The 251,874-nt window shown below is 37.4% G+C and overlaps 1 protein-coding gene across 1 annotated transcript; it reads right to left on the bottom strand.

Annotated features, from left to right (window-relative positions):
* Positions 1–114,194: 114,194 nt before the first annotated feature.
* TUSC3 (tumor suppressor candidate 3) lies at positions 114,195–241,506 on the bottom strand. Its single transcript, XM_075752096.1, is given in 14 exon segments — positions 114,195–114,761; positions 121,619–121,709; positions 124,064–124,138; positions 136,795–136,858; positions 169,332–169,421; positions 178,989–179,063; positions 179,066–179,131; positions 179,709–179,849; positions 182,221–182,292; positions 182,294–182,323; positions 182,326–182,341; positions 195,142–195,226; positions 195,229–195,311; positions 241,330–241,506. Coding segments are annotated over 13 exon segments (873 nt in total). The 5' UTR covers positions 195,281–195,311; positions 241,330–241,506; the 3' UTR covers positions 114,195–114,745.
* Positions 241,507–251,874: the final 10,368 nt, after the last annotated feature.

The following is a 251,874-nucleotide window of genomic DNA, read 5'->3' on the forward strand; positions in this document are numbered from 1 at the left end:
TTGGTTCTATCGAACACAGGGGAAGCTTCTAGCAGCTTCTCACAGAAGCCATCCCTGTAGCCCCCTCCCCAATCCCCCCAAAACCTGGCCACATAAACTCAATGCACAAGCATTACAGAAACATAATATGACTTGCAAGTTTTGCAATAGTGGACTAATTCATATAGTTGCATGACTGTAGAGAGGACAATGCTGACACAATTGAAGAATAAGATGCATTGAATTTATCTGGTTTTGTGTTTAAACTTAAAAGAGCAAATGTATTTTAGAAATTCTTATTAATTAATATATAATGGATTTTTCATTGGCTTAAAAGAAGGAACTTCTAAATCAAACACAAAATGCTTAACTGATCCAAATTATACAACAGTGAAATTCTTGTAATCCTACCTCAGATGAATATGGTAAAATTGGAATAAGGTCAGGAAAGGATGGTTAGAAAGACAAGGAATATTCTGTATAACTTAAATAGCTTCTATTTAAGAAGATTTTAAATAATGTCTCATTCAGGAAAGAGATAATAAATTGATAAGTAATCTATGCTTCCTAAAAGGTATGACAAAGATCACTAAGGAATGATGATTACTTTTCTAATAGCACAATGGGCTTCAAAGGAAATAACGAGCAGAAGGCTTAAATTAAACAAAAGGATATACTTTCCCACACAACCACAACACATAATTAAACTGAGAATCTGATTGTCAAAGGAATTGCACAAAGCAAAACTACAAAAAAGTTCAGAAATGGATTTGTCAAATTAATGAAAAATAGATCCTTTGGTAACTATAAACTCAAAAGTCTTAGATGCAAGCTCTGGAACAGAAAGTTCCTAAAGTGGGGATTGGAAGGGAAGTGGAAATATCAGGGACAATATTATTCCTTACAGGAATAATTGTTTGTCACTTATGGTTAACAACCATTATTGGGTGTCGTTAGAAAAAAGATGCCTGTCTAGAGAAGCCCTATGCTAACCCTATACTGTCATTCTTCAGCCACCCCTTCCACTGTCTATTGTGCCTATCTTTTATATCTTCTACCACTTTAAAGTTTGTCAGCAAAGGCTTTTTTCTCAGTTTCAGAATTGACCTTGGAATTCATCCTGCAATGACCACAGCACCTATAGTAATAAACGTTTGGAAAGTACGATTTAGAAAAGCATGTCCTACATCATAAAATCATAACTTTTATGAAGTAAATGGAAGATCAAGGTCCTAAGAATGTTTTGGACCTCTTAGGATAGAGCAATACATATAATAATGAATGATGCGGTTCTTTTCAGTAGGAACAGCTTCAGGCTTTACATCAAAACATCTGTTAGATTGCCAAAATCAGTTTTGAATCTGTTAATGTAAACCCAATTTTTTCCCTCAGAATTTCCTTCAGACTTCGTGTTTTACAAGTGTGTTGGGTTTGCACGGCAAAGTTTTGGTAGTGGGCAGGGGGGGTGGGGGGGAGGATTACAGGGGTGGCTCCTGGGAGGACCTTCTAGAAGCTTCCCCAATGTTCAATAAAGCCAATACCAGTCCGGTCCAAGACAGCCCAGCACTGGCCAAGGTCGAGCCCATCAGAGACAGTGGCAGCGCCTGTCAGATAATATATTTAAGAAGGGGAAAAAAACTGCACCAAGAGCAGTAGCAGCCTGAGAGAGGAGTGAGAACACGTGAGAGGAACAGCTCTGCAGACACCAAGGTCAGTGCAGAAGGAGGAGGAGGAGGTGGTCTAGGTGCCAGAGCAGAGATTCCCCTGCAGCCCATGGAGAAGACCATGGTGAGGCAGGCTGTCCCCCTGCAGCCCATGGAGGTTAGTGGTGGAGCAGATATCCATCTGCAGCCTGTGGAGAAGCTTGCACTGGAGCAGGTTTGCTGGCAGGACTTGTGATCCCGTGGGGGACCCATGCTGGAGCAGTCTGTTCCTGAAGGACTGCACCCTGTGGTAGGGACCCACGCTGGAGCATTTTGTGAAGAAGTGTAGTCCGTGGGAGGTTTGTGGAGAACTGTCTCCCATAAGAGGGACCCCAGGCTGGAGCAGAGGAAGAGTATGAGGAGCCCTCCCCTTGAGGAGGAAGGAGTGGCAGAGACATCGTGTGATGAACTGACCACAAGACCCATTCCCCATCCCCCTGTGCTGCTTGGGGAGGGAGGAGGTAGAGAAATACGGAGTGAAGCTGAGCCTGGGAAGAAGGGGGGGTGGAGGAAAGGTGTTTTTTAAGATTTGGTTCTATTTCTCATTACTCAACTCTGATGTAACTGGTAATAAATTAAATTAATTTTCCCAAGTTGAATCTGTTTTGTCCACGACAGTAATTGGTGAGTGATCTCTCCCTGTCCTTATCTTGACCCAGGAGCCTTTTGTTATATTTTTCTCTCCCCTGTGCAGCTGAGGAGGTGAGTGATGGAGCAGCTTGGTGGGCACTTGGTGGGCACTTGGCATCCAGCCAGGGTCAACCCACCAGTCTTTTTGGCACCCAATGTGGGCCACAAACGCACAACCCTGAGATTAAGAGCATTGTGCTCTACCAACTGAGCTAGCCGAGCTCAACCCATCACGACAGGAATTGTGTTGTAGTTTTTATTATACTCAGCATCATTCACAAATGCTCATGTTATTCTAAAACACTCTGAATCACAAATCTTCAGTACTGATTATTGTTGACATTAATGCTACACTTAACATCAAAATATTATAAAATTACTTCAAGATTTTTGACAGTCTTAACTGCTTTCTGAAGGTCACTGTTGATTTTATTATGTAACAGATTTTTGTTAGGTGAAGTTATGCCAGCAGTGTTGCTTTTCTTTGCTTTTAAGAGATGGAAATAAAACAACAAAGGAAAACTGAAGCCTCAGTTCAGCTCTGGTTTGGTTGGTGATTACCAACAATTTGCTTATCATGGTCACAAGATATATTGAGATGTTCCCTAAGGAATTCAAAGGATTTCAAAGGATGTCAAGGATTTCAAATATTTTTATGACATTTAAAATTGTCTTGTGTAAGAGATAAAGCATAAAGTTTTCTTCGTTTAAAATGAAATTAATTTGATAGGTGCATTCCTATTTCTCTCCATTCTAACATACATTATATTTGATAATCCAATGTTTCTGTTTGGAGAAAATAGAAATTACTGTAAGGAAGTTTCAGTGGTCACTTTTGTTGTTGAGACAGCATGTGATAATGCTCACTGGAGTGTTAAATTTTCTAATAGAGCTTGCCAGAATACAAACTTGCTTGGATGTTGTCACAAGCCTAAGGGCAAGTAGAGGTTTTGGGGATATCACTGTTGATTTTCAATTTTTTCTTACGTTTATTATAAATGGAAGTATTTCAGAAAAACTCTAATGTACTCTGAGCTTCTATTCTATGACAATTGTGGCAAACCTCAGAAATACATATTTCTTCTAGGGTTACAGCACAAAAATATGTCAGCTACCAATTAGGAATTAAGATGGTGCATCTGCAATTATATTATCAACCTTTGAGTCTTAAGATGTCTTCAAGATTAGAAAAACTTATATTTTTAATAAAATCTGCTTCATAAAGAATGTTAAACTACACCATTTTCTGTTGTTTTGTGAATTAACCATTGATGCAAAACAAAGATATAAATAAAAGTTACTACTAAGGGCAAGCAGCATTTACATGGGCAAAATCTGCCCAACCATTTTTGTGATGACACACAAATCCCTCACTGGAAGGGAAGACTTAAGATTCTTTTAATGTTGCTTTAGATCACCTGAAAAATACCTTTGGTCAACAATAATTACAGCCAGTAAGTCAGCTTCATGGGGGCTCAACTCAGTGCCTCTGTGCAAATGCACGTAGCATGGGGAATAAGCAAGATGAGTTGGAGATGTGCAATCACCTGTGGGGCTATGACCTTATTGGCATCATAGAGATGTGATGGAATGGCTCCTATGACTGGAGTGTTGGAATGGAAGGATACAGGCTCTTTAGGAAGGACAGGGAGGGGAGACGAGGAGGAGGTGTCACACTTTATGTCAATAACCAGCTGGAGTACATGGAGCTCTGCCTGGTGATGCCTGGGAAGCCAACCAAGAGCTTATGGGTCAAGGTTAAAGGGAGAGCAGAGACAGATGACACTATAGTGAGGGTCTGCTACAGGCCATCTGACCAGGAAAACCGAGAGGATGAGGCCCTCTATAGACAGATAAGAGCAGCCTCACGTTCACAAGCCCTGGTCCTCATGGGGGACTTCTATCACCCTGATATCTGTTGGAGGGATAACACAACAGGGCATAAGCAATTCAGGAGGTTCCTGGAATGTGTTGATGATAACTTCCTCCTCCAAGTGGCAGAGGAACCCCACAAGGAGAGGTGCCATGCTCGACCTCGTTCTCACTAATAAGGGGGGCTGGTGAGGAATGTGAAGCTCAAGGGCAGCCCTGGCTGCAGTGACCATGAAATGGTGGACTTCAAGTGAGGAGGGTGCACAAGCAAACTCAATACCCTGGACTTCAGGAGAGCAGACTTTGGCCTCTTCAGGGGGCTGCTTGGTAGAGTACCATGGGACAAAGCCCTGGAAGGAAGAGGGGCCCAAGACAGCTGGTTAGTATTCAAGGATCACCTCCTCCAAGCTCAGGAGCGATGCATCCCAACAAAGAGGAAGTCAAGCAAAAACACCAAAAGGCCCATGTGGATGAACTAGGAGCTCCTGGGCAAAGTCAAACAAAAAAAGGAAGCCTACAGAGGGTGGAAGCAAGGGCAGGTAGCCTGGGAAGAATACAGAGAAACTGTCCGAGCAGCCAGGGATCATGTTAAGAAAGCTAAAGCCCTGATAGAATTAAATCTGGCCAGGGATGTCAAGGGCAACAAGAAAAGCTTCTATAGGTACATCAGTGATAAAAGGAAGACTAGGGAATATGTGGGCCCTCTTTGGAAGGAAACAGGAGACCTGGTTACCCAGGATATGGAGAAGGCTGAGGTACTCAATGACTTTTTTGCCTCAGTCTTCACTGGCAAGTGCTCTAGCCACACCACCCATGTCACAGAAGGCAAAGGCAGGGTCTGGGAGAATGAAGAACTGCCCACTGTAGGAGAAGATCAGATTCGAGAATATCTAAGGAACCTAAAGGTGCACAAGTCCATGGGACCTGATGAGATGCATCCACAGGTCCTGAAGGAACAGGCGGATGAAGTTGCTAAGCCACTCTCCATCATATTTGAGAAGTCCTGGCAGTCCGGCGAAGTTCCCGCCGACTGGAAGAGGGGGAGCATAACCCCCATTTTTAAAAAAGGGAAAAAAGGAAGACATGGGGAATTACAGGCTGCTCAATCTCACCTCTGTGCCTGGCAAGATCAAGGAGCAGATCCTCCTGGAAACTATGCTCAGGCACATGGAAGATAAGGAGGTGATTGGTGACAGCCAACACAGCTTCACTAAGGGTAAGTAGTGCCTGACAAATCTGGTGGCCTTCTACAATGGGACTACAGCATCAGTGGATAAGAGAAGAGCAACTGATGTCATCTACCTGGGCTCGTGCAAAGCATTTGACACTGTCCCACATGGCATCCTTGTCTCTAAATTAGAGAGACATGGATTTGATGGATGGACCACTCAGTGGATAAGGAATTGGCTGGATGGTCGCACTCAAAGAGTTGCGGTCAATGTCTCAATGTACGAGTGGAGAATGATGAATGGCGTTCCTCAGTGGTCAGTATTGGGACCGGCACTGTTTAACATCTTTGTCAGTGACACGGACAGTGGGACTGAGTACACCCTCAGCAAGTTTGCCAACACCACCAAGCTGTGTGGTGCGGTCAGCACGCTGGAGGTAAGGGATGCCATCCAGAGTGACCTTGATGGGCTGGAGAGGTGGGCCCATGTGAACTGCATGAAGCTCAGCAAGGCCAAGTGCAATGTGCTGCACATGGGTCAGGGCAATCCCAAGCACAAATACAGGATGGGAGGAGAATGGATTGAGACCAGCCCTGAGGAGAAGGACTTGGGGGCGTTGGTGCATGAGAAGCTCAACATGACCCAGCAATATGCACTTGCAGCCCAGAAAGCCAACCATATACTGGCCTGCATCAAAAGCAGCGTGACCAGGTCAAGGGAGGTGATCCTGCCCCTCTACTCCGCCCTCATGAGACCCCACCTGGAGTACTGCGTCCAGCTCTGGGGGCCCCAACATAAGAAAGACATCAAGGTGTTGGAGTGAGTCCAGAGGAGGGCCATGAAGCTGACCAGAGGGCTGGAGCACCTCTTCTATGAAGACAGGCTGAGAGAATTGGGATTGTTCAGCCTTGAGAAGAGAAGGCTCCAGGGAGACTTTATTGCAGCCTTCCTGTATCTGAAGGGGACCTACAGGAGACCTGGAGAGGGACTGTTTACAAGGGCATGTAGTGATAGGAAAAAGGGTAATGGGTTTAAGCTGAAGGAGGGTCGATTTAGATTAGATATGAGGAAGAAATTCTTCACTACGAGGGTGATTAAGACACTGAACCAGGTTGCCCAGAGAAGTTGTGGATGCCCCCTCCCTGGAAGTGTTCAAGGCCAGGTTGGATGAGGCTTTGGGCAACATGGTCTAGTGGTGGGTGTCCCTGCCCATGGCAGGGGGGTTGGAACTAGATGATCTTTGATGTCCCTTCCAACCCGAACCATTCTATGGTTCTACAATTCTGTGGTTTAGAGGCATATCCACAAGTTGTCTGCAGGACATCTGGCAGGATTATTATTTTTTTAAAACTTGTTCTGAATCAAAGGCTGAATAGATGTTAAGAAACTATTCATGTCAGTTCTAGAGGCTGGTCACTCTAAGGTGGGTCTGTGGAAGACATACATACCGTCAAGTCTTTCCTTGCCCTGTTCCTGTTTTACCTCTGCTGGAGATTAGGAATTCTTATCTACTGGGCTTTAGAAAGAAATTAAATTTGAGTAGTCATTTGTTTGCCTATTCTCACTGTTACAGTGAATCTAACATCCTTTATGTTTTATCTACTTAACAAATGTCTTCCCACTGCGTCTAAATGTAGCACATGATTCTTGACAACCTTTTAAGAAGAAATACCTGAGATTAACCTATTTGTTCTTCCCAGAGAAATATTCTGCTTTCTTCTGTTCTTTTAAATAATTAACTTATTATTCACGCAAAGTTTAACTAATGCCTTACTTCCCTGACTTTCTAATTAAAGAGAGGCCCAACACTACACAGAAGCCTTTCAGTTCTACTTCATGAATAAATGAACATTCCCTGCTGTTTCAGATAATCCCAAGCTTTACAACACTGTGGTATAATGATTTCAGTGAACATACTGTCACTACTGATGGCATAGATGATTATAAAGTTTTCTCTTCAAGATACATAAAAAGCAGTTTTGGTTCATGATATGTCAGCAGCTTGTATTTAAGGTCCCTTCTTGTATGTTTCCTTCATGCATGGCTGACTTTGAAGTATTTTTTCTGTATGTTATTAAAAAGCAAATGTTGCTGCCATTTATTCTTTTTTTCAGAGTACATAAATCAGATACTACGTGAGCGAGAGAGGCTGTGTTTGCAAGTTAAAAGCTTTCATGCGGCATAAAAGAATGACAATGTCACTCCTCCTAGCTGGAAAGACTAGTAAAGGACAACAGTTTTCAAAAACACTGCAGCTGTTTTCAAATAAAGAAACACATCAAGACAGATTTATAAGGTGGGGAAAGAACATTCATATCATTCAAGTGAGAAATATAACTTCAAATGGTATCTTTCCATCATATACAATAGTCTAACCAGAGCATAAAACTTGCAATGATCTTTTTAGTTAAAAGGATACAGCTAGATATGGGTATATTTAAGAGTGAATACATTTTAGATAAGTGAGGGAAGTTGTAAACTGTGTAGCAGGAGTAATGTGAAGCTGCTGTTAGCAGTATCTATTGGCTCTAACTCCCAGGAATACCTCTGTGACAAAAGGTAAGCTGCCTGGCAATACCCCATCCCATTCAACACTGGAGTCTATCTAAGTGAAGCTAAATGCTCACAAAATGAAGAACACCCTAATTCTTAGCCTGAAGCATCACCATGTTGCCTTGCCTAAGAGAGAAGAAATTAGACCAAATGCAAACTAAAATCCTGTTTTAGGACAGCAAAAGGCAAAATAAGCAGGAAGTACCAACTCCTGACTATAGCAGTACAGCTGTGGTGTAATATAGGCAGGATTATCCAAGAATACAAGTGACACAAAGGAGAATATTTATTAGACCAAATGCTACAGCTGGAAGATCCAAAATGCTTTAGGAGACAAGTTTTTCTGACTTGGTGTTGTGGTTTAACCCAATCTGGCAACTAAGCACCACACAGCTGCTCACTCATTTTCCCCCAGTGGGTTCTTGCTAAGCATGACATCATACGGTATGGAATATCCCTTTGATCAGTTGGGGTCAGCTGTCCCGGCCGTCCCCCCTCCCAACTCCTTTGCCCCCCCAGCCTCCTTGCTGGTGGGGTGGTGTGAGAGGCAGCAAAGCCCTTGGCTCTGTGTAAGCACTGCTCAGCAGGAACGAAAACATCCCTGGGTTATCAGCACCGATTTCAGCACAAATCCAAAACATAGCTCCATACTAGCTACTGTGAAGAAAATTAACTCTATCCCAGCCAAAACCACACACTTGGTTACCTAGGAATTCAAGCAATACACAGAATCTGAGGAGGAGATCTCAAGCTCTCAACTTCATTCCCAACTTGCTGCCTTTTTATTGAGATATATTATAATGCAGACATATCACTGAAAGCTAATATGACAATGTACTGCATACCTATCCCTTGGAGAAACGTGGGGTCGTTGCTCTCTATGATTCACCCTGACTCTATGTGAACCAAACATTTATATAGGTTAATGCTCTATGACTAGTTAGTTCCTTTTATTATTCTTCAAGTGAACTGTCCACCAAGCAGAGTATCTACACTTTTCCTTATCAATATTCGAGCTCAGTTTTGGGACAGGGATATTTGTGTAAACTGTCAATTAGATATGAAGTTTTCTTTTTAGAAATTAAACTTTAAAATATCTGGTTTGTTCCAGTTATCCTAGAGGAGGATGAGATGAAAGGCAGTAATCTCTCACAGAAAAAAAGAGAGAGATGTTTGGTTTTGTTGTTTCTTCCAGACACACAGGAATGCCCAAGATGCATGACTCAGCCTTCCTAGTTCATGACAAGAGTATTCCCTCACTGGCAACCAGACCATCCCATTCAAACAGTGATGTTGTTGGTCCAGTCACTATTAGTTTGGGTTTTGCTTGGTGACCTGTTTTCCAGTTCACCAGTTTACCTTAGTCTGAAGAGAAGATTTGTGTAGGAGCAGTACTTGCTGCCCTGAAGAAGAAAATGTTTATCCTGACTGTTAATTGGAAAGAAGAAAAAGATGACGAAAAAGGGTCTCAGCCCATGGAGACATTTTCCTAGAGATCTGTGTGTAAAGTCCATTGTCAACACAGAAATAATGAAGCAGGAAGAAGTAGGAATAGGAGTGGGAAATGTTGAACTATAGAATTATGAAGGAGTGAGACTCTGTACATAGTCACCTAACTATAAACGTGGTAATGGGAAATGTATGTTTTGCTTTGAGCTTCAAAGTTTCTGGGGGAATTTATGTGAAGAAGAACGGCCTCTGCTTAAAACAGCTGCTGCATGCAGCTGCTGAGGCAGAGCAAACAAACCTGATTTCCCTTACATCTGCTCCCAGGGCTGTGTGGTAGCTTCACAGAAATATATTTAAGCTTCCCCCCTCAGCTGTTGTCTTTGCCCTTACACCGTCACACTGCGTGGGGGAGACAGTCACAGACTTTGGATTACCTCCACGCAGGTTTCTGTTCTCTCCTTCAGTGTCTGTTGGCTGCCTTGCTTTCTCAGTAGCAAATGTTGCAATTATGGTGGGTGACTTGTTCCTGTAGGGTCAGACAAAGCTTCATCTCATTTTGACCTTTGATGAACTGAATCATGTCATATGTTTCACACGTGCCCTTTCCAGATATGTTACGGCAATCTATCTGACAGAGGCATGGAGGAAAGGACAAGACAAAATAATAACTGATGTTATCAGCAACAGCAGGAATGGAAGATCACAGTTTTTTTGAGTTTTTCCAGCTATGTGTGATTTTTCTGAGATAGTAGGGTAAATATGTATTGCTTGTATAGTACACAAAACCTTTTTCTTTCTGGAGTAAGTCAAGCCACCAAAGAAAAAAAAAATTAGCCACAATACACACTATCTCTTTTTTTCTATCATCTCCTTTTTCTGTCTGCTGCAACTAAGATTTTCAGTGGCTCTGTCTCTGGAAAATTCATCTGACTTGAATAAAGCAGTGTAAAAGCTTCTCAGCAGTTATTTAAGAACATATTGCTGAGTTCAGCCTTTATGGAAACAACAGTTCTGAAGTTTGTGGTTTTTAGAAGCAGTAAAAAAAGCATAAGCATAACCTAAGCATAACATTTTCACTTTATAATAAAAATGATCATAGATCAGCAAACAATCTGAATTCTTCTGAGCTGTTCTTGAGGAAAATTTGCCAATAATTTATCCAACAGTGAAACAAATGTCTTTACCAATGACTTGAACAAAAGGGCACCGAATTCAGTATAAATCTTGTTATTAATGTAAGTTGAGCTTGGTTGAGTCTTGGATAAAACTTTTTTTTTTCCTCAGAAATAAATGCAAAGATGTGAATATGTGAATTAACCTTAACAAAGAAGCCGCCAAGTGTCTACTCAAATAGGTGTTTGTATCAGCATGATTCCCAAGATACTCTGCAGGCTGCACACAAAGTGCACATATTTTTCCATGGCATCGTGCTTGAATATCTGTTCATTTAAAAACATTATTCATGTATTAGCTCTATACAAAGTGGTTACAACACTTCACGGTAGTTCTTGGGTCTGAGTACAGACGTAGCCACATCCCTGCCCTGCAGTGGGGTGACGGCTGCTGTGCATTGGGCTGTTCCAAGCTGTGCAACAGGCTTTCCCTCCTTGCTCCCTCTTCTCATTTTCCTGGTAATACACCCGGACACATGGTGGACACAGAAACAGGTCTGGAGTTACCTTTGTATTTTAGATGGGTTTTCACTTTTAAGAAACTTTCTTTCATTTTATAGAAGATAACATTCTTTGGTCCTGTAATCCAAGTGAAGAGACTGAATTTTCCTTTACAGAAGACAGTTCCTGAGCTACCCCACCTCCTGGCTAACCCCCCAGTTATATAATGAATGTGACATCGTATGGTATGGAATATCCCTCTGGCCGGTTTGGGCCAGCTGTACTGCCTGCAGAAAGGGATATTTAACCAATTTCAAGAAGCAGTAGACAGAAAAAAGCTGTTCAGTTGTGGAATGAACCCTCTGAGAAAGAGACCGAGCCACACGCCTCTCTTAGCCTGAGATACAATAGATTTTTATCAGAACAGAGGATGCTAAAGGCATTGCTAAAACCAGAAGTATAAACCCTGTCAATATGTGAGTGAACTGGCCACAGTTCTGTTTCTTTCAAAGTAGGAAATGTCATGTGGAGTGTGGGAGAGGAATAAGCCCATCTGAAAACTGGGAAATGGGAGAGAAGGAAAGAGCACAAATGCAAGAGAGAAATAAGCCAGAGGAAGCATTTCTGAGCTTTGAAATTTTAAAAGGTTACACTTAGATACTCCAAATAATTTGGAGTATTTTCTAAATAAATAAAGTACCATTATTTTCAGCTGGATTCTTCTAAAAAGACACGTGATTTATTGAAAACAAAATATTCCCCAGAATAGTTATTTGAGAGCTGTAACTTTTCATGATATTATGTGTGAGGGGAATAAAAAGTTTCTGGAATAGTATTTAACTTGTGAGACTTTTTATTTTGTATGTGTTTATAAGCATATTGGAGGTGTTGAGTAGCACATTAAGTAATATTGTGTTGTAAGATCTACCATGAAAAGCAGAGTTTTAAAAATCAAGACAAAGTGGATTACAAAATTCAAGGAAAGTCTGAGCTGATACAGGGGCTTTGATATATGTTCTGATATGAAAAAACCAACAATTGAGCAAGTATACACAATTTTCAGTGGCTCTAAAGGAGAAAAAAGGCTTTTGTCAGCTCTGCTTGAGCCATTGCTTACAGAACACAATCCTACATTTTGTTTTGGTTTGTTTTGTTTGTGGAACATCACCTAGAGTACATTAACATTTTCTCACTATTTAATCTTTTTCTCACTCAATTTGTGTATGATATTATTTTTCAACCACAATTTTAGCACAAGCAGAGGCAGCTGTGACAAGATAACCTTAGTCTGGTATCTATGGAGGCTTTGTTTATTAATGAAGGCATTCCTTGCATTTGTGTACTTTTACTGAAGTGAAGAGCTAGCATAACACATTTGCACAAGAGAACTCCAAACCTCTTTACAGAAATTTCAATGTAGATACCTCCAAAATGCCAAAAGAATTTTTAATCATCAGCAATGAATGCAAAGGATAATGTGAAATATGCAACTTTTAGTATCAAGGAAATTATATTTTTTCTCTGTCTTCCATGGTAACATGTTAATTGTAAAATTTTCTATGCTTTCTCCGCAAACATATCTATCACGAGTACTAGTAACAGTAATGATGATCTTTGATAATTTAAACTAAGAAATAAGGAAGCATAGCATGTAAAAATAGAACTTAAACTTTTAAACAGGCGATTTTATTCTGCACACAGCAATTACTCCTGTTGTCAGCAGGATGAAAATTTACTACCCCAGGAAGTCATAAAAACTCTGATGGATTCTTACACAACACAACGTGAGCTGCATCTGAATGAGGCGGTCCTTTCCAACAGCCCCCCCCCCCCCCCGCCCCGTACTACACTGTACCAGTGCTTACACCTGTGGCATACTGTGCGAGGCTTTTGCACAACGCAGAGCCAGACTAAGTTGCACACCAGCACTGTTTGAGATTATTTCAAGGTTGCAAGTATTTTCTACCTATTTTAATCAAGGGTCTTTTTCATTGTTTCAGAGAATACATTAAGAAGTGCTTTTGGCAGGACTGTTATTCTCCAATGCCCAAATAGCCAATGGAGCAGATCAATGTTTTGCTATGTCTCTTAGGAAGAATATGACAAAGCTATGAAAAGGGTGCTCACTTGCCACCCAGAACCGTGACTACTCTTTCTGTGAAGGTGAAGAATAGGAGAAAATACACCATCAGTCAGAAGGTGAACGGCAGCCTTGTGCAGCCCCAAAGCCAGGAATAATACAAATCATGCTGCTGAAAATCTTAATGCAATGGCTGAAATACTTGACAACAAGGAATACTACAGAAGAAAATTTTGCATATGCAGCTAAGATCTGCTAAGGGCTTGCAATCTTGCCATAGAATTCAATTCTGACAGTGGGGGGAGGATAAAAATTAACTAATCACGTGATATAACAACATAATGACAGCTGTGGGATGTTGACATAACATCCTAGTGTTGAGGATTTGGTGTAATCCATGGGTGCAACTCTTCAACAGCGCTACTTGCTGAGCTGTTTCTCAGGCTACCCAAGCCACTGTTTTTGGTCCTGCAAAAAAACTGAGGACATGTAAGCCTACTGATAGCCAGTTTGGACCAGATTTCAGATGTACCTTTGTTACCTATGGATATAATGTCAGCTGACAGAGATTTTAGGTTCTAGTACTTTTGACTCAGTCCGTAAATTTTGTACACATGTAGACCAGCACTTGAAGACAAAAAAAAAAAAAAAAAAAAAAAAAAAAAAAAAAAAAAAAAAATTCCCATTCCTAGTCCAGTATCCATTCTGTATCCCCTTTCTGTAAATTCATGCATATGGAAAAGTTAAATTGACATAAACAAAAACTTGAATTTAAAAATATTCACACAGAGGAACAGAAAGAGATTCTGTGAACACAAAGTACATCTATTTCCTTTCTTTCAGTGTCAGATGAATGCTAAATATTGAACATGTTTGGGATTGTTTTCTGTTCTGACAGACTGAACAACAGGGATTAGTGAGTGATATCTTCGAAACACCTGTATAGAGAAATTTTCTTACAGGTTCCAAGAGATCAAGTCAGAGTATTCTGGTATGATGTTTCATCAAAAGGAATTATAGATTAAACAAATAGTAATTCAGTCTTTTCTCTTTTTTTTTTTTTTTTTCCTGCCCTTTTACTATAGAAATGTGTGTTTATTCAGTGAAAGTTTGTCTTCTGCCCATTGATTGCTCACCATTTCTTGTAAAATTGTTTATTTTGTTCAGGTTTTAATCAATAAAAGTACAAGTCAACCACAAGTTCCCTAAGACAGCAAGAAAAAAAAGAAGGAAAGAAAATTCTTTTACAGAATACCCTTTTAAAATCAGTAGTGCCATACAAGATAATTCAGAATATGGTAGTATTTAGAGATAAAATCTTCTTGTTTAATCAAAGTTCCACAACTATATTTAAAGGTGGATCCTGAAGATACCCTACATTTTGCCAACCACAGAGTTTCCTAAGTCTCTCAGACTGGTTGTCTTTGAATTAATTTCAGGACAGAATCTACTAGAATCTAAACAATCAGATTGGCCAAGTTTGCCTTGTACAAAGATGATTGATGTGTGGGAGTTAGAGATGCAGGCTCTGCCTCATCAGAGACATTTATACTTGATGCACATGAAGAAAAAACAATAGAAACCCCCATCTTCTAGAGACCTGAGGACTCTTCTACTTCCTCTTGTACAGACAGTGTTTATTCACATAGGAATACATTTGTTGTCTTTCTCTGTCCTATATGCTTCAGTTTCTGGAACATTTTGAATTTTTTTCTGTTTTTACCTTCTTTTAAAAAAAAAAATAAAAATCAGTGTTGTATGGTATACTCACAGTGTACCACACAATCAACGTCTTTTTTCTGAGTGCATATAATTTTACATGATTCATCCGAAATGTTGATAATAGTGATCTGATCATATCTTCAGCCAGTCTACTTGAATGGTTTATTTCCTTCTGTTTTGTTATAGCGACCTACCTCCATGAAGTAAAATGTATTATATGATCTTGGTGTACAGTTGTTTTTCAATCCTATCTCAACTCTGCCTGGGAAAAACAAACAAACAAAACCCCCAAAACCCACAAACAAAAAAAACCAAAAAACTTTGCAGTTGTGCTTCTTCCAGCTTTTTAATAATTTGTAGTCAGTATTCATTTTGGTATGATTTGCATATTGCATAGCATATACTGTGCTCTAGGAAGTAACAGCAGTAGTAAAAAAAAATATCCCTTCACGTACCTTTCAACTACATGTAAACAATCTGGTACACAAAAATTTGATCTATACCATCTTTTTCCATTAGCAGGTTGTCACAATTTACATTATCTATCTCATTTTAAAATAATTCTCAGTTTATCATGAAACAAGGCAAGTTCTAGCATTGCTGATTCAAGATTTAATGTGACAGGTTTTACCTCATTGATGTCATTTTCTCTTTGAAACATATGAAGAAAAATCATCAAGAGGTAGCCATGAAATCACCAAAAAACTGCAGACTGGTGTCCTGGTGTATGGGGGACCATCAAACTTGAAATTATTTTGTTGCACTACCTTAGCACTGAAAATTAAATAGGGTCATGAATAACATCAATGCAAACTTGCAGCTTTTATTCAAACTAATAATTCTGTGATTATTTTTGTACTGTTCTTTCAGATCACCTCACACAAAGTTTTTCCAGTGCAGCCAAGGAAGTAGTTTGTAATCTGAAATTGTTTCCCACGTTATCAGATTGATTCTGAAATGTCTTTAATTTACTGCACTAAGATAGTATCATGACCATCACTTGTTATCACCTTGTATTCAGGTTTTATCTCAGCTTCCCAAAATATTAAATCAAGGTTTTGAAATTTAGTACCCACTGGAGGCAGTACAACCGGAATCATATATGATTTAAAAACAGCTGCTAAATTCTTAGTTAAATAAGATTACAGATGATGCATCAAACTTGTAGCCACTAAACAATAACTAAATTTCTTTGCTGAACAAAGAAACTTACAAAACAGTGAATGAATCTTAAAAAAAAGTTAAAGCTCACATTTGAGCACTAGATTATCTCAGTTTTTTTCAGGTTTGTATATCCAAAAATTATAGCAAAAAACTTGCATAGTATTGCCAGGAGTAAAGAAACTGGGTATGATCGTTGTATATTAACTTAAACAGAGGCCTCATTAGCTATGACAAATTACAGACACTACATTTAGCCCGTGCTGATTTCAAAAGAAAGTATTGGTTTGTATTTATACTCACATATCAAAGTTAGCATCAAGAAAATATTTTTTAAGTCAGAGAAGGGACATGAATATGAGAAATTACACAGTGAGATCAGCCTGTGATTGCTTACAATCTTGTGCAGCTGAGTGTAAAGAAAGTAATGAGAGCTGTGTGTAAAGGCAGTAAAGACGTGGTGATAACTGTCTTTCCAGTTGTTTGTCAGCAGCAATTCTTTAGACAGTTCATTGGAAAAACAGTTTGTATGTACTCAACTAGTCCAACTTGTTATCTTCTATTCCTGCAGCATTCATCTTTGTGTAGCACCACAGATTATCTCTAAAATAGTTGTATTTTTATTAGACTGCGGTTCCAAGTAGATTTACTTTGTTTTGTTTCATGTTCGTGATGCCAATGATTGCTTAACAAAAATCATCCACTCTAGAGTCTTCTTTGCTCCTACCTCAGGAGATTCTCAGGAGCACATGGTTGCAAATGACAATACTATTTCCTATTGTATTCGGGTTTTTTTCTGAAAGAGAGATGCAGAGAAAAGAAAGTTTGTATTTGCACAGCTCACAGAAAATAGCATCACAATTGAACAGAGAAATTAAACTTTTATGTTTTCATATCATCAGAGACTAATACCGAAATATATACATGCATGTAAGCTACATAAATGTACACACATGTACATAAATGTATATATAATAATCTTGTACAATGATTTTCTTTACACTGAGAAAATTTTCAGATTTAGTGAAATATTTATTTTATACACTCGTTAATTTTTTATCCTTCCATTATATTTGTTCTAATTTTCATAAAGATACAAGGAATGATCATAAGTTCTTTTGCAAAGCATAACAAATTATTTTCATTACAGAATGTCATATTTGCTTCCTATAATTTTTCTAGTTTTGTGACTATTATCTAGAACAATGAGGTTTTCTAAAAATCTGGTTGCAGGCAACTAGTAAAATAATACACTTATTGTTGTATTATCAAAAAAGCCCCCAATGAGTCAAAGAAATATCGTTCATGTGAAAGCTATTATTCCTAAACAAACACATAGATAACAACCCTGAAAAGCTGCAAAAAGATGTATTAACAGATTCTTCTACTTGCACAGCTTTACAGCTCTGCAAATCATATCACTATGGAGTACTGAATAATTGCACAACAGTACTGAATTCCATTACAGAGCCTTCATTACTGGATTATTGGCCCATTAAAGCCATCAACACATCGTTCTTGAATAATCACCATAATGATGAGCCACTGCCCTGAAACATAATGATGTGTATATGCCCTGCAGCAATAATAAAATCACAAATTAATGTATACTAATATAACAAAGTACTAAGTGGAGTTGACAACAATCAGTAAAAAGACTGGCATGCCTGTTTAGTATTCCCTAAAGCAATGAGAACAGTAGGTAAAGAACTTGCTTTAAATACACTGTATCTAAGTGAAGATATGAAGAAGGAAAAACTGTTCTACCATCTCTAATGTCCAGCCATGGAGGTACAACAAAGATGTGCTGGTATTTGTATAATGAATTGGCTTATTCCATATTTTTTGGATTTTCCTCATTTATGAATAGAAATATCTGGGAGTCTCACAGGGTTGTTTCACCCAAAATTCTGGAAACAGAAGTTCCGTATTTCCCAAGAGAACAGATACTGCAGAGCCACTAGTGCTGCACCTTTTCACATATGTCTTCCAAAATATGCTCAATTTTAAGCTGAAAAGACTCCCAACTGCAGGAATGAAAGAGTAGCTCATTTTCAGTGCTCATTCAGTTCTTGTAATTTTTTTTTTTTTTTTCCTGAAAGTGCCAACAGGGATGCCAATTAGTTGGAGTTAAGATAGATTTTGTTATGTGTCTTGAGATCATTATTGTATTTCATACAGGTCACTGACCCACTGTTGGCTAGTAATACGTTACTGATGGAGAAACTTCAAATTATTGTGATTCATCTACCAAGTTCTCATTCTTTTCTGAAGGGAATTATTAAATTTCTCTTATTTTCAGATAAAAATTGAAGTCACCCCTGAAGATGCGCTTTAGCTGAAATGCAAGTTACCGAACTCGGTTCAGGGGCAATTGGGTGAAATGTAATGACCTATGGGAAGTGATCCAAGTATATAATCAGATTGGCCCTTGAGCCCCTCAGGTCTGTCAGTCTATGAAGTTTAGCTGAAGTATTCATGCTTTTTGAATCTGCACCGTTGTACAGATAAGATAAGATGTTTCTTAAAGAAGAGCTCTTCTCACAGTTCTGAAGCGGAGAGGATACCCCAAAACAACTACTTATTGCTCCAGTTGTATTGATAAAAGTGCAATCACTGACTACAGTGCTTGCCACTATAACAAAGTGGAATCCATTCACCCATTATCCTCAAACATAGTGAATTTGCAGTTAGTTTTTTCATCTCAATCCATCTAAAACGAGGGAGAGGAGGCAGATGGGGGGGGGGGGGTATCACCTCTGGATTATTTTCCTAAAAGAAATAGCTTGAGCCTGAAAGAGCAGATAAGTTCATCTGATGATATTTCAGGCTTCCGTGCATGTGTATGCTTTCCACTTTCCTGACTGTAATATAGACATAGGGGAAGGAGAATTATTTTTCAATGTGGAGGGCACTGCTACATTGATTATATGGAGGCTGAACGGTCTTCAGGACTTTGAAATCCATAGACTTGGCTCCCTAAGTCTCTTGACTTAGTGGAGAGTTTCCTATTCCTCCTTAATAAATTCTCTGCAAAAGAATGAAGGCACTAAATAATGTGTATTGGGGGGGGGGGGGGGGCGGGGACGACACACGGACAGGGAGAGAAATTTGCAGGCGGCTAAATTCTACTTGCCCTCTTTTGTTTTTGAGGAAGAGAGGAAAAATGGAAAAAGGGTTTGCATATGGCAGGTAAGGGTAAGATGCTGTGGCTGTGACCACACTCACAAACTATAGTTCTGTGAGTAGTGAGTACAATGAATAAGGATTCAAAACTGTTAATTAAGGAAAGTGCTTATAGTTTCCATGGTTGGAGATGCAAACTGGCAGTCAAGCAAGTGCAGTTCCTTCTTTCTGTAAAACCTTTGCCAATTAACTTTTTTACAATATATTTTATTTTATCTGGTCAGAGGATGTGGCTGCTGACTATGGCATACGAGTTAGAGATGTAACAGATGGAGAGGATACACTAAAACTTTAAATTTTTGCATATATAAGGCAGTAATACTCCATCTGGGACTTACTCTGCCTTTGTGCTTCATCAAACACCTCGTCTGGCTGCAGGAGGCATCCCAGCTTTTCTGCTTCACAGAGAGACTGTCCCAAACTTCTAAATACCTAGACAAAACTTTTCAAACTACCTTTTGCTTGAATGCATTTAATCCCCATGGGGATAGCTTAATATTCTTACCTTCACATTTTCAAGCCATACTAAGGAAAATGTTGATGTTCTCCAACTCTAGCAGATTAAAGATGCATTCATATTAAGGAACTCAAATGTTTAATAAAAAAATAAAACCAAAAAAGATAGTTACTGATCAGAAAACTAGCTTTAAAAAAATGGGTACACATAATTCTAGGAAACTTAGTTATTGAAATAATTAATCCTTACAGGATTAACTGTCTGCAGGTCCCTTTTGGCTGAAAAACATAAGTGGTAAGTAGTGAAAAAAATACATTCCTCAAATGTTTTTAAACTTTGGTGGTTTTGCTGTTGTCAGGTCTGTATTATTCTCATTATTTCTTTTTTATTTTTTTGAATTAGTATGAATAATTTGTTAGTTTTAATTCTTGGACCACTTAATAGGCACAATTTATACGTTTTTACAAATTATACTTAAACTGTTTACAGTTACTGCTGTGGTATGTATGTCCAGTACCAGCAGATGGCTGTTATCCAGTGAAAAATACTGTATTAATTAAATCAGTTCTTAAGTACAGCAGCCTCGTAGAGCCAAACTTCTACAGAAAGAATATGGAACAATAAGTATTTCCTCTCCATTAATTTGATTCATTGCATTGTTTACTTGTTGCCAAAATTTACTATAAAATGTAAACGAAAAGTAGTACTTGTCCATGTATAGTAACTATACAACAAGATATACTGGACATATTTGTGCAAACAGCATGAAACTAAATCCAAGATACATTTAATTAAAAAAAGATTATTCAGACTCTGCAACATAGAAAATTAAATTATATCTAGTTGAATTTTGGGACAATATTAGGTCACTTAAATCCTAAGCTGCATTCCAAATCCACAGTTTTCTGCCTCATCAATCACAGCAAGGGAGGAATGCTGTGGACTAGACAGCAGCACGTGCAATGCTCATCTCAGCAAACGCCTGCATCTAACAAAGGCTATTGCTTTCAGCACATGCAGTACTGGGGGTGGGATGGGAAAGGAACAAATGCAGGTACCCTCTTTATGGAGGGTACTTGTGGGAGAGCACTGTCCCCAATCCTCTCAAGGAAGCTTTGGCTTAAGCTTTTTCATTGCACATCATCTGACTTCCATCCTGTGGAGTCTGCAATATCCAAGGGGAAAAGGAGGGAATCATGCACATGCTGACAGCGCTGCAACTTGTCCAGAAAGGATTTTAGCTTTGTGCATGTCAGAATTTGGCTGGCCCACAACTAACTCTCTCCCTTTGCACAAACAGGGGCATCCAATGGAATAATTGCATCTAAGGGATATGTCGGGGAAAATGGAGCGAGAGAACTCTCTTGCATTACATGGGTATGGTGCCTCCAGCTATTGACATCTTGGAAACTTTATCTGGCATTCTCCCAGGATGGTTCTGCTCCAAGTGAGTAATATGGTTCAAAGTGAGATACAGCGATAAGAAGTTCAACACACAAATGTATTTAATGAAAAATGATAGCTTATTTTTTCAATTATATTAACTATCAAGTGATTAACCAGTGGGGTTACACTCCAAACACCCCAAATCAGCCAGAACTTTAAGGCAGCTCTGCCTATGTCTTGTCTTTTCTATGAGCTTTCCAACAAGACACAAAGGGGTCAATCTGTTCCCCTTCTTCTAGAAAGTTTTTTTGACAAAGCATGCAGCAACCAGGACATGACAAACTGAAGCCTTCTTGCTTCCCAGATTCATCCAGAGAAAGAAACGTAACATACAAGATGTGAACAGATAAGAGCTGCTATTCACCCCCAAAAATGTAGGCCATAATAAAGTGAATCAGAAGAGAAAACAGAATGAGCGATCATCAGTTTTAAAGGAAAAAGTGTAACTTTGCTGTTGAATACTGTAATTACTTGTTACAGTAAAAGATAAAGGACTTCTGCACTTTCAAAGAAATGTTATTCAGTGTTTCCCAAAGCAGGTTCATTTCTGTATCTTGCTCAGAGGCAAACCTTTCTTACCTTAGGCATAGTGCTAGCATTGAAGAATTCGTATAACCATCCCAGTGCCTATTGCAACTTCAACATTCATTGTGCTCAAACTGTATTATAAATGTGTTTTTAGTTGCATATATATGCTCCTCTGTAATCTGATCCTCAGGCTCTGTTCAACCCTTGGAGTATGGGCTGGCCATGTGCTTTTGACCGAGGAGCTGATATATTCACTGTTTTCTTGATGTTCATTGTCAACACGTAGAGACGTGTTTGAGGGGACATCCAACATCTTTAAATGCTCGCAAAAGGCACTCTTCTTATAAGGGAAAGTTTCACTCGCAGAGTAGGTTTTTACCTACTGTTCAGTTACCTGCTGCATGTGGGCGGGATGGAGGAAGCCCTGTGAACATGGTACTGGGTGACCATTTGAACAGGCAGAAAGTGCAGGTGCGTGGAAGCTGCATCACAGCCATCATGACATGACTTCACATTAGTTTATCAAAAGAAATGGAAAAGAGATGGTATGTTACAAGATAGAAATAAATCAAGCAACTCCTGGATTACAGTGTTTATCTTAAAAGTAGAACTTCAAAACATCCTTTATAAGTTACCTTTGAGCTATATTTTCCACAGAAAACACTTGGAGACTTAAGTGCAATATTCTCTGAATTAGATTACGTTATGGGACAGTCTTAGTAATATTTGCTTCAATTGTTCTCCTAGCATGGGGAGACCACAACAGTTCTCCAGCCAATTTTTGTATATTGTATGCCCTTATTTACAGAATATCAACTATTATCTTCCCATCTAATCAAAAACTATTCTGATAATGCTGTGAATGCTGATACTGTAGGCATCAGTCTTTATCATACTGAAAGTCTGCTAAGCTTTTTACTTTGTGCATAACAGGTTTTAAGAATTCTACCAGAATCACTAGGGAATGATCTCTGACATTTTATATCTTTTTTTTCTTGCATTTATGCAAATGTACTAATATACTTCTAAGTCTTACTACTCTATATTTCACATCAGCTCATCCCATGCATTAAAACATTGTACTGCATGCATTAATTAAGAAGGTCTCTCCCTTCCCCCCACCCCGCGCCTCCTAACTAACTTAAAATTTATTTGATGCCTGGTTACTGGACTTCAAAACTACATACAAGTATTCTTCCTTTCTGAGTTTGGAGGTCATCTAATTCAAAGTGTCTCTAATCCTTCGCTACTGCAAACAATCCCAAGCCCTCTCTTCTGCACACGATGGCACATATGATGTATAATCTTTAGTAATGCTTCTCTACTTGTCACATTTCAGTTTAGTGTTTGAAAGGTCTAAAAGATTTCACCCATCTCTTCAAGGAAAGCTAATTTTGCTCTTACCTCCTCCTCTGAGGACTATCATCTACTGGCTGGCTTTTGTATACTACCGAGGAAATCCAGAACCTGTATTCATCCCAGTAATCAGAAGGCATAATTACAACCAGTTGCTTTATTTGCAGTACAGATTATATGGCTTTATTCTTTCAAAACAGAGCTCTTTTTTGCCCTGCCTCTTAACTCTTTTTTCAGCTTTTCAGTTTGTTACTGTTTTGACTACTATTGCTGATGACCTGCAATGTGTCACTTCTTTGTCAAAGGCAACATATCTGCTGCTTGTTATTAAGATCAGTGCTTCTCCAGGGTTTTTGTCCTCCCTGTAATACACCTCAAAGTTTCCATGTTCTTCCAGTTACTTTTCTGTTTATCTGCCATTTGACTTTGAGAGATTGGCTGTTTAGTTTATTCTTTGGAATTTGTCGCATTTTTCTTTTTAACTTCTTGTCATGACTCTAATTATCATTTATTAGGTGTATTTATATTTAGAAAGGAAACATTTAAACAGACAAATACGGTCAGTAACCACACTATTAGGGTGATGACACCTGTTTGCACTTGGATCCTTTCAAATTTTGTTTGAAGAAGGAAACTGTAATCACTCCTCATCTCTTGCATTAATTCCCTCATTCTTTATTTAGTATAGTTCACATATGTTTTCTTTTGAACATTTTCAAATATTTGAATATTTTCAAATATTTTGGGCTCATAAATCTTCATGCCCAGTCTAATTCTTCTTCATTGTCCATTTCATGCACAATTCTTCAGCCAGAATTTCTTTGAGCAACCTTGGAAATTTGCAGAATCCTAAATTTACCTATCTAAATTCAGAACTCATTGCCACTGGCTTAATATTGTTTAGCTTGCTCTCTGGAACACTGGTTCGTTCTCTCTTCACTACTAATTCTTTGTTCTACATTGGGCTGACAGGTTTGACAAACTAAGAAAAGCTTCGGATAGCAAGGGAATGGGTAGAGCGGTGATAGGTGAATTAAGAATGACAAGCTGCTATGAATGGATATGTGATTATTAGGATTATAGTTAATGAGCAGAGAAAAATGTAGGAAACATAATGAAATTAGAAGAGTTATGAAAAATAGCTTGTTAGTATTTAATGAGGGAAATGGTTATAACCCTCACCTGTCCAATATGACTCTTTCCACTAATGTACTTGATGTAGGTTACATCGAGTTAGAACATTCTGCGTGCTATAAATTTCAAGAAAATATCGACTAATGTTATTATAGCCAATGCCAGCCAACATTTGCCAAACTGTTAAAAAAATCCCAAGTAAAATAGTAAAACTCTTGAAACCAGTATCAACAGCAACTCAATTCTTTCTGTTCTTGGTAATGGTTACATAATGCATGTAAAACTAGGTGGAGTTGTTATTTTTGTTGTTGTATAAAGGGTGGGGTTTTGGCTAATTTCAGTGGTAACAATTTTGCAAACTAGAATGAAAAGGTGCTGTTTGTTTGTTTGTTTGTTTTAATAAATAGCCAACATACTTTCTTATATTTAAATTTCATCCATATCAATAAATATGTTTGTTTGGCATAGTCAGTGGAGGATCACATTTGAATTGTGAATGTTCTAACTTTCAGTAGTTTTAGAATCCTGTAAATCTCCCCACTTCATATACTACTGCACTCTTCCATTTACTACTTAAATTACTTACAAATTCAAAGATATGAGAAAAAGACTCCACAGTATCTTTTGTGCTGAAATCTTTAGCAAATTCAGTTGATTGCAAATCTCCCCTGGGATGCAATACCAATTCCTTCTTAAATGTCTTAAGACATTTCCTAAATAGAAGGGTAAGTATTTATACTTGCAGACTTACAAGAGTAGATAATATTTGTAATCAGTTTATTTGGAAAATTTAGGAGAAACTATAAAGAGATTATCAGGTTAAAATTGTTCAATCCTCATCATAACAACTAGAGTAGGTAAAATATCTAACATATATCTTGGAAAAAGCCTTCACCATTTTTTTTTATTACACCTGAGCTACTGGTAAACAGATATTTGGTTTTCAAGAGTTCTAGCTAGAAATTGCCTATATTCTTTGAATTCCAGACAAAGTAAGTACTTTACACTCCATCTTGTGAAAGCTACAGCAGAAATCTAGCTGAGATCTTACTCAAAGATCCAGCTCCCTTTTAAAGCGCTTATTTTCCTTCCCTTCCCCTGCCCCTGCACTAGAACCTGCCAAATAATTATGGTCAAACTTCTTCTTAGTCTCCTGATGAAAATAGCCATATTCTGATGATAGTCTTTTGCTTGTAAGTATAAGTGACTAGCTCAGAATCCTTCAGGCTGTGTTGTACAGCACTGTTAAACGCCTAAAAGCAGTGATTAAAAAAAAATAATTGTGTACTCTGTAAGAAGAGAGTTCTACTATCTACTTCTAATTCAGCAGGCCACAAGGAGTGACACAATCACACCCTAAGGGGAAAAAAAATCCCACAAAAAATCCAGACAACAGTGTTCTAACTTAATTTCTGATATATTCTGCATTAATATTGCACAACTGTAGAATCCAAGTGTTAGACTGTAGCATATAAAAAAGGTTCTTTTAAACTGTCTGAACCACCAAATATTGTTGTTTAATTAGCAGGATTTCAGTTAGATCATAGTCAATTCAATATTTAGATGTTCATATCTCTCTGGCATACTATGGTCGGCTACTAAGTAATTGCAATGTAAGTAAAATACACTGGTGAAATGATGCACTATATTATTAATGTTGGAAAAAAACATAAACGGTATCTTGAAACCCACCATTCGTTTCCTGAAAGCTGTTGTAAACTTTAACTGGTGGCTACACGCTAGAAAGGCAGAACATCTGTTTCATTTGTAAAAAAAATAGTCAGAGGCTTAACAGAAGGCTGTTAAAAAAGAAATGGTTACTATATCATCTCAGTTTCTGGAACCTGTTCTAATTCCACACTGAAAATTCAGAAAAAATTATTCACTATAATAAAAGCTGACATGGAATTTCCTGTTACCTGAGCAATGAATCACAGCTTTTAGTTGCAAAGAAAAAAAACCTTCAAGTTTTCAACAAAAGAGTCCCAACAACAAATGGGATATTTGTCAATGATGTGAAGCACAGTCAGATTACAGACCTCTACCATAGCATCCTGGTAAAGTGCTTCCACTAGAAGCTTAATCCTAAATAGCCATAAAAGCTGAACAAGAGATTTTTCCTTGTCAGCCAGAAAAAAACTCCTTCAATATTTCCTTACTGTCACTATTCCACTGTTATTCACTGCAGTCAATTCTTTTCTGTCCTTTGCACTCCATTTCGGGCCTGCTATCGTGCAAAGAGAGATGGGATATTGGAGGAAGAGATTTTTTTTTTTTAAAGTTGATCAAAGTCACTCAGAGCCAAGGAATATACACATTAGAGAGAAAGAAACTCAGAACAATGCAGAATCCAAATAGTAATAATCTAGGGGCAAATTACTATTGAACAAAGAGGCACATTTTACAAATCTGTGGAGTGCCGCATCAAAAAAAGCTCGTATAGCTAACGGTCAAACTAAGAAAAATATCTGAATATTGACTCCAATGTCATTATAAAAACAAACATTGAAAAAGAAATACTGAACAAGTCCTGGAAGATCCCTGTCTGATAGCTGGACATGACCAGATAAGAGGTAACCTGAGAATTAGCGGAGTCCATTAAGCCTGATTTCCAGATTTTCTTTTCCCTTTCATTTAAGCTACTGACATCATCTGAAGTTCGTGCTATACCCGACATTAAAGAATCCATACAGGATTTCAAATATCCCATAAGGAATAAGCTGTCAGGAGTTTCTCTGGTGATTCAAACATTGACAACAGATGTCTCCCGTGTGGTTTCTCTGATGTATAATAAGAATTGAGCTAATCACACTGCATTATCTCCTGCAGTGGATATACTAGTATACTAGGGCAGCGAGGAGGGTGCCACAGCAAGCTCACTACCCTGGACTTCAGGAGAGCAGACTTTGGCCTCTTCAGGGGTCTGCTTGGTAGAATACCATGGGACAAAGCCCTGGAAGGAAGAGGGGCCCAAGACAGCTGGCTAATATTCAAGGGTCACCTCCTCCAAGCTCAGGAGCGATGCATCCCAACAAAGAGGAAGTCAAGCAAAAACACCAAAAGGCCCACGTGGATGAACTAGAGCTTCGGGCAAAGTCAAACAAAAAAAAAAGGAAGCCTACAGAGGGTGGAAGCAAGGGCAGGTAGCCTGGGAAGAATACAGAGAAACTGTCCGAGCAGCCAGGGATCACATTAGGAAAGCCGAAGCCCTGATAGAAATTAGTCTGGCCAGGGATGTCAAGGACAACAAGAAAAGCTTTTATAGGTATGTTAGTGAGAAAAGGAGGACGAGGGAAAATGTGGGTCCCCTCCGGAATCAAATGGGTGACCTGGTTACCCAGGATATGGAGAAGGCTGAGGTGCTCAATGACTTCTTTGCCTCAGTCTTCACTGGCAAATGCTTGAGCCACACTGCCCAGGTCACAGAAGGCAGGGTCTGGGAGAATGCAGAACTGCCCACTGTAGGAGAAGATCAGGTTCAAGAATATCTAAGGAACCTGAAGGTGCACAAGTCCGTGGGACCTGATGAGATGCATCCACAGGTCTTGAGGGAACTGGCGGATGAAGTGGCCAGGCCACTCTCCATCATATTTGAGAAGTCCTGGCAGTCTGGCGAAGTTCCTGCCAATTGGTAGAAGGGAAAAAAGGAAGACCCAGGGAGCTACAGGCTGGTCACTCTCACCTCCGTGCCTGGCAAGATTATGGAGCAGATCCTCCTGGAAACTATGCTCAGGCATATGGAAAATAAGGAGGTGATTGGTGACAGCCAGCATGGCTTCACTAGGGGCAAATCGTGCCTGACAAACTTGGTGGCCTTCTATGATGGGGTTACAGCATTGGTGGATAAGGGAAGGCAACTGACGTCAAACTACCTGGACTTGTGCAAAGCATTTGACCACTGTTCCGCACAACATCCTTGTCTCTAAATTGGAGAGAGACATGGGTTTGATGAATGGGCCACTTGGTGGATAAGGAATTGGCTGGATGGTTGCACTCAAAGAGTTGCGGGTCAATGTCTCAATGTACGAGTGAGAACGGTGACAAGTGGTGCTCCTCAGGGGTCGGTACTGGGACCGGCACTGTCAACATCTTTGTCGGCGACGTGGACAGTGGGATTGATGGCACCCTCAGCAAGTTTGCCGACAACACCAAGCTGCGTGGTGTGGTCAACACGCTGGAGGGAAGGGATGCCATCCAGAGGGACCTTGACAGGCTGGAGAGGTGGGCCTGTGCGAACCGCATGAAGTTCAGCAAGGCCAAGTGCAAGGTCCTGCATGTGGGTCGGTGCAATCCCAAGCACAAATACAGGCTGGGCGAGGAATGGATTGAAAGCAGCCCCGAGGAGAAGGACTTGGGGATATTGATTGATGAGAAGCTCAACATAAGCCGGCAGTGTGCGCTCGCAGCCCAGAAGGCCAACCGTGTCCTGGGCTGCATCGAAAGAGGTGTGACCAGCAGGTCAAGGGAGGTGATCCTGCCCCTCTACTCCGCCCTCATGAGACCCCACCTGGAGTACTGCGTCCAGCTCTGGGGGCCCCAACATAAGAAAGACATCAAGGTGTTGGAGTGAGTCCAGAGGAGGGCCACCGAAGCTGATCAGAGGGCTGGAGCAGCTCTCCTATGAGGACAGGCTGAGAGAATTGGGATTGTTCAGCCTGGAGAAGAGAAGGCTCCAGGGAGACCTAGTTGCGGTTTACCAGTACCTGAAGGGGCCTACAGGAAAGCAGGAGAGGGAATGTTTATCAGGGCGTGTAGTGACAGGACAAGGTGGTAATGGGTTTAAGCTGAAGGAAGGTCGATTTAGCTTAGAGTTAGAAAGAAATTCTTTAGTGTCAGAGTGGTGAGGTACTGCACAGGTTGCCCAGAGAGGTTGTGGAGGTCCCCTCCCTGGAAGTGTTGAAGACCAGGTTGGATGGGGCTTTGGGCAACATGGTCTAGTGGAGGGTGTGCCTACCCATGGCAGGGGGGTTGGAACCAGATGATCTTTGAAGTCCCTTCCAACCCAAACCATTCTATGATTCTATGATTTAGGTTAAATTTAGTGAGATTTATATGATGACAGTCCTCCACATTCATGAAAAATCAAACTTCAGAAGTTATATTCTACCTTCTATGGCTTTTATGCTGAAATCAGTCTCAAAAAAATTAGAAAAACAGCAGGGACCTATGTAAGGGGGGCAGATTATGCCATACATATGCCAACTACAGACTGTTTAACTCAGTCCCTCAAGCTCTTGGTCCTGCTCTTTCTAAACATAAATTATTGTATAAAATGACCACTAAGCTAATCCAGTATGGCATTTAGTTTGCTTCTATGTTTCTGTGTAGTCTAACTGAATATGCAAGTTCTAATGTACAATTACTTTAGTTTTTTGTGACATTGCATTATAGTTCGAATCGGAATGTAGCTCAAAGTGAATTTAAAAACGAATAAGAAATGAAGGTAGTTACAAATGCAATCTGAAGTACATGAACTACCACTTTATTTAGCTAGCAAAAATCTAACGAATGCCTGAGCAAGCTTCCCAAAGGAACAAACAAGCAATTAAAAAGTCAAAATCACAAAAATGTCAGTGGTTATTTTGGCTCTCTTCCCCATCAGGAGCACTCATTAAATAAACATGAGTCTTCTTTTTATATTTCTGTGTTTTGCCTTTTCCTTGAGTGCTTATTGTTCCTTTGGGTTTTTGGTTTTGTTTGATATTGCTTTCTCCTACATTTTATATTAGAGCCTGGATATAAGGAATATAAATTGCAAACTAGTTTTACCAGATGTCAGAACTACAGTTGTGTGAAAAAGGTCCTGGGCCAGAGAAGCTTATAAAAATGAGCTTATTGTGAATAATTTTTTTATATTTTTTTATTTTTTTTTAACTAAGATAATATAACAATAATAGGATAGGAATATCAGCTTTAATTCTGGAAAGAACTTAGGTGCCTGGTTTTTTAATTTCACTAAGTATCAAGTTCTTTGTGTTGGTCTTTGTCAGTGTCCCCACTAATTCTAAGTAGTCCGCTAAGTTCTTAGTTCTAGAATTGATCCATTAAATAATAGGAACCACATCAGAAAGGCCATTGTTTTTCTGGAAATTATTGTGTCTTATACCACAGAAGCACATGACATAGTAGAAGGAAATATTGTATTGGTTCATTACTAGTGTAAAAAAGCTAATTCTTAACATGAAAATAGCATGAAGAAATGTAATTCTTCACGTTCACCAACAGAGAGAGTAATATTAAGTAGCAGGTCTACAAAAGCTGACTATTGTATTCAAAAGTTCCTTTAGAAAAGTGGTGATGTATATATGGTTTAAAATACAGTAAATAAAACCATATACTTTAATCTAAAGTCCAGAAGTGGGAAGGTAATTTATTACTATAGACTTTAGATAACCATTCATCACACGCTCTGAAAGACATGTATTATTGGTCACACATATTATGGTATTAAACCATATATTAGTTGTCTTTGATGCTGTATAGAAAGAATGTTAATGCAACTATGAACCACAGAGGAATGAGGTTATTCTTAGTTACATTAAAGAAAATGTTATTGTTTTGGTTTGGTTTTAGGAAAAGATCTGAAAAGAGTAAAGGTCTACCTGCATCATTGTATAAACTGATGATCGGTTTTGGAGAAATTCTTGCTATAACTATTCACTGCAATGTTCCTTCCATCTCTCTCTCCACCACTTGGTGCCAACTTTTGTCAAAAAGAGAATATTCAAATGTATGAATTGCTAGTTTTCATTTGGTGTAGCAATGATTATGTTCCCTACCATGGAATATTTGAAAATATACATTTTACTGGAAAATAACTGAATTTTTCAATGCCTAGTCAAACTGATTTTTCTCTGAAATCAGAAAAACTTTTTAGTCATTAATTATAACATCTAACATGCTTTTAAATAGCCCACAAAATCCTATTAATCTTAAAGCAGAACACCTGGTTTCATTCAAGGTTCAGCTGAATATTTGGCAGGCAACTTGTATCAGTGATCTTTTATAAAAACATCCTGTCACTCTCTCAGCAATGTTATATCAGTCTGACAGTGTTGCCTCCTCTCTTTCTCTTTTTAGTTGCATTAACTTCTGGCAGTAGCCAAACCTGTTCATAAATGAAAATGAGAAGAGAAGACCTTGATGAGGTTCATTATCTCTGAAAGTGGTAATTATGTTATGATCAGAGAACAAGATGTTGATGCAGCAATTTTTGATAGGTGGAGCCTCAAGCATAAAATTATATACCCAGCAACAAATATCCATGGTGATAGCTTGGAACAAAGCAGAGAGTGAATAGTAGCACTTCTGTAAAGAAAAATTGTGGTGAAAAAGGCCCCATGGAGGCATAGTGGGCAAAAAAAAGAATACATAAAATAGGTTGGAAAGATTGTTGGTTTCTGTTGGTAGCGTTACTGGAAATTAAAAGAAAGCTCAAGTGCTGTCAGGACAAGATAGCCATTAAAACAAATGGTAAAAACTAAAAATGAGATTAGCTGTGATGAGCTCAGAGTACTTTATGATCCCTGAAAATGATATTGATTTCAGTCTGAGGAACATTACTTTAGGTAATGATACTTTGGGTTGGGACATTGTACTGATATTATACCAAAACTGGTTAAATAAAATTAACTTATGTTAAAACCACCAAGACAGCAACACTCCTGAGTCAGAAAGTTGTGATTAACCTGCCTCATCTCCTGCGTAAGCCTGTAGAAAAGTTGCTGTTACTAGTAAGGAGAGCAGGCTGGAATTGTTATTTAAATCTCACTGAAGACATTTGGGCCTACTTTCTTCTTGAAGGTATTTTAATTGCCTTGCCCTAGCTTGTTGTCTAGGCTCCCTCAATAATTAATGGAGGAAAGTAAGCATTTCTGGAGGACAATTAACACCACCTGTATTAGGCTCCTTCTTTGGAGGAAATTAATCAGTCTGTGGAGGCATATTATAGTCTAACTACTATAAAGACAGCCTAGATGTCTGGTTTAGACAGCATATCATTTTTGAATATTTAAAATTAATTTATGTCATTTTCACCCTTGAACTTGAGCACAGGGTTTGGATGAAGTGATTTTATCCATATAATCAAAGCCAAATATATTTTAGGGATTTTGCTGAATCAAGGCTTTGAGAAGTGAAACGAGACATGTTTATTTCGCAGCATAACACCACAAGCTTCAGTGAGGACTTCATGTAGCTTATACAGCCCAGCTATTATATGGAATAGGAAGAAGCACTATACAAAAATCTAAAATGAATGATTCAGGGCAAAGCTATCACCATGGCCTCTCCTTTCATTCCTAGAACTATTTTATAGACTGTGGACTTATTCCTTGCCAGACAAAATATTCCCAGTGGACTTTTAAAGGACTTGATCGCTTGGACTCATTTCAGATGTAAATCTGTTGAAGTCAAGCAACTCGAGGGTTGAGTCTGGGTCTAGATTAGACTCAGAATGACCTTCTGAGGACAATTCTGACCCGTAGTTTTTAAAGGACTTTGGATAAAAAGGGCCAAAAGAATATGCATTAAAGAAATATATTAAGGAGTAACCCTTAGTTAGTTCATAGACTATATAAACAAGATAGAAAGCATTTTGTGAGAAATATAGTTTGATTTCAGTTTATTTTCTCTTCATTTGAAGTTTACTTCTGTCCTTATTACAGGTATAGTAATATATATATTATAATATTTTATATATATTAACTATATATAAATATATAGGTATATAATATATATAATATATATATTAATTGTTGAATGGGAACCTGTAAGCTGAGTAAATTAGAATTTCCTTTGAAAAATTTGACATAGAAAATATGAATATAAAGCACTATTTGCCTTCTGCTTTCTTGAGTCTATTCCATTGTTTACTATAGAAATAACAGAAAAAGATTAAAATACATTGTATGCACTTGTGGTTGTGCTGTCAAATGTCTGTGCTTTATAGTACTTATAGTTACTCTTAAAATACTTATTTTGAAATCTAACAACTGGGAGCCTAAAAGAAATGATGTAATTATTCTCTCCATAAAAATTGAAACCATTATAATTTTTTGAATCCTACTGCATCCACTCTCTCTCACTGCATTTTTAAAGAGGTTTTTTAAGATACATTTTTCAATGTGTCCTTGGTATTTTAGGAGCTGAATGTATATTTTTTGAAAATCCCAGAGATTTTAGAAAGTGACATCTGCATTTTGTGGGTATTTAGGAACAGACAGTGGCAAATGGAAGTTCAGGCAGTGGAAATCACTATGCTTTATGGATAGACTTTTTTAAAAATTTCGCTCAGCACAAGACTGAGTTACATTGTATGACTATCTTTTAAAAATCTGACTTCAAGTTTCACTGTGAAATCTGCAAACAGCTGCCATGAAGAGAAGGAATGAAAGAGGGAAAGAGAGGACTCATATGGTTAAACTTTTCACATGTTTATTTTGGCCCTGTTCCCTCTTTTTTTTTTTTTTTTTTCCCTTTCATTTACTGTTAGATGCACCGTTAGAGTAAAGGATGCCAGCTTTGCTGGTTATCTTTTTAAGTCCAAAGTCTGCTTTTTCAAGTGCAGTGTTAAGGTGCCATTCATTAAATTGGTAACTGGCACTGTTTTATAAGTGTGTCTGACTGTCTCTACTGTGTAAATTGTTCCCCCGCAGTAAAATTTTAAAACCAGATTACGGTCACTATAATGAAACCAGGGAGACTATAACGTCATGAATTTATTTTTCGCCAGCTCAGAACAGGGACTGTTTTCATCTGTGGATTGAAGTGTCTGTAAACAAAAGGTAGTAAGAATAAAAAAGTTGTATAACTTCTATTGTTAACAGCACTGTACTTCTATCTTTTTTGTGAGATGCAAAAAGCACGTGCATGTTAAACTGTGACATCTTGAATGTAGGTACAAACACTTGCTGTATACTTGCTTATGGCCTACCACATTGGACCATGAATTATGTCCAGGGATGCTATATTTCAATTAAAAAAAAATTGAAAAAGAGAAATGAAAGAACAGCTACGATAATAGTAATAAGTACTGAGCTTACTCATGTAATGGCTGCAAATACCTAGTGGATGTTGAGCTTACTCACACAATGGTTGCAAATATGATCAGAATCAAGCAATGAATAATGGTTTGAGCCCTACCCGTTTAACAACATAGTCACCTGGGGCAAACTGGGAGAAAAGCTGGCGTGACATTATATGATCAGACTATACTAGACAAAAAACTTCAGCTGAGTAGCTTAGTCTGTTCTTTCCACACAAATAAATTCCATGTTATGGTTGAAAGGAGAATACTCCATGTCTTCTACCAAAGCAAGAGCAGGAAGATTTGATGTGTCATTCCAAATTGTCACTGACTTTTCCTAGAGAGTAAGTATATTTCCAATGTGCATCTTCTGTAAAGGGCTAGTGCCCCCTACAAATATTGGCTTGGTTTCTTTTTGTTATTTTATTAATTTACATAATACTGCTTGGCTGGACCCCTCCTAATCCATATAAACAATTTTGAGTGAACATGGGATATAAATAGTCTTTATTTTTTAAGCCAAATACAATCATGTATATGATAAAAATGAAAGTTGTTTTTTTTTTTTTTTTTTTTCTTCTCTAAGGAAATCCCTGTAAATTGAACTTAGTTGCAGAGGAAGGAATAATGTTAAGTTCTAGTTTCCACCGATCCTGTAAAACTATAAATCAGGCAAAGAAACATGCCAAAAATTTCTTTAAAATTATATGCTCAAATAACAATTAAAGCTAGTGTTTCAGTTTCTGAAAAGGTAAACAGGCTGGCCAATGTAATTATACACTGTACTGCCTGGGTGTCAATCCTGGGCAAGTAATAGAAGAGCTGATATGGTACTTGACTAATAGAAAATTAGAGGCAGGTAGTGTAGTTAATGATAATTAAATGGATTTTTGGAAAATATATACTGTCAGGCTAATCTGATATTCCTTTTTTTTCCCCCGTAAGATTATAAGCCAATAGATAAAAAGTAATTATCAGTAAGGCTTGTCTTGTTTCTGTATGACATTTTGACTAAGAAAGTAGAATGATACAAAGTTAACATGACATGCATTGACTAGATTGAAGCTGACTAATCAGCAGTCAAAACATAATGGTAATTGTCACCAAGGGGATCGATTCCAGTTGGGTCTCACAAAGATTGATTCTTGGTCTCATTCTGTTTAGCATTTTAAGTAATGGAAAAAAAACCCATAAAATCAGTACTGACAAAGTTGGCAGATGACATAAAGATTGAGAGAGTGATAAAAAATGGATATGATAGGTCATGGAGTATCAACAAAGAATAGGTGCTTTAGTATAGCCAAATGAAACATTATATGTATGGAAAAAAGTATGTAGCTCAAAATTAAAGGACACTATCTATAGAAACCTACTGTCTGTGGTGTCTAAAAAGTTAAATTAGATTATTATAGAAGCCTTTTATAATTGTTGAATGTATAAAAACAGAAAGGGGTAGGCTAAAAAAATCCAGATAACGAGCTAGAATAGCTCGTTACTGTGCCACTCTGAAAGAAGGTGAATTGGGCTCACCTCTGCTCTCAAACCAGAATTATAATGGGGAGACTCACAGTAAGGAGTCCAATTCCACTAGGCTGTAGAGGAAAACATGCTTCAGGTAGCAGAAGAGGCTACGGAAACGTTGCGACTTTGCAGGCTCTGATTTAATTTCTTTTCTTCTCAGTTTGATTACAACTCCATGTCTTCCTTTCTCTGCCTTTTTCTGTCCTCTGTTTCACCTCCTTTCATTTTTCCTTCTGTTTATCTAACCTTAAAAACTGTGGGAGTTACTCGCTTTTTGCTACCACTACTGTTTCCATTCTTATCTTCATTCATTCTTATATTTTGCTCCTTATTCCCAGCCAAATGTCTCTGTTGGCCTGTTTCATGTCTTTGGACAGGGACCATCAACTATTCCATGACTGACCAACATCTAGCTCAATTCTTTGATGCTCTACAGTTGGCACTGCAGGACTACAAACCAATTTCTAGTTGTAAAGCACTGAAAGAAATTATACTACCTCACACTCCATTTTATTTCTGAATGTGTTCAATTGCTTTTGGTTTTTCTCAGAAGATCAAGTTTTTAGAATAATTTAACTCCTCCAAATACTGCTACGTTTATCTATTGTACTCTAATGAAGCTTCAAGTCTCTGAAATGAAAAAGACTACAATATGGGAAATATTACTAACTTCTTGCCTGAGATGGCTTTCTCCTGCTATCAGATGATGTGCTTTCCTTGACCTCCCACTGTATGCTTGTATATTCAAGAGAACAGTTGATTTAGTCCAAATTCAACCAGTTGGTAACTATGCTTTTGATGCTTCCAGCACCAGTTTTCAAATTCCACCCACATCTTAGCATCTTGAAAGCTTGTCAGTCACCAGCAATGGTGACTCATTACTGCTTTTGCTGGTACTTTACGGAGTGTTTCTCAGTGTAAACTTTGCCCACAGGTGATGACTACAACTAAGACAGTTTTTTCTCATATGGATTGTACTCCCCTCCTACTCCAATAAGCAAAAACTGTTCTGTTGGAACCATCATATCCAGTAACCTCATATGCTTTGGAATTAACATTCAAGTCCATGTGTGGCATCCAACCTTTCCTGCAAGAGAGTTGTGTCATTGATTAAGAGATTGGCCAACAGTCAAAAACACTCTCCATTTCTTAATTTATCCTTCACAATAAATTGCTTCTGGCCATGTCCCAGGAGGCAGACCTGGACAGATGCAGGAAGACTCTCAAGTACTAAATGCCCATCTTGAGGACTTATCCACACAGAAATTGAAGGTGCTAAATGTATTCCATGCAGAGTAATCTTCTCAGATGGCTTAATTGTCCTGCCAGTTCCCGTAGTTAAATCAGACTTATAAAGTGGAGAAACTTGCCTTTCTCATCTCTTCTATCCTCCAGACAAGCCATATTAGATGCTAGGTTCTTCTGTATTTTCTTTTACTGGCAGTACTCCTAACATATTAAGCAATTGGCAGGCATATAGATTCTTCCTGTAAATTACAGAATATTTTGCAAAGGAATGTATATGTTTCACTACCAAGCTAGCAGTAGAAGTATAGTGTTTATGCAGCATTTGTCTTGTGTGCTTACCTCATCACCTTTACTCAAATGATGGTGTCCTCCTGTCTCCCTCCCTACTAACATTTTTCTCTGCTAATCCAAACAAAGTCTCTTTACCTTTGAGACTGAAGGGTTAATCTTCCTCTTTGCTGCCTGGCCTGTATGTTTGCTCTAGGAGTTATCAAAAGGATTTGGAATGAAGTGTGAAAATGAAGTCAAAGCACAAGGGCATATTGCCTGATAAGGTATTTTGAAGAAGCAGTATAGAATTTATAGTTCTAGTTTGCCTATATTGAGATTGAGGGGTCAGAACAAGACAGTTAATTTGTCATAATTTTCTAACAGAAAATATATATTTAGGTGTCAGTGACTAGAAAATAACAAATCTTCTGGTTTTCAAAAAATAAATAGTATAGCAAAAAATTGAAATTTTCAGAAAAGCTATTATAGGTTAAAGAAAAAGAAACAGAGAGAAGAAAGGCAAAGTGAGACTTTTTATGGACAATTTATTTTCAAAACTATTTAATGTGCAAAGATTTGGCAAAGATAGTTACTCCTCTACAGGAGAAACTGGGCAAAATAGATGAAGAATAAATTATAAGTAATCAAGGACAAGAATCACTTCTATTATGTCAAATATCAGAGATTGGATCCTGTGTTGCCTTGCATCTTGCCTAGTCTTTTTTTAATAAGCACACAGTATATACGAGGCAGATATAAAGTGAAATTTTAATATGTGAGGCAATTCATGTGCCATGTAGTACCTTTGCACTCTTCCAAGTCTGAAGAAGGTACAAAGCAGCAAAAAATGAGCGCTCACTGGTAGAGAGAGATGGGAAGGTAGACATGGGTGCCTACTGAAAAAAACCCACTCCATTCAGTGTGCAGTGCACAAATACTCAGCAGAATCACTGCTCTGTGTAGCTTCATTTTTGTTTCTCTGGTCATAAAAGTAAAAAATATAGAAGACATTCTTTGAAAATTCTGTCTGAAATAGATGATGTGGTGTTGAGGCCAAACAAATTTTTGTCAACTGTGCAACCCAAGAGGAATGAGAAATATTACTAGTCCCAAGGAGGACCTGGATTGATAGGCAGTGTATGAAACAATGCAGGTGTCAAACAGATTACAAACAGATTACAGATTACAAAAATGATAAAGTAAATCACTTTGCTAGACAATTAATAGTATCTTTTTCTGCTGCTTCGAGGTTCCTCACTAAAATTAAAAGATATATTAATGAAAACTGGGGAAGAAAAACAGTATTTGAACTTAAGCAAAAAAGGTAGAAATTCCACAGTGATACAAACTACTTAAGTGTAATATGCTTTTACAATTCTGATACATAGTATTTCATGTCATATGCTGTTTTATATTCTCAGATAAGATGATAATTCTAAAAAACTCTGTGATGTTACTTGCCATCAGTCATATCACTATCTACGTTGGTCTAAACTTTTCTACAAGTTTTGTTATAATTTTCTCAGGTAAAGATATGTCCTTTTACATTATCCATTATGGTCCTCTGAAACAGATTTATCTTTTTTTATCTGATTGTTCCCTCTAATTTCAACATTAGTCACCCTATCTTATGATGTTGCTTCTATCAGTATCCACTGATCAAGGTTTGATAACTTTAGATCTCTTACCTGTGTTTCCTTCTGGTCTGGAGTACATTAAACAACTTGCCAGTTATGGAAACTTTGAGTGCAGCTTTGGTTTTAATAATTTTGATTTGTTGCAGGAAACACAAAAGGCTGGAATCTCAGCAGGATTAAATACATTTAGCTTCCACAGTTCTATGAAATTAAATGGCAGTGTGCCAGTGTATATATCCTGTGAGTTTCTACATATAATATGGAAACAAACTACTTTTTTTTTTAGGGAATATTTGAGGCTTTCTACATATTACCACTTTTATTTTTTTTTTTCTTTTTTTCCTGGGAAAAGTAAACTCTTCCACATAATGCTTAAGGGTTTGCAGTTGTGACAATGGGAAAAAATGCATACATTCCTCTTGGTAGGCAACAGAATGAAAATCAAGTCCATCCATAATTCAGAACTACAGTGTATCATAAAAAAATAAAATAAATTATGTCATTCATGAAACAGAAACTCTGATTGTTCAAGAAATGTAATAATAAAATTAAGAATGTAATTCATTATTGATACAAATACAAGCATTTCCAAGCAGGAGCTGAAGAAAGCCTCAAACTAATTTCTTCATTAGAGTTTATTAGAAAATTGAACATGAATTCATGCATAATTAAGGTTGAATTAGCAGCAAATGTAGAGACATAGCATCCATAACACCCTCAACAAGTGATGAGAGTACTTTGCTTAAGAACAGCGAAGTCTGGCCAGGTGAATCCCACCTTCACGATACTCATTTGCACTTCACAGCAGCATATAATGAGGTTAATGTGGTATTCAGTGTGCTTAATTAAAGGTAACTTCCCAATGGTCAACTTCTTAATTAAGAAAGTGGCCTAAATAGGCCAGTATTCCACTTTTTATCATTATGGCTGTAATCAGTAGTGCAGTACCAATTGTATTACACCTCATACAACTGAAGACTACTACCTCAGTTTGTGTTTAATAGAACTATTTTTTTATATATGTAGCAAAAATGGCAATATTTGCTTTTTCAAGGACATAGGGTTGTAACTGAATTCATGGGATAGAGGGAAGATCAGAAGTCAGCATCTGCTTCTCTTCCTTGGCTGGTGAGATCCGCTGCTGCTCGGCTGCTCAGGCAGCTGTGCTGAGCTTAGGTACTTCTTTTGGGGGTTTTGCTTTTTCATTCAGCTTTCTGCTAGGTTACTTTTGGTTTCTGTCTTCACCTTTATTAGCAGATTCAACTACTGTAATCCCATATTACTATTTATCACGCTGTGTAACTGCCAGGAGGACATTACATATGACGAGGTGATGGCAGAAATTTGTCTTAGAATTGGTTACAGGGTAAGAACTTGCTCCTGCTCTCCTCCTCAGTGAACTGCATGACCTTCCCAAAGTGATGTCAACCAAACTTTAATGCCATGCTCTAGCATCCAGCACCATCCCACATCTCTTTTCTTTTATCTAGACTATACTTGTTCCTTGCATTAAAACTGCGTGTTACATTTAAAAGAAATTACTGAGTCACAAAGCAAATGTTCCAGGCACAGGCATTTTGATAGATGATTAATTAATTAATTCAGTTGCTAACTAACTGCAATAGAGCAATGAGTTTAGGATGTAAGGGACTGCATTTACAAAGCTGCAGACACACAAATGACTTGCTCAATTGGTCACCGAGTTTAAAACATGAAACACTGTCATGTATGGAACACAAAATGTGAGAACAGTTTACATACTTTGCAGTATGTAAAAGCATGCATTCCTTTCTATGCAAAGAAAAAAATCAATCCAGATGTGCCCGTTTCCTTACAGAAAGCAGGGAGGTGTGAGAGTGATATACAAAGACCCTTTTTTGGTGTCGGTTTAAATTAGATACTGCTGTCTAGTATAAAGGCAAATTAGTGTTCATAAGCCTGAACATAACTTCTACAAATAAACATTTCTATATCTAAAGACAGTCTCTGGAATGGAGGATGTGATCTGACTGAAATGAAAACAGTAACATTTCTTTGGTGTTGGCCTTTGATACCACATTTCAAGTTACAGGTGAAAATATTTCACAGGTACAATTAATCTTAAAATAGATGCAAGAATGAATTTCCAGAGAGGAAGCTGCTGTTAGCTGCGGTTCCTAAAGCATGGAACTGTTTCTGGTTTTTCACTGGTAAATTACAAAAGTAACTCACCCAAGAGCCTGACTAGAAAATAAGATGTTACTTTAACTCCGTATAGGAAGATATTTTTACACCTTTTTTCCAGCAAGCTCAAACACTACTTTTCCCGATGCGTTCAATGAACACTAAGAACAAGAGGCCATTCTTTCAAAATCAATAGCAGTTCTGTCATTCCCATCAATGGCTCCGATACTGCAGAAGTGTCACTTGGTAGCCTGATTTCAGAGATGGTAAGAGAATAAGGCTGTTTTCATTGAGCAACACGTATCTCTAGTGTATGTCTCAGCCAGAGGTACCTCAGAAATGCTCCCTTTTGTAATTCGGAACATCCCGTGCTCTCTTTTGACTTGAAATAAATGAAAATTTTCTAGGCCATGTATTAATTAATGTAACTGAATGTAAACATTTAAGTAGCTTGAAACTAGAAATACATTATTATTATATCAATAAATCCTTATTATCTGTCATTGCTTCTCATGGAAACCTAAAGGGAAATAATTAGTTTAAACCATGGCTTATTACCACTGCTTTATCTATTAATGGTCTTAAAGGTATCTGTAAAACATATGAAAATTTCTGTCTACTCACCCACTGATCTTTTACATGTCGTTGCATATACATCCCAAATGCAAAGCATGGTCTAGTAATTATAGTAAATAAAAGAAAAAAAATACATTATTGAACTCTCAGGTTTTAAAATTACCTCATCATTGCCGATGTGCTGAATTTAAGTTTTCCGTTGCATATTCATATAATCACAACACTGGCAACTCTCCAGCTTTTTCCTCCTCAGAGCTTTAACTGCTTCTTATGGGTGCTTTTTTCATATCTGATATATTAATTTTTATTAAGACAGTACTAAATCTCTACAATTACAATTATAGTACTATACCAAATTTCTATTTTTAAAATAAAGACAAAATATCTGCTTTCAGGGGAAAAAAAACCCCAACCAAACCCAATTATAACAAGCTTCAGTACTTCTTTGCATCAATACTTAAAATATTTTTCTTTTCATGCTGCAATATAGTAATTGTGCTTCTAAGACTTTTTTCATGACTATTATGCCAAGGTACCATTAAAACAGAACTTTAAGAATAACTTGATCTAATCATCTACACCCATTTTTCCAGCATAATAAATGAAAGGAACAAGCACATAATATTTTAAATAGACATTTAAGCTTAGTTAATATACATATTTAAGCAAAGACAAATATGTTAGGGTAGAGGTGGTTTTTTTGTCTTTTTTTTTAGCTCTGCTACTACCAACCCTACCACAACCTTACTACAGTCTCCTTTTTAAAAAGGAGACTATTTTAATGCATCAATTTATTTTCACTGAAGAATGTCATGTCCACAGAGGTGAACCCTGTAGCATAGGTTGCTGATTGTTCTGTTGTGTCTATTCTTGGAAATGCTAGAAAAAGCTTACTTTTTCCCCCCTGTTTTTTTTAATAATGATCTAAAAAATAACCTTCGATGTTAATAGCTTCCTGCAGAAAGCAAGCACTGCATACAAAGATACTGTAAACGGTATCAGTACCACAGCTGTTTGCTTGTTGTACTGCTGGGAGTCTTTTTTGTCCTTTTTTGTTTTTCTTTATTCCTTGCCTTCACTGCTAATGATTTAGCATGTAATGGTATAAAAAAGTGAAAGAAGCAGCAGAACAAAAATGAACACCATGATAGAGTTTGTGCATCTGCTGTGTGAACCATCTATGCTAACACTGTCCCAACTCTCCTCCGATTGCATCCCCTTCTTCTACCTTTTTAAGGCACAGATCTTAGGCAAAACACAGTCGAGAACCAGAATGGGTTTAGAAAACTGTGGAATGCTTTGCTCAGAATATGAAAACAATCAGATCACATAAAGGCTTAATTAGCCCTTGCCATCACATCCAACCACAGAAGAAAATTAGTACTAATAGGAAAAAAAAAACCCACAACAAACCACCAGCGAGAGAGTGTTAAAGAGATCTTATACTGCTACTTCAGATTACAGGGATAAGAAATTTGGCCATTATCTGCTGGAGAAAACTTTGTCAAATCTCATGTGTGGTTTATGATGGTGTGTTTTATGGGTTTAGGGGAATAGTTAGAAGGGAGATTTTTGTAAAGACACTATGGAAATTGTGTTTAAATATTAACTACTGAATTTAAATGTTGGATATGTCACTTCAGGGAAGGAACAGAGGCAGAGCTTGGTGAGATAAAGGTACATAAACCCCTTAAATTTCTTATTTTAAACACAACAGATTTAAGTTTCAGTCTGCACAGTACTTTCTGAAAAGACAAATGAACTTTGACTTGTGCTTCAACAGAGAGCTGAGGCTTAGGGTGCAATCTGGTGTGCTTGCAATACAACCAGCTTTGACGTCCTGGCTAGCATTGTCCACTAGCGCTTTCTGGTACAATTTGGGCTACTCAGCCACAAGCGAACTAAATTGGTAGGCCAATTTGGAGGAAGCTACATTACTGCCCATGCTGTACCTTACTTGGGATTAAAAAATGGCCCCAGCCTTCCTCTCTTGCAGTTTGGTATTTTTCATGAGCACTAGACTAATTTACAAGATTGGTAGATATATAAGCAAGCTTGTCTGAAAATATGTATTATTTTTTTTCCCTTGGAATAAATCTATATTCTGTTGACACTGCAACCTGAGGTAATATTGTATATATCAGCATTTTTAATGTATGCTAGTCTGCTCATAAAACCATTGCTGCCTGAGCTTGCATACTGTCACATTTTAATGCCCTAGCGACTGAAACAAAAGAAAATGTGATATAAGCCTTTTCCAAAATTATATTTGGGAAACAACCAATGCCATTTACAATGCAATAGAAATGTAACTATTTAATGTATCAGTACATTCTGCTCTGCTCCAGTCCTCTGAATATCATATACCAAGCATATATCACTTCTTTATTTATGCTAAGCACATAGAACTAAATCAGATTCCTGACTTTTCTTCTCCACTTCTATGGCTTGAAATGAGATCCTGATGTTATTAAACTCTTCCATTTTGTTGTCTATCCTATAAAGATATAACCTTTTCATATGATGCCATGGATTCAAGAGCCATTCAAAATTCTGGTCATTCCTATCAGTCCAATACCATGAAAGATTTGTTTTCAGAATCATCAGCCTTCTAGGTGTCACCTTTAACGCTGATTCAAACACAGCTATAATACCTGAAATATAGAGGAGTGAAAAAGAAGAATCTGACCTTGTTTTGTCCAGCTCCTGTCTCATCTTGCTATTAGTGGCTCAGCTCTTTGTGGACACTTTCCATGTATTCCCTTATTTGCTTATAGTGCTAAGGTGTTTAAAATGCTTCCTACTCATGTCTTCAACTCTATTCAAAATCAAGCAGCACTTTTTGTTCATAGCGTTGAAATACTTATACAATCTCTCTCTTTGAGAAATATTTGGGAAAAATTCTCCCCAAATTTTGAACCACTTCACTAAATGGAGAAGAAGCAATGCAAAACAGATCTTGATCTGAATATAACCAAGCAGGCACTAAGGACCAGATTTTTTTTCACTAGAGCAATTTATTTTATCCCAAGAGGGGAATATGATTGATTAAACACAATTAGTTCCATCTTAGCAATGTGCTTAGATACCTGCTTAAATTTTAAGCACAAGTTATATGTTATATCTTTTAGGAATGGTTGAGATTCAGAGTTCTCTATACTTATAAATTGTTTTTTAAAACCTTACAAAACGGACATAACACAACACCTACTGAGATCAGTAGAAATGTAGAAAAACGGGACTGGGTAGTAAGGGCATGGAAATCATTCAAACAACCTGCCGGGCATTCGGAATAGCCCCCTTGCTGTTCCCATAATACTCCTGCATGAAGCGACCCATTTTAAAAGCAATTAGGTTATGCTCCTGTTACTCTGACTAGGAATTTTCCAATTTATAATCTAAATGGGTTCAGACCACTTTATACCTACTTTTTCTTGTGTTAACACTTGTCCTTTAGCTTGACCTTTTTCGCCCCCCTCCCTATTGTTTTCTCTTTATTTATAGACAGTTATCCTCCCTAGCCTGCATTTGCTTGATTAAAACAAGCTACGCTATTTGAGCCTTCCCGATTAAAAGATGTGCTCCATTTATTACTCAACGCAGAAGCAAATACTTCTCAATATTGACTTTCTGTGATCCCCACCAGAAAAATTCACAAACCATAGAGCAGATTTCAGAAATACCCAAGTTGTTCCTTATATTCGCAGTCTCTGACAGTTAGCAGAGCACTGAAATTTTCAGAATAGGTGGTACCTCAGAAATAAAATGGTACTGTGATAACAATGCACAACTGTTGGCTTTATTTAATAACCAGGGAGAACTTTCATGGATCTTTATTGCTCCAATCAGAAATTACATTCTTGTTTCCAAAATGAATTGTCATCCTCCCCCTCCTCCCCCTTTAAAATGTATTTCATTCTAGCTTTGAACTGCTTCTGGTTTCTAGCCAACAGAATGGATTTTACGATTCATGACTGAAAAAAGAATGACATTGAATTTAACCTTCTAAATGTAATCCTTTTAAGTCTTGGTAGTTTATAATACAGCCATCTTGGTTTTAATGGCAGCTGTTTCCTCAGATTTACAGCTCAATTTTCACAAATACATGAAATACTTATTGTAGGTCTCAAATGACACGTGTTCAGGAACATTACAATAATGAATAAAGGCATTTTTGTAGTGTCACTAAACATATAATCAAGCTCTCAAGAGCCTACAGTTTTGTGCCGAAGTGCTACATTATGGTTTTTTCCTTCTGGCATTAACTTTATTAGATGGTCTGCACAACCTGATTATTTGTCCTTTGTGGAACATTCACTTTTACCAACTGTCAAATAAAAGCTGCTAAAAGACATATCTTGCAAAGAGTGTTTATAGAGACAGCCACATCTGCAGTATTAACTACATGTTGAGAACGGCTATCTATCTGTTACAGATTTAGGGGAAGGGTTCTTTCAGAAGACCTTAGCAGGTTAATTCTCATTAAGAATTAATGAGAGTTTTCATGCTTGGTTTCCACAGTGTAAACTATTTTCTAGAGATTATTATGACCCTAAATGTTGTGGATCTTGTGAAAGATTCTTAAATATTCTTAAATAATATCCACTATTCAAGGTAAAATCTTGAAACAAAGATATAGCAAGTTTACGTGAGAGGGATAGGAAGAAGCAGCGTATAGGACTAATTCCCATCAGCTGCTGTGATCTTGGATGAGAAATTCCATGTCCACAGCAAAGGGGAGAGAAGTGAATATAGGAAAAGCTGGACAAGGTATAAGGAAAAGAGTGTGGCATTTGCCACGATCCAAAATGTCTTCCTTCAGCTCTGCTTTTATCAGTTACTGCTCTAACTCTCTACCTGCTTTTGACTATTCTCTCTAGAGCTGTTACTCGAATCAGGTTTTACATGATGCAGTTTGGACCCCATACAATGGCCACATGAAGAATGTCTCTTTTCTATCAAACCCTCCAAATTTCCAATTTTTTTATTCTTTTTATTGTTAAAATCCAGTTGTGTTCCTTTCCTTCTGTTTGAATTGCATGTACTGAATATCATATGGCTAGTCTTTTGTCATTTAATTATTCTATTTAACTGTTACTGTGGTTTGTGTTTCTGTGATTTTATAAGTTTTAGCTGTGTTAATTCTCTAGTCATGACTGTGATTTTTATTAGTCGTGTTAAACTGTTAAGTCATATAAGACTTTATAATAAATATTTAAAATTATGTGATACAACTAAGTGAAAAAAAGATGTAACATAATTGTACATGCAAACAACTATGGACACATATTTATGAGGTAATATGTCCTTGGCAAAATTGTTTCTCCTTAGTGTACAATATTTTTTGTTGTACTGAGAAGCATTGTTCTTCTGACAAATAAGCAAATAGGCTTATACTTGTGTGTCAAATTTAGGTTTGCTTTTAAGGCTCTGGAAATGGCCAATAAATTCCAGTAGTTTCTGAAATAAGTCTACTTTTCTTATTTTGAGTAATACTTTCCTCAAAAATCTACATAGAATATGTTGTAACATCTAAAAAAAAATAGCATTCTGTATGTAGAGACCTCAGTGAATAATAATCAGTTAAGACTGAAAACGCTGCAATGAACTACATCTTCAGAAGAAGGTGTTCTGGTCACATCACTGCATTTCATTTCACCTGATGCATTCACTCAATGTAACACTGAGAACTATGATACTGTGTATGAAACAGAATCAATTTTTTTTTCTGAAAATAGATTATTTATATCAATGACAGATAATGTCTTATATTGCTGTACTAAAGATGTAATACATTTTATTTATGCCAAAGCCAATTATACGGTAACTGTCCAATGTGTTATATGAAAATAACAACTGTAAAAAACCGAACATATGGACAAGACAGCAAAAAATATTGAATACAATTTTAATTCAGTTGAGAGTAAACAAAATCTGAAAAAAAAATAAAGGTAATGGAGAATATTTCTGGTGTAATAAGCTCCCTCCTTCTTAACATTAGATCCTCTGATACTAGAATTTCATTACAGTAGCCAACACTGGACATGAGTTGTTAGTGTGATATACCACTGTATTTCTTTGCAAGAATATTGAAAACCTAACTGCAGGATTTTTATTTTATTGAGGTACAGCTTTATTAATGCAGCCATTGTGTTGGCAGGTATTACCATTAGTGATCTCCACAAATATTCCTCCTGAAAACAGGTAGGGTTTTCAATGCTGCTGATTGATTTGATGTTCAAACAGAAGTTCTTGTGAAGTTTAAAGTTGTTATTCCTTCATGAATAAGAAACTGGAATGAAGGGGAAAAAAAGATCACCCAAACAGACCACAGTTTTTCCTCCATGTCAGCTGTAACGCACTCATGGAGCTGCGTTACATATATACTAACATCACATTGCCTTACCTTTGAGATAAGCCAAACCCCCTACTTCTAGTGGGAAATTTTTTAAGAAACATTGCAGTTTCAGTCTGAGTTCTTGTCCAGATTTTAGTACCAAATCAGAAGCAACAATTTTCACACTTCTGAACCAGACACAGAAGTTTCATCAAGTGCCTTTCTGTGTTCCTTGTCTTGAAAGACTTTATTTAGAACTGAAATACCTCTGGGACACCCCATAATTCACTGTGAATACCATGAGCGACCCTTTATCTAGGGAAACCAGGGCAAAACTATAATGACTTTCTGGAAGAATAGTTCCATCAAATTAATAGCTGGCTGAGACTCAAACTTCTATGGCTTGAGTACAAGCATTTTTGAACCTTAAAAATAAATGTCTTTTCTTTAAAAAGGATTACTAAGATACATGTTTATATCCTATCCAAAACAGTGTAAAAGGCTGAACCAATAAAAAAATAAAACTAGTCATCCTTTATTTGTAATCAAGTTATAATAATATTTCTTATAGCTACTATATTTAGTCTTAGACATCTAGATGACAGCTGTATTTGAAATCTGTAGATGTGCTCGATTAGACAATTAAATCAACTGAGTTCTTGAGTTTTGTAACATGGTTTAGAATAGCGAGGCCTTTTTTACCCTCACATTACAGCAGAAACCATCACATACCTGGAGCACATACAACATGCTAGAAATGCTGAATTTGTGTAAACAACTTGTAGAAAAGGGAGCGTGAAAACAGAATCAGATGTTTGTTTTATTTTAGCTACTGAACTTTTTCACAAATCCTTATACATTTTCTCCCATCAGGGAACATTACGCTACAAATGACGTCTTAGTGTTTTCATGTTCCAAAATAATCATTCAGTTTTAAAGCCTCATATATAGCTGATTTCCATAGCACAGCTCTTTCCTATTTTTAAACTTTGCAACCTTAATGGCTACTGTTGTATAAACAACAGTGTGAACCATGACTACCTGTTCGTAACATTGAAACAGAACATATGTCAGTCTCTGTGGAAGCAGGAAAAACTACAGTATCTGCTCTCTGTCAATTAACCTTAATGAAAATAATTTGCATAAAATTTCTGATCTCTTTATTACACAAAAAGAATAAAGCTAGAGTTCTGTGGCACCTCTTCTAATTTTCAGGCTGAGAAGACTATCAAAACTAACTAGGAATTCTAAAAGTTCTATATTTAGGTGTCAGAAACATTTCCAGAGAACTATAGCTTCAGCAACTGGTAAAACTAAGTATAATTAGCCACAGTTAGACCTTTTCTAAATTTTTAAAACCAGAAGCAGTTGAAACCTTTTTATTAAGGAGACAAGCTGGACCTTAATGAAATTATACACTACTAATAGTTTTAAAAGAAAGGCTAAATGTAATGGAAGAAGAGATATAATCCATGGTCAGTTTTTAATGTAATAAAAGCAATTGGTTTCTCTGACTTGAAAGAAATAGCATGTTCTGTGCTCAGTAATGCTAATCCTGGCAGTTGCTCCTGGCCATGTATCTCATATAATTTTGAAAGGTACAAAGACATGAAAAACTTCTTACATGAAACAGAACTCATGGATATTAAGATGACAGAGGGTGAAGTGAAGAGTGTGGGCTTTGAAGAAAGCAAGGCAATTTTCAAAGCAACTAACTTTTTATTCTTTTTCTAGAGTTACTCTGTCAAACATACCTAGCTCAGCTGTCATTTCTTCCTTACTAAAGCCATATGTTTCACAACTTAAATCGGCAGATCCATCTGTGTTATTGGTGGTGAATAGCAGTGGTTAACTGCATACTCTGCATACAGATAATTCTGTTATATGCAGACTAAATTTTGATTTAAAAAAAAAAAAAGACAAAAAACCAAAAAACCCACAATGAAAAAACAACCCAAACTGCCAGCTATAAGTCATAGACATTTCAGGTTTCTGATCCAGGAACTGAGAGGAACATCTCTTTTTTCTTATCTGCATAATTTGTTCGAAGCCATTATGAAAAAAGTCTTTTTTTTTTTCCCATGTAATTTCTTTAATATTTTCAAATTCAGAACAAGGCTGTTACAATATTTACAGTGGCTTTAGAAGAGCACACAGCAAGGATACAAGATATTACTCCATTCCATCATGCACAATAAGCTTTTATCTATTGGACTAATTTAGTTTTAAATACCACTAGGTAATAAAGTTTCAGTAACATCCACTGCCTCGTATCACCGAGTCACATTCAATAAGATAAAATACTTTATTTGATAAAGTGCGTTAAGTGGGTTTGCAGAAGCTGAGCCTTTCTGCCTCAGGAAGTAGAGGGACAGAATACTGATGCTAGTATAGTTTCAGTGAGGTATCATTTTCCAGGACAAAAAATGCTTGCTATTATTTTCAGACAGCTCTGGCAGTGCCATTAAAGAGTCTCAGAGCAGCACGCTCTTTTTTAAAATTCACCCTTGCATACCTAGCAGCCCCACCAGTATCAACATGTTTCTGCTTCTGGCATCATCCATTACATTGCACTAGGCAGGGATCCTCATTCCAGCATACCAATTAGCACATTGTGTTGGGTTTGCATGGCAAGGTTTTGGTAGTGGGTGGGGCTACAGGGGTGGCTTCTGTGAGGAGCTGCTAGAAGCTTCCCCTGTGTCTGACAGAGCCAATGCCAGCCGGCTCCAAGATGGACCCGCCGCTGGCCAAGGCCAAGCCAATCAGCGCCTCTGGGATAACATATTTAAGAAAGAGAAAAACAGTCAGAGAGAGCTTTTGCAGCTGGAGAGAGGAGTGAGAAGGTGTAAGAAACTCTGCAGACACCAAGGTCAGTGCAGAAGGAGGGGCAGGAGGTGCTCCAGGCGCCGGAGCAGAGATCCCCCTGCAGCCCGTGGTGAAGACCATGGTGAAGCAGGCTGTCCCCCTGCAGCCCATGGAGGGAGGATGAGGGGGTGTAGCGATTCCACCTGCAGCCCGTGGAGGACCCCACGCTGGAGCAGGTGGAGGCACGTGAAGGAGGCTGTGGCCCATGGGAAGCCCAGGCTGGAGCAAGTCCCTGGCCGGACCGGTAGACCCGTGGAGAGGGGAGCCCACGCCAGGGCAGGTTTACTGACAGGACTTGTGACCCTGTGGGGGACCCACGCTGGAGCAGTTTGCTCCTGAAGGTCTGCACCCCATGGAAGAGACCACACTGGAGCAGTTGGTGAAGGACTGTTTCCCGTGAGAGGGACTCCATGTTGGAGGAGGGGAACAATGAGAGGAGTCCTCCCCCTGAGGATGAAGAAGCGGCAGAAACACCGCGTGATGAACTGACCGTAACCCCCATTCCTCGTCCCCCTGTGCCGCTGAGGGGGGCGGAGGTTGAAGCTGGGAGTGAAGTTGAGCCTGGGAAAATGGGAGGGGTGGGGGGAGGTGTTTTAAGACTTGATGTTATTTTTCTCATTCCTCTGCTCTGTTTTGTTTAGTAATAAATTAGATGAATCTCCTCTCTAAGTTCAGTCTGTTTTGCTCGTGACAATAATTAGTGATCTCTCCCTGTCCTTATCTCGACCCAAGCTTTTTGTTATACTTCTCCTCCCCATCATGCTGGGGGCAGGGTGAGCGAGCGGCCGTGTGGTACCCTGCTGCCGGCTGGGCCTAAACCATGACACACAAAGATAATTTATTTTGGACAAATTATAAACCACTGGTCTCTCATAACATCTTTCTGAAATGGCAGCTTTTGAAGAGCCAAAGGAGATGATGTTTGAAAGCTGTCTGCTCAGGATTCCTTTAGACAACGAGTGATTTCACCTTCAGAGAGCAAGGTGAAACCAGACCTTGCCTAGCTGACACGGAGGAGGAGGCAAGAAAGAGGCAAAATCTCTCTCCAGATCTGTGATAAGGGTGATTCAGCTCTCCATGGCTGCTGTTTAAACTTCTGAGCTAAAATATTGTCAGTGGCCTGTGGGATGAGTGGCAGGAGTTGAAAGCTTTGAATCAATGCCTTTCTGGATTAACCTGTCTGCTTCTTTTCTTTCCCTCATCTTTCGAAGCCCAACTTAAGGCCACTACAGAAAACAGTTTTGTTTTGATACAGATATAGAACTGCTCTATTGTGAGAGAAGAACTTTTTTTTTTGGAGTTCTGATGCAGCCCAAGAGCACAAGCCATACTCAGAGCTACCTTTCTGTAGCCATATTGTAGACCTAACTTTACTTCAGGCCTTCACCCTGAACTAGGAAAAATATTTATCTATCTTCTCCATACCAATAAAACTCTGTGGAAGAGTTGCTTTTAGTCTCATAAAATCAATTCCAGGAAAAAAAAAAAATCCTTGATTAGTGCAGCAGATTAAGCATATACCTCAAAAAGTATGTCAGTGAACAAACGCAAGCATTTCAGCTTTTTAGCAGCTTGTCAGCCATGCTCAATTTTGAATGGAGACATTTCCAGGGCAGCTGACAGAGGGATGAATCGTAGTATTGGAAGAATTGAGTGCTTTATGATGAAGTCAAATAGTAATGCTGATGTACACCAAAATAAAAAAATAAATAACAAGCTTCTGCATAGAGTGCAGTTTTTCATCAGCTTCTGTATCAGTTATGTGGAGAGTTGACTTTTTCATAGTAATACTGCAGATGTGCTTCTATCACCTTTCAAGTAGAACCTAGGCGCAGCTTTTGGCAATAGAACACGATTTCTGTTTGAAAAGGAAGCTGCACTAAGAAGGATATTTTTTTATTATTTTTTTTTTTTTACATTATTAGCTTTTTATGATTAATAAAAGCAATGATACTTTCATATAGGATATGTGCACACTGTGTCCACCACCACCAGATTTATTAAAACCAGCTAAGCCACATGAAAGACCTGGTGAGGAAGAGGTGCAAGAAACCCTGTCTGGAGTCTCCACCTCTGGGCTTGACAGCTGCATATGGGCTCAGGCCCTGCGCTGTTGTCTGGTCCCAGCCCTGCAGGACCTCACCCCGCCTCTCCCAGCTCCACGTCCTGGCCTAGCGTGCAGTGATGGCCATGCCTGACCCCGGGCCCTGTCAGCAGCCCTGCTTTGCTCGCCCTGGTCAGACACTGGGGGCCAGGTCCCGCTGGGGGATGTTGCCTGCGTCCCAGCCTCACCCACCGCTGCCGGCTCACCGCCCTTGTTGGGGAGCCCACTCCCCTTCATCCTTGGCAGTCATCTCCCACCTTTTATTAATGGTTTTAGCCAGGGTTGGTGATAGAGCTCAGAGAATATGAGTGTTCCCAATGTGCATAACGCTCACAAAATTCCTCACAGAAAGATTTGTCTGCCATCTCTTTGGCCAGCATAGGTTTCAAACCTACAACTATCATAGACACCAGTAAGCTGATAGGTACTCGGTTGAATGCTAGTATGGAAGGACCTCTGCAGAATTAAAATATGGGGTAGGAAGGAATAAAACAATAAATATGAAATATATTGTGGAAATCCTGGAAAAATGAAAGCACATCACTGCAAACAAAAGTAATAGTTGCACAATGGACTCAAGTAAGACAGTCTAGAAAATACTATCAGCAATAGCTATGAAACATCCACTTTGCGGTGACCAGTTCTGTTGGGTTAGAAGAAACTGATGGAAAGCTAAAACCATGTGTTGGAAGAGGTAACACACAAAAAATAAGCCAGTGCCTTGAAGGCACAATTCTTCCGTCTCTGACTGCTTTTCAACTTTATAGCGTGTGGTATTCTGATTATATAAACTGATTCTCATCTTACTAGTGTGGAGAATTACATCTGCCTGTGCACCAAAGCAAAACAGTAGATGTCACTACAAATAGCTTAATGTACAGAAAAGGAAAATATTGGTTCATTTTAGTTTTTTATAGATAGGCTGTGTTCCACATTTGTATATATACAGAATGTATGTAAACTGTTCAAATATTCACTTGCTCTGCTCCTCAAGCACATTGCAAACAGTCCACCACTGTGTTAGAAGATTCAAACACCTTTTTTCCTGAAACCATGATCACAGAGATCCTGAAGTCAGGAGTAGAGTTAGATGATCATTTCTAGCTCTTTGTACATATGCAGGTCTATTTTTCTTTTCTTTTCTCCCACAAAGAATTGGAGTAAGATTTCTAGACTAAGAGTAGAGATCATTAACAGTAGAGGATGGTGATTTAAAATACATTACAGATCTTTTTTTCAATAACACTGTGAGTTGTGTCAAATGAAGTGTATTTGTTCTTCTATCTGCATGTGCATTCATTTTGTTGTAGTAATTTTGACTGAGGTGTTATAAAGAAGCTGATGACTTTCTAAACTTATAGCTGAAGAATTGAACCAAAACTAATTTTTCCTTCCTCAATACATAATTTGATAAAGAGCTTGATCTTCAATTTTATTTTTTTTCTTAGATGTTGTCCTGGTTTCAGCTGAGAGGATTGATTTTCTTCATAGTAGCTAGTGTGGGGATATGTTTTGGATTTGTGCTGGAGACAGCATTGATAATATAGAGATGTTTTTGTTCTATGGACCTATTGTTGAGCAGTGTTTACATGGGGCCAAGGCCTTTTCTGCTTCTTGCACTGCCCTGCCAGCGGGATGGCTGGGGGTGCACAAGGAGCTGGGAGGAGACACAGACAGGACAGGTGACCCAAACTGACCAAAGGGATATTCCATACCATATGATGTCATGCTCAGTTTATAAGGAGCCGGAGGGAAGGGGGGGGGGGGGGGGGTGGTGTTCGGAGCAATGGCGTTTGTCTTCCCAAGTAACCCTTACATGTGACAGCGCCCTGCTTTCCTGAGGATGGCTGAACACCTGCCTGCCCATGGGAAGTGCTGAATGAATTCCTTGCTTTGCTTTGCTTGTGTGCGTGGCTTTTGCTTTAGCTATTAAACTGTCTTTATCTCAACCCATGAGTTTTCTCACTTTAACTCTTCCAATTCTCTCCCCCATCCCGCTGGGGGGGAGTGAGTGAGCGGCTGCGTGGTGCTCAGCTGCCGGCTGGGGTAAAACCACGACAGATGTGCTTAATTTTTCTCCTTTGTCAAGGGTTTTGAGCTATCTCTTTCCCATGATAAATGAGAATCCCTTCAAAAAGCAGTTAAAGTCAGACTGCATACTGACTGCATGTGTAGGAAAGTTTGAAAAGAATTCCTTCTTTCAAGTCCCCATTTCAACTACTATAGCTCTATTGCTTGCATCGCCAAGGTTGCTAGCTATACAAACTGTTCCTATAGTATGAGCTGAGAAAACACTGAATCTGAGAACCACCTTCTGAGAGATCAAAAACAATTGTGCTTGTGAGAGCTTTTTCTTCTGAAGTATCTGATTCATTGAGTTGCTTATACAGTATTCCCAGTCATATCAAATTATAGTAGAAAAAACCCTCTTAGAATAGTTTCCTTGACATTGATATAGGCTGTTTTAAAATAGTTTTCTGTTGTTTCCATTAGCTTCTTTGTTTATTAGAAAGCTTTAAAACTTAACTAGGTAAATCTAGCATATTCTAATACGGCCAACAACGCCTACTGGCACATGCAGAAACTCTCCAACTCTTATGTAGACTAAATTAAAAGTTACTTTTGGCATGTCTGGTTTTATCTGTCAATCTTACTACATTCCTACTTCCTCTGCTTTGATATTTATGTCAGGGTTCAATTTTTCTTTTCCAACAAAGACCAAATTTTAATCACCTCAAGAAAAATTAATGGACACATTTTCAGAAGTGTTAATTAATTTGTCCTGATGAATTCCTGACAGGTGATACTTTGGAGTCTTAATTTTCCAAGGAGCTGGGTGATAACTGAAGCAGCAAACCCACACAATATCTATAAACCAGCCCAAGATCTCAGCCTGGCCATTCACACAAATGAAGGCATTTAGTATTGGTAAGTAATTTCATACAGTGTAGTTTTAATTCTACTGAAAGGCTGAACCTGGAACTCCAAATTTCCTTTTCCAGCTCAGTCTCCCTGCTCTGAGGCCGTACTGAACCCCGGGGAACGCCTTCTGTATTCAGGAGGAAAGGAAGCTGAGTCAAGATTTCAGCGTTTCAGTTCAACATTCAGAGTATATTTCTATCCGTTAAGCCAGGCAGCAGGATAACTTTCGAACAATTATGAAAGATAGTAGGCCTACTGCAGTAATACACCTGCTCCAGATCTGTCATGAATGATCTATCTCCACCACCAGAAATATCACTCCAGAGGATCTTATGTCTTTAGAGTCATGTTCCTAAACCAAACTTTTCAGCATTTCATTGACTCCTTTTCTCATTTTATTTCCTTTCCTTTCACCTTCTCATTTCCTTTCAGCTTGAATTAAGAAACCTATCTGTAGCTCATCAAGGAACAAAAATAGGCAAGCGGGAGATAACACTTTTTACAGGAACTTTTGAACTTGCTAGAAATTAGTCCTAGAAAGGCCAGCTCATTTCTGCTTATCAGATAGTGCGAGGAAAGGTTTTAAAATGTGCTTACTGTGGACAACACCAAAATGTTTGGCCAATGTGGAACAAGAAAAACTGATGTGAAAAGGTTAACATGAAGTGCTTGATAATCTGTCTGAAATTAATTAAATCTATTTTATTAACTGATATCTATGGTACAGTAGGCAAAAACCACAAGCTGTCACTTTAGAGGTTTCTCACCAACCTCTCTCTAAAGTGTTTCCAGGTGTCCTCAACACATAGTTCATCTGAGGGCATTTCTTCCTACGCATTGCGCAGCGTGTGCAGCCAACCCCAGCCAATGATATTGCCTTCCAGTATGTGACAAGCATGCTCAGCAGGACGGATAAGCTATCTGAACACTAATAGAGGGTAACATATTTGGATTCTCATTGATGACTGCATGAACTGGTTTCCAAAAGAAGCCCTTCTGAAGCAAGTAATGTGTTTAATCCATTTGTTAGTGCTGTGCAGTTAACATACAGTACCTCATATTTGAATCCTAAGTGTTTAAAATATATGAGGGTTTTGGTTTTGTTTGTTTTGGGTTTTTTTTAATAGTACATTAGCGAACTTATGGGGAATAGTATTCTAAATATACATGGTTTTTACCGTTTGCTGTGTCAAACAAAATTTCAATGTCATATAACTGGAAACTCTCATGAGTCCCCAGTCTGAGTGTCAGCTTTTTTGAAAACTTGTCACTTCTGACTTACTGTGTTAGTCTAGTTTAGCTGTTGTCAAATCAGCATTTCAATATTTAAGCAATGTAGCTTTATGAATTATCATGCTAAGTTTCTCATCTGTGCCTCATTCTATAATTTGAAAAACTCTTCTCCTGCCAAGTTTTTTCCTAAGCACTAGAAATGTAGTGTAATAATAAACATCAGAAATAATTATACTGATACAGCTTATCCTTTTAGGGGGGGTTATTTGCTTTTTAAGTATATAGTTATATTTGCTGGAAGAACTGATGTGGAAATTGTGTCTAACTGGATAAATCAATGAATTGTTTGGGTAATAAAGCAAAACATATTGCATAAGAGGCTGATAACTAACAGTGTAGGTGGTAGACAATTGAATAATGTTTAGATGTGCTAGTACATGTCTAGTGACAGAGTTTTCATACTTTTAAAATTATTTAATAGACTATATTATCTTCTCTGATTTTATCAACCTCCATGTAGAACTAATGGAATTTTCAATTTGCAGTAGTATGATTTTAGCATCTTAAAATATTAAAGTGGTAAAGCATCAGCCCTGCTTCATATGTTATTGCTATTATATACGCTAGATAGAGAGGAATTTGGGAGAGGGAAGGTTGTCTGTGAAGCAGGAATAGCTATTTGCACCATTGCCTCATGTCAGTGCTGCCTCCGTAGGGAGAGTTTACCTCTGGACTGCAATTACAGATAAGAAGTGGTATGGAAAACTCACTAGTTTTACAGTCACCATCTTGCCCAGTTTCAATCCTTAAGCCCTCCTTGGTGTGACTAGTACCTAGCATTATGGATAGTTTGGTCTCTTCAGCATACTCCCATGGCATGGATATTTATTACTTTCTTTAAAATTGGACTGTACTATCTTGCTGTTCTACCCTCAAAGCCGGTTCTTATTGCCTAGTTTAAAATGTCACAGCCTGGGGGGTTTACACTGTATAATTTTTTCACGCTGATGAGGACTTTCTAGTGCCCTAAAATTTTGAATGTAAACCCCAATATCTTACAAAGGAACTTGAGGAAGATAGTTTGGCACACGATCCTTCAGCTGTCCCAACCTCTCAAGATGCCTGTGTTGGAAAAGATAGTGACCCTCTACTGATACATTTATAGATATAGTGATGGGATTTGTAGACAGATTCCACATCATCCCAACTGTATGGCTTCTGTAGTAATAATTTAGAAAAAAGTTTAAGAATATAAAAGTCATCGTGTTCTGATATGTAACATCCAACTAGAATTTCAGATACCCTTTTTCAGCCAACCACCAGTCTCCAGTCATGTTTTGTGCAAGGAGTACAAAGTATGAATCTCCTGGATAAGAACAGATACACAGAAGGGTGCTGGAGAAAAATGAGAACTCAGGGTAGCTATACTACTAGTAATAATCTAGATTAATTTTTAGATTAAAGACAGAGTTAAGTGAAGAGTAAACATAGCTGTGGTTTTAGACTGCTACTATTACACTTCTTTATTATTACATTTCTTCCATAGATAATATACTTTGTCCAGTTAATCTCTTCTCTGGTGTGATAGAAACCTATTTTTTAATAACACATACTTAGAAATTGTTGCTCTGAATATTCTACAAAGCTGTGTATCCAATAATTATTAAAATGAAATTCTGCCAATATTAAATTGTGTTTAATAACGGTAGCTTAATGTTATTTGGAGAAAGTGCATGGTGGTCTGGGTTTTTTTCTCAAAACCAGACCAGTTTTAAAACATTGCCACAGTGTAACATAGCAAATTTTTTTCTCCAAAATAAGAAACCCATATGCAGGATTACTATTTGCCAGTAACTTGGAAGGCATAGCATCAGTACAATTAATAGATTATACTCTCCTTAATAAAAGCACAGGAATTTATTTGGAATTGGATTTGAACTCATTTAGATCAAAATAAAACTGCGCTTGTTTCCATGACAATTTCAATTCTATTCTGCTTTTTTAAGGAAACAGTCTATGATTTAATCAAATAAATTCCTAGATTAAGTGAACAATTGTGGTTTTTAAAAAGATACTAATCTAGCCATTTAAATCCTTAGATGAAAGGAACACCACAGGGTTGTATTTTCATGCCCATTCCTTCACACACAGTCATGCCTGTCTGGTAAAGTAATCTCCAAAGTCTCTCTCTCTCTAAATAGAAAGAATCAAGAAAGGAAAAAAAACCCCAACCAAACAAAACCAATGAAAACCCCTACAAAACCCCAAAACTTCCAAAGATGACAGAGAAGGATAAAATGCAGAGTCAATAATGGAAGAACTTCAGAAGCTGTTGGAAGTCTTTGCATTTCACAAAAAAATATTAAAAAATGATGAGACTCTGAGAACTTCCATAGTGGGAGTGCCCAAAAAAGCACACTGTGATGGCATTTCAGCTCTGACCTTCCATTTCAAATTTGAAATCCAAACTGAGCAAGGGAGAAAGGTTCCTTATCTGGCAATTCAGATGTCAGTAGAAGATCCTTGGCAGTGAATATGTTTGAATACTGCTAATAATTCACATGCCAGGTACTGCACTACTGGGTTTTCAGGAAGTGGAAGTATTTTGAACTGGAGGGCACTTAGTAAGTTTTTAGCTTCAACTCATTGCTTTAGTTTCTGTATTGCAAATTTAGGATAAATACGTTACCTCAAAATAATTAATTAGTTAATATTGCTAATACACTACTTGATAATGTGATTCCACTGCTATTACCATCTTTGTTCCCACCACTGAATTAGGTGGCTGTTTTTTACAGAGATTGAACCTAATCAGGCTATTTTAGTAATGTTCCAGAATAGAGGGGAATCCAGTTCTAGCTTTCTAGCCCTACAGCTTGTAACTGACATCCAAGGTTTTTTGAAGGGCTTTGTGTTATTAAGGATTTGATTGAGATCACCGTTTTTTTTATGTGAGCAAACTCAGAAGATGTTTTCCTTTTATGTAGCTAACACTTATTTTAGAACTCCTGATCAATCACTATCTCAGGATTATTATTGTTTGTTTTACTTGTTTAAGCAAGGGAGTTTTGGAGCGTATGAATACTATGGTTACAGTCTGAATGGTAAAGAACAATAGATCACCCTTGACAGCCTTGCTTTGCAATGATGTTTGAAATAGTGCAATAAATAAAAAAAAAAAAAAAAAAAAAAAAGAGGGAGACAGAAAAAGAGAAAAAGATAAAGGAAAAGAAAAAGAAAATGTTGTTCTTTGGCCACTTTTGCTTCATTATTCCTCAAAAAATGCTGCATTTATTTCTATTATGATTGCACTTAATCAAAGGTTAATTTCTGATGTTCTGGCACATTCACAGATCAGATAAATAAAATGAAATTCTGAAAATATCAGCAAAATTATAAGGCATAAAAAGGGTTAAAATAGTCTTGCAGGTATGAATCTTTTTAGCAGACATGAAAATAACGCCTAGACCTTTTTTTCCTGACTCCATTTCATTTAAGAAGGACTTTGTGTTTGAAAACTAATTGCTTCCAGTATAGATTTACTTTTTCAAGAGATTTAGAAAAACAAATGTAAACTTGTGTGACCTTTTCCATGAGTTTTGAAAATAGCAGCGTATCAATGAAATTATTCAATATTACTGAATGTGATTATTGCCAAGACAATGTATTAACAAAATCCTGCTCACACGGAATACCAGAAAAATAAATGAAACACTTATTGATCCATTTTGAAAGAATTCAACAGAGGTTATATTAAAACAGAGTCATTTTCTTGATGCATCTGTCTCACTAATAACTTTTCTATGTTTTAAAAACTCATGCTGCAAAATTCCACAAGAGACCTTACTATTTGAAAGGTCATCTAAGCACCAATTTTGGACTGCAAAGGAAGGAGGAGGAGCATTTTAATTATATGCTTAAAAATGCACACTGTATGCTTGGTCAGTCTTATTTTTCATTTTGTTTCTCTTTTCTAAGTAGACTTGCTCTTAACAATGGCTCAGAAAAGACAAGGGCAGGCTGCATAGTAGGAACACAAAGATTTTAGGTGACATTTTTTCTCTTTTTTTTCTGTTAACTAGGTCAATTTCTTAATATTATGCCAACCTGTCACATCCCACATTACTAATGATTCACTGATTTAGGAGGAATTGTTACATGGAAGCACATCCAGGATGTGTCCAGGCTACCCAGAGAGGAAGGTTACAGACTCCTCCATCAGCTCAGCAGCTCAGGATTAGCCCCTCAAACCATCTTTGCATAGAGTGGGCAGAGTCTGAGATGGCAGCAGGATGATGATTGCTTTAAAACCTTACTAAATTCAGAAGTGACTGTTCTAGCCCAGCACTTGATTTTTATTTGCTATTGTAATGGAAGTTCAACAATGACGATAAAATCTCAACTGTTTGCATAACACTCTCTGGGGGGTTAGAAGAAGTACCCAGTGTGTTAGACAGGTGACATGAAACTAAATATATATCGAGCAAACACACAGCCCAAGCTGCAGTACAAATCAATGGTCCGGGAACTAAAACAGGAACTAAAATAGGGCTGAACTGCACATGATTTTCATTGTTGTTGCATGAACACAAATGGTGGAAGATAATTTCTGAGATAACCTGAAATTAATTCCTTTATAAATCTTATTAAATTGAATACTACACTATCAAATGCCCCCAAATAATTTCTGACTGAGAAAATGTTATTTGACCAAATATGAAACTTCCTATTCTATTTTCTGTCCCTGTGCTTTAATTAAATAATTATGGAATAGAATTCCTCTTGAAAGAAGAAATTAAAATATTTCTATTTGAAAATGGTAGAATGAAACATTTGAGGTTTTCATTATCCCCCAACCATTTTTTTCAGCCAAAAGCTCCTCTCAAATTTTATAAATGGTTTAAGCTGATTTTCTAAAAGGGTTTGTTTGTTTTTTATTTTGGTTGGTTGGTTTGTTGGGGTTTTTTTTGGCAAACTTTGGCCAGTTATGTCAGTAAATGAAGAAGGATCTCTGTGGTCCTCCTGCTAAATGAGAGAAAATGAAGCATGGACTTACCCTACATGTAGCCACTTTCAGACCTGAAAGTCAAGTGGCTATGTGTCCTTCAACTTCACCTGGCAATCTCACCGCAGGCACCTACAATCACAGAAATAACAGTGCTAACTCAAAATGTTTTCTTAGAGCGCTGATCCCTGCTGTCACTGGGATCTCAACTGAACCTTCAGCGAGAAGATACATTTCCAGACATAATAATTCTAAGTAAGAAAAAACAATCCAGAATTTCAATGTGTGAGTCCAGCAATATTGCAGAAGGCAGTGCAGGCAAGGATGGTTGAATGTTGTACAAAATGTGGACCAGGAGGTGAAGGCAAAAATGTGGACCACTGTAGTGCCTTAAAGAAACAGCGGTGAAGGAGATCGTGCAGGGAGAAGTATGATGTACTCTGGGATATTTGGATATTTTGAAGAGCTCCAGAGAAACGTTTGCAGAAAAGTAGGAGTTTCTTTTTCATTGTGTTAGCAGACATTGTAGACATAAACTCTGTGAAAGCAATATATACCAGAAGTCAGATTTTAAGTACAAACGTTGAGACATCATTGTTTGGGGATGTACATATGAGACACGTGTTGTTGTATGTGGAAGGTAAGCCAATGCATCTCAAGCCAGGCAACCCACGCCTGGGCCAGCGAATGAAAGCTTACTACTTTGGGATTTGGGGTTTTGATTTTTGTAGATTTTAATCTTTTTAACTGAGACACAGCAAACAGCTAAATGCAAAGTATACTTCTGCACCTGATTGAAAGGGAAGAAATGCAAAAGGAGTTTTGTAGACAGTGGTTTTGAGCCCCAGTTTTCTCTTTTGTAATTCACCCCAAAATTATGCCAGCAGAAAATGCAAGTGTTCTGTTGTGTTCTGACAGAGCTGAGATAACCAGATACAAGTCACATACAAAGATAAATTTTCCTTTTTTCAATAAAAGATTTGATCTAAAATGTTTTAAAGACTATAACGCTAATATTTCAGAAGCAGGGGAAGTTTAACTCTTTTCCCTTTTATTATTCTTCCACCTTACGTACACAAACTTCCCCACAGGCTTCAGAAAGAGAGAAAACTTGTCCTAGAGGAGAACTTCATGTGAATTCCACCTGGTTTTGATTATTTTTATCTTTTGTATCATATACTGATTCTCATTTGAGATTTTTCATTAAAGTTCATAGATGAAATCAATATAAATCAAATGATATCAAACAAGTAATTCCTTTTCTATAAAATGTGTGCATGCATGTTGTCAACCTAAATAAAAATGAAGTCTGGCATTGAAAGCATTACCATTTTAATTAAAATGATTCTGTTAACAGATTGAAAGGTTGAACCTCAAAAGGTTAGATGCTGTTTGCAACTACCAATATCCTAATTGGTAAAGTAAGAATGATAAGAATAAGAAATGAGAACAAAGTAAGAGTAGAAATCTACTCATACTATTAAGTAGTAATAGTATGACATTTTTCAAAAAGAAAGCTATTCCTAGTTCCTAAATGACATTAAGTTCAGGAATTTCAAACTGCTTTAGAGGTATTCAAGTTTTTAGTTCTTTTTTTTTTTGCTTCTTCTTTTTAATAAACTGCTAGTGTGGCAATGACAATGATTTTTTTTGTATTAAAAATCTTTTATGCTTAGTGGAGACCTGAGAGTGTGTTGAAATCTTACACATTCCTCATCCTTATTATTCTGCTTCAAAATATCCTGAGCTGAAGCAGCAAGGTCATGATCATAGCATTTGATGACACAGAGCACTACATGTTTCTTTCATCAGATGATGGTTTTGGGGCTTTGTTTTATTTCATAGGGTAGCTGCTGTGAAAAAGGACCTGAGGTTTACAGTTCATCTTACCAGTAATCCATAAACTGTGACTTCTGTTTACTAAAAGTTTGGCCTACATGTGAAATCGTAATTTCTAGATGTTTGTTAGTTTTGATTGGGTCCTAGCACACAGTTTACATATAAAAGAATTCTTTTCTCTTTCACCTTTCAGCAGAATTAGGCAAAGCAGTTAGTAACAGAATTCAAACACCTGGGAGTTTTTCCATACCCTTCATTCCTCCTACTGTACAGTGCTTTGATTCTACTGCAATGGTGTCAAAATATATAGTTTTCGTTTCAAGATTGGTGCATGAACGTGCTGTACATCATATGGATCCAGTCCATTAAAGGTTTAACAGTTTGATAGTGCACAATTTTTGAAAGCTTCACAATTATTTAGGAAAATTATTTCTATTGAATTTTTGTACAAAAAACTATGGAGCTTAAAATTGTTAAAGCATGGAAAACATTTACGTTATAATATTACTTTATAATAATAAAATAACTAGCAGTGATGGGAAGAATGAAATCCAACTAGAGCCAGCTATCTTTCCTTACAGCTTCAACTCAGAACAACTTTCCTATCTTAAAGTTACAGAAAAAAGGCCAGATAAGAATTGTGTACCTAGGTCAGCCTGTTCTGTCTGGGGGGTGGCTATTCTGAAAGAACTTACAGCTTTTATAACTGACTTATTACAGTATTGCAATTCATTATTATTGCAGTTTTCTCTAACTATAGTAAGATCTCAGCTGTGTTCGTGTATGGGTTGACTTATTTCTAACCATAAAACTTTTTGTTTTAAAAAAGAGAATGTCTTTCTCCTTTAGGATATAAGAGTGCTGTGGTGAAAGGACAACATTGAGGGAAAGAGTCACTTCTGATCTAATGAATACAAAGGAGACGTTTCTACCTCAGGAGGTGAATGTGTGGTCATTGTCAGTCACATAAATATTTTAACTGCCCTCTGGAGTTGTGACTTCTGGGCTCTCATAAATCAGATGAGATACTGGTGGTCAAACAGACTTATTTATATTCCCTGAGTCAAAAGAACTGTTTTTTCCACAATCATTTTCACCCTGCACTCATCATCTAGTCCTATTTAAAATAACTCTAAAAGTTATTTTTCACTGCCGGCTGATTTCCATCAAAGGAAAACTGGTACCTGACTTCTATGCAATGAAAAATGAGAGCTTCCTAGTTTATCACGAACTTCATCTCCTATGAAATTCTACCATTTACAAATCAGCAGGACTTAGAAACCTAAATGCCTTTGAGTGTGGGGTGAGCACACACCTCTTGTATATGTGCACAAGTGCTAACACTGAGAGCACTCCAGGAGATCCAGAAATTTAAGGTTGCCCTGCTAGGAATAACCTCTCCTGCCACTCTTAAAAGAGCTCTTACACCTGAAAGACAGCTGAGCCCCTACTAGTGTTTTCTTTCTGTAATAACTTCTTGCTGAGCCCTAGCTTTTTCTTGTTGCTTTCTTCACATTGCAATGACACACCAGGCTCTTGGGGAGCTTGGAGATGAAATGAGTTTTACGTGCATAGTGCTAGGGCAAAAAAAAGAGTCAAACTATGGATGGCACAAGAATGAAAATAAAAGAGAAAATCAATCCCAGTGCCACAAGAAACCCACAAATTGGAAAAAAAAAAAAAAAAAAGAAAAAAAAGAAATATCAGTCCACAAGGAAATAGTTTACCATGACAGGGAAACTGAATGTGGTAAAAGCATCTGATTCTGACTTGAACAGGACTATCTTCAGCTCTGATCTCTTTTCAGCTCCTAAAAATAAAGATTGAGATAGTTCTTTCTCAGGTATCAAGAAAGACTTCAAATAATTGTTTTTTGTGTTGGGTTCCCCCCCCCCCCCCTTTTAAGGACTAGCAGTATTGGTGAGGATTATGTCTTCTTCCTTTCCTGGGGGTGATCTGTGGTGGTATTATAGCAAAAAGTACAAAAATCCCAAACCACATGCATACCAGTTTGGGAAAGCAGAGTTCTATTTTGCTTAAATTCCATTAATAAGCTAGTTTGTTTCATTACAAGCATTCATCAGATTAGAAAGCTGGTTAGGAAACCTAACTAAAGTGGTATCAGAAATTAAATTCTAGCATTCAGTTCAATACAGGGCTTCATCATTTACAGTGAAAGAAGACAGCTATTTAAAATACATTGCAAATAAAGCCAGCTTCTAGGAGATGTAACAGAAGTTCTGTATGTAAAAGAGAATAAAATATATTCAAAAAGCACGCTGTCTTTGTAGTCAAGCCAACCACCCAGAATCTACCTTTTCATCCAATATTGCTGCTCGAAGAGGTGTAGTGGTTGATCTCTCTTCTGTAAGTACGATTTGGCTTCTCCTGATTCGCTAAGCACAGGGTACCTAAAGAGCAAAACCAGTACTCATTGGAAGGACTGATGACATTTACTCCCTGCATGAAACTCGATTATCAGGTTATCAGGTGTGCAGGGTTTCTGAAGGACAAAGAAACTAAGCGTTGGCCCCTTACCTTGTAGTGGCATGTGTGATGGTGTGCTCCCCCTCCCCAACCTGATCTTTATTTCCCATAACAGTGCTCAAGTGATAACCACCAGTGGTGGTAGTAATGGATGCACCTGGTCGTGATGGCTGCATCTGGCTCAAAGTAGATTCAGAGACAGATAACAACAGAATAGCCAAGGGCTAATTTGAGCAATGCACCCACCTAACCACAGTGCCAGTCAATGTACATCTCAAGCCAAATTTGGAAGAAACCAACATCTGTGGTCAGTGCAAATGAGTCAGTCATCGTACCCCCATAAATAGTGAGCAGCCCAAGAGCCTTTTGAGCTCTCCTGCGTGGCAGCAGGCTGTATGCCAGGATCTCCCCTTGAGTAAGGATGTCTGTCAAGGTTGCTCCTCAAGGTTGAGAGAATCCTTATCATGTCAGATACTCGGTAATGGAATTGGGAATAGTTGACTGTGCACATATAATCCTTTAGACATCAACCATTGACCAAGTCTGAGACTGGGACTGGATCCAGCTGCACCTAGACTCCTCTCTGAGAAAGAGTTTAGAAAGCAAGTGGGTCCTCTCTGAATGTCATGACTCAATGGGAGGGTCTTCCTGACAATTTTGTCTGACCCTGTCCTCTATGCAGTAAATAGTCAAGTGTATCTTGACATTGAATCTTGTTAAACCACGTTGCATTTACCACCAAAATTTTGTAACTTACTTTGTCATTAATAAAATACATTGCTGCTTCTCTCTGTGAGTGAAGTGCATCTCTATCAGTCCATCTGTGATGGCATGACATACCATAGCCTCACAAAAAGAACTGCTGCACATGAGACATCTCTTGAGTCTCAGACCCTGGGGATGCTACAGGCTGCTTGGTTGCTTGGTCACTAATTACCATGTAGTCTGGAACTTCTGTAAGAGCATTAGATATGTCTTCATCACAGTTAACAATAGCAACAGGATAAATAAAATCTAAGGCTATTTACCTGTGTGTATATCCTGCACTAGACTGAAGTAAAATTCTAGCAAGGGAAGAACTGAAGTTGTTCCTTGAGTGGCAACTGGAACTGGAGTTTTTAATCTGTCCAGAAACTTTAGCCACCAGCTAACAGTTTCTCTTGAGGTGTAAAGTTTGTTGCTTGCTAAGCATTCCAAGAAGAATACTTCACAAATCTGAGGACGCTAGACAGACAAATTGCATTTTGAAATACAGCTAGTTTTGCAATACCAAGACAGTTTTAACAATCAAGTAAATGCATTGGGTATTGACCAATTTATGTTTAGGTAGAGGATGGAATTCAATATTTAACCAATGGAAGTTAATGAATATGATCTCAGTTAAATCCTTCTCATAGTGAAATTAGCAGTTTTACAATTGGCTTCAGTGGTTGTAGAAACAACCCTTTCCCAGTATAAATAAAAAGCAGAGCTGATAGTAAGAATTCAGCTACAGGGCAAATGTTTCTTATTTTCGATTTTTGTGAGTCATCCCTCTCCCAGGATGCTCCCTAATATATTCATTTATAATCCAAACTATCTTTCCTACTGGATGATTTTACCTAAGCTGTGTTTCTCATACCTGTGAGGTCAGAGAGGCCAATCTCATCAGTATTAAAACTTGTCTAGAATTTTGATTCACTCTTCTTAAGTTCACTGCAGCATGTCAAAAACTCAAAAGATGCTTTCCAGCTTCCCCAGGAGTTGGTGGCTATACACATAACTCCCCTCCCTTCCCCACCTCTTAAAAACCTGTAAATTTGTAATGCTCTTTGGGCTCATATTAGGCCTTAGAATAATATAACTCTGGAACTGTTTCAGAAAGTATGATTATTACACGCTCAACATATCCTAAAGAATTTCATAAATAGTAAGCGTATCACAGGGTGAAAGAAACAGGATATATTGAAGTGCATGGAGGGAGTGGCCAGTTGTGGCAGGGCATTCAAACCCATACCCAGAAAGCATTATGCACCTGCTAAAATTAAGTCAGAAGAACACAACACATCTCTGCTGTACACTACGCCACCATTCCAAACATTGTATTCATAAAAAAAATAACAACACCTCTATGTTGATAAAACTTTTATTGAAGCACAGGTTCTCTGCAAAACATGTTCTTGGTTTGTGCTATATAGACAGCCACATCAGGAAACTGCTGTGTTTTGTACTAAAGTATTAATAGAAATACAGTTTTCTGAGGAATGTTAGAATTGCTGACACAGGTGGTAGAGGTGGTAAGAATACCAGATGGGACCTCACGAAATCAAAGCAACACTCCTAATTTCACTAAATAATCCCTCTGTGACCTTTAGCAAGTTATTTAGGATACATTTTGCAAAAGCTCATAAGGAATTCAGATGCCAAAATCCCACTCATTTTCAGTGAGAATTAATGTGCTAAATGTACCTGAGTCAGTCGCAGATGTGGGACATGGTCTCTGAAATTGCTTAGGGAAATGAGTCACTGAGGAATTAGGATAGCAAATTTTTTGAAGAACCTATTTGTAGAATAGTGTTGTTTCACAGAGGTACAGGAAGAGCTTGAATGTGACAGTGGTTAACAGCTTTGAAAGATCTATGGATATACATGCACAAAATGCATGTTTTCTATGTGACTTAGATGTGTACTGTGCCTGGCTTCTTTTGATCAGGGTTAGAAAGCTCACCCTGCACAGGTAGAAATGCAGGAAGATGACAGATCCCATCACTTCTGAAAATTATGGCCAGGTCATTTAAGTTACTTGAGAGAGTGCTGACTTCTTGGAAAATTAGGACTATTAATACTCTGTTTCAGGTGACCCAGAGGTATCACAGAGGAAAGTGCACAGCCTTTGCTTTGTTTTGTTTTCTTCAGAGAGCTCATTGTCTGGAAAAAAGCTGATTCTATAATTCAGTTGATTATGAGGACAGGAAAGATCCAAAGATTTCTTGTGTAGGATTGTTCCTCGTGATTAGCTTTTAATACTCCTAACCCAAAAGCAGCTCTCGGAGTCTAAGAGAAATCACAGTGTTTAATCATCTGGGACTGGGAAGGAGAAGGCAGCCCTCGCTGGGTGACAGGAAAGGGTAGCACAGAAACATTCGGAGGCTGGTGATAAAGTAGGAGTTATTTCATCTTGGCTTTTGCTCCTCCGAAGGAGCACAGATCAGTTCACTGCTACAAGAAATAGGAAACGCCCTCAGGCACTGAGGATCTCAAGAGTGCCTCTCTTGAGTCTCTCACACCACGAAACAGAGCAGTTCTTTAAAAATCCTGTTCCAGACAAATAACTGAACTCATCCCATAGAGCCAGGAGAGAAATGAAACCGCACTAATTTCCAAAATTAACTGTTGAGGAGGAATTTCACACACACTAGTCCAGCAGCCAGGTGTTGGAAGAATGCATTGTGTGTTCCTAAAGGTCACAGCTGGCATTTCTGATTCATAGTCTGGACGAAAAACTCAGACAGAATATGTAATTTTCTCTTCTTTCTCCTCTCCTCTCCTCTCCTCTCCTCTCCTCTCCTCTCCTCTCCTCTCCTCTCCTCTCCTCTCCTCTCCTCTCCTCTCCTCTCCTCTCCTCTCCTCTCCTCTCCTCTCCAAAACCCCCCACAAGTACATGTTCAGTATTTCTAAAAGAGGCAAGCATTTTTGGTCTAAGCCAATAATCCAGAAAAGTAAGTGGCCCTTTGGAAACATGTTGATTTGAGAAAAGTTCTTTATTATTTTGATGATGAGTCAGCAAATAGGAGTAAACAGGCTGACGAGGAAATCTGAGGTAGGCTGAGGCCGTGCTCTTGGTGTTTATATTTTCATTTTGACAATCTGTTCCCCTGTACATTTGCCGTCCTTTCAGGTTTCCTTCACCTTCCCCAGCCCAGACAGTGCTCCTGGCCATGGACCTATGTGCCAGAGCTAAGGGCACTCTCTCCACGTGGACCTGAGCGGACTCGCCAAGGCACGACCTCTGAGGAAGAGAGGGCATCTGGCAGAGTTTGGGCGTGAGCCACACATCCAGCTGTTCAGCACTGTCCGGCTGGCAGGGCTTTAGGGCTTACCCTGAAGCTGATTTTGAGAGACCTAGGGAAAATTAGTCTCGGCACGTGATGTGCCTGCAATTTTCAAGCACCTCCAGGGTTAAACAGAGGCTGGTTATGAGGAGTTTGGCTGTGTTGTTGTGCGCGATCCTTTTGGATTTAATTTTGTATATGTAATTTATGTTTTCATGGGAACACAGGTGCTATTTAAGGCTTTGAATTCACAAATTAAAGTGCACCTCAAGAGACATAGATCCATGTAAATTGAAACTAATCAAGAGGTTCCTACAAAGCCTAGCAAAGCCAAGCTATGCAGCTTCATAGATCTCTGCAATAAAGGCATTCTATAAAATTGAGTTAAATGTATTAATGCAGTAGTGTGCTACTGTATTACATTAACGTACTGCAGCATGAAATGAACTTTATCCCTTTAGAAAAACAATTATTACTTCATGTAATACAATTTCCTATGTGTTAGTACTGCAGAAATGAGGAACCATAGTCAAAATACAATTATCATCTCAGCAAGATAGCTTTACAGATTACTCTTAATTACTGGTCCTGGCTTTTTTTTCAGCCTTGGACTTCCTGAATGTAAACAAACTAATATGAATTTCAGACAGTCATTTTTCTAAAATAATCTAAAAGAATAATACATTGCCCAGAGAATATGTAAATATGATTGTATTGAATGACATTTCTAGTGGTTACTTACTCTAAGAAAACTGAAAATCAGCTGCTTTATAGTGACTCTAATTTGCATTAGAATTCATTTTAAGCCAGTTTGCCTTATTTCAAATGTAACTGAACATGAGGGTACTCCACCATTTATTTGGGGGTAATTCATGAACTTCTGTGTCTCTAAAATGAATATTCACTTTACCTCATTTGCAAGCTGATTTGGTTTAATACAGACGAATGACTGAGATCTACAGTTTCATCTATATACCAATCTATAAATAAGTTTGTTTCTTGTACTCAGCTAAATGTGATACATAAAAGGAACATGACTAGAAAGCAACAAATCATTACCTGTTGCTAGTGCTCTGTCAGAAAAAAAGTTTTCCATTTGTACTTTATGGTTTAGTTTGTATCCAAAGACAATAAGCTATGTGATCTGTTGTGATGATTGGAGAAAGCAAAAGATTTGTTTTCTCTGAGCTGGTACCAGCAGTTAAGCAGCAGATGTCGCAGAGAGATGGAATATTGAATAATTTTCCCTCTTCGAACATTACCTTTCCTATTTGGCACGTATCGCCCATTAAGAAGCAAGCTTAGTAGGCTGTAATGCCTAACCAAATTATTCTTGTGACTGTTTAAAACACTAGCTGGTGTGAAAGATTTTGCCAGTTTACTACACCATGCCACAAAATTTACTTTACAGATGCATGAATGTATATGATTAAATGTTACGCTTCAGAAGATTAAGAAGCAACCAAATAATTAAACGTTTGCTTTCAAATGATGAAGTAAACGTGATTAGAGGCCAAGATGAGCTAAGTGTTTTATTCAAGGGACAATAGTACATTATTATCTTCACTGAATTAACTATCTGTCTTAAGAATCTTTTTTACTACAATCTCTCAGCCGACCTCTTTTCTAATGTATTTATCTTCACAGTAGCACTTTAAAGTAGGTAAGTATTATGTCCTTTTTAGAGATGCAGAAGTACAGGACATACTTCTTAAGCACAGGCAGTTAGCAGAGGTGTCTGGGGCCCAGATAAGACAGGACAATCAGGAGCCCAAGCAGTTTCTAGAGTCAATGTGTACCTTGCTCACAGAAAATCCAAGCTACTGTCTGACCACGTCTTTCTCTTTTACCTCACTGCACTGAGTGTTTCCAAGGACAGAATCAGAGCACATCTGGAGAAATGCAAGGAGAATAAAAGAAATGGGTTGTTTATTTTCAAAAAGTGTTAGTCAAATTATCACATGTATCTGTGGGGGTTTTTTGGGTTTTTTTTCATGTTCTTCTGTGATATAGATGATCAAGGGTAAAACAGTGACATAAGAGTAAGAGCTATTTTTTTGTCTGCTGCTGATGTTGTGAATACTAAGCCTGATGGGTGGACAATTGAGATGCGGCTATTAGCCTGAGCTGCATAAAATCAAGTAATAGGCATCATTTAGAGAAACTTGCGGGAATTTTATGAGGGAAATGGGGTGGTCCATGAAAGGGCTGTGGGAGGGGACTCTTTCACTATGACAAGCCTAGTCTTTTGAAAGGGACACGGGTTCCTTTAACAGAGAAGCTTGGCCATTTAAGGGCCACTTAGCCTGCAGTGAGCTGCACACATTCAATTATAAGACCTACTCGGAAAGAAACCAGTGATTATAAAAATCAGCAAGTAGCTCAGTTCTGACTGAGAGCTGCGGGGGGCAAGATAGGATCCTGCAAGAGGCCTGAAGCAGGGGGATTAAAGAGAAGACAGTGGGGAGTATATGTTTCTTCAATTTCCTTACCTGTGGTAGGCAGGGGAACTGTTTTGTTTTGATGTTTGCCTAAGTTTCATAGTGGAGAATAAATTGTATTCTGAAAAAGAACAGAGTCCCTCCTGCTCTGGGGAAGGCTAAGCAGGTCATCTTTAATGAAATCCTCCACTGACACTATGATTTAGCTGATAATATTACTTTAATGCCTCCAGTACTTCCAAGAACGATAAGAGATGCTTTTTTGTTGTTGTTTTCATCTTTACTTTTTTTAACATCTATGTGCTAGTCATTGTAATATCCCACTGGGCCACATCCTGTCCTAAAAACTATCCTTTCATGCCACCGACAACATAATGGACCTGTCAGACTCTCCATATTACAAGTGCTGTGGGTTCTGGAGTCGCATCGAGTTGCTTATCTGTGCATTGACTTCTCCATCATCCCCACAGAAGAGTGAGATTTTAACTTTCTCAAAGAGACCCCTGGGAATCTTGAGCATTTGTATGATATCAAAAGATGCTCACCTTTTTGCCCCTTCCTCATTCACTTTGAGCTGTGCTAAAGCAGCTACTTCCTACAGGCTTTCAAATGCATTTGCTGTTCAATGATTTAAACGTGCTTTTTACAATGGGAAGAAACTATCAAGGGCATTTCCCAAACTATTTTACTATTTTACTTCCAATTCCAAGATATTACTCATCTTTATTTTTTTAATAACTTTATGAATTAGTTTAATTCTAGAGAGCAGCAAAACCTGCTGCTCAGGAAGCAATTAGCACTTATTAGCATGCAGAACTACGTATTATTTTGCTTAGCGTACTGTATTTTAGAATAAACAATAACAATGTGACATTCAAATTCCTTGAGCGTATTGACAAAAACATATTTAGTCAACGGGGCTGCCAGTAAACAGCACTGTTTGAAGAGCAGGCTATCCTGCTTATCACTGTGTCATATTCACAAACATGACAAATTTACAGATGTTTTAAAATATAGAACCAGATACCAGATTTTAAAAAGTGCCTTGTTCAGGAGTTTCTGGCCCTGGTCCTCAGCTTTGCTCTTCAGAACACATCTTCTTATCTAGGAGTCCACGTCCTCTTCCTCTCAGATAATTATTAAATGTAGAAGTCACTGCGTGTAAGCTAAGTGCATCTGGTTTACCAAGTATCATCTGGGCAATATCAATTGCTTTCTGTATTAGTCGCTAGTAGGATAGTAGCTGAGGTGCTACATTAAGTTTGGAAAGAAAGACATTTCTGTAATCTTGGTTCAAAGTCTTGAATAACTATCTTTTTAGGTAAGTCAAAAATGTAAGGCAATACTATTTTCTGGACAGAGAGAAACAATGGCAACATACAAACACAAAATGATATTACAAAGACAGAAAACTCTCACTCTTGTTATTCAAAGTTTATGAAAATTGTAACATCAAAACCTGCTGGAAAATCCTCTGTTTTGTCAAGAGAAGAGGGGGAATCACTATATCATCTTCTAGCCAAACCTTTATAAACTTGGGGTTCATGCTTTACATTTCTCATTCTGTTTAAATTTTGGTATGATTCCCACAAACATCTATGCCTCTATATATATTGTGCTCAGATAAGAAGGACATGAGTAGACTGAAAGGCCTTAAGAGGGTAAACCTGTATAATCTCCTGTATAAGAATGGTCATGGAACTTGCCTAAATTAACTCCTGTTTGTATTTTTAGGAAAATATAGTGCTTTATTTTAAAATTGCCAGTGATGGGTGATTGCTGCTTTTGGGCCTATGTTTTGTTCTGTGTCATTAAGTGGAGAGTAACAATAACAACTATTGACAAAATCTGGAGCTTTGAGGTAACTCCAACAGATGGCTCAACATTTGAAGGATTACCTTTAGGGACTATTTACTTATCAATCCTCATATTAAAATTTAGGAAATTGTACGATGGGAAAAGGCAGAATAAAACCTTTAAAAATATAACCACTGGATTTTTAATACTTAAAAAAATGGTTTAGTTTTGAGTGGCAAAGTTCACTTCCATGAAGTCTGCTGACTATCGGTCAAGTTTCCCCACTCTGAAGCTGCACTGTTATGTTTGGGATGCCTTTAGTCTGTTATCTATGTAATGAAAAAGCAACATTGCTTTTACTCTCACGTAGCTTAAAAGTGAATGAACAGAATTTTCTTTAATTTTATCAGATTCTCCTTCCTCTTAAATCAAGATCAGAACAAACATGTAAAAATCCAAACCCACCAGTTTCCTATAAAAGACTTAATGAAATACTAACTACAGAGAAGGTCTGTTAAAGAAATACTGTAATTATTTTCTGTGCATATGGGTACTTACCATTTGTCTTATCTCATCAGCTGAAATTTCCTTAGCCATCTGTCCAGAGGAAGAGCATCTTTAAGATTGTTCAAGGTCATGGGTAAACATTAAGTGCTGTTACAGTTTAAGTTTCATCAGCACTGTGTTTGAGACCACCTACACATGATGCTCAAAGCCAAATTCTCTTATTTCTACACAAATAGTGATTTTACTCTCACCTCCACTCTCAAATATATAAAGGCAGCGACAACCTGAAGTCACTGGGCATAGGATTTAGCATCAAGCCACTGCCTATATGAAAGCACAGCAGCTAGCCCATTGCTCTGACAAAACTAAGCAATGTGATATCTAGGACGGAAATGTTGCGAGAAGGAGAGAAAAGCCCCATATTGCTGATGGAGTTGTCAGTAGAGAAAGAAAATGCAGAGCACAGCCGTGAAGAAAGAAGGCTTCTTGCAACTCTGTATGTCAACATGCACTGAGGAGAACAGATGCAGATGCGGAGACCCACTGGCAATGCTGACATACAGTGCCGGAGGCTTTCCGCCCTGTAAGAGCCAGCACGGAAAGACGTCAAATAGTGTACTGTAACCATCATAGCCCGGCAGTGGGTGGTTTGAATCTGCTCCACAAAATAAGAATGAGAGAGGTTTCTGTGCAGTTGTTGCAGTTTGAACACAGAAGGCTTGGAGGAAACGATAGACTCTTCTTTGAAAAATCTCAACCTTAATTTGGAAAAGCCTGAGCAACTTCAGTATCTGTAGATTCCCCCAGGTAAATATTTGCAGTACGTTTGCAGTTCTGCAAGAATCCTGTTTGTTTTAAAAGGTGAAACAGAAGATTTAGTAAGTGAAATTAACAGGGAAATATAAGGAAGTGTTTTGGAGAATCTGAATGACTTTGAGCAATGCAGATTTTGACTCATTTTGCTCATTTAACCAAGAGAAACTCAATGTAATCTAAATTTTATAGCAAACAAGCAAAGGGACCATTAAAAATACTAACACTAAACCACTGTAAATTACATCAAACCAGTTAAGGGTTAAACAACATAATTAGAAAACTAAAATAAAAATGTATCGTAAGCCAGTTGGCTGCAACATTGCTGGCTTATTATTCTAGGCAAGATATAGCCGGTCATCACTTCATAATCCCAAACAGAAACTTGAAGGAAGTGGTTTTCGATGTAATTTCAAATTATGTTTATTTTTTAATGGTCTTCAGATTATATAAATGAATCCATTTTATCTTACATTTGCAGTGGACTAATTGCACACATTTACTGCATCTCAGCAGTAAATCTGAGTAAAATATTCACAAGGGGTATTTCATTAAGTGATGGTACCTCAGTCATTTGCAGTCCTGTAAATATGCTCTTAAGCACCTCAGCATTAGCTGGCTTTCATATGTTCTACAAATGCCCAGGATGCATTCAATTCAGAAATGGGTTTCAATAAAAATAGTTCCCTCCATAATGCTTGAAAGCAAGCAAGCAGGATTCTTTAGTCATCATTGTCCTCAGATTCAAATCATGATGAATGAAAATAGAGCGAAACAGGGTGACGAGGATCAACAGTGGCTTCTAAAGTCTATAATTTTGCACTAATGGATGTTTTGGAGTAAAAGGAATGAAGTTTGTAGTTACATAGCGTCTCCTCCTTTCCCTCTGGTGTGATCCAATCCATGGCCTTAAAAACCAATTTTGTGATGAGTTTTAAACTTAAGAAAAACACTTACTTCCCCTTCTAAGGGTTAATATTCTATTTTATTAACCTTTCTACAGATCTTTTTGTAGTTTTAATATACAGGGAGAAAGAAATCAAATAGATAAGGCACAGCAATGGATAAAAGATTATCAGTGGTCAGGAGAATGGATAGAAAGCACAAGGTACTCATATAGATGAGAGCTGTAGGCAGTTAGCTGAAACTGATAGTGAAAGATTAATCCAGCTAAGGAAATTAGTTTCTGGTCAGTAAAAAGTAATTGAAATGCTATATATTAATGCTGGCAGTCTCGGTGGCAAAACTGAGGAATAGGAACCGCTGGTACAGGACCTGAGAAATAATATTCTCCAGGTACCAGAAACATATTAAAACAGCAGCTGTGGCAGGAACACAGGTATGAAAAGATATGCATTGTTCAGGACAGACAGAAATAAAGACATAAGGTGATTGTATCTTAAGGATATGAAAAATTTCAGGAAATAAGAAGATAGGAGATGCATAAAGCACAATCTTTTCGAGTCGAAATCATGTGGAGGAGCATGATAAATGATGAATTACAGGTAGGATACTGGGAGGTTTGGGGTCAGATATAGATAAGGATAGAGATCTTCATGGAGTTTCTAGAGAGACAAATATTACCAAGAGTTATATTCTCATCTATGAGAATCTTCAGAGCTACTACAGGTAGACTGACAAATAAATGAAGCAAATATTCATAGGATCCTGGAGACAGTAGTTAAGAGATTTCTTCATCAACAGGTTAGACTACAAAAGAAGAAATGCTATTTAAAACTTAGTTTTGCTGAGTACTTAAGATACAGCTGGTGTTAAAAATAACCAAAGTAGGAAGATTGTAAATTAAATGGTAAATAAGCAAGAATAGCTAAGGTACTTGATTTTGAAATGGCAGACTTAGAGGGAAAAAAATGGAACCAGCTGGGGAAGATCAAGCAAACTGCTGAGGGACAGAAGTGTGACAGAAGCCAAGAATTTATTTCACTTGAAGGTACTATAAATACTCAGGATCTACATCTCGGAAAAAGACAGAGTAATCCTTGGAGAAAAAAAGACTACACTTACCAGCATGAACACCTCGAGATAGATATTCGAACTATATATAGCATTTGAAAGGAGTTGGAAAAAGCAGGGATGATCAGCAAAGAAAAGTATGTCAAACTAAAAGTCAAGAAGTATTAAAACAAAGAAAGCTTGCTCTTGGGGACAGAAGATGGAAGTGACTAAACGATGAGGATATGTGAGAGAAGATATAGTGCATGGTTCCCAAATTGAATTAATATTTAGCTTCAGTGTTCAAGTTACAAATATTGCCTGTGAAAACAAAACCAAAATAGACATATGAATGAGTATGGAGATGGAGTTTACTCTGGCAAAGTGCATGCTAGTTAAGAAGACTGGATAATCCTAGCCTAGAAGAGATACTACAAGATACTAGGGTCCTTCAGCATATTTTCCTTTTTTTTTTTTTTTTTTTCAATCTATCATCTGATTTATGATTAGACTAGACAATTCATTTGAGAGTAGTCACAGCCATAGAGAACAGCAAAGGTAGAGAGAAGCTATATTAACAAAATGTTCTGGCTTTAAAAAAGGCTTGAAGAAGAGTAAAATGGAACCTGGACACAAATGAAAAACTGAATACAGTGCAGCATAGTTTTAACAAACTAAGATCGAGCCACACTAATTCCATAAGCTTCTTTGATTTTTCCATAAGTAAACTCATTTCACTTATAGAAAATAATTGATGATGGTGAAGAGAGAATGGAAAAATTGGAAGATGGATGAAGAACTCACAAAACCTATTAAACACAACAATGAGAGTTTATTGTCTAAAAGATTATTAGTGGAGTTTCTATGAGATAAATTTGGGACTCAATGTTTTAAAATATTTTCATTAAGGCTCTTAGTAGAAAAATGACAGGCTATGCATGAAATCAGCTGATATTACAAAATCAGTAAATGCACTTAGCATGAACAAGGAAAGATCAATCTCGGGAAAAAAAAAATGTCACCCTTGGTTAGAGTTAAGAACAGAAATAGGATATGTTCACCTCTACAAAAGGCCAGTTCTGCACTTGGAGACAACACATACATCGGCTTAATAGGAATTTACTCTCTGAAAGCAATTGAGGACAAATATGAACCTGTATTGATAGAGGGATGTCCAGTAGACTTAGATAAAAATTGTGTGAGGGTATAGATCCTGAAAAAATTTCATGTCAAATATCATGCTTACTTCCAGTTGCTCAAGCTGTCAGAGATGCACAGATTGGCTATTAGGGAAACACAAACATACTAAAAAGAAGCCTAGAAAAGTTGAGTCTCAGCACAAAAGTTGGAAGTAGAAATAATTCTCTGTAAAAGGCATAAAATACATTACCTGGTGAACACTTACCAAGAATGCCAAAAATTCACAGAAATTCTCAGATTGTGTCTTGAAGCTGAATCACAGTGCCTATCTCAATTCAGGCAAGACACGAGTCTTTTCAATGTTATTAAGCTTTTTGCTGACTTCATTGCAATCCAATTCCCTGCGTGCTTAGTGTGAAGGAGATGGTCCACCTCTGCATTTGGCATTGCTATCTGGAGATGAACAGCCCCTTACATACCTTTGAGAAAATGACCCTAACTATATAAGTGAAGATTAATTTTCGATGTCTGTATTTAAGCTCCTTCAAAACTTTGTTTCTATTTTCTACAAGCACAAGATTGGATTAAAACTTATGCATAAACCAAGTTAAAAATACAAATAATTAATACTCATTCTCATAAAGATATCTTCTCTCACTGATACACAGGAGATAAGGAAATGCATTCATATTTGAAGCTACACGTCAGTCCTCACATAACCCTGAGGAGCCTTTTATTCTGGGAGCACAAATTGTATGTGGCTGTTGCATTCTTGCTGACAACCCCCCTGCTGCTTCCACTTAAGTAGAAAAGTTTTAGCAGTTACTCAGTGCTATGAAATTTACATTGGTTTTGCTACATAACCTTTTCCTAGCTGGCAACTGTCTGATTGCTGTAGTTGAGAAGATAGTGGGAGAGCCTGACGTAATCCAATGTGTAGAGACAGAGTTCAAGATGGTTTGGGCTTTATTCATCAGAAGAAAGGTTCAGCAAAACTTAGTTCTGCTCTCCTCGGTCAGATCTGCTTCTTTCCCAAATCAAAATGAACTTTCTGGAAGAGGCTGCAAATGTGGGAGAGTCATAGTGGCCAAGAAGACACCCTTCATGGGAAGATTTTGTTCGCTAACCATAACAGCCAGGCTTGCACTTGTTTAATTTTCTCTCCATAAGATTAGATATTTGTTTTTGTGTTTTGTGTAAAACCAATCAATTAATCTGAAGAGTTTTTCTGCATTAATATTTTAATAGAATGGGGAGAACTAGAAAAACAGTCATAAACTATATGTCGAGTAAGAAATTAGTTTATCCCAACATAATCGGAACTGCACAAGAAAGTGGGGTGTTAAAAGAGCCATGCTGGTTTTGGTCCCCAGTGTACTGAACCTGTAAGAACAGCTTTTATCAAATCAAACTCTCCTCAATCGATCAAAAACCCATGGAATTAGAATTTCATGCAAACTACTATGTCCTTTAATTCCCCTGGAACACCAGGCATTATTCCCAAAGGTTAGGCAGGTTTATGAAGGCAGAGACTTCCTGGTCTCCAGGACACCTCTGAAACTGTGTGATCTAAAATGTGTGTTTATGTAATGCTATCTAATTGAAAAATAATAGTGAGAAGCAGAGGATAAGTAGAAAAATCAAGTGAACTTGGGATGTCGCATCATTCTGTATGTTTCCACTTGAGCCTGTAAGATCCAGCACAGTGGTTCTCCATCCTGGTCTCTTGCCTCCATTTCTAACCCTGGTCCTATTTATGTCAAAGTTCAGGGACAATGAAAGAATTATAAAGAAAGAGTTATAATGAGTATTTTGTTCTTCATCACCACCTTTCAGTGGTAAACTAAGAGCTGCAGAGAATGGATTTGAAAAAAAAATCCAAGACACTGCTCCCAAGGTGTAGGGATCAAGCTGGTATAGTGAAATAACCCAATAGCTGAATATTTTCACTGTTTTCACAAGAAATCTATAAACCACAATTCAGTATTTTTAATTACAGCTGCAAATAAAGCAAGCTGCAAACCCTGACTGCATCTTCCATTTCTTGTCGTATGTGACAGTATGAACTAATATTAATGGCACCATCATGAAAAGTATTCTATGGAAATTAAAGAATTTCCTGATCCCCCATGTGTAGAGGGGTTAACATGGAACCTGTCACAGAATTATTAAGGCAAGGTGGTAGCAGCCAGTATTTCTACCTTATCACCCTGCCTGAAGGGCAGAAGTAGTTGCGATGAAACTGGAAATTTTCTGGCTGTTTTAAGTGGTTCAGGTTTTTTGTTTGAAATATTTTGTTTTCTAAATCAATAAAAGAAAGCCCCAAGGAGAAGGACTGAAACTCTGGCACTGGTGAGAACATTATTCATCTTCTTCGGCTGGTTGTTCAGCCCACTGGCATACAACCTTACATGGAAAGCAATAGCCATGCCCAGCAGAAATGGATGATAACTTATCTAAAGGCTATATCTATTGGGTCTGTATTATTACATTGCAGGTAAAGGGAATTTTGCAATTGACTCAAATAAAATGAAAATTTGGCTCTGAGTGAGATGATTACTTATGACCGGGATAAAGTAACTTTAGGTTTTAAAGCTACATCGGAGATATAGTAAATACATCTTTTATTATTAGAGAGGGAAACCCATCCATGTGTATCAAGCCAGCACAAAGCTGTTATACTACTTTCTATAGTTTAAAGATTCCACTGTTGGAAAATATTATCTTATAATAATTTTTAGACGTAGATTGGTTGTTATAACCTTAATATCTTTGCTTCAAAGAGGGCATCAGCTCCCCCTCCCCCCCCCCAAGAAATCTTATCAAGTCCAAAATAAAAGAAGCTAATGAGGAGCTCTTACACCTGTCTGTCAGTATGTGAAAGAAAATGTAATTTATTTTTCTGAACATGCCATCTTATATACACAACTGATGTGTGTATACCTAGTTCAGTCTCTGCTCATTTAATTGTGTTCATTTTCATCACCTTTACTTAGTCTATTGCATGTAGAAAGAAGTGTTAGGAGAGAGAAAAGACTTTCAGAAGCACAGATGCTCCCCACAACATATAGTAGAAGAAAGCCTATAGGTGCTGATGACTCATTCTTGCCCATGCTTCTGAAAATGTCCATCTTAGATTTCAAGTTCTTGAGAACAGAAACTTTTATTTCCTAGCGTGTTCAGAAAACACTTGACACCATTATATATACTATTATAAAAACATCCATCAGTTATTCCTTGAATGTTGATTATTTCCTTCTGACCAACCTGAAAAATTGTTCTAACTCCTTACACTTGTACTTTGAGTATCTGTCATCTTACATCTATTCATTTATATCTGACAAAGCTAAATGTGCTCTGCTCTTTTCATCTTTCCTTTAGCATCTTCTTGTAGTCTTTTATGTTCCTCTCCATGCTCTCTTAGATGTGTCAACATTAGTGATCGCAGAAAAAGGGAAGGCTTCAAGATGATCTAATACATAGCTCTAAATTAGGAATGGGTTTGACAAAGTAACACAAGCTACCTGCTCAGCCTGGTGCATTGTGCCCACTGAGGCAAATGGCAGAAATCATCTTATGAGACAGCTAGACATTTTTATGGTGAGAGAAAATTGAAGGAGACAGTGACATATCAGAGGGTAAGGGGTAAGATAAGCTTAAGAGGGACAGACTCTTTGGGATAAGTTGGCTTTCCTTGTATAAGTAATGCTTCTGCTTCTATGACAGTTCTTACTTCAGCTGCTGATAATGCTGTATTTTACACTGAGGTAAAAAAGTTTGCTAATAAAATCAAATTTGATTTTTTTTAAAAAGCAGCACAGAGTTGCTTCAGGAGTTCAGAGCAGGTTAAATGTGACACATCTGAGATTTAATATTTGAAAAACTAGCTTTTCTATCCAGAGATACTGCAGATTTAATGTGCTTGATAAATCACTGTCATTGCTACAATGGGACTGACTTAGCAGGTATAGTAATAGAAGCCCAAAGGAAACACAACGTGTTGAAGATGAATGATATCAAACAATACCTTTAATGGAAAACAACTTGGACAGAAATGCCCTGAGCTGCTATGGTTCTTTATCACAACATCTTTTAAAATGTTGTATTGCTTCAACAGTAATTTTGAAATTGATGTGTAGGTGTAGGAATATACTGTAAGACTTCAGAAATGTAAGTATATCTGATATAACATATATGGCATACATTATTGAATGTAACTTTGTTTTATTTGCCTAAACCCATCCCAAAGTAAAATACGTGAAAATAAAGTGGTAAAGGCCGGTTGAATTCTAAGCCCTGTACACATTGGGATACTTCCTCTATATTCTTTAAGTACAATAATGTAGAGTACAAGAAAAATTAGCAACAATATTATGATATAGACTATGGAATGAATTTTCTGAAGCAGTTTTTTAGTTGAGCAATGTGACTGCATTTGTACATGGACAAAGTTTTGCTACCAAAAAAAGGAGAGAGGCAGAATTTATGGGAGGTATTTGCACCACTTTTTGAAAATTAGATTCTAAAACCCAAAATCTTATAACCTTTCTCCAGACATTGTCATTGCTATTTACACTATAATATGAGAAGACACCTTGAATTTTCAATTTATAAGTAATAATTATCTCTTTTTAGTTGGCATTGTACAGCACCTTAGCATGCCATACACAGAAAAGCAATGATGTAGTCACTGACAAAGAAGTAAAACTATGCAGTTAAATGTCCATCTTGGGAAGCATGGTCTGCATTTAATTTCTTTTTTTTTTTTTTTTAATATACTCATTACATTTGTTTTGGAGGAGGAAAAAATCATCACTTTTATATTTTGCAATTTTGCCTCTGGGTGTGGCTGGATGTGTTATGTATGCCTGCCCATGATTATTCGGTTATCTTTAGGAACTAGAAATGCTTTCAGAAGAGTGTCTCACTGCTATTTCTGCCCCTGGGCTACATTGACATTATGCCAAATATAAATATTAGTACTAAATTGGATGGCAATAGTGTAGGATTCCAGTAGCATTCATCATATTGGCCTACCTTTACTAAAATGTTTTCAAGTTAAATACATTGGAACTTGGGGAGCTCTGAAAAATAAAGCTCTAACTGACTGTGGTGGGTTGATTCCATCAGCAACTGGGCACCCACCCAGCCACTCGCTCACTGGCTGCCCACAGCAGGATGGGGGAAAGAATTGGAAGAGCAAAAGCAAAAACTCATGGGTCAAGACAAAGTTAGTTTATTAAATGAAGGAAAGACCAAAAAAAACCCCTGTGATGCAAAGGCAATCACTCCTCTCACAAGCAGACCAGTTTCTGGACAATGGACACCTTGGAAAGTCTGCCCCACCGAATTTTATTATGAGCATGACATTACATGGCATGGAATATCCCTTTGGTCAATTTGGGTCAGCTGTCCTGGCTGTCTCCCCTCCCAGCCTCCTCACCCCCAGCCTGCTCATTGCTGGGGGCAAAGTGAAAAACAGAGAAGCCATGACATCATTGTGCAAGTACTGTTCAGCAACAGCTAAAACATCGGTGTGTTAACACCACCATTTCAGTCACAAATCAAAAACACAGCACCATGCAGGCTGCTATAAAGAAAGTTAACTCTATTCCAGACAGACCAAGCCCAGTGAGGAAAAGCATTATGAACTAAAACTCAATTTTAGTCTTCATCACTGCATGTCAGGGAATTATCTGTTATGGGGTATGGTCCTGCTGTCATGTGAGTAAGTGCAAGTAGAGCTTAGACCACAGTAAAAGCAGAACTAGGTACTCTGTTGTCTCTTGGAAGATCTAGCTACAATATTCAAGTTGCACCTGATGAAATGCCTCTGAAGCCAAATAAAATATGAAAGTTAATTAAACTGGAGGGTGACATTTACAGAAAGTGGCAATACTGATGAATATTGAAACAATAATATGAGACTGGTATATAGGCATTCACTAGGGTATTTCAATAAATGAGAATATAAACGGTACTACTCCCAAGGAGTGGTAGTTAACACCAGTATTTAGTGTACTTACTTCGACTGAAAACAATTCAGATGAAAACAAACAAACAAATGAAACCCTTACCATTATTTCGTTTTACATTCACTTTCCCTTCAGCAAAGGCTGGATTACCACGGACAACAAGACTCTATAAAGTGGACAGTGTTTACCTACACTTGAAATATGCTAATTTTTTTTCCTGTGCATGATTTTATGTAGACTTATGTTCAGCATTTATTGCCAATTTCAGATGTGCAAGTGGAAGTACCTCGGTGCTTCCCATCCCGTCTGTTATCTGCCTCCTTTCCTTCCAGCAGTTCCCTGTTCTGAAGACTCTGAAGATCCTTGTCAGGAGTGAATAGTCAGATGTTGTTTTAACTGTATTAGCCACAAGACTGTGATTTCTGCCTTCTAAGGCTCAACCTGTGTCAGCTCAGCCATATGAATTAAATTTACTCCCCCAAATGGATAAAAGACAGAAAAACCTCACTGCAGAGTTTTAAAATTTTGTGAAGTTTCTGTAACAGAAATAAAATTTAAATTGTAGTGTTTTCCTTTCTTTAAATGATTCGGAGTGGAGTGAATTGCAGATCAACTTCTTCATTAGTGTAACTAACTTCACTGGAGGTAATTTCTTTTGCAAGATTATGTCCTTCTGTGACATTCTACCCAACCGCCCCACACATTTTCCCTAGATGTATTAAAAAGCAATATATCCTTTCTCAGCCCATACACTATTTCTAAACTTAAGACAACACAAACCAAAGCAAGTTAATAAAGTTAATATATATATTCCATTCAAAATGTCAAACTTCATAAACTCTGGTGACAGAAAACAGTGTGGTTTTGGATGTAATAGTCAGTAATATGCATCAGCTTAAAAAATTGATCATATAATTTTGGATTGCTAAGAAAAAGCTATCTGAATATGTTAGATTTATGACTGCTGAAAAACATATGAGCAATAAATCCTGCATCAGCTGCATAACTGCGGTAAGTAATGCCAAACTGGGAAACTTTACCTAACAGAAGAGTAAAGAAGAAATTTAATTGGTCCAAGGGGATTCCTTATATCATTAAATATGCAGTAGAGTTTGTACGCAACAAACTTCCTCCCTAAACTGATAATAAGATTGGATCCACAGCAGAATTGCCTACCCCAGTGCTAGGTACATATGTAATCAATCTGTTCGTATTGTCACAACTGATGCATTGGATTACTCACTTTCAATATTCGTCACCAAAAATAAATCAGACTTAACTGAAGTTCATAGTTGGTTGTATTGACACTCATGTATTGACATGACTGTCTCTCACAAAGCTGATGAGCACAGGCAAATGGAAGCAACTATTTTTGCACAGTCATTCTATGATTAAAATTTATAACAGAGTTTGAACATCATAGTTTTTGCAAGATGTTGGTATATTTTATGTATGCAGCTAGAATCGTTGGTACTGTCAGTTGGCACTTGTCAGAAAGGCCGTGCTCTTAGTAATGGCATTCTTCTCTTTTGGGAAACTTTCTGGTGGTGGTTTTTTTTTTTTTTTTCTTAGTTCAAGAAATATTTGTAGAGCAGAAGATTAAAAGGAGCATAAAGATCCTGAACCATCATTATAGTATAGCTTACATAATTCATTGTACTATCATATTTTCCTTTTCTAGGAAAACTGCCAATTAACAGGAACAGTGATCCCCTATGAAATTTACTGATTCTCTTCATTATGCTCCCCTTCAAACAGGTAATGATCTTTTTTTAAGATCAGGGTCTCTGTTTACTCATATAGGTTGTAACCATAGGTAGAAACAGCCATGCAACAGAAATACTGATGGCATTCCTTATAGCATGAGAAGAAAGGAAGTCAGACATTACTTGAAATACATTGGAGCTTACCAGCTCGTTTAGTTTAAATAGGAATTGCATATTAACAGTCACTATAAACACTGCTGTAATCTGGATAAACATAAAATGAATCACAGAGTGCTACACATGGCTGAATATTTGCTCCAGATTTTATCACTGTATTGGGTTTGCATGGCAAGGTTTTGGTAGCAGTGGGGTCACAGGGGTGGCTTCTGTGAGAAGCTGCTAGAAGCTTTGCCCCATGTTCGACAGAGCCAATGTTAGCCGGCTCCAAGATGGACCCGTCGCTGGCCAAGGCCGAGCCCGTTAGCGACGGTGGTAGTGCCTCTGGGATAACAGAGTTAAGAAGGGGGAAAAAAACACCAGGAGCAATTGCAGCCAGAGAGAGAAGTGAGAATGTGTGAGAGGAACAGCTCTGCAGACACCAAGGTCAATGCAGAAGGAGGGGGAGGAGGTGCTCCAGGCGCCAGAGCAGAGATTCCCCTGAAGCCCGTGGTGAAGACCATGGTGAAGCAGGCTGTCCCCTGCAGCCCATGGAGGTGAGGGACCCACGCTGGAGCAGTCTGTTCCTGAAGGACTGCACCCCATGGAAAGGGCCCACGCTGGAGCAGTTCATGAAGAACTGCAGCCTGTGGGAACGACCCATGTTGGGGAAGTTTGTGGAGGACTGTCTCCTGTGGGAGGGAAACCAGGCTGGAGCAGGGGTAGAGTGTGAGGAGTCCTCCCCCTGAGGAAGAAGAAGCAGCAGAGACAACGTGTGATCAACTGACCACAACCCCCATTCCCTGCCCCCCTGCACTGCTTGTAGGTAGAGGAGGTAGAGAAATCAGGAGTGAAGTTGAGCTCAGGAAGAAGGGAGAGGCAGGGTGAAGGTGGTTTGAGATTTAGTTTTTGTTTTCTCATTATTCTTACTCTGATTTTGATTAGTAATGAATTAATTTTTTTTTTTTCCCCAAGTCAAGTCTATTTTGCCCATGACAGTAATTGGTGGGTGATCTCTCCCTGTCTTTATCTTGACCCATGAGCTTTTCATTGTATTTTCTCTCCCCTGTGCAGCTGAAGAGGGGAGTGATAGAGCAGCCTTGGTGGGCACCTGGCCTCCAGCCAGGGTCAACCCACCACAGTAACAAGAAGTATTCTCACTAGTGCCTGTATGCTGTACTCATGATTAAGATTAGTTTCTCAAAAGAATATGTAAATAAAGGCACAGCTAGAAATATGGGGCTTACCAGACAATGAAGTGAGAAAGATTGGTGATATATAGTGGAAAATGGTATTTCTGATAATGCATTCTTCTTTTTTGTGGCCCCGGGTTCATCCTGGAGAAAGGACCTCTTTCTGGTGTGCTTGCAGGAGCAGTATTAACCCTGATCCCTGGTGTGACTACAGGTGGAGCAAATTGCCTCCAGAGCAGCACCTTTCCTACTTGCAAAGTCCTGATGATCTGCAGTGTTTTGGACCCATCCTGGATCTCAGTCTGGGCTCACGCCAAGCCTGCATCCCTGTACTCAGAGAGGTCTGAACCCAGAGGAAGCAGGGAGACAGGAGCACTTATTTCTGTCTAGATGTAGGATATTGCTTCTGTGGGAGGCAGTAATCCCTATGATTACTTCATGACAGAGTGGAAGTCACAGGCTTTTGCAAAGGCAGGATACAGCCTTTATGAAAGGTAGTTTTTCCTTGGCTCCTGTCAACCCTCCAGCTCTGTGAGAACCAGGATGCCTTGAATGTCAAGGTGGTAAGTTCTCACTGCTATAAAAGATGCTTTATGCCCAGGTCCTTCTGAACTTGGACTTGAATACTTTGAGGGCTGGAACTACATCTCAGAAGACATGATATTTCTTGATTGAGGCAGATCACAAAAGGAAGCAGGAAACAAGCACTAGGCAGAAATTTTTGTGGACTCTGAACAGATCAAAGATCTACATCCCAAGCAACCTATAGGATATGATGGCAAGGATAGGCCATGAACTCTAGAGTGTTATGGCAGTACTGGAAGTTTAGTTCAATCAAATAAGAATTAGCCACTTTTCCTTTCTTGGGTCACATGCTGGTTCAATAATTCATGCATATTATCTTGAGAAGTGATGAAATTTCTAACAGAACAGCTTTCTCTGTGCTTCTCTTTTCCTCCTCCTTTTTCAGAAGGTAAGTTATCCTCTGTTTTTGTCCAGTCTGGCTCATTGTTTGATTTTTCACTCCTCTCAGAGCTAACGTAGAGAATATTCATAAACATTTTTGTCTTGCCCATAGGCATTAGTGTGTGGGTCTCTGCTCATCTTCTCTCAATTACATTGCTTCTGCCTAATGCCATTTACCTATGCAGCAACTAGTAAAAAGGCATTTTTCCCACTCTTTCTTCTTTTCCTATGACAGCTCAGCTTTCCAAATTGGCTTGGTGATTTGACTGTTGCTTAGTAATTTGACTGTCCCTGAATGTGGAAAGTCCTTCCTGCTGCAAATCTCCACCTTGTTTCCAGATGTCTCCCTCCACCTTGCACCCTGTATTGAATCAAAATGACTAAATGTATTATTAAAACCACTAGAGCATTAGTATTTTTTATATTTGCCATACAAAACCAATATTGGTCATGACAGCTGTCTTGGGTTGGAAGGACATTAGAAATGAAGTTTGGAAGCTTTGACATATAGGCTATAGAACTGCCCCGACATTGGCACTGGTTTCTTTTGCTCTCCATTGCAAGTCCTTTTGATACCTGAGATGCTGTTAAAATGATAACCCATCATCTCCTGGCTCTCTTCAGTCTTAGGTCAGCACATTTACTTTTCATATACAAACAATTGTAGTTCACCTTTGGTTTAACTTTGGAATGGCATATACAGCACAGTTTAGAGCAAAGCATAAAATATTTCTGTTATATTTGACATCTTCTGTCTACACCTAGACTCCAGCTATTCCTGTTTACTCTAAGTAGTGGAAGCTACCTCTGACACTGAGAAGCAGAAGATTGCTGAAATTCAAATGGAGATCTTTATCAGAACAGTGCCCAACATTTTCTACTAGAGACAATTTCAAACTCAAAAGCATTGAGCAGATTTTAAATGGTTGGGCTACAGTTAATTTCAAATCCACAGTTTTTATTAAAGGAGAAGAATAATCAAGCTGGTTTACTCTTTGCTTTCGTTAATGCCATCTTCTGTGTCACCACTACAAAGCACCTTATGTTCGTGAGAAAGGTATATTTTTAAGTGACCCAAACAAGTCAACCGTCAGTAAGCATGAAAATATTCAGTGCTGAATATTATTTCTTAAACCAACATTCTCTTTTATTGTATATACATTTTGCTTATGTTCTTGTATTAATATGAAAGTTTATATAAACATATTTCTGAGGAGGTAAAAATATATGAAAAATTCTTATCTCTCCTTCCTTTAATAAATGGAATGTGAACTGTATTTCAGTGTGTGTGAGAGAACAAAGATCGATTGTCCCCTGAAGGCATTTGGTAAGATAAGAAATAACCTTAAGGCAATATTGTGACTTTTGCAACTATTGCTGTTTTGGAGATGTAGGGTAACTAAGTCCATTCCTTCAGTTTTAGCTGCTAGAGGCATTCTGCCCACAGAGGACAGAGCTTATGTTTCACATTTCTTGCTTTTCATGGATAACGCTAGAAATAAGAAATCTTTGACATATTAAAGGAAATTTCATACAAATCCCTGTAGCCTCACAATTTTAAACATTTTTAAATAGGAAAGAAATATTATCTTAATCATTTAAATTGTGAGACATAAGGCTATTTCTACACTTGTTACAGGAAGGAGGATGCACTATCCTGAAATTCCACCATACACACTGGGTAATAGGGAAAATGAGGTGAATCCAATAGTACTGGGCTCTGCAGATGTACAACTGCCATTAAAAGAAGAGAAAGCCTGACCAAGTAGCTAATCTTTGAGAAAAATATTAAAAATTACTGTCTTACTAGAGAAGTATTTCAAGGTTAGATCCCACAGCACTTTCAAAGACAGTCCCTGCTGTAAGACAGTTATGATCCTGGAACAAGACCCAATCTAGCACTAAATACAGTGCACATGGAAATTAAAATAGCTGAGATAAAAATTTGGGTTGTTCCTATTTAATTTCTCTCAAAGAGTTGAATCATTTGCAATATAGAAGAAAATTGGAATTGAAACAAAAATCTGAAAATTTATAAAGTATAAAAGTTTGTTCTGCTAGCAAAAGCATTCAAACACATTAGCATTTTCAGCTGAGCCCAAGATCATGGGGGAATTCATAGATGAGAATTATTCCCAGGGTTGAAAACATGGAGTAAAATCATGCCTGCAACACAACATTATCCATTAGAAGATCCCTAGACAAACTGACTATGGATTTCTGAAACTATGCCACGTGTTGTCAAAAGTGAGGAGACATCGCATTCCTTCTCGGCATCGCTGTGAGCACGGTGCAGTGGGAAGCAGGCCCAGTGTTTTCAGAGAGTGTGTAATAAAAGAGCACAACTCTATCTACAGTGCTCATTAGTCACTTGCCACTGGTTTCCTGCTTGAGAATCACAATACTGTGTAGTTCAGGTGTAGACTGCTAACTACATTTCTCTTTTACTCATTCTTCCAAGACTTAAAATAATCCCAAATGAGATGAAGTGGGTCAATACATTCCCAAATATTCACTGAAGCAGGAAATGTAATGTCATGGAATCCTGATTGTCTGCTCAAGAGACTCCTAAAAAAAAGTGGATGCTGTGCATACTTGTTTAGGCTCAAAGACACCGAGACAAATGAAAGTTGCTTGCATCTCACTCATCGGGATTTGATCTTTGGTTTTTATTGCTGGTGTATAGATGTGACAATAACAGGAATTATTTCTGCAGACACAGATAACCACTAGAACTAATATTCCAATAGAATTAGATTCATATAACATTATAGCCAAAGCACGAAGTTCTAATATTAGTTAAGTCACAGCCTAATGAATTTAATGTACAGCTAACATCCTTTCAGGAAAACCAAACAAATTTAAAGTCTTCAAAGAATACTGGTTACCTGGGTCTTCTAGACGACAGTAACAACTATGCTGCACTCTAAATTACTAGTAGTGTTTGATTAAGCAATTATGATTTCAAATACTGAGTTTAAGACCAGTAGTCCAAATTTCAGTCAAACTGTTACCTGCTAGCTAAGCTGAACAGCAAAAAGCCTAGGAAACTTAATAAGCTTAGTTTAAACTGAAATAGAATTTCAACCTAACGAGCGAGAAAGGATATTGTTCTGTTAGCATCCCATGAGAGGCATAATCAAGAAATATGAGTTCTCTGTACTCTTTCCAAAGGCACCTAAATTTGCATCATAGTTGTGTTCATAGCTCTCCATATCTATACATGATGCAAGTGCTTGTGTGATGAGTTGCCAAACTGAAGCAAATTGGCTCACATAATCCCAATACAGTTATTTCTCAACCCAGGAACACCACCAGGGATTAAAGAAGAGAAGTCTGTGCATGTGAAACTCCTGCATACCCTCAGTGACGAGAGACTGTTTGGCTACAGCAGTCTGCACTTCTGCAAAGAGTCTCTCTGTCTCTCTGCCTAATGGGTCCCCTGGATTTAAACAGAGATTCCTGCTTGACATTCCCTCAAACAAGTTACAAGAGCAAGCAAAACTACTTCTGGTTATATTCCAGTGTTGTTTCCTCATCTATCTTTTAGTTATGTTTTCCATCTGGAATTATACTTACAAGTATCTCAAGAGTCCCTTCCCTTCTCCATTGCTTCTCTTTCTGATTCCTTCTCTTTCCCATCTCTTACCTATCCCTTCCCCATCCTCTCCCTTAAAAACAGAATTAAAACACCTTTAAATCTCCAAGGGACACACCAAAAAAAAAAAAATAATGCGATGCATTTTGTTGAATCCAGGACACCTCATAATCATGTCTTAGTTCCTGCTATCCAAAAGAAAATCAAACCCATAATTGGATAAAGATTCTGACAATGTCAAAATTTTGACAGTTAGGGCACTATTTTTTCTCTGTTCGGTAATGTGAAGTACTGCTTTCTCTGCCCAGTGGTAAGTTTAAAATTATCTCATTTGCTACCGTCTGTTTGAACTTTCATTTCTCACCTTTCCTGTCAATCAGAAAAGGCAGAAAGGGAAATAACTTCTCGGTGATTAGACACATGGAGCTTTAATCATCTGTCAGCTGCTGTAAATCAGCAGAAAGAACAGCAAAGACTTAGTTCAAAAACTATAACTGAAGTGTCTAAAACCAGCCAGGTTTCTCTGATTGCTAGATTAAATAAAAAAAAAAAAAAAATTAAAATTGAAATTAAAGTACAGTGGGCATCCAAAGATGTTAAATACCTAAGGAAGAAGTTATAATAAGCCCACATTTAAAAGAATGTGTATAATCTAATGGTTAATTAGACTTTGGAGAACATAATGTGCTGAGGAATTTGGTTAAATGGAGAATATCATAAATTAATTTCTCTGCCTAGGGTTTCTGAATGTAGATACAATCAGTCTCATAAGCTGGATTCTTGCACTGGATATCCTCTCTGAGGCCACCCAATGCCAGCCATCTCCATCTTCCTACCACCAGTACAGCACCAGAATTAAAAAAAACATGTTGACAGAGCTTAAACTGAAATAGAGTTTGAGTTGGGTCAGGCTTACTGTGTGCTCACTGCTCTTAACTTCATAAATATATCTCTGTCTAATGTAAAATGTGGTCAGGAGACTAGGTGAAGAAGCGGTCATTCACCTTGTCTTGGTGCTGACATTTCCTGGCTTTCTCTGGGTTTTGCAGTCTTGCTCGTTCCATGCTGGCTGTAACGATCAGCCCGTGCTAATGAGAACAAGGTGAGTCAGGGAGGGTTTTCCTCTATGGCCAAGCCATTGACAGCAGTAGGTTATTTCATTTTGGGAGTTCCTTTCCCACTTCTCGAGGCATTTTTTTTTTTCCTCTCGCTTATCCAACATCTAGTTTTCTTTCAGGTTCTATAAATATTTGCTCATATTATTGTTTACATGGATTTTTGTGTTAAGTGTTTATGAAGTCAGATTTGTTGCCTTTTTTTCAGCCTGCAAAACATCAGTTCTTATGGTTAAAGGAATTCAAACAGTTTTCCTAAAGGAGCTATAATTTTTTTAAGTTTTCATTCATGACAGAAAATGAATTTCAAGTCAAAATACAGTTTAATGAATACTGACAATGCAATTAAAACATTTCCTATGATGGGTAAATCCCAAGGAATTTGATGAGAAACAAATAAAGGTAGTTATGACTTGCAGCTCCTTTTTCTTTGCAGAATAAAAAGAATGCAAATCAATAGGCGGAGATAATCATGAGCAAAACATCCCACTACATCAAAATCTGAGAAACTTATCTTCATTCTTCAAGTACATTCATATCTTTTTCCCCATTGCTTTACTGTTCCTCCATGGATCAGTGGAAATATTAGAACTGATTTCTCCTCTTGAGGCATTGAAAGAAGTAGTAATAATAAATAATACTGGTAATATCAGTGATCAACAAACCTCCAAAAATATGGAAGTATAGTTAAGATAAGGCTCAGTGCTCTCCTGTGTGGAAGATGCCAAGGCCCCTTACAAGTGGCGCACGCAGGCATTACTCTGTCTGTCAAACAAGTGCAAAAACCTTCGGGATACAGCAGTTGTTTAACAAGATAATATAATGATGCTATAGAATGCAGACAAAACAAGGCAGATGCAGTTAGAATGGTGGGAATATTTACGTGCTTAGAAAATAAACATCTGCAAAGTTGACGTTTACTTTTAGAAGTTCAGAATAATTCAGTGCATTACCCTTCCCTTTCTCAAAAAATGATTTGTAGTCTAACCGAGTTGTTATTTTTAAATATCTAGAAAAGTGGAAGGATGAGATGTGTGGCAGAACGTAGGTAAGGCTCATCATATTTGTCATATTTCAGAGCAACCAGAGTAGCAAATTCCAGAAACTTAGAACTTTATTGCAAACATCTAGTCAGAAATATTTTCAAATGTTTCAAAAAGTGCTCTCACACTTCATGCACTGATTTCTGTGATACTCTGAGGAGAAGAGAGGAACATTACAGCAGTTTCCCCAGTAGCTGCACGCATTTATACGCTGCATGTCGCCAAACCTGACTGGGTGAGACCACAATAGCAACAGCTAAAAATAAATGTGAAATGAAATATGAAGGACATTTTCGGGGGGGGGGGGGGCCGGGAATAGGTGATCAATGATGTTTCATTACGTTACTTGGGAAACAACACTTATCAGGGCAAAGTAGAGAAGTTGCCGTACAATGATCAGAGGGGGAAAAGATCAGAAAGCAAAGCTCTAATACATCAATCTCTACCAAACACTTGTGCAGCTTATTACTTTAGGAACATACCGATAAGATAACAAATGCAGACACTATTAAACATACTATCAGCATAAACAAAGCCTTTTAAAATCCCATTTTATGAACCTTTAAACTACTCAGGTTTCCCTGTGAGTTGATCAGTGGTTTTGTTCAAAAGTAACATACAGAAAGGAAGAAGGCAGATCATTCCCTACAGTAATATGCATTTTATAAGTGTATAGCTTAACTAACCAAAAAAAGTTATCAACAAGCATTTAAGGAAACATTTTAAAACATATAAATAATCAAAATATTTTTACAACTTACAGATAATTTTCCTGAAAATTTGCACAATTGATAATTCTATTTTATAGCCAAGTTTTGCAAGTATGAATATTTCCCCAAAAGATGTATCTGTAATTGCAAGTGTTGGATAATTTTATCAATTGTAGTACACTTTTACAGCTTGTTAGACATACCTTAGAAACAGCGCCACTGAATTCAGTAGAAGAGTTGGTACAATTCTAACCTATATTGATTAGACTCCAGCAGTTACTTATAATTAATATGGAGGGGTTTCAGTTTCTTTGGCTTTTCCCTTTCCTTTCCTTTCCTTTCCTTTCCTTTCCTTTCCTTTCCTTTCCTTTCCTTTCCTTTCCTTTCCTTTCCTTTCCTTTCCTTTCCTTTCCTTTCCTTTCCTTTCCTTTCCTTTCCTTTCCTTTCCTTTCCTTTCCTTTCCTTTCCTTTCCTTTCCTTTCCTTTCCTTTCCATTCCATTCCATTCCATTCCATTTTATTGATTAAATTGATCAATAGTTCCTAGTAGGCTCAGATTTTAGCATCTAAAAGCTCTCATTTTCCTTGATCATATCACATCTTACCAATTACATGGGCAAACCACACATTTCTCTAGGATAGACATTGTGCTAATTCTCTTTTGTTTTCTCGTTTTTCATAGAAAGAACTCTTTTTTTTTTTTTTTTTTATTCCTTTAGACAGCTTCAGGGCCTACCTTTCTCCAAGCTACAGAACAATGCTGTTTGTAGGATGCAATATGAGAGATGTCACAAGTTTTTTAGTATTATTTAATTATGGTGGAATGCTTGGAGTTTAGTAAATAAGCACTTAAGAAACCGCTCCATAGAGAATTTACTGTGCTTTCTGCTTCACGGGAGAGCAAGCTCCGCTTTTCTGGGCAGAGGCACTTGGAGCTGCCTCCAGAAGCAGGAAACTCTGAAGGTAAGGATGGAGAGAGCTTGGGGAAGGGGTGGCGGGGGCTCCTCCAGCCAGAGGAGGCATGGGAGCTGTGTGCACAGTAGGCGTGCTCCATGCACCCTGAGTGGTGCTGCGCTCCTTCTTTCCCTTCAGCCCTCCACATCTCACCTGGGCCAAGAGCAGTGGCTGCTCTTTGACCACTGAGATGGGTCCAGACAATGGTGTGCACACCTGGGTGAGGACAGGAAACACTGGTGGGAAAGGCAAGTGGGAACCAAATGGAGTGGCTATCCAGATTTGTGCTCGATCCCTGCAGGCACTCAGTGAGGGCTTTTGCAGTAGATAGATGATGTCCACCTCAGTGGCCCTGCAGAGAGCAATGGAACTGCAGGATGTCACCTACCGGTTCAGACCCATCAGCAACTGAACTTGCATTATTTTTGTTTTATTTCTAATTTTTATTTTTAATCCCACAAATCTTCCAGTCCTTCTTTGCAATTAGAAAAGGATGAAAGAGCTTAAGATCTGGAGTTGTGAGGACAGTAGCATTCCTTTTTATTGTTAGTATTTTTTCTTAATCTTTTTCTCGGTTACTGTAAAGGAAGAAGAAGCAGATGGATTCAGCCACAGTGTTGTTCAATAGTGTAACTGTATCTCTCACCCTGGCAGCTAGCACCAGTGCAACACACTTCATGAACAGTTACTTTGATGGACTGTACCCCTGTGACATTGGACAAGAGCAGTAATGGCAGGCAGTAAGTCCATCAAAAGGATTCACATTCAAAAAGCTGCAGACCTTGTCAAAGGGTGACCTATGTGTAATGGCATGACCATTAATTTTCTCTTTTGTGATTTTTTTTTTTCCTTTTTCATTAGCAAAGATTAGTCTTAATTAAACACTAGCTGTTAGATCAAAGGGAATTAGATCAAAGAAGGAATAAACCCAATATATTAATGAAACAGTATTTGGTATAATATGTTCCCCAAAGCCTGTGAAAAGTGTTTTCAAACTATACATTGGTAGCCGGATCCTGAAAAATAGGAGCCTTGTGTTTATTTATAGCTAGAGTCTGGCAGATCACCTTCCCCCCCCCCCCCCAAGTCATATAAATTTGTCACTTTCAGGACTGTTTCAGATAAAGGTATCCAGTTATTGACAATCAACCTAGAAGTCGTGCCCAGCTTCAGTAATAAATACAAAATAGACTTGCCTTTGCTACAAATAAGCATCTCGGTTTAGGAGGCATGTGAATTTGAAGATGATTAAGAGGAAATCTGCTCAAAGTTTTAAGAAGGATTTGACAAGAGAAGCACTTTTCCTTTGAGCTTGTGTTCAGCTTTGAATCTCACTAGAGCAGAGCTTTCATTTCACAGGCAGTCACTCACTGCACACCCAAGCTTTAAAATTTAATGAATGCACCCTTTGCAGGAGACTCTGGCAATAGCTCAGATATATTGGTAAGTGCAATGACGTCAATCAAAAAAAAAAGAAAAAGAAAGTGCAAATGATGTCTTTCATTGTTATATTGATATTTTCAAAAGATTCTGTGTTTTAAATTCCAGAATCGTTCCCTACTTTGAACAAGACAGAACCATTAAAAAAAAAAAAAAGCCAATAAGATATATCTATTCTTTTCCTAATTATACTAATTATATTAGTTAATACACATATATTAGAGAAAGTGTTTCCCATTTCAAACAGCCAGTGCTATTTTTCATTTAGCTGCTCTAAAAGGTAGTCAAAACTCACATATGTAACAACTTCAGCTAGCGTTAGGGTAGCAATTAATATTTATACATTGCACCACTAGGATCTAGAAACATGCCATGGCATGACCGGGGTTAACCTCATGAATAAGGCAGGGCCGAAGGAAATGGGCTCAGCTGCTGGGAATAAAAAAGCAGGAGGAGGCAGCTGGAGCCTTGCAGAGAGTGGAGAAGCCTTGGGGATGTGGAGAGTATTGATTTCATGAGCAGTAGTAGTATGTGACTGGTGTGGGGGAGAGCTGTGTCAGGAGGCTGCCCTCTGTGCTGCAGAGGCTTTTCTGGAGGACAGAGGCTGTTCCAGATTTCAGCCCCTTGCTGGGGCTGTGCTGGCTTGGTGCCTTGTGAAAATTATTCCTATGTGAACATGCAGGTAAACCTCACCTGTAACTTAACTTTCTCTATCAAAGCATTCATTGCATGTCCTGGGAACTCAGGGCTTTTTGTGTCATGCAAGAAGCTGATAGGAAAAAATACAAGCTTCTGATGTGAGCATTGCTGTGTGTGACGTGAAGTTGTCTCAAGTGCTGCTTCTATCTGAGATGGGATTTTCTTGAGTTGATCAGAGATAGAAACAGCTCAATGTCAGCTATCTTCTCCTTGAAGTTAGGATGCCAAAGGGTTTGCAGTCTTTAAAGGTTAAGTTTTATTAAGGTACTCCAAAGAAGAATGCAGACCTACTGTGTAAAATGGAACAAAATAGGAGTTATTTAACCTCAAGTTATTTTGCCCCTATATCCTTGTAGTATGGGTGATTTTCTTTATTCTAGGTTTCAGTAAACTATGCGGTCTTGCCCGTGCTCCTTGAACAGGATGGTCTCTATCACATCTGAGTTTTAGATCTGCTTCTTAAGAGTGCCTTAAACCTTAGTCTATGCTGTAGATACCCTGCTTGCTTAGTCTCTCCCCGGCCTGCTGCCTGACTTAGTGCTTCGAGAAGCCTGTGCCAGCAGAAGACGTGCAGCACCCTCGGGGAGCGTGCCATGTCCTTCATTCCTGGGGTTGTGTCCGTCTGGGAGCAAAGCTACCTTTTTGTCTGTGGTCACCTTGAACAAAACCGTTGGAGTATTTAGTAAACTGAGCAAAGACTCTGTTCCATCTATGACAGCTATGTGCAGATGGAGGGGAAAAACAGTATATGGATGCATTGGTTCTTTTTTAATTTTCATTTTGACCAATTGATTTTATTTATCCACCTTCTAGTTAACTGGATCTTCTTGAGCTCACATCTGCTTGGAAATAACGGAAACTCATAACGTGCATTTATAACTTGAAATGTTCCATGTTTTTCTGTTGCATGTTGCCAGTTTTCTGGTTTTATAGTCCTGGCTTACTGTGTTGAAAGTAATAACTGAAATAGTAAGTATAGGAGTCATAACTTGTAAACATAAAGTTGCTTTTTAGTATGAGAGTTCTAAGCTTGCTTTAATCTCTTCATCAGAAATACTATGCACTCTTGTTCTTGCCATATCGCTTTTGATTATGAATTTGAAGGTGATTCTGATAATTACTGCAAATGTGTGCCTGCTGGAAGCATGAGTGAAGAACTCAACCCAGCGGTCTCCTAAAGTGAGAAAATTGGTGTAGGAAGACAACCACTTTGCATAAGAAAAGATTCATGTAAAATGTAATTGTTGCTTTTAGAAGCTGGGATTACTCATTATTATGTATCTCATAAAATTGTAATCCTAATTACATAGAAGGCGACATGTCAGATCCAAAAGCAAAATTAATCCTATATCTTCTAGTCCTAAAATATTTACTCTGAGGACATTACTAATTGTGTAGTATTGTCTCTTTTTTTTGTGAACAATAATCAGATTTGCTTTTAAATTAATGCTTTCTTGAGGCTAAATAGGATAAATATAATACATGTTTTAGATTATTTAGAGCAATGAACTGCTACAGGGATGAGACATTATAGGATAAGTAATATTTTCTGGCTAATTCTTGCTGAATCCTGTTATGTTGGATGGGATCAAGAAAATGTACTTAAATGTACTTAAAGAAGAAACACAATAAAACAGCAATACATTTCCAGTGCTTTGGATTGTATTGGATTTAACAAGGGAATACTATGGGTTTTATTTATGTATGAATTATGGATATGAGGTGAAGTGGCTTATCTTGAAGATTTAGTATTACTTTTTTAAAAATTAATCAGAAGACTGTAATACTGCATGTGTAAACATTACCTTTCATTTCAAGGTGCTTAAGAAGCATTATGTCTATGTAGAAGCTAACAAATTGCTCTCTAATTCCCAAAGTTACTCAGCAACTGATAAGCGATTAGTGTTTTCTAATTTGTGCCTTATGTACACACATCTAAATACCTTCCTTAATGGTTCTGAGTATGCATCTACTCCTCTTAAGCTCACAAAATAGCTGTACTTAAATGTGGTTGTATATGCACCTTTACAGGATTGTGGCTTAGAACATCTGTACCCCCTTGCATAGTTTTTGGCATCTAGCTCTATAGTAGATGCGGTATTTGGGGCTGAACTGAAAACCCACGACAAACTGTTACCTGATGAAAACGCTATCCGTAAAAAGAATGAAGCATGTTTATTATTGGGTTTTGATATAATTGCAATCAAAGCTGAAAAATAAGACTTTGTACTGCTGTTCCTTAGGTGTTTTCTAGGATTTCATTGAGAGCAATCACTAATGTTGAGGTTCTTCCCCTCAAATTACTTAATGGAACTGTTTTGGGTTTGGAGATTGATTCTCTATTTAATAACAAACCAGTGCTGATTGCAGAAGACTGTTTCATTCACCTTAGCTACTTTGTGTAAGAGGTGTGACCAGTATCCTGTATCACCTGTTGTAGCCTTTGTGATAAAATACCTCATTTACATTATTTGCATTTAATCCAGCTGAGAGGTGATGGTCGCATATGTAGCACACAATGGTCTGGTAGCAATTTAGAAAGGAAACTAATCTTTCTGCTTTGAGTTGAATTAATTGTTTAACAAAGTTGGTTATCTTCTCCACTAGAGACCATTGGATACTCTGTTTTATGGCTACCTGAAAATGGAGAAACCTTCCCTTGGTGGAGGTAATAACACTGAAAATAGTTGTTTTATTAAGCTCAAATCAACCTGCAGCATCCTCTCTGCACAAAGTATGGGCTGAATGAACTCTTCCCAGCCATTTTGTATAATCAGTATTATGCAAAAGTTTTTTGTGGTCTGTCTTCTAAATATACTGCAGCTGGGTTCTCTGTGCAGGCTGTAGCACTAAGTGCTGAATACCTGCAGTTCCTTACAACAAACATGGCTTTCTGCTTTTAGTTATTTAGGAGCAGATTTTTCATTTACTTTCCTGAATACTTGTGTTGGTTTTGCGTGGCAAGGTTTTGGTAGCGGGGGGGCTACAGGGGTGGCTTCTGTGAGAAGCTGCTAGAAGCTACCCCTGTGTCTGATAGAGCCAATGCCAGCTGGCTCCAAGACGGACCCGCCGCTGGCCAAGGCCAAGCCAATCAGCGCCTCTGTGATAACATATTTAAGAAAGACAAAAACAGTTAGAGAGCGCTTTTGCAGCCAGAGAGAGGAGTGAGAAGATGTAAGAACATCTGCAGACACCAAGGTCAGTGAAGAAGGAGGGGGAGGAGGTGCTCCAGGCGCCGGAGCAAGATCCCCCTGCAGCCCGTGGTGAAGACCATGGTGAAGCAGGCTGTCCCCCTGCAGCCCATGGAGGAAGGATGAGGGGGTGTAGAGATTCCACCTGCAGGCCGTGGAGGACACCACGCCGGAGCATGTGGAGGCACCTGAAGGAAGCTGTGTCCCGTGGGAAGCCCGCGCTGGAGCAAGCTCCTGGCAGGACCTGTGGATCCGTGGAGAGAGGAGCCCACGCCAGAGCAGGTTTGCTGACAGGACTTGTGACCCCGTGGGGGACCCACGCTGGAGCAGTTTGCTCCTGAAGGTCTGCACCCCGTGGAGGAGACTCACGTTGGAGAAGGCCGTGAAGGACTGTCTCCCGTGAGAGGGACTCCATGCTGGAGCAGGGGAATGATGAGAGGAGTCCTCCCCCTGAGGATGAAGAAGCGGCAGAAACACCGCATGATGAACTGACCCTAACCCCCACTCCCCGTCCCCCTGTGCCGCTGGGGGGGGGCGGAGGTTGAAGCCAGGAGTGAAGTTGAGCCCGGGAAGATGGGAGGGGTGGGGGGAGGTGTTTTTAAGATTTGGTTTTATTTCTCATTCCTCTACTCTGTTTTGCTTGGTAATAAATAAGATGAATTCCCTCTCTAAGTTCGGTCTGTTTTGCTCGTGATGATAATTAGAGAATGATCTCTCCCTGTCCTTATCTCGACCCGTAAGTTTTTTTTCATTGTACCTTTTCTCCCCTGTCTAATGAAAGAGGGGAGTGATAGAGCAGCTCTGGTGGGCACCTGGCCCTCAGCCAGGGTCAACCCACCACAGTTCTTTTTGGCGCCCAACGTGGGGCACGAGAGACTCGAGATAAGGATAGTAATTGGAAGAGGTAACGGGCAAAACATTGACTGAACGTAACTTGAGAGTGATATATTTGTGAAGGGACTAGAGATAGATTTTGTGTGTAGATTGTCCACTCTTGTTTGGTGTTGTGATAGTGTTGTTTTGATGTTGGTGTGGGAATTCTTTTTTTTTTCGTTTTCTTTGTTGATGTGATTAGTGTTTGTGAAGTTTTGTGTTGAATGTATATTTTAATGGTAATTCTTAAATATGTGATTCACAGAGGCGAGGGGTGGAATGTGTTGGTTTTGCGTGGCAAGGTTTTGGTAGCGGGGGGGCTACAGGGGTGGCTTCTGTGAGAAGCTGCTAGAAGCTACCCCTGTGTCTGATAGAGCCAATGCCAGCTGGCTCCAAGACGGACCCGCCGCTGGCCAAGGCCAAGCCAATCAGCGCCTCTGTGATAACATATTTAAGAAAGACAAAAACAGTTAGAGAGCGCTTTTGCAGCCAGAGAGAGGAGTGAGAAGATGTAAGAACATCTGCAGACACCAAGGTCAGTGAAGAAGGAGGGGGAGGAGGTGCTCCAGGCGCCGGAGCAAGATCCCCCTGCAGCCCGTGGTGAAGACCATGGTGAAGCAGGCTGTCCCCCTGCAGCCCATGGAGGAAGGATGAGGGGGTGTAGAGATTCCACCTGCAGGCCGTGGAGGACACCACGCCGGAGCATGTGGAGGCACCTGAAGGAAGCTGTGTCCCGTGGGAAGCCCGCGCTGGAGCAAGCTCCTGGCAGGACCTGTGGATCCGTGGAGAGAGGAGCCCACGCCAGAGCAGGTTTGCTGACAGGACTTGTGACCCCGTGGGGGACCCACGCTGGAGCAGTTTGCTCCTGAAGGTCTGCACCCCGTGGAGGAGACTCACGTTGGAGAAGGCCGTGAAGGACTGTCTCCCGTGAGAGGGACTCCATGCTGGAGCAGGGGAATGATGAGAGGAGTCCTCCCCCTGAGGATGAAGAAGCGGCAGAAACACCGCATGATGAACTGACCCTAACCCCCACTCCCCGTCCCCCTGTGCCGCTGGGGGGGGGCGGAGGTTGAAGCCAGGAGTGAAGTTGAGCCCGGGAAGATGGGAGGGGTGGGGGGAGGTGTTTTTAAGATTTGGTTTTATTTCTCATTCCTCTACTCTGTTTTGCTTGGTAATAAATAAGATGAATTCCCTCTCTAAGTTCGGTCTGTTTTGCTCGTGATGATAATTAGAGAATGATCTCTCCCTGTCCTTATCTCGACCCGTAAGTTTTTTTTCATTGTACCTTTTCTCCCCTGTCTAATGAAAGAGGGGAGTGATAGAGCGGCTCTGGTGGGCACCTGGCCCTCAGCCAGGGTCAACCCACCACAGTTCTTTTTGGCGCCCAACGTGGGGCACGAGAGACTCGAGATAAGGATAGTAATTGGAAGAGGTAACGGGCAAAACATTGACTGAACGTAACTTGAGAGTGATATATTTGTGAAGGGACTAGAGATAGATTTTGTGTGTAGATTGTCCACTCTTGTTTGGTGTTGTGATAGTGTTGTTTTGATGTTGGTGTGGGAATTCTTTTTTTTTTCGTTTTCTTTGTTGATGTGATTAGTGTTTGTGAAGTTTTGTGTTGAATGTATATTTTAATGGTAATTCTTAAATATGTGATTCACAGAGGCGAGGGGTGGAATGTGTTGGTTTTGCGTGGCAAGGTTTTGGTAGCGGGGGGGCTACAGGGGTGGCTTCTGTGAGAAGCTGCTAGAAGCTACCCCTGTGTCTGATAGAGCCAATGCCAGCTGGCTCCAAGACGGACCCGCCGCTGGCCAAGGCCAAGCCAATCAGCGCCTCTGTGATAACATATTTAAGAAAGACAAAAACAGTTAGAGAGCGCTTTTGCAGCCAGAGAGAGGAGTGAGAAGATGTAAGAACATCTGCAGACACCAAGGTCAGTGAAGAAGGAGGGGGAGGAGGTGCTCCAGGCGCCGGAGCAAGATCCCCCTGCAGCCCGTGGTGAAGACCATGGTGAAGCAGGCTGTCCCCCTGCAGCCCATGGAGGAAGGATGAGGGGGTGTAGAGATTCCACCTGCAGGCCGTGGAGGACACCACGCCGGAGCATGTGGAGGCACCTGAAGGAAGCTGTGTCCCGTGGGAAGCCCGCGCTGGAGCAAGCTCCTGGCAGGACCTGTGGATCCGTGGAGAGAGGAGCCCACGCCAGAGCAGGTTTGCTGACAGGACTTGTGACCCCGTGGGGGACCCACGCTGGAGCAGTTTGCTCCTGAAGGTCTGCACCCCGTGGAGGAGACTCACGTTGGAGAAGGCCGTGAAGGACTGTCTCCCGTGAGAGGGACTCCATGCTGGAGCAGGGGAATGATGAGAGGAGTCCTCCCCCTGAGGATGAAGAAGCGGCAGAAACACCGCATGATGAACTGACCCTAACCCCCACTCCCCGTCCCCCTGTGCCGCTGGGGGGGGGCGGAGGTTGAAGCCAGGAGTGAAGTTGAGCCCGGGAAGATGGGAGGGGTGGGGGGAGGTGTTTTTAAGATTTGGTTTTATTTCTCATTCCTCTACTCTGTTTTGCTTGGTAATAAATAAGATGAATTCCCTCTCTAAGTTCGGTCTGTTTTGCTCGTGATGATAATTAGAGAATGATCTCTCCCTGTCCTTATCTCGACCCGTAAGTTTTTTTTCATTGTACCTTTTCTCCCCTGTCTAATGAAAGAGGGGAGTGATAGAGCGGCTCTGGTGGGCACCTGGCCCTCAGCCAGGGTCAACCCACCACAATACTGTATACTATTGACTGCAACTAACACATAGGTTTAAATAAAGAATTGTCAGTACAGAATGTATCTGAATGCAAATAATATTTATGGGGAGAATGAGGCCTAATTCCATCATTTCTTCACAATACAAGCATTGCTTTAGGAATTATAGTGAGTGTGGAAACCAGGAAAGCTTGCATGAATATACTCGTTAGTAAACTGCAGCTAGCACACGATAACTGAGAACCTGGTATGTATCAAGAGTACACTTAGTGGATTTATAGATAAATTACAGCTACAGACATAAAATCTGCATATTGAGCAGTACTTTTGCTTTTAGACTTCTGACACTCCTGGGAGTACTGCCACTTGCTTTACCCCATCTGCAAATCATGCTGCAAGCCAGACTGTATCAAGGCATTATATTATAAATCTTCATTTATCTCTATTATCTTGCCCAGCTTTTTGTCTTTATTAGTGCATGACACCCTAGAGCACCCTTCAGTGCTAATTTATATTGTCACAAAAAAATGCGACGTGCAGAAAGGAAATTCCCTCCCTCAAAAGGATGATAAATATCTGCTTAAGCCTGTAATAACATTAAATGTTAATGTTTTCCTGAAATTAATCAGACAGAAGAGGTGTTTGAAGGAAGAGTAACCCAGAAAGCATGACCAATTAAAACCAAAGTCTCTTAATGCACTTCTTCAGGTATCCCTCAGTGTGAATGACACTTGAAAGTACTAAGCCACTTCAGAATGAAAAGTGATGATACTTGTGCACTAATAGCAGTAGAGAGCCTCTTAAAGCAACAGTAAATTTTGAGGGTTTTTAAATATGCCCAAGATTTAGCAAGAAGGGAAGCTGAAAGAAAACACATGAAATGAGAGTTTTAAGCAGAAGACAGATTTAATACAGGATACTGGACACCTTGGCTTATTGTGCACTGGTTATATATTATGCCCTTCTTATACTATGAACTGGTGTTGAAGAGCTCTTAGTGATCAAAATGTTTTTCATGGGACTTAATTTCATAATAAACCGAGACCCCAGAGGCATTCAAATATCCTTGAATACATAGGGAAAGAGGTGTACGCTGTTTGGGATTGCTTTGTAAAAGTAATTTCTGTTGAGGGAGTTACAAGAAAAATATATCTCAATGTTACTTTATCTCAATAGGTCCTGGGTTGTATCAGCTGATTGACCTGTTGATGACAATTAATATATCCCTGAAGAGCAGGAGTTGTAGCATCTATGAGTCTGTTTTGTTGGGTTTTTTAATGGATGTGAACACTAGGATGTGAGTAACCATGACTTGTCTGTCAGAGGACACTGTCTTGAGCATCCCTGAGAAATCATGGCGATTTCAGATTTCTCCTAGCAGGAGTCTGTGTGGGGACAGAGGTCTTGGGGACCTTATGATATTTGGATAATTAAGTATGTAGCCACTTAAGACTAATTTCTCTTGACACCTTAAGAATTGCCTTGCCTGGCAACGGTTTAAAACATGAAAAAGCCTGTATTTAAAGCTGTGGTGGCTAGATTTTTTCAGTGTTGTCTGTCTGCCTTAATGATAAATGATAGTGGCTTCATTTACCACCATGATGCACTGGCATGAACTCTCTCACTGTTTTTAGTCTATGACCTACAACATAGTCTTACGATTTGCTGTGATGTGCGTGCCTGTGGCTTACATGCTTTTCTTATGGAACTGGTTTGGGGAAGGAGCTATACCCCAGCAGGAAATCTTGTCTTCCTTTGAGGAAGCTCTCATGTGCAGACTGGGCGCTGCTGGGCTAAGGCTTTTGACAGATGTAATTACCAAAAAAGGATGTAGGATGAAGTCGTACCATTACTAGCATGGGTTTCTTAACTTGCGGCATTTTAAATGCTCACTAAAATTCTCAGAACTTATAAGAATTCCTAAATAACTGAGCTGTGAAGCTAAGTTTGACATCAACCTACAATGGCTTCGGGATAGAAGCAGCGTTATAAAGCCAATGAACTGTGACTACATCTCGCTCTCACTGAACGAGAAGTGCTAGAGAAATGCTTATGCTGCTCTTCCTACATGTTCTCTGTATTCAAGAGTTTGTCAAATGATATGTTAATCGAAGATCTTAGGTGAAAGTAATTGCAGTGTTCTCATGAAAAGTACTGTTTGAAAACTATTTTTGCAAAGCTGTACCTGTTGTGCTTTCAGCCTGTCCTCCAGAAGTAAGCAGGCCACTAACTGCAGGAAGGCCTCTCTGGACTGACGTGACACCATACAGCACAGGCTGATTTTTACCTTTGTTTCCTCATATGGTTTTATAATATTTAAGCTGTGAAAAGGAAAAGACCATTCTGCTTCAAAGGGCAGGGGCATCGGACCAGTCAAACCCTCTTCTGAGATGATTGCCTGAGGAGGAGATCAGCAGGGAAGCTGGCGAAAGTGAGAGCCTGCTTGCATCAGGCGGCCTTGGGAAACGCTGTGTGCGAAGGCAGGGAGCTATGGCCTGGGGCTGGACACCTCTGGAGTTCATGAAAGTCTCAGAGGAAAGTCACAGCACAATCCAGTTGAGCTCTTGGCTCTGGCTTAAAAGTGGTGAGTCAGAGATGCGAGAGCCTGGAGAAAACTGCATCTGAGCAGCAATTAGCTGATGAGGATTTTAAGTGCCATTAGTAGTAAGGCCACCAACCTGCTGAGACCCTATCCAAGAGGGAGGTGGGGAAAGAACTGGTTAAACACAGCTGAGGAGAGTGAGCAATTATAGAAAAGCAAAGGAAGGGCTAAAGGCTGTTATGCACCAGGTACAATTATTCCTAGCTCCAAATTCCTTGATTTGGGAGGACTTCCTGTTGACACAGATGGACGGCCAAATCCAGCCTCAGTATTGAGGTGAGTATTTATTACTTGCCATCAAGTGTGGTGGTGGTAGATAATCTCTTCAAGGGCAAAAACTGGCTACAAGCTTCCTCTGACACTAACAATAACTTCCACTAGCTTTGACCAATGAAAATATTTTCAGACAAGGTGTAAGCAGTTCTGTTTTACCCTCATTCTGCAAAATGATTCCATTGCTTGTGAAAATGCAAACTATTATAAACCAAACTAATACTGAATAGGACTCTAACAGCTCCTCTTTAAACATAATGTAAAGCTTCCTGCTCTCTATCCTTAAACCTTGAGAATGAAACTCCTGCACTGAGTGCAACCGGAGGGGAAACAAATACTTATGGAAGTGTGTGTGCTACAGCCTAGATAAACTCGTATTTTCCACTGTTTTTGCCTGAAGCACTCCTCAGTAATGACTTACCTTGAGGCTTTTTTTTTCTCTAGAGTAAGACTCCTAAAGCAAAAATGTAACTATTAGAAGATAAAACAAAGCTTTCCAACTTGGCAGCTTCTGAGGCTTCTTCGTTACTGTTTATACTTGCGAAGCATTTCTAAAATACAAGGCAGAAAGGCTAAATACAAACCAGAGAAATATTCCCTATTTAATTCAAGTAGTTTAGAAGGACCAATGCACAGCCTAATGTTACAGGAGTTACTAATCTCAAATAAAATGTACTGACCTGTGTTAATGCACAATACAAACCTCCCTTGACAATATGGAAAGATGCTTCTTTTGGCATTGTACACTTATTGTGATGCACAAGGAAAGAAACGTGGGTTTGCTTATTCACATTAGCTATATCTTGCACAACAGTATAGCTTAACTGGGGTGAATGGAGGACACAGAATTTAAATTTTTAGCATAGGTAACTGTGTTGGGCTTGCATGGCAAGGTTTTGGTAGCGGGGGGGGGGGGGGGGGGGGGGGCTACAGGGGTGGCTTCTGTGAGAAGCTGCCAGAAGCTTCCCCTGTGTCTGATAGAGCCAATGCCAGCCCGCTCCAAGATGGACCCACCGCTGGCCAAGGCCAAGCCAATCAGCGCCTCTGGGATAACATATTTAAGAAAGAGAAAAACAGTCAGAGAGAGCTTTTGCAGCCAGAGAGAGGAGTGAGAAGATGTAAGAAACTCTGCAGACACCAAGGTCAGTGCAGAAGGAGGGGCAGGAGATGCTCCAGGCGCCGGAGTAGAGATCCCCCTGCAGCCCGTGGTGAAGACCATGGTGAAGCAGGTTGTCCCCCTGCAGCCCATGGAGGAAGGATGAGGGGGTGTAGAGACTCCACCTGCAGCCTGTGGAGGACCCCACGCCGGAGCAGGTGGAGGCACCTGAAGGAGGCTGTGGCCCGTGGGAAGTCCATGCCAGAGCAGGTTTGCTGGCAGGACTTGTGACCCCGTGGGGGGACCCCATGGTGGAGCAGTTTGCTCCTGAAGGTCTGCATCCCGTGGGAGAGGTCCACGCTGGAGCAGTTCGTGAAGGACGGTCTCCCGTGAGAGGGACTCCATGCTGGAGCTGGGGAACAATGAAAGGAGTCCTCCCCCTGAGGTTGAAGAAGCGGCAGAAACACCCTGTGATGAACTGACCGTAACCCCCATTCCCTGTCCCCCTGTGCCACTGGGGGGGGTGGAGGTTGAAGCCGGGAGTGAAGTTGAGCCTGGGAAAATGGGACGGGTAGGGGGAAGTGTTTTAAGATTTGATTTTATTTCTCACTCCTCTATTCTGTTTTGTTTAGTAATAAATTAGATGAATCTCCTCTCTAAGGTCAGTCTGTTTTGCTCGTGATGATAATTAGTGAATGATCTCTCCCTGTCCTTATGTCAACCCTTAAGTTTTTTTTCGTTGCAGTTTTTCTCCCCTGTCTAGTGAAGGAGGGGAGTGATAGAGCGGCTCTGGTGGGCATCTGGCCAGGGTCAACCCACCACAGTAACATCAAATTAAAAAATAGTCTGTAAAGATTTGTTCCTTTGCAAATACTGTTGTTATATAATAATGTCAGAGAAAGCAAAAGACTTGACTTGTTTGGCCTAACTTTGGTTTATGGATGGTGCTGGGTTTGGTTTGCTACATGGCAGGAAACAAGCTCTGAACTTGCGTAGCTCTTAGTGTCGCACATATCCATATTTCAGAGGAGAACATACAGTGCTGCTGTTCATACATGGACTGTGCACAGGCGAATGTCTACTCTTGGATTTCAGAGGTTCTAACAAGAAGCTGTCAGAGCTCCAAAATTTTTTCATTAAGAACTCAGAGGCATTATTGTGCGTATATGTGGGATAGCTAGACACGGGTGTGAAGTTCCTTCAGGACAGAAAATGTAGGGGGAAGGGAAAAAAACCCAAAGCCTCAACAAGTGTATAAAATTTTCAACTCAAATTAGAGAATGCAGAATACATCTGTATCACATTTTCATCACAGAAAAAACCTATAAGCTATTTTTTCTTGCATATATTTATTCAGTACTACCAAACATAAAGTGCAAAATCATACTCAGTTATTCATTTATTACAAAGAATTGGAAGAACCATATGCAAACATGGACTAGTGAAAAATGCCATCAAGATTTTTAGTACCACACTCCCGCTCATTCAGAATCTGGATACTTTTAGGAGATACTGCTTGCTTATCTCCACCTTCAGATTTATACATAATTTCATTTTCATTTAATAGTTCCTTTAATGTCACACATGTTATTCTAATAACATCTAGTTAAAGTAACTAATGAAGTGCAAAAAAAACCCCAAATGTAGAATGAGGTTTCCCCAAACATCAGTTAGATCTGTGTGAAAAATTTAAGGTCTATGATACAGAAAAAGGACAGAAGGAAGAAGCTGCTAGTACACAAAGATGGAAGACAATGGAGCTGATGCTTTTGAAGATGCTTGCTAAGGTCTATAGAAAAATATCTAAACCTGGGGGTAAGGAGGAAACATACGTGCCAGGTAGCATGCAGCAGAGCAAGCATAAGAATGGAGGACTCAGTATTGCCTACTGCCTGTAGACTTGCAGTTCTTGTTGCCTGTGCTACAGCTGTGGTGTTTTTCACTACTTCAGTTTGTTCTTTGAATCAAACTCCAACCTGTGATAAATTCATAGCACTGGAAGTGATCACCTATAAAATATGACAGGAACTGAGTTATCAGCTCATTATGAATGTAGCATGAAGGAATGACATCTTACAACAAATAGCATTAACTCTAGCACTTCATAAAATGTTGTGTGTTACCATCAAAAGAGGATCCCAAGATTTTTTTGTCATCATTCACAGGTGATGAAAACGTGTCGAAGTTGTTAATGACACATTTCTGTATATATTTTTAAAATGTCATTGTATGTGTTCTTGTTGCTCAGCACTTGAGATCTAAATGCATTATTCTGTATATTTGTGTTCTGCTAAATTTTGTACTTTTTCTGACAAGGTTTGCCTGACCACATGCCTTGGGATTGCGGTCTTTTGAAACACTTCTTATCCTCCTGAGCTCTGCCAATACCTGTGCCTGTAGCCTCCTTGATTGCTTGCGCCTTCCAGGCCTGCTTACTTGTGCTGTGAAGAGAACAAAAGTTGCAGTAGATCATACAGGTCTTCTTAATGTCACTTGCTCCTTCACTACTCTTAATGAGCTTACAAAACGCCTTAGGAGATCAGACCAAAAGCCCATCTAGCTCAGTGTTCTGAGTGACTGCAGGTACTATTTAAGAGAGAATGTGGTCCTTTTCCTTCATATATTCCTTCCAGCATCTAGAATTACTGTATTAAGGATGATAAACAGTGCGTGTTTGCCTCTCCTTTAGAGTTTCTTGTGGAACCGTGACCATGAATTTTCTGACCATATTCTGAACCTACTGATACTATCTAGCTCCAGTTAGAAAAAGTAGTAAGGATGTATTTCCTTTTACTTTTTTTTTAAATCAGCTGCACATTGGTTCTATTATTGTAGGATTTGGTGAATATTTTGTATTCAGCTTATCTAATGTGTTTATAATCTCATAAGCCACAATCATACTCGCTCCTCATTTTTTTTCTTTTCCGGGTGAAGAGTTCCAGTCTTCTTAGTGTCCCTTCACAAGGAGGTACTCTATCTCCCTGATCAATTCCCAGTGCCTTTTCTGTACCCTGACCTGTCCTGTGTCTTTGAGATGTGTAGATCAGAACTAATGCAGCACACACTCAACAGGAGCACACAGAGATTTTTGTGTAGTTGTGTTCTCCTCTGTCTTGTTACCCGTATCCCTACTGATGACACCAAACATCTTTTCTTTGGCTGCCAGTGCCCACTGCCAATTCTGTTAAAATACGTTCAATCATGACTCTCCTGTCTCTTTCCCGTTTTAGCTTAATAAAGCATTTTTCTCTAGATGCACTGATGCTCACCTGTCAACTTTTTACTCATTCATCAAGTTTTGTGAAGTTCTTGTGGAGTCTTCTCCTCATCAGCACAGCACCATTATGAGCTTATCTATAATGGAGGTTACACTGCACATGGCCTTCTACAGGTCAATGATAAAGATGTTATTCAAGTGGTCCTAGCACCAGTCTTTGGGAAGGTCCCACTGCTGATTTTTCAGTCATGAAAAGTGACCATTAAGCCCTATCCTTTGCTTCGTATCTTTTAATTCCTTTTCAAGTCATGAAAAGGACACTTCTCCCAATTTCAGATTAGATTCTTCAATCAAGCCTTGCCAAAGTGATTTTTTTTTTTTTTTTTTTTTTAATCCACGTGTTCTCTGACACTATTTTAGCCCTCTAAAAGCTTTGTGAGTTTAAATCCTCCTTTATACAAGTCCTACACCATTCTGAGGTGACTATTTACCCTTGCTCTCAGTAAACTTACTCTTTATTGCAGACTTGGCCATACTATCAGGACTGGAAAGTGTTCATTGGTCTGTAGCTCAATCTTCCCTCTAGACTCTCCTTTTTATAGGTGACAGCTGCGTTGGCAATCTGTCAGTCCTCTGACATAGAGGCAATCTGTAATGATAGGTGAAGGCACCTTGCTCAGCAGTTCTGCAACCTCACATCTGATCTCCTTCAGAGCTCTGACAAATGCCATTTGGTCCTGAGATCTTACCAGCATGTAGTTTATCTATTTAAAGCAATTACACAGAAGGTGCTAGACCATGCTGATCTAGATCTTCTGGCCTAGCTGTTACAGAGAATTTGGCTTCTCTGTTACAGCCTTTATCAGTGGGTGTCCCTTCTTAAACCTTTGTCATCAGCTCTCCTACTAGTTCCCTACTTGATCCCCTGCTTTTGATGTACTTAAAGAATTCTGTACTACCACACATCTACCTTGAGTATCATCTTTTTTTTTTTTTAGACCTGTTATGTTTACAGTTGACCCATGATGTGCTGTGAGTTTTCCTGTTCCCCTTGCCAGCATTCAAAATGCAGAACTCCCTCTAAGTAACTTTCCCATTGCGTCATGTAAGTATTTTTTCTTTCTTTTTGAGCTGTGGCACATATTTTACCTGGGCTTCCACTACAGTATTTAATGGCCCCCAAGCTAGCTGTAGGTGTCTTGCTATTTGGACTTTTTTGCTGTTGTTTTTTGTAGAATTTTTGTTTATTAACTGCCTTTATTTCTACATTGATCCAGCTTACTAGTTCAGATTTGACTGCCCTCTCTTGCAACAGTGTTAACCCTACTGTATTGTGGTTGCTGTTATAGAGTAGCTCTCCTATGAATACCTCTTATGTGCTACTCAAGCTGCTTGATTTGGCAATTATTTGAGATCTAACAGTTGTACCAGGAGGCAGCAATGTATCACTGGAATACTTACAAAATTACAAAATAATGTTGCCCCTATCCTCCCATTTTGCTACCACAGCATCAGCTTAAAAGGATCTGAGTTCTGACTGATCTAAGTCTTCTTGTCTCAAGATTCCACAATCCATTTTGAATTGTGGAATTTCATCCTTTGGCATGAAAGAGATGAACTGGCAATGTATGTACTCAGAATACTGCTGAGCCAGGAGAAGAAGAAATCCGGGATGAAAATATGTAGAATACTATTTTATTTTAATGGCTCGACATGTCTGAGATGACCAGAGACTATATATATACATATATCATTTCAAAGCAAAGTGGTGACAAGGTGCAGGTAGTCATTAAATTAATAGTTTCCACCATGGTATTTTTCTCGAGTAGTTGAAGAACCAATGACATTTTGTTCAGTTCTAAAACACCTCTCAAAATCTTGTAACAAATTTCAGGTGAAAAATCTTGGCAATGCTCCTTGGATTCACGTACTAAAGTTAATGAGGAAACCTTAAACAGAAATCCATTATAATGAAATTTATTTAAATTCTTGAGCACACTATATTTGTAACTTTTCAGCACTTCCCAATGATGTATTTACTTTATGTTTCTATAAATTACACATTCATTGCATAAAACTGCATTCATTTCTCTATCAGCATACTATATAAATTATCACTAAAACAGATGAACCAACGAAAGATTCTTGAATACATGTAACATTGGTGGGCAGATAATATCAGTAATAGCTTATCTTCATGGTAAGCAGCTCTAAATGAATCCCCTCTTGAATTCATTTAATTAAGAAGCTGAAAAGAAAGAAAACATGATTAAATGCTGAAAAATGCATATAAAACATAGCATCACAATTTTTTGAAAGAATAAACAAAGAGTTCAAAACATTCATTTGAAAAGTCATTTGACATTTGAGTAATAATCTCTTAAGTTTTTATATCCTGTTTAGTAATTACTAAGCAAGCATGAAAGTTATCAAATAAAACTGAAATGACTGAAACTTAAATTTGCCAATTTAAAAAAATTAAAAAGCAAAATGCACTTCAAACATCTGTTCTCTTTAATCAAGTTCTGCATCTGCTCTTACTACTTAAAGTGAGAACTACCTCTCTCAGGATGTTTCAGATTTATTTAAAACATTCTTCTTTTACTGTTGAAGTGGCCCCAGAGGGGGGAGGGTATAGAGGACTTGGCAAGACTCTGTAGGGTTACAGACTCTTAAATTCTTAATATTTTAATAAATGAAGATGTTTCGGATGTCACTGCTGTTTGTTTACTCCTGGAATAGAACTTTGTATTTTTTAAAAAGTAGATATATATTGCATGTTATGCCTTTCTAAGTACTTTACCAAAGAACAGTTATCTCATAAATTGGGAAATGAGAACACAGAAAGGCTTGCTCATAACTGTAGACTGAGGTAACTGTACAAACACAAAAGCAATGAAGTACTGAATGGAAGGGTTTCTTCACTGCCTCTAGCTTTGCATGGAAGATCTTTCATCTCCTTATAGATATGTAGTGTGCTGTAGTGTACACATTGTAGTGATTCCATCAGTTTTCCATTCATGGCATAATTAAATAATCATTACAAAACATAAATACAAGTGCCATAAGCTTAAAAGAGTGTACCAGTATAAAGATGTTTCCTGCTCTGCAAAAAGCTGACAAGCTCATTAGGCAAGATATACAAACCAAGGCAAAACAGATGGCAACTGGCTTGGTGCTGGAGGGTGAAGCGATTATTGCAAGGGAAAAGCCAGCAAGAACAACTGCATGAAGAGGTGAATTGTAGGGTGCTGGTAGAGAAGAGAATGCTGAGCACATGAGACTAAAAAGATACCCCAGGTCTAGGATACCTACATAAGGTGATGTATAGGAAAGAAGAGAAGAGAGAGGAGGAACAGTGGTAGTGAAAAGTTTGGGGGGAAGAGTAGGAAGGGTTGAAGATTACAATAACCAGGCAGGTAGCGTTGATAGGCTCAGAAGGGATAAAAGACTGAATGATCTAACAAATGTAGCAGTGTCATTTTGGTTAAATATGCCACTGCTATAGCTATTGTTCCTTACTTTCTGTCTGCAAGCAAACTGCATCTTTAGCAGCTAAGAAACATGATATAGAATATAGATAAGGTAAACACTGAAAGTTATATGGGAGGTATAAAACAAGTTTAAGAGGCCAGATACACAAAGAAGGAACAAGCCTAAGGCAGAAAACCACAAAAATCCAAAACATCATAAAAAATCATAAACTACAGAGTAGTGAAGAAGAAGGGGGTGGGCAGGTTTTCTGCAAAATCTACAATAACAAATTGGACATTTGTTGGGATAGATCTGCAAAAAAGAAAAAAGAAACCACATCCCCTTACGCAAAGCAGGGGAAAGCACAACAGGAAAGGATGGTCAAACTGTGCCTTTCCAGACATTAACTAGCTGGAAAAGGGTAGAATAGGTAGGAGTAAATGGTAAATTCTAAGACTTACAGGAAAGTCATAAAAGTAAAAAGAGGTCTGCTTAATGGTGGCTATCACAGAAGGAAGGTCCTACTCATTAGAAGAGCACGCAAACTGTTGGACACTGGAAGAAGCATGCCCTTCTTAAGAGATCTGCTATGGGGACAGACACCTGGAACTCAGATCTCCCATTCTTTAAATGACTAGAAACCGGCACTGCACGTGGACGCTTCACAGACAAAGGAATGTGGAGGTCTGTGGCTATTCATGAATTCAGCATGCTCTTGGATGAACAGAGGAGATCAAGCTGTTTTGCACTGCATTTCAACGGGCAGCTTCTTTCTGAGTAACACGCTGTCTAGCCACATTAAGAGAAGTAGTATAGAAAAAGCTAAATGCAAGATGCTTTGTTTTGACACCTGTGTATTATTGTTTTCCTGTCTTTTAAAACAATCCTGACTTCTGCCATTTTGAAGAAAGTAACCTATTTTGCTGAGCATTATAGACCCGAATGAGAATCTTGGTGTTTATCAGAAGTAGATTTACCAGTTCATAAACTTTAGGTGAATCAATTTAATTATGCATGAAGTCAACGTGGAACATCTGAACAGTTGTTAGTAGTGCTCATGTTTATTAATAAATTTAATTTTATGTCTGCAAATACTATTTGTTCTACTTGCTAATATTTTACCACCATATTGTCAAAAAATAACTATTCCATTTAATTCACTTGCTCAATATTAAGCAGGATTTCTTTACTGAAACTAATTTAATTACAATGACGGTAGACATTTCTTATATGGTGTTTATAGCAAATGCAAGGAATTTTCAACCTCTGGGGCATCTTGCAATTTGTCTGTTCTTGTTGCATTGACTGTTTTTCTCTAAGCAATGAATGAATACTTTATGTCTGACTTAACATTTATGTTTTTTTGATGAAAATAAGGCATCTTTTATTTATCATGCTTTCTTGCAGCTTAGTTCATTTTCTCTGCTAGTCAGTACAGAATACGTACTTTTTCCATTCCCCCAATACATAGTTCTGAAGGCTGACTATTTTTTATGGTTTAACTAAAAACTCTTCACATTACTTTCTTCAATAATACCCAAATACAGTGGCTATAAAGAATAATCTGATAAGGAAACACTCTAGGTACAAAAAAATTCTTTAAAAAGCTACTTAATGAAAGCTAGTTAATGACAACTTATAATGAAAACTTTGAATTTTCAGGTGTTCATATCATTTAAATTCAGATTAAAACAACAGCAAATGATAAAATGTAGACTTGAAAGGACAACTGGAAGTGTCAACAATAATGAAACTGCTAAATCATCCAGAAAACAAAGCAGAAAAGACAACACAGGGCTGTTAGTTAATGTTTCAGCGAAAGCTAAAAAAAAAAAATAAAAAAAATTGAGAAACCTTTTTTTTTTTAACATCTATAAACAGTGGATAAGACTTTTGTCTGTTTGTCCTCTTGAAGAAACCAGTGTTACGAACATTTACATTCCTAATATTCCCAGTAATGTACTACTGTGCAGGTGTACTGATGTCTTCTGTTTTGTTCCTACTGTCCTTCACCATTCTTTTTAATATTCTGTGTGCTTTTTGGACTGCAACTGCCTAAAGTGAGGCTTCCAGAGAACCCTCCAAGCTTTTTCCTGACTGGCAAAGCTAACTCAGAGTTCATGCTTTTGGGTTATAGTTAAGAGTAGTCTCTCTCTCATTCCCATGTGTATTAGTTGAGAGATAAAACTGTGTTGATATAATGAAATTTTATTGCTCAGTCACTGAGTATCTGGTACTTAATATATCACTTATTCACTTTAAATATTGGGGTGAGAAGGCTTCCAGAAAAAATTCTCTCAGATATATCAACACTCTTATCTCATCCAGAAAGCATTATAAAGGGGAAAATGTTCAACAGTGTAAAATAAAATTATTGCATTATCTTTCAGCAGTTAATGACAGCAATTAAAATAAAAGTTTTAGCAAAATGAAAAATTTCATCTAGTTCCCATAAAAAAGGTGGATTAGTACAGGCATGAAAATGCCCTGCTGTGGTAAAAATGGTTCTAGCAGAGAGATTTGTTACATGCTAGCTCATCCATCACAATTGAGTTCACTCAGTAAGTAACCTTCATGATGACCTCCATTTTGCAGCACCTCTCCCATTCCAACACTTTATTGTACAAGGGTATTTTACCAGCATATTAATTAAACCATTTTTTTCCCCAACCTTAGCCTTCAAGAGGAAAATTCTATGGAAGGAAGAATCAAAAATTTAATTGGAAAATGTCTGAAGTGGATGAAAAAAAATGTAAACAAAATGTTACTCTCCCTCCCTACGTACATGTCCTCTAGAAAGCACACTTACAGACCTGGGCTCTTATCTAGCACTCCTCTGGACACGTTTCTGTTTGTCACAGAAATTAACAGTGACAATGGCATTACCAGGGTCAAAGAAATAACAGCATTCCCAATACTTTTATTTATGCACTTTAGAAAAGGAAATAACAGTCTTTCTCCAGTTTTTGATGCCTGCTTTATGTTTATCCACCTCTGGTTTGATTTATCTTCACTACATGGAGGTCACTGGAGAGAAAGAAGATGCACAGTAGGTTGTGTTGCTGATTCAGTATTTATCGATGCATGCTGCTTCATAGAGGACTTACTTGGTTGTTCAGTGCCAGAGAACAGAAACAATTTAGTATATTTTTTCTTTTTTTTTTTTTTTTAAGTAGGACAGTGAAGTTGATGCTTGAGATTGTGCTTACAGCATTAAAACAATTTCAGGTGGTTTTTTTTAACTGTTGCTTTGGGCATGCCAACACAAACATTCTTTCTTTTTTCTGACAGATCATTAGTATGCGTTGTTGTTAGTATTGTTAAAGGCAAAGCTTTACTAGCCTGAGGACAATTTATCACATAAAGACTGATAGTTTCAAGGTGAAATCTACAACCAGTGAAAGTAAAAAGACAGACATATTTCACATCTTAAGATTATGCTGGGATCAACTGATGGGATACGGAACTCCTTGGAAGACCCTAGGGAATTCAGACAAAAAGATTAACGTATATCAGCATATATGACTGAAGTTAAAATGCAGGATATTAAATTAGAGGGGGAACAAGAAAATAATAGAGTTTATATACTTAGTCCTCCTTAGTGTTTTGCACATTCACTTCATTAAAATTTGTAAGAACTATGCCCGTAAACCAAAGAGGCTTCTCTTAAGAAACACTATGGCATTGTAATGAAGATGACATGGTTGAGATCACTGAAATGTCAAAGAATCAATAGCATGTTTATTTAAAACAAGACAACAGAAAATGAGGTCAGAGCTACCCAAAAGACGAACAGAAACTAGAAAGATTTAACAGTGGAAAGGACCAGGTAAATGAATTACACATTTGGGAAACTAGCGAATGAAATTTGATAACAGCAAAGCAAAAGGATCAGTTCTAGTGATGGTTTCCACTAATTCTGCATTGAGTGAGGATTTAAGATTGAAGGATTAATTTATTCCCATGAAACCATGAAGAATCTAGGACAGTTCAAGTAAGCCTGGAAGATCTTGCTTAATTCTGCAGGAGCAGTAACATTATAAAAAAAATCAGAGAAAAGTGCATAACACTTAGCCAGCTATTAAATGTTTCTCACGTACTTATGCATCCACAAGGCTCGCTCTTTTATGAATTCACTTGATGGGTGTTACTAATTAGTTGAAATATTGAATCTACTTAGCTCCTTAAGACAGAATTAGGTTTTTGGATCTAATAATACCTTCACAGTAACAACGTGATGCAGCACTATCTCATTTTAACAGGATTGTGATGAATCATTCTTTTCAGCACTATCCTGGATTTCTTTTATTTCTTTCTTCATCAGCTGTTAAATTGCACGGCAAGGAACACAACAACAACAACAGCTTTTTCTTTTTAGTAAACTTGTTATGAGCAGATGCAAGTGAGCTTAGACCATGGGTTGACATTCTTTGGCAGTGCTTCTCAAGTGATCTTACAAGCTACAGATGAAGTCATAATTTCTTCTTAAGTTTAAGACTTAAGCACTTAATGGGAAGAAAGAGTACCTCACACTTAGGAAAACTGGATCTTGTCTTTCATCCCAAATCAGTCGAGCTAGAAGGTAGTCTCCAGAGAGGATACCGAGAGGCCGTACAGACTATCCCAGATGGCAAACTACTAACTCCATACTGATGACAACTTGCAATATGATACTATTAGGCCCTTTACAGATCTCTTTCCTTGGCAGAAATCAGTAAAAAGCAGGAGCACACCTTCTGTGCATATTGCAACTGGAAGAGTTTCCTTGTCTCGAGTATGATGTTATTAAATGCTAAAACTAATCTGAGGTGATCTAAACTAAATGTCAGTTGATCTGCATAGAGACCAAGCTCAGTAAACAAGAAAATAGTTCTAAAGTCTTGCAGTAAAAATTAATAGAAAAAATTTTATGTATTAGCTCAAATGTTAGCTCTAAGTTGGCTTCACAAGGCTACAATGGTACCAGGATCACAAGAAAATGCTATGGGCCATCTGTTCCTGTCAAGCTACTAAAAATATATAACAGATCAGAAGAAGATGTGAATCAGAAGTCTTCATTGCCTTTGTAGGTGACTGCCTAGCTGAAAGCATCCTCCTACTGAAAGCAAGAACTGTATTTTCTTCACTATTTTTCTACTTTTCCTGCTTGTTAGACGAATTATAACTGTTTAACTGACAGCTGTACATATAATTAAGACAGACTGTAACCCTTTCTTTCCTCTCTGGTGCGCCTGACAAAAGAAGAAGGTACTTCCAGTGATGAACCATAGCCTAGCACTGTACACTGGTTCGGTGTTTTCGTGTGTGTCTTATTACATCTTTGTTATAAAGATACACAAATAAATATCTAATCAAGGTTTATAAACTCAAGCACATTTTCATTTTTCATGTGGCACTGTGTACGCAACATGTCTGCACTGAAATCCATTTAACTGGTCTGCATTAACAGTCAAGTTAACAACACTAGCTTTCCAGACCTTTTTTGGTTTGCTTGAATTAATCACCATTCTTCCTACTTCTTCCAGCTCCCACAGACTTCAGTGATTAAAGACTGTTTACCAGAAAGCTAGTCTTAAACTTCTTATACAAAGCTATTGAAATGTGTAAGGTAAGAATTTAATGAGAGATTACCTGTATGGGTAGCCATGGTATTTGGAGCGAAATATTGACAATAGGAAGCTGAAGAAGAAGACCACCAGACCCAGGCCTACCAGACATATTACTGGAAAGAAAATAACTTTGTTTATAAGCACATACATAAAAGATTTAAAACTGGAATCTCCACAAAGAATATTATTTATGTCAATCACTTATGAAGAATGTTGACAGAGTTAAATACAAAAATGTTACTGCTTTGACTACTGATGCCCACTATCTTCTGACAGGATTTCAAACACATATGGAAATAATATTTATGGTTATTAAGAAAAAATAACTTGTCAGTGTGAATGTATTTTCAAGAAAAAAAAGCAGCAATTTGCAACTCAAATGTATGTGGATGCAAACACCTTACTGCTGATAATGGATTTAATAACCCTGTAAATTATACATATCAAGCAATGTAATTTCAGGTATTTGCTTGTTCTTTGTGGAAAACAAATTACATTTAGAAAAATATCTTTGACTAATGGAATAGTGTTCTCTCTAGTCAACCATCTAAGGCTGAAGTAACAGCAGAGGTAGTTTAGTAACTACTTTATCTAGTTCCTAGTGGCTAAAACATTTCACTGTGGTAAGTTCCAAGGCTGGCTTTTTATTCTTAACTTGATAGCAATATAAATCTTTGGGTTTTGAAGATAAGTAGCAATGATGCAGACCTCCTGACAGCATCCAGATGTAAGCGCTTTGAGCCTTTTCAGGCAAAGAACAAATTAGCAAAGTAAATGCTTAAATTAACAAGTAAAATTTGGAACACCAGTTGTCACCCTGTAAAATAATAACATAAAACCTTTTTGATCATGATCGCTCGTTCAATTGCAGGTAAATAAATAAAGAAAAAAAGAAACATGTTACAAGCTGATGCATATAATTGAGATGCAGCTCATCTACTTTAGACAAAGTTTTGGTTCTAGTGAGCTACTTTGATTTTAAAAACTTCTCTTCTTATACTATTCCTACTTTAGCCAAACCTTTGCTATTTAATTGCAATATTTATGCTTCAAAAGTGTGCTGGCTTTGAGCAAAGGATGAGCAACCACGAAGCTGGGAAAACCGACGATGTCGCATTTTTTCATTAAAACTGACCATGTGGAAACTGACATATGTCAATTGAAATACAAAATTTCTGCAGTTATTTTGAGAAAACTAGCCAAATAAATACAAATCTAATAAACACACTTCATTATAAAGAAATCACCACTCACACATATGATTTCAAGGTATGGATGAATAAATTGCGAACCATGAACAGAGCAAGGCAGGTAAATGGAAAGCAGTCACATAATGGCCACAAGCAGAAGAGAGTCTGACTTTGTATTGCAGCCCACTGCTATTTTGCTGTGTCCATGTTCACAGACCCAGATCTCAACTGTGATCTAAGACCATATTCCAATTAAACTCATGTCACTGTCTCTTTTGACATCAGTATTGAAGCTAGATACTGTAAAGATATTCAGAATTGTTATACATCTACAGCTCATTGAAGGAGCCCCTCAAATCACTATAGATTAGAGATCTCTGGCCAACATTCAACCAGCTATTATGAAGAATTATAGAATGCTTTTACAGAAAACAGTTGGCCAGACCTATCTCCAATACTGTGTATTCCATAGAAGAAGCTAAAGAACTGATCTAGAAAGAAAGGGAAAGCAGCGTAGTAAGGCTGGTGTCTTTCAAAGGACTTCAACGCCTTGTATGAGAAAAAGAGTAAGTGGCAGGAGATATGAAAAAAATATTATTAAAGTTCCAAAGGCAGATGGCCATATTTGTTTCAGCCTATGTCATACTCAGTGAAAATTTGTTTGACCTTAGAGTTAGGAAGTTTAAATCTGGATAAAATACTTTCATATTGTGTGTTTATGCAATTCATTGCCAAAAAATCTTGCAAATATTCTGAATGACAACAACATTCAGAAAAACATAAAACTTGCACTTCAGACTAAGAATCTTAAGACATTACAGATTAGGATATGTTCTGTACTACACCTACTGCTGGGCTTTCACCTTCCTCTGGAGACATGATGCTGGCAAAACATATCAAGTAAAAGAATTTTCACACTCCTTTTGATGTTGTAATCTTAAATACCTAAATTCATTTTGAAAACAATGTTTTGAAACGCTTGTTCTTTACATCACTGACTTTCAATATAATTCATGACCCAAAAAGCATTTATGCAGTACTACATAGTGGAGATACCATGTCAAGCTTGGCTGAGTATGCTTAAAACATTTTTTACTGTTACAACTTCATGTGAATGCAGTTTTATCAACAGAATTTTTATACTCTCCTCCACCTCACAAAAGGTAAAAATTGGTTTAAGGTAGGGACCTTCTGAAAACTTAATCAGATATTCATTTGTAATTTCTCAATGTCTTCCAATTGTCTAAGCATTTTCTTAGTTGTACTAAATAACTTACTTCTCCTTTTTCCAACATCCCCTTTGGACGTAGCAGCTTCATTCAGGAGTACCATTCCCATGGTGATAGCAGCATCTGTATTGCCATTGTCAAGGAAAACAGCAGATGTGTGGATACCTCAGAAAGCCACAAAGGTACAACTACAAACTAAAGCTTTCAGGTTCACAAAATGAAAGAAAGAAAGTATTTATATATAAAACTGCATATCGCAATCTGTACTGTACCAATACACTCACCTGTGGCAAAAATGTGTAGTAAGATTTTCCTTTGTGCATTCTAGATAAAAAAGGAAAGAAGGTTCGAAAAGCTTTAAAGGATGACTTGTCAAGTAGGACACACAAATTTTGGACAGTTATGGAAATAGCTATTCCCCAATATCTTACAATATTCTGTATATTGGTAGTAAAGGATTTTAAAAAATGAAAACTGTAAGAACCAGAAATTCAGTGTTATTGCACACAATTCATTAGTTATTTCATGCAAATTGAAGCAGTTGGACTGCTTTATCTTCCTCTGCTTTTAGATAAGACATTAGCTCCCTCTTTGGTGTCATATTGCTTAATAGTTTAGCAGAGAAACATCTCAGAGGCAAAGTCCTCAGTCACTTTCAGTGTTTTATTGTCTCATTATAACTGTTACAAATGTGAACAAGTACATAATGATAAAACAATTTAACTAATTTAGCAAGATCTTAAACCATTCACTTAAATGTTTATTTGAAACTGTATAAACAAAAAAGGAACAGTTACTACTGTGCATAACATCTGCTCTGAAGAGGGAGGCATGCCTGAATGCCGTACTGAAGCAGGAGTCCATCATGGGAGCTGTATCTCACAATTTCAGGAAATACAAACTTCACCAGAGTTAACTGCTTCTTGAATAAGGTTGGATTTTTAAGCATTACTTACCCCAGGGCTAGGCAGCAGGATGACTACAAACTTGAAGAATGAGAAGATGATTCTGTTTACGTACACAGACAATGCACAGGAGATGCTTCAAACATGCTACATCCATAAACAATATCTGCATCCTGTAACATTAAAGTTGTACTAATCCTATCAACATTCATATTAACATTTTTCATGTTAGAAATGTTCAAAATTAGACCAAAACGCCCAAAGACATCTGAAATTTCAGTTATACACTTTCATTTAAGCTGAGCCTGAGCAAAGGATTTAGAAATGTCAACACTAACATCAACATGCTTCATCAGAGATTAGCAGCCTGATTCAGATTTGAGACTTCAAAATTTCATATACATAGAATGAGAAAAGTCAAATGAAGAATAACAGGATTAATGAAAGCAAATAGCAATGGTGAAAGGAGGCAGATGCCCATCTCACCCAATAGGCAATGTCAAGGAAATGCAAGTTTTAACACCACCTCTTTCATACAGGCATCTACCTACAGTCCTAAATTAGACACTTAATAGAAACACAGTAGTAGCCCAAATTACATTTCACATAAGTGCACAAGGTATAATGTGTAAGGTCACTCTCACAAATAAATGGTCATATTCAAGTTTTCTAGAAGATTATTCTAGAAGATTATTCAAGTCTAGAAGACTTGACATAATATAAAAAAAAATTTTTCACAAAATATTGGGAAAAAAGCCAACCCTGGAATCCATGAGACTATGCAAATTGGAAGGGAAGACAAAGATTACTTTCTAAAAATTTTGCCTGTTAGGATTCAGATTCATGAGCATAAGAGACTGGAAATCTCCTGTGCTACTGCTATGCTTCAAGTAGGAAAAAGAATTGGAAAGAATGTCAAGAGAATCATTCAGTTCTCTGCTTTCAAAAGTTACAAAAGCATAAAAACAAATTAATTGAGGAGGCTGCAACAAGAATTGCTGAGAAAAAAAAAAATCCACATATATTTCTAACCTATTAAGAAAAGCCCCTAATGTAGCATATTTACCAATCCCTCACTTAAATTTACAGTAGTGTTTTTGTTTTTACTTTGACTGAGTCATGGGAAAAAAAAAACAGCCCCAAGGTGTAATGGTAACTCACCAGAGGCTCTCGGGGAAGTGCTATTCTTTGAGGCTTTGGACTGCTTTGTAAATGGAATTTATTTGCTCGATTATCTCATGCAATATTGCACATAATGTGGTCCTTTGCTACTTCCCTTACCTGGTTGCTTCTGAGAAGTAAACAAACCAACCAACCACACACTAAAAACCCATTTGGCAGACAACCAGTCTGTACCTTAGTTCCTGTTTTCTTACCAGACCATGAGTTTAAGTTACTTTTCTTACCATCAGGAAGAAAAGTCTTACAAAAGTAACTGTTTGCTCTGCAACTGAGAATTTTAGATTTGTAACCAGCTGAACTGTGCTGATCTTTATTTTTTTTCCTCTCTTTTGGAGTCTCACGTCATTACCCCTAAAGCTTCCCTCACATATTGTCACTATTTTTGCTTCAGCTGTTGTTTTCTAACGTTATTTATCATTGTTGAGCTTTCAGCCTCACTGGTTGCCTTCTAGCTTCAATGACATCAGCTTCATAACTTCACACTCTTAACACTGAGCACATCACTTGCCTCAGCTCTGTGATGTTGAAATAAAAATTCATTCTGAGTTGTGATTTCCATGCAATCATTAGCTTTTTACCACAAAATATATAGCTTAAGTTGTTATTTTTTGCTCCTGTTTCTAATATTGTATGTCTTTACAGTATTTTGATATTCTACAAAAGAAAGCAACAGTCTTAGCTCTGAAAATAATCTTTTACAGTATCCTATTTCTCTAGCAGGTGCAGAATTTCAAGTTTTGGCAAGTGGTTACTTGGACAGTTTTTGATCTGTAAAAAATGAGATGGCGTCAAAAGATGTACTTATTTTCTAATTCCTCTTTCTCTCCCTCACTATGAATTACAAAAATATTCTGAAAAATGAGAGGAATGTGGCACTCAGATAAACCATGGCTAGCAAATGTTTTAAATTCAGATGCTCATGATTTCTGATAAATGTATCCCTCTGCAGCATTTTTTTTTTTTTCCTGTGTAAATCCAGTTATATGTCTTCTCAAATTTGGAATGACTTCACTTTTACACACTAAGCTTCTGCTGCTCCTTTTCCCAGCTGGTACATGCTTTTCATAGAAATTGACAACATATATTATTTAGTTAGTGCTTTTGAAAAGATTCTGAATGTTTTGATACATGAAGAAGAACAGTTTTAAAATAGGATGAAAAACACAGTGATCATCAAAACTCGTAAGATTATTTAGAAGATGATCAGCAGTAATAGAGTGTAATATTTAGCCCTGCAAAACCTCAAACCAAAACAAAAAAGACTGGATCAAAAAACTCCTGAATGATAGCTACCCTACAAAATGAAAGTGATTATTAGTAAATTCTGGATACTTTTTATTAGCGTATTTTAATAGAAAATGTGATCACTGTTAATTCCAGCCAGAAAGTCCAAAAAGAAGAAAACCTGATAACCATTAATAAACTTTTGAACTGATGATAGTTCATAAGTTTATTAATGTGATATATATATATAAAATTTATAACTTTACTTCACAAATGTAGTTCTAATTAGTAGTGAGTGGGGAATAAAAGCAGGAGAGAAAATATGTTGACTAACACTTGGGTACTTTTATGAAAAAAGTTTAATTCATATTCCGCTGGATTTCTGCCAAGAGTACAAAATCCAGCATTAGCATTATGCACATAAAGAAACAACTACCTTTTAGTTGCAGATCATGCAGTTCCTTAATAACACATGAGCAAGAAAATCTAGGGATCAAAATATTCATCCTCTCAAGTCTGTGCTCAGTTTATGGCTAAGTAAAATGGGGACAGATTATCACACACATTTTAGAAACTTCTGGTTCACTTTATCATACATGGAACAAAGAAAAGCACGTAAATTTTTTGTGAAGGAGTAATATGATCAACAGGATCATATATGATCTTTGGTGTGTTGTCTTTTTTTCTTTTTTTAGTGTTTTGTTTTGGTTCATTTTGGGTTTTTTGTTTGTTGTTTTTTTTTTTTTGTCTCGGGGGGTGATGATTAGAACATGAGAAATTCTTTGCTGGTCCCTTATGAGGAATGGTTTGCTAACCAAGACATATTTTCTTAACTTTTTCCTACTAATACTTAAACCTCTAAAATACCTGCTATAATTTCAGAAATACTGACCACATTACAGGTTCTGTATCTGAATCATTTCAGGTTGGATTTAACTTATACTTGAAAAATCCGAGCATACAAATCACAGAATTATACACGTCTCCACAACAGGTAAATGTATAACAGTACTTTAGTTTTCTTAATGATAAGCATACCAGAGATGAAAATAATTGAATGAATTTTTCTTAATATCTTTATTTCTTGACTTTTAAAGCCAGATACATTGCCTAAAGCAAGCTCTATGTGAGCTATTTATAAATATTTATGACACTATATAATTTTCTCTCACTATTCTAATACTTTCTTCCAAACATTTACCTTATCTTCAAGCACTTTATTTCAAACACTAGACTTGTTTTAGAATGTTTTCTCATCTGTTTGTTAGTACACACTTGATCCTTCAGCATGCACACACCTCATCTCTCTTGCTTTCTCTAAGCACCTATAAATCTTTTTAAGAGTATCACACATTCTCTTCTATATCACAAATCATCATCAGTATGACTCTGGGCTGGCATTAAACTTTTCTTCATTGTTAAAGACCTGTGCAGTATCTTAACAGACACAATATATTCTTAGCTGAATGCACTTGAGGACTATTCAATTTAGTAAAAGCTATCTGTGGGTCCAAAAGATAAAACGTTTAACTTTGGACTGTGTTTCTGCATCTTTTAGCCACTCAAAAAAAAATGTTTCTTAACAATTAAAATAACAATTAAAATTATTAATTGATGCCTAAAGAGAAACCCTTAAAAATGCTGTTGTCTTCAGCCTGTGGTCAGTGAATGCCTCTTGGTCTGTGGACTAGCGGTCAGGTACATGCAAATGGCAAATACAAATGGGGTAATTGCCACAGCCACCAACAGCTAAATTTGCTTTGCAGGGGTCTGCACTTCCATTGGAAAATTTTAGAGCCAGAAATTGAAAACAGTTGAAAATCACTGAACTACAGAGTTGGTCATTTCATATAGAGGACACACGCCATATTTGAACACAATTCACTAAATCCAGTATCATCAATTAGCTGATGAAAGAGAATTAAGTTGTATGTTGCACTGACAAATGCCGAGCCATGAAGTCCCTGTGTATCTCACATCTAAGAGACTTTAGTATCTTCCTTCAAAGGCCATACTATGAATTATTTTAAGTTCAAGCAGTAGAAGAATGAGTTAATGGAAAAAAATGTCTTGATTTTTTTAGCTATCATCTCTTTATGCTTCACTACAATTAGGAGGAGTCAGGCAGCCTCCAGAAGAGCCTACAAGGTTAACAGAGGGTATTGGTGGATAATGCAAGTAAAGATCAGAAAACGTGCAGTACCTTTTGCTGCTTTGGATATTGATTTCCATAGTTAATTAAGAAGCATGCTTAAATATGCTATAATTTTGTGCTTTTAGTTCTTTTTCCGGTGTGGTGTTCTTCCCTTTTTTCGTATCCTTAAGATCAAGCATACAAAAACCTTATCTCACCACTTTCGTTGTCGTCATCTCTCCCTTTTACATAATCTCTGGGGAACACAATTGGATTCCATTATGCATGACTGATAGAGTCTTACTACCGAGAGCTAAATGAGTATTGTTCTATTGACTTTGACTCAAAAGTTCAGGTTTTTACACTCATGGACTTTGCATGAGCCCCACTGACAGACAGAAAGACATCTCCCATTTAAATTCATTCTGTAGTTAAGTTTCCTTACACCAAAGAAGCACTTAATACACTTCATTTAAATTCACTCTGTAGGACAGGAAATGTCTTTCATAATAGGTGTAATTTTAATGCTACAGAAAAGATTTGTCTTTTTCTTTATAACCAATCAGATTTCTTTTTCCTTTTCAATCAACATCTTATATCCACCTACACAGCTGTCACATTAAACTCTGCCTTGAGAATTCAAATTAACATACTGAAAAGCCATTTCCATTTTTACTTAGGTGCATCTATTTGATCAGCATCAAAGTTAGCTGAGTTTATTAGTAATAATAAGAAAGATTTTCAGGTTACTATTAACTGCTAATTCCTATAATAATGGTTTAGATTTATCTCCTGTACAACAAATAATTTGCCTAATAACTGAAACTCTTTTGATAATGAAAATATATACTGTAACTTTGAAACTTACTCTGTATAATAAAGATTTACTGTTACTGCAAAAGCAAAGACATATAACACACTCCATTCAAATCAGTTTTATTTCTCAAAAGAATGAAATAAAGACTTGATGAAATCGGACATTCATTAGAAATATTGGTTAGTATCTACGAAAGGGAGAAATGAAGAACTGAAGAAATCTTTCAACTTCAATACAGCCTCTCCAACCTTACTATTCCGTACCTTTCTCACTGTATCTTCACACCCAGAGCCATATTTACAGCTCAGCATTGCATACTCCAATGGCTGTTCGGTTTGCAACAGTCAACATACTCTATCTGTATTCAACTGTATTTAATAACAACAGTAATACTGATTGCGCAGTTTACTTCACATTGTTCCTCTTAGAAAATGACAGCTCTTAATTCCACAGTTACATCTACCTCTATGTGTTCTTAAAAACTCTATACTCCCTAATTCTAGCAACAGTACTTTCTTATCCTTGTCTTTAGTTCCTCTGCCTTGTCTCTCCAAGAATGTCAAACTACCCTGCATTATTTTTTTTTTATAAATATCTGATCATTTCCGTTGACTTTTATTATCTATGACCCCATTTCTGTTACGAAAGGTTGCAGGAATAGACACCAGAAGCCTAGAATATCTTCTGCATGAGGAACGAGTAGACTTCTTCAACTCGGAAAGGAGAAAAGAAAGAGAAATCTATATGGTGAATTCTATAAAGCCCCAACTTGAGGGGGGGAGAGGGGGCGGGGGGGGGGGGAGAAAGAACTATTTCCCATGACTTTATTAAGTCACACAGTAAAGTTATTGTGCAAATTATAGACTAAAAAACATCCTAAAGGAGTAACTTCTGCATAGTACATGAACTTAACATTTCATTTTCTAAAGAAAAATTTATTTATTTAGAATGTTGTGCCATAATTTATTCAAAAAAGGATTAAAAAGAAGTAAGAATGTATTCATCAGTGGCGAGGAGCTATAATATTCTGGATGCTAGATTTGGCTCAAAAATCCCTAAATCACTGATTATGGTTGGATGTTTTGTTTTGCACAATCCTTCTCTAACTATCTGCTTAACAGTCATTGCTGCACTTATACACGTGGATGTAAACTGTGATGATAACTTGAGAAGATGCTAAACTTTATCGTTAAATCATAACGTGTTTAGATATATGCTCTTTTTATGTGATAGAATCAGATACCTAGCCAACAAATAGATTGTCTCACCAGGATTATTCATGTGAACAAAGTTACTCATCTGTGTAAATTATGCAGTCCTATAATCCTCAGAGATATTTAAACTTTTCAGAAGCAAAACCCTTGCATTACAGGCTGCATAATGTCTAGTATGTTGATAGCTCCACATAAGTTACTGCTTCCATATCCATTTAGCAACAACAACAAAAAAATCTATTCCATGGTCTTATTTTAAATAATCTTTGCGTGGTCTGCCATTTTTTTTCTACAGCAGTTATACGTCCATTTCTGTAATGACTTATTGATAGCTTTTCTACCTCACAGGAAAGTCCCAATATTGATATAATTCTACATAACCACCCGAATTATATGTGTAAATTATACCCAGTTGCTTGAAGCAGTGATCATCAGGCTGATGTGGGGATAAATCCCATTCTATATTACATGAAACTTCCTTCTCAATTGCAAACAATAACAAGGTTCTGTTGCTCCTGGGAAGGAAATAATAGTTGGCCGATTTCAAAGACAACTGAAAGCAGATTTTAAAATACCAGGATATTTTTATAGATGATTAAATGCAACCTCAAATTAAATTTATACATGTTACTCAGTATTACTTTTTCTCTGGAAATAATATTAAACCATTCTCTCTGTGCCAAAAAAAAAAAAAAAAAAAATAAAATTCCAAAATGCCAATCTATGGCTAGAAATGAGCTACAAAGTAGCCCAAATAAAAGCAAACCTTGCCTTCTGTTTTCCTCCTAGGCAATAAAAAAGCAAAACCATAATGGATCTCATTATTCTATTGCACAGAATGTTCTGTTCATTTTTGAATGAAAGCACTACTGAAGAAACTACTCATTCTACAAGGCTGGCAAAAAATCCAAAGGGAAGCCAAAACCTTATGACAGACAAGATTGTTATACACAACAGCACGAGTCATGAATTGCAGCTTGGGAGGTTCAGACTGGATGTTAGGAACAACTTCACTTCTGTCGCTGCCCAGAGAGATTATGCAATCCCCGTCCTTGGAGTTTTTAAACACTTGCTCTAGACAAAGACATGGAAGACCAGTGGTGGTGATAATCCTGCTTTAAGAGGAAGACTGGAGTACGTGATCTTCAGAGGTCCCTTTCAACCAACGTTTATATGATTTCCATGATTATTTCTTGAAGTTAACTCTCCAAGACAAGACAAAGAGGAGCAAAATAACAACAAAATTGAGTAACAGTCAGATTGCCAGCATAACATAAACCCCTCAAAGTTTCTGAGTAGTAATAGCCTGAAAGTCACTGAAGTGTATAACTTAAAAAGCATCATCATATCCAAGCATGCCCTTTCACTGTTCTCTGCTAGGTGCTCACCCACAAGGACTGTTACCAGATCAGGCACAGTTTTGGATGTCAGCTCTATGTATTTGCTCCATACCTGAGATAACAGCCTGTTCCTGAGTGCCGTCTGAGTGACTGAGCAGGCAACAGTGTGTGTGCAGCAAAGATTATCAACTCTGGATCAGCTCGAGCACGGGCAACCAGGTATTTTGTACTGCATTCCTACCGATGGGAAAATTGCCTTCAGATGCCAAGCCAACTCTGTGGATTTGGATATATTAGAGTTTAGATAGATGAGATCTCTGTCTTGGCAGGGTGGAGCTAGACTGTTCTGGACTAAGATGCTCCTGGAACAAGTACAAAGGCAGTGATGGCATGCTGTGCTGGAGTTGCCTTTGTACTCAGCCAGTTCGCTATCTCCACATGCTCTGGACCACATGACCATTTCACCTCAAACATTGCAGTCTAGAACTAGCTTGGGCAAGTAAGTCTGAAAAATCTATAAATTCTCATTTCGTAAGGTAAAAAGAGTATCAGAATTGCGGGGGCTACTTCTTATATGAAGGAACGTTTCTCAGTTTTTAAAATCCTGCTCAAATTTAAATTCACTATTCTGCAGACTGGAATTCAATAAGGTCTATTTCAAAATATGATTTTTTTTTTTCTTCAATTTCTAAAAGGAAACTTTACCCAAGATATAAGATACTAGGGACTCGGTAGGATGGCCCGCATCACCCACTTCTAAGGAGCCTCAGAATGAATCAGAACCCAGTTTGGGACTTTGAGAATGAAATAATGCCTCCTTGTTCTGAGCTGCTGGCTTAGTGTGAGTTTTTAATGTCTTCAGAAAGTGTTAAAGCTAACCCATTTCAGCTAGTCCCATCTGCTGCTAAATGCAGTATCAGTATTTTAGCTGTTAGAAAACATATCATAGAAATAAAATTCAGTAAAAAAATAATCAAAATGCCTTTTTTTTTTTTAGAGTTGTTTTACCAATGCAACATTTCATGTGCTGTATTATTACAGTAACTTCCATTGTGTTACTACTAAGATGTAGTAACCATCTGTTAGGACTAAAATTACTTGTTTAAAATATTATAAAAATTTTGGGCATACACCTAGTATGTAATCAGTAAGTCTGTATAGATTTTACTAAATTTAATTTTGCTTTATAATATGCATGAACCAGAATATCTGACATCTTCACAAGTCCTTCTTACCCATGCCCTAATTATGTAGCTACAGCTCTGGAAAAAGCAGCAGATATTTATATGGAAATCATCTAGCAGACTGGGTAGAATCACTATCTAAAAGCAAGTATAGAAATGCAATGGAAATTCCTATTTTCTCACCAGAGGTATTAAAAATTCACTTTATAGAGAAACACCACATTGTGTTTCAACATCTAGCAAGAAGTGACAACCCTGTCCTTGTTCTTACTACTACAAAGTGAAAAGAAGCAACCAAATGAAGCATGTACACTACCAGCATAGTAATGTCTTGTTTTAAAATTCAATGCATCTTTTAAACTTTAAAGGATAAAGTGCATGTACTACTATTTATCAATCTGGCATACTTTTTTCTAATTCCCACATTTTCTATCACCATTTCCTGAACAAACAAATAAAGAAGAAGCAATGAAGCAGCTAATAATTACTACCAACACTGAAAGGATAAAGAAATATTAATTCTTTCATGCATAACTGTTAAAATCTGTCAAGATTTCATGTCACTTGTGAAATTTGTGTGACCAAAAGCTCAGCTCAATAGTATTGAGCCATGAAATGAAACCTTAGAGAATTCTTTTTGCAAGTGGCATTGAACAACTTCACTGAAAGGATTCTTTCAGCCAGCTGCTTTAATGTAGTTAGCAAACTTCTCAGTTTAAAGACAGTCTCTGCCAACAAAAAGATATCACGTTCATGACTGAGTCAGACAAACAAAATATGTCATGAACAAAAGTTTTGTTTATTTTTAATCTCAGCTGGTTTTTGAGTTTACTTTTCCCATTCTCAAGCAGCCAACAGGATTTGTTTTAGATAAATTTGTTTAAATTGTGGCAGCTCGGGAAAAGCAAAAAAAATGTGGCTACACAAAAGAAAGCGTAAAGATGATACTATGCAAGATGCATACTATCTACTATACAAGAAACTTTTCATCTGAAATGTAACAACAGCTGTCTCTGTGTACTTTTTAAAAAACTGTAGCAATTAAATTAACAATCACTGAGTTTTGACTTGGCAGTTTTCAGGTAAAGCTATTTATCTTTAGCTCTCTCTTCCCAAGAAAAGGAGCCCAAATTTAGAAATAATGAACAAATAAATGTGCTTCCAAAACTTGAACAAATACAACGTGATTTTGACACAACATTAATTAGGGTATGATATAAAACCTGGAGAATTGACAGAATCACAGAATGGTTGAGATTGGAAGGGACCTCTCGAGATCATCTAATCCAACCCTTCTACTCAAGCAACCTGCTAGAGCAAGTGGCCCAGAACTGTGTCCAGTTGGGTTTTGAATATCTTCACAGATGGAGACTCTATAGCGCCTCCTCAAAGTAAGAAATGCCTTCTTGTCTTCAGACTGACTTTCCTGTTTTTCAGTTTGGGCCCATTGCCTCTTGTCCTGACAGAGGGCACTACTAAGACAGTCTGTCTCCTTCATTTCCTCCCATCATGTATCCATACACATTGAAAAGATCCCACTGAGTCTTCTCTTCTCCAGGTTAAACAGTCCCAGCTCTCTCAGCCTTTCCTCTCATGACAGATGGTCCAGTCCCCTAATCATCTTTGTGGCCCCTTGCTGGACTTGCTCAAGTAAGTCTGCATCTTTCCTCTACTGGGGGCTGCAGAACTGGACACAGTATTCCAGCTCAATAGGGAATATTGCATTTACTCTGCAAAATATGATCATAACTTTGAAATTAAATTTGCAATAGCTATCTGTTGAGCAAGTAGGGTTTCACAGGTAGCAAAACTGTTCCTGAGTAAATAAATGTAATGAAGCAAGAAGATATAACGATGGTGTTCTCTTTGGATAGTAAAGGCCAAAGACAAAGGTAGACGGGGAAGCAGAGGAAGGGCAGGATCAAAGCCAACACAGCCTCAGGGAGAGAACAAGGGAGTAGCTATGATAATCAAACTCTCAAATCCAGCTATTACTTCAAATTGGGAAATGTTGTTTTCCTTCTCTTGTTCTCCTTAGAGGAAGGTATCTGCAATGGAAAGGTACCTGGATGGAAGGTATCTGGATATATTTTAATAGTGGTTAATGTTGACTACAGTTTTCATTTAATGACCAAAGCTGATTAGAAGCAGAGTTTAAAGAAACCAGACAGTATATGAGTTTTTCTTAAATTATTAAGACATATTCACAAAAAAATTAATTTAACTTGCTTGGATTCATTAAGAATGAAAGAGTAAAACTAGGTCTCAGAATCCTTCTGTGAGGAGATGAGCAAATAGGACTCAGTTATTTGTTCCAAGTAGTAGTAAACTGTTTAGTTCAGGTGGGGGAAAAAACCTCAAGACCAAAGACTACTGAAGGACAAATCATCTTCATGTATGATTATTAAATTCCAGTATGCTTTCCTTGTCATTTAAAAGAAATAAAATCAATTTTTTAACTTTTATAACAAAGAGTGAAAAAGAGAAGAAAATTAGTTTCTGCTACCGAAAAGATAACATTGAAAGGAAAAACAGGAAGATTAGTAACAAAGCATAAGAGTAACAAAGCAGATAAAAAGGTACATGTTAGTGAAAAGCAACATCAGTTTTACTTGGCAGTAAATCGCAACAACTTTGAATATTTATTTAAACATGTAGTAAGCCAAAATATAATACCTGCTCAAAAGTTCAATGATATTCACTGTCAGAGCAATTTCATTTAACAGCACACTGTGCCTCAGCTTCCTTTTTTTCTATTTATCACCAGTTTGAAGGATACTCAGCAGAAGAATAATATGTGATTCTGCAACAAACTGAGCCTGACTGCTTCCATGTATGTAACTCTGTAAAATAAAAAAGAAAAATAATCCTCTTCACAACAAAGAAATCCATTGAAAATGGCACAACTGGATATGTGAGAATCAAAACAAAACCTGTTTTGCAGAAAAATACAGACAGCAACAGCTACAGGTGAACAGCACAGTTTATGTATGTTTGTTTAGTAAAAAGGAATGTTAAAGCCAGCATATTTAGGCAAAGCACATATATGCAGTGAATTTAATGTTTCATATATAAATGCACTATGCTGGACTCTTTTTCATACTGCTGCTAGTGTAGAATAAAGAACATGCATTTATTTGCTAAGGAGATACTGTTTTTGAGAAGGGAGGTGATGAAATCAAGGACATGCCTCAGCATGATTTTGACAAAAATTAAAACTGAACCTTGCCTTTAAAAAATCAGTCCATTTTGGTCTTAGACTGAGTGAAGTTTCTTCATTCAAAGTCTATTCTATCTTTCTCCACGAAGGTACAATTGTGTCCATAAAAAAAGACTAATATATAAAATGTCTTATTTATATGGAATTGTAGTAAATGCCATCACAAATGTTAATACTAAATGCACACATAACATAGTCTACTTTTTTTTCCCCAAAAATAACTATTGTTAATGGGCTCATTTTGTACTTGTATTATTAAGAACATACAGCATATTATTCAGAAGTTGTTAGAGTTTATTGTTAACCAGCTATAATAGCAAAAAAGGAAGTAAAACTTTGAAGGACTGCAAACATGCACAAAACGAGAGAGATTTTCTCTCTTCCTCTACTATATCAATTATAAACATTGCGTATAGCTTGTCATACAATTCTATGTGAAATTAAATATATCAGTGTTCTCAAAGTATTATTTATATGTATTCTTAGGCATAGATGCCATTTTCACCCCAAATAAATAGAAAGAAAAACGCTCACTCCTATTAAGATAAAGGAAACTTTTTGCCCTTCTTATGGATTCAGGGTTTTGTTAGTTTGTTTATTTTTTAACTTATGCATTTTGCTTTAATTCATTCTACTCTGAATAATTCTGCCTGAATAGCTTCCTTGTCAAGATTCAGAACAATCCAGGTTTGAAATACTCTGATGGTTCAGCATACAAAAGGATGCCTTCATCCGCATTGGTTAAATTCTGGTTGATGCACTGTCAAAACATGAAGTTCATAAGATATGATAAAAGTTTTTACTCAGTGGATGGTTATCTACTATTTTCAAAATTCAATTACATTATGCTCATTCAAATAACCAATTCAAAGCTAAACCAGGCAAAAACTTCATGTATCTAAAGATTCCATCTCTCAAAGACCTCTTTTTTCTTTAATAAGATAAAAATCATTGATCTCATAAGAATATCTCATTGCAGCATGATGTGACAATGAGTCAATCTATATTTCTTGATTTTTTGTGGGACTCGTTATTAATCTTACTAAGGTTTTATATGTATACACACACGCATATATATATAAAACAAAGGAAATGGGAATATTTCACATCAACAAAAATGAATGATGAAGTTAAAAATAGATTGTGTACTCTGACTCAGTTGTGACCATAGTCCTGCAAATAGTGACCCTCTGTCATTATTTTTCATGCAGCTAAAGCAAGATACATACACGTAGGCATACAAATACACTTGCCAGATCTGGATTCAAGTGTGCCTAACAAATGGTAAACATCTATTTCTTCTTACAATCATAGCACTAAGATATACTCAAAAGCTTACAATGATTTCAATACATACTGTATTTGTTAATACTATGTTGCTGAAATAAAAACCCGAGCCTTTCATCAGAAAAGTATAACAGGGTCTAGTAGCACTCTCTAGTTATTAAATACCTATATGCATTTATACATAATCATTACTACTCTTTCTCTACACACATGCTAAGTTCTATAAAAATGCACATTGTGAAATAAAGAAATATATTCTATATTGAAGAGACATTATTATCACCAATTAATAAAACTGGTTGTCATATGACTCCTAAGGCTATAATCCCCTTCTGTATTTGTAAAATACTTAGATGAGAAATGTCATTTTTATTGACATGCTTTATACTTTAGCAAAGTAAATTATTTTTCTCTTTCTCTTTATGGTAGCAATTAATTCACCATAACACCATTGAAGGAACAGAATCTAAAGTACATACATAAACACATGCAGATGCAGAGACTATACAGAGAAATCATTCATTTCCTAAATAAATTGTTTAGCTTTAATCCTAATAGGGAGGAAGACTCTCACGTCCAAAAAAGAGAAGATCTTATGCTACTGTTTCCGATGACATAAATCTGTCCCACACTGAGGAGGAATCACATTTTAGGTGCTAGTCTTCATCACCCAGCATAGTAACTTTATTTAAAAAGATCAGTCAAGTTTGTGTGACTTCTGGTTTCACTTGGGAATATCAAATAACTACAAAGAATTTTGTTAATGAAACAGGTCAGTTTCATAACTATCTAACTGTCAAACCCATACACTAATGATGTTTCAAAAATACCAGCACATATGCTCTCAACTCCGAAAATTTCCAGCATGATTTTTCACTAGTTATTCACACTTGAAAAACTGACTGAAAAATTCTCTCTCAATCTGAGGATGATCAGAGTTCGCAACAGGTACACCCGATTTGCAATGCTGTACAAGCAGACTACTTACAATGCAAAGTTGAAACACCAGAAAGACTAAAAGCTATAAAGACTAATTAGATTGTGAATGTTTTTACATCATATTCTGATTAAAAAAAACTTAAGTCCTGTCTATCTGAGAAGGGAAGTTCTTACAGCAGTGGTACAGTGATTTGATCTAATGTACTAGCGTGGTTGGTATCACAATGCTGTAACAAGAATATGCATATTGGAAAGACATTCTCAATCAGAAATCTTTGCCCGCCTCTTTAATTTCCAAAGTAATTAGTTTTACTGCATGATGTAAAATATGTATATTCGTCTCAGGATTTTTTCATTTGAGGTTTTTCCAGGAGCTGTTTGAGAACCTTTCAAGGTATGAAATGCATCACCAAACCAGTCTCTCAAAAAGATTAAGTCATTAAGAAGACAAAATTATGAAAACAAAGATATTCTCATTATTGCTATTAATTAGGTGACAGATAGAGTCCTAGCTACCACCTGATACACAGTATAAAGAAAAAACCATGGACTAGATACAGTTTATTTGCAAATGCTGAAACTCAAACCAATCAAAACCAAACAACCCAAAACCTGGAATAAACAAAACCTGTCTAGAAGACCTGAATCAGAGACTGTAATTTGAAAACTAGCTGATGAATATGACTTTCTGGCTAAATGTTTCATAGGGATTAATGTTGTAACTACATTTCTTTAAATGTGAGTTGCTAAAGGCACGGCCTTGCTTGCAAGGAAGTGGATGTTCTTTGGTTTGTTCTATTACAAATGTCCTCAGATAGATTATTCTTTAAAGTTACTGAGTAATAAGTGCAAGACTGTTCCAGTGGCGAAGACTAACCAAAATAATTTACGTTCAACAATACAATGTGAATCAATTGAATTTATGATCGCACTTCACCCTACTTCTAAGAAGGAATGGATCTTAACCACTTCACGAAGGAATTTTTTCCACAATGAACTTTCAGACCTACGTTCTAAACAACAGACAAAAATCAGAGTAGAAGTTTCCAGAAGACCAGTACTTAACGTAAAAATGATGGCAAGCAGCTTTTCTTGAAGAGAGAATACCAAGAACTGTGTGGCATTTGTCCTTGTGTCTTTCCCTACACAGTGTATGATGACACTGTGAGGCAACTTGAAGCATAGATTATATTTGTAAGGGTACATATTTATGGAAATGTACTCACACACACCAGTTTTGCACACTGCAATGGCCATTGACTCATCAAATTTTGAAATTCATGGCCATCTGTGGCTCATACTTACCTAAAATAGAATACATATAAAGATAATATTTTTTTAAGGAATTTTGACAAATTGGCTTTTCAACCGTGCACAACAGTTTTCTCCATATTTTTCTTGGTTCCATAGCAGTTCTTAATTGGGTAAAGTTCTTGAAATTATATCCATATAACCAAAATAAAGGATCTGGTCACATGTGAGGTTTCTTTATTTTCATACTTCTTTCCTTTTATGAGAAGATTGCTGAATGACCTACATGCAAGGCACATATTCTCATGAAATTTTATTTGAAGCTGCAAACTATTAAGACACTGAGAAGAAAGATTTCTGGTTTTGTTATCTTCTCTGCTTTCTGACACTGAATCCATTTACTATTTGGAAGCTCTGTGAAGTCTATCTGGCTGCAAATGCTCTAGGCAAATGTTTTAAATGAATTCATGAATAAACTCAGTATTTCTCTTTCATTTTAGAGGCATCAAAAGGGAAGACCATGTAAGATGCAAAGCTGAAGTTCATCAGAAGAGATACAACCAAGGAGTGAGCAGCAGAGCTGTACAGCCACACAATTACCGCAGCCACACAACGGATGCAACAGCAAATGCCACGCTGGTAGGACTAACAGGGGAACCAACACGAGTGACCGATACTTTGAACTGGGTCCTCTTCCGACTTTAACATTCCCCTATCTCAGGTCTGCTTCCACAGAAGCAATTTGAATTGTTAACTGAAATAATCATGTCCCCAAATCAGGCTATTTTCTTTGGCAGTGACAAACAAATGTTCAATGCATGCACATTTCTACAAAGCCGTGTTAAATATTTATCTACTATTCATAAACTCATTAAATATTTAGTGTTATTGAACTGCAGATGGCACATAGATATATAATCCCTCACTAGGATAGTCATGGATAACAACAGTGTAATATATTTTTAAATTTCCCTAAATACAGCATATGCTTGTGATTTCCCTTCAAAAGTGATAGTTGCCATGGTTCAGTAAAATACTTAAGTGTAATCTGTGCTCTTTCCTTCCTTTCTATTAATGCAATGTAAATAAACCAGAAACAAAGTAAGTGGAAATAAAGCCTCTGTAAGTTATACACTAACTCTTAGCCAATACAATTAACTTGTGGAGTACCCAAGATTAAAATTGAAACATGATTTCAGATGCTCCAGTACTCTTTCCTAAAATAAACATCATGCTGTTTATGAGTGTATGCATAACAGATGCTGGGGTGGAGAGAGCAGATTAAACCAAGTTGGGTTTAGTAATAGCCTACCATACAAAGCTACTTCATGAAGTATTATCATTTTGGATAACTAAGAAATAATTTGTCCTGAGTTTACAAGACACGACACACATCTAATAAAGTGTTTTGGAAACCAATCAAAAGCAGGCAATTTTGATAATAATTATCCTTAATGATAAGCTGAATTTGGATTGCATGTTGGAAAAACCTCTAGATGGAGACTACCCCCTGGAGGAGACAACAGGCCAAATTCAAGCTAATACATGTGCAAAGAGTTGAAGCAACACACTAGTTAACTGCTCCCAAAGAGAGTTACAAATTCCACACCAATAGGATGAACACTATTAATATGTCTTCCTTTACTACACTGACATCCAGGGTGAAATTCATCAGTGAGAGGAACATTACAGAAGGCCACAGATTACTTATGATTAAGCTTTCAGAATGGCCTGTTTCAATTAAAGTCCATCAATTTTGCCAAGAACACACATTAGCTAGAAGAACTTGTTCTTTTCTCTTAATTTGGTGGGGTGGGGGGAAGAACTCCACAAAATTCTTTATCACATCAGAGTTTTATATGTTTTCCAATTAATGTCCAGGAGTAACGCAACTTTCAGCAGTATTTAAATGTTTAAAAAAGCAAAACTTCTAAAACATTCTCTCACAATACCATTTATATACCTTGTCATTTTAAGCGTGAACGCACAAAAAGGTTAAACATGTTATGGAGAAGAAACAGTTTATTCAGTAAAGCAAAGACTCCAAGACTAAAGATCAAGGTATATTAATTTAATGTTTTATTGTGTGTTTTCATGATCATAACTGTATTTCTCCAGACAGGTTAACTATGTAACATTTCAAAAGCAGCAACCTGCCCAGGAAGATTAAAAATAAAATCTAATGCAGCTCAAAAAACCTACCTTTCAGACTGTTTTATTGCAGCTACCTGTTTAAATACTACGTTTTCTAAAAACAGTATAGTTTCACATAGCTTCACTTGAAGCATGCTCCAAATATGCCTATTTTATTACTACATAGTAGTATCTGTTCAGTTCATACAGGCAGATCAGAGTTTTAAGTTGCTTAAGAACCCAATAGGGGACTTCATATGAAGTTATTAGCCTAGGCAGGTCTCTGAAAATCTGAAAATAGAAACCTAATTCTCTGTTTTCTTTCCATCACAGAAGATACTATTATCTGCTGGGGAATAGTACACATACAGTGACCTATTTTCCCTGTAGCAGCCAGCCCTCAAAAGCCCTTATCATGACTACTGATGTGAAAAACCATAAGACGATACTGTTTTGGGCCTGGGTTGTTCACCTGTGTGAGAACGGCTACCAACTTAAAACATCTGTTAGTGTACAGACGTGATTTGCCAAAATTGATTTGAACCCTTTTTTTAGACAGAGGGATGTAATGTGGGTATGAGTTTATTCTAAAGAACTTCAGCAACACTGAAACTGAGTAAATAAATATATGAAGTAACATCTCAAAAACTAAAGAAATAATACAAAACGTCTTGACTCCAGTTCATTTACTAAACAGTTGAGAAACCTCTGAGTACTCTAATCACATATTAATGTCCAACAGTTATGATTATGTCCAAGTGTTTAATAGGGCAGTTTCTTTTATTGTAGATACCCAGTTGTAAAAGGGCGTATCTGCAAACAATGCTTAACTGCTTCAAAATTTAACGTAGTATTAAACACAAAATAAATCTAAACTCACTTACCGCTAACACAAATCCTGAATTACTGAATTTGTGTTTCTGGCAAAATGAAGGACCGTGGTGGTTTAACCTTGGCTGGATGCCAGGTTATGACTATAGTAAGAAATGTGCACCCAGCTATTTGAGCCAGTAGTTTTTTCAGGGATCTTCACTGTATTTAACTTTTTAGTTTAGCACTAACCCACTTGAAATAAACACTTCCTTTTAGACAGTTATTAGCTCTATGAACATCTCCAACTCAAATATAAGCCAAGAGAACGCCAGTCTGGTGAAAACTTCATTATATTCCTAGCAAGCAATCCCTCTAAGCAATGTGTACATGAAATACAGTCCAGTTCATTCACAGGCCAACAAGACCAGGACTAAGAAAACAGCTCAGGTGCATGCACCAGCACACACAAAATGGTGAGAAATAGATAGAATTACTAGAGGTGGTGACTATGCAGTTTTAGTGATTTTGTTCGGCTTACACTCACGTGCTTCACTGTAAATAGTAGTAGGATAATCTAGAAAATCAACATTGGACCCCACAAATAAAACTATGTATTTACAGCTGTCTCAGCATCCTTGGTTTAACAGTTAGCGTGGGTGTTCACATTCCCACCTACTAAATATGACCATAGAACATATCAGCCACTTTTGATGGGAGAGTTTAATGACTATGGATAAATTTTACCCTATTTAAGAAATAGTTAATGTTGATTTTTTTTTTAATTATATAATACAGCTACACACAACAATCTCAGACTCCTTCTTTCACTCATGTATTAATCCAATGAATATGAGTTACAATTTCCATGCCTAAGCTCACTGCTGTGTTCACTGTTGCCCCAAACCAAAACAGAGTCCGGACACAGCAGCCAGTTTTCATGGGGCTGGCTGGCTGAAACAGGCTGTGCTGGCTGCTGTCCACAAAGTCCATCTGGCACCGAGCACGGAACATGATCTGGGTTCCCAGCCCTGGAGCAAAAGCGGAGAAACGCTGCTTACTTTTGCTGGCTAGCTGGCTGGAAAGTGTAGTTGATATAATTTAAAATAGTATACCAATCCTAGTATACGCTGCTGCTTTGGTTGTCCCTAGACAGCTTTTACAGCTATTCTGCATTATTTAGGGTGTCTAGAAGTGCTATTGAAGGAATTAGTAGAGTTGATCTCACAAATCCAGAAACTGTGAACACTCTGTTCAGCTACAGAGGCTTTGATATAACCAGATGAATAAGAATTTATTCTGAGGGACTCCTCATACATGTAATAATTACTAAATAAGATGACAGAATATATAGCAATCCTTCGATGAATAATTATTTTGTAAGTTTTGGGAAAAAAAACCCAGAAACTTAACCTCTCATCAGGAATAAAACATTGCCATCCTTACAGCACTTAATTCCCAAGTTACTTAATAGATAGGCATGCAACAAATATCTTGCCCCTGAATGGGCATTATGACACATGGTACCCACGTGAGAGACTTTACGGAGATGAAAGTAAGATTTCCAGGATCTCTGAAACAGCATTCTGGTAGTTTTGGGAAGTTTACACGACACAGCTTAGCCTAGTTGCCTAAGGAAAGGAAAATTTTGCAACTGTGATGCTTTGCTTAACAACGTGACTACTTTTTAATCCACTTCAGAAAGATGGCAAAAAAATCTCAGAGAAAACTGACATTCCTACACAGCTCATTACAGCTGGACAATCAAACCAGTGATTCTAATGAACGAAAAGCTGCAATTAAAGTTCAACTGTTAATAGTTGGTTTGGAGTACGGACTTCTTGCTTAACACGTGGAAGCCAAACTACAATACTACTTCCAATTAAGAAACAAAAGAGATTTTGAGATGTTTTTCATGAACAGCATTCCCCTAAAAACACAAAAATATTGTAAGTAAGAACTACTTTCTGAACTCCAAAATATCCCTATACTTTTTGCCCTCATTCTGATGCTAAACACAATATGGGATTATATCTCAGTGGTCATTTAGCTTCTCTATTTTCTTTTTTTTTTCTTTAAAAAAAGAAATAGTAAAAGGTAAAACATACATCTAGATGCTGTCATATACATACAATTACTGTCAATATAGGGATTAGGTAGCACTGATGAGACAAGTCCAGACAATGAGATAAGACTGATAGGACTGTGATTTGGTTTTCCCATTAGCAAGTTCTACAGTGGGAACTCTTCTTCCCCACCCCATCTCCTGAATCCTTTTGTCCAAGACAGTGTGGAAGTGTGATGATCTTCACATCACTGGTGTGCTGACAAAGACCGGTCATGATGTAACACAGGGAAGACAGCTACTGTATAGCAGTCTGTAAGTTTTCCTTATAAATTATAGAGATGGAAGAGCTGAAATAGTCATTCAGCTCAGCTCATTTTGTTGCTGTTATTTAAATTATGGTTTAGAATCTAAGACTAGTGAAGTTTCATATGATTCTAGATATCCAGAAAATATCTATACCTTTAAGTTTCCCTTTTTCTGCATCTGTAGTAATATTTTCTTTTGACAAAGAAATTTGACAAAGCCATTGTGGATACAGCCTTCACCATAACCACCTACACCTTTGGGTAATATTTATGAACTCAAAGACGTTTTTAATTTGTTAGTCAGGACCTGCAATACCTTCTCTTTTGAAATTTCAAAAGTGTTCTTTCAACTGGTTTCCAAGCTGTGAGGCAAAAAAGGTAGTTTGAACTGAATGTTGAAGTGCTGGAAGCAGAAGTGAAGAAAGAGGCTTTACTATGACAGTAACTCCAAAATGGACTTTGCTGAATTAAAACAGCTGTGAAAAACACACAAAAAAAGTTTACTTTGTAGCAGAAGCAAGGGGAGGAGGAAATCCCAAATTACCCCAAAGCCACAATCCAATTAACAATAGGGGAATGTGAGACTAGTCCTGTGCTTGCTGTAACTACCTACCCCACGCAAATCGGATACTGCTCCTAATTCCGCTACACAGAGTTCAGAGATACATATTTCAGCTACAGGTTTCGCAATGACCACTGACTGCAAGTTCCATAGTAAGTTAAGTCATTTTTTTTGGATTTGCAATAGCAATTACAATTTGGATTTGCAATAGCAGAGAAACTTGCCGAGTATAGGGGAAATATTTGCATATTCTGAATGCTGCTTTTTAAATGCTAATTAACTAGGAAGGTGAGCCATACTTGGCAGGCATGACCATGCAACACAAAAACTGAGCATGAAAAACTAATCTATATGATTGAATAGTTAAATACATGCCAGATAAAAAAAATCATGCTAGTCTTTCTTGCCAAAGTAATTTTTAGAACCATCTGAAGCATAGCCTGTACATCAATTTATAACCTTAACACTAATTTTAAAAAGAGGTATCTGAATGAACACAGCATGAACTAACAGATTCATGAATTAGAAAGTTTACTTCTTGGTGGGTGTCTGATGTCATTTCAAATAACATAATCTTGATAGGAAGATTGACAGCTAATTGAGAAAACACAAACACAAGAGAATGAAGGTCCAGCCGCCATTAAGGGACAAGAGTAATATTTGTAGTGTTGTATTTGCTTTCACCTAATTGTATTTCAGGAATATATTTTTTTATAATAACAAAAAAGAAAATTATATTTATGTGAAATATGGAACTGTTTTCAAATACTTTTAAATTTAACAACACAGTTTCATAACCAATTTTTTATTACATGTCATATAGCACATACTGTCATATGATATATGTGCATGTCCTGGGATTTTATATCCCTTGGGATTTTGTCATCATGTGACAGTGAACCAGAATAAACCTTAAAAATAAATATTCTTTATTAAAAACTATTTTATGTACCAAACTATGCAAGTACATAAAGTATCAACATGTAAGTCAGTAAAAAGGGGGAAGTATATTTTCACTACAGCAAGGGTTTTATTATTCTGTTCAAATTTAGGTGTAACTTATCATCTGATGTTATGAGAAGATATCATTTCAATGATCTAAAGCTCTACATACTGGTATTTTAAGTTCATTACATACTATCGTTGCACAGCATTACATATTAACACTACTCTTGGGATAAAGAGAACATCTCATCAAATTTTTAAGAAAACAGAATTCAGGCTGGCACACATTACTCGAGGGAAACTTATTTACACTCCTTGAATTCTTCTTTTTCCAAAACCTTTTTTTAGTATTTATTCTCTCTTTTCTTCGCCTCATTCTTCTACAAGCTAACTTAGTAATTTTCATTATGATGGAAAGCTCGGAACTACACCTGAATTTTCTCAGTGGAAGAGGTATATGCTTCTTCTCAGTACAATCTCTCTCATTTGGTCTTTGTTTCTGCTAATTAACACTTAAGATTACAAAGCAGCAGTCCTTTGGAGAAGGGGACTAAGGGAAAGGACAGGCCTAACATGATTGAACAAAAAAATTCAAAATAGAACTGAATACATAGAAAAAAAAGGGTCAAAACCAATTAAAAAACAAGTTTTGCTGTACTAGTTTTAATCTTCATATCAGTATTTTAGAATAAGCCTATATTTTTCAGCGTTGTACAGCTGAGTTATTTAAAAAATTGTTCTGTGTTGCCCAGAGCAATTTTTTGCATGGTATATTGTCTGGTTAGCACACTGGAAGAAGTGCTGTTGACATCACATAGAAACTGAGCAAAATGAAGCCTTTAGCAGGACAAATTGAGAACAAAGGAATCACTTGATGTTTAGAATATAAAATCTGAAAGTAGACACACTTGACAAATAGGAATTTATTTCACAATAACAAATGCTTTGAAGCCATGATTTATGAAGGTAGCTATGGGAGTCACTTATTTAAATTCATTGTTTAATGCACTGGCAGATGCTTCCTAATTATTAGAATATAAGAGTGAGAACATTTTTTTCAATGCATGTGCTATGCCATTAAACATCTTGTACTTCAGCAACCATCAAATTTGTGATGATGTATTTTATCAAGTTCTGTTTAGGATGGCAGGCATTAACTTAATATACCATAAAAGCCAGTAGCTAAAAATTTTATGTTATGACACAAAACCTCAGACCTATTTGCTGTGCTATCCTTCGCAAGTATTCCAGCCTGCAATGAATACAAATCAAATACTGCTGTCAGCAAGACAAGTTGCATTTCAAGTTCCTTCCATCAGCTGTCTCTGAAAAAATCCCACACAAATAGTGAAGAATCAAAAAGTTCCAGGACTGCAAAAAACAACACAAGTCTTACAGACATTCAGAATGATCATTATATTCATGCTTATATAGAAATACGTAAAATGCTAGCTTTACTATAGAAGTCATAAAAATTAATACCTAGAAGAGAAAAAAACCCAACAGAATATTGAACGTCCATGTATCTGGGACAAAGAGACCTGGAAATTACTTGAGGTCAAATGAAAAATTCTCTTAAGATGTAATAAGTGCTTGTTCATGTGAGACTTTCACACCTTGTACTACAGTATGCAAGGAAGTTAAGAGAACATAACAAGTACTGAATTGTGAAATTGCAGTATGTTTTCAGCTCAGAAAGGAGAGAATAATGTTAGTCATATTCTACAAATAAGGTTAGTCATATTCTACAAATATCAGAAGTCAGAGTTGTTCAACATTCAATTATTGTGTCCAAATTAACAAAACAACAAAGTTGTACTTTTGTGACACATTTGGTGTTTTCAAATAAAACACCCCAATAAACAGGCAACTGTGGACAAGCAAGCTTTTAAGGCAAAGGCCATATCATGAATTTCATTAACAAAGTGGACTGAAATACAAAGTAGATATCAGAAAGAACAGGTACAACACTTTATGATAAATGATCTTCCTTTCTTTGTGGTAAGGACAAAGAACACTTTCCTTTAGTAGATGACAGCTTTGGCAGAAATGAGGGCAGTTTGCGAATAAGTACTATTAATTTGGGCAAAGTTGCTGAAAAGCAAAAATCTTAGATGGTTTACTTTTTAGAATAGTGTATTAATTTACCCAGAAAAAGGCACAATACTGATGTCAACATCAAATTTTATCTAATAGCATTCATATGTGCAATGTGAAAGCACTATAATGCCTGAGAGAGGTAGATGAGAACAGTACTAAGAAGAAAAGGGAAAGATCAACCATCTTGTCAGGAGAAGAGCACTGTGAATAGGCAAAAAAGACAGGATAAGGCTAAATAATAAAAAAGAAAAAATCCAGAAGTTAAATCGCTCACTACAAATTTCTGAAAACCTGATATACTGTGAAGTCAATGGCAACAAAGTGAGTAAATCCGTGAGATGTTTAAGATTTTGAGGGCTCTCACAGGTTAAAACTGCAAATTGCTACTGGGGAGGGAGACAGAGAAAACCAGAGGAGGAGGAAACCAAAGGAGGAAGAAACCAGAGACACACATACATAGACTAGAACAAAAATACTCTATAAGAAACCATACAAAGAAGAATCACAACTACATGATATGGAGGACAAAGATCTTGTAGCAAGCCCCAGGACCATAAAAAAAAAAGAAACCCAAAAAACATTATGCAAGAATTAAAACATTCCTTGTATCTCGCTTGGGGCGTTTCCTTTGGTGACACTTAGCAATGGTCAGCATGGGATTTCTATATACTATTTTGAACCATGGCATTACACTGAATAGCCTGCTGCAAAGTTGCCAATAAAAAGTTGCAGATATGAAAAATGTCAGAGTGATCTGCTGTCTAGGAAGGTGCAAAACAAAGTTAGTACTATTATCTTACCTGTGAAATGCTGTAACAGAGATGAAAAAGGAAAGCCTGGGAGGCTTTAAGAAACAATTTTCTCAGCAATTGCAAGTACGCATATAGTGTATGGGTTACTTCATTGCGTGAGGAACTGCAAGAATAGGTCAATAGTTTTTCACGTACAAGAAAAAAATTTTACATCTTAAGAAAAAATTAACCACCAAGGGTAGAAAAACAAACAAAAAAAAACAGTTGAAGACTCTAGATGAAGGAGAAAAACTGAACAAGTTAAGGACTGTATGTTGTCTAGTTAAATTAATGTAAATGAATTGTTCAAAGAAAAAAATTAATGCACAAGAACAGCCTGACAAACTGATCAAAGATCTGGAAGCACTGTCAGACAGATCTGTGTTCAAGCAGATTTTTAAGAATGTTCTAGTTATGAAACATCGTGTCCTTTTATAGGTGGCTTAAGTAGTTACATTCAGATTCTTTAGCATTCAGATACTTAACTGCATCACAATACCAAATGATTGAATGCTTCGAGAACATTCAGAAACTTCATCAACTTTGAGGACATTAAATATTAATTTCCTCTTTTCTTGGCATCTAGAAAGCTCCAAGCTTCTAGACTTTCAAAATACCTACATTACAGTTGAACTACTATAGTTTAGTATTTCTGTTAAAAGTGTTTCTTTTCCCAAGTGTTTGTTCCAAGCCAAGTGTTTGTTTTTTACTCTACTACTGTGGTGCCCACAGCAGCTAATTGAAAATTAATAAAAGACAGAAACATCTAGCACAGTAACACCTATTGCATATATTGTGAACCTAAGATATCGTTCTCTAGTAAAAGAGAAAAGAGCATCATGCAGAAAAGAGCATGGATGTTCAGGCTTACAAAGTTCACATAAAGTAAGGATGCAAAACACAGTCATCACATGTGATGGCAAAGAATTGTTTGCTTACTGACCAAGTTCCTTAAATTTAGTCCCATTGTACATAAACTTGTACATTGTACGTAAATACATAGCATTTAAAAATATTTTTCACTGATGCTTTTGTCACAACAGAATTTCAAGACAGCACATCAAATCCAATTAGAATTTAAGACTTTTACAACACATATAATATTTTCTTAATACTTTCAGAGTACTTTCAGCCTACTGAAAGTAAGCAAAACCTCCAAGTTTGCATTTTAGATGTGTGCTGGAGTGAAACTTATTCACTAGGGTCTGACGGGCAGAACACTGCTTCAACCTGCTGTATTGCTCTGAATTTAATTAATTCCCTAATTTACTGCTGACTGGGACAAGCAAGTTCCAGCGTGGTCTTTCTTCTTGTTTTCTCTAAATGAATTACAACAAAACTCCATTCAACAATTCCAAGAAACCTCAGTGGTTGTGTCAGTTTTCAAAATTCATCTATACAGGCAACTTTGTCTTTAATTTAACAATATGAACATGTAATCTGAAGACTCTTTCTCCACACGTCCCACCACTTTAGTAGAAAAAGGTTGTTCCCAGTGTTGGAGGAGCAGTTGTTGGCTTCATAATGAATTTTGCCCCCTTTCACTTCTCTGGACTTTCAAGAGTCCTCTCAGTTCTTATAGACTAACTAGGGGATTCTTTAACACAACAGGTGATTTCTCAAAGTACCTTTATAGGAAAAAAAAAAAAAGTTTTTGCCACATACCTATCTCTTTAGTATGAAGCTCTAGCTACAAAACCTCACAGTGACTTTGACCTAAGCAGTTTTCCAGTCCCATGGTATTTGTAGAAGAGGACAGAAGTTTCTTTTCCATACCTAAAATAATTTGGGTGAAATGCTGATTCAAAAGAAGTCAATGAGCATTTCGCTATTGATTTCAACAGAGCAAATATTTCATTTGATGGTTTATTGGTGATAGAATTTCAGAACATCAATATTTAGAAAGATATATAATATACAATAAGCCACATAATTGCATAGAACTATGAAGTAAAATCATTACTCTATATTAAAGAATTTCAATCATCTAATGTATTTATTCCTATGTAACATTTAATTTAGCTGCAGAAGACTAAACTGGCTGACACAAGAAAAAAACAAGTTTCACTGTAAAAGAAAGGGTTCTGCAAATAACCACAGGCAAGAGATCCAGCAGGTAAACTGTCATCTCTGTTTTCGGAGGTTAGAAATTGCTGTCGCCAAAGCTCTTTCTAAACTGACCTGGAGAGAGAATTATTTAGTGAACCAAAATCTGACTAACACTAAGTGCTTGAATGAGAAAAAAAAACATCTAGGAGACACTTGATGACATCCTCACAGTCATGTTCCACATCCAGCTCAGTATCCCATATTTTTGTATTTGAAGTTTCTCTGGGGTGAGTTCTTTTCTCTGCCCCTTATCAGAATATATTTTTTTTCCTGCTCACGAAGAAACTACACCTTGTTTGCTCCAAAAGGCAACTAACAGATGAAGCACTGACTTTTACTGCAGTGTCTATCTTAACAAGGAACTGTGATGGCTAGAAGCCATGTATGTAATGTATGTATATGCTCACTCTTCTCAAAGATTCTGAAGGGAAGAGGATTTGATCACGCATCAAGACAAGAACAGACAGTGACAGTCCTCTAAATACTACCTCTACTATCTCTCAAAACTTTTGCTAGTAGGAAAATAAGTTTCTCCCAATCAATCTAAGCATCTTTTACATGTCCTAAAACTCCTTCAAGTAATAGGGAATGTAGCATCTGCCTTGATAAAGTAGTCCAAAATGTAAGTTACTTTCAACACTAGGAACTACATTTTTATCTCTTTGCCTAAGCAGTTTAAGAGCCCCCTACTAGTGAACATCTTTTCTGTTTTTAAGTATCTGTCTCCAGTGATCCATATTCTCTCAAAAGCTAGTCTGAACAGCTGGCTTGCATTACAACTGCATGTATTAGCAGGACTATGTATTGCTCCCTACCAGTCCACATCTCATTTTCCTGTCCTCTTTAAATCTGGCTAATTCTAAAGGAGTGAGTTAGTCAGTACACCATGTGAATGATGAGGGCATTCTAGTGTGACACAGAGACAGCCCTAGCATGACCCACACAGAAAACTCTTCAATCTTGCAATGTAATAATAAAAATCCACTATTTTTTTTAACGACCAACTACTGAAAATCTTCATTGTTGTGACAGTGCTTCCAGTAATTTCACATCTCTTGAAATACACACATTTGAATCATTTGCAGTCAAATTTTATCCTATTATTTATTATAGATATTGCAAAACATATCCTTATATAAGGATACATAAATATACGTGCACACATGTATCTTTGCACATGAATGTGAAAGTTTTTTATAGCTTTATGTCATTAAACTACTCTAAGAAATGCTTCACTTCAGCTGTCAGGTGGATTTTTTTCATCCTCATATCCACTCCTTCCACTCAGTTATGTATTTCTTGAACTAGGGACAGAGACTGCACCATCAAAAAGTGTGTTACAAGCCAGTAGAAAAGTATCTTTAAAATCCACAAACAGTTCTGGAAATTAAAAAATATAAATATCTAGACAGTAATCATAAGACATAAATACTTTGCAGCACATTTTCAGGTAACTTCACGTTTAACTATTGTCATAGTCACAGATTAATGATCAAAAATAAATTCCTATTCTTTTGGCCTGCTCTGTGCCAGCTTGAGATAATCCTTGAATAGAGGTGACCGGTTTTGTACAACATCACTGACTTAATATCAGTATTGATACAAGTTTTTTATTTTTATGTTAACTGTAAAAATGTCACACATTAGAGAGCAAAAGCAATTACATTTAACAAGACAATATACAACCAAGAATGATGAAGGCTATTTTTCTCCCCCACATTGAATGACATATGACTTATTTTGCAATGTTTGCTGTAAAATACTTCCTAGTGCCAACTAGCATCAAACTCCATGTCCCACTTTCAGAAAACATTGATTAGAATCATTGGAAAAAGAATGATGCTATATTTCTGGAGGGAAATCATTCCAGATATTTCAGTCTCATTCTAATAGTAATTCAAGATTCATGCCACAGGTTCCTTGATTTTTACTATATATCCTTCAAAATAAGTAAGCTATTTTCTATTTTTATCTTTTTAGTTCAATAAATTACTCCATCAGCAACAGGAAAATTGAGGAAAGAATGCACTCAACCACTGCTTCAACCATTTTTGCTTTCCTGAAGACAGGTAGATTAGCAGAAGAATAGATAAGGCAACTAAGAACAACAAAGTGGAAATGAGACAAAAATTTAGTCCTTGTTCTGCAAGATGAATACTATAGCCTGACCTTTCATGTATTATAAAATATATATTATTAGCTATGTAGCTTGCTAAAATCAGCAATACTCTGACACAGAAGTTTTCCACTAGCAGAGTTCTTAGCACATCCAAAGTTAATCTAAAGGCCATCACAGGAATTCATTTGGAGTCTTATTGTCAAAACAATGTGTTATCAGCCTCGAGTGATGTTAACAGGGAAACACAGCCAACTTTCTAAGTTATGGGATACTGTTAACACCAAATGAAGATCTATATTCACTAATAATTAGTTCCAACGGTCACAAAATATGGATTATTTTTTATGATACTATCAAAAAAAGTCTTAGCTTTCAGCAGAGCCACATTGCTCTGCTACACAGAATTCTCCAAATACTTACATATTTGATGATTACTGGATTTTAATGTCATGATGACATAGATATTACAGGCTATTTTCATACTTCAGAAATATTTGAGATTGCTGGTGAAACCCTAAGCCCTGACCACACTTGTCAATCTTTATTTGCTATCCTATACACTAGAAGATCAGGGATAAGAATTTCACTCAAGTAAACTACAATATTATTTCAGAATATCTAAATGCAAGTAATGAGTCATAAGACAACCTAAATTTGGTAGTGGAGATAACACATAATTCTTGTAGAAATGATCTTGAATAATTGAGTTAATTGACATATTGCTAACAATGACCTACAAGTCAACACAAATGAAAGAAATCCTTTATAGCTCTCTATAGTTCACTAGCAGTGGTTAAGCCCTTTTAATTAATTTCAGTGTAAATATTAACAAATTTGAAGTGCGACACATGTAAAGTTTAGTGCAATTGTATTATCATGCAAAATTTGCACAATACTTTTGAATGCATTGAGATTTTGTGCATTAGCTAGCCCATAGGAAAAAAAATTACAATATGTAAAAAATAAAAGTAACAAGCCCATGAACAGCAATTCGAATCAATTCACAGAGTCAGTACTTAAAACACAGGGCTTGAATGCCTTATCAAAAAAAGCATAAAAATTCATACTACGGTGATCATAAATAGCTTGTAATGGTATTTGTATATTACACAGTTCTAGCTTTTATTCTGTATGTTTACATTCCAGTCCTAAACTTTGAAGTTCCAACTGGCTGACAACTCAACACACATCCCCGAAAGAAATGCATATTTAATGTCAATTTCCTAAAAAGTTTAGAAAAGTGTTTGAAAATTATTTTTTTCCCCAGAAAATACTCATAAAAAATCTCTGAAAGAGACCACAGTGGAAATTCATAGTGTATCAGGACTGACAGAAACATTCAGAATTTAGTTTAGAAGTCTGACATATTTATCATTATACTAATATCTAAACTGTATTAAAAACCGCATTTCAGTACATGCAATGAGAAATTGGCTACACTATAAAAACACTGATAATAGTGTTATCTCTTCTGTTCCAGCGAATATAACCTCAAAGAGGAAGCTTCCTCTATTGACAATTCAAAGCCTTCTTGAGTATTCACATTATGACTCTGACACTTGCATGACTGATAAGAGACAAAGTCAGAAAAAGTTTGAAGGTTACTCTTTTGTCTCCCTTGAAACTGGTATTTTTAATACCATCTAGCAACCCTTTCTGGCAAACTCTCTGTTGAGAAATACACTATTTTGGGGTAGATATTAAAATGCAGCTTCTGTATATTTGAAAGTGTTCTACTCCCTTTTTTTTTTAGCTTGCCAAATTAAAATAAAATCATCAGGAATAATAGAACTGGACCTTTAAAATGAAAAGAGGAAGCATCACAATTAGGAAATATATCTATACACACCAAGGTATTTGTTAGGTCTGTTAAAAGACTGAGTTTTTTTAATTGTTTTATGTCTAGGATCTAAATATCAACTTGAATATATATATATTTTCAAAAGAATTTTAGAGAATTATAAAATATTAAAGGACTCATTGTGTTTGAAAGCCATAAATAAGACAACATAAAAATATTCTACAGTATGACCTGTGAATAAAGAAAAATTCTATTCATAGTGTATTAAGAAAGGAAATTTTATTCATAGCATATTCAAAATAAATACATGATGAAGAGGTGCCAGGTTTCACCCACTGTAATATTTAAAAATATAATAGAAAAATCCACATTGAAATTATTTTTATGTACAAAGGACATAACATATTTTAAAACTCTTATTATCACACATTAATAGCATTTAGGTACTAAGTTACTTTTCTCAGTTCTGAAAATCTTGATTTGATAATCAACAAAAATTATATTGATCTTATATCTACAAGACCTAAAGTAAGTCAAGAGTTAAAATTGAAGAATTGATTAAAATTTTTGTGAATTTGAGTTAGCTATTATTTACATACAGACCTATAACACATTATTCAGAATCTCTTCTCAACACCAAAATTGTTTTAGAAATTTGGAATGAAAAAAGCAGTTTACCCTTTGGTAGTCATATTTTCTAAACATTCATTCAAAGAGGCATTTTCACTGTCAATAGAAAATTACAAGATTGAAGAGTAAAGATCTTCAACTTCAGTAGACTCTTCAGAAAATATATTTTCTCATCTGACATGCAGCCTAGCAAAGCCTTAAAAGTATAAAAACAAAGCCGGCAGCAAAGCATTTAAGTCAAGATTCTCAGGAACCTATTGAGGTTTGGTCTTTTCAAGAAATAAAGACCAGAACAGCACAGAGCTACTAAGATAAAAGTAGACAGGACTCAAAGCTCTATCTAGCTTTCATTCATATACACATGTATTAGCAGGAAATAGATAGACATTCATTTGACAATCCATTACCAGAATATATCTGGTAAAATGTAAGACCTACCTTCTCCTAGGAACAGGGATATCAGATACAAATCTGTGACTCAAATGCCTTCATGGAAGCAGAGCCTCCTGCTCAACATCACCCTTCATATCAGAACAAATTTCAAAATTTGATTGGAAGAATACCACCATTACTGATACAAAGATGCTTATGTTGAGTTGCTGAGGAGTCAAAGGCTATGTTTACATCAGCAGGTAGTGCATATTAATTCTCCAAACCCAATATCCACACTATACACATCTCAAGCGGTTCTACTTCACGCTAGTTCCTCTTTGGTCCAATGGACTGAACAAACCAGTAGCAGGTGGGAGTGTACCAGCTGAACTCCTGGAGTCCACCTTCTGGCTTCGTTTCATCGAAAAGGCTCACAGATGTTGGTCTCTTGTCCCAAGTAACAAGTGATAGGACAAGAGGAAATGGCCTCAAGTTGCATCAGGGGACATTTAGATTGGATGTTAGGAAAATTTGTTGTCAAGCACTGTCAAGGGTTGTCAAGCACTGGAACAGGCTGCCCAGGGAAGTGGTTGAGTCACCATCCCTGGAGGTATTTAAAAGATGTGTAGATGTGGTGCTTAAGGACATGGTTTAGCAGTGGACTTGCCAGCGCCAGGTTAAAGGTCTTTTCCAACCCAAACAATTCTGTGATAGTCTGTGTACCCTGCATAATGTGAACCGAAGTATAGAAGGTGGGAATGAAGGCAGCATGGGCTGCCTGAAGAGCACCCCTTATCACTGGTGCAGGTGAACTCACAGAAAAATGGAAGTGAAAAGGTAAGCTAAGATTCAGCAGAACATTTCAGGCTTTGGAGGAAAACAAGGTCAAGAGAGAACTCAGACTGCATTCATGGAGAGGATATTACAAAGTTGAAGAACTGAAAAGCATTCAGAAAAAGAACTCCTCATGGTAGATTAGAGACTAATTTTCTAAATAGAATTGAAACAGATACTACTAACACCACACCCCAATGAGCAGTATGTGACACCTGGCAGATTCAATCCTCAGTTACCCGCTGGTTCAACAAGAAGCAATAATACTATAAGCACATTTTTTCATTGAAAAAAGGGCACTGTAAAGACACAGGAAGTACAAAATAATTTCAGATAAAATGACCTGAGTTGATTCAGTAAATTAAACTGAAAAAATTAATAGTTACACATTTAAAAACTTTCAATTTAAGATTTTTACATTTCAAAAGAGTTCAGCTGAAATGAAAAATTAATGAGGGAAGTCATCTACACTAGAAAAAATTGGTGAATTGAATGAGTCAGAGAGTAACGGTTTAAGTTCTTAAGCTATCTTGAATCTGTATCCCACACATCTTAAAATAAATAAATAAATCAGTGACCTTTCAGGGAAGGATTCCAGACCTAACCAATTAATAATCCCAAATGGAATACAAAGAACAGCCAGAGCTTAGAAAGAATGGGAAGAGATGACTGACTAGAAAACACATTTCCCTCTTAAAAGGTCAAGAAGCTTTGCGATAAAATGAAAGTTGTCAGGATGTAAGCTGAGGTGGCCCTGCAAATGAAATGAAAACAGCTCATATTTCAGCCATTAAAAGAGAACAAAGAAGTTAATATGCAGTCAAGGGTGGTAATGACCCAAGTTCTGAATTCTGTTTTCGGCAATGCTTATGATGAATAAAAGGGATACAAGCATCCACAGCTGACAGAATACATCTATACCACATAAAAAGTTGAACAAAAACTCAAAAAGCATAATTCCAAATCTAGTACATAAATTTGCTACTAGGCTTTAAGATTTATGTTTTTATCTATGCATTCTAGCCAAGTCTATCTGAGCATGTTAGTGGAAATGTATACAACAGCACACATAGAAACTAAACACATTCAGGAAGGAAGGAAGTTAGATTTCAATAACATGAAATCCTTCTGAATAAGTTTTGAAATAAAGTACAATTAAACATATGAAGGAACATGAAAAATGAGATGAAATACAGCACACTTATTGCAAAGAGATAGACACCATATTCATCAGGCACAATCTCTTTCTTAACGTAATTAATCCTCTTGACAAAGAAAATGTGCTACTATTTATCTGGACTTTGGCAATTCATTCTGTTACATGTAAAGCTGGAGAAAAATGGGTTTGGAACAAACACTATAAGCAGGTTGAATAACTGTCTCAATGGGAAACAGAATAGGCCATTTAAAAACACATAAAGGAACTCTAGATCTTGGGACTAATTTATTAAATTTCACGTTGATGATGAGAGTGCAAGAAAAGGTAATAATGAATTCAGCTGATGCCAGAAAGGTACTGAGGACAAAAAAAAAACCAAACCCATCACTACGTTACATGGGAAAAAAAAATGAAGATTATATGCTTCAAAAGTCAGAAGGAATTCCACAAATTACGTTCTCATTATCTGAAAATAACTCAGCTAGAAAAAAAAGTATTCACTATGTAAGTATAGACTGAATATGATTCATTAATGTGATCAGCCTATTAAAAAATTAATTCAAAATCAAAGTATTGCACCTGTAATTCACCCAAACATTAAAAGAAGTTTTATTTGAGTACAAAAGGTAGTAACATAGCACTGTAGAACAAGTCTGGGAGCAAAATCTTAAAAGTCAAAGATTTTGGTAAGATGCACTTGCCCATGACAGGACAATGTACAAGGCCCTCCCACTACTGTAAACCCATGCACTATCAATTAAACTTTAAAGTTATTTGTTAGATCAGAGCTATATGAAACACTGCAGATGGTCAAACACCAAAAAAAAAAAAAAAAAAAATTTAAAGATCAAAGGAGAAGGAAAAAACCTCAAACCAGTAGTATGTATTTGGATTGAACTTGTTACCTTGGTACTATACTTATGTTAATAACCCAACCTTACAATATTCTTTGCCTCTCAAAGGGAGTAAGTTCCATGGATAAGTGGCTCATTTTAAAGACATTAAATATATCAGAGCAGACATGGCAACTGGCTACCTATTTGTTTTTGGTTTGAGTGGGGTTTTTTTTCAGTTGTCCTTTTCGTTTTCAAATTGTGTGTTTACTATTTCAGTTGTGCTGTCTATTTTCAGGATTCATTCTACCCTGTGCTATATCTGCTATCTTTTTTGGAAGGTATGTTCTTCAATTTATATAGAAAATAACCCTCTGAGTAACAGTGGTATGAATGTCTCTCTAATCTGTTTTTCTAGAATTTTTTCCTGAGCTCTTAAAGAGACTTGTTTGGAGGGGTTTCAATTGTTCGTTCTTCAGTAAATGAAGCTCTCCAGTATTTTAGTAGGGTTAGGGAAACAGGAAATTAAACAAACAGGAGAAAATAGCCAGAAGAAATACAAATTAAAGTTTGTGTATTGTTTTTACTTTTCCAGTTGTTCAAGGTTTGCAAATCATTTGTAGACCTGAATTTAATATAGTGTTTTTAAGTGATGAGAGGGATACAGTGGAAAGACCACAGTAGCAAACACACTACGGTCCCTCTGTGAGCACTACCTAAAGCGGCATATATATTCACAGCATGTCCTTGTGGTTCTGTATTTTCCAAAGATAATTAATAATAATGCAAGTGATCAATTATTGGGATATTAAATGACAAAACAGCATGAATTTAATTCAATTTGGTTGTTAAATCGATTCTTAAAATCCATTCTTAAATTGTGCAGCTGATCCAATGCTTGCATTATTTCCCCTTACTGTAGCATACTTCCAGTTAAATGCACATTCAGAAGGTGAAGTAGCTAACATTGACAAAACTCTCTCCAATTCTTTACAGTGCCACACAAAAGGGCTGTGAGCACACTACTATGCCCAAGTATTACTTCACATTTCCAGAGCTCAGTTTTAAAGTTTTGTTTTACATGCAAAGCATTTTAATGGCAGCATACCTACTTGCATTCTCAAGACAATCTATCTCAGCTCTGTTATGCAGAAGCAAAGTCTCCTAAGGAGGACTGTAGATCAACTTTTCTAAGAAGCAATACACGTGGCAGTTCTGCAATGGCTTTTTAAGTGGCAGACAGAAGTGTGCCTGTCTAAAGGGTAGTGCAGAATGAAAATAACTCCTTGTTCTAAAGCTTGTGTTAAGCCCACTCCTTTTGGGAACTTGTTTCTCAACAATGTGGTGATGGAGTTTGAATCCTGACCAGTAATTACGATAGAAGTTAAATTCTCCCCTCCTGGTCAAAAACCCAAAACCACAGATATCCTGTGTCCTGGGCTGCATCAAAACATGCATGACCAGCAGGTCGAGGGAGGTGATCCTGCCCCTCTACTCTGCTCTTGTGAGACCCCACCTGGAGTACTGCGTCCAGCTCTGGGGGCCCCAGGACAGGAGAGACATGGAGCTGTTGGAGCGAGTCCAGAGGAGGGCCACGAAGCTGATCAGAGGGATGGAGCACCTCTCCTGTGAGGACAGGCTGAGAGAGTTGGGGTTGCTCAGCCTGGAGAAAAGGCGGCTCTGGGGAGATCTAATTGCGGCTTACCAGTACCTGAAGGGGCCTACAGGAAAGCTGGTGAGGGACTGTTTATCAGGGAGTGCAGTGACAGGACAAGGGGTAAGGGGTTTAAGCTGAAGGAGGGTCTATTTAGATTAGATGTTAGAAAGAAATTCTTTACTGTTAGAGTGGTGAGGTACTGGAACAGGTTGCCCAGAGAGGCTGTGGATGCCCCATCCCTGGAAGTGTTTTAAGACCAGGTTGGATGAGGTTTTGGGCAACGTGGTCTAGTGGAGGGTGTCCCTGCCCACAGCAGGGGGGTTGGAACTAGATGATCTTTAAGGTCCCTTCCAACCCAAACCATTCTATGGTTCTACGAGTCTATGATTTGATGTCCAGAAACACTGAGAAATATTTGATATCTAAAAGGTGGGATGTATAGTACTACCCTACTGCTTTTCAGAGGTTCAGAAGAACAATCTGCATGTACAATAAAACTTTTTAGTTTACCTTTTGATTTAGTCCTTATGTCTTCTTCTATTATTTCTTCCTTCAGGAACAGTCAGTAAACATGAAAGGTTAGGCAAAGAAAGGAATTAATGTTGGCACCTCAGCTAGACAAAAAAAAAAAAAGTCAGAATAATTTTTGTTTCTATGAATAAAGACAAAAAGCACTGTATATTTATCAAAATATCAAGTAGGAAATAACTGTTGCCTTGCAGATTAAAAAAAAGAAGTATCAAAAATTCTTCATGTTCAATAAAATTAACCACCATAAAAAAAAAAATAACCACAATAAAAACGGTATCTCTCTGAATCGGGTATTATGGGTGAATTAGTCCGTGAAGGACTGTCTGAAGTATGCTGCTTCATTTACATTAAGACTCAAATGTATGTTCCTTCTCTTGACACTGTTGGCAGGCATAAGAGAAATCTAATCTGTTACATCGAAATGACAGCATTAGAGCTTACTAGCAAAACTGCATGGAGAGGCAAGAGCTCTCCAATGGAAATAGGCACCAGGTCTGTAACTCTAGAAGGCTCTGTATGATAGAAAATATTTTGATACTTGCTTAGCAATTCACAAGACAATTCCCAACTGCTGACATTTTACTTCAGTAAAAGGAACATCTGCACCCTTGTACTATAGATTATCTTTCTGCAGGGAAGAGGAAAGATTCACAAGATTATCCATCTAAAGTAGTGAAAGACTGTACTGTGTAATAGGGAAAATATGGTACAGTTCTTTCCTCTCTTCTCCCTTCCCCACTCTCTCAAAACTGTTGAAAAACTTGTACGATTTTTAGAAGAAAATAGACATGCTTAGGTTGTTTAATAGTTACAGGAAGAATGTCTGCACAGCTCTATTCAGAGAACAGAATCTATACAGAGAAAAATCTCTATGACTACTCCAGCCTTAAGGTTTTCTCGTTTCCAGTGTGGATATTGTAGTGATATCATAATAGTGCTAGTGCCACTTAAGCAAAGGTATGCTGTCAGGAGCTCTGAAAAGGTGTACTGTGGGGCTAAGTCTAATTTTATTAGAGTGTTAAATTCTAATTAAGAACTCAGCTAAATCAGCTTTTACTGAAGAGAAGGATAAAATTTACCTTGACTGTTCCTGATGGAAATAAAAAAAGATAAAAATAAATTAAAGGGTAAAATCAAAAGAATGATGCAGATGGTCAAACACTGAACAGGGTTGGGGAATCTCTAAGCTTGGAGACATTCAAAATTTGCTTAGACAAAGTCCTGAGCAGCCTGACCAGCTTTGAGCAAGCAGCTGGACTAAATGATCTTCACAGGTACCTTCAAATCAAAATTATTTTATTAGAGAAGACTCTTAGCTTTAACTTCTACACAACCAGTAAAATCCTGGAAGACACAAAATCTAGATTCCTACCTGGCAATCAAGCTGAGTTTAAAAAAATGACTCTTGTTCTAGTAGTAACAGAACGACATAAGGTTCTGTTCATCATGAACAGGTTTTCTCTTGTGTCATTCTGGTTTTCTGTCTTAAAAAAGAAAAGTCTATTTTTCTGTATTGCATTACCATTCTATCTTCAGATACTTCATAACTTCACGTATTTGAGGTCTCTCTGACTTCTGACATGAAGAGTTGTTCTGTAAAAAACAGTTCTTTCAAATGAAATTAAATTGCTTCCAGGAGCTCGTCTACACTTAGCAAAAGGTAGGCAGGGGTAAGGAGGAGTGTTTTGTTACTTGAAAGTGGTATCAGTCAATTAAAATTGGATTTCTGTTGTTACAAGCAGCAATTAAAATCTACTGCTTTTTTATTTATTGGATTTTATCATGACAGACTACTTGCTGCCTGATTACTTGTTTAAAATCCAGTTTTACTTGATAGGAAAACGTTCCATCTTTACTCAGCCAAAACTACAGTACTCGCAATACAATGGCACTATCTGAACTTTTACAGCAATCAGAATTTAAGAATTTAGAGGTTCCAATGCCTCATCTGAGCAACCCTTCTGTCATGACCATTTTCCTACCTCCTTTTTCCCCCTCCTCCCAATAAAAAGGGTACAAAATATTGTGTAAGGTTTCCCTTTTCTAATAGCAAGGTAAAAACGTGTTATACAGAAAGCTATTGAAATGCCAGCTACAATCACACTTGCAATCTCAAAAACTAGGACAGATTTCTTATACAGGTTAATAGTTTTCCCAACACTAGTTTAGATATGATGTTGCCCATTTGTTAATGTGTTGGTCTGTTAACAGAATTAAGATTGTTTTATACTAGTTTTACATCTTACACTGCCGATTATAGATTCTTTTTTTGACTAAATCAAGATAGACGTTTAAATTAAAGGCTTGAGAAACCCATTACTAATTGCAGTTTCTGAATAGACTCACTGTTTTGATGACCACAGGAAAGCTGTTTCATTAAATACACTCATAACATGAATAACCTACTTCTCCTTTCTATCAAGCGTATTAACATAAATAATTGGCTATTCCAATAAAACAGTAAGAAGTATTTTCAATAGCACTGTGGTTGTGATTATTGTCGATAGATGCACCGAAATATTGCTGTGGTACTACTGATGCCAATCTGGATATCTTATGTTAGACAAGGATATAATTATCTGTATGAACTTTTTTTATCCAAAAGCAAGACATACATAACAATATATCACATAGGAAATGACTTTTTTATATATTGAAACTACTACCAAGCAATCTAGCCACTTTCAGAAAAGTGGGGCATTACAAACGCAATCTTGGTGAACAGTACTTCAAACATGCTTCCAGACACACTGAAGGCAAAAGGACTATGTATTTACTGTGACTTACTGAGCTTGAAAGGGAGAGTCATTCTTTAAAACCATTCCAAGAAAGTTCCATTTATTTTAATTAGACTCACATGAAAAAGTCATGTCAAAAACCACAGAAGAATATACTTTAATAAATGACATTTTGTCCTTCTTAGCAGTAGAGGACTAATGTGAATTAATAATATCGATATTCTAAGCATAAAATTTTCAGGATACCTTAATTTTACATGGATAAATGCAAAAATGAATAATAGTAGTCAAACATATTTTTCATTTAACTTCAGAAACATACAGATTACCAGATACTCGTATCTGCTAGACCATTTGAAAAGTGGTACTTTAGAGACTGTTCCCAAATAAAGATCAGTGGTTATAAAACTCTGAAAGGTAAGTAGGAAAAAAAAAAAAGGCTGAATAAACTCCACAATTCAACAAATATTTATATTTGATCTGATATTGCAAAGTGTTCTATCTAAAAGATCTGCTAAACAGTTATAAATTCCTTCCTAAGGGACATAATTTGTGTTATGCTTAAGCAATTTTAACAAGCTTTTAAAGTATAAAGATATGTAAAAAAAAAATCCAGTTAATATAGTGGCAAATACCATTACCCATTTCACAAAGCATCACCTTAGGTAGGAAAAACATCTAATTCTGACAATAAAGATATCATATTTCTCTCTTCACAGAGAAACTTTTCCAATTTCTAATAATTTTTTTCTCAGAAAAGGAAAGAAAATTATGAGCCTTGAATTCAGTATTTCAGATCAAGTTTGTCCTTTGCCCTGTTCTCATTTAAAGCAAACTTTCAATCATTTTAACGATGTAGTCTTGTGCATACTGCACAATAAAAACTGTAGAATTTGTATCCAAATCAAAAAATGGCTGCTAACCCTGGATAGACATACATAAATGCTTTCTTAGCCATTGCTGCTATTCGATTAAAACTTGATGAAAATCTAATGAGAATTCTTTGCTATTAGGTCAATTAAACAGCAACAGAAGCACCTCTGCAGGAGGCTCAAAAATATGTAATTGCTTTCTCCAGCTCTCTACAGATCAAGCTCTGAATAAAAATAAGGACTCTCCCAAGACTGTTTATATACAGACACCAATGAGATGTTTAGTTTTCACTCTCAACTCCAGTAAAATAGGTACAGGGTTTTAGTGTCACACAGTCCAGTAAGGGGCTAATCCTAACAAAATTATTAGGCAGAAGATGAACAACTCCAAAACACAACAGAGATAAAAAAAACGTTGTCAAGATAGAAGACTAGCACCAGTTGCATCAACCTAAACTAGAAACTGAAATATCAAGCAACAGTACTGTGTGATTCAGCTTTCTACAGAAAAATTGATCCTGCTTTCATGTGGACCCAAAAACTGAAATTAGCTGATGGCAATGGAGAATAAAGGAAGTAACTGCAACAACCTCAATAAGAGAGCACATCAACTTCACAGAATAGACCCACACAGAATTACAAAAATATGGTTTAAAAGCTTCATTCAAAGAATACAATCATAGAATTAAAGTAATTCAGGTAATCAAACAAAGAAGCATAAATGCAGTGCACAAGCAAAAAAAAATTAAGAACAGGTAATGTTCCTTTTACAAGATACTGGCACTAGTAAGTAGTGCTGTTTAAGCAAAGCAAAAAATGTCTTTTCATCTTTTGAAAAAAATAGGAATTTAAGGAAGAAAAATGTGTCATCTAAAATTATGACAAGAACAAAGCAAATAATAGGAGATATTGGAAGTAAGGAACAGTTTATGAAGACAGAATATTATCACTTTCAAAGCCTGGTGGCATATCAGGCTCTACAGCTAGTACAGAACTGAACTGCTAACTCCTATGAATTAAGAAAAGCTAATAACTAGTAAATTTGAACCTAACAATAAAACAACTAAGCTTGGTGAGCTATTCTATGCTTCCTCTTAAAAACAGAATTTTACATTGGTAAGACTGTTAACAATGGTTCAGAGTAATTCTTGCACAAAATTAGCATGGACATTTAGAATTGGTACTAAATCCTAGACATTGGAAAGTGATGAGTTAAATTTCATCCAGAAGTAAAGACAGCAGTTGCTAACTTAATGCAGAACAGTGTTACAGTGAATTATCATGGCTGAATAAATCTCACAGAAGTGTTAGATAAGCACTTTTATGACTTCAAATTCACAGGAACATAGATAAGTGCTAGAAAAATGAAACGGAAAAATGTTCAATAATGTTATTTGGAAAAAAATGCAATGTAAAATAGGTAAAGGTTTACAGAATACTTATTAAGCTTCTAACAGTGGTAAAAACCAGAGCTTTAAATTAGAACTATAGCAGTCAGTACCTTATATAAATCAGGAGCTTGATGATCCTGCATCTATACTTTTTTTAATTCTTAGAATCTGATTTGTTTTACTTAGTGACACAGACATAATTCCAAGGAGGTGAAAGTACTGACACATATGAACAAGGAGAGACAGGTGCATCAGAGGCACAAAAATAGCTTACCTGAAGTCATATAATGGAGCAAAACCAGAAAAGAAGGTATGTGTGTACAGTAGATTAGTAACTAGAACTTAAAACCATCTCTACCATCATTTTCATTATTTAGTTGTGTATGTTAACACTCCAAACTAGCAGTTTTTCAGACACTCAGATAGGATAACGAGGAGTTCACAGTCTGAAAACTGAGACAAGATGGCATAAATTCAGGAACAATTAGAGAGATATTTTTTAATGATTTAATGTAGCCTATATTTCAGAAACAGGTCTTTAAGAAGGGCAACATGGATAAAACTGGGTATGGTAAAAACTAATTTGTCACAAACAGTGCTTTTTCTATGCAGTATTTCTCCTTTCTGTCACTCTGTAGGAAAGCATCATAAATTTAATACTGTAAGACAGTAATGAAAAACTCTAAATTTTACAAACACAGTGTTTTACAGAGATTATTTATTACATTATCAGTTCTACTTCTGCATAACAAAGTTGACAGATGAATCATGTCATTTTATGACATCAACATGCTGCTACGTTTCTGATACAAAGCAAATCGGTACTCAAATTCAAACCATCATTTTTTTGCTACTCCAATGCAGATATGACACAAAGGGAGCTTTGAATAATTTTTTCTTTTTTCTTTAAGACACACGCCAGCCTCCTTTAACCAGTGCTGGTCAAAGCTGAAAATAGCTTGACAGGCCACTAGTCCTCAAAAGCTTCCTGACCACTAAGTTTACTGCAAGATTCATCGATTCCATCCCAACAACTTGCTTGAAAAGTGGTAAACAACCAAGAGTGGTAGAAACTAGCCAAGGTCCTTTTTTACCTTCCCAGTTGGCAAAGAGAATTTCTCCTGAACTCGGATGAATGTTTGCTAATTTGTGAGCAGGAAGGAGCAAGTAAGAGAATTCCTTCAAAGACAGCAGTAACAGGATATAACAGTAATTTTGGCAGTAATCAAATAGTGGTAACTTCTTGTAAAGCTGATAAAGAATTTAAATCGAAGGAGTAAAGAGATATAGGAAAAAAGCATTCTGTAAAGTTCAGTGGAAATATTACAGGCATGATGGAAAAAAAGCACATGAAAAATATAAAGCACATGAAAATATTTGCTATCTCCTTTTCTAACTAAAATGCTCAAGAAAGAAGAAAAGAGGTTACAAATCTCAAAGGTTTGTGTAGATGAGGCCACCCCCGAAAAAAAACCCCAAACAAAAAAAAAAACCTTGCTTTTCACTTCGTGAAGGAGCATGTTTCTACAAAAAGGACACATATTCATTTATCTTTGGACAGCGGAAATTGTGTGGTATGGAACGTTTTATAACACATTCACTACAGCTGGGAGCCTGATAGAGTTTTGAAAAACACGACCATTCATTTCATTGCTCAAATCAAAGATGGTGGAATTTTCTAAACATCTGAAATTCCACACAGACTCTGCTTGCAACTGCAGACTTAAGACTCTAGCACACTGTCATACAGTGCTATGGCACTGCAATAATTACTGTAGGGAGTAACTATATATATATATGTGTGTGTGTGTGTGTCTGTAATATTTCCCCTCAAAATACAATTGAAAGAATCAACTCACCACTTGTCCATTCTGAGGATTTTTATGTGCATATGGGGGTCCACGGATGTGATTCCACATCTGACCAGATGTCATAGCAAATACAACACACTAGAAAAAACAGAAAACAATATACTCATTTATTTATCCAGAAGAATTGAATAGAAAACCATTCTGCTGGTGATGTTTTGTTGTTTAGATACATAATTGTTTACCTAACTAGACACAGTACCTACCTCTATTTGATTTTTACAATAGGGTTTTCAGCTGTGTTGCTTTCATAAAATTCTTAATGACTTCTGTTACAAAATGAATTAGCTCAAGACAGAGATTTTTCAAAATCTCACTTGAAATAATCTGTCTTTATACGCACTTGAAATTGCCACATTTACACATCTATACGGCAAAATGCACTCGTAGCACAGGAGTCATTAATTTCAAATATTCTGCAAACTAGTGGTCGAGATTTATGTAACCTTTCATGAAGTTATTTCTGCCTCTAATATAAATGTTTAGCTAACTGTTTGCTTTCACGTGTACAAAATGATATATAAAGCCATAAGAAAAAAAAATCCAATTATCAACAAAATGTCTGTCCCAATTTATGAAATTCTCATTGTGTGTCTTAAATGACTGTGATTCATTTTAGCTATGACAAATAACAATGGTTGAACTGGTAGAAAAGTGAAATTCCCTATGGAAACAAGTGTGGAGTTAGGTTAGGAATATATGAAAACTGTAAAAACGGACAGTAATTCTTGCAGAAAGTCATACTGCAGAATCTACACGACAAACTCCATAGTCATAGGAAGAGTCATTATGACTACCTTAAAGATGAAAATATAGTATCTTTGATTACCAATTGAGAAAAACAGAAATGGAAACTTGGATCATGTGAATATGTCTGACTTATCAGTACAGATAATCCTTACAAAAAACTCCAAGATAATTTAAGTGCAGTTGCTACAATATGCTCATTTTTGAGCATATCAATATTCCCACTAGCATAGTATAGCCATAGTAATTTAAGTAGATGAATCACGAATGTAAAAATTCATACCATGATGGTTAACTAAACCTGGGTTTATTAAAACCCTCTAAAGGGTTTTCCTTAAAGAATGTTTAGTAACACGTTTGTGAAATAAATTGCCGCCTCTAGCAATATGATTTGAACAAACTTTGAAGAGGCCTAGCACTGAATCTTGGTCAGGCTTTATCCAAATCTGTCCTGGCTTTCCTGGCTTTTTTTAAATTTTTTTTTTAACTTTTTAGCTGAAACAGTAATTTTTCCAAAGACCATGCGGCTATGCCTAATTGACATTACTTTTGCTTATCTTTGTATGTTTTTTGTATTTTTTTTTCTATTCTATTTAGGATGAAATAAGTATGACCAACATAATGATGTAGTGCAGGCATGGGACGATAGCAGACAACAAAAGTGGAAACATAGGATGCAGTGTACCAGTATGGAATGACAAAACAAGGGGCACAGGATTATACTGGAGACCCCAAGCCTATAATATATTATGCGAAGTAAAGAAATACAGAAATGGGAGGTGGTCAAAACCAGTTTTAGGGGTAACAAGAGAAGAAAGGACAAGTATCCAACATATGTAAGACAATCCCCATTTATCCAGTAAAATTGATGTAAAATGTAGTTGCAGATCAGTGAAGGAAGGACAAAGTGTAAAAGTAGCCCCACGTGGACCCTGGAGCAAAGAGGAAGAAAGCACCAGCATCATACTCCTCCCAGCAAAGAACCTGAAACGCTGACAACTCATCATAGCACCCCCTTGCCCCAAACAGAAGCCAATGAACGATCTCAAGACCCAGACAGAAACAGCGGAAGAGTAACCATATCAGAGAAAGGGAAAGATACTAGGAAGTGTGTTCATAACAATTTTAATTGTGTTGTTATTATTGAGATTTTTTTGTCCTTGTAATAGAAAGAAAATGAAAATAATGAAAAAAACCCTTTTTTGTATCTGGTTTAATAATAATTCTTTGTTGTAGTGTTAAGATTTCAATTACACTAAGAACAGATTCTTGGCTTTAAAATATAAGGTGTGTTTTATTTTGCCCTTAACAGGATTCGGAATGTAACAGTATAGTAATTAATATGGCATATGAAAGCATACTGGCAGTGATTATTAGCAAATGGATTATGTTTTAATTAATAATATGCCAAGAAATGAAGAGTGTACATGTTTTCCTTACTGGAAGAGAGTAAGAGGTAGTTATTTCAATACCTTGCAGATTGTTTTAGCAGAGAAATTTGTATTACAATTTTGGTGATGAATCACACAGGAGATGCTTATGCGAAAGTACAAAAGTATAGAAACTGAAAGTGTGGTAACAAAAGTGAGGTGAAAGAGATATTTTGAAAGGCCAAAACATTAGCTGAAACAGTAAAACATCAAAAGAGAACAGACGCATAGAGTGCACAACTGTGGCTCTTTGAAAGTGAGTTTTCTATGACAAGTCATTTTACTCAAATTACTGTATTTAATTTACATTCTCTAGGGCCAAGTCTGCTTCCATATGGAAAGAATTAAAAAAACCCACCCCAGTTTATATACGGTCATATACTTTATGAATTTCTCAAATTACTGAAGATCCTTAATGCTTGACAATACAAATACACTGTCTCACAACATGGTAACATCTTAAAAAAAATATGTAGGAGTTACAATAGTGGGGAGAAACAAATTCCAAGTATTATCTCATTGAAAAGGAAGGAGTTAACAATATGGTTGTTTATCCTGAAGGCATCTTTCGTCTTCTTCCAGACTCTTAGTGACCAAGAAAAACTAATTTATTACACCACATCCTGGATCTGCCATGATTTTCTTTCATCATACACGCCTCTTTACTATTTCAAAATGACCTTTTCAGGGGCCAAAATACATTCTCCAGCTTCTCCCTTGTTCTCTTCCACTCTTCTTCAACTACTTTAAGTATCCTAAAGAAGAGAGCATTTCTATGATATCCCCTCAAGCAAGCATTTGGTATGCTACAGACAGCATGACATTCAAGCTCATTTTGCTGTGATCTCCTATTACAAATCGTCTGGGTAAAAAAAAAAAAAAAAAAAAACAACAAACCAAACATTGGAAAGTACAGACTTCTATCTGTTTGTAAATTACACTTGAAATAAACACCATTATTTGTAGAACAGATGCACGCAACTATGATATGTGATACATCACACTAATACACAACGCTTACCATTCCAAACCCCACAGTTTCCATAGGATCCCAAACTTCGGGATCCAAAATTTCCAAAACACTTAGTTCACTCACTATTATTGTCAGCTGGTGTTTCCTAGAATAAAACTTTGCCAAATTCATTCCTACGAATAAGCAACTTGTAATATGTGATTAATGACTTCATAGTTACCTTACAGGTTTATACTGTATTTATTTCAATGGAATAATTCATAAGCAGAGAACTGGCCCTTTTCCACAGTTTTCTCAGATCTTGTTGAAGCACAAAGGATAAAAACAGGAGAAGAGAAGATTCAAGCTGAGGCACTTTGAGCAGTTAGATTTTTCAAACTCCACTTATCCAGGAGTAGAGTCTGGTACTTCAGCAGTTTTACAGAGAAGAGCACCATGAGAAGATTTCACCCCCTTACCAAGGACCACCCCTTTCATCCACCTGCTCCCTTCTTTCTCCTTGTCAGACTCCAAGAAGAACACTTTAACTGCTGCATGCCACCTGAATTAGCAGGGAGTTCAGGGTTTAGCTATTTCAAGAGCTTCCAGATTTAGGTAGCTTATTCTGCATCCAAATGATAAAAGCAAACAGAGTAGATCTACATTATTGACTGGTGTAGTACAGAGAGGGAAGACAAATTTGCTACAATACATTATGGTTCCAGGACCAAATGTCCACAGCACGTCTTTAGTGGTGATTGATAAAGTTCACTTCTATTACCAGTCCTAGGCGAGTACACTGTATACATAGACAGATTGCTCAAGGACTTCGTTAACAAATTGCAAGTGGTGCTTTCTTGATGGCTTCAGAGTGCATGACTTCAGCCTTAGTTTCACTAAGAGGGAAACTGCTTTGAGCTCACCCATGGTGCACTTGTGTGTACATCACAAGGCTCCCAAGAAGAGTCACAAGCTAATAAGCACCAAGAGTCCCACCAGAACGCTGAACTGCTAGCAAGACACAACTTTACAGGTACCTGCGCAGAATTTCTTGACTGTTCTTGGTCTTGCAAGCTTTGGTCAAATGACTTTGGTTTAATACATTGCTTTCTCAAAGGCGTAAGTTTTGTTTAACACTATCTGCCAGTTTATTAAAATTACTAGGGACTTAAAAAGCCATTTGGTACGCATGTTGAAGTGAAGCTTCCTCCTAGCAGATACTATACAAACACGATCATTAGATTTCTCTCTGCAAGTTAGACCCCAGAACATGACAAAATACTTTGCAACATAAGAAAATAATGAAATTCTAGATTCATTTATGAATATAGTTAAATACAAGCATCATTTCAAAAAAAGGGAGACACAGGCAGCCAGTTCTGTACCTAATTTCTATACTGTTCTGTATATGTTAGTTTTAGCCATTTTACAATTATTGTTTTAAAAGAAATGTAATTTATCCAGTTTAACTTTGCTTTTGTAACTCAACAAAGGCTACAGAGCTGCAAGATCTGTACTCAATTTCTAAATAACAATCTGTCACTTATTAGAATCTCCAATAACAGATATACAATTCAAGGACGGGGACTACAACACACAAGCAAAGAAAATGGGTTTCTCTATCTTTAAAAGGTACAGGGCGTCTCTAAAATCTCTAACTATGGAAGAAAAGGAAATTAATAACTTGCATTTATTGCTGTTCTTTTGAGATGCCTATCTACCCGTGTAGAGGAGCCTGACTTTTTCCAGCTGTATCTTTGAATAAAACACATTACATTTTTATCCTCAATCCCAGAAGGGGTAAAAAAGCCACCAGTAGCCATGATACCACTTCAAGCTCTTTGGAGCAATAACTGATGATGAATGTACTGTATGGTATAGGTACTGTGGAGCGTATCAGCACAGAACACACTTCTCATAACCATTAACTGTTACAAACAACAGTAAACACATGCTTTGTCTCCTAATTCAAGTGACTTGACATATTTTGCCCCAATAGAGTCAACTCCTAGGCAGCTGCCTTGGAATCTGAGCACAGATTTTGCCTTCCCAGATTCCACAGGTTTACAGGCAAGTTTGAATATACACATAAAATCAAACTGAAAATTACATGAAGAAAACCACAGTAGCATCCTGGTAAAGAAAAATGTTTTAAAAAGCCCCCTTTGTAGCCCACATTCTAGCAAACTGAACAAACAACTCTCAGCACCAGAACTGTTTGTCTAAAATGCAGCAATTCCTTATCTAAAACGTTAGAAGTTTGCCCAGTTTATAGCATCTGACCTTTTTCCTCTCTGCTTCAGAAATGAAGAGTCTTGACAAGAATCTGAATTGCTTCTTCTTATCAGTACAAAAGGACAGGACTCTGCAAATATCTAAGGACTGAAGTCCTTCCTCAGCTTTGTGCTAGCATGTCAGAGGGGAAAATATCCATCGATGAATAGTAGGATTTGAATTAAAGTCTAAAATAAACTAGGGGATACATTTTAGATGTGATCTCAAAAGACATCTTTTGGGATACCATGTGCTTTGACTCATCACACGGTTTGCCATTTTAAAAGTGTTCTGGGTAACGTTGCAAGTAAAAAATGCCTAAGGCAGATGAGATACCACCAAGTTTGCAGTGGCTATCCAACGAGAGGATGAACCATAATGGCATTGCTGTTGGCACTCTAATGTTGAGGACAAAACCAATTCAACAGTCTTGAGTGAATTGGCATTGGAATCAATGTGTGAGATGAAAAGCTCTGGTCTTGCTTCTTAAAGTCTATCAAAACCATGAGATGGATCACTAAAAACAACATTCCTAAACTTCTCTTAAGACAGTACTGAAATAACACCCATGAGACACACTTTTGATATCATGAAGGTTATCAAATAAAAATTCAGTCCACATTTCTGAGATCCTCTGTTCTCCTGCTATTAAAAACAGCAGAGGCACTTTATGCAGGTAATTTTTTTCTAATTTTTAGGAACAGATGATTCAATGAGGCAGAGACATACCGCCCATTTTTAATTAAAAAAAAATATCCAACATCTGGGAGCATAAAAGCTCTTCAAAACGACACTAAGCAGCTCTGAAAAAAAATAGGGAAAAAAAAACGAAGAGACTTGTCTGTTTGCAACAATACAGTTTTCAGCTACTGAATTCCAGCATATCTAGTGAAAGCATTTCAGTTGAAATTAAAAATGTTATTTTCCATATGGTTAGGTGATGCTGGATACCTAGCAGTACAACACCTCCCAAACCCAATCAAACCCCCAAACTACAGCTTTCAGAAAAAAGCTCCTGTGTTTTCTCAGTTCCCCAACATCTGTAAAAAGAACTGTCAATAAGGACACAAAAGAATTGCCAATACTACTGTAAAAAACGTGAGCTTCCTGTACGTTTTTAATGGCATCTTGCCAGGCTTTCCCAGTTTAATTTGGGTTTTAGAGTTCAAAAAAGGAAAAAAATATTCATGAAGACTATAATTCTTTAGAATGAAGTATTTATTAGTTATTTATACACTTCATAAAAGCATTTTATTAGGCATGACTTGCTCCCCTTAACTAGACATCATCTTCTCCATTTTCCTTTTAATGAAGCTTTTATGAAAAAGGAAGTTCTAAGGTTCTACTGGTAGAAAACACCGTGTAAGACATCATAACTACGGGCAGGTACCTTAGAATGAATATATCAATGACTGTCCATTTCTTGTATGGATCTTGACATATGCTAGTCATTTTACAGAACTGAGGTCATCTGTGCAAAAGCCGGCAATTGGGAATCCCCTGATTCCATCAAAAAGAACTCAGAACATGAACTTTTATGTCCATATAGATCTGAATAAAAAGCAAAAGGACTTCTAGTAGCTGCAGGATGCTTTGCTAAAACATCATTTGGCAGTATGGGGGCTTTGACAACATTGTGAAGGCAAAAGAACAGTAAATTACTAAAAAGGGATTGCTATATACTTTCAGATGTAAGATCTTTTTCTAAAGTATTCTCTAAGTGCTATTCATTTTAAAGTAAACATAATTTTACAGTAAACATAATTTTACAGTAAACATAATTTTACAGTAAACATAATTTTACAGTAAATAGTAGTAGCAACAACAAATGTCATTTTAATTCCTTTTAACTCTATTATTGCTTGTCAATACAATCAGCAGGATGACAACTACTGAATGGCATTAATATTATTTCTTAAAAATGTTTGATCACATTTCGATATTGACCCTGTCCACAGGGGTTCAGTTGAATGCGATTAGGATGCTTTCTACATTGCAATTTACAGTTACATTCAGATGTAAAAGTGTCCAGGTGCTGCTAAGGAGAACAGCAAATATTTTAAGAAACAATTTGTGTGTTAATTTTCTTAATTTAATTAGGAAGATAATTGTGTCTTCCATGATTTATTGATGTGGGATTGTAATAGAATGGTTCTTGATTTGCAGAACTGATTTTTGACCTCTGCAAGACAAAAAAAAGCAATTCCGCAAAACATTCAAACATTAAACTTCTTAACTTGAACCCTGAGGTATGAAATTGGAATAAAATCGCTGTCTCCAGACACACAGTGCATGTTAAACACAGGAAATACCACTGATTACATAGTTTTATTTGATTTTTGACACAAACATCTATTTTGGTGTGCTAATTATTGTTGTCCTCAGGTGATCTCTAGGAGTCCAAAAAAAAGTTAGACTGATATATATCAAATTTGAGCTTTCTGGTGGTAGTGCATCTTTAAAAAAGCATTATCATTGAAAAATACTGATAATCTAGAGAAATACATGGCACTAAATATGAGAGACTTACTTTGGAAAAGAACTGTCAAAACTCTGTGCTACAGCAGAGTTTCCTTCCTCAATGTACCGGGTAGATTAACAAACTGCTTAAACAAAGAACATATGCCATGTACACCAGCAGGAAATGCTATGATAGCACGAGAGAAAACAGCATTATCTGTAGCCATTATTAAGAGTAACAGCAAATATTAAGGCACTCTGAACAAAGTGCTTGCTTAAAGATCTTGTTAATCATTTAGGTGTATAAAATGAGTTAGAGACCAATTGGTACTAGATACCTTCATCTTTGAAATGATGTAATAAAAGCTGTCAATGGGCGCATCAGCTGAAAGCATCACGAAAGAAAGTATCTTCTCATATTGTTGAATCAGAGGCAGAACAGCAAACCATCAATACGATGTGGCTTTGCAAAGGCAAAACCAATTACAGGATATTATCAGTAACCTACTTCTAGCAGAGCTAAAATACACAGAATCATAGGAAAGCCCAAGGTGGAAGGGACCTCAAAAGACCATCTCGTCCAAGCTTTTGTGGGAAAGGGAGCCTAGATGACAAATAAAATATGATGGCTGCTGCCCAAGTAAACTCATATTCATCTACAAACCCAGCCAATGTGCTTTCAAGACAAGGGTAATTCATAGTGACGGAAGTTGAGAAAAAGTCTTTAAAATGTAAATAACCATTTACATGGAAAGAGAAGAAAATCTTGGCTTATATTGTACAAAATACATGGCCAAATGTTTAAAAAGTACTGTTCTCAATTAATATATTGCTAATACAGAAGGAAGGAGCTTCTATTAAGCTGTAAAATGTTGGATTGGACTTGATAACCCTAGACACTGTTCTAGTGTGGATAACCATGCTCCCGACTCAGCGTCCCTGAAAATTAAGCCTCAGATGCTGCTTCTCAGATTTTTCTCTTCTGTCAGTCACAATGATGGCAGAACTTAAATTAGTAACAAGTAGTTATTGATACATCTTAACAGTCATCTACCATCCTTACATGCTATTTCCTAACGAAAACTGAGACAGCTGACTAGGCGGCACTGTCCACATTTTTACCAGTCTACTCAGTGATTTGAAAACCATAATGTAAATGAAACACACTGCAATACACTATTAAGCACATTAAACCTCAATTCCAAATTGACTATTGGCTAGTTTTAGAATTTCCTCAGAGTTAACCCTATACATCATCCTATTCTCATTTAGGTTAACAGTGGGATGTTAAGGGCAGTACTACTGAAAACCAGTTTTGGAAAGATTCCACTTTTTCTTTGTTTCTTAGGGGTTTTTACAATTTCTTACCAACTTATAAAAGCCTTTGTTAATTTTCTTAACCTTTCATTACTCTAAAGTGATACAGTGTGACACTAAATATCCATGCATAACATTACTGCTTTTTACAAAAAAGGGCAAGTTGAACAATAGCAATGAACATTAGTAACACTTTTTCTTAGAAATATTTTCCTTGTTTAAGTTCAAACAAAAATCTGCAGCTAACTATCAGAGAATTTGCTAATTTTCCATGAATCGCTCCTAGTAACTGATACTCACTGCTTATGAGAATTAGCCCCAAAATCTAGGTTATGAATCTTCATCTGATAGTACCATTCTGAACAAGGTATCAATGCAAATGTTTGTGATTTACTGTGCAAGTAATGAAGCCACATATACTAAGATAAGAAACTATAAAAAGCATAGTAGTGAGGAAAGTCTGCATACCAGAGCTGCCATGGCCCAGCCAGTTTTGTTGTAGATGACTCTAAGTTTATTTCTTCGCAAATATAACAAGCCAACACAACAAGAGATACCAGAAGAGCCAGTGCAATCGTACCAGAATAGTTAGGAGGCCTGAACACTCTAATCTGGAAAAAAATAAATGCAAATACAGATTGGAAATAAATAAATACATACAGAGCACCTTCCAGATAAACAACAGGGAGCATCTGAAATCTGGTTTGATAGTCAGAAAGACCAATCCTTATTAAAAAAAAAAAAAAAAAAAAAAAAAAAATCAAAACAGTACTTCCTTTAAAAAGCGCATAATATGGAAAAAAGTTTTAAGTATCATTTTGAACTTTCAACTCCAAAACATTATTTCTTCAATAGATTTGCAGGTTGTGTCTGAAATAGGAGCAGCTACCTTTGGTTCTATCTGTTTTGTATATAGTTTTGCAAAGCATGTTCTACTTATTAACAACTAGTTACCACAATTATCACTGCTTGTTTTCATCCAGAATAAGACTGGATTTAACAAAGCAAGAATGGAATATAATCTGCAAACTTCAGAAGTTACCACAAGTACCACAGCTATTTTTTTTTTTGATGTGTTCTAGGAGCCTATACTTGAGGGGGAAAAAAAACGTATTAAGGAAAGATGGAAAATTGTCATCAGCCTGTCTCAGACTACAAAGATACTTTTTAAATTGTCGAAAGACTTACATGAACATCTGTTCTGTCAGCTATCCATTTAGCTAGCTGCTCAGCTGCAAATCCGATCCTCTGCAGGTCAAATGTGTCAGCTCTCTTGGGTTTACCTTTTGGAGGAAAATGCATGAAAGTCGTAGCAGAGTTCATATTCAGCTACAAAACCAGGAAAAATAGCAGAAAAAAAAAATTAGTACTCTATTCTCAAAAAATGTTTACCTTTATATATAAGACAACAACAAGTCTAATTACCGTGAAAAAATATTATTTGCCTCCATATTTAGTCTTTAATACATCTTCATGTATAGTCCCTGCAAAAAGAGTGCTCAGAATATTCCTTTCTATTTTCTTTCATAGATGCTTTGGATGTTTAATTATTCAGAGTATTTCACCCACAAGGTTTTCTGAGTAAGACCATATTCTTTAAACTTCTCACACACTGGAAGAACTTTCCTGCAATTAGTAGAACAGAGACCCCACACCCATCCAATCTAGTAAAGTATATTGCGTTGTAACTCTAGGGGAGGAAAAAAAATGTTCAAATAGCTTGACACTGTTTCTCTTGGCTAGCTTCCACGAGTCCAAAGTTAACTAGTCTAAACTATTCACCTAGATTTCCACTGGCTTCAAGACAGACTAGTCCTTTTTGAACCCAGAAAGGCTTAGATAACTAGTTTAGACTACATAACTTGCTCTGCAAATTACATGACTGTTAATCTATGTGTTGATGTCACTGGAGGTATAAACGGTATATCAAAAACCTGAAAGGTGATAAACAAATAGATTTACATTTGCATTTGCCACTTTAAATTTTGACTTCAACTTTGCAAGGATGTATAGGAAAATATTATTTTGCTATATAAAATTCCTCCATATTCAATCCACTTCAAAAATAAGTGCAATAAAAACATTTGAATAATTGAAAATTAACATAAAACAAAAGCAGGGGAAAATATTTTAAGATGATGAAATATGGAAATCTTTAAATAACAAATGCAGAGTAAACTTGCTTGTTTCATTCCTGCAAAATGAATTTTATCGCATTACCAAAACATAATATTTAATCAAGTACAGAACTGAATTATCATCAGAAATTGCCAACTATTAAAATATTTTCCATCTAAAGCAAAAAATAGCCCCCTTTGTTAGTGGAACTGATTTGGAAATAAAAATATTCTAAGAAAGGCTAAGACAAATGTTATGAAATAGTTTCAGAAAATATTTTGTAAGATACAGAAACCTTCTGGCATTGTACAGAAGTTTGAGGCAGTTGGTTTGCAACTATATATGTTTATTTCTCTATAAACAGTAAAAAGCTAAAAATCAGTGCCACATTAATTTTGTGGGTTTTTTCCTATGGCATCAGTATTTCATGACCTGTTTGCATGTATAAACATATGGTCATATCTACACTTCCCTAAATCCACCTTAAAAATAGGCATTAGTATCCCTTATTCTTAACCCTGCATTTCTCCAGACAGTAAAAAAAACTTACAAATTTTATCTAATTTGGTCTAACTTTTACACGACGTTAAGACGCATACTACCTGAAATAAACTGAATCTGTGCCTTTCGCACAAGGAATAACCTGGACTGGACTATTCTAATAGCAGTGATTGGCTTAAGGCAAGATCAAACAACAGATTTTTGTACTATTGTAACCATGTAGGATAATGTAAGATGATTTTGAACTAAAATTTTTAAAGCAAAATCTTAAGCCATTAATAACCATTCTTTATGCAACACATTCTAAGATTCAATTGGAAGCAAAAAATATTTACTAAACACAGTAATTAAACTTTTTTAAAACTATTAAGTATTTTAAAAATAAATATTAAACAGAGAACTTCAAAACTTGTCACTCCTCTTAATCTGCATTTTAGCTTCAATCAATGGATGATTAGCAGAAAAAAAGCATGTCAGTATTTAGTACTAATTTTCAAGGACGCATTTGCCTTACTACTCAGTTTAAGAGGGGGCCTTAGAATGTTCTCCAACAATTGATTTTTTCACTCTTCATAGCCAATATATAAAATCTAAAAAAAATCTAAACCAGTCTCCTTGCTTTCCCTGAAAGAACTTCCAGATTAATACAAATATTACTGGAGATGAAGAACATTGTATTACATAAAAGGCAATTAAAAGGCTTTTTTAGTTAAGAGCTTTTTTCCCCTAAAACTAAAGGAAATCTTTAGATACAATGTTAGCTGCATTCCAGTTAATTCTAGAAAAATGACATTAACAATGGGTTGGAGAAAAATTTGCACATATATATATATATAATGTAATCTATAAACAAGAACATTATAAACTACACTTGGAAAATAGTGGAAGCAGCTACTTGTGTAATCGGTCTTCGCTAATGTCACGGAAACATTTACACGTGCCTGGTGTTTATAACCAGGAAGACTTTATATAAGAAACAGAGGTACACATCTACACACAGAAAATAATTTGTCTTGTATCATTTCGCAAATAAACATGTACTTCTAAAAATTAAGAATGTTTTACAGTATCCAACATTTACCTGTTGAAAAACATCTGCCCCTTCATCATAATCCACTATTGTGAAAAACAGTTTATTTGAAAAAGCAGATGAAATACCGCCATGAATTAGCCAGCACTTGATATATTCTTCATTAGCTTGCCTGTTAAGGAAAAGAAACAAACGTACATCCATGTGGCATTTGCTGGCAAAAAAACATTCTATAAGCAGCTGCAGCGGTTAGACAAATTACACCTGCAGTATCATTCTCAACACCCATGCTATCAATTAAAAAACAGTTTCAGTGAGCTATGCAACTCGTTGCTTCAAACTTGCCTTCTCCAGAATTAGAAATGTGTTAAACCAAACTATACGAGAGGACATCCAAGACGATGTTAACAAAAATTGATGTTTTCTGTATTTAAAAGTCTCAGAAAACAGGGGTGGCCTGAGTGCAAATCTGCTAACAGATCCATGCAAGGGGATGCTTATGTGGCCCTTGAATACAATATCAGGATTTACTAGTTGGGTTTGTTTATTAGGTTCATTTAAAAAGGGACAAAGAAACCCCAAACTAACAAGTTTGTCCTGTCTGCATAGAGAGGAAAGGACAAAAGTAATTCCAGAAGAATAATTCTGGAATCCTTAGCAGCAGAGACATTCTTTAAACACACAATCACAGAACCATAAACCCACATGTTGTTGGCACAGGACAAAATCCGTATCGATGAATAATCCAGCAAAAACAGAAAAGGAAAAAAAAAAAACAAACCAAACCTGAAAAGATCCTTGCAGTAACTTTTGGCTTTGCACAGGCTCCTTTGCTAATTATTTCCATATTACTGATTAATTATACCTCTGTAGAGTCCAAACCAAGTTTCCACCACTTGGCAACATATCTCTGCATGTTGTAAGATGCAGAAGTAGTATAAATAAATGTATTCTGCCACTTTTCTCAAGAACAGTATTTCTATAAAACCATTCCATGTGTTTGATGGTCCAGAATTGCTGTTTATTTAAAAGCTGTAGATGCAAAAATCTGTTTGTTGCAAGAGCAACTCTGCACTAAACCACACATAATACATATTGTGATACAGCAAAGAGGGGGAAGAGGGATGATAGGACCACAGATTTCATAAGACCCTCCCCATCTCCTCATAACTGAGATCAGCCTTAGGCATTAAATACATTACATAAAGCCCCAGCAGAGTTGTGTTGTATCAAGGAATATATTGTGCAAGAGAAAAAAAAAATCCACCATTAAAGAAAGTTAAACCGAAATTTTATCACCTCTTACATGCCTGAAGAATAGATCTTATGAAGCACAACAAAACTCAACTTTCACTCTTACTGAGTAAAACTTGCTACTTAACACACTTATTCAACAGGTAAAGTTTGCAATTATAAAAAATTGCAAACTTTAGATTTAGGCATTAGATCGGTTATTTCTAGAAACAGATACTAACGTTAAGCAGACTAACATATTCACTGTCCTCCTGAAGAGGGCAGTCAGACAACATCAAAGCAATGCTGTAAAATCTTAAGTAATATCTGTAGGGCACTGTTCTGTTAAACCTGCTATATTAAAGCTGGACCACTTTTATTATAAGAACAAGATAAAAATCACTTCATCTTGATGCCATCATTCTTCTTAGTCTACCCTTCACTTGTGATGAAACAGTATTTATGGGCAATTCAAATACTCCAGTTATGCCCCCACTATTTGAGAGAACACTTGCTCCCGCTGATCTCCATGTATTCTGCATCTTTGAACTATTTTGAATGAATCTAATAGATGGAAAGTATACTTCAGAAATTACAATTTTGCAAAAGGTTGTCTTAGATTTTCTATAAAAAATTCAAAGCACAATTTTATCCTCACACTGAAGATAGCAAAGCATTCTGTAATACATCCTCATAGCAGGTCTTGAGGGGTGGTGGTGAAGTGAGAGTAAAACAAGGAGGGGCAGGAATACAAAATTACATGATTACTACATACAGAACTGAAGAATATCCACTACATAATTTCCAATGGATACAATGCTGATTCAATCACATTAATAACTTTTTGTAGCATTGGCTACTCCTTTTCAGATACAATAATAGTAAAAAGCATAAGCACTTGGCTGAAAAAAATCCAACCTCCAATTAACATCAGGCAATATCAACTGTCACTACTTACCTACCTATCTCTATCACTAGCCAATATCAATTCTATCAGTTTGTTTCTAGGAAGTAATGTTAATTATATGAAATTATAATAATAATCATATGAAATACTACAAAGGCATAGGACAGAACTACACTTGGTAGGAACTCAGAATAACAACATGCTACTATTGCTCTTATTAGTTTGATAGGATTTTTTGATAGAGAAGATTGAAATGTTATTGCTGCTACAGTCACCTCTTAAGAATTTCATCCTAACAGCAACACAAGAACTAGCAACAGCTACAACTAACCAGCTACTAGAAAATAGTGGCCAGATCAAAAGGGAATGCTGCGATTAGATTTACCTAGAAAATTCAACATACTGAAGAATAAGCTGCTAAGTAAATGCTCTACAAAAATTTCTTCCATTACGCAAGAGGTGCTCATGAAATATTAAAACTTTTATTTAAAAAGATTAATTATGTGGGTGTCTATGGCAGATAATCAGATTTGTATAGCTTGAGCTATATTAAATTAGATTAATTTTATTCTATTAGTCCAACATTATAGTAAGGAAAACACAAACAGAATTTTAGGAAAAGAATAAAAGAGACCGTGGAATGATTTGCCAAAGAAAGCAGTAAAGCATTATTTTTTGGCACACTATGGACTGTACAAAACACTTACAAATGTACAATTGGCAAAGACTGCACTACCAGGTCACCTACCTGTTCTTATCCATCTGTTTAAACTAAACTGTGATCAGTGCTACAATTTACCTCCAAAACAACTTTTAGCTTTTATTTGGAATGGTTTTCCCAAAATGAAAAGAAGGAGCTAAGTGCATATTTTAACAACTTCTCAACGTTGAGAAGATAAATTCAGAATGCTTATTGGCTTTTATTTTTTAGGCTGACTCATAATGTCATGATGAAAAACAGTAAAGAATCTACAAATGTGCACAGAAAATTCACCACACACAACACAAAATGAAGAGAGTATGGACACTAGTTGAAAACAACATTGTTTATGCAATCTAGATATTTATATAGGATAAATATAAATATACAGGTATTATATTAGATATAATTAGATATTATATTAGATATAATAAATATATAGATAGCATGGATTTTATCTTGCTTTCTCCTATTTACAGCATCCCATGAAGTTTCCAATATTCTGCAGATGAAAAGAAACTACGAGATCATATTTTGTAGAAGTTGCAAAGTAAAAAAAATAAAAAATAATTGTGAGCACAGACAGAATAAGGAGCCTCTTATGATCCAAGTATAAAATTACTGCCCTGTTAAACAGGACTCATCAATACTTCTATCAAGATCCTAAAGTGCACTGGAAAAGCAATTGCAGAGCTTTCAACAGCTCCTTCCACGTTTTGTGTTCCTTCTTTGAAGAAAAGTTCAAAAGATAATTCCCTCTCAGTACAGTTAAGAGACCTGTCAATGATTTTCTCACTACCCACTCTTGATCAACCAGCAGAAAACTGAACGGCAGAGGATCTTGTTTCTTCTTTCTGATGATACCTCCTTGACTGTCAGAATTCTTTTTGCTCTTGACCTACTCTTTGATCGGCTACTTGAAAACAGTTTTCTGAGATATCTTCTTGAACAGGGAAACCAACAGAATTCCTCTCTTTTCTAGATTAAAAACGTCCTCTTGGAGGTCTCATTGACAGGGTAGATGTTAAGAAAATTATGTGGAATCTCTTCTCTCAGGTATTTTGGCATTTCCTTCTGCACATTTTGAGTCAAGAGCAGAAGGCAGCTACATTCAGAGCCCTTTATGAAACACGTACTACATTAAACTCAAAATTTAAAAATACACAAACTATATGTTGAATTATAACTTAGCTTTTATATAGTCCTGTAAGAAATACAGAAAGAATTGGTCAAGCAGTTGACTGAGCTCATTCTGCAGCAGGATTTCGGCATTAACTACAAGGTTGCTCCAATAGATGCCATTAATAATTTCTGACAGATTTCAGCTTTGTCACTCAAATGCAACAAAAGAAGTCTTTAGAAAAGATGTGCCATACCTGTAAAGTTGACCCATGTCCCTCATGTCCATTATATATGATGTATATACTTTATATTTACACATGCCTATGTAATTATGGACACACATACACCTCCAGCTAATGGGAGTAATCAGTGCTCCTTTCAATATAATGAAACTTCTGATACTTGTAAAAACACAATAGTCTGGTCAACATGGGGGCGAAGAAAATTATTGGCTACGCAAACTCTTCTCCATTACCAGCCACTTCTAGCTGCTTCTTCATAAATACTGTCTTTGCAAAACTGTGTTTTCCAAGAATCTGGAAGCAGCTTTGTTACTTCCACAGTAAAATACTATAAAACATAATCCAGGACTAAAACAACATAATTTTCAGTTTGTGCAGTTTACGATTTTGTCTCCAGAAGTGGTGACCTGCCGTTACTATAGTCTTCCTCTGTTGCGTTTCCCCATTTTTCTCCTGATTAGTTATGATGCTAATTCTAGGCTTTAATCTTGATTTGCAATGATTCAAATAGGCTGTTATGTCCTTAAAAGGCACATTTGGGAATTCACAGGCATAAATAAGCACAGTAGAAAGTACACAAAAGAAAATCTATTTTTTTTTCAGGTAGCTTGAAATTCACAGAGAGATGTACATGTCTAATTTACATGTTTTAATTACTATCACATAACCAAGTAGTGGCACAGGTCAAGGTATAGACCCTATTCACTGAAACTCAGAGCCTCTGACACTGCTCTGATCTTTTCAAGGAACATTAAGAAAAAACCCCAACGAAACGAAATATGCATATTTTTGTTTATGGGCTTCAACTGTTGCGGAAAAAGACTCAAGTGATCAGTTTCATTTCTCTGACCCAGATTTCCCTTTCTAAATGAAAATACCCCAACAATGAGTTTGAAAAACTAACCAGACAAAAACGTGAACCGTTTGGCAAAAACCAAGATATCTCTGATATGCACCTGTATGCAAAGCAGAGAAGGTTACTTCTGCCAGTGAGATGAGAGAAGCAGAACTTCGGAAGTAAAATAAAAGACCTCATATAATTTGCTTATGGAGTGATTAGATTGTACAGCAACAAACAAAACAGAACAAGTTAATGACAACAATGAAAGATGCAGAGGAGCAGTCAGCACAGCGATGGTTTCAGCAGGCTAGAGCTAAAGCCCATGTGCAGCTGAAAATCAAAGCACTAGTACTCAATCAAGTGGAGTGTGTGTGTGTGTGGGGGGGGTCATCAAAGTCTGGTTTGTAAAATAGTGCTGATCTCTTTGGGAAAATGTAATGATAATAAAATGGGGGAACAGATTGCAAGAGACAAGACGACAAAGAGCAGAGAAGCTGGAAGAGAATTTTCACCCAAAAATGCCTTTAAGTGAGGCTAGCAGTTACTGTTTGCCTGGATGCGATACAAAGTACAGGCTGAGAAACAGTCTCTTCATCTCTGTGAAGATGTTGTCAGAGTGACCGTTCTTTTGTTCTCCTTCTTACATACAGAAGTAATTTTTGTCAGTAGTGTGACTGAATGATGTGGGTAACAGAGAGAAACTATCTAGTTAAATGAATACTTAAGCACAAAGGAAAAAGGGAAGCTGGTCTTACACCCTGAGGAGTCACTGTTTAGAGTTAGATTATTTCTGACTGTTTATCCAAACAAAAAAAATCCAAACTGTTTCATAATCAGAGTGCACTGAAAGGCTCTTTAGTATCTGCTTGCAGTGCACTGTTGCACAGGATATATACCAAAAATAGCAGTAACATGAAAAGTCAATTAAGACTAAGTTTAATTTCTTGAGACCAAAACTGTTCAATCAAACACGTTTCCAAACCTGCATGGAAAAAACCCCCCACATCCTCAACTGTTAGAAACACATCCCACCCTGACCAATGACTTCATATTCAAGAGCACATAGGATATCTAATCTGTTATGGTTCATTCATCTCTCAATACCAGCTACATCATATTGAACTTAATTGTTTCAACAGGAAAACTGACATTTATGCTACCACTTACACAGTTGTGAAGACATCAGATGGCTTTCAATAGTTTTTTTGACCAGAAAATTTAAACTCACTTGTCCACAAAGTGAGATGGAAATGTTGTACTCCAAATTCTGCTTTGTGATAAAGACAGAATTTCCTTGAAAAACACTCTAGAGGCATGATTAGAGGCACTACTAACATGCTGCTGGTTTACAGAAGCCTTCATGTGTTAGGACTCAATTGATTCAGACAGCCTACAGATATATTTTCCAGTCCACAGTTTATGAAAATATTTCATTAAGATGAATACAGAACCAACCTCTGTCTCAAAGATGACAAACTGCAATGATAAAGAAACCTTTTCCATTCCACTGGGGGAAAAAAAAAAAAAAAATCTCATGTTCAGTAACCTTTGCTAGAGAATACCTACAAAACACATAATATGCTTTTGTTTTACTTAAAAAAAAGATCAGCTACTTTGAAAGGATTTTTTTTACATACAAAAGTTTCATCCAAATATCTCAAGTCCCAGGGACTTCTTCGTATGTGGTATTTTAAAAGTAAATTAGTATTTGATATCAGTTTGATGCCAGTGCCAGCAACAGAGATGCCCAGAGCCGGGAGAAGGATCACAGGTCAGCAGGAGAGCACCTGAAGTGCAGCACAACGGAATTCCAGCCACTCCAGCCAGTCACCTTCATCCAGGCACAACTTCAGGCCTCTATGCAAACGCACATGGCGTGGGGAACAAACAAGAGGAGCTGGAGACGTGCGATCACCTGTGCGGCTGTGATCTTATCGGCATCACGGAGAAGTGGTGGGGTGGCACCTATGGCTAGAGTGTTGGAATGGAAGGACACAGGCTATTTAGGAAGGACAGGAAGGAGAGAAAAGGGCTGGTCATTGACATGACCAGCTGGAATGCATGGAGCTCTGCCTGGGGATGGATGAGGAGCCAACCAAGACCTTATGAGTCACGATTAAAGAGAGGGCAGGGACAGGTGACACTAAAGTGGGGGGTCTGCTACAGGGCCACCCAAACCAGGAAGACGAAAAAGATAAGGCCCTCTATAGACAGATAGTAGCAGCCTCACGTTCACAAAGCTCTGGTCCTCATGGAGGATTTCAACCACTCTGATACCTGTTGAGGGACAATACAGCAGGGCATAAGCAATCCAGGAGGTTCTCTGAAGTGCACTGAGGATAACTTCTCTTCTCCAAGTGACAGAGAAGCCAACGAGGAGAGGTGTCATGCTTAGACCTTTTCCTCACCAAACAGGGAGGGGCTGGTGCGGGAATGTGAAGCCTCAAGGAATTGTCCGAGCAGCCAGTGGATCATGTTAGGAAAGCTAAAGTCCTGATAGAATTAAATCTGGCCAGGGATGTCAAGGGCAAGAAGAAAAACTTCTATAGGGTAGGTCAGTGATAAAAGGAAAGACTAGGGAGTATGTGGGCCCTCTTTGGAAGGAAATAGGAGACCTGGTACCAGGATATGGAGAAGGTTGAGGTACTCAACGACTTTTTTTGCCTCAGATCTTCACTGGCGAAGTGCTCTAGCCACAGCCACCCCCGTCACAGAAGGCAAAGGGCAGGGTCTGGGAGAATGAAGAACTGCCCACTGTAGGGTAAGATCAGATTCAAGAATATCTAAGGAACCTAAAGGTGCACAAGTCCATGGGACCTGATGAGATGCATCCACAGGTCCTGAAGGAAAACAGGCGGATAAAGTTGCCAAGCCACTATCCATCATATTTGAGAAGCTTGTGGCAGTCCAGTGAAGTTCCCACTGACTGCAGTGTGCGCTTGCAGCCCAGAAAGCCAACCGTGTCCTGGCTGCATCCAAAAGAGGTTGACCAGCAGGTCGAGGGAGGTGATCCTGCCCCTCTACTCTGCTCTTGTGAGACCCCACCTGGAGTACTGCGTCCAGCTCTGAGGGCCCCGGACAGGAGAGACAGGAGCTGCTGGAGCGAGTCCAGAGGAGGGCCACGAAGCTGATCAAGAGGGATGGAGCACCTCTCCTGTGAGGACAGGCTGAGAGAGTTGGGGTTGCTCAGCCTGGAGAAAAGAAGGCTCCGGGGAGGATCTACACTGCGGCTTACCATACCTGAAGGGGGCCTACAGGAAAGATGGTGAGGGGGACTGTTTATCAGGGAGTGTAGTGACAGGGACAAGGGGTAAGCGGTTTAAGCTGAAGGAGGGTCTATTTAGATTAGATGTTAGAAAGAAATTCTCTTTACTTTAGAGTGGTGAGGTGCTGGAACAGGTTGCCCAGAGAGGGTTGTGGATGCCCCCTCCCTGGAAAAGCGTTTAAGACAAGGTTGGACGGGGCTTTGTGGGCAAACGTGGTCTAGTGGAGGGGTGTCCCTGCCCACGCAGGGGGGTTGAACTAGATGATCTTTAAGGTTGCTTCAACCCAAACCATTCTACGATTCTATGACTGGAAAAGGGGAATTATAGGCTGGTCAATCTCACCTCTGCGCCTGGCAAGTCAAGGAACAGATCCTCCTGGAAACTATGCTCAGGCACATGGAAAATCAGGGTGTCATTGGTGACAGCCAAACAAGCGGCTTCACTAAGGGTAAGTAGTGCCTGACAAATCTGTGTGCCTTCTATGATGGGACTACAGCATCGGTGGGATAAGAGAAAAACAACTGCTGTCATCTACCTGGGCTCGTGCAAAAGCATTTGACACTGTCCCATATGACATCCTTGTCTCTAAATTGGAGAGACATGGATTTGATGGATGGAACACTTGGCGGATAAGGAATTGGCTGGATGGTCGCACTCAAAGAGTTGGGGTCAATGGCTCAATGTCCAAGTGGAGATCAGTGACAAGTTGGCATTCCTCGGGGGTCAGTACTGGGTACCCGGCACTGTTCAACATCTTTGTTGCAACAATGGAGACCAGTGCAACCTCAGCAAGTTCGCTGACGACACCAAAGCTGTGTGGCTGCAGTTGACATGCTAGAAGGAAGGGATGCCTTGACAGGCTTGAGAGGTGAGGCCCATGTGAACTGCATGAACGCTCAAGAAAGGCCACGTGCAAGGTCCCTGGCCATGGGTTGGGGCAATCTCAAGCACAACTACAGGCTGAGTGGAGAATGGATTGAGAGCAGCCCTGAGGAGAAGGACGTGTTGGTTGATGAAAAGCTCACATGAGCCAGCAACGTGTGTGTTTGCAGCCAGAAAGCCAACCATACCCTGAGCCGCATCAAAGAAGTGTCACCAGGAAGTTGAGAGGGAGGTGATTCTCCCCCTCTACTCGCTCTCTTGAGACCCCACCTGGGAGGTACCGCATCCAGCTCTAGGGTCCCCAGTAACAAAAAAACATGGACCTATTGGAGTGAGTCCAGAGCAGGCCACGAAGCTGATCAGAGGGCTGGAGCCACCTCTCCTATGAGGACAGGCTGAGTAGAGTTGCGGTTGTTCAGCCTGGAGAAGAGAAGACCCTGGGGAGACCTTATAGCAGCCTTTCAATACCTGAATGAGGCCTACAAGAAAGTAGGAAAGGGATTGTTTACAAGGGCATGGAGTGACAGACAAGGTGTAATTGGCCTTAAGGCTGAAGTGAGGTTAGCATTTAGATTAGATATGAGGAAGATATTCTTCACTATCACAGGTAGTGGTGAGGCACTGGACCAGGTTGCCCAGAGAAGCTGTGGATGCCCCCCTCCCTGGAAGTGTTCAAAGGTTGATGGGCTTTGAGCAACAACGTCTAGTGAAGGGTGGTCCCTGCTCATGGCAGGGGGTTGGAACTAGATGATCTTTAAGGTCTCTTCCAACTCAAACCATTCTACAATTCTATTATTATTTCCATATACCTTCACAAATCATTAAGTAATTTACATGATTGATGTTCAGTATCCTCCTTACTGCGCCAGAGAAAAGACTTGGATTCTCTGAGACAAATTTGGTCAGCTTTCCACCCGCAGGTCCTTGGTATTTAGGAAGGTAAGACTTTTTTGAAATGTCTAAATATCATGCCTCCCAAACATTTTAAGACTTGGCTAAGATCACATCAAACAAGTTTTAATCAAAATTTTGAACTTCTCTGGTGTTAAAAAAGGATAGGGGCGAGGAGGGGAGGAATCCTTCCTGCTATACCTTCTAGACAAACATTCAAACCACAGTACTTTCAGCAATGGACAGGCTTAATAGTCCTTAGTCCTGGTAGAGAACTTGGATCACCAAACGGACTTTGCATTCACTTTGAAGAGTGTCAAAAGTAACACTAACTTTCTGAATGTAAGAAACTACCCCTGCATCTTTGGTGGCAAAATCATTCAAAACACCTGCCACAAAAGTCATACTGATTTTACTGTAAGCAGGGGCTCATTTTAAAAATAAACATTCTAAAAATAACCAAATGAAAAATCAGATACACAAAGAATATAGTTTATTTTAACTATATTTTTAAGATAGGGCACACATGATCTCTTCTGGCCTCAAATGTGCAAATCTACAATGGCCTACTCAATGATGATCAGCTTGTACTGCTCTTCTCCAGAAGAGGACCAGCTTTCCTACCGCTGCTCCCCATTCTAGTCTATCTTTTTTTTTTTTTTAATAATGCTGTGGTTTTCATCCTTAGCATTTGATGTAGTTCTATGCAACACCAGTACACAACATATTTTTCCCTTTTGAAAATACTGCTTCCCCTGTTCTTTATAAACTGGACATTTGGAAGAGATAAAATACTGAAATGTCAAAATCTAGCCACCAAAGGGAAAAGACAAAACCATTTACTGTTTTAGACAAATCCTGTGGTGCACAAACTCACCAGGCTCAATTTTTAGGAGGGAGAGGAAATACTAAATCTTGTGACAAAGTTATTCAAAGATTTCAGTCTAGGTGTTTTTTTGTATTTGAAATATGACATTGATTTTTTTGTATGCAATTGTTCTGAAAATATTTTGATGAGTAATAGTTAACTTAAATCTTGGACAAAAGCATCCTCACAGAACATTAAAGATTAAGTTAAAAATCTATTTTTCCTTTAGGGCAAAGTGGCTACTGAATAGCTAACAATAAAGAAATGCACACGTTTTAGTTCTGTATATCCTTTCAGTGCTCCTGTCCATTAATTAGCCATTGATTTGAAAAATGTCGATTTTCCTGATAATGGTTTTATGTGCAGTACGATCAACCTCATTAAATTCCTTTTATTTCATATGAAAAAGTGGATCAGCAACTTCACATTTACTTAAACAAACCCAACTGAAAGCCGTATGTTCCTTTTTTTTCCTTCATTTTATGCTTAAAGATTTTCAGTTGCTTCTGTACATAAATGGCCTAGCCTGGCAATATTACAAGGATGAAGATTATAAGCTCTTTTCCAGTACAGTTTGTAAGCAAAATTAACTTCCTTAATAACAGTAATATTTATGATGTTTTCACATGCCCTACGAAAGGGCCATACATAACAACAGGGAAAGAATATGCTATGGCCATTATAATGTTGAATACACTGATCCTCATAAAGCTGGGCTTAGCGTAGCTGGGTAGGAAAATAAGGAATGATTTAAAACAATATGGTAAACTTTCAACTTCTATGTCATCTCCTAAAGTTGAATTCTGGCAACACAAAGAAAAATTAACACCAACCAAATACTGGAAGTTTTAAAGAAAAAAGTCCTTTGACTTAAGAATGTTAGAAAGCTTCTGTACCCACTCCCTTGCACCTTCAGAGTTCAGATGTGGAAAGTGTATTCATGGGAATGCAATTCATATACTGTCCCTCAAAACTGACAAATTGGCTTCCATGACAAAAACTTAACCCCCAAAAAAATCTAATAAAAACCCATATATGACTACAGGTACACAAGTTAAAGTTTCTATTGCAAATGTCACATTCCAACACCTAAGTCTAACAAACTGCTACATTATACCAAACTTTGTGCATTGTCTAAAGTGCACCTATTTAAAAATCAAGAAATAATATTCCTTCATATACAGCTTATGTGTTTCATACTTTTATGGAGTATTTTGGCTATTTACATATATTATTTAGAACTCCCTGCACAATAATCCCGTATCTTCCTAAACACAGTAATTTCTAATGCATATCTTAGCTGAAAGAAAGGTTTTATTAGCTCAGTTTTCTGATTTATTAAGGTAATTAAGTGCATGACTACCTTCAGTGCCCTGACCCCATCTATTTCCAGTGCCTATCATTAGTAATTTTTTTGATTAACTTACTGAACTAGGACTTGCAGGACAAATATCTTCAACTCAGAATACTGGACCCACTCTAATACGTATTCTAAAAGGAGCCACCAGAACATATCAAAGTGCAGCGCCAGCCAATATTCCACAATAAGCATGTCCTCGTGCAAAAAGGGGCTTGCATGTAAGAACTGTCCAAAGCTGTGAAATCACAGGGGTAACTCACATCTGCATCAGAGCCTTGGACATCTCAACTGAAAAAATCAGTGAAGTGTCATATTATTAAATGGTAATGAATCATTTCTGTCACAAAATGTCTTTGGAAAGACCATGGTTGACTAATAATAAAGTAAAGCAGATTCCTTAAGGAGAAAGTCTTTCTCAGTTGTGCACCGTTTTATTCAACTGTAATTTAATAAAACCCAAAACTAGGAAGACTTCTAAAATTTGACATATAGATTAAAAAGTAGTTGAAAAGATGCTGTAACAAACACATGCGCCTGTTAAATAATAAGCATCTATCTCATGCAAAGAACAATCCCACTCAGTGTATTGCACATTGATTAAAACATTCACTTGAAAACTGCGGTGAGGAAGATGAAAAAGATCACTGAGGTATAAATTACCTGCAAACAGAGCACTGCCGCTGCGGCTGGAGAGCAGTGAACATCACTATCACAGAGTAGTTACGAGGTGGAGCCTTCACAAATCTCGGAATTTGTCTCCATTCATGCGGATGACCGAGCGCCTTGAGCTCCACTCCATCAGCTGTTCACACCTTCTCGGCCAAAAGATTCTGTAATTGAAACAAGAATAAGGAATGTTAAGCTTAAGCTTCAAGCACTTTGTACCTCTAGATCCTTGGAGTTTCTATGGACTTAAACAGGAGGGAGGCACCTGTATATAGCTTACAGCACAATTTAGTCTTCTATGTAGACAAGCAGATTTTAAGCATTTAAAAAACTAACTCAATGTGGTGTTGAACAGAAAGGATACATAAAACGAATCAAAACAGGTTGCTACCGAAAGGCAAAGTAGTAGAGTAAGGTTGACTGCCTAAATACAAGATACCAGTAGAGCAATCATTTGACTTACATTAAAAGTTGGAAGCTTTAGAAAATGCAGCATTATGTTATATTTATTCTATTTAGTAAAAATCACAGCAGGATATTGTCAGTCACTCAAACATTAAGATGAAAGAAAAGTGTAGCTACAAAGAGAGAGAAATAGTTACTATGTTCAAGATTTCCTTACAAATATGTATCATACTGAGTTTAAATAAATATAAGCTTTCTGTTTTGCTACAGACAGGAGTGCACTGTCTTATAAACCCATCTACACACATTCCGTTATGATTAATGTTTTTACTAGCTTTCAAGATTGAGATTCCCAAAATATTGTGGCTGAACCTGTAAGTGTGTAAGAAAAAAAATCTGCTTGTGTGTGGCTTTTCTTTTGCATGAAAGCATTCCATCCATGAATGATTTAAAAGAAGGCTATGAGACATATTAGAAGACGGCTCTCAAGTTAAACACATTCATCTAACTATTCCTATGAAAATCTATTTAGACTTTTTTTTTTTAAAATCAAGTAAGCCTGATGTCCACACACATGGTCAGCAGAGTACTTTTTAGTCTCCTAAATTACCTAGTTCAGTGAGGTTGCACTGACCATGCTCTAGGTGGACTGCTACAGCTACAGCATGCAGGATCAATGCAACAATCCATCTTGTTTTAAGTTTTCAGTTCCCTGCTCAAGGACACTGTGGAAGCTACCTATTATCAAATAAGAGCTAAAAAAAGAGTGGAGAAAACTGGAATATTACAACTTGCACAGAAGCCGAGTGCCGAAAGAAGTGAGAAGGACAGAAGGGGATAGACAGAAACAGAGACAGAAAGTGAAGAATGGGCACCAAACAAAAGAGAAACTAAGTTCGGAAAACTCAAGGTGAGAGACTTCTGATAAAATACACATGAGTTAGTGAAGGACCATACAAACTGATGAGGGTCCGCTGTGGAAAGGATGAATAAACTAGCTTAACAAACATATTAAAATGGGGATGCTCTGAGAAAAGACAACATGATGACAGGCAAGGTAAGGATAAAACTCAAATACTGTGGCAGGAACAACTGAGCAAGGAGACAAAGGTGGCTTTTCCTAGGATTTAAAAAAAAAAAAAAACCCAAACCAAAAAAAACAACCAAACCAAAACGCAGAATGAAACAGAAAAAATTAGCTTATCTATTAACATTTTGACAAATCAGTATCGTGGTATAAATAAAAAGTAGAGGACAGATACATGAGGGGGAAGGGAAGTGAGTGAACTACAAAGGATAAAGGAAAATTACATTTTTGCCTGTCAGATTTTCCATCTTAAAAATTAGGCAGAAGATGCCCCTTGAGCTCCTTATAAGGCACAGCTGGTCATCAGAAGTTTCGAGTTCAAAAGAAGCTTTGATCAGGGGTAAAATCACAAGACTGTTCTGAGATAGCCACATGACGTGGTTTTAGCCCCAGCCGGCAGCTGAGCACGACGCGCCGCTCGCAAAGTCACCACCTCACGGCGGGAGTAGGGAGGAGAATAGAAAAACAACGGCAAAAGCCTTCATGGGGGTGGGATAAGGACAGGTTACTGGGACAGCAAGGGAGAGGGAAACAATCCACAACAGTGCTGATAACAGATACTCCAATGGTTGATAATAGAAAGCAAATTACGGATCCGATGACCGACCGACCGGATGCTCAGCCTGTCCTGCAGCCACACCTGCACTCGCCTGCCCACTATCCCCCTTTTTATGGTGAGCATGATGTCACATGGTATGGAATAGCCCCCAGCCAGCTCGGCTCACCCATCCTGGCTCCTTGTGAAAATTAACTCTATCCTTGCCAGAACCAGGACATCACATTTATTTGACCCTATAAAGCCTTTAAAAAAAAAAAAAATCTCGTAGGTTTTCATTCTTATTCTCAGAATTTAAGCTGAGATTTGTAATCACAGATATGAGAGAGCTTACAACTCTTGTTATCATAAGAATACCAATGAACCAATTAATACTACAATTTTTCTTCTGCTAAAAAGACATACTATGTTTTTGGTAGTTTTGCTTCAAAAAGAGATTATGTAAGTTCTTTGCTTTAAAAAGAATCATAAGCAGATTACATAAAAATGAAGCCTACTCATTTGTAAGATTCCTTGGATTAACAGTGCCTGGATTAAATCTTTCTGTTCATTTTTAAAAATTCACTAGTTTTACATGAGGAACCTTCAGTCAGTAATGCACAATAAAACATAAGGACCTGAAAAGGATGGGTACCACATTCCCATTTAATAAGTGAAACAAAAAGATAAACCAAGGAGAACTAATAAAAAGACACAACTTTTAAATTAAAGGAAGGATGCATAATATCCTACCTGGTACAGAAAACCAAAAGCTTTTCAGAATAGGCCTTATTCAGAGAAAAGAAATAGAAATCCATGAAGTATCATTAAAGATATTAAAGCAAAAGAACTATCTCGACAGAAAAAAACAGGGGAGGAAAAAAACCAGCTCTATTACTGCTATATAATTTGTTTCTACAAAATAATCAGTGATATCGGAAGAGTCTTACTCAGAAAAGTCCCATACAAAGTTTTACTTGGAAGCTTATTGCCAATAAACAGCTGCCTTGATTCCTTCAGATTCAGCCATGTATAACATCACCCTCATGTAGCTCTTGTGCAATACTGTGAAGTTCACCATGTTCTCAATCACTTGTATCTTTTGCTTTGCTGTTTCTAAATGCATTAGGTAAAAAGCTAGTAACTAAGCTAACCTAATATGTTTACTACACTAGGTAATCACATTAGTACCTCAGGAGTCAGGTACACTAGGTACAATTTTACTACTTGCTTCACTGGATTCTGAAGAAATCTACAGTTTTCAAATAGAAAGTTATCACTGAATAGATTGCAAATAATGACACACATCATGAAACATTCTGCTATAGGCAATACTTCTCTTAGGTAACTGACTGCACTTAGATATCCTACCACTTTTTAGTCCACTTTATTCCAGAAGCTCTCCTTTTGCAGAGTAATTAATAGAAGAGACCTTGGAACTGACAGCTCTGGAATTCACAACGAAGTCTGTGGAATATCCTATATTTTACAGCTGATTTGTAACACTTTACAGATAGACGAAGGTCTGATATTGTTTTGTCATTTATAAAACATTTGCACAATATATGCTGCTGAATAAGCTATCAACCTCTTCCTCATCTCATTTAATAATGAAATCCAAGAAAATAAATTTAGTATTAAATGAGTTTCCATTTTAGCTGTGCATTTTACTTGGAAGATGAGTAACTGTGTTAATGAAATATGGCACATTTCAACATTCCAACCGTCTACTTTAGCTTGGGATCAAAAAAGACACCCACTTTTCAGACACTAAGGAAATTGGCCAGTCTGTGAAAGGGGGGGATGTATATTTTAAACAAATACTCAAGCTAAGTGTCTGGCCTTATGGATTTCATAATTCAGAATGTAACTTTCATATTTTTATAAGAAAATTGAAAGTTTGTAAGATGAGAGTATATAAGAAAGAAAACCAGGTTCTTGAATAAAGGCATGAGTATGAGCTCTACCTTCTCCTGTGTAAAAGGATAACGTGGTTTAGCCCCAGCTGGCACCTACGTACCATGTGGCTGCTCACTCACTCCTTACCCTCGGTGGGATGGGGAGGAGAATCAGAAGAAAAAGGTAAAACTTGTGGGTTGGGATAAGGACAGTTTACTATGACAGCAAAGGGAGAAGAAAACAACAACAATACTAATAAAAGACTATACAAAGCAGGTGGTACACAATGCAATTTGCTCACCGCCTGGAACCCGATGTCTAGCCCTTTCCTGAGCAGCCATTCCTCCTGCCCGGCCAGCTCCCCCCTAGTTATATACTGAGCTTGACATCATATGGTATGGAATATCCCTTTGGCTAGTTTGGGTCAGCTGTCCTGGCCATGTCCCCTCCCAGCTTCTTGTGAAAATTAACTCTATCCCAGCTGAAAACCAGGACAAAGAAGAGTGTTGAAAAGTGAAGAAAAATTGACAGAAAACATTTGGAAAAAGGCAGAATTTTCCGTATTACTCTAATGGAATAACAATAAAAATAATAATCTATTAATATCCAGGAAAGCATTGTTAGAAAAGACAATGATGTATCCCAAATTATTCTTGCCATGAACGTACTGAAATTAAACGTGTCCTCCAGTATTCTTCTTCTACCATTTACCATCAACTACACAAACCATACATAACGCTGTCACCAAAGTGAATCCCCATTAGGATTCAGACATTTACAAAAATTTTACTAACTCGCCTCTTTCCACCCTCTGGGGAAACTCTTCTGCCAGAGAAAATCTGAAAATGGGAGAGGATGGCTAAAATCCGACTCACCAGACAAAACACATCTTGTGATGACTGAGACACACGAACAACTGTTACTTAAATCCAGAAAATGAGAGATACTATTTCATTTTTGCTCTAGACTGCTAATTTTCTGCTCCTTTCCAGAGACTACACAGGCAAAGACCCTACATTTGTTTAAACCCATTTATTTACATAAGTCCTCTGAGCATTTACTAGCTTTATGCTGGTAACTCAAGAGCACTGTCTTAGTTAAAACACTGAAAAAAACAAAAAACCCCAAAACAACAAAAACCCCCAACCCTCAAGCATAAACCTAAGAAGGGAAATTCTTCCTTTAGGAAGAAAATTGCAGTTTTGTTGGTGCAAATAATTACAAAAGGGTCAACAGTCTACTGATAAAAGCATAGAGAACATTTAAATCAATGGGTGAAGAGGCAGCCATGTATCATTTATTTATTTTCATTAGCTGATGCCCCAAGCAGATTAAAAGAACATGTATGATCTATGTGTGGAAACAACATGGATGCTAATGTCTGTAAAACAAACAGAACTATAATATTACTTGCAGTTCCTACGCTGTTTTGAAACAAGTTAAAATATATGGCACAAGAGTATTTTTTTAAAACTAAATAACCCTTTAAAAGGTAACTGAGAAAACCCAGAATACAGGAATGTTCTGATGCAACAAGCAGTTCTTTGCTTAGGACAGGGATTTCTCCATAAAGAGATCACCTATGAAAATTTATTTTTGTTCCTGAAGTAGAGCAGAGTCATTGCTATTTTGGCCTCAATCCTGTTAAGCAAACAAGCAGTCCCCACTGAAGTAAGCTGCTTGGGACAGCAGTTCTAAATAATTCCACTTTTGTCCCTATGGCTAGCAAAACGTTTTTCTATTTGCAGTTTTCCATATCATTGAATCAAGAAAAAAGCAAAAGAATAAAGTTCATCTATTATAGATCTCAGTTTCCAGTGATGTGATGAAACAACTATGCCACCTGTCAAAAACGCAGGCAACTTGTGACAAGTTCTGAAACACAAAATGCTGACAGGCCAAGCTTCTGGCACCTGTACCTGAAGCAATTCCCTATTAGGGGTTGCTTCCCAGTGATCCCCCGTATTTCCTTCTCTGCTTCTTAACCAAACAGAGCTTGGCATCTACAAGCCTTCCCTTTCGTACTCTGTGACTAGCAGATTAGCTTCTCAAAACACAGCTTGCTTTATTCACTCTCCCAAGACACACTACCTACAAGACAAAGTATAAACAACAACAACCACCACCTTGTATACACACATTTTGCCTCACTTGACTGTTAATCTTCCTTAGCCAGATTTTCTAAATCTCTTTTAGCCCAAATAAAACCATATCTCTCGGGGAAAAATCAAACAACAAAACAAACAAAAAAAGCCCGCAAAACAAAAACCCACCCAGCTATTCCTAAATGATGCTTGCTCTGTTTGTCCAGTGGATGCCACTTACATTTTCAAAACAAACCTCTTATTTTTAAAACAACAACAAACTTAAGATTTAAACACTTGTTGATTCAGATTTGACGATCTGGGAAATATACATCATAGTAAAATAGCTGGAGTATGGCAAAGGGAAGTTTCTCCTTAGTTCTCACAGAAATTTTATCAGATTGTCTTTATCATATAAACATATTTCCAATTGGTTTACATTACTGAAAATGTATTTTGAATGAAATTTCTTCTTTAGACCTCCTTTCATTTACCTCACCTTCAGTCAGAACATTACACAAGTAACTTAAGGCATAAAGGTCTATTTAAAAAGGCAAAGAACAAAGTCCCAATGATACTATGCAATGCTTCGGTGTCCAAACAAGCCTCCTTTCATTTGAAACACACAGGATCTATTTATAATTTGCTGCTTTCAGGTTTCAGAAGAGGTTTCAGCTCTTTTGGATGTAAGAGGGTGGCTCCTGAATACTAAAGACGTAAATATGGAAAACTTCAGCTCTAGAAAGGTAGGATCAAGATCTGTAAGATGAGATACTGGTACTAGGAAAAGTCCTCAAAAAATTAGGCAGGGCCTTAAATCTACTGTCAATCACTATAAAGGCTGAGGCATTGGTTATTACCAAGGCACTCCCCTTTCCTGATGAAAAATTCAACTTCAGTCCAGTAGCTCAAATTTCACAGTTTCTGTAGTGGAAGAAATAAAGTAAGGAGTTTCTTATCAATGACTTCATACTGTATTTGCTACTGGAGATGAATTAAATAAAGATTTTGTAAAGTATTTCTTAAACTATGATATTGCAAATAAAAAAACCTGAGGTGGCTTGACTTCCATGTTTCCTTTATGCGTCAAAGAATGTACTACTAGCTAATGTGGACTGAATGACCACCCTTGATGAAGGCTGCTTTGTTCACTTAGCTGCATCAAATGCCCAAGAAATGTTAGCTTTGTAGGTAATTATTTCATGACAATGCTCATTGTAAAAAAAAAAAACAAGATTGTGCTGATAAGACATGTAAACTACCTCCTAAGTCTCTCAAGCTGATATATGTAGCTTAAATTCTAATTTGTTTTAATAGGTTTTTTTAGTCTTTAGTTACACTAAGAATAATAGCATAGAGAAACTAACTGTACTAATAAATGCATTTCAGCAGTATGTTGTAAGAATAGTTAACTCCTCTAAAAATGTGTCTGATAAACATTCACAGATATGTAATTACTGACTCCATTCCATTAATGGATGAAAAACAGTGGAATTAACATTCAAAGTGTTGTTACAGCCTATTTAAATTTACATTCATTCTTCTGCTGTCTCTTGTTCACCTGATACCTGCATACAAATGTAATTTACACTACCAATATATCAGTATCCCTGAAGATATCAAAAATAGTTTTATAGTTTGTAAGCCTTGACAAACAATACTTGCATATACTCAGGTAATTTTATGTACTTATATCATTCCCTATCCACTAAAAAGGGAGAAGATAGATGACTACTTTCCTGCACAAGGCTTCTAAACAAGACCTTACATGGCTTGTGGACTTGAAGGTACTAAAGAAGAGTAATTTCTTTCATCTGTCTAGATCTTCACTCCTCTCCAACACTTCCTTAGATTATTCTGGACCCTGGCAAAAAATTAAAATGTATTTAACTTTTATCAAAGTTCATTCCTCTTCAAAGAAAGACATGCAACATCAGTAGCTTTATCCAAAATATTTATTCCCTATTTTGAATGTGTCTATAATCAGGAATAGAAACCATGGGTCATGTCAAATTTACAAACTTTTTAAAATGTAATTTCTCAATTTACAACACAAGAAACCCTAGGTCTAATGGAGAACTCCAGGATTAACTTTCTGGATATTCCAGTGAGCAACATACTTTTCTGCAGCAGAAATTAGCAATGTTTACATTAAATTCTGGAGGCATCAGAACTAATTCTTCTATTGAGAATGGCTGTATCAGTACTGCAAATGTTTCCTTCCCTGTCCTCCTCTCCTCTCTGGAGCTTTCCATCATCTTTCAAAGTCTGTTTTTTAATAGAAGAGAGAGAAGAGAGAGAAGAGAGAGAAGAGAGAGAAGAGAGAGAAGAGAGAGAAGAGAGAGAAGAGAGAGAAGAGAGAGAAGAGAGAGAAGAGAGAGAAGAGAGAGAAGAGAGAGAAGAGAGAGAAGAGAGAGAAGAGAGAGAAGAGAGCATGAGTTAATGCAAATATTACTAACCACTAAAATATACAGAAATCTGTTAGTATACTTTTTTCCCTTTCAGATTATGTATTTATTTTAAAAGCCATTGCCTGAACATAATTGAGAAGCCATGTAAGCTGGCACAGTATGACTGACTTGATATTATGCTCCATTGACTTGAAGTCATTTAGCTGTGACTGAGGATTTGCTTCTTGGAATCAGACACCGATTTTCATCTTTACGCAAAATAGACTACATTTTGTGGTATTAAGCCTAAAATTGTCCTTTTAAGGCTGAGTAGGTAAATGAACATAGACCTAAAAGCACTGAGGTTTTTTATTTTAGTCCATAAGTTGCTCTATTAGCAATTTAAGAAAAAACTGGTTGATTCCCTATTACATGGAGCTGTCATTTTCTGATTATTATACAATAAAGTAATAACACTAATATTTTTTCCACTGTAGAAAATGCAAGATAGAAAGTAATGTGCATAATGGTTTACCTGGATGTATTTTGTCCAGTTGATTATAAAAAGATCCTTGATTTCCATAAAATATAATCCAAAATTGGCAATTTCTTTCAAAATAGAAGAAATTAATAATTTTTGGTAATTCTTTTTCACAAATTGTCACAAATTTTATTTTATAATGAATGTAGTATTCATAAAGTTCACTTAATTTAAATAAAGTCTGTAAAGTCAACAATATGAATTACATATTAGGGCTCTAGTACTGTAAACAAGCACACAATTTACTTCAGGAAAGAGAATCCCTACTGTACTGCATTAAATAAACACAAGTTAAACTGTTTAAGAGTTTACGGAAATAAGTCTAGGTAAGATGCCTTATACAACTATAGGCTTTTTCCCTACTGTTTTATTTTACTGTTTTTTAAAAGCATGGAAGTAATTAAAAACATAATGAGAAATATCAAAAGGATGAATTATGAATTAGAGAAAAGATACTACAACAGCAGCATCGGCTAAACCTCAAAGTACATTTTGCTTAGGTCACCTTTATACTGAAAGGATATTAGTCTCAGGAGAGCATAATATAGGACAACCAGGATGATTCCAAGAGTTCTTTTTATACAGAAAGGCTAAAAAAAGTTCCATTTATTCTCAGTGGAAAACACTTCAGGGTGACCTAGCAAACATATTGCAAAAGTTCTTGATTAAAAGATGGGGGGAAAACCTTGGAAAAATGTTAAAATTATGCAAAAAAGTTAAAAAAGTAACATCATTCTGCACAGATATTTCAATTTAATAATAAGATGATCAACCTCCTAATTCTAAATGACTGTGTATTTATTCAGAACCGTCAGATTCCTGGGAAGTGGATATGACCATACCTTTTAGAGTGCTAAGTTTATGATTTTTAAGCAGGTACTTCAAGTTAATTCTAGGCACAATTACTATTTCACAAACAAAAACTCTTTCTAAATCCAGGAACATGTCTCTCAGCTACAGATTATCAAGGCATGTGTGACATTTACTCATTCAGCCTGCCATTTTCAAATATTTCTGAGTTTTAAGTGACACTAAACTTAGCTGAGACAGCCTTTTAAATGAATTGCTATTTATATTGCCATTCTGAGTTTCAGAAATTCTTCTACATCCCCCAAGATTTTTTTATTAAGTTCAGCTTGCTGCAATACTCATCTCACAGCATTCAGCAGCCTGGCTGAATTTACACTGGAGAATTATGAATTAACTACTGAAAACCATTCAAGAAATATTATATATTTTATGTACCTCTCCTGTGCTACAAATAATACTGACTTCTTAGAAACACTATTGACATGCTTATTTTTTAAAAATAAAGTAACTTTTGATCCCATTCTTTTCCCTTCACCACTTTAGCGTTTGCTGAAATCAGTAGGCAGCCGTATTTAAACTATCTAGATCATCTGAAGAAATGGCACTTCTCTACTAAAAGCAAAGGCTGAATAGTACAGAAAGACACAAGCCATTTCTCCTTTTTTTCCCCTCAAATATCATTTTTCTGTTGTTTTCTAAGGCTAGAGTCCAAAGAGTTTTTGAAAACATGAAAACGAGGTCTCTATTTCTTGAATTATATTCCTATTTGACTACTCTCAAGCACTACTTGTGAAGATAAGTTGAACATTTCTCCAAACAGTGCTACACAACCAACTGTTCCATGTCAGCTTCATTGCAAATTATTTTATCCAGCTGAATCTCTTTAAAATAAGAGATCTATTAAAAAAAAAAAAAAAACCCAAAACCAAAAAACATTACAGAGCAAGCCATAAGAACTCAGTAGTCCAGGATCAGGTTCTAAATAGTTTTGTACATACCAGAGCATGTAGCTCATGTACTTTATATAGAATGCAGAGATGCTGCCTAGGGAGAAATGCAAGTAATTTACATAGTATGATCCTTTAAAAAAACAAAAAAAACCTCTTCAGAATATTTTGTCCTGTAATACTTTCTGTATCTGTAAAAGAAAGATTGGAAGAAAATAAGTCAATGTTAACTTGAATTTTGCTGTTTCTTTGAGATACACTACAGACAATCAGAATATTGAAGTCTGAACATGAAGAAAATAGTCTGCATTTCTTATCTAGTCTGGTTCTAGGTTCAGTTTATAAGTCTAGAGCAATTTCACAGAATCACAGAATGGCTGAGGTTGGAAGAGACCTCTGGAGATCATCTAGTCCAATCCCCGTGCTCAAGCAGGGCCACCTACAGCTGGTGGCCCAGGACCATGTCCAGGATGCTTTTGAGTATGTCGAAGGAGGGAGACTTCACAAGCTCTCCAGGCAACCCTTCCCAGTGCTTGGTCATCTTCACAGTGAAAAAGTGTTTCCTGATGATCAAACAGAACCTCCTGTTTTTCAGTTTGTGCCCATTGCCTCTGGTCCTGTCACCGGGCACCAATGAAAATAGTCTGTCTCTGTCTTCTTTACAGTTTACCCTTCAGGTATTTATATACATCTGTAAGATCCCTCCTGAGCCTTCTCCTCTCTAAGATAAACAGTCCCAGCTCTCTCCGTCCTTCCTCAGAACATTGTCAATTTCAAGACATCAGATAGAAAGCATGGTATTTAAAGGATGTGTGTGACAAGATACTACTTTACTGAACAGTAGTTCCTCCCTATTTTTTGTTCTTCATGAGTGTAAAGCAAGTTCTACTCTATAGAGTAGCATCTAGAGGAAAGGGGAGTTACACAAGTGTAGACATCAACAAAATTGCCCTTTTGTTCAAACAGTGCTGAGACTATTTGTTCCTTGTTTCATGATAAAGTAATTCAGAAATCTGCATTACTGGAAAGACCCTTCCTTTCCTAGTGACATGTACACAGTGCTGTTGAATTAGCATACCACTACTCCTTTCCCCCCACACCCCTTACCTGCACGTTGCTCTGCGTATTTGTGGAACAACAAGATTTTATGCTGAAAGCTGATATAGCAATGATGATGGTGACACCACACAGAGGTAAATAACTTTAGAAATTTGAGGTTGCTTTGCCTTTGGTGGAACGCTGGCAACAAATCCCAATTTGAAAGGGGGAAAAAGCCAAAAGAGCAACAAAAGTTCAGGGTATTACTGGATTTTCTCTCTGAAAATTTAAAGAACTTAACAGCATCTCGGTCTTTTCACTCTCTGTAAATAAGGATTCTAGAGAGACATTTTACAAAGCCACTGACAGCTGAGCTCTCTTCACTGTGGAATCACCACATATGGACTAATCTCTCAAAGCCCTGAAGTACTGCCATCAAGCCAGACAACCAATCTATGGGTAATGTTAAAAAGGAACTTCCTTCCTAATCGTCAATTTTATAAGTTATTTATTTCAAACACCAAGTTAAAATACAAATGCTGTACCTTCAATCACTGAAAGTACAGAATAGACAACTAAACTGCTACAATGAAAACAAGTTTTATTTTAAAAAGAAGCTTATGAACTGCTAGCTATGGAAAAAGCATCAAGACTTCATAGTGAATTAGATTTATAAAGGAAGACTGGGGAGGGGCAGGAGCATGTCCTGTTAAAAGAAAGAATACTAAGAACAAATTACTTCAGCAACCATTTAAAATTTAAAATGCATAGTAAATACAATACATATCAGAGATGCTTTGGTTCCATAAATGAGTGAAAACACACTAGAATAAAGAGCAGTAAAAGGGCAGAAATTAAATTGTTATAAGGGCACTTAAGCACTGTTTGGTAATTAGAAATATAACTTCTTGAACAGGAAAACAATGAAAGCTCAATCAAACATACTGAAATAATTTTGACAGAATCCCCTTAAGAATAACAAATGAATTTTTTTTTTTTTTAAACTGCTTCATCAAGGAATGTAACAGTACTTTACCTTACTTCGTTATTTTATAACAGACAGTTAAAATGAGGGCATATAACATAAAATAATTTTAAAGGAAGCTAAGTGACCTTTAACTAAATGAACAAATCAGCAGAGTTCTTATGAATAAGTTGCTCCACACAAGCACAGAAAGACCAGTTAAGTTGATCTGGAGGCCACATAAAGCATCTAGGTGAAAAACATTCTGGGTATGAGCACACTGGCTATTTCATCTCCCAAAACCTCAAAAAAAAAAAAAAAATCCCACCAATATACAAAAAAATCACACAGACCGATGTCACGGATTTACCTTTTTGGTATTACCAAGAGGATTCTCAAGCACCTATTCCTTATTGGCACCTTCACTATTAATAAGAAAGGCTATCTTGCCTGATTAGCACACTGGGAAACTGGAAAATAGAATTAACTTTCTCATCTGCCTCTTCACAGCATCTGAACAGTAAGCAAATTAAAAGACTAATGGCAGAGGAAAGATGTGGTGGTGATAAGCAATAAACACTATCTTGTGACAAGACAATTAGTACTTTCTGAAATAAAATATCTAACTATGCACAAACTAGTCTATGTACAAATTAAGAATTTCAAAGATTAGATTCAAAAAGCTGTAGGCAAAACAGTTACCGATCTTTAGAGTGGAAAAAGTTGTCTTACCAAAGACACTAAAACATCTTCTAACTACCTACCACAGACACGAGTTGCATTTCTTCCTTAAATTCCAGGTGCTCTTCATGTTTTACCTGTAAACCCAAGTACCCATAGGATTAAGCCTCCAATACATAGTAGAAAAGAAACAAATATTACATAAAATATCATTATTATTCTCAAAAACTATAGCTCTTATATCTGCTAAGTCCAGGGTTATTAGGATTAAAAATAACTACAGATTTCCTACAAAATACTAGATTATTCTTTTGCTAAAAAGGAAAATGCCAATTTCAAGACCTAAACAAGTAAAGAAATATTAAGCTTCAATTCTGTAGCAGACCTAGTACAGACCACTGATTATTCTGCATTTAAAGTTAAGGAAAACAGAATGAATACTTGTGCTTTTGAAGTGTAGGGTGTTTAAAGACAGAGAAGAAAGGGAAAGAAAAAATTATTTGGCAGTTTGGTTTTTGTCATTGATTTTAAGGAGTTTGTTGACATAGAATAATGAAAAATATAAAAGGAGAAAGGAAGCATGACTATAAAAGTTGACATTCCACAGACCTATCCTAGAGATTTGCTTTCAAAGCAATTAGAAGGATAATTCTGTGAAGTACTTTCCCTATTTTATTTTTTTTTCCAGCTGAAGAAGACACATCACTGTTCTTGATTACCTATATCCACTCAGACATAGTCTGAAGTCCTCTGTAGATCCCAAGACCATTGACGTTAGGACATAAGAGAGGCTGTACTAGCTCAGGCCAAAAGTCAGCCTAGTCCACATCCAATAGTGGTCTCGGCCAAAACATTACAGGAACTGAGCAAACATATATATCCTAGTATATATTCTCCTACCCCACACCATTTGTATCTCAGGGGCATTCTGAGGTAGCAAATGTTATCTTTGTATTTAAAATAACTCCACAAAGGATAAACACTGAAAAATTACTGAAGTCAAAGGCTGCATTATCTTTAAAGAACAGAACCATTCATATGTGAATAAAATTTATGCAGCTTCTTGTCTTGTATTGGTTAGCAGCTAGCTGAAAAGATACACTACAGCTAATTCAACTTATTATCTCACATTTAAGCATTCTAGTTTTGAAATCTGCATTCTTTAAGGTCAGTATTAGCACACTAGTTAACCCCGTCACCTTCTAGCACCCCACTTTCAACTCCCATTCAACCTAGTTTTTAAAATCAACGTGAGGGGAAAAAATTGCACCTCAGAAACCTTATTTTATAGTCTGAGGCATCTGTAGAAACAGTTTCCCTACAAAAAATTCACCTTTATCAATGACGTCTTCAGTACTGCACTTTCTCCCATGCGACCCTAAGACAGCCACTTCCCTAGCTTCCCCACAAATGCTACACCATTTGCCATGATAATGAACTAGAAAAGTTAGCCACCCAATAGATCCAGACAGAAAGTGAAAACAAGTCATTTTAGTTAAAAGACATGATACATTGCTATTATTATTTTTTTACAATAGCACAATGATCTAAGCTAGATCAGTCATACCCTCCCATTGGAAGGACAATCCATGAAAACTGAAGGAGCAACTGACCAAAAAATCACAGAACAGTTCTGATCTATTAATTTGTCAATTTAACATTACAAACTCCTTTACAAAGATGACCTAAAAGGTCATCTAAATAGTCAAAGATCAAGTGAGAAAAAATTTTTTATAAGCTTACTCAACTTCAGGGAGCAGGAGAGAAGTAAGAGGATGATACTTTTGATAGATTAACAATAATTGCTATTGAGAGGAAGATTAAAATTATAAGACTTGATAAATAAATGTAAAGCTCACCAATATGTTTAGCAACACAATTGGTGAATTTTCATTGAACATGATGCAAGAACAAAAAAATCACCTGATTCATTACAAGGAAAAATGCCCATCAGGAATATTCACATTGGTTGCACCACTTGAAATATAGTCAATTAAGGAGATTTTCACCATTTAAACATCTTATAGTCTTAAAAAGATATGAGAGAAAAAGTAGCTACCATTTATCAGCTCATTCCAATTTTAGTCTGGCACAATTTATACTCCACGTTGTTCAAGGGAGTCAGGGTTTCATATTTCATGAACTGGACACTAAAAAAAAATACCTTTTCTACAGAACTGTACTATTCATTGTGACGAAATTTCCTTTCCCCTATGGGAGGGTGGAAATCAATATTAGCATTATGTATGTGCGCATCCCTAAATAAAAATCTCAAGTTAGACAATTAATTTTTCCCCTTGATATTTAGAAGAAAATAATTATGGAAAAAATTCTCATTCTGACAAGCCTAAAGATGAAACAAAGTAATAGGAATTACATTCAGATCTAAGAAATCCACTGCAGACACTTCAACTCCTCCCCACACATTTTCAGTGAAATAATACATCAGCGACCACAGGGAGGAGAAAGCATCACCAGAAATTAGATGCAATTACTGTCCTAATCCCTACAGACACAAAGACTGAGAATATACTTTATCTCCATTTGACAGAAACCTATCCTTTTACAAGAACACCACATGATTTGCTATAAACTTTTAGGTCTGAATCACATTTAAAAATAAGTACATGAGGCATTACTTTCCAATTTACTTTCCTGGTACATAAGTACTTATCTCCCACCACAAGAATGTAGTTCAACTGAATTGAATTTACTCTGCAAAACAATGTAATTCTAATAAGGAAAATATTTATAAACTGTATAAGATTATGAAATGTATATAGGACACAAAAAATACAAAAATTAAAAATAACGTAGTTAAATATTCTGCACTATACGTATACAGGAAGTTACATATACAGGCCTGAAACTGGATAAATATTAATCAACCATACAAATGGATTGCTTTATACACACAATCTAAATAGCATTCTGACTTGACTGAAGTCATCTGATTGCCTAACTGATACATTGTTATTTTGGCTCATTGTGTTTGGCCAAATATCCACTAATGTAATGTTTTCTGTTACAAGGTGAGAAGAGACACTTAATATTACTCTGAAAAAATACTGCTTTGCCAAAAGCTATGCAAACATATGGTTCAAAAGACAAATAAGAGTACACAAAGGCAAGTATTTAAAGATCCCATAAAATAGAACAGACAGGGCTTGTGGCCCAGATGGCTTTTTACCAGCTCTTTGTAAAAGGGGGTGGGGAGAAGTAATCTGTAGTGTGACTAAGTCACTTTGCATATACACAGTTCTATCTTCAGGATAAATTACCAGAATCTGTAACACTAAAATAAAATTCCATATTTATACAGAATTAAATACCCTGTTTGAGGCACTGTCCTGGTTTCAGCAGGGATAGAGTTAGATTTCTTCCTAGCAGCTGGTATAGTGCTTTGTTTTGGATTTAGGACGAGAATAATGTTGATAGCAACATGAAGTTTTACTTGTTGCCAAGCAGTCAAGGACATTTCAGCTTCTCATACTGCCCTGCCAACAAGAAGATGGGGGATGCCCAAGAAGCTGGGAGGGGACACAGCCAGGACAGCTGACCCAAAGTGGCCAAAAGGCTATTTCATACCATATGACATCATGCTCAGTATATAACTGGGGTTTGGCCAGCAACACAAAACAAGGAATTCATTCACCACTTCACATGGGCAGGCGGATGTTCAGCCATCCCCAGGAAAGCAAGGCTCCAACACGCGTAATGGTTACTTGGGAAGACAAACCCCATCACTCCCAACGTCCCCCCTTTCCTCCTTCTTCCCCCCAGCTTTATATGCTGAGCATGATGTCATATGGTATGCAATATCCCTTTGATCAGTTGGGGTCAGCTGTCCTGGCTGTATCCCCTTCCAACTCCTTGTGGGGTGGTGTGAGAGGCAGCAAAGCCCTTGGCTCTGTGTAAGCACTGCTCAGCAGTAACGAAAACATCCCTGGGTTATCAGCACTGGTTTCAGCACAAACCCAAAATACAGCCCCATACTAGCTACTTCGAAGAAAATGAACTCTATCCCAGCCAAATCCAGCACGCTCGCTCATTGACATTAAAGTACCCACTTTTCCCATAGAAATAAATAAGAAGAGAGGAAATGACTACTAACTTACTGCTAGCTGATCAGGCCACCAGAATTCTAAGTGGAGCACAGAGAACAGAAAAGAAAGATTCAGAAAGCCACGGAATTTCTTCTTCTAGGAAGAGGAGATCCAGAAGATATTCTAAAAGTAACACAGGATCAACAACAATAGCAGGAGGAAAGCAGACCTGGAAAATGCTCAAGAGGATATAACCATAAAAGATGCAAGCTTCTGCCATACCCACAGCATATGCTTGATTAGTATACTGTAATATGTCTATAAAGCTTAAAGAAGCAAGAAGTTACATTCACGACCTTAAACAAAAGCCTGTAAAAGAATCCATGGCAGCTGTATTGAACTCACAATTGAACACACCTTTTAAACTGCAGAACAATGTATTTCTTCTCCAAGATTACAGTGACAAAGAATTAATAGACCAGATTATGTTGTCCAGGGTACAACTATAACATTGTTGGTTTCATTTATGCTCTATATTAATTTTGTGCAAGGAAGTATTAGTTCAGTATTGTTATTTATATAATCAGAGCATTAAGAAATCCTAGTTAACAAGCAGAATTTAAATGTGCAAGGTACAGGAGAAGCACATAAGAAAGACAGTTCTCATCCCCAAGAGTGTGGAAGCTACAAATCAAGGAAGACAAAGCAGATCTCATTTGCTTCTTTATGTATGTCTACACATAGAAGAAACCAATGAAGACCATGGGTTAACATGGTCCACAGTTGCTTCACCACATTTATTGCCTAACCACTGACAAGGTTTTAGAACCTTGACAGCAAAACAGACTTAAAGAGGGATTTAAAAGAAGAACAGGAGTCTTTGTAGTGCTTTGTGAGGTGCTGTTTCAATAGGAAAACATTAATAAATTTCAACCAGAGATACCTCTTTTAAAGACAAAGACAACAAAGACACTGCAGGATAATGAAGAGTAGGAAGTTGGTAAAAAAAAATTGCTTATGCACAAAAAGAGTAAAATATCTTCTGTAAATTTTGTTTACTATCCATAGTTGCAGAAGTAAATAGTATGTCATTTGTCACAAAAATTGAAGGACTAGGGCTAGAATACAAACAGAAGACAGATGTGGTAAGTAAAATGCTGTCATTTTTGTGAGTTTTCAAAGCAGCCATTGCTTTAATATTCATTAACTGTACAGACCCTTTATTTTATCCCTGAAGCCCTAATTATTGTGAACCCACACTGTCATCTACATTTTTTTGCAAGACTGCACCCTCTCCCTTTTTAGAACACTTAATTAAATCTTTAATAAGCCAGTATAAATGTAAAGGATGTGGAACACAAAATATCACCTTATGCATATTTATTAAATTTCTGCAAACCCTAAAGCATTTCTCCCCAGATTAATGGTATGGAAAAAATTGATTTCGGTTTACCTGCCAATTTCTTTTCTTGTAATAATTCCATCTGTTAGTTCTCATGACAGGGACCTTACTACTAAATACAGTCTGGAAATATTCTCTAGAACTTGATATCATCCCTACAGCCTAAACCACAGCTGATCACTTCCTCAGGTAATTGATTAAAATAATGCTGTTCTAATCATTGTGTGAAATTAAGCGTGACATTTACCCACCCTCAGCAAGTGGACAGCCTTGTTTACATATTCTCGCTCAAACACTAGCATATAAAGTAGTCTAAGATCATAGAGGAAGTTACCAAAGACATTCAAGTGGTGTTACCACCATATGGATATGAGATCTCATATATGATGATAGTGTAAGTACAATTTCTAAAACTACTTGATCCAATACATTTACTTCAGGTAATTCATTAGACCTCTTTTGACAAGCAAAGATGGTAAGACAGATATGACAGATCACTGAACTGAATACTGATGGTTGCATTTATGCAAGTAATCTTGTCCTACAGCAAATTGTTCCTTTCACATAATACTAGCATATTCAAGACGTCCAGGAGACAGAGGAGGAAGGAGAAGCAGAGAGGACAAAACTATGTTCAAATTTTCTAAAGAAGTGAAAAACTGCACTGGTTTTACGAAACAACATTAACTTTAAAAAAAACCCCACCACCTTAATTCTGACTCTGCGGCAGGCTTGTGATGAAAAACCTTATAAATGAATTGATTGATTAGACATCAGCACGCTGTTGATTTCCTCAGGTTGTGGAAATTCAACAGCTATAAAAGCATGACTTGCATTATTCATCTGGTCTGACTGAGATCTACAAATGGCATTTAGAATGTCAGCACTTCATTTCAGTGCTGAGTACTCTGATAAAAACATTCAGCTAATATTCTAACAAACTGTATCCAACCAACTTTCAAGTACTCAAAACCAAATGTTTAACAAGATAGCAGTATATCTAGTTTGTCACTCTGCAATGCAGTTATGCTTTGTTGACACAAGTATGTGGCATACAGAAAGACGATACAGCATACAAAATGAACTGCAAAATAAAAATCAACTACAGAAATTATGCTGGTTATAGGTAGTTTTCACAGCTTAAGCCAAAAAGACACATTGCAATCGCTAAATCTAAATGACAAAAATTACAAAAATACATTAAATCCCCAAGTAAATTAACCAGAAGTTAATGAAGTATCTTACAATACAAAATTTGCACCTAATCTCTTACCTCACTGTGGCTAAGCTTCAGCTTTCAGCTGTCAAACAAAATATAAAATTTACTGATAGATGAGACATGGCTTTCTTAACAGATCTTACTTACTATGATGTAAGTAGTTTTAGATTGTACTCAAGGCCATCCTAAATGTTTGGTTTTAGCCAAGGACTGAATTGAAGCCTTTCCATTCCAAGCAGATTACAAATGTTTGTTGTAATCCTCTCCTAAATACTTCATTATTTGTCAAACATATTCTTCAGAACTGATATCAGAACTGGCTATAATACCGTATCAATGGTCTCATCCATGCCAGTACTAAGTGTATATGCAATAATGTCATTGGCTAATTATTTCCTCAATTGTTCATTCAGAAATCACACTCGCCCTCTCCACAACAGCTGGGAATTGGTATTCACTTTCAAATGGCTGCCACAGTATTCCAGCACCATTTTGTAAAAGTGACCTTCATACTTTGCTCCCAGTCACACAGAGCTATCAGGCGGCTGAGGTCAACATACAGAACTACTGCGCCATTAGTTTCTAATCACAGGAAATAACCCATGCCATGTATAAACCTACTTGTCTCTCTCCAAATGACTGATGGAAGATGACCAATACATTAGACTGAAAATAGACTTCTAGAATCATCTAATTCAAGCGAGTCATGTGAAATTAGCATTTCTTATTCTTAGCTACTTCAAGATCCAATTACCTGGGGAGCCTACCACTCACCACAGCACCATCCCTTCTATCAAGATGTAATATAGATTCAATTACCATGCTTTTCAAAACTCCTATGTCCTTGATACTTACTGCTTCTACAGTTTTAACCACAAGTGTCACGAACTTTGAGTTGGACCTTCCCGTTTGTACCTTTCTTCATGTTTCATTTGATCTGCTGTTATGGTGGTGATTTTACACATGGAATGGTATTTTGTGTTCTATGCCTCAGTCAGTCAGCAATTTTCCTCTGAAGGTGTAAGACCTATTCCAGGTTTTTTTTCCTACTCAAGCTTTCATCTTTAATAAAAATACAACTTAGAGAACTACTTCTACAAAATACTGAAAGTTCATTTTTGTTACTCAGGCAGGTTCAAAGTTAAATTATGATTTGGGAACCAAGACAAAGTTTTCTTCTTCAAAATATAAAACCATATTTCGTGTTGTTGTTAAACTACTGTGATATGATCACAGGTTTAGCTCATTTTTTCAAGAAAAACCACTAAAGTATTTCAAAAGTGGTCGGGTTCTATACTGTGTTGATCTTCATCACAAGTTCATTCTACATTCAAAGGACTACCATTGAAAGTACTACTCATGCCCTCACACAGGCCATCCTAAACACTAAAACAAACTCACTTCTTTAAAACCCAGAAATTTTGACACGCAATAAATACAGGGAAAACAAAGATCATCTTGCTGCTTGTTCAGGGAAGTGTTTTGGCTTCGGGTTTTTTTTATAAAGCTTCAGAACAGATGGCAGGAGATTACCTCGCAAGTGACAATTGTCATCTCTTTATCAATTGACCGTATTAAGCTTAATTTCTTTTCCCCCATATATTTAAATCACTGCTATCAGGCACTTGCTGTTACAGTTCATTCATGGTTATCTATTCAAGTACCCAGTTATGCACTTAACAGCTTTTGGACAAAAAACACAAAACAGCGACAAGTCTCCAAAAGTTTTTTTCCTGGAAATTTGGTCCAGGTAGAGGAATTTTCACATTTGTTTACATTTTGGACCTTTCAGAACTCCTACATACAACCAGAAATCCCAGGTACACTCACTGAGCATAGACAGATCCAGTGCACTGTTCACATATCCATCATATATATGTTCAGTACAGAATTTCTAATGAATAACTGTACAGTGATACTGCATCTAGAAATTACACTTTTACAGAGTTATAAAAACATGAAATGAAAATGGCCTCTTCTCAGTTTACAAACAATGAAACGTCCATGTAAAATTAAAAGTATATTGCAGATAATCTGCTCAGGAAATGCAGTCAATAGGATTTTCAAGATTAGAGCACATCTGCTAATTAGGTTTAAATCAACTCTTGGAGTACTAATGTTCTGATGGATACAAACTGCAGTGTTCTACATAGGCATACACTTCACAGGATTACATATGCTCAAATATTATATCCTATCTCCTTATATTCGTCTATCTCATTATTCTTCCTCCCATAGCCACAGTAATCCAGGAGCACCTTACAGAAATTTTTAAAAAGATGCCTAAGAACCATGCAAGCAGAATGTTCAATTCAGAATCAAGAAAAATAAGGGTAAGTTTAGTATTACGGTCTTTAAAGTGTTACGTTTCATACATAGTCCAAGAATCTGTATTATCCACTAGTCAAAATACATTTTTAAAATCTCATACTTGCTACAGAAAATCTTGAACTCAGAGAACTAAAATTGCAGATGATACAAAACTCAGAGGAGTAGCTGGTATGCCAGATGATTGCTCTGCCCATCAGAACAATGGGATGGAGAAACAGGCTGACAGAAACCTCAAGTTAAACAATGGGAAATGCACACTTCTAAATCTGGTGAGGAAAACCCCATGCACCAGCACACCCTAGGGGACTGCCAGCTGGAAAGAAAAGAATCTAGGGGTCCTGGTGGACAACAAATTGAACACTGAGCCAGCAATGAGCCCTTACAGCAAAGCAACACCCTGTCCTGCAACACCAATTCAGAAACTGCATGACTTGCACAAGGACAGTTATCCACAGGAGGGAAGAATCCCTGCTCAGAGCACATATGGTCTAAAACTTGTACCATCTGAAAAAATGGCTAAGTCTGACATGCCGTATCAGATATCTGTATGTCAATATATTGCCCAGAAAGAACGAAACATTTATCATAACAGTAAACTGCAGTCCAGTTTTGCAATTTTCAATCTGTTTCAAGACATTGAATTGGGTAGTGCCCAATTCAAAGGCCAAATGACTGCAACTTTATTCCAAGCTCAATCTCACTTCTCGGTTCCAGAAAGCTGAAAGACTGTGTTCATAGTCTAAGACCACTATCAATAAAAGGTCCAAATATCAACCCAATTATCCTGAAAGAAATATGCCCTTCAGCAAGAAAACGGGCTCTTTCACATCTTAAGTAGAGGCAGCAACATTTTGGTAGAGTCTTGGTGCAGTGTATAGTGGAAAAAGAACTTTACTCTAAATCATGCTGACCCTCTGTGAAGAATATATTTCTGTGAGATATATTTCCGTGCAATACTGATTAAGAAGTGAAAGTAAGTATTCTAAAGATGTGAACAAACCACAGATGTAGTACAGTCATCACTGCAATCAAATTTGTGCATGGTAAAACATAAGTTTGAGTCCAGACTGATTTGGCAGTTTCACTCCATTCAGTACCCAAGGCTTAGAGAAAAAAGAAAATCTACTTCCTGCCAGAACAGGTTCTTGTAGAAGAACAAATCAGCTATGGAGCAAGGTAGCTGTAAGGTGTTTTGAACAGTAAGTCTATTCAGTAAATTCAGAGGGATGTCTAATGGAAAATCCTACGCTAGAAGGTAGGAGAAAAGAAAAGCACTTGCTTCCTTTGACACCAAAATACTTGGCAAAGACAAAGATGACAAGGCGTGAGCCATAACACTTGCCTGAACTCCTCAGCCAAGCTTGTAGATTTGAAATTCATTTTCTTTGTGTTAGCATCTGAGAGGGTGCTGAATGAACATAAAAACTAAACAAACTATTTTATACATGGTTTTACCAATCTTTGGATTAAGAACACATTCCTGCAACAGCAGGTACACAACAGCAGAATTTACGTCTCATAAGATACTCCCACTTTGGGGCCAGGTCAGTCCTCTCCAGATGCAGTTCTAACTACAGATCTAGATTCCTTAACCGCCTTATTCTGTAAAGCATAGAAAGAGAGGTGCAAGATCTAAGATTCCTGAATTAATCATGACCGAGCATTCCTCAGAGAGAGATCCATTCGTGGAAAACATTAGACTCAAGAAAAGCAGAGCTGAAAACAGCTGAAGGGTGGGAAATTACGGGTTGGTGAGGGGGTAATGCTTTCCCTCCCTAGGCATCCATTGCAGATGCTGTTTGAGGAAAAAATAAAGATACATACATATATATATATATATAGGGAATAGGTGAACTCAACCTGAATGAGTTCGGCAATTCTTACCCATCTTATATTGAGATCTTAGCTGATTTGATGTTGTAAAATATTTGAAGTACAAGGTAGTTTTTCACCACTGCTCAGGAAGGAAGGAAAAAAAAAATTCCCTTGATTATCACGATATGGCACACAGTTTACTGTTCTGGAAAAAGGTATCATCCGAACGGTTTTCACTCAACAGAACACAGCAACAGGACAAAAATCACTTCCATGAGGGCTCCTGTCAATAGATGGATAACACAAGAGGCAACGATTAGAACTTAATGAATGAGAATCATCCCTTTTATAGATTAGTGCAGAGAGTAATCATGATGAGATCAGAATCCATTACTAGCCTTGTGCATATCAGAGAGTTGCAGTGAGGACTGGAGAAAATAAAAGCATCTAACAGATCACGCTTGTTTTGATAGCATTTCACACCATGTCATCCCAGTTATTTTTCTTCTCCAAGTGTAGCAAAGAAAAAACAGTTTATAAAGCTAATTCACACAGCCTATTTTGAATTTTCAGGGAAGAAATACAAACTATGACTCAGAATGAAGACTTTCAAGCCAAAAACAAGGAACCTAATAAATCTCAAAGACAAAAGGAGGTCACACAGAAACAGAATTGTGCTGAACCTCTGAGAACTTCTCCACTTTAGAAAAGCTAGGTCCAACATAATTAATAAAACATTTTATCTTTCAGATTAACAATCTGTGTTGAGTATCTGTAAAGTTAAAAGCCCTTTAGTATCTTACCATTAGAAATAGTAATAGTGGTACTTGAAGGATTTATCCTTTTTCTTTCTTTGCAGTGTTTGGAAATACCAGGAGAGCACATGACACTGAAGTATACACTAACAATCAGACTAGTATTACTAGAAATTTTCACAGAGAAAACCTGAATCTCACCAGATAGCAACTGGAAAGCAGGTTTTGCGTATTTCTCTCTGAAGTGCCAGCCACAAGCTAGCTTTTTAAGATGATGATTTGATCAATCTAGAAGCAAATGGACATTTTGATTTTAGGGAAATCTGACTCCTTAAAAGCCCATAAATAAATAAATAAAAATAATCCTTAAATTTCTGTCTTCACTTGCAAGGGGTATGGACTTTGAAGGCACACTGATATGAGGCAGAAACAAATAACTGAAGGAAGAGCCAGTGCAACATTCAGTGTCAACTCAGCAATGGGGAGGAATTCAAATAGTGGCAGACATCCGCTGATGGAAACCAGGAGGAAGAACGACATAACGTGAGCTACTCTTTCTTGAATGTTGCAAACTCAGTCCATTTTGGTCCTGACTGACAGGATATATTTGCATACATACCCACATTAATGTGCACGTGGTCTCTGATTTTAGAATAGATCATACAGAGGGTGAGAGAAAAGAGGAGTACCAAATAAAGAAATTAAACCCTTGATTTCTTTCCACATTTGTCTCCAGATACCACAATGATTACAGACATGCCCTCCTCCCCCACTCCAAAGAAATCCAGAAGGATGATACTGAGATTTTGGGAGAAAGAATAAAATAAAGAAAAAAATTCCAAACGATACAGATCTCTTCAGATATATCAAAATTTAACTCATCCTACCATATTATTTCATTCAGTTCTTTACTTAAAGGAGAGTAAAACATGACAATCTATCTTAGAACAACAGATAAAGAACAGATCATGGGAATGACCTTTAAAATCCATCTGTACATACCAAGAAAAGCGGAATATTGCAAAGGAAAACAGAAAAAAGATAAAAATTCTTAAAGAAATACTGAAAATATTCCAGAAAAACACAGGAATGATGAAAACAAAGGCTATAAGGAAAAATATCTAGATAATCACAAAAATGTGACACTAAGCAAGAAATATGATGATGAAAAACATATGAAGAAAAACCATCATATGAAGAAAAAAGTAGTGGGAGTTACAACATGAAGACAGACAATGGAAGAAAAATAATGCACTCTAACACTAAAGAAAAGAGAAATACAACATATACAGGGAATGAATGGAAGCAGTGTGAAATTTAGCTTTGAATAGACCTAGAGAACAATTTTTGGTAGAAAATACATGAGTAACTGTCCTTGTTACGTTCCAGGACAGAATTTGCTCTCCGAGTTGAGCAGGCATCAAGGTCTATCAAACACGTGAATATTCCATTCCTAGAGAAAATAAAAAAACCTAAGATAATAATAATAAAAAAAAACCCTAAAGAGGAACTAAATGGTAGGAAGCAGTCTAGACATGCACACACCAAAAAAACCCCAGAAAAAACCCCAACCACAAACACAGAAAAACAGTTGGGATACAGGAAGGAAATAGGTAGACTTTTTAGTTAAGGAAAATATGAATGTAGTCACAGGAAGAAAAAAAGTAACTTTGTCTGTGATGACTTGAGACTGTAGTAGGTCACTCTGCATTTTACAAAAAAAATCAGAGGGTTTGGAAGACAAGTTATACCTTGAAAAACAAAAGAAAAAACAGGGAAAAAAAAGACAATGGAAAACTACTAGTAGAGTTGAAAGTTATTTCTAGAAATGTCAAAAATATGCAAAATCCCTATCAGAGGAAAAAATGAGGTCATTATAAAATGCGTCAATAAAAACAGTCTGAATAATGAAAAGATAACACTTTTCTGATCTGAAGTCATTTAAAGCCAATGCAACAAGCAAGAGCTATTATAGAACAACTGCATTCCCTACCAGAAATTTAGGAAAGAATTTATTCTGAGTACATAGGGGAAATTCAAGGAGAAATGATACATCAGGATGACTGCCAGATACATGAAGAAGAGTATCTGCTAAGATGGCAAATTTATTAAAAGATCTAAATATTATCTAGAGGATAAAGTAACCTGAACTTGGAAATGCCATTCTGTATGACAGAAATATATCTAAAGTGCACTCATTACATGCCTTCAGTTCCACTCAAATCAAGCTACTTTAGTTACCACACAAGTAACCTACTGATCAGACTATTCCTTCATTTATTAAGAATGAGCATCCAATAATTGAGACTATGCAAGGATGTGTAGCAGGTGAGAAAATCAGACCCAAAAAATCCCAACCCCACACTCATTTTACTCAGCCTTCCTTGGGAACCCTCACTAGAAAGAGTTGCTTTTTGATGTCTGTATGGTGCCATTAAAAATAAGGCACACCTTCTCTCCCTATCAAGCATACAGTGTTATATGGGTAACTGTTAGGCCATATCTCTCTGGAGGATATACGTATTACTAAGCATTATCAGCAGTGGTCTAAATTCCCCCTTTCTACAGAATAATTTTAAAAAAATAGGAGAACTCTTAGTAAACTACTCACCCTTTTTGAAAAATTAACCCAAGGGAAAATGGTTAAAAAACTAAAACATTTATGCAGTTTTAACAGGAAAAAAGGATGACTAGAGAGACTAAAGCAAGGGAAGGACAGGGATATATCCTGAATGCAAAAGAAGCCAACTTAAAATATAAGGGAGAGATGATAATTGGTTTATTTCCATTTCATATATACCTTATAAAAGATTTTTTTTTTTTGGTGAAAAATGCTAAGTATAATGTAGCTGACTACACCTAAAATGGCAGACATTCTGGGAGACACCAGGCTGGGGAGAGACCATAGAAAATATTTCTTTTAATTTAGACAGTTGTTCTCTTAAGTCCAAATTTGATTCTCCTTAAAAAGAGGATTGTTTACATAAGCTAGGAATAGCACACTAGTTTTGTCATCCGTTATTGAAGGAACATTATAACACATTGTTTCAGGTGGGTATATCTACTGCGCATATCTAAAATGTACATTATTGTTATATACTCAAAAATTAATACCACTTTATGCTACACAATTTGCTAAGTTTTTGTAAATGGCAAGTTTAGGTTAACTAATTTCAAGTATGTGTTATGTGATCCAGTGTACGTTTCATGTGGCAATATACGCATTTCAGCAGTACAAAGAAATCTGACCACAGTACAGTACAGTCATAAGAAGTGCAAGAAAGGCTAACAGTGATAGCACCAGTGGAACCACGTGGGTTGTTCTAATAGGTCGGATTCAGCCTGCAAAACACAGGATGTCCGAGACTGTCCATATCACCAATAGACCATGTCACCAGCCAGTAACCTTAATGTAAAAGTGACACTACTATTCCCTGAGAAACTCCTAACAATAAAAAGGTAATCTACATAACTGTATGACACCTTAGGTCTGTTGACGCTGCACTATTTTGACCACTTTACTGGTTTCTAGATATTTACCATCACAAAAATGAACAGAGTACTGGAGGCAATGATCTGGACCAACCCATTCACATTTTGACGTATGACTTAATTCTCTAAAGTAACTCTTTGACAGATACAATACATAGTGTCCTGTTAATGATAAACACCTAGAGTTACATGTATTGTCATAAGTTTTACAATACACAATGCTTTCCAGCAAAAATGGTTTGATTATAACTTTATAAAGAACGGGACTTCAAAAGTTTTCCTACAAGAGTTCAGAAGTGATCTGCTAATATAATTTATGGCCCCACAAATTTTAAAGAATTAGAAGCCTTCACTTAAATAATCAAATTGTACAATTTTTACGAGTTGTGTATTTTATGTTTTGTTTGTCATTTTATAGTCCTGGTACTGCTGCAGCAACAATTTGCAGATCTTCCCGTCAGTCTGTAAGTGTGTAAGACTGGACTATAATCCATTTTTCAGGGTTAAATATACATAGTTAATGCACTCAAACAGCTGAACCTGAAAGAAATAACTCTCTAATCTTGGTAGACATGCTACCTAAAGGGTCTTTTAAAACGATGGCCATGTTTTATGCACAAAGGAATTCAGAGGACAAATCATTTCCACTGCAGTCAAGTGTAGGCTGGCTGCCTGCTCCTTAGCAAGGGCAGCTGCAAGACACACAGACACAGTTGCTCAGCATGTGGAGTTATCAGGGAAAGAAGCAAATGTACAACCAGGAATACTTTGCCTCCCCTTTCATCCATATGCTTATCAGGAAGTTAACCATATTTGACCTATGGCAGATATGTAGTCAAAATCCACTGGGCTTACCTTGGTACATGAATTCTCAATTATGCAAAAAATCCCCTGTAATCTAATTCATATAATTGAATGAGCTAATCAAGAGATAATACACTATGTAGCCCAAAGAGATTCCAATAAGGGGCTTAGACAACATGTTTAACCATGTTACAAAATAATTGAGCACTATGGCTAGAGTTGGGTAGAAACAGAAAAATAAGTATCCTTGCATCAATACATTTTCAAGACTGTGTGAACGATTCTGATATTGTCGAAGTTTACATTCTGCACATTATTTTCTCCCACTTCAAGCAGATGAGTAGGAAAAAAAAATAACATTTGTTAAAACTGAACTCCCACAAAACCATAACTGAGATGTAAGCAAGATCTGACTCAATAATTTTATTTAATCATTCTGTAACTTCAGTTTTAAATGCATTCAACTTAGCCATACAAAAGATCTCAGAAGGCAGGTGGGGAAAAGTGTGTTATTATAAGATTGTGCTGGCTTGCTGAACACATGCAGTGAATAGTTTGAAGTGGGATGGAGGAAAAAAGCTCAGGATCAGATGGCCTCCTCTCATATTTGCTTACAGTGATTCCATATCCAATCAAGAGCAGCAACACTAATGAGAGAAATTCACTTTAAAAACTGTTGCCAGAAAGAGACCTTTCCAAAAAGGGCTGTAACCCTTTTACTGAGCACTTATTTTCTCTTACATTTTTTCCATGAATGTATCTACATTAATTTAACCTAGGTCCTTATTTCAGTAATGTGAAGCATATAGTCTTCTTTGAAAAGGAAGGAAAGAGGACAGAACACTTGCCATCCATCCTCCCTTGTCAAAAGAATTGCAGAGTATTACTAAAGGAATCCACACTACCAGCCAGTCTTTGGCATCCTGTAAACCGGTTTTAGAGAAGTTCAGAATTTCCTTCAATTTATCAGTTAACATACACTTTTCTTCACAACACATGTGGTATACAAAAGTGATGACAAAAATCACTTATTCTTTGGACTGCTGCTTTAAGTATTTGAAATAACTGTATTTCAGTATGCATGCAATATATACACATTCATTCATAAAACAGCCAACCATTTGGATGTATTTTTGTTCCTACATTTCCTTAAAGGGTGATTTTTAACATGGCACAACAGGAAAGTCATTGATAAAAGCGTCAAAAAATTGTAAGGGAAAAAAATCCCAAACAACCTCAAATCCTCAGGCTTTTCCTTTCAAATATGTTACTATTAAAAAAAACAAACCAGACAGTGCTTCAAAAGACATAAGGGGAAGTTGGTTTTGTTTGACCATGTGCACCCCTGTATTTTGACGGACTTCCACTGTACATTCAATTTCCTCTGCTTTCACGAAATTTAGTAACATATAGAATAAAATTTCAAAAATCTTTTCAATTAACAGTGCTTTGCAGATTGACAAAACTTATGAGCACTTACAGCACCTTTTTTTTTCAAAATTACTTGATAGTTATTGCATGATATTAAGAAAAGCATTAAAATATCAAAATCATTAACATTAGAGAGGTGAACTAGTCTAAAGGTGGGCTTTTCAAGTAGCAATGACTCTCAAGTGGAGAAGGTAAGATAGGAAATTTCCTTATTCTACAAGGATATTAGATAGTACCTTGTTTCATTACTTCACTTAAAAATTGGTGAAAGCTCACTTCAGTTTCAGGTTAAATTGTTTTCAGGATGAAGAAATTAATTGTGAGCCTTTTCCCCCCAAATATCAGTCAACCTGCCTCTCTGAGCAGATGTGCATTTTAAAGGACATTAGCAATGCCTATCAATCACAAATATCTACAGCATTTTACACGGAAAACAGTAGCAACATGACCTAGTCGATTTAATGGACAATCTACTACAAGACAAGAAAGGTTCCAAAGCAAAACATTGCTCTGCATGACTTGCTACAAAAAAAAAAACCAAACCCAGCCAACCAAAAAAAATTTAATAGAAATCCTACTTCATAGAAAGGAAAATTCACAATTTTCTCCTTTGCTAGAAATGGACAAATTGTAATACAGAAGAGTTGAGATGACACAACTACTCAGTTGCAAAAGTTTGGATACAAGTTCAGACTGTTGATTTTTCCTTCTTTCCTTTCATCATAGGCAAAGCAATCCTTTTTCTTTTGGTAAAACATTTCAGTAAAACCATTCCACAAGCAATTAAAGTTAAAAATACTAGGCAATAAAGAAAGCTTTGAAAGCATCAAAATTGATTGATTGTAAGCTCCACTTTTAAAAATTAGGCAATCGTATACTGTACCCATTACCCCTGTGTTAATGTATGTTTCAGAGTAGTACGCCTCCTAATACTTTTTTTCAAACTTATTTTGATCATGACTAATGTTCTCATTGTGAGAAAAATCGTCATCTATCCTCACATTATTTCACTGTCATTTTATTACTAATAGTTACTCATACGTTCTTTGCCATCTCTGACATTTATTCTCCATAGTTTTATTCTATTATGCCATCCCTTTATTGGTCACTTTAATGTCAAGTTTCATAGCAATTTCTATTTCTCAGGAGGAAAAAAAACACACAAAATTATGACAGAACCATTACGTTTAGCATTCTTCTTCTTTGTGACTAATACATCAACATTTTCAAACAAGAAAACTTTTTATAAAGCTTTCCTTTGTCCTCTGTCGGCCATCCAGATGAAGTTCTTGCAATTACCCGTACATTAAGGGACAGAAGTATTATGCAGTTGCTTGAGCAGGAGTTCCTTTCATTGGAACAGTACCTTCCCTGGTAAGTCATTCAATTAGAAGACAAAGGACATAGCATGGTGCTAAATTAATGAATGGATTCTGTGGTTCAACAGGAGGTAGACAATCTCAAGTGACAGATAAAGCCCTTAATCCTATTAACATAAAATAATTACTTTGTAGTTTCAGATCTATTTCTGAGTAGTTTAAGGGAAGACTATTCAGACATGCCAGCATATAATTTTGATCTAAATAAAAAAAAGTGCAATTAATAAGACTAAAGCAGAAGTTCACTGTTGAACGCTAAATCAAGACTGTACAAGTGGTCAGGAAGCTTTAATGCAAAAGCTAATGGTTTAAATATGTTAAGAAACAGCCATTTAATACCTACACTGAGCAATAATTTCTGTGTTTAATATTAAAAGTTCAGGTACTTTATAGTGGATAACTCAACAACTCACATTGAAGAAACTGGAAGTGGAATTAATGTCTACATTACAAAAGTAAAAATTTGATGTGAGTGTTTACCAAAATAACGTTGCTTTCGGATATACTGTGAAGTCTAAATTTTGACCTTATGAAATTAACTTACGAAATTAACCTGAAATCAAATTTCTAAAGGTCTATGCATTTTTTTATTCTTAGAAAAAGTGATTATAGATCTAATGATGAAAACCAGCTGAAAGTGTCTCTCTAAGCTCATTTTTAAATCATACTCTTTTAACTCTTTGTATACTCAAGATTGACTGTAAAGACGAGTAAAACATGTTCCCTCCTGAACATTTTTTTAATCAAAACAGTTCACTGAATTCAGGAAAAGTTCCATTTTCACTTCTTGGGAGAAGTACAAACTTCAAATTACTTTGGGAAACAAAGCTGCTGTATCAGCTAATGAACTTGTAATTTTCTCTCTCACAGCCAAGCAAGCATGAGTTCTGCCTGAGAGCACAATGCATTCATTGCTCAAAAAACTGATGTTGCTATAACTGAACAGCTTCAGCTAGATTTTTGAATCACTTAAGATACATGCCAATAAACTAATACAACAACACAACCATAATTTACATCACTTGAACACAGTGGGACAAGAAGAATGCAATAAAGTTCTACTTTCCATGAAACTGTATGTCATCTGAATATGCAATATATACTTGGACTTACAATATCACCAATGTATCTCACTTGAGGCTTTGTAAAAATGAACATGGCTAAGGCATCAGCATATTTGTCTTAAATTTAAGGAGAACTGAGGATGAAATATCACTCACTTCTAACATAGGCGGAACCGTCTCTATTAGTACCGCCACCAATGCTACTAAAGATTGCTAAACCTCCAGTAACAGTATCTCAAGTAAAAGCCTACAATGGGATGACTTCAGGCCTCATTGTTTTCTGGTGTAGTCCACTTACTAAATATTTTCTATAGCATAAAATATTTTGCACTAAAATAAACTTTAGTCCCTCTCCCCCTGTCTAGCATTCCATGAAAACCAAGTCAATATGGTGGCGTTTGACCACCTCTAAACTAAATCAAACACGACTATAATCTTGTGCTATACTCTCTTTTGCTTGCTACCTGTAGAGATAACACAGTACTTAGTTTAACTAAGCCACAGAGAAGCAGTTAATTGAGGAATTTAGATCTACAGGCAAACAGGAACTGAGACCACAGCTAGCAATTCCAGATTTGAACAGGCTTCACCTGCCTGCCACTAGCTACTTACAACCCAGATCTTGTGTAATCTCCCCCTCCTCCATATTCTTGTAGTATACAGCCAGCCTAGAACAGCAGAAGAAAAATGCTGATCTGAGCACCTTTATGTTCCCAGCAAGGTCCCCATTACTTCTAAATATTCAGGGGCTGGCACTGGGCATAGTTCACTCTACACTTACTTCCTTCAGCCACTTCCGCTGACAAAGGCAGTTATAACTGAGTAGGTGAGTTTAAATGGAGAAAGTGAGTGTACAGAGGTTATTCTGACTCTCACTACTTAAAAGTAACCTTGATTTCTTTCACTGCCCTCCATGTGGTTCCCAACTTAAAGATTTGGCAGGCAGCACTCATGTCCAGATGGTGGACAAGTAAATCTACTTGAACAGATTGTATTACAATGTTTTACACTAAACAGTTATTGGATTAAACGTATAAATAGTTGTGGGAACCCGGGACTTCCCTCTTCCGAATGATCATCATTCAGCTAGAAAATTATCTTTCCTCATCGCTCCACTGCGGCCCAGTGAATCCTGCAACCTCCTCCAAAGCTCTGTAGCTGTGCAAGAGGACAGTTTGACTAGATCAATAGCAGTGAGCAGTGCAACAAGAACAACTATGTCTGTAAAACAAAACAGCTGGTGCTGAAACCTTAATATCCACACCTGAAGGATTCTGCTTCAAAACTAATTTGAAACTGGTTCCAAGGACTGAATGTGGATTAGCAATTGGAGTGCATTACCTGCATTTCTGGAATGCATGCTTCAGCTTAATTTTAGTAATAGAATCCAGTTCACACACTCAAGAGACCATTTCAGAGTGCAAAACAATGCATTGCAGGGCAAAAACAACTGATGCACACAGACCACCTTAAGAGGATCCAAGCACCCAGAGGAGCTGACAGCCAAGTCTTTAGGGTACTTTATGTGAAGCAGGATAGAATTTCCCAGAAAATCAAATGAGTATCAACTGCTCCCACTATTTCAGTTTTCCAGACAAACTCTAACCACAACACTACTGTATAAAAGGTTGAGATGTCATATTTCATTGACAAATTAAATCCTATTGTGAATGTTACAAGTTCATAGCAAACAATGACATCAGAATGCCTAGTTTCTGTGTACAGAATGGCTAAAGTACAAGATACCAAATCAGATGAGGATTGTTCTCCGTATGTGCAACAAGCAGAACTTCAGGTGCCTATTGTTTTTAAAGATATTGAACAATATTAGCAGCCTCCAGAATCAATACACAGTTACACGAGAGCATTTTAGATTAAATTTTTACTCTGAAAGCTACATTATCCATGAGGTCTGGTTAAGCACTTTGATCATTTACAGGATCTAGGTTTTAGAGTTATAGGAAGACAAGAACTCATAGCTGTCAACACAAAGGTAAGTGCTATTTCATACAGACCAAGGGAAACCAGTATGAGAGTATGCACATATATAGACATATATATAAAAATCTATCTGTATTGATTGATTTATCCACCATAGAGGAAAACAAATAGAAAAATGAGAAAGTCTACCATGCATTTTAAGTGGAAAATTATTATCAATGCCTCAAACTAAAAAAAAAAAAAAAAAAAAATCATCATAAGGAATGAAAACAATGATAATATCTGGAGCCTGTCCAGCGGATATTAATAATGTCTTATCTTAGTTCTAAACAAATTGCCCACTAAAGAAGTTAGTTCACTGCTATCAATAAACAGAGATTTGAAGAAAACTTATAAATATAGACAAGAGCTTCTATCCACACTTAGCTTAGAGGAGAAAGTGTCTCACAACAGAAGGAAAATATTTACACAGTAACCTCAGTTCAGCACTAATATGCACCGTTCCTGTCAATTTCTGAGCAATTTCTGCCTCACCATCTCAAAGCACTGTCACATTGTCAATAACTGAATCCATCTGCTCTGGACAAATAAGAGGCATAACAATCCTACATCTTGAATTTCGATTAAGCTTCCTAGGACTGGCATCCTCCTTGAAATGCCAGTGGAACTCTTGTCATTCACTTACCACTACAGTTGGAAGCTTTGGTAGAAAACAGGCATAGAACCAAAAGCTGAAAAAGCTTCCAGTGAAATGCATTACAGCTGAGCTATTACATAGTTACCACGAGTACAAACTATGATTAAGATATTTTAGAATGTGATGCAAAAAACAATATACAAGTCAGAAAACTTAGCATTATGAGTTTCTATCCTCTAACAGATTTCTAAAAGATTTAAGGACCCTCACTTCTGAATACATTTATCATTGAACTTGGCTTCTCTTAAATCTTAATAGTTAAATCTGGTAAATGTTTTTACTATTTTTTAAGGAAAGGTCATGTTATGTTTCCTTAAAGAAAAAGAATACTCTTGGAACGATTACCCGAATGAAATTACCAGATATTGCCATCTGGATTTTGTGATAACAATTACTGCTTAACTGTGATAAAAGGACACATCTAAAGAGCATTACCAAAATATTCCTGTTGGATCAAAGCAATGTCTGTTTGGATGATCAAAACTTGTCTTTTTAGAAATGCATGTAACTTATTGTGTCTTTTTTAATATATTTACATGTCATTTCTGTGGCATCACATTTCACAGGCATTTTGCCTCAAATTCAGATCAACTGCTGAAAAGAAAAAGTTGATCGGATTCAACACTCCTACATGTAAAAAAAAAATACTCAAACACAGCAGTAAAGGGAGAGGAAGAATGCTCTCCAGGCCTCTGAACATGCCCGACACCTGAACATGCCAGACTCTGCAGTGAGATCAAGTCTAGGGCCCCATTAAAAAGACTGATAAAGTAGGTGCCTTAATTCCCCTTAGGCATCTGATCTTCACAATCTGAAAATATCTAGTACCTGAAAATACCTCAGTAAAAGGCATCACAGAGGATTTACTTTAAAAGCATGCTTGAAAACAAAACCCACTTACTGCTGTGAGCATTTGTGCACTCTTCTAAATTTCAGAGTGTTTGGCCAAGAAGTAGATTCAATGTGATCTTCATCAACCTGGAAGTATTCAAGTCCCACATCTCAAGAAAAATCCCTGAAACCATATCCTATAAACCACAGTCAACAGGCATGCTTACACGCTTACACCATCTTACATGATCTGAACAGAAACCAGAGCATATACCACCTTAACCATAAATACATCATCATGCGGAGAAAGAAAAAAAAAATCACTCTAATCAAGTGATTACATTCTTATTTTACTTTATCATTTTTAAGGACCATGTACATAGTCCTCGCTGTAGAATTAGCATACAGTCATCACCACTGTCTCCTCCTGTAGCTGAAGGCTGTGCAATACTTTACCAAGACAGCTTCTACATTAGGAAATTATACCAAATTCTGGACCACACAGAGTGGAGAGCACAGCCTTATAGTTCTGATTTTAGCATCCAAACTCTAGAGAAGGACAACATTTCGTAAACATCCTTTTGCATTTCTTATTCCCCAGTTCAAGATCTCCAACTATAGAGAGTGCTGGTACTGCAACTCATGATGAGGTGCCCTACTCTTTCCATTAACAAGTTGTTCTACGATGGCCTCACCCAATTGTAGCTTGAATTCCTCTCTTTGAACAAACACCTAAACATATACTGGTATAGCCAATTTATTACCTCACTGTATGTAGCCCTAGCCCTGCAACTTTTAGGGTATCTAGAAAAATATACATTACCTCTGTCAGTCAAAACAGATTTCTACTTGTATTCAAGTATCTTCTGTATACTCTTAGATAACCTTGAAAAAACAGAGTAGAGAAAGGAAAAAGCATCCTGCCTGCTCAGTTTTGTCATCCCCTACACTAATCTCCCTTGCAGAATTTGAGTCTCTAGTTACGTCTTTTATAGAAAGATGAAGATTCACATTAAAATACTTTAATAGGATTAAAAATATATTTTAAGTTTCATATTTGCAGTACATCAGTATGCCAGTGAATTTAGTAATTACAGATTAAATGCAGTTTAGATTTCATTCTAGTTTACTACTAAAAGTAGAGGATGGTCATATGGAGTTGATGATAATTAAGAGAATGAAAAAGAACAAAACGTTTTAAGCAATAATTTGAACCACTGAAGTAAAAAAAAGACAAAGCAGCTACAATTACGTAGAAAAGTTTAAGCAGCACCACCAAAAATACCTTTCATACGTCATTGTTAAAATAACCATATTCTTCAGCATAATGAAGAAAAAACACCGCAATATAAATATAACAATTCATTATTCTAAACAAACAGCCTCTTGGAGAAAAGCGCAAATTTGAGCTAAAGGCTTAACTTTAGATTCAGAATGTACCTCTGGCACTGACAAGATCTAAGGAACAAAATAGGTGAAAAAGCCTGAATGTGTAGTCAGCAGGGCCTGATAATATGCAATATTAAGGGAATCAGGTAATTAATTAGCTGAACAACTGTCAATTATTTTCATGAGTCATGAAAACCAGCCTAAGTATCAAGGACTTCATAAAATAATCAAGCTTACAACAATGTTTGGCAGAAGTTATAAAATGAAATACAGAAATGAACCTTATACTTTAAGTAGGTTTTTTTCCTATATTACCTACACTTTGCTCTACAAGCTCAAAAATCTCCATTGAAGAGACATTTACATGGCTCAGACAGGAACACCATACACATCAAAATCTAGAAAAGTTAAACAGAAATGTAAATATGTAAGATGCAGGATTAGACCCCGTCTTAGTTGGCCTATGTAAAGCAACTGGATAAGGAAGGTAACCGAGCATACTAATTTTGTAATTGTAGAGCGGACAGCAATAGTGACATGAAATTATTAAAAAGCTAAACGAAAAGCAGAGCAGAAAATAGTTTTTATCCTTCAAGCAGCAGATGCTATAACCTATAACCTTGAGCAACCCTGTGAGCTCAAAATGTCATTCCACAAAGGCATTGCACAACTGTAGTTATCACTTAGGCTATAAATTTGATATATAATTTTTCAATGCAATACAGCCAAACTCTGCTAAGCTTAACAACAAGTAAGTCCGAAATTCAAAAATAAGTTGCTTTAGATTCAGAAGAAAAGAACAAGAAAAAGTAATGGAATGGCATAATTAGGCTAAAGACTGCAACTGCTTAAGAGGAAGATGAAGAACTTGGGGTATTCCAAAATGGTATTGTCAGATACAATCATCAGAAGAAAATAAAATCCTAGCAGTAAATCCTATTAGGTGGGAGAACAGTCTCCCCAGAGAAACGATAAAAGTCCTGCCACCACTTTAGCAATCATGAAGAGGAGTGTTGTCACAAAGATGCTTGCACTGGCAAGGGTGCACATCTTTTCCATCTCAAATTTCTGGAATTATTTTCTGTCACCAAAATATTGCCTTTTTTTTTTTTAATTCTGTCGTAAGAGAAGCAATCCATTCAATGCAGGTATCAATTTGCTTATCTTTCTTAGAATGTGAAGGACTTGTGATAACAGCATATAAAAATACAAGTTTCTCTATCTGAAATGTGGCTTTGAAGATCACTGTATCTTTCAATTTATTTCATGGCAATCCCTCGTTATTGAAAGTTCTAACAAAAAAAAAAGAATGGTTATTACATTTGATATACACACCAAACATTAAAGAACGTATTATAACATATATTATAATATCTCATAGCATTAGATGAAAAAGATAACAATACTTTTTTATTATGCCTACTTTCAGATTTATTAGAGCAAGAGGCCTAAAACAATACCAGGTAACGTTCCTTTTTAGTTCTGATCATTAGTTTAGCCAAAAAAAAGTGTTTGAACTTCACATTTTAAAAACAGAGAGACTAAATCTGAAGATCCAAAACAATAACAAAAAACCCCCAATGCTTTCCCACTCTAACTGTACTGACTGATTTTTCCAGAGCACTTGGAACTCAAGCAGATACAATCTGTATTTTCCATGTGGTTGCACAGGATGTGCTGTATAAACGGTTGTAGAACAGAACAGGCGAAAAGATCAATTACGCCACTGATCTGTCTTATGACAGCAAGGATGCCAAATGGAGACATCTGGGACAGAAAAGTTTCAGTAATCCAATTACAAAATGCTATCAGACTGCTGTAAGCATCCTTTATTTCACTTATTGTATGCAATCACTGAAGACTTCAAGGTTTTCTATACAGATTTTTTTAAAACAAGAACTGCTAGTTAATTTTGTCAAGTTTCTCCAAAATGTTAGTTAATTAGGAATAGAAGAGGAAGGCATATAGAGGCTTTTGCTGCTTGTAAAAATCAGAAGAAAATAAAGAATTCTTGCAAACACTTTTTCCCCATTCTTTTTAGGACAGAGTAGAAAAAAACATTTAGAATTGCATTTCAAGAATCTTACATTTCCAGGTACAACTTATCACTGTTATTTCACCTCAAACCCAGGATAATTATTTTAAAGCTTTAAGCATTGCTTGAAAAAAACTCTTTTCTCTCCACTGCAACAATAAGTAAAACGGCAAATTACACAAATGGATATAAACCCACCACTTAAAACACATCTTTAAAATTGCTTGAAGCCAAATCTATAGTCAGGACTGAGTTTCCCTTCAAAGACTCAACCTTTGCCATATCTCAATTTTTAATAAAGTTTTTAAAGAGGAGTCTATATTTGGTATAACTGCCAAACATTTTCCTGCATGCTGTTTCAAAAGCAAAAACATACAGCACTCCATAGTCTGGAGACACAACTCAATTTTAGTTATTATAAGACAAAAAAGGCTTTATATTAAAGTTTAATGTTAAACAAAATTTCAAGAGATAAAGAGAGGAAACTTAAGTTTTAATCACCACTATTTTGTTGAAATAGTATCAGAGATCCTGAGAGATCAAAAACGGCACATCTTACATGCACCACTGAATCTGTGCTGAACACTCGTTCATCATACATCTTTTTTTTCTTTTCTTTTTCTCCACTCGCTCTACCATGTTTCTCATAATCTCTTTCTTTAAATTAAATATGCAGGCAGAACATTGATCAGAAGGAAAGAATACTACAGATCATCAAAAACAGCATCAGGAGACAGAGGAAGAAACTAAGTAGTACCCATTCCGTTTTGGAGCAACAGAGACCAAGGGCAGCAGGCTTTGCTGCACATTTTGCTGGCCCTAGCTCTGCAAGGGTAAGAATTGCTACATTTATGGTAAAACACCACCACAAATTAGACTAGGAAAGGAATTTTAAAGCAGAAAGTACCATCCTGGCTGCAAAGGAAGGAACACACTAATAATCATCAATAACCTTGAACAAACAAGGTGGCCTCAATATGTAAAGGCAAAGAAAAACAAGAATGCATGGTGCAGTCACAAGAGGATCCTGCCAATCTATCCCAGTTAATTTCACATAAACTAGAGGAAACTATGTTCAGGACTGAAGATTCTCTCAAGAAAATTATCACATTTAACACTCAAAGCTGTAAAAAAAAAAAAAAATACATGGTTGCTTCTATTTGTAAGAAAAAAAACCCCACCACACTGGAAAAACTGTCAATTGCTACCTTCAGTCCCTGTCTAAACAGAGAAGACTATGTACCTATAAAAGAATAATCTGTTCTTTATGGTCATGATGAGGACAAGAAATAACAGGCTCAAAAATGGGGGATTGAACACATGGAAATTTAGGTTTGATCTCTGAGAAAAAAATCTTTTAACAATAAGACACAGCAGTAGGTTACCTAAGGAAGTTGTAGAGTCACCACCACTAAAGGCTTCTATAGGCACATCAGATAGACATTTGTCAGGAACAATAAAAGCACATCTGAGGAAAAGGTAAGGAACAGCGACAGAGATACCCATCTTGAAATACTTCAAAAATACTCAGGCAAACTAAGACATTACAGAAGCTTATGTTACAGAACAACAAGATTACTACAACATTGTTATATGTCATCAGCATCTTTTCAAATAGATTTAAGTTCAACAAGATACTTCCACTTAAACAAAGCTGATACATTGGTCTACACAGACAGCTTCCCTGTGTCAGAACTGTCAGTAATGAGAAACTTAACTAGAGAAAAATAGCTACTCCAATTGCTTATCAGTGGTTTAACTAAGCTTCTGAATCATCCATCTGAAAGCTCAAAAGTAAACTTTACCCTCTGTGAGAAATGCTTTCAATATTGCAAAACCAATAGCCTCATTCTACGTGTTTCAGTATTATAAAAAATAAAAATCTTATTTATCTATATAAATTGTCCATGCAAAGCAATTTATAATAAAAAGCCAAGCGGTATATTTCAAAGTGTAATATTCTCATTCTGATTCCTTTCAATTTTTAATAGTTTTACCTACTTAGAATTTGTATAAGATATATATAAAAAGTATCAAAAGGATTGGAAACATGCTTTACAGAAAATGCACGTATGTTAATACAAATATGTTAGACACTGTGTAATCACTGAATTATTTTCTCCCATTATGAATATAATTTCCAAAAGAACAGTCCTTTTTCAGTTACTTGCTGCTATTTCCATAACGAGGAACTTTTTTTTACTTCACTTTAAATAAAGGTATTGCTCAGTACCAGAATTAAAATCAGAAAAGCAGTCTTCAAATCTAGTTAGCTCTTAAGTGTGAGCCGTGGGAGAAACTTACGGTGTTGCTTTTCATCTAATTTCCAAATTATTACATTCTATCTGTGGCCATTTTAAGACAGTCCAATGTTTTCTATTTATCTCTCCAGCGGCAAAGGCTGTCATGCGTGTCCACAATACAGAAAAGTGAACAGCAGGATTAAAGAGAAACAATAGGAATGTTTGTATGTTTATGTATTCATGTTGCCATTTTAGAAATAGCTTCCATGACACCAGCTGACTAATTATCAACTAATTCAAATCCATTCTCTAATAGCGCTTTAAATTTTTACAAATTCAATCAAATTTAAGATGTACCTCAGCATTTTTCAGTAATTTGTCACCAGAGAAAGTTTCTTTAGTTATCATTAAGAATATTTTACTGTACAGGACAACGTATTTTAGAAATTCAAGAACTTGCATATTTTCCACTCCAAATACAGCTGTAACATAGTATTTCACAATCAATACAGAAAGTTATGCCAATGTTCTCTAGTTTCCCCACTCAACTTTCTCTGCTAGCAATAAATCCTTCAAAAATATCTAATATCTTAACTCAGCGCTCTCCTTTCTGCAAAGTCATTATTTTCATCTTCCAGGGTTATACAACTGATCCCAACACTGCTAATCATTCAGGCTTTATGCATACTTTTCTATGCAGCCAATGCTTTAAAAGGAAAAAAAATAAACTTAAGTAAATAAATAAATAGAAAACCATTGTCTTCACCAAGCTCCAATTCCAACATCTCAAATTCTTCTCATTTTGGAGTATTTCATTTTCAAGTACTTTCCAAGTACTCAAGGTTTTCAATACAGTTGAACCACAGAATGGTTGGAAGGAACCATAGAATGGCTGGCAGGAACCTTATGTATCATCTCATTCCAATCCCCCTGCCATGGGCAGGGACACCCGCCACTAGACCAGGTTGCCCAAAGCCTCATCCAACCTGGTCTTGAACACTTCCAGGGATGGGGCATCCACAACTTCTCTGGGCAACCTGGTCCAGTGCCTCACCACTCTCACAGTAAAGAATTTATTCCTTATATCTAATCTAAGTCTCCCCTCTTTCAGTTTAAAAACATTACCCCTTGGCCTGACACTACATGCTCTTGTAAACAGCCCCTCTCCAGCTTTCTTGTAGGCCCCTTCAGGTACTGGAAGGCTGCTATAAGGTCTCCTTGGAGCCTTCTCTTCTCCAGGCTGAACAACCCCAACTCTCTCAGCCTGTCTTCACAGGAGAGGTACTTCTCTCTTAGGTGAACCTAAGAAAAACTTAGGTTCATTTTACACATTTAACCTCCACCATTTTTGCCTTTTACCATTGTGCTTCTGGACAGTATTGTGAACAGGAACCTCCCACAGCACAAGATCCTGTGCTCTTTCAATTCATACAATTTTCCTCAGAACAGTTTTAAAATGTAGACTACTTCCTGTAAGCAAGTTCAAATTTCATCTTTCATATACAGATTTTTTTTCCCATATATATTGGACAAACTACTATAGCTTTCAACTTGAGGTTAGTAGGGCAAGAAAAGGAGCCAGACTGTACCTGTAATGTATATCATACACACACAAAGTGATGTTTAAAATATATGTACAATGGATAAAACCCTAAATTTATCTTAGTAACCACTAAGTTACACTTTCCTTTAAGCTTGCATTTAAAATGAAGCAAGCACTTACAATGTTGTACTAGTAGTACTGTGTAGATACAGTCTGTCTACATAAAACCAGTGTTTTGTCTGTTTGGGCAGTATTTAGTCCATTGCATTAACAGAAAAATATTAAACAGGAATGAAAAATGGAGGTAAAAAGATGCAGAAGACTGAAAGTGTTAGTTAACCAACTAAATAACAAGCTTTTCAGAGGAGAAATACCAGCTTGAACTGTAGTACCAAATGGCTAGGCAAAAAATATCCATTTCAATCCTGTTATGTACCACCTTTGATTGGGAAACTTTATAGAAAGTAATTGTAGATGTCCATTTTAATTTGCATTATTTACTTGTTGGGAAAGGATTCCATTTAAAAAGAAATAAAGACTATTTCAGCTATCTTGGTAGCACAGCTGGCACTCTACATGAAAGCGTCAACAAAAGTTGCAATGCCAGCACATCACAGCAAAAAAGAATCCAGAGTGTCAAACATTAAATGCATTTTATTAAAAAAACCCTAATAAGTTAAAGTTTCTAAAATAAGTTAATTATAGCTGCAGAAGAGCAACACATTACTGCCTGCTCTTTCCAGAAGGAGGGGAAAAAGAGAATGCCTAGAGTGAAGGTGTTCGTTTTTTACACTGATACCCATGGATTTATCTCAATGATCAGATTATTCTGTAACATGGTAAGACCACAAAGTCAGATCACTATTTAGATACCTAAACAAGGGTATTACACTTTGGCCTTTTAGAATTACAGAATATCCTGAAGTGGAAGGGACCCACGAGGATCATGGAGTCCAACTCCTGGCTTCACATAGGGCAACCTAGAAGTTAAACCATACACGTCAGAGTATTGTTCAAATGCTTCTTGAACATCGATAGGCTTGGAGACACAACCACTTCCCTGGGGATCTTGTTCTAGTGCTTGACCACCCTCTCAGTGAAGAACTTTTTCCCGACATCCAATCTGAACTTCCCCTGAGGCAGCTTTAAGCCATTCCCTCGAGTCCTGTCACTGGACACCAGAGGGAAGACATCAGCACTTCCCTCCTTGCCCCTCCTCATTTTACTTCTTTGGCCTATAAGCCTTAATAACCTACATACTTCTTTAAAGAAAATCAAAACAAACAAAAAAATTTTTGGCCATCTTTCTTTGTCTGAGTAGATAGTTCAAAGAGATGATACGTTAGCAAAATTGTTCTTTCCCTTCCCTCCACCACCACAAAGCACGAGTCTTCTGGCAACACAACAACAGAAAACATGTAAAAAAACCCCAGAAATAACAAAAATAAAATTCTACAGTTTGGTAAAAAGTTATCTCCTTCCCTAAATAAAACTATAGAAAAACTGTAAAGAGACTCTACTAGTTGGCCTAGCACTGGGTATATGAGAACCTAGCCTGAAATCCAGAGCAAGCTAGGAAGAGACAAGTGTAGTTGGCTCTACTAGCATTGAAACCTGAAAATGGCAAATATTTACACTACACATTTTTGCACATTTCCCTATTTAAATACAAAAGTTCCTTGACTGTTGCTACTGAAATCGAATTAAATCTGCTCCTTCCTCCACCTCTTACCCAGAAGACATCTTGAAGAGAATATAAGCACCTACAGCAACACACGCACACACCTGGTGCCATCACTTCAGTATTATTTATTAACTCTGGGCATTTCTTTTAGTTGGCACCACAAACATGGGGGTTTAACGCCATTCTCCTGCTGGGTCGCTACAGGTCAGTGCTCCTCACCCTGCTGAAGCACCCAAGGCCCGCCGCGGAGGCCAGCCGAGCACAGGACGGCGACCCTTGCCTTTATTTGCTCAAAACCAGGGAATTAAAGGCCCACGACAACGGATGGCAACACCTCGGGCCTGGGCATAACGCCGGGAACGGCGTACCCGGTGCTGCGCCCTGCCGCCGCGGGCGGCGCGGCGGTGGCTCCCGGCTGCCCTGGAGACGCCGCCGCCAGCAGCCGGCCATCTTCCGCGGGGCGGGGTGAGCGGCTGCCCGGCGCCCTGCGCCCCACAGGCGCCCCCCTCAGGGCTGGGGAAGGAGAGGAGCCGGCGCAGCAGGAGGAGAGCGGCCCGCGCCCGCGGCGGGAGGAGCGCGGGGGAGACAGGGCGAAGAGCGCCGGGCGGCGCCCGCGGGCGCTGACGGGGGGAAGGCAGCACGGCAGGGCAGCCCCAGTCCCTCAGCCGGGCGCGATGGCGAAAGAAGCGAACGTTTCTACCTCCTTCTTTTTCTGTCCTCCCCCGAGCTGGCCGCAGAGGAGGAGGAGGAGGAGCAGCAGGAGAAGGAGGCAGCTCCCGGCCGGCAGGCGCAGCAGCAGCCGCCGCGATGCCCCGGTACCCAGCGCCATGTTCCCCCCGCCGCCCGGCCGCTGGCCTCCGCCGGCGAGCACCTGCGGCACCGCTGCCCACCTCCTCCCCGCTGATTGGGCTTGGGCTTTGGCCAATCGCATCGCCTCGGGGCGCGGTGGCTCCTGGGAACTGTAGTTCTTCTCCCGCTCGCCACGCCGCGTGCCCTCTGAGGCGCTTTCGACGCCATTTCGGCGGCGGGAGCGGGGCGGTGGCGGCGGCGGCGCTGCTCGTCTGAGGGCCGTCGCTGAGGTGGGGCTCGGTGCTGGGCACCTGGCAGGCGTCTACCTGGCAGGTGGTGTATGATGGAGATTTTCTCTCAGCTTGATGAGGGGCAGTATGTTGTACCAAGGCTGCGGCCCCAGAAGCAGTGGTGGTCCCCAGCAGGGTGGTGGGTGTTTCAGCCCCACCTAGTGTTGGGGTGAGCAGTTTTACCTTCTGCTCCAAATTCCCTGCCACAGCTACCTGAAGAACAAAGTGCAATCGTGATTCAAGGCTGTATTAAAAAAACCCCAAAAAACTAAAGACCTTTTTTTTACATGTTGGCATGCATACACTTTTCACTATTCGCACAGAAAGCCTTATTTTCAGAAAATAATGTAATACACTAACACAATTAATTTGAGTTTCATTCCCAGTGAATTAACTATGCAGCTTTAATTTGATACTCTTGTTCATGGTACAGTCCTCAAATCGGTGACTGCATTTTTTTTTTCCATGAAAGTACATACTGCGGTGCATGGGCAAGGTAATGTTAAATTAATGAGCTTATACTTAATTTCTGGTTTTTCCTAGAATTCCAAGTACTCACCTTATGCTGCATTAGTTATTTACACACATCTGTGCTGAAGGCTCTGAAGACAGAACTACTCATTTCTTCAGAGATCTTGCTACATCACTCAAGATTTTTATGAATTTTGTTATCAAAACACCATAATAAAATAGAAAGCTGAGGTACTGAGAGAGTATTTAAAAGTATCTATTTATTTTGGGCACGGAATTTTTAGATGGTATTTTGATGATAATATCAGATGCTAATTTGATGATACTGCTGACTGCACTGAGCATTTAAAACATTAAATAGGCCACTGTGTTCCCTTCCATTATATTTGCAATGTGCCTTTCAGAAGTTACTTATATCCATAAGAATTGTAGATCATACTGAAATAACGTAACAGACACTTAAGATCAATCTAAGGTCAAGAGAGTTCAGACCATCTGTTATCCACATACATCAGATTCTGATTGTCATTGGACAATAATAATCCAAAGTGGTATGCAGTCTGGGCCCTTTTTGTCAAATATTTAGAAACTTTGGTCCAACAGCCCTTGACTATAGACTGAGTTCCAACACCAGGGCTGCCATAAGTCTTCAAAAAAAGGTGATGTCCACATGCTAACTTCTTTTTTAAAGAGAAATCAGATATTGTCACTCCAGATCTCAGTTACCCAAAATTTACACTGTTCTCCATTTGCAAATGGGGAAGGAATGAGTTCAAAAGAAAGACTGAAAACAGGGAAATGGAAAAGATGACAGGACACAGGAAGAGGGTGCAAGCATGAGTGAAGTTAATGTAGGAAGATTAGAGGTGAGAAGCTTTAGTTTTTGTGTGTTCCAGGGTTTTGGAGGTTCAGTGTCTTCTGGAGCATGTAAACCTAACCTCTCCAGTACGAGCTCAGTAAGAAAGGAATGGAGAAGTCACCATACCTCATCTTTCTTATCTTTTTTGTGAACTAGGGAGAAATAGATTCTATTGCAGTTACGGAACCCCTTGTGCTATCGTTAATCTCAATAAACCCACCTAACCTCAGATAGGTGGGTTGGTTTTTTTTTCAGATAAGAATATGGCTTTTAATTGAACTGGCCTTTTTATCACCTCGAAAACCCCTATCTATTTTAAAACATCCACTTACAAATATTCTAACATCCACTTTCTAGTGCGTGGCTAAAAAGGAACAGCAAGAACAACTTACTGGGAAGCAAGACAGCCATATGCTTGAGAAGCCTACGCTTCCAAGATAGCCTCTCATATTATTTGTATTAGGAGTCATGATACCATCAGTACAAATGCTTCAACGTGACTGTGACAGAAAGTGTCTGTATTCCCACTACCAGTACCCCTATACTATTCTAACCATTTCTAAGTAATTTCTGTAATTAACCATATAATATTTCTAAGTGACAGTGAATATCATGTGATACCATGGTGCAGTATTGCAGACCACCTATGGTATCTGCCTCCCCACTCCTTGCCAAAAATGAGGACAAGGATAATAAGTGATTAGAAAAAGGGTAGAATAAAAGTAGCCATCGTTATAGTGGATTACAGAGGTTTCTAACACAGACCTCTGCTCTATAGAGACAGGATATACCTATTGATCAGAACAGTCTGGGTTAAAAAAGACATTTTTTCCTTCTCTTCATTTAGGAGCAAAGAATTCAATAGAAACTTTGCACTGGATCAAGAGAGGCGTATCTTAATTAGTGTGCTAAAAAAAAATAGCATTTCATTTAAAAAAATCTCAGGCCACTCTTGCTAAATCCAGAAGGTGATTTCATTGGAACCTGGTTTGGAAACCTGTTGATCTCCTCAGCCTAATAAACCATGGACCTGTCATGTTTTCACTGTTATGAAAAGAGCATTTAAACTACGGAGAATGTGAAAACCACTGGGAGCTCTTCATTCCCTGAAAAGACTAAGAAATTTCTCTAACTGTCAAAATCCTTACATTTATTTTGAATCAAAAATCTCCATTTCCAGGCACCTGAAGTCCTGACCGCAAGCAAGAAACAGCAACATGAACAGTTTTACTTCTCTTCTGCTCAGATTTCTAACCAGAATTCCATATAAATCGGAACTTTCACGTGCCTGACTTTTTTTCTAGTTCACTGGATAAAGAAGACTTCATGCAGCTGATACAATAACTGTCATGTACCATACAACAAGTGACTGAGTGAACATGCAAGTGTAAAGTGTTTTTCTACATATTTTGTATTCTGAGGCCATCTGGAGTCTATGCTGATAGATTTAGCCTCATAGGTACTATATACAGGCATAGCTGCTGTAGCATGACATGTATGAATATGAACCTGGTAAGGAAGGGCTAAAGTGAAAGGAAAACATCCCTTCCCTCTTTCCTCAAGAAATGACAGAGGAAGGAGTATAAGCCTGGAAAAGAAGTGCAGTGCTGGAAAAGAGGAGATTAATGGAAAGGACTACACAAAATCTGATTGGTTTACATTTGTTGTGTTACTGTTCTTGAAAGTTAGCTCTGTTGAGTTAGTTCTGTCATAAAATTATAAAGAGTGTTTGTATTTGTAATAGTGTGCATATATCTGGCCCAAATAACTATGTAAAAATATCTGGGATAAGTGTCCTGACCTTGGAAAACAGAACATCTTTTGGTACTGAGATGCAGATGCAAGACCCTGGGACAAAAAGGGCGGTACATTTTGGGAAAAGTCTTCTTAAGGTTTAAGAGAGAAAAAAAATGAAAAAATGTTTCTTGTGAACTGAAACTTTCCCGCAAAACATGTTAAACAAGAGTGTTTAAAAGCCTCCCGTGAGGTGGAAGACTATGCTCTTTCTCAGTATTATATGAAGAGGTGACAATAACCAGCAAGCAGAGCTGTGGAAATTGGCTAGAGTGGTTATCAGAGCAAAAAAAAAAAACATCATGAGGCTCAGATAGCAGAGATGGGATGAGCGCAGGAGTAGGCAATGGAGTGAGGGTGCCTAAAACAATAGCAAATGAAAACAGGTCAGGGATAAGGAGTGCAGTGAAGCTTGGCTAGGGAGAGTGAAATGAGGAGCAGCTAACGTGATCACAGCACACCAACAGATCAGATTTGCTCAAATCAGACCTTGCAATCCAGAAACACTTAAAAAACTTTAAGGACTGAGGGAAGATTATTGCCTGGAGGGAAAACAGTGACCTAACAGTTCCCTAGAAGAAAAAAAAAAAAAGAGTGAACTGTTTAAAAGCATTTTAGTAACACTTTAGGAGTTAGTTATTCGCATCTTGCTTACCTACTTTGTTAGCTTTCTGTTTTCCTGTAATAAGAATATCCTTTGTGTGCTATTAAATTTTTATTCATAAGTGAGGAAAATCAGCTCTCACAGAACCAGAAAGTTTTATCCAAAGATTTATAGGTGGAACTCAAGCCAGCATTTTTTTTCTTTTTAAGTAGCTCCCTTAAATTGAAGCCTACCATTGTTAGAGCCAATCAAACCCTGACAGAAGAGTTATGCAAGTTAGGCAGCCATAGACAACTCTATTTAAAAAAAAAAAAAAAGTTACTGCTGTGGTTGCCAAGTATTGTCCGCTATTTCTTTGAGTCACCATTAGTATTATTAGGTATTTTTAGGGTATTTTTGTTAGCCTTTTTTTATTTAGTTGGAAAAAATTTCCACGAACTCCCAACATTTTCTGCAGGAGTACAGCATTACATACTCTAAAACTACACACCCGTTCAGCAGTTTGGTTTTGGTTTTGATAAAGCCCATCACTAGAACATTTAGTTACGATAGCAGTCTGGCCCAATGAGAGAAATGTTACGAGGCTTATATGCTACAGCTTCTTGGAAAAAGGAATTGCATTTGTTAAGTACAATTTAATATTGAATTGACCTGAAATGAAGCAGTTTGGTCATACTATTAAGCTATGATGAAACATCTTAGCTCTGGGAATGCTTACATGTTTTCTTAAAACTAATGATGCTAAACTATTTTGATGTTTCCTAATTCAAATTTCAAGGATATGAAAAAAAAAAGTGAATTTCATTGTGATTTGGGATCAAAATTAAAAAGTCAGAACTTTCTGCAAGAAATTCAGAATTCTGTTCTAACTCCTATGCCTGAATTTTGTAGAGGTAATAGGCTTGGAAAGTGATCCATATTAGTACAATCCTGTTCCATAGGATATAGGTGTGGTGTGTAGGTTATGATACAGACAAAGTGTCAAAGGCAGTAGCAAGGACTACTTCCAAGAGAAAAGATTACAAACTTCTGGACAAACACAGTTTCTTAAGGACAATCTTTTACTACTTTTATATGGTCATTTAACAGTCACGGGTCAGAAGTTGCAAACTTTAATGGTGAAAGATGGATTTACTCTTACAATGAAATGGAATGATATCTTCTCTTCTGGCCATCAGCCTTCAGAGAGTTCTTTTTTCATTCATGCCCCATTGATCTCTCTAACCAATGAGCCACATCACATCCAAGTCAGGTCTGAAGGGAGGTGGTGTGCTGAGTTGTATTTTTTCTTTCTCATATTGAAGATGAAGTGTGCAAAACAAAACTTAAGAGTTGCTGGGAGATGCTGCTTCCCAGCAAGTTGCCATTAATCAATTGCTGTCATTAATAGGACTATTACCTCTCATAGATGTGCTTTTCAAGATACTGAAGCTCCTGGGTTTTGGCATCACACAGATCCTAATGCATGCCATTATTAAAAATCTGCTTATGGCCTATGGTTGCAGTAGTGTAGCAGTTGCTGATAGGTGTTCTGGACTTTGTTTACTCTGAGTAAAGATGATAAAGCTACCTAGCTACTTGTCAGCGATCCAAGCTTACCAGTTTATGAAGTGAACCTTTCTCTTTTTTTTTTGGTTGTTGGGGGATTTTTGTTTGGGTGGGTTTTTTTCCTAAACGAAAGGCAACAGTGGGCCAGGCTGGTAATACTGAAAATGCCTTCTTAAACTGAAACCACACTAACTATGATTTTTTCATAATCTTTTCTTCCTGAAGAAGGCACTGATCCTTTCCTCAGGAATACAGCTGTGGTACTTGCAACAAAGCATGCTGTGTTTGCTGTTACACATATATTTTATTAGGGTGCTTTATACCCTTTATATAAAAGATAAGTGCAATGAAACCAGATTGACTACAAAACCTCATACCATCTTCACTTCAGTATTTTTCATTACATTTAATTTTAGTAAACTTCTTATTTATGTATACAATTCAAGTGATGTGAATTTTTCTATCATTGTCCTATTTCACTGACTTCAACTAAGATTCCAGGAAATACACAAAAAATTACTAGATGGAATTGAACAACAAAATAATTTACATCTACACCAACACACTGTACATTTGAATTTCTTTTGATTTACAAACTTTTCTTTTGTTCATAAATTAATTTCATATTACTATGATGAATGCATTGCATGTTATCTTGGATAAACAGACTCACATACCAAATAGAATAATCCATATATTCAGGAAAACTGAAACAAAAATCTAAGCATAAATGAGAATTTTCCTAGTATATTATCTTTAAAGATATATACATAGATGTTTATAAGTCTAGATAGGCAATGGGGGTTCTTATATTTGAGAGCAGGACCAAAGCTCAGACTGCATTACTGATTTGTCTAATTTTGCACCCAAATTGATAAAACACAAGTAGCTATGGCTAGGGATCCTGACCGTTGTTAACAACTCTCAGGCTGTGACAATATGGCTGTAGGATAGGGAGATGAGGGTATAAGCAACAAGGATGACGTTTAGACTTCCTGAGATTGTTCAGACTGTGAGGCACTAAGAAACAGGGTGCAAGTATCTCTTGAGACTCCAAAAGAAAAATTTTATAAAGAAATGGGGGAGGCTGGAAAACGTGGCAGACAGATAACTAACTCATGGTGCTGGTAAATCAGTACATGCAATGAAAATTTAAAAGCAGATAGAGCATTCATCTACCAAAAGAGTATCAATGCAGTGTGCCTCTCTTTCTCTGTGCGTATGTGTACTTAAAGACTAAATTAGGAAAAGAATTTACTATTTGAATAAATGTATAATCAGATCTTGGTCTTCATAGTTGTATTTTGAGTGGATTCAGATGTAGATTGGTTTCTTCATTAGTCTTGTTACAAACCTTGTTTTGGTTTGGGTTTTTAACATGGTTTTGGCCAATGTTATTCTAAAAGTTACTTTATCTGTAAGCAGTGGTGTATCATCTATATATCATAAAAATATTTTTAACATTGAAGTTACAGATGTACATCAGCAATATTGGATTGTGACAAACTTAAGTGAAAACCAAAATATTTTTAAAAAAAGTTTCAGTTCTGCAATGCACAGCAAAATCATTTGCAAATAATGAATACGGTTTTTAGCTACTCTATAATAATGGCAAATTCATACAATTTTCAAATTAATCTAAAATTTACATTTTTTGTCTTTAAGAAGTTTGCATATTCAATAGCTTAAATAGGTTAGAATGATGGTGAAGCTATATACTTGATTTGTGAAGCTATTTACTTGATTTGTGGATCAGCTGTCCAGTTCTTGTTCATGAACATCTGGGCTAAAAGCTTTTTGAAATTTTCCATTGTTGGCAAGTAGTAGCAAAATAAATCTTAAAAAGTCTGCCAGTAGTCACCTGTAATTCTTAAGAGTGTCACCATAATCCATTCCCCTCACAACAGCTATGCTATTTTGTACGAAAACTCAAAGTTTGGATTTGATTATAAAAAAGAATGTGAAATTGCATTTTAATACCTCACTCCAGAATGAAGGCCGAAGTAAATGTTTCGTATGAAACACAGAATATCCTGAGTTGGAAGGGACCCATGAGGATCATTGAGTCCAGCTCCTCACTCCATGCAGGACAACCTAACAGCTAAACCATGTATCTAAGAGCGTTGTCCAAGCGCTTCTTGAACACTAACAGGCATGAATGAATGTCAGACTGGTCCTCGGTGACCATGGTATCCAAGAGGAGAAGAGAGAGGTAGGGGTGCTGGCATAGATCAGAGACCTCGCTGCCTTTCCGGGCTCCCTCCTGCTGCTTCCTCTTGGCACGCTCAAAGTTGGCACCTTTTCTGACAGGCCTTGCCTTGGGTTTTCTGACACAGAGGCACTCCTTGGCTCTGCGCTAGGACCGAGTGTTCAAGCAGAACACTTCGTGCATGCGTTCTGTGTTCACTGCCATCCCTCCATTCCCAATTCTTTCCCAGCAAATTCTGCAGTTGACCCAGGCAACAATTAAGAAGGTGTTTGAAAACTACAGCCCAATGACTGACAGGCTCTGGAAGCCATAGGTATGCAGACAGGAAGTCTGGCTGCCTTCCGTTTATGTCTGTCCGCTGTTTATGTCTGTCCCTCCCCCAAAGTCTGCCAAGCTCTGCTTTCAAGCCAGAGAAATGCATTCTAATGCATCACTTCAACTCCTAATCTCTGTCCACCTTCATGACAGGTGCCACCATTGATAAGGAGAGGACAGCCAAGAGTTATGGTGGGCAAGGCAAGAAGACCTGCTGGCTTTCTCCATTCACGTTCTCTTCTGCAAAGCCTCCAGAGACAATCTTGCAGGTATCACAGGCAAAATCCTGACTTGTGGTTCACCTCCTTGCTGTCGGATTGGCAGACCGAGTGCACAGCACTTCCCTTCAGCCTGGCCGTATCCCTTAGCCCTGCAGTCTGCATTGCATTCCTGACCCCTGCAATCCCTGACAGCACTGCCCTCCCATCAGGAGGGGGACCGTGCTCAACCCTGCTGCTGCGACCTGCCCACCCCCCTCAGTTGCAGTTTGTCGAGGAACTTTGTCCTTGGCAGTCCCACTGCCATACCACATCTCTGAGGGTCCCTTTCCCAAGTGGGTGGGAGTAATGGGGGCTGCTGAGCCATGGAAGCAGCAAGAGATGCTCCTCTGGGCCCCCGTCCCTAATCTGCACTACCAAGTCTGAAGCAGGGTCAAGTTTGCGACCTTGCAGTCGCAGCACAATCTTTGAAGGGCAATGGGGTGAGGTATGGTTCCTAGGGAGACCTGCCCTGGCTCTGCAGGCTCTGAGAAAGCAGAGCTGGCTTGGGAAAGGTGGTGGAGCCCAGAGGTTTGGTAGGAACACTTCCACATTGCCCTACTGCCCATCGACTTGTACCCACTTATGAGCAGGCAGGATTTCAGCCCCCAGGCAAGGCCAGGTCTCTGCTTCTGGCCATACAGGCAGCTCTGTTGACTCTGAGTGCCAACATTAACAGAATATTTGTTCTCTATATTCCCATTAAAGTTGATGTTTGTGTATGGACCTTGAGTGTTATTTCACCTTAGTCCACACTGAGGGGATTTGCAAATCTGAGTCACTCCCCCCTTCCCACAGGTGGGACATGACATATTAATTGGCATGACGGACAGGATCCCCTCTGCATTGGGAGTTCCTAAGGGATACTGACGCTCCACCCAGTGAGTGTGGGCAGGGAGAGCTGGCAAGTAACCTCTCAGCGATAAGCCGGGAGAGATTCAAGCAGTGGCAAGCCATGGCTGCCCAGGAAATGCCGGTGCTTGACTGCTCCCCAGCTGTTGAGAAGTTGAAGAAATAAAAGGCGTGCCTTTCCCCACCAGGAATGGTGCGGGCCCAGAGTAATTGGCACGATCCAAAAGCTATAGCGGATAGAATTACCAAACTTAGGAAGGAACAATAAGGTACGACTAGGAAAAGGAAAAGCCATGGTGTGTGCCATGTTGGGAGCAGCACTAGTGGTGGCTCGGAAGGACAGGCACCTCATTAAGCAAACTAATGATGAAATGGTTGAATCCCTGCAAGAAAAAATAAAAACCCTGCAGAGCCAAATAACTGCTGAACATAATACCACTCAGCAACTCCAAGCAGCTCTGTCAGATGCATTGGACTGAGAAAAAAATTTGCAGTCCGAATTAGAGGAAGGGGGACAAGGATGTCCTGATCAAACAGATCCTCTTTCTGTTCTGGATAGTGAACTGGGATTTACAAGCTTGGCACAGCTGACCGAGAAACAGGGCCTAAGACCCTTGCACACCCGACTAAGGAATTGGAAATTAGCTGTGAAATATTTTACCCCAAAAATGAGGAAGTGGTAATAAGGCTGCTAATTAAGACCGAGACCACCACCGACAATAGCCAAGGTGAGAGAGTCCCGCAAGTTAGTATCTGAATGGTGCCATACTTGGCGACCAAAATCTCAAAAATCCAGGAAAAGCACACCATATTAGCTCAAGAAACTGAGAGCATGTATAGAGAGTGGCAGTCCTGAGTTGGAAGGGACCCATGAAGGTCATTGAGTCCAACTCCTGACTCCACGCCGGACAACCTACAAGTTAAACCATGTCTCTAAGAGCATTGTCCAAGCGCTTCTTGAACACCAACAGGCATGAATGAATGTCAAAGTAATCCCTGCTGGGGATATGGGGATATAGGGTGGATGCATGTCACCTAATTCTGTTTGAGTTGAATTTTTCTAAACTAATCAAAGATACCAGCTATTTTGCATAACTTTTTTGGGGGGATCAGATTAATTACTCTTTGAGAGCACTGATTTTTGTTGACAGTATAGGCAGCTTATTTCAGAGTAGACATCAAAGTGTTGGTTCATAGAAGTTGTGGACAAATGAACACCATTCATGGAATTATAATTGATAAAATTAACACTTTGGG

Source organism: Balearica regulorum, chromosome 4 (genome assembly GCF_011004875.1).
Source record: "Balearica regulorum gibbericeps isolate bBalReg1 chromosome 4, bBalReg1.pri, whole genome shotgun sequence".
Lineage (NCBI taxonomy): Eukaryota > Metazoa > Chordata > Aves > Gruiformes > Gruidae > Balearica > Balearica regulorum.